A 288,358-nucleotide genomic window follows, 5' to 3' on the forward strand; every position below is an offset into this window, starting at 1 on the left:
GGTGCAATCTTTGAAGTAAATATAGAAGCAATTAGATTTTTTTATTCCTTGTCTTATCATATTTTTCTGATAAAGAATTCTGTGCAGTGGTATAACTCAATCGCCTTCCAGTGGATGGTGCTTCAGTTCAATTCACTCTTGAATCTGAGGCTTCTCCATAAGGTTAGTTGCAGTAACTGTGGCGTTCCTGAGGGAAGCACATCAGGATCCCTGCTTCTTCAGATGGTGCTGAGCACGCATAAGAAGAAAAAAGAACTGTATCAGCCCTGGAGTTTCAGCATCGGAGTGTGATTCCAGAAATACTTTGACACTATAAATCTGAAAAAAAATTAGGTCAAGTGGATTGAAAATGAAGCTCTACCTTGCTCATTTTTGATCACTATAGAATGAAGCTATACACTGCTCTCTAAAGTCTGAAATTGAGTTCTTACGGGTGGATTTATTGGGAATTACTTAGATATAGGACAGAAGAAGAGGAGACCAAAGAGAGAAGAATGAAAGGAGAGGTCAAAAAGGGGTCATTATATTCTCTCCTCTACACTTCAGATACCTGTTATTTTTTACCTTGGTCTATATATGCAATGAAAAAATCTATATCAGTAATTCCAATAGTATGGTTATGTATTCTAGAAATTCAAGTGAATATTTCTTTAATCAACTTAAAAAAAACTCATAACATTGGTTTGCTAAAATTTTCCAAGCCTTTCTGAAAGTTACAGTGAGAAGCTCACAGCATGCCACTTAAAGATGTTTTTCCTTAGAAAGCCTAAGACTGGAGGAGCCTGGGTGGCTCAGTAGGCTAAGCATCTGACTTTGGCTCAGGTCATGATCTCACTGTTTGTGAGTTCAAGTCCCACAACAGGCTCTGTGCTAACAGCTCAGAGCCTGGAGCCTGCTTCGGATTCTGTGTCTGCCTCTCTCTCTGCCCCTCTCCCACTTACACTCTGTCTCTAGCTCTGTCTCAAAAATAAATAAACAGTAAAAAAAAATTTAAAAAAGAAAGCCTATGACCATGTATGTGTAGAATTTGAACAAAATTCATCATATGTTGCTGTTTGGCTGGTGCTGAAGCCATAGCAAATGCCATCAGTGCATCTTACACTGTGACATTGGCTTAAAAGATACTCCTTTTTCTTTCAAGTTTCCTCAATATAAGGCAATTCTTATTTTAATGCTGAATAGCTTAATCATCTAAGTTTTTTAAATAGGAAATCAATATAGTTCTCAGTAACACTTTTTTCTAATGTGATATATATGCGTGTTTTATAATATATATGCTAATAGTGTCTATATCTACCTATATCATAGGTTTATTAGGAAGCTTAGATGAGTTAAATTTTAAACACTTTGAATAGTAATTGGCACATGGTAAAAGCTCGTACAGTGATTATAATGATATAATTTGAGATCAAATTTTTGAAATCAAATTTTTTTAGTTGATTTTTAACACCTTTTTTTTTTTCCAAGATTAAATTATGTTCAACGGGAACCCTCTTGCGCTATTGGTGGGAATGCAAACTGGTGTGGTAGCTCTGGAAAAGAGTGTGGAGGTTCCTCAAAAAATTAAAAATAGAACTACCCTATGACCCAGCAATAGCACTACTAGGAATTTACCCAAGGGATACAGGAGTGCTGATGCATAGGGGCACATGTACCCCAATGTTTATAGCAGCACTTTCAACAATAGCCAAATTGTGGAAAGAGCTAAATGTCCATCAATTGACGAATGTATGAAGAAGATGTGGCTTATATATAGAATGGAATACTAGTTGGCAATGAGAAAGAATGAAATCTGGCCATTTGCAGCAATGTGGATGGAACTGGAAGGTATTATGCTAAGTGAAATAAGTCAGAGAAAGACAGATACCATATGTTTTCACTCATATGTGGATCTTGAAAAATTTAACAGAAAACCATGGAGGAAGGGAAGGGGGCAAAAAGTTACGGAGAGGGAGGGAGACAAACCATAAGAGACTCTTGGATACTGAGAACAAACTGAGGGTTGATGGGGTTGGGGGAGGGGAAAGTGGGTGATGGGCATTGATGGACACTTGTTGGGATGAGCACTGGGTGTTGTATGGAAACCAATCTGTCAATAAGTTATGTAAAAAAATTAAAATCTATTCTATTTAAATGTTTAAGAAGCCACAATAATAATGATCACTAGTTCATGATATAAGAATATGTTTAACCACCTTACATATATAGTGCAGGCCTGCTGCTACTCCCCTCCCAATTTAGGGGATCGCTATTTGTTATCAAGGTGGACATATTACTTATTTTCCATCAGAAGCCATTCCTCCTGGTCTGGGTTTTGACAGGGTGGGAATTTCCAGGAATCTTTTTTTCCTAATCTAGAAGGTTATATTTCCAAGGTCATTGAGTTAGTTATTATGGAAGCTCTGCTTTGGTTATTATGATGATCAGAGTTCAAAGCAGAAATGGAATTGTATTTTCTTTGTGTTTGTGGATAGGAGGCAGTAGAAGAATGTCGATAAAGGACATACTATTTTTAGAATCTAATGGTAAAAGTAAAAGCTGTACCTTATAAGAAGTTCTGCCTACAGTAGGCACCTGCTTCCCAGCATGTAAGAACAATATTGCCTCTCAGCTCAAGTCCAAGTGGATTGTCAAAGCAGTTCTGGTATTCAGAAGACCTGATAGGAGCTGCACTACACATATAAGGATCCTGTCTAGCTCTTTTTTTCACATTTTTTGAACTCACAGCAGCTTAAACTTTAGAATGACACTGTGACAGGAGACTGACTCAAATTCAGCAGGAATAAGCTTTGAAAACAGACCTTTTCTGTCAGTGTTTGATTCAGAAACAACATAGTGTGGGTCTGAAATGTCCTGTAAGTATGAAAGGGACTAAAAATTTAAAAGCAGCTAAAGGAATATTACCTGCATGAAACAGGGGCATTGACTGACACATGTCCTCTCCTGATAGAGATTGAGGTTAAAATAACCTAGAAAAAAGCTTGGACTTAAAAGCAAGGGAACTTCAATTCACTTGAGCCTTAAAACCGAGGTAAGAAATGAGAAAGATCTTACATATCTATTTTCCTAGGCAGAACAGTAATCGATGGTATTGCTGTAGTTTTATTGTAGTTGTTGTTTGTTCTTTAGATTGTTTTTTGACTCCTTTAAAGACAAGAACCAGGTGACTACCTAAAACAGGGTTTCACAAACTGAAGTGTGCATCTGAATAGCACACAAAACCAGTGCTCCTCAGTGAAATTGTTCAAGTCACTGATAAATACGAAAATGTAAAGTTTTACAAACTTTACACTTAAGTTTGCAATTAGTGTACATATCTGGTTGAAGAGTTATATAGGGTATATTTCAGATGCTGTTCAACTCCCCTGGTGCAAGCTGTGTTCTGGGCATGTGTGATAAGACTATGTACCTGTTTATGACAAATTTGAAATAACAGGGGGGGAAAAAAACCCTGGTCTCTCACTAAGGTAAGTTTAGAAGCATTGACCTGGATGGTATGAGAAACTTGCATACCTCAAACTACTATAATAGAGCATGAAGTGGCTGCATTACTTGCTTTCTTGTGTTCTTGTGTTAAGGCATTTTAGGCTCTTAAAACACAAGTTATTTATGGAAGGGGTCATAGTAGATGCTCCCTTGTGAAGTTTATATAACCCCTGCTTCAGGAACAGAGTATCTTTTCCCCCTGATGCTGGTAATGTTAACTGCTGATGGCTGGCAGCTGAGTATTCCCTCCTGATGTTTGTTCTGGGTGGAAAAGTGCTGCATCACCTAATAACATGCCCCTTTTCCTGTGGCTGTCTAAATACAATGACTATTTTATGTGGGCGTATAACAAGCTGGCCCTTTTGCCTCAATTTGAAGCAACCCTTTGGGACCATCTCAGTGCCATACCTCCCCAAGGCATCAGCTGAGGCCTCTGTTGTGACTGCATCCCAGCCAAACCTTTTCCTTACCTCAGTCTTGTTGTCTTTACACCCCCACAGCTGTCGATCTCAATAGCACTTTCCAGTGAATTTCTTGTATGCAGATTTACACCTCGGAACACTCTCTAGTGAAACCAAGCTTTGCCAAGAAGTATCACGATGATTTGTTGAATGGTATTTTCATTCATCAAGCTAGCCTTAATAGAGAATAAGGCCATAAGACAGTGGGAAAATGAGTCTGGAGAGTGACTTTGGGAGTATGGGGCTGTCTGATGGTCGCGCTGATCTGAGAACCCAGGTCACCTTTGGGCAGGAGTTGTGAGGGGCAGTAGCAGAAAGGCACGTGCCCTTAGATTGTATAGGAGGAGATACTAGGGATATACAGTTTCCTTTTTCATCACAGGGATAACGTTTCTTTTCAATGTCTTCACAAACTCAACTACAACTCAATTTTCCCGTCATAGAGCTCTGCTTGGGATTTCAGGGCTGGTAGTGGCTCAATACTGAACAGATATGAAATACAAAGCCCTAAACTCTATTTTAATCACAGTACATTACCTAAGGAAGTGGAATTGGGCATGATAAAACTTTTTATTCAAAAGAGCTCAAAGACATCCTTTCATATTTAAAAAAAATCTCCATAATTAATTGAGTTTTATCACATCGCTCTAACCTCACCTGAGACTTCTGAGTCATGAGGCTCCAGCTGCTCTACTAGTAAGCCATGCCACTAACCATGTCCAGAGGACTCTTTATGATTTATGTTATATGTAAATTACAATTTACATTATGATTTATTTCTGTTATTGCAAAGTGCTCTTTAGACAGGCAGCATCACCATCACCTGAGATCCTGTTAGAAATTCAGAATCTGAAGCCCTTCCCAGACTTACTGAATTGGAACCTGCACTTTAAAAAAGATCGTTGGGTAATTCTTATGCATACTGGTGTTTGAAAAACATTGCTCTATGTGACTGAAATCTTCTGGAGTTCTTAATACTTAAGCTCCCATGGCTGTTCCAAACAGCCCTGATATTAGAGGCAAGTTCTGCAATGCTGTCTTCATCATTTACTCCAACCTCTATCACAGTATTTACTTCATATAAGAAAGTTGGAGATGGAATGAACTGAGGCCAGAATGATAATACACACACACACACACACACACACACACACACACACACACACACTGCTCTTTCAAATCCAGAAACTTTAATAAGTGAAGAGAAAATAGCTACACACACCTAAAGGAAAATAGCAGTTTATTAGGATACAGCCCAAACTCTAACATGATTTACAAGAAAAAACCCACATAAATGTACTTCTTTTTTCAGTCTTTAGCTGCCTCCCACCTCTGCTAAACACACACACACACACACACACACACACACATACACACACACACACGCGTGTGCGCGCACACACACACATCTAAACTGCTAGGCTGATCTATTTTCAGTGTCATCCTGAGCATTGCATGAATTGTCTCTTTCTGAAACATTCTTCGTTTCATATTCTTTTCACCTAGAAAATTTATACTTCAAATTTTATATAGATATCCTTTTTTCCCCCAGAAAGCCTTCTGTAACTCCAACAGAATCCTGTATTTCCCCCAAATTATTGCACAACATAGTGAGTCTGACCCGTTAAGCTGAAACCTTGGTTTAGCACTGGACTCAGCCCAGTGCCTAAGCATGTACTGAATGAATAAACAAATAACTTAATGTAAGTTATGTAAGTAGGTTTATTATTTTTATATTGCTAAATAACAAAATTACCACAAACATGGAAGCTTTAAACAAATATACTTACTATCTTATGGTTTTCATGGCTCAGGAGTATACACATGGCTTAGTGAGGTTCTCTGCAAGACTGCAGTCAAGGTGTTAGCCAGTGCAGTGTTCCTATCTCGAGACTCGAGTGGGGCAGTCTGCTTCTAAGCTCTCTCAAGTTGTTTTCATTGCCTTGCAACTGTATGATTTATGGCAGCTTGCTTCTTCTAAGCTAGGGAAAGATGGAGATAGAGATAGTGGCACAAAGATTGCAGCACTCATTACGTTTTTGCATCCATTTGGTTAGAAGCAAGCCATAGGTACTGGCCCACCATACAGGAATTACACAAAGATGTGGTTGTAAGATCATAGGTAGTCTGTTCACCACAAAAGGTATTGTTAAAATTTGTGCTTGTTTTTCCTGTCATTTTTTAAATTTATTTTTTTGAATAAACTTTTCCAATATGAGATTAAAATTAGTGGCCTGTAAAATAATTGCAGAGAGATTTTCTCAATTCTATTTCCTTCTCTTTAAATCTCTGCAGTTGGGTTATATAACTCTGACTAAACCCAATCTTCTCTCTAGAGATGGTTCCCCTATTCCACGGGAAAACACTGCTTGCCTGCCAGATGGATATAACATATTTATCTTCCTGACTTGAGTCTTCAAATATGTTTTTCGTTTCTGCTAACCTTAGTCAATAATCAAGTTGTTTGCCAAGCTGAAAATTTAAGGCTGGTTGGCAGCATTATGTAATTCTCATACTCTTTTTTCACTTCTATAGTTTTATTTTTCTCCCATTCCTCTGATTGTTTCTAAAGAGCTGGTAAAAAGCTATCAGGCACCTGTGTCTTTCGAAAGGGAAGAATTTCAAATTTTCCTATGCCAAAGGTGTACATTTTCCACATGTACAACTAAACATCTTCTGTATCTGTAGAAATAGTTTACATCATCTTGAGACCCACTTTAGTTTCAGTCCTTCAAAAAAATAAATCACACCTATTTATTTCTTTGGCAGAATGATTGATATTAAGATAAAGATAGCATGAATAATAGTTTTGATTATTACATTTAAGGAAAAAAATTCTTCACTTGCTAGTAATATGGTGGTTGATTATTCAAACTGCTTGCATCTTTCCAGTGAGTGTACTTTTTCATATTCATGATACATGTATGTGCATGTATGTGCTTTAAATTTTTTCTTCCATTCCAATCTACATTACTTCAAACCTTAATTCAAACCCTTCCTATTCAAACCATAAATTCTCAAATTATGGTTTCAATAGGATTTGTGGTTGTTATTGTCAAGGCGGTCACTACTAGCATGCCCCCAATTTTTAAAAGAACAAGAAATTACTGCCAATCCAACCCAAATTTTGAAAATAAATAAAATTTAAATATAAGAGAACATAATATGAAAAGTAGAAAATAGAAATATTAAACCTAAATGATTTATGCTAATGTTCTTTAATTATGTAGAAAGATGAGAGCGTTATTTATTATAGACTTCATTAATACAAGTATACCTGTGAACGATTTGAGGGTAACCACTAAAACTTTAAATATAGTATCTACACAAGGAGTGGGGAAAAGGAAATAAAGAAAATTACTTCAGTGAAAATAATGAAATATAGAAGGAGATATGAATTAATGCAAATTAAAATTACAGGTAAGTGAAGATATAGAAATAAATGTACACATAAAAGTTGATTATTTTCATCTGGTAAAGAAACACTCTACAATTAGATTAGACAAATCTACCTAATTTTTATTTTCATTAGATACACTTAAACCTAATGACCCTAGAAAGGGTGAAACTTAAAACATAGAAAATTAATATGGTACCAATAAAATCCCATGCCACCACCTCTCCCCTCCCTACCATAAAGAATCTGGGACTAGCACTATTAATATCAGATAAAATAGCATTTAAAGACTCCTTGGTGAAATTAGTGATTTTAGGACTGAGGCAAGAAAACCTTACAAGAAGGGCCTGGAGCATCTTGTAATACCAGAAATTAAGGAAATGCGAAGAACAAGCAAAGAATACACAAAAAAGTCACAAGGTAGCAAAATAAATTAAGTGGTATTGGATTATTATCCAAATTATAAAATAAATATCTGTGGAGGCTGGTGACTTCTATGCCATCCTCCACAGCCCTGGGAGCCTGGACTGAAGTACATCCTTTGGAGTCACGGAGATGAAGGCCGTGTGCATGCTGAAGGGCCAGTGCCCAGTGGAGGGCACCATCTACTTCATGCAGAATGAAAGTGGGCCTGCTAGAAATCAGGAACCATTACAGGATTGACAGAAGGTGAACACGGATTCCACATCCATTAGTTTAGACACAGTACTCAAGGCTATACCAGTGTATGTCCTCACTTTAATTCTCTATCCAAAAACACAGTGGGCCAAAAGTTTAAGAGACCATGTTGGAGACCTGGACAGTGTGACTGCTGGCAAGGATGGCCAAAGTGTCTATGGAAGATTCTGTGATTGAAGTCTCAGAAGACCATTCCATCACTAGCCACACAATGGTGGCCATGAGATATGAGATGCCTTGGGCAAAGGTGGAAATGAAGAAAGTATGCAAAAGGGAAACACTGGGAATCATTTAGCTTGTGGTATCATTGGGATTACCAGGTAAATATTCCCTAGGGTGTGATCTGCGTCCTAACAACTCATATTTTATCTTGCTAGTTTTAGAAATTTAACTTGATAAACACTATAACCTTAAAAATAATAATATAAATAACTATCTGTGAATGCTTACTGATATAAATGACTGACTAAATAAATGGGGGAAAAGAGACAAATATTCCATGCAGAAAATTCCCAATAATTTATGTAGATACTACACCCTGAGGGGGGGGGGGAGAATAAATCCCTATTCCTTAAGTGTTGGTTGCAAATAGTGACTTCCTTGCAAAGAGTACAGTATGGAAATGGGGAAAGAGTAACTTCACAGTAGAGAATTTTAACAAACATTACCTCAGCAAAATGATCAAGGTCAATATCAACAAATTTTATTGATAGTGTGTACTCTTACTATGATGTGATGAGAATGATTCTTGGCTTCTGTGGTCTGCCTCCCCCAAACCCATAACTCGTCTTATCAGAAGACTACAATATACCTGACCAAAACTCCTCAAAACTGTCAAGGTCATCGAAATTATGAGGAAATCTGACAAACTCTCACATCCAGGGAAGCCACTGTATTTCTAAGAATTGTTTGTAACTTTTATCTTTTTTTAAAATTAGCACACAGCTACCTAACAGGGTCATATATTCTGGTTAACTGTTATTCTCTGTATTAGTGTTTTCCACAGAGAGAACAAATAAAATTATATATAAATAGAAAGGGATTTATCATAGGAATTGACTAACATGATAAATAAGCTGGAAACCCAGGGGAGCCAATGGTAATTCCAGTCTGAGTCTGAAGGCCTGAGAACCAGGAGAACTGATGATACAGTATTGGTCTAAAGGCTAGCAGTCTTGAGACCTAGAAAGAGACATTTCAGTTTGAATCTGAAGGCAGAAAGAAACAATGTCCTAGTGTGAAGGCAGTTGGGCAGGAGGAATTCTCTTTTATTTGGGGAAAGGTCAGCTTTTATGTTCTGTTCAGGCTTTCAATTGATTGGATGGTGCCCACCTATATTAGGAAGGGCAATCTGCTTTTAATTAGTGTATTAGTTTAAATGTTAAACTCATCTAAAAACACCCTTACAGAAACACCCAGAATAGTGTTTGACCAAACATCTTGGCGCTCAGTGGCCCAGTCAAGTTGACACACAAAATTAATTACAATATCCTGATTTCTACAAAGCTTTCATGTATGACACTCAGAGAGTACTGATTTTCAAAGAATTTAGTAATGTACAGTACGTATCACTCATGATTGGCACATTATAAGACAATTCTTGATATTAAGTTCTCTCCCATTATAGTGCAAATATCTAGAAGTTCCACTGAAAGAAAACTCTCCATAAGTTTAGAACCCTGTAATAAGTTCAGACTCTTTTTCTTTATGACCTACTAGTATCTTTCTTATAACTACCTATGTTAACCTGTGTTCCACTCAGATCCAACCCTAGACTGGCTATATTCTGGGATTGGTTTGGGCTGAATGAGTTATAAATATGAGTATCCCAGAAATGACTGTTTTTTTAGTGTGTGCTGGTGATTTGTTATATTACAGGTGAATTTCCTTGCAATTATTCTTTAATTAATCTTAATCTCTTTCTTGATTACATAACCACTCTTACCAGCTGTCTCTATCTGTTATCTCCTGGGTCCCAACTGCCACTGTGTCTATCCTATTTTCTTTTTTCTTTTTCAATATATGAAGTTTATTGTCAAATTGGTTTCCACACAACACCCAGTGCTCATCCCAAAAGGTGCCCTCCTCAATACCCATCACCCACCCTCTCCTCCCTCCCACCCCCCCCATCACCCTCAGTTTGTTTTCAGTTTTTAAGAGTCTCTTTTGCTTTGGATCTCTCTCACTCTAACCTCTTTTTTTTTTTTCCTTCCCCTCCCCCATGGGTTTCTGTTAAGTTTCTCAGGATCCACATAAGAGTGAACACATATGGTATCTGTCTTTCTCTGTATGGCTTATTTCACTTAGCATCACACTCTCCAGTTCCATCCACGTTGCTACAAAGGGCCATATTTCATTCTTTCTCATTGCCACGTAGTACTCCATTGTGTATATAAACCACAATTTCTTTATCCATTCATCAGTTGATGGACATTTAGGCTCTTTCTATAATTTGGCTATTGTTGGGAGTGCTGCTATAAACATTGGGGTACAAGTGGCCCTATGCATCTGTGCTCCTGTATCCCTTGGGTAAATTCCTAGCAGTGCTACTGCTGGGTCATAGGGTAGGTCTATTTTTAATTTTCTGAGGAACCTCCACACTGCTTTCCAGAGCGGCTGCACCAATTTGCATTCCCACCAACAGTGCAAGAGGGTTCCCGTTTCTCCACATCCTCTCCAGCATCTATAGTCTCCTGACTTGTTCATTTTGGCCACTCTGACTGGCGTGAGGTGATACCTGAGTGTGGTTTTGATTTGTATTTCCCTGATAAGGAGCGACGTTGAACATCTTTTCATGTGCCTGTTGGCCATCCGGATGTCTTCTTTAGAGAAGTGTCTATTCATGTTTTCTGCCCATTTCTTCACTGGGTTATTTGTTTTTCGGGTGTGGAGTTTGGTGAGTTCTTTATAGATTTTGGATACTAGCCCTTTGTCTGATATGTCATTTGCGAATATCTTTTCCCATTCCGTTGGTTGCCTTTTAATTTTGTTGGTTGTTTCCTTTGCTGTGCAGAAGCTTTTTATCTTCATAAGGTCCCAGTAATTCACTTTTGCTTTTAATTCCCTTGCCTTTGGGGATGTGTCGGGTAAGAGATTGCTACGGCTGAGCTCAGAGAGGTCTTTTCCTGCTTTCTCCTCTAGGGTTTTGATGGTTTCCTGTCTCACATTTAGGTCCTTTATCCATTTTGAGTTTATTTTTGTGAATAGTGTGAGAAAGTGGTCTAGTTTCAACCTTCTGCATGTTGCTGTCCAGTTCTCCCAGCACCATTTGTTAAAGAGGCTGTCTTTTTTCCATTGGATGTTCTTTCCTGCTTTGTCAAAGATGAGTTGGCCATACGTTTGTGGGTCTAGTTCTGGGGTTTCTATTCTATTCCATTGGTCTATGTGTCTGTTTTTGTGCCAATACCATGCTGTCTTGATGATGACAGCTTTGTAGTAGAGGCTAAAGTCTGGGATTGTGATGCCTCCTGCTTTGGTCTTCTTCTTCAAAATTCCTTTGGCTATTCAGGGCCTTTTGTGGTTCCATATGAATTTTAGGATTGCTTGTTCTAGTTTCGAGAAGAATGCTGGTGCAATTTTGATTGGGATTGCATTGAATGTGTAGAGAGCTTTGGGTAGTATTGACATTTTGACAATATTTATTTTTCCAATCCATGAGCAGGGAATGTCTTTCCATTTCTTTAAATCTTCTTCAATTTCCTTCATAAGCTTTCTATAGTTTTCAGCATACAGATCCTTTACATCTTTGGTTAGATTTATTCCTAGGTATTTTATGCTTCTTGGTGCAATTGTGAATGGGATCAGTTTCTTTATTTGTCTTTCTGTTGCTTCATTGTTAGTGTATAAGAATGCAACTGATTTCTGTACATTGATTTTGTATCCTGCAACTTTGCTGAATTCCTGTATCAGTTCTAGCAGACTTTTGGTGGAGTCTATCGGATTTTCCATGTATAATATCATGTCATCTGCAAAAAGCGAAAGCTTGACTTCATCTTTGCCAATTTTGATGCCTTTGATTTCCTTTTGTTGTCTGATTGCTGATGCTAGAACTTCCAGCACTATGTTAAACAGCAGCGGTGAGAGTGGGCATCCTTGTCGTGTTCCTGATCTCAGGGAAAAAGCTTTCAGTTTTTCCCCGTTGAGGATGATGTTAGCTGTGGGCTTTTCATAAATGGCTTTTATGATCTTTAAGTATGTTCCTTCTATCCCGACTTTCTCAAGGGTTTTTATTAAGAAAGAGTGCTGGATTTTGTCAAAGGCCTTTTCTGCATCGATTGACAGGGTCATATGATTCTTGTCTTTTATTAATGTGATGTATCACGTTGATTGATTTGCGAATGTTGAACCAGCCCTGCATCCCAGGAATGAATCCCACTTGATCATGGTGAATAATTCTTTTTATATGCCGTTGAATTCGATTTGCTAGTATCTTATTGAGAATTTTTGCATCCATATTCATCAGGGATATTGGCCTGTAGTTCTCTTTTTTTACTGGGTCTCTGTCTGGTTTAGGAATCAAAGTAATACTGGCTTCATAGAATGAGTCTGGGAGTTTTCCTTCCCTTTCTATTTCTTGGAATAGCTTGAGAAGGATAGGTATTATCTCTGCTTGAAACGTCTGGTAAAACTCCCCTGGGAAGCCATCTGGTCCTGGACTCTTATTTGTTGGGAGATTTTTGATAACCGATTCAATTGCTTCGCTGGTTATGGGTCTGTTCAAGCTTTCTACTTCCTCCTGATTGAGTTTTGGAAGAGTGTGGGTGTTCAGGAATTTGTCCATTTCTTCCAGGTTGTCCAGTTTGTTGGCATATAATTTTTCATAGTATTCCCTGATAATTGTTTGTATCTCTGAGGGATTGGTTGTAATAATTCCATTTTCATTCATGATTTTATCTATTTGGGTCATCTCCCTTTTCTTTTTGAGAAGCCTGGCTAGAGGTTTGTCAATTTTGTTTATTTTTTCAAAAAACCAACTCTTGGTTTCGTTGATCTGCTCTACAGTTTTTTTAGATTCTATATTATTTATTTCTGCTCTGATCTTTATTATTTCTCTTCTTCTGCTGGGTTTAGGCTGCCTTTGCTGTTCTGCTTCTATTTCCTTTAGGTGTGCTGTTAGATTTTGTACTTGGGATTTTTCTTGTTTCTTGAGATAGGCCTGCATTGCAATGTATTTTCCTCTCAGGACTGCCTTCGCTGCATCCCAAAGCATTTGGATTGTTGTATTTTCATTTTCATTTGTTTCCATCCATTTTTTAATTTCTTCTCTAATTGCCTGGTTGACCCATTCATTCTTTAGTAGGGTGTTCTTTAACCTCCATGCTTTTGGAGGTTTTCCAGACTTTTTCCTGTGGTTGATTTCAAACTTCATAGCTTTGTGGTCTGAAAGTATGCATGGTATGATTTCAATTCTTGTATACTTATGAAGGGCTGTTTTGTGACCCAGTGTGTGATCTATCTTGGAGAATGTTCCATGTGCACTCGAGAAGAAAGTATATTCTGTTGCTTTGGAATGCAGAGTTCTAAATATATCTATCAAGTCCATCTGATCCAATGTCTCATTCAGGGCCCTTGTTTCTTTATTGACCGTGTGTCTAGATGATCTACCCATTTCTGTAAGTGGAGTGTTAAAGTCCCCTGCAATTACTACATTTTTATCAATACGGTTGCTTATGTTTGTGAGTAATTGTTTTATATATTTGTGGGCTCCTGTATTTGGCGCATAGACATTTATAATTGTTAGCTCTTCCTGATGGATAGACCCTGTGATTATTATATAATGCCCTTCTTCATCTCTTGTTACAGCCTTAAAAATTTTTTTTTTCAATGTTTTATTTATTTTTGAGACAGAGAGAGACAGAGCATGAACGGGGAAGGGGCAGAGAGAGAGGGAGACACAGAATCGGAAACAGTCTCCAGGCTCTGAGCCATCAGCCCAGAGCCTGACGCGGGGCTCGAACTCACGGACCGCGAGATCGTGACCTGGCTGAAGTCGGACGCTTAACCGACTGCGCCACCCAGGCGCCCCTACAGCCTTTAATTAAAGTCTAGTTTGTCTGATATAAGTATGGCTACTCCAGCTTTCTTTTGACTTCCAGTGGCATGATAAATCGTTCTCCATCCCCTCACTCTCAATCTGAAGGTGTCCTCAGGTCTAAAATGAGTCTTTTGTAGACAGCAAATAGATGGGTCTTGTTTTTTTATCCATTCTGATACCCTGTGTCTTTTGTTTGGTGCATTTAGTCCATTGACATTCGATGTTATTATAGAAAGATATGGGTTTAGAGTCATTGTGATGTCCGTAGGTTTCATGCTTGTAGCATTGTCTCTGGTACTTTGTCTCACAGGATCCCCCTTAGGATCTCTTGTAGGGCTGGTTTAGTGGTGATGAATTCCTTCAGTTTTTGTTTGGGAAGACCTTTGTCTCTCCTTCTATTCTAAATGACAGACTTGCTGGATAAAGGATTCTTGGCTGCATATTTTTTCTGTTCATCACATTTAAGATTTCCTGCCATTCCTTTCTGGCCTGCCACGTTTCAGTAGAGAGATCAGTTACAAGTCTTATAGGTCTCCCTTTATATGTTAGAGCACGTTTATCTCTAGTTGCTTTCAAAATTTTCTCTTTATCCTTGTATTTGTCAGTTTCACTATGATATGTCGTGCAGAAGATCGATTCAAGTTACGTCTGAAGGGAGTTCTCTATGCCTCTTGGATTTCAATGCCTCCCCCCTCCCCCCCCCCCCCCCCCCAGATCCAGGAAGTTCTCAGCTATTATTTCTTCAAGTACACCTTCAGCACCTTTCCCTCTCTCTTCCTCCTCTGGAATACCAATTATGTGTATATTATTTCTCTTTAGTTCATCACTTAGTTCTCTAATTTTCCCCTCATACTCCTGGATTTTTTTATCTCTCTTTTTCTCAGCTTCTTCTTTTTCCATAATTTTATCTTCTAGTTCACCTATTCTCTCCTCTGCCTCTTTAATCCGAGCCATAGTTGTCTCCCTTTTATTTTGCAACTCATTGATAGCCTTTTTTAGCTCCTCCTGGCTGTTCCTTAGTCCCTTGATCTCTGTAGCAAGAGATCTCTGCTGTCCTTTATACTGTTTTCAAGCCCAGCGATTAATTTTATGACTATTATTCTAAATTCACTTTCTGTTATATTGTTTAAATCCTTTTTGATCAGTTCATTAGCTGTTGTTATTTCCTGGACGTTTTTCTGAGGGGAATTCTCATGTTTCATCATTTTGGATAGTCCCTGGAGTGGCACGTCCCCTGTGCTGTCTTGAATAACTTGTGTTGGTGGGCGGGGCCACAGTCAAACATGATGTCTGCCCCCAGTCCACTGATGGGGCCATAGTCAGACTGGTGTGTGCCTTCTCTTCCCCTCTCCTAGGCGTGGGATTCACTGTGGGGTGGTGTGGCCCGTCTGGGCTACTTGCACTCTGCCAGGCTTGTGGTGCTGGGGATCTGGCGTATTAGCTGGGGTGGATCGGCAAGGTGCACAGGGGCCGGAGGGGCAGGCTCAGCTTGCTTTTCCTTTGGAGATCCGCTTCGGGAGGGGCCCTGCAGCACAGGGAGGGAGTCAGACCCGACGGACGGATGGATCTGCAGAAGCACAGAGTTGGGTGTTTGCACGGAGCAAGCAAGTTCCCTGGCAGGAACTGGTTCCCTTTCGGATTTTGGCTGGGGATGGGTGAATGAGATGGCGCTGGTGAGTGCCTTTGTTCCCTGCCAAACTGAGCTCTGTAGTCTGGGGCTCAACAACTCTCCCTCCCATTGTCCTCCAGCCCTCCCGTTCTCTGAGCAGAGCTGTTAGCTTATAACCTTCCAGATGTCAAGTCCCACTTGCTGTCGGAACACACTCCGTCAGGGCCCCCTGCTTTTGCAAGCCAGACCTGGGGGCTCTGCCTGGCTGGCAGCCTGCCCCTCTGCCCCGGCTCCCTCCCGCCAGTCCGTGGAGCGCGCACAGCCTCGCTGCCCTTCCTACCCTCTTCCGTGGGCCTCTCATCTGCGCTTGGCTCCAGAGACTCTGTTCTGCTAGTCTTCTGGCGGTTTTCTGGGTTATTTAGGCAGGTGTAGGTGGAATCTAAGTGATCAGCAGGACGCGCGGTGAGCCCAGCGTCCTCCTACACCGCCATCTTCCCAGGATCTTCTATCCTATTTTTCTTAACTCAAATTTTTCAGTTGATTCTGGTTTATTCTCAAGTTTCTCAAATCTAATGATGAGAGTAATTAGGTAATCAACTATAAAAGGAAAGCTAAAGCTGGGGTAAACTAGATCTTAATATGTAATTACTGCTGGAAACCATTTTACAAATTGTTCCCCAAAATTAAGTTTTTTGTTTCTTTTTTCCCCCATAAGACCAAAAAACCAAAACAAACAAAAACAAGCATAAAAACTTCATTTGAAAGGTAATGCCCTCTGTGCTGTCTTGGATTTATGATGTCTTTCTTACTATAATATATAATGGTTTTGAACATTAAACTTAATTTCTTTTTGAAACTTACTGTGAGATCTTTCATCTCAGTAGACTTCAAGAGCACACAGAAATCCATGAAACAATCACTTATAGTACAGGTTTCTCTTGGTCTCTGAAAGCAGTATGTTCCTGTGAAACCTTTTGTAAACTGAAATTGCAAAAGAAAAGAAGCAATTACTATTAATTGATACAGAAAGTTTTTGAGTGTTCTCAGACCCAGAAAATGACCTGTCTTAAGCTGTTCTTGTACTTTAGGAATATCCTGCTAATGGTTACACAAAATAAATCAAGATAAACCACAGATCTTCACAGGCATGGTTTAAAACTATGGCTGCTTGTTGCTGAGATGCTAAGTGTGGTTCCCCTGAAGGAGCTTGGCAGGGCCCCTCTTGCTGCTTGAGATAAGCACTGCATCTCTCATGGCCTATAGATGAAGCATGAAGCAAATCTATTGAATGAGTTAGTACCTTCTGCCCATGCTTATTCTGCAGATTAGCTGACTAACCCAATCACTAGATTAAATTATAATATCTAATAAGCAGAATTATCTTGATTGGCTATGTACATAACGGTCGCATTGCTGTGTGATAAATAGAACTATGTTGTTTGGCCTTCCTGACCTATCATAAAGACTTTTTCTCCCCACTTACCAACGTGGGACCAAGTACCACTTTGGTTTGTTCTGGGTTCTGCCATAAAATGTTGTATTAGAAGTCACTCATCATCCGTAGGGGCCACATTCGATAACACCATTTCCCTTTTCATAAATAGAATTAATTTCACCAATTTGAAAAGTGATTTTTAAGAAAAATTAGAATAGACACTTATTCTTCAGAATCCAATTGTCACCAAAATGTAGTAGGAGTCATATCTGTCTTTTTTGTTATTTGTCTTCCTTTGTAAGAGAACAGTGATATCAGTGTATATAATCACATATTGCTTTAAGAGAAGATGATCTGTCATCACTTGGAAAAAAGAACATGTGAATGATAAAAGATGGCATTTACCTGTTCATTATTTAGATTAGCTGTGATAATTTCTTGCAATTTAAAAATACATTTTGTCCAACGGTAACTATGAAGAATATTTTTTTTTAATTTTTTTTCAACGTTTATTTATTTTTGGGACAGAGAGAGACAGAGCATGAACGGGCGAGGGGCAGAGAGAGAGGGAGACACAGAATCGGAAACAGGCTCCAGGCTCTGAGCCATCAGCCCAGAGCCCGACGCGGGGCTCGAACTCACGGACCGCGAGATCGTGACCTGGCTGAAGTCGGACGCTTAACCGACTGCGCCACCCAGGCGCCCCTGAAGAATATTTTTAAGTTCACTTTTTTATCTTATTTTTTCACTGTCCTCTTCCTGTGAATTTTCCCTGTGGATCTATAGTGTCTTCATGCTTCAATTTTTAAATGGTTCACTAGAGAATTTTCAGAGCCTACAAATCTTACATTTTTTTTGTCTTACACTGAGTTAGATTATATATTGATTGATACTTAATTACAAAATCACAATTTTTTAACATAGACTTTGTTCATATTTTGGTTATAATTAATGTTTTAGTCATCAAATTGATGGGGATGTGAATATTCTCTTTTCATAACATCAGTAAATCAAGGGTATTGTTTAGAAATTTCTACGGAAGACAACTTTTACAATATTATACATCTAGTGTACTACAGGTCTCAAATTTATAGTCCTATGAGACACATAACTGAGAATACAGTGCTGTTAAATAATGTTATCATGCTCATAAAATACATATTTTCCAGCTGGGTGCAACTTTAGGAGAATTTGATACTTATGATCTTCTAGGATTGAAGTGCAAGTGGACATTAAAGTTACGAGGAAGCAAAGGGAAGTACAGTCTCCAGGTAGTTTCATGTTAATACAGTAATCACATGCAAAATAAGTGTGTTCTATTTCAGTGTCAACAAAACACTAGGAAACTGCCCATAAGGAAGTAATTTATTATCATTTTAATTCCAGTATAGGCAACATACAGTGTAATATTAGTTTCAGGTGTACAATATAGTGATTCAACTCTTCCATACATCACCTGGTGTTCATCACAACAAGAACACTCCTTAATCCCCATCATCTATTTAACCCATTCCCCTCCACCTCTGCCCACCTCCCCTCTGTTAACTATCAGTTTGCTTTCTATGGTTAAGAGTGTTTCTTGGTTCCCCCCCCCCCCTTTTCTCCTTTGTTCATTTGGGGTTTTTTCTTAAGTTTCACGTATGAGTGAAATCATATGATGTTTGTCTTTGAATGATTTATTTCACTTAACATTACACTCTGTAGCTCTTTCCATGTTTTGGAAAATGGCAAGATTTTATTTTTATGGCTGACAAATATTATTTTTATGGATAATTATATGTATATAACACATCTATATATATTATAGATTTTGTATATATATTATATATATAATACATCTTTTTTATCCATCTATCAGTGGACACATGGGTTCCTTCCATAATTTGGCTACTGTAAAAAATGCTGCAATAAACATAGGGATGCATATATCTTTTCAAATTATTGTTTTCATATTTTTTATTAAACACCCAGTAGTGGAATACAGGCTCATATGGTAATTCCATTTTTTATTTTTTGAAGAAACTCCATACTGTTTTCCATAGTGACTGTACCATTTTGCATTCCCACCAACAGTAAATGAGGGTTTCTTTTTCTCCACAGCTTCACCAACACTTGTTGTTCCTTGTATTTTTGATGTTAGCCATTCTGACAGGTGTCGGTTGATATCTCATTGTCATTTTGATTTGTATTTCCCTGATGATGAGTGATGTTGAGCAAGTTTTCATGTGTCTGTTGACCATTTGTCTTCTCTGGAGATATGTCTGTTCTTCTCAATTTTTAAATGGATTCTTGTGTGTATGTGTGTGTGTGTGTGTGTGTGTGTGTGTGTGTGTGTGTGTTGAATTATATCAGTTCTTTATGTATTTTGGACACTAACCCTTTATTCGGTATGTCATTTGCAAATATCTTCTCCCATTATATCTGTTGTCTTTTAGTTTTGTTGACTGTTTCCTTTGTTATGCAGAAGCTTTTTATTTTGTTACAGGACCAATAGTTTATTTTTGCCTTTGTTTCCCTTGCCTCAGGAGATATATCTAGAAAAATGTTTGCTGTGGCCAATGTCAGAAACATTATTGCTTGTGCTCTTTTATAGGATTTTTATGGTTTCAGGGTCTCACATTTATGCCTTTAATCCATTTTGAGTTTATTTTTGTATGTTATGTGAGAAAGTGGTCCAGTTTCATTCTTTTGCATGTAGCTGTCCAATTTTCCCAAAGCCATTTGTTGATGTGACTGTCTTTTTCCCACCGGATATTCTTTTTTGCTTTGTCAAAGATAATTGACTATATAGTCATGGGTTTATTTCTGGGCTTTCTATTCTGTTCTATTGATCTATGTGTCTATTTTTGTGCTAGTACCATACTGTTTTGATTACTACAGTTTTGTTATATATTTTGATATCTGAGATTGGAGCACCTTCAGTTTTGTTCTTCTTTTTCAGAATTGTTTAGGCTATTCAGGATCTTTTGTGGTTCCATACAAATTTTAGGATTATTTGTTCTAGTTTGTGAAAAATGCTATGGTATTTTGATAGGGATTGCACTCAATCTGTTAATTGCTTTGGGTAGAACAGAAATTCTAACAACATTTGTTCTTTAAATCTATGAGCATGGAATGAATGTCTTTTCATTTCTTTGTGTCATCTTCAATTTCTTTCATCAGTGTTTTATGGCTTTCAGAGTATAGATCTTCCACCTGCTTGGTTAAGCTAGTCCTAGGTATTTTATTATCTTTGGTACAATTGTAAAGGAGATTGTTTTCTTAATTTCTCTTTCAGCTACCTCATTACTACTAGTGTATAGATATGCAACCGATTTCTGTACATTGGTTTTATATCCTGTGACCTTACAGAATTCATTTATCAGTTCTAGCATATTTTTGGTGGAGTCTTAGGGTTTTCTCTATGTGGTGTCATGTGATCTGCAAATCATGAAAATTTTCCTACTTTCTTACCAATCCAGATGCCTTTTATTTCTTTTTCTTATCTGAGTGCTGTGGCTAGGACTTCCAGTACTACTTTGCATAAAAGTGGTGAGAGTGGTCATCCTTGTCTTGTTTATGATCTTAAAGGAAATGCTTTCAGTTTTCATCATTGTGTATGATGTTAGCTGTTCCTTCTAAACCTATTTTGTTGAGTGTTTTTGTCATGACTGGCAGTTCTACTTTGTCAAACGATTTTTCTGCATCTGTTCAGATGGTCGTATGTTTCTTTTCCTATCTCTTGTTGATGTGATGCATCACATTGGTTGATTTGCAAATATTGAACTTGTATCTTGGAATAAATCCCACCTGATTGTGGTGAATGATTTTTGTAATATTGAATTGGGGTTATCAATATTTTGTTGAGAATTTTTTTTATCTGTGTTCTGCAGATATTGGCCTGTAGGTCTTTTTTTGTGGTGTCTTTATGGGCTTTTGGTATCTGGGTAACCATGGACTACTTAATAAATTTGGAAGTTTTTCTTCCTCTTCTATGTTTTGGAATAATTTAAGAAAAATAGATATTAACTCTCTTTTAAAACTTTGGTGAAATTCACCTGTGAAGCCATGTGGTCCTGGACTTTTGTTTGTTGGGAGTTTTTTTATTATTATTTCAATTTCATTGCTGATAATTGGTGTGTTGGAATTTTCTATTTCTTCCTGATTCAGTTTTGGGGGCTTATTTGTTTCTAGGAATTTATCCATTTCTTCTAGGTTTTCCAATTTGTTGACATACAGTTTTTCATAATGTTCTCTTAAAATCCTTTGTATTTCTGTGTTGTTGGTTTGTGTCTCTCCTCTTTCATTTCTTATTTTCTTTGAGTGTTTCTCTCTCTTTCTCTTTCATATCTGACTAAAGGTTTATTAATTTTGGTGACCTTTTCAAAAGATCAGCTTCTGGCTTCATTGATCTTTCTCTCTCTTTTTTTTAAGTTTGTTTTATTTTTCTCTAATATTTATTATTTCCTTCTACTGGTTTTGGGTTTGGTTTGTCCTTTTTGTAGCTCAACAAGATGTAAGATTAGGTTATTTATTTGAGATTTTGCTGCCTTTTTAATATATGCCTGTACTGCTATAAACTTCCCTCTTATAATAGATTTTGCTGCATCCAAAGATTTTGGACTATTGTGTTTTCATTTTCCTTTGTCTCCATGTATTTTTTTAAATTTTTTCTTTGATTTCTTGGCTGATCCATTCATTGTTTAGTAGCATGTTATTTAACCTCCATATATTTGTATTCTTTCCAGATTTTTTCTCATGTTTGACTTCTAGTTTTATATCTCTGTGGTAGGAAAAGATACATTGTATGATTGCATTGTATTGAATTTCTTGAGACTTATTTTGTGGCCTAACACATGATCACTTCTGGGTAAGGTTCCATGTCCATTTGAAAAAAAAATGCTGTTTTAGGATGGGACTTTCTGAGTATATCTGTTACATCCATCTCATCCAGTACCATTTCATTGTTGATTTTCATCTGGATGATCTATCCATTGATAAAAGTGGGGTGTTAAACTCTCGTACTATTATTGCATTAATGTTAATTACTTCATTTATTTGTTATTAGGTGTTTTATGTATTTGGGTACTCCCATTTAGGACGCGTAAATGTAAATGTTTACAATTGTCATATATTCTTGTTGGAATATTGCCTTTATTATTATATAGTGTCTTTCTTTGTCTCCTGTTATAGTCTTTTTTAAAGTCTATTTTGTCCAATATAACTATTGGTACCCTGGCTTTTTTTTAACTTCCATTGTTTGATAAATGTTTTTTCATCCATTCAGTTTTGATCAGATTTGTCTTTAGTACTGAAATGAGTCTCTTGTAGGCAGTATATACAGCTGGATCTTTTTTTTTTTAATCCATTCTGTCATCATATGTCTCTTTTATTTTTTATTTATTTTTTATTTTTTTTTAATATATGAAATTTATTGTCAAATTGGTTTCCATACAACACCCAGTGCTCATCCTAAAAGGTGCCCTCCTCAATACCCATCACCCACCCTCCCCTCCCTCCCACCCCCCATCAACCCTCAGTTTGTTCTCAGTTTTTAACAGTCTCTTATGCTTTGGCTCTCTCCCACTCTAACCTCTTTTTTTTTTTCCTTCCCCTCCCCCATGGGTTTCTGTTAAGTTTCTCAGGATCCACATAAGAGTGAAACCATATGGTATCTGTCTTTCTCTGTATGGCTTATTTCACTTAGCATCACACTCTCCAGTTCCATCCACGTTGCTACAAAAGGCCATATTTCATTTTTTCTCATTCCCATGTAGTATTCCATTGTGTATATAAACCACAATTTCTTTATCCATTCATCAGTTGATGGACATTTAGGCTCTTTCCATAATTTGGCTATTGTTGAGAGTGCTGCTATAAACATTGGGGTACAAGTGCCCCTATGCATCAGTACTCCTGTATCCCTTGGATAAATTCCTAGCAGTGCTATTGCTGAGTCATAGGGTAGGTCTATTTTTAATTTTCTGAGGAACCTCCACACTGCTTTCCAGAGTGGCTGCACCAATTTGCATTCCCACCAACAGTGCAAGAGGATTCCCGTTTCTCCACATCGTCTCCAGTATCTATAGTCTCCTGATTTGTTCATTTTGGCCACTCTGACTGGCATGAGGTGATATCTCAGTGTGGTTTTGATTTGTATTTCCCTGATAAGGAGCGACGTTGAACATCTTTTCATGTGCCTGTTGGCCATCCGGATGTCTTCTTTAGAGAAGTGTCTATTCATGTTTTCTGCCCATTTCTTCACTGGGTTATTTGTTTTTCGGGTGTGGAGTTTGGTGAGCTCTTTATAGATTTTGGATACTAGCCCTTTGTCCAATATGTCATTTGCAAATATCTTTTCCCATTCCGTTGGTTGCCTTTTAGTTTTGTTGGTTGTTTCCTTTGCTGTGCAGAAGCTTTTTATCTTCATAAGGTCCCAGTAATTCACTTTTGCTTTTAATTCCCTTGCCTTTGGGGATGTGTCGAGTAAGAGATTGCTACGGCTGAGGTCAGAGAGGTCTTTTCCTGCCTTCTCCTCTAAGATTTTGATGGTTTCTTGTCTCACATTCAGGTCCTTTATCCATTTTGAGTTTATTTTTGTGAATGGTGTGAGAAAGTGGTCTAGTTTCAACCTTCTGCATGTTGCTGTCCAGTTCTCCCAGCACCATTTGTTAAAGAGGCTGTCTTTTTTCCATTGGATGTTCTTTCCTGCTTTGTCAAAGATGAGTTGGCCATACGTTTGTGGGTCTAGTTCTGGGGTTTCTATTCTATTCCATTGGTCTGTGTGTCTGTTTTGGTGCCAATACCATGCTGTCTTGATGATGACAGCTTTGTAGTAGAGGCTAAAGTCTGGGATTGTGATGCCTCCTGCTTTGGTCTTCTTCTTCAAAATTCCTTTGGCTATTCGGGGCCTTTTGTGGTTCCATATGAATTTTAGGATTGCTTGTTCTAGTTTCGAGAGAAGATTTAAAGAAATGGAAAGACATTCTCTTTTATTTTTTAAATGTTCATTTAATTTTGAGGGAGAGTGAAAGAGAAACAGAATGTGAGTGGAGGAGGGGCAGAGAGAGAAGGAGACACAGACTCTGAATCAGGCTTCAGGCTCTGAGCTGTCAGCACAGAGCCTGACATGGGGCTCAAACCCACTAACCATGAGATCATGACCTAAGTTGAAGTCAGACGCTTAGCTGACTGAACCACCCAGGTGCCCCATCATCTTATGTCTCTTTATTCGAGCATTTAGTCATTTACATTCAAAGTGATTATTGACAAATATGTATTTATTGGCATTTTGTTATTTGTTTTATCCTTATGTTTATAGTTCTTCTTTGTTCCTTTCTTCCGTTGCTCTCTTTTATCACAGTTTGCTAGATTTCTTTAGTGACGTACTTGATTACTTTCTCTTTATTTTTTGCATATCTACTATTAATTTTTGATCTGTAGTTACCATTAGTTTTATTTATAACATCTTACTCATATAGCAATGTATATTAAGCAGATTTTCACTTGTGTGAACTCATTCTTTACCCCTCTCCTGCCTCCCTCCTATGTTTTTGATTTATTTTTATAGATGTACGTAATTTTACTGCTTTTGTGGTTCCTACTTTCTTACTCCTGCTTATGATCTTTCCTTTCCACTCACAGAATACCTTTAACATTTATTGCAAGACTTGTTTAGTAGCGATGAATTCCTTAATGTTTGTTTGTCTGGGAAACTCTTTGGCCTTGCTGGATAGAGAATTTGGGTTGCAGTTTTTCTTTTCTTTTCTTTTTCTTTCTGCACTTTTATTATATCATGGCCCTCTTTTCTTGCCTACAAAGTTTCTGCTGAAAAATCAGCTGATAGCCTTAGGCAGTTTCACTCACTGTTTTGTAACTTGTTTTGTTTTGTTTCCTCTTGCTACTTTTAAAATTCTCTGTCACTATTCTTTTCCATTTTAATTACTATGCGTCTTGGTGTGGGCTTCCTTCAGTTCATTTTGTTGGGGGCTTTCTGTGCTTTCTAGATCTGGATTTCTGGTTCCTTCCCCAGGTTCAGTTAATTTTTAGCTATTATTTCTTCAGATACATTTTCTCTCTTTTTCTTGTGTTCTCCCTTTGATGCAAATATTATTACACTTGATGGTGTCGCTGAGTTCCCTTAGTCTATTTTGATTTATTATTTTTCTCTCTCCTGTTCAGCTTGATTACTTTCCATTACTCTGTCCTGCCAGTGGCTGATCGATTCTTCTGCTTCCTCCATTCTACTATTTATTCCATCTAAGGTATTTTTTTAAATTTTGATTTAGTTTGAGAGACAGAGAGAAAGAGAGCATGAGCAAGGGAGGGGCAGACAGGGAGAGAGAGGATCCCAAGCAGGCTCCACACTTTTAACATGGAGCCTAATTCAGGGCTCAACCCCACAAACTGCAAGATCATGATCTGAGCCGAAATCAAGAGATGGATGCTTAACTGACTGAGTTACCTAGGCACCCCCATCTAATGTATTTTTAATTTCACTTACTGAGTTCTTCATCTCTGATTGGTTCTTTTTTTTATGTTTTCTCTCTCTTTGTTGAGGGTCTCATTGAGGTTCTCTGCTCTTTTCTGATATCCAGTGAGTATCTTTGACCATTTCTATGAATTATTTATCAGAAATATTACTTATATCCATTTTCTAAAGCACTTTTGCTGGGACTTTGTCCTGTTCTTTAATTTGGGATATATCCATTTTGTATAACTCTCTGTGTCTGCTTCTATGTGATAGGAAAGTCAGCAGTATCTCCTCCTCTTGAAAGTAGTGGCCTTATGAAAAAGAGGTCCTATAGTGCCCTGCTGTGCAATGGTCCCCATTTATCAGAACCTGGTGCTTTAGAAGTGTCTCCTGTGTGTGTTGTGTGCACCCTACTCTTGTGGTCAAACCACTTTTTCCTTCAATGTAGTTGTCTGCTGGTTGTGGGCAGAGTTTGGTCCCTGTGGTGTTATTGGGTTAGTCTGGAGCCACCTTCAGTTGACACACCTTCAGTTGTGTCACATCATGTTGTAGCATGGAACTGTAGGCATTTTTTTTGTTTTAGTCTCTGAGAAGCTCTCATTGGTGGTTGGGGTCTACAGTTAGACCTGATGTCTGCCCCAGCTCATTGCTGATACTGCAGTGGGACAGATGAGTGTGATTATCTTCCTCTCTCCTTGGGACAAGAATTACTTTGGTGTGGTGCTGGCCCCTGTCAGGGCTGCTGGCCCACTATCAGGATGTGGCACACCTGTAGATAGACTCTGGCCAAGGATATATTGGAGTGTGCAGGTTTGCAGGAGAACATGAGGCATGTGGTGCTAGCAAGGTCTATGCTGCTTGCTGTGGGAGGGGGCCTGCTGCTGTCTGGGAAAACTCCTTTGGAGGCCCACAGGGTTGGAGGGGGCAAATGCATGTAAGTTCATAGAGGTGAGGTGTGCTGTTAGCAAGTTAGGTGGAGAGCTTTGGATCTGCACTGGTTCCCACAGGTATTTATGTATTTAGGCTGGGGCAGGGGAGGGAAATGGTGATTGCCAGCTCTTTTGTTCTTAGGTGAGACTCACAAAGATCTTTCCCCCTCCAGTACACCCTCTGAAATTAGTAAACAATCTCCCTCCCGTATACCCCAGGTATTTTTCAAACTATATGCTGTATCTCATTGGGGCTGTTTATTGTGCTGTCTCATTAAGGGTCAGGACTCAGTTTCCTAGTGCCCTCAGCTCTTTCAGAGCTAAGTCTACCGATTTTTAAAGTTCCAAGTGGTAAGCTCCACTGATTATAAGAACTCTTGAAGTTGAGTGTCTCTTGTTTTCAAAGCCAAATATGGGGATTTCTCACCCCAGTATGGATCTCTCATGCCTGGGGTTCCTGGTGTGAGTCTCTCTTTCCCCTCTCTGCATCTGTGGTGTTTTTCCCTCCAGTAGACAATACTGCAGTTTCATTTATCTCCCATCCATACCTCTCCCCCTTCCAATCCTCTTTTATGTGGACTTTTCTCTACATTTAGCTGTGTAGAGTCTGTTCTTCCAGTCTTCAGGTCGTTTCTTGGTTATTTACATTGATATGGATGTGTTATCTAGTTGTATCTGTGGAGCAAGGTGAGCTGAGAATCCTCCTACTCTGCCATCTTCCCTGGAAGTTTCAATGTAGTAACTTTAAAAGATATTCAAGAATAAAGACCCACCCATCCCTCCCCTCACTCTTTGCAATAATTTGAACTTGTATTCTTGACATCCAGCAGAGCCCCAAAAATAGTGATTTGAGTACATGGGCTCTGGAGACAGATTAAATTCCTGATGCCACCATTATTCACTGTCTATATGACTAACGTCAAATTACTTGATCTCTCTCAGACTTAGTTTTCACATTGATAGGAGGGGAATAATAGAAATTCCCAAAGGTTAATTTAAGCTTAAATTGAAACAATATGAAGTGTTTACCATAATACATGTTCTATGCATTTTAACTATTACCACATTTGGAGTCATTTATTCAAGTATGATTAAAGATATTATATCATTATACTTCAGGTCATTTCAACTTATGCAAATTTATGTTAGTACCATTAAAATCTAAGTGCTCTAAGCATTTAGGGTTCCTAAAAGAATGTACTATATAATTTACAGAAAATGTAAGTGGTTAAAAGTCTACAAGGAACTGTGCTGAGCTATTATAATTTCAACCATAGAATATTTTCTTTCAGTGAATCTCCACAAAGAATCTCTAAGACCCTGCCAAAAAGCAAAACAAAATAAAACAGAACCCAAATAGTCTTTTGAGATTCTCACAGCACTTCCCTAAAAGAGGTGATGGCTTTCTCCAGAAAGATTAATTTGCATAGTATTCATTTTCTTTAGGAATTTATGACAGGTACCGTTATACTTCAGCTGAAATAAGACATTACTCAATACTAATAATAAAAATAACCACTTCTTTTACCAATGAAAAACATAGTTTCTATTGGACTTTCTCAAGTCCCTTGAACAACACTGGTATGAACTGTGTGGGTCCACAAATATGCTGATTTTGTACAGTACTTAATGTTTTTTTCTCTTCCCTATGATTTTATGAACACTTTTCTCTAGCTTACTTTATTATAAGAATGTAGTATGTAATACATGTAACATACCTAATATGTGTTAATTGACTATTTATGTTATTGGTAAGGCTTTTGGTCCACAGTAGGCTATTAGTTGAGTGAGGCTAAAGTTATATACAGATTTTCAACTGAATGGGGGTCAGCACCCCTAACCTTTGTGTTGTTAAAGGGTTAACTATATTTATTTCAATCAATACTCAGGAAAAATCTTCAGTCCCATCAGCTGTAAAAAATGAATAAGTGATGTGGACAAAGTTACATGGGTTGAAAATGAATGACTGAAGCCCTAATCTCTTTTTTATATTCATGAAAATCTCAGCTATCGTCATCCTACTGAACATAATGGGTGACTGCTTGTTATAAACCAATGGAAAGGTATTATATCAAGCAGTGAAGCACTGTACATTTTCTATAATTATTTCAATAATATTTTTCTATTTAACAAATCACCTAATATAATCTTACTGATAGAAGATGAAAATGGCATAAGGGGAGTAGTAAGGTTTAAGGATCAGAAAGTGGATTTGAAATTAGATTATTCCCTTTCCTCAACTTGAGTAAACACTTGCTGAATGTCCTCAATGGGTAAGGGCTGTGCCAGGAACTAAGGTTATAAAGATGAAGAATAGGAACATGTCCTCTACCCTAAGGGAGCTCATAGTTTGGTAAGGGAAGCAGACACATGATCTGATCAGATTATTTAAAAATTTTTTTTTCTTAACGTTTATTTATTATTGAGAGAGACAAAGCATTAGCATGGGAGGGGCAGAGAGAGGAGGAGACACAGAATCTGAAGCAGGCTCCAGGCTCTGAGCTGTCAGCACAGAGCCTGACACAGGGCTTGAACCCACAAACAACAAGATCATGGCCTGAGCCGAAGTCGGATGCTCAACTGACTGAGCCACCCAGGCACCCCTGATCAGATCATTTTAATAAAACATTGTAATTGCTATGATAGATGCATGGTCTGACAGCTAGGGGAGCCCAGAAGGAAGGATATTTTTCCAATCTAGGGACTTGAAGAAAGTTTCTGGGGGGAAATGATACGGGCATTAAACTCAAGTCTGATAAACATAGACCAAGATGAAGAAAGATAGGAAGAGTGTTTTTCCATTAACCAATTTATATAAGCATAAAGCAGATAATGCATTTGGGAAAAATGTATACTGCCAGAATATAAAGGATAAAACAAAAGGCATTGGGGGGATGGAACTAGAAAAGTAGGCAGGGCTGAGTAACTAAAGATCTTTTGTGCCAAATGTTTGTGCCCAATTGTGACAATGATGGCCTAATGGGGAAGGGACGGGAGCTATGAAATAATTATGGCAGAGGATTCTCAAAGTTACGCCTTTGGCTTATAGTAATCATTGTAGCCACAGTGTGAAGGGGATATTTAAAGGTTTCAAGTCTAGATGACGGGAGGCTAGTTGGTGGTGGTGGCAGTGTTGAGGGGGGCATTATTGCAATTGTCACTGGAGGAAAGGGAAAGATGTGGACCAAGTACAAGAATAGAAAGTCATATATACATTAAAAATATTTAATGGATAAACTCTGAGAACTTGGTAAGTAAATACATATAAAGGTTTGAAAAGGAGATGGGGTTATGGATTTTATTTTATTATTATTAGTTTGTTTATTTTTTTAGAGAGAGGGAGAGACAAGAGGGAGACAGAGAATCCCAAGTAGCATCCATGCTTTCCACATGGAGCCCAATGTGGTGTCCAAACTCATGAAATGTGAGATCACAACCTGAGCTGAAATCAAGAGAGCCACCCAGGCACCCCAAATTTTAGATTTCTGTCTTGAGTGCCATTAGTGAAGAGCATAGGGATGTTGGTACATAATGAATTTTTTTTAACCAGCTACTTTTGAGATGAATAGAACCATAAAAAGTGATTTTTTTTTTGATAACGAAATAGCTACGTAAGTGAGTCTGAATCTCATTGTAGATGTCAAGGCTGGAGATTTGAACATCATTTTTATATTAAGTAAAAAACCATGGAGCAATATGACCAAGAAGTTAACCATTTGAAAATATAAAATCAAACTTCTATGCTGGTTATTATTGTTATAAATTGGATTTTTTTTTTACTAACAATGACTCTATTTTCCTTTCTGAAAATTTTCTTATGTACATTATGCCTATATCCAGTTCTCTTGGGCTAGAATTAGTGATACCCAGTAAGAATGTGCATACCCAGAACCCAGTTTTTGATTTGTACATATCGTTCTCTAATAAAAGAAAACAGAGCTCTTGGGTAGAATTACTGCTTCTAGGATTGGGTCAAGGAAAATATAAGATGAGCCTGGATCCATCTTGTAGTGACAGAAATTAAGGAAGCACTCAACAAAATAAACTATGATAATATTGAAATCACTGTAAGAATACAACAAATATTGATCAGTACATAGTGAGATAAATAAATGAATGGGTAGGTATAAATGGGGAAGAGATGCATGTTCCTTATAGAGGAATTTAAAATATATAAATATGAATATAGTACCCCTTCAAAGAGGAGGAAATGGATTTTCTTCTCTGTGAGTGTGAGCTAGACTTAGTGATTAACTTCCAAAGAAGAAAGTGTGGCAAGAGAAAAATAATAAGTGTGTAGTGGGTAACCTTGACAGATAGCACCTTAGCTGAGTTCTCAAGGTTAACATCACCAGAGAAAAGTCACATTAGCATCTGATACTCTCTGATGTGGTGAGAAAAACCCTTCACTTCTGTGGTCTTCTTCTCCCAAACCAATTACTCCGTTCTAATCAGGAGAAACTAAAAGATACATTCAAATGAAAGACATTTTACAAAATATCTAACCAGTGCTCTTCAGAACATTCAAGGTTATAAAAACCAGAAAACAGGGGCGCCTGGGTGGCGCAGTCGGTTAAGCGACCGACTTCAGCCAGGTCACGATCTCGCGGTCTGTGAGTTCGAGCCCCGCGTCGGGCTCTGGGCTGATGGCTCAGAGCCTGGAGCCTGTTTCCGATTCTGTGTCTCCCTCTCTCTCTGCCCTTCCCCCGTTCATGCTCTGTCTCTCTCTGTCCCAAAAGTAAATAAACGTTGAAAAAAAAATTTTTTTTAATAAAAAATAAAAAAAAAACCAGAAAACAATAACAGGCTGGAAGATTCTAGATAATGACAAAATGCAATTTGTATCTTGGAATGAATCCTGGGAGAGAAAGGGGACATCAGTGTAAAAACTGGTGAAATCCAAGTAAGTCTCTAGAGACTTTGTGTAATAATGCTGACTTTTTAGTTTGTATATTATGGACAGTTTGATGAAGATTGTCTCTTTTTATTTTTTTTTTATGTTTATTTATCTTGGGACAGGTGGTGGGGAGAGAGAGAATAGGAGGGAAGGAGAGAGGAGGGGAGAGAATCCAAAGCAGGCTCCATGCTGTCAGCACAGACTCCAACGTGGGGCTTGATCTCGTTAATGGTGAGATGGTGACCTGAGTGGAAATCAATAGTCAGATGGTTGTCTGAGCCACCCAGAGGCCCCAGGATTGTTTCTTTTTAAATGTTGTTACTTTGTAACTGAATCAAATTCTCAATTTTTGCAAGAGAGGACTTCCTGCTTGCTTTCTGTAGTCAGTAGGCTATATAATCTATGGGCGCCTTGAAAACAGCAAGATTCTAATCATGACTTCCTCTGGCATACATTATTTCTACAACTTTGATTATAGAATGCAGAATGAAAATTCTAGAGGAAGTTTTGCAGTTTCAGAGAAATCCTAAGAAAATAATTGTCTGTTTTGCTAAAGAGATGGTTTTTATAATTAAAGTGTATGACTGTATAGCACATTGCCTCAAGGAAGTTCAAAGCATTTTGCCAATGTACTTAAGAACACAACTACTACCAAACAAAATAGCAATCACAGTAATGAAGCTTGGAATTTCTTATAGATATTAATATGTCTTATATCTATCAAAAGTGGTAACATCACAAAGCAATTTTTAACCAAGGAGGATGAAGCGATTCAATCATTTATTCATCTTGTGTGCATTCATTTACTCAAAAATGTTTTGAGTGTCTGCTATGTTCCAAGCACCAGTTAGGTTTTCATGATCACAATCAGAATATACTTAGTGTTCTGTTCTACTTTGATTCATTATAATTCTTGGATTCTAGATGCACCCACAAACAACAGAGGTTAGTGTAGTCACACTCTTGTCTCTCAGGTTCAGAAATCTGCTTAGAATTTTTTTTTCCATTTTTTAAGTTTATTTTTGAGAGAGAGAGAAAGAGAAAGAGAGACATCAGGAGGGACGGAGAGGGAGGGAGAGAGAGAATCCTAAGCAGGCTCCCTGTTGTCAGCACAGAGGCTGATACAGGACTCAAACCCATGAACTGCGAGATCATGACCTAAGCTGAAACCAAGAGTCAGACACTCAATCTACTGAACCACCCAGGCGCCCCAGAAATCTGCTTAGAAATTTTACTCCAAGGAAGCACTTTGTTCTTATTTGCTGCTCTGTGGTACTTCAGAGTAAATCCAAGCCTATGTGAGACAAACATGAATAATAATTTAGAATTAATTTATTTTACATGACCCTCATTTTCTAAAACACAGCTTCCCCTACATCCCAAATGGTACATAATAAATAATTTAGAGTTAAATAGAGCATTGACTCTGCATAAAATGAAGATAAAGTTGGTTCTCTTGAGTAAAGGATCTAAGAGATATCATCTGCTATTGATTGCTTCTAAAATATTAAGGACATCCAGAATACATGAATGGAATAAACTTAGGCAAAGGAGAGAATCATTTTTTCCTTACAAAAATAACTTTTGCCTAAATTGTTCCATGTACCAAGGGAAAAACTTAAACCTTTCATTTGAAAGGCATGAGTTTTCAGTTGGTTCTTATTCTTGGTCATGCCTGTTTATACCCTATAGTGAAGAAAATTGCAATTGAAATGTTGTATGAATGGGAAAGACATGAGGTAATTTTTTGTTAAAGGATAATTTTTCCTTTTGATTTATTCTGTTCATGGAGAGAATACACTCAAAGAACTAAGCCCATTCATAGAATGCTAGTACTCTAAGAGATTCAAATGTAACCTAGATCAATTCTCTGATATCAGATTGAGGATACTAGGATAAAATTATAGGTAGTTACTGGCTAGGACAACCAAGTCAATATTGAAAAAGTCAGAAGTGGACTATACTATATCTCAGAATTGACTTGGTGAAAATTTTTTTTTGGAAAAAGTTGTTTATCCTATTAAGTAACTGTAGCCTGTGACAACATCAGGGTTACTGAAAGCATAAAATATCCTAGTCAATTGTATTTTAGGGGATGGTTAAACAAAGAAATTTAGACTGCAAGTGGATATATATATATATATATATACATATATATATATAGTAGTTAAATGATAGATGATAAATGAATAGATAGGTAAGTAGACATACATATACATACATATGCATAGAATTAAGTAAATAATTACACTATTGGATATTATCTCTTTTTAGGAATTAAATTCCTGAAAATGAAATTTGTATTCTACTATATTTAAAATACCTATAGCATTTAAGTTGGCACTTAGAGGAGCGCCTGGGTGGCACAGTTGGTTAAGCATCCGACTTCAGCCAGGTCACGATCTCGCGGTCCGTGAGTTCGAGCCCCGCGTCAGGCTCTGGGCTGATGGCTCAGAGCCTGGAGCCTGTTTCCGATTCTGTCTCCCTCTCTCTCTGCCCCTCCCCCGTTCATGCTCTGTCTCTCTCTGTCCCAAAAATAAATAAACGTTGAAAAAAAAAATTTAAGTTGGCACTTAGAAATACCATCTGAAAACCTATGTATTGTAAATTAAATTAAAAATAAAATTTCACATTAGTATTTTTCCTATATTCCTTTAGCCTAAAAGAACAAAACTGGCATACCTGTGTTGGAACTCTGATTTGTAATAAATTTTTTAATGTTTTATTTATTTTTGAGACAGAGACAGAGCATGAGTGGGGGAAGGACAGAGAGCGAGGGAGACACATAATCCAAAGCAGGCTCCAGGCTCTGAGCTGTCAGCACAGAGCCTGAAGCAGGGCTGGAACTCGTCAACCACGAGTCATGACCTGAGCAGGAGTCGGATGCTCAACCCACTGAGCTACCCAGGTGCCCCTGGAACTCTGTTTTTATAGCTATCATCTCTTTTAAGAGCATTGAACAGGGGCGCCTGGGTGGCGCAGTCGGTTAAGCGTCCGACTTCAGCCAGGTCACGATCTCGCGGTCCGGGAGTTCGAGCCCCGCGTCAGGCTCTGGGCTGATGGCTCAGAGCTTGGAGCCTGTTTCCGATTCTGTGTCTCCCTCTCTCTCTGCCCCACCCCCGTTCATGCTCTGTCTCTCTCTGTCCCAAAAATAAATAAACGTTGAAAAAAAAAAATTTAAAAAAAAAAAAAAAAAAAGAGCATTGAACAGATTTAGCATGTAAACAAGGGATGAAAGTCCAGGACAATACATTGAATAGATTATAAACATGAGTAATTTCACATAGGCATGAAGGAAAAACAAATATTTTTATATAACTTTTTTTAAAGTAATCTCTGTGTCTAACACAGGGCTTGAACTCACAGCCCTGAGATCAGGAGTTGCGTGCTTCACCAACTGGATGGAGCCAGCCAGACACCCAAGAACAAATATTTTCAGATTGAATGCTATTCACCTTTTTATAGTAAAGCTGAAAATATCTGTAGCTCCAGTATTGTGAAAGTTCATTGTAAGCTCTCATTAGAGATTTCTTTTGTTATTTTCATTCTTCAAGTAGGAAATCTCCAGAGAAAAATTGGTAATCTACCACTCTATTTAAATTTTTTTGTTTTCATTTAAATTCCAGTTAAAACACAGCGTAATATTAGTTTCAGGTGTACAATATAGTGATTCAATACTTTGTCCGTTCAACAACCAGTACTCATCACTGGCTAGTGCACTCCTTAATCTCCATCACCTATTTAACCCATTCCCCCAAATTCCTCCCCTCTGGTAACCATCAGTTCCCTATAGTTAAAAGTCTGTTTCTTGGTTTGCCCCTTTCTTTTTTTCTGCTCATTTGTTTTGTTTCTTAAATTCCACATATGAATGAAATAATTTTGTATTTGTCTTTCTCTGATTGACTTATTTTGCTTAGTGTAATACACTCTAGCTTCCATCCATGTTGTTTCAAATAGCAAGATTTCATTCTTTTTTTATTACTGAGTTATTTCCATTGTATATGTACCATATCTTCTTGATCCATTCATCAGTCGATTGACACTAGGTCTGTTTCCATAATTTGGCTATTGTAGATAATGCTGCTATAAACATGCATTAAAAGGCAGGTAAGCCTTTAAATTAGTATTATGGGTAAATACTTAGTGCAATTGGTGGTTCACAGGGTAGTTCTATTTTTAACTTTTTGAAGAACCTCTTTACTGTTTTCCAGTGTGGCTGTACCCAGTTTGCATTCCTATCAGTAGTGGGGGGTTCCCTTTTCTCCACATTCTCGCCAACACCTGTTGTTTCCTGTGTTTTTGATTTTAACCATTCCTACAGGTGTAAGGTGACATCTCATTGTTGTTATGATTTGTATTTTCCCAATGATCAGTGATCTTTTCATGTGTCTATTGGCTATCTGGATGAGTTCTTTGGAAAAATGGCTATTCATGTCTTCTGTCCATTTTTTAAAATGTCTGTTTACTTTTGAGAGAGAGAGACACAGTGCATGCAGGGGAGGGCAGAGAGAGAGAGGGAGACACAGAAACCAAAGCAGGCTTCAGGCTCTGAGGTATCAGCATGGTGCCTGACGTGGGGCTTGAACTCATAGACTGCAAGATTATGACCTGAGCTGAAGTTGGACACTTAACCAACTGAGCCACCTAGGCACCCCTCTTTTGCCCATTTTAAAATTGGATTATTTGGTTTTTTGGGTGTTGAGTTTGATAAGTTCTTTATATTTTTTGAGTTTATTTGTTTTAAAGAGAGAGAGAGTATGAGTGGGGTAGGGGCAGAAGAGAGAGAGGGAGCAGAGCATCCAAAGAAGGCTTTGCATTGACAGCAGAGAGCCCCACCTGGGGCTCAGACTCACGAATGTGAGATCATGACCTGAGCCAAAGGCAGATGCTTAACAAACTGAGCCATCCAGGTGCCCCAAGTTCTTTATACATTTTGGATACTAACCCTTTATCAGGTATGTCATTTGCAAATATCTTCTCCCATTCAGTAGGTTGTCTTTTAGTTTTGTTGATTGTATACTTTGCCATGCAGAAACTTTTTATTTTGATGGAAACTTTTTATTTTTGCTTTTGTTTCCCATGCTTCCATAGACATATCTAGAAAGAGGTCAAAGAGATTAATACCTATGTTCTTCTCTAGTATTTTTAGGCTTTCAGGTCTCACATGTAGATCTTTAATCTGTCTTGAATTTATTTTTGCGTATGGTTTAAGAAAATGGTCCAGTTTCATTTTTTTGGAAGTTGCTGTTCAGTTTTCCCAGCACCATTTGTTGAATGGATATTCTTTCCTGCTTTTTCAAATATTAATTGTTCATATAAGTGTGGGTTCATTTCTGGGTTTCTATTCTGTACCATTGATCTATGTGTCTATCAAACATTTAAAAGGTTAATACCTATTCTTTTCAAACTACTCCAAAAAATAGAAAAGGAAGGAAAACTTCCAAATTCATTCTATAAGGACAACATTACCCTCGTACCAAACCCAGATAAAGACTCCACTAAAAAAGAGAACTACAGGCTAATATCCCTGATGAACATGGATGCAAAAATTCTCAGTAAAATACTAGCAACACAAATCCAACAATACATTTCACAAAATCATTCACCAAGATCAAGTGTGATTTATTCCTAGGTTGGAAAATTAATTAAATATTCATAAATCAATCAATATGATACATCATATTAATAAAAGAAAGGATAAGAGCCTTATGATCATTTCAATAGATGCAGAAAAGCACTTCACAAAGTACAGTGTCCATTCATGATAAAAACCCTCAATAAAGTAGGTTTGAAGGGAACATACCTTGACATAATAAAGGTCATCTATGAAAAACTTACAGCTGATATAATCCTTAGGGGGGAAAAACTGAGAGGTTTTCCTCTATAATCACAAACAAGACTGGTATGTCCACTCTAACCACTGTTATTTAACATAGTACTAAGTCCTAGCCACAGTAATCAGACAACATAAATAAAAGGCATCCAAATTAGCAACGAAGTCACAACTTTTACTAGTTGCAAATGACATGATGCTGTATACAGGAAACCCAAAAGATTCTACCAAAAAACTACTAGAAATGTGTCTGACTTTGGCTCAGGTCATGATCTCACTGTCCATGAGTTCAAGCCCCATGTCAGGCTCTGTGCTGACAGCTCAGAGACTGGGGCCTGCTTTGGATTCTGTGTCTGCCTCTCTCTCTGCCCCTTCCCCACTCATGCTCTGTCTCTCCCCAGCCCTCTCTCTCTCTCAAAAATAAATAAACATTTAAGAAAGCTGCTAGAAATGATAAATGAATTCAGTAAAGTCACAGGATATAAAATCAATGTACAGAAATCTTTTTGCATTTCTGCATACTCTTTCAAGAGAAAGAGAAATTGAGGAATAATTCCCATTTATAATTGTACTAAAAACAGTAAGGTAGATATGAATAAACCTAACCAAATTGATGAAAGACCCGTACTCTAAAAACTATAAAACACTGGTAAAGAAGTTTAAGATGACACAAACAAATGGAAAAAAAACATTGCATACTCATGGATTGGAAGAACAAATGTTGTTAAAATGTCGGTACTACCCAAAGCAATCTATACATTTAACGCAAAGCCTATCAAAATACTGTCAGCATTTTCACCGAGCTAGAACACACAATCCTAAACTTTGTATGAACCACAAAAGACCCTAAATAGCCAACACAACCTTGAAAAGGAAAAGCAAAGCTGGAGGCATCACAATTCCAGACTTCAAGTTATGTTACAAAGCTGTAGTGATCAAAACAGTATGGTACTGGCACAAATATAGACACACAATCCAGCATTTTCACATAATTTCTATAGTTCACACCTGGGAGCAGAAATTTCTACTGTTCTGATTTTGGCATATATTACAACCTTCCCTGAAACTTAGGGTATAGTGTGCCCTTTTCTCAGCCTCTCTTTCTTCTCACAGAAAACTCATTTGCTCTTTCTTAAAGTCTTTCTGATGAGGATAAATTTTACAAAATCAGAAAATGTATTTTTAGATGAAAATATTCTAGCTATCTAGAAGAAGATATAAAAGCTATAGAGTTGGTGCTTCCTCTTCAATTGAGTAGAGTACCCAAGGGCCTGACCTCAGTCAGGTAAGAGGCTATTGACCTTTCCTTATATTTTGTCAAGTATGTGGGTCCTGAAAGTGAAAGGAGCATTTAAAAAACTCAAGTGAGCAAAGAGTTATTAAGACAAAAGGGGAGTAAATCACTGGGGAATCACAATACTGCTCTTGATACATCTAATACACTGCTTCCATATAAAATGAGATGGTGAGTATCATCTCTCAGAATACATAAGGAGAAATCTTCATTTTAGGCAGAGCAACATATTATTAAAAAAACACTACTGATTATCATTCATAATATATTTGTACTACACAAATATCATTGTAGCAGAACAAAATGCACTGAACCCATGATTTCAAATACACCTTTGGGCTCAACTGACACCCACATATTGGTTTATTACACTATTCTCCAAGAAAAGGAACTAGACCTCCTTGGAGAACTGGCTGACTCTAGCACTTGGGCAGGGAAATTAGAAATGAGCCTGGAGCATTTTGTGTTAAAGAAAAAAGAAAAAACTCTCACTAATAGGGGTAGTCAAAGGGGTATAAGAACCAACAAAAAAAAAATGGTTCTAATGGCCATATGTAAAACATATTGAGCAACTAAATAATGTTGAATAAAAGCCCAATGTACATAATGAATATGATACCATACTTAATAAATGAATTATTGAGGGGTGCCTGGGTGGCTCAGTCGGTTAAGCATCTGACTCTTGGTTTTGGCTCAGGTCATGATCTCATAGTTTCATGAGTTTGAGCCCCATGTCAGGCTTTGTGCTGGCAGCAAGGAGCCTGCTTGGGATTCTCTCCCTCTCTCTCTCTGCCTCTCCCCTACGTGTGCTGTCTCTTTCTCTCTCAAAATAAATAAACAATTAAAAAAGTAATTAATTACAGAATAAATTAACAAATGGAAGAGAAGAGACAAATATCCTACACAGAATTCCAAATAATTTATGCAGATAATTTGACCTAAAGGAGGAGGGGGAGCATAACTCTCTAGTCCCTCAATATGGTTGTATATAGTAACTGCTTTCCATAAAAGGTAGTATAAAAAGAGAGGGGAGGAGTAACTTTAGAAGTAAAGAATTCTGTAAAGCATTACCTCAGCCAAAGGATCAAGGTCAACATCAACAGTCATAAGTCATATTGATTGCTTGTAATCTTGATAAGATGTGATGAAAATGTGCTTTTACCTCTCTGATATTTTTCCTCAAAACTCTAGTCTAATTATGAGAAAAACACCAGACAGACACCAGTTGAGAGACATTCTACAGTACCTGGCTAGTACATCTCAAAACAGTTAAGGTCATCAGAAATAAGGAAAATCTGAGAAAGTGTCATAGCCAAGAGGGGTCCAAGAAGACACGACACATATATGTGATATCCTGGGTGAAATCCTGGAATACAAAAAGGACACTGGTAAAAATTATGGAAATTTGAATAAACTATGTACTTTAGTTAATAATAATCTGGTTCATTAACTATATTGAACCAATATTGGTTCATTAACTATAACAAGTATGCCGTATTAATATAAGATATTCATAATAGCAGAGACTAGGTATAAGGGTATATGGATTCTGTCTGTTCTATTTTCTCTTTCTCTTTCTCTTTTTAATCTAAAAGTGAATTTAAAAATGGCCTTTGCTTAAAAAGTGTAGTCTACAATAAAAAGATGGATATATGTGAGCCTAAAGACCATTAAAAGCCCAGAAAAAGCCACTTAGGCATTGCAAAAGATGCATGGAAGAAAATGTTTATATCCTAATTAGATGTGTTGACAGGATTTTGTGAATTTACTTTATATTTACTCCCCATTTTCAATATGTTTATATGCAAATTTTGAGTGGAAAACTGGCATTGAGTTAAATCAAAGTTTCAGTCCTTAAAACAGCACAAGCTTTTATAGATTATTTAATTCCTCCAGTCCTAACTTTCCTGAGCAAGTAGAATATTTCATTTATGAAATCATCTCCAACTCTAATATTTTATATTCTAAATTGCTTGATAGATATTATTTTAGTTTGAAAAAATTACCTTCTGATATGAATCTGATAACAGAATTTAGACACATCATATATAAACATGCCTTTTAATTCCTTTTCAAGCTCCCTTGTTATTACATTTCTTTATGGGTTACCATATTCCAACATTAAAATAAACATGAGTATAAAATATGGTTCACAAACAAAGTAGTGAAACTTCATATGATTCTTGAGTAGAAAATAAGGTATTGCTTAATGAAGAAATAAAGAGAACAAAATATGCTTTATAGGGATGTCGGTGAAAATTGGAAGTGACTGAATACAGAATCAGTTTGCATGTATTCGCCTCAAGCTGTGGAGACAAAGAGTAATGTCTGGATGAAATTTTTCACTGTAGTGTGACTCAATGCCAAAGTATAAGAGACCACCCGTTATATTCACATGAGATACATACCAATATATTTGTGAATTCCCAAATCAATAATGCAATTTTAGCATAACTTCCCCTCAACATTCAGTAAAATGTAATAGACAATTTTAAGTGACATTTGTTGCCTTTGATAATTCCCATAGTAATAAATGCGTTTAAAAAACTATTAATTTTTTACTAAAATTCCACACCATGTGACAATTATTTTTTCCTTATGAACATTAATTTACAGCTTAACTGAATCAACCAAATATAAGTGATGATAACAAATGAAGCTGTGCTGTTTGGGCAATAAGATGCACTTGATGTATGACAATGATGAGTATGTGTTTTGTTTAATAGGATGAAATCAGTTTACAACAATGGAGAAAGTCCCTTCAAATATTTTTGTGGCCCTCAGCAAAGACATCACCAAAATTCAGACATTGGGGAAAAAAATGAGGGATATAGGGCTTTTTGTAAATGATAGGCTCTTAAGCAGCATCACAAATTCAGTTCTTATAAGATCATGTGTGGTTTTGAATCTCTGTTTCTCCTTCTTTTCCCAATCTCCTGGATACTTATTCTGAATAGTATTTGACTCTCCTTCCCACGGTGCTTCTACCAGTACCACATTCATAGACTTCCTGAAGTCCTTGTCCACCATCAAGTTAAATCTCATTATGTATACTACACTACATAATACTATAGTTCAAATATTGCTTGTGATCAAGAACCAATTTTTTTTTAAATCAACTATGTTAGGTATTAGTTTATATACCACAAAACACATTTTAAATGTACAATTTAAATGAGTTCAGACGAATGCATATGCCTTTTTAGCCACTACCACAATTAACATCAAGACCACTTCCATCATTCCCAAAGACCCCCACTTGTCTTTTCCAAACCCCACCCTCTACCCTGGCTCTAGGTAAACCCTGTTCTGCCTTGTATGATTGTATGTTACATTTGCCTTTTCTAGAGTTGCATATAAATGTGACAATACAGTATATTGTCTTTTGCTTCTTGCTCTTTACATTTAGCATAATGGGTGTTTTGAGATTCATCCACATTGTGAAATGTGTCAGTATTTCATTAGTTTATGTCGCTGAGTAGGATTCCATTGTATAGATATTCTGCAATTTGTTTATACATTCCCTGACAAATAATTAGGTTGTTTCCAGTGGTTTGGGCTCTTATGATTGAAATTGAAATGAACATTTTTGTGCATTTTATAGATAAGTTTTTAGTTCTTTGGTGTAATACAGAGACTTGGTATTGCTAAATTGTTAAAAATAAGGGCATGTTTAGTTTATAAGAAACTGCCAAAACTTTTTCCAAAAAGTAGTGGTGCCATTTTTACACTTCCACATAAAAGGCAAGGCAAGATCCAGTTACAAATTTTCATCAACTATTGATTTTGTCAGTATTTTTAATATTAGCCATTCTAGTAGATATGAAATAATGTTTTGTCATGTTGTTAATTAATCCCCTAATGACAAATGACAATGAGCATCTTTTCACATGCTTGTTGGCTATTCTTATATATTTGGTGAAGTGTCTATTCATTTGCCCGTTTTAAAAATTGGGTATGAGTTTTTTGTATGTTGTGGATGGAGCTTCATTGACAGATATGTGTTTTGCCTATATTTTCTCCCAGTCTATGGCTTGCATTCTTGTTTTAATCATGTTGTCTTTCAGAGAACAAAGTTTTTAATTTTTATGATGCTAGTTTTATCTTTTTATTGTTTTTGCTTTGTATCTAAGAATTTTGTTTTTACCTATTCAAGGTTTGCAAAGATCTCATGTTTCTTATATAAAATATATTTGATAATGATAGCTTTCATGTTAGAACTATTTACCTTAAGTTATTGTTTATGGTTAGAGATAAGGAGTAGAATTCACTTCTTTTTCACATGAATATCCAATTGTTCTAGCATCTTTAATTGAAAATATTTGTCCCCTATTTCTGAATTTTCTTTTTTCGTTAATCTATATATGTTTTTGTCAAAACCACACTATCTTAATTACTATAGTTTTATAGTGAGTTTTGAAATACAAATTTGTTCTTTTTTATTTTTTTTAAACATTTATTCATTTTTGAGAGACAGAAAGACAGAGCGTGAGTGGGGGAGGAGCAGAGACACAGGGAGACACAGAATCTGAAGCAGGCTATAGGTCTGAGCTGTCACCACAGAGTCCAAAGCAGGACTCAAACTCACGGACTGCGAGATCATGACCTGAGCTGAAGTTGGATGCTTAACTGACTGAGCCACCCTGGCGCCCCACAAATTTGTTCTTTAAAAAAAATGGTTTGGCTGTGCTAGATTCTTTGCATGTGCATATATATTTTAGAATCAACTTGTCAATTTCTTCAAAATAATTTTCTATGACTTTGATTTAGATTGGTTATAATTTGAAAAGCAAAATAAGTGAGATAAGTAAGGTACTCACAGCCATGGGATTCATTGATCTTACCATATACTCATCATGCAGAAACAATAGAACCTGAGGAAATGGTGAAATGGTTACTGTATATTCACTTATGACAAAGCTGAGCAATGACAAAGCTTTAAGGCTTGTGTGGTGGTGCTGGTGACTTTTAATATATGCCCTGATAAACATATGAAGGCATTTATCCCATGGCCAGAAGAAAGCATGTGTCCTGGACACAGTGGGGAAGTAAAAAGGATAATTTGTGGTTTTTGTATATATACCTCTTTGGATTTGGTTGGTTGTGAAATTTAGTTTCCAAGTGAGCTGTGCTTTTATGGGAGAGACAGCTATCACCAAGTTGAATTGGAAATTGAGGCTTCCATCTAGCCACATTAAGCACCTTCTGATCCTGAACAAATAGCAAAGAGACCAGTGTACTGCCTGTGATGATGAATCCCAACCATCAAGGGGAAATATGGTTCCTGCCATACAACAGGGACAAGGAAGAGTATGTCTAGAATCAAGGGATTCTTTCAGACACCTATTTCTAGTAGAATTTTTAGTGGATAACTATAGCAATCTCATACAAGAGAGGCACAGGCATCTCAGACCTTGATGAATGAAGATTTTGTTCACCCAACAAGTGAGGATCATTGATTAGCTGTATTCTTACTGAGGGAAATGACATAGAAGGGGTCGTGGAAGAAGGAAACCATTTGTAAGGTGTTTATAGTGGCATTGGTTATTTACAAAAACAAGAACTGCAGCAGCTAAACATATATATCTATCACTGATCATCTATCTATCATCTCTCTCCTTTCCTTCAATAGTTTATAAAACGTGTTATATTGGTATTTAAGTTACATGATATCATTGGATGATGGTGACTGATCAAGAAATAAGTACCAGCTAAAAATGGATGAAATTATTTATGAAAGTTCTTTTTCCCATTTTTTATCCCCATTTGTAGGATGAATGATTGTACCATGTTGTGATGTGGTAATTTAGACACACACAGAAGTGTGTGTATGGAAGCTCAGAAGGTAAACTGGAAGAACAAACTAGATCAGAAATTTTCAGTTCATGTTCAGTACCATCTCTAGCTTTCTAAGATTTTCTATCAGCCACAGCAATTGCTGTCAATATTACACTTCTAAGATTTTCTTGAAGAAATTTTCAGCCAGTGAAAGTCAGTGTCAAAATATTTGGAAGGCAGAAAAGAAGCCATTATTTTCTTGTGGCAACTGTTGGTAGAGGTTTGGACAATGGCAAGTGGCACACCAGATTTCGTTTCAAGGCACCCAATTTAGCGCTGCAAAAAGCTGAGGTTATTTATGGTGACATCCCTCTGTTCTCTATATTTACAGATTTCCTGAAGGCTAGAAGTGGCCTCAATGACCTTTGTTTCTCAACTCTTCCAATTACTCTAGAAATCTTATATAGATATCCTTAGGTAAAGAAGTGACAGAAATAGAGCATGGTGTGGGCTTTTGATGTACTGATAATGTTCTATTTTTAAATCTGGGTCTTGTGACATGGGTAAGTTTATACTAAAAAAATTCATTGAACTATAAAACTATGCTATGTATATCTTACAGATGCACATTATACTTCAATTAAAAATTTGTAGTGACCACTTTTGGTCAAAATGTGTAGAATAGCTTTTATTGTTCTGGCTAATCCCTGACTGATACACAAATATAAACCAATAAATGGGAGCTATATTATTGCTGTAAATCTCATCAAGCAGGCTTTCCACCTCAATTTGGCCATGTTAGCCACCTATTTTCTGTGAAACACAATAAGCTTCACTTTGTTTTCTGTGGAAATAAGTCATCTGGAAGAGATTCACAATTTCCTCCTTCTTGAGTGCTCTTTTTAAATTTTTTTTAATGTTTATTTATTTTTGAGACAGAGGGAGACAGAGCATGAGTGGGGGAGGGGCAGAGAGAGAGGGAGACAGAGAATCTGAAACAGGCTCCAGGCTCTGAGCTGTCAGCACAGAGCCTGATGCAGGGCTCGAACCCACGAACCGTGAGATCATGACCTGAGCCGAAGTCGGACGCTCAACCAACTGAGCCACCCAGACGCCCCTCTTGAGTGCTCTTAATGGAATTATTCACCATTTCTGACGTTTTGCTCTTATTTTCATGTTAGTGGTCATTGCACAGTCATCAAATTTTTACTCTCTATAGCATGAGCTCATATTAATGTTCATCTTTCTGATTTTTCTGTTTAAGTAAATATACAACATGTCTCATATACTGTGAAATAATTTATAATACCATCATTGGAAAGATGAGGGATACAATAATATCAAAGAAAGTTATATAAAATGAATATTCAGATACAAAAACAGCAGACTTTGTGTAAGGTCCAGGATGTTCTTCATGATGATCCAAGTTTCTGGGGAAGAAAAGATTTGTTTTCTCAAGGGGGTTATGCAACTCCATAAAGAGTTGAACCATGACCCAAACATTTATTAAATAGCTAACATTTACGTCAGAGGTTCTTTTTCTTCTTCCTTTGTAGGGTTTATAAAAACAGAGGCAGACAGGCTCAATCACTGATTGTGCAGCATTGCCATGAAGTAGGATAGCCAATCAGCTCCTGCTTGCTCATGTTTCATGTTTCCTCTTCTTTGGAAATGCAGGTTTATGAAGTCATTTTCTTCCATCAAAAGTCTATGTTGTCTTTTCCATATACATTCTTTAGCTTATAAATGTTCTCCTCCATATTCTTGTTCAGCTTGAGAGGAAACATTTTTGTAATAACATGGTCAACAGAAGTGATCCAATCTGTAACATTAACTTATAAAATTTGTTCTTAACATTTTCAGAGAAAACTTTATTTACCATAAAGCCAATCAGTTACAGAACTACTGCCTTTCCCTGGTTTCATAGTAAAAAATTTTATGTGAATCAGTATTCAATTGAATAACATTTTTTCTTTTTCATATCTTTATGAAAAGAGTTGATTATCTTTTCCATTTTATCTAGCCCGTTTGCTCTCCATGTTTGGAGCAGTGGCTTTAAACATTTCCACTTCTAGCCTTTTCTCATTTTTCTGACAGGGAAGAGGAAATGGTTAAAGCCCGATTGCTAAGATTCACAGCGTGGCTTTACCACTTATTATGTGATCTTTAGCAAGTTGTACAGCCATACTGCTCATTTTCTTTATCTGGAAAATGAATATGAAGATAGAACCTACCTTGTAAGATTGAAGAAGGATTAAACAAATTAGATTTATCAAGTGTTAGAAAGTATATGACAAATAGTAAAAGTTGTACAAATGATGCCCTGTTGAAATAAGTAATGTCTGTATCTATGTAAATGTGCATATACATACATACACACACACACACACACATACACACACATTCACACACACCATTTTAAAGCATACAGTTCATTGCTACACTCTATGCTCCACGTGGTCAGCTTACAAGTCCATTTTGGTCATCATTATATCTCTTTTAACTTGAACAGTCCATGGCATGGAATTGATGTTCAAGAAAAATTAAAAAGATTGAATTACATTTAAGTCACAAATTTAAAATTATATTCTTAGCTTTCTTCCAAATTTCCATTTTCTGGTAAGAACAATCACTACTTTAAGCCTCTTTGCTCTCTCATTTCCACAAGTAGCACTACTGACCAATTTTTCTTAAGGACTGTCTCTCACCAAGAGACAAAGACTTATCACTTCACTAGAGTTCACTAGATACGCAAGTAGAGAACAACAAAGTCCTGTGGAAATGCATATGTTAGGAGGTCTGCTTGTATCAGTTACCAACTGAGAGACCTGCCACTGCTCCCTGCCCTCAGAATGCATGCAATTCAAATGTATGTTTCAAGAGAATGACCTAGTCATCAATGTCACCTTCAGAACCAAGAGTTAATTGTCATATACACAGATGTTGAACATATTTACTTTAAGAGTATACTGTAATTCTAGATTATTGTTGATCTACATACCATAGATTTATACTCTATGATTATTCTAGATTATCTCAGCTACTTCTGATTTGTAGCTTTTATAACAGGAATATATGTTCATAAAGATGTTGATGTAGTTTTTCAAACGTAACAGAAAGGTAACAAAAAACTGTTAAAAGATTAGAAATCCTGAATTTTTTCTGTACATTGTATTTTAACATTATGTGTATATATAACATATATGTGTCTTAATATATGTAATGTCCATCTGTTATGTATTATGTATCCGCTGATTAAAGTATATTAGGAAACAGGGAGAATGAGATCTGCATGAGACAATAGATTCCTGAGAAAATACATAGGGACCAAAGAAAGTTATAAATGCTTATCTGGGTAAACCTGTGAAGAAAGAAATAATTACTGAAATTTGTTTAGAATGTGGCATTGTATATAATTTAGGAAATATTTGATGTGATTTGGACTATTGTCATTGAATCTATTCTCCTATTTTCTCTTGATGTGCCAGGTGTCTGGACCAGTGAGTCACCTAGATCCTCTATAGCAGATGGTTCTCTGTATTCATTTAAATTAAAATAATAACATTTTCATCCTAGAAGTTGATTGAAAAGAAAGAAAGGAGTTAGTGATTTTTAAGCAAGGTAAATGCTTTTGTCTGGCTTTGTGGCTAACTCAGTAAAATCTGGATTATGTGGTCTATTCTACGCATGATCTATGTCATCATTTTCAAAGAGAAAAGTCCTGTAGAGGGAAAAAAATCAATTCATATAGTGTCAAGAATACACAGCCTACCTTCCAAACCCTATCTGTTCCCTAAATTTTATTCTTGCTAATTCTTTTTATGAAGATCAGGTAAAATTCAGTGTTTTACATGTTGTTCCTCTTACTAATGTTAGTTTTCTGTGTACAGGTCCTGGATGTCATTAGGATTTTCTAATTGGATCACTAAAAGAGAACATTTTAAATTTGAAGGAATGATTATCTCCTCAGGATGACATAGCTGCCATACATTTTAGAGGTGGAAACACTGGGTAAAATACTTCACTACCTTTAAAAACTCCATGATATTATACATGTAAGAATTTTTTAAACACTTTAACTTCTATGTAGAGTAAGGTATCTATAAAAAGATATGAAGAATTACTGAGGAAAGCAAGACAGAGATCATTAATATAATAATATGTACTCAAAATATAGGCTGGTAACAAAAGTCATTGTTAAGTAGGTATCTCTGGATCTTGGTTGAATGGAGGTAAAGGGAGATGTGAGAAATTCAGTAGACCATGAACTTAAAAGGCTGGTGGATGTGTGGCAGTGTTGTCTCAAATATGGTCGGGAGTCCAAAGTAGTAAGCTAAGAGTAAATTTTCTTTGGGACTGAATTTAAGACAAAGAGCAGGGTAGGGAATGGGGAAGTAAAACGGTGTAAGGTGTTTAATATGGCACACACCTTTTGTGGATGATGACTAAAAAGAGTTGTCAAATAGAGACAATAGACAAATGTTTTGGTCTAATGAAACATATTTATTTCATCTATTAATTTACTTATTATTCACTAATTTTGATAATATATATTGAATACCATACCTTTGTGTGCATAGATCCTGTAAATACAGAGAGAAGAAAAAGAACACATATGATTTTATAGAAGGGAATTATTAGAAATATGCAATTATATGTAATAGGAAAAGAAAATAATTGTGTGCTCAGAGATACTATAGTAGGTGGTAGGAATTTAGCTTAAGGTATGAGGGAAGGTTTCTTTAAGAAAGTGTCATTGCAACTGAGACCTAGAGATGGAATTATCTAGACAGTGAGTGGGGAAAAGGGCCTCCCACGTGAAGAGAATAGCAGGTTCAGCAGCTCCTGAGTTAGAAAAAGGCTGGCAAGGTTGTCAGGAACCAAGGAAGTGCAGACAGGCTCCAGTGTTGTGAATAAGAGTTTTATGAAGCAAGGATAGTAAGGTAGGTCAGTCCTAAAGGACCTTGTAGAACATAGTAAAATGTTACATTTCATCCTCTATGCAAGTAAAAGCCATTTGAAGTTTTGAGAGGGAAAGTGATGTGATCCGACGTATGTTTTATTGATATTCTTCAGGTTACTGTACGGAAATGGATAGAAGGGATATTAAAAGGTCAAGAGTGGAAATACAATAGCATTTGTCTAAGCTAGAGTTGATAGTGGCAAGGATGAGGGCAGTGTTGATGAGAAGTGTTGGCAGATGGACAGATTCTGTAGTATATCAGTATGCTGAAAGCATTAGGGAAGCGCTCAGACCCATGGGACCAGGAATGACATAGGCCCGCTTGGCAGGCTGGACAGCTATAGCTTTGGTGACTGGTTAGAAAATAGGCATTATTAATTTTAAATCCTGCTGAGATCTAAGAACTGTTAGAAATCTATTGACCCTCCATATTGCTAACACTCACATGTGCCAAGAGAACAGCTGGGATCTGTCTAGAGCTTAAATTTATGAGTTCTAACTACAGTAAAGAGCTGAAATCATACTATTAGTAATCTAGTTTAGTTACATCATTGAATCACTGGCAAAGTAGTATTCTGTGACCTAGTCTGGGAACCTATCCACTTTTATAAGTTCTTTCTCTGTGGAATAAAATCAGTGTACATTGAAAGAAACAGGGCTCATGAAAAGTAGAAAAGTGGCAGGGAGAATTCATTCTAAGGTTGGATAAATGGAAGGTCCAGATATAGCTGTTCTATCAAAGGTGAGAGTGAACTGAAATTAAATGACTTACAAATTCTCCAAAAATTTTTTAATTAAAAAAATTTTTCAAGATAATACATAAGATGTACTCCTCATTTAAAAACAAATAAGAAGCTCTTGCAGAACTAGAATTAGATAGAAAGCTTCTGAACATAATTGAAGTTTAAGCTAAGAATTAGTATCAGGTTTAGGGTGAGATTTAGGATTATGGTTACAGATTTCCTGAAACAAATACCAGTACATTGTTAAGAGTAAAAAATCAATTATTCTTATTAAAATCAGGACCAAAGATTTCTCATGAAAATTAAAATTACCTAGACTATAAATATTAGGCAATGCAATAAATGTGAGAAAAATACTATAAATATACAAAGGTAGAAAAGTTATTATTTTCATATAATGTAATTATATGTCTAAAACTCCAAGAGAAATATGTAATATTTCTATGTAATTTCTAGGTAATTATGAAAATAGTAAGAGAAACTACTAAAATGGTTAAAAATTAGTACAGCTTTTTAAAAATTCGCAAAGAAAAATTTAAAATTTTTGCTTATATGAGCCATACATCCAAAATGTCAATAGACATTTATTGTCTATTGTACCTGTATTTTATTTAAATAAAATTTAAATAAATAAATTTAAAGTTATAATGTACCTTTATTTTATTTTTTGTTTCACGTTTTTCTAATTGCAGTTAAAAAATTTATTTTTTTACACACACATACAAAATGTCCATTATATATCATTACCTAAAAACATGCTTTTATTTTTGAAAAAAAATGGCAGCATCATACAAAGACCTATTATATATGTCCTGAAAATGTCTGGCAGAACTTACGTTAATTATTTTTCCTTATTTATTTATTTATTTATTTATTTATTTATTTATTTATTTTAAATTAATTTTTAAAATTTAAATCCAAGTTAGCATAAAGTACAACAATGATTTCAAGAGTAGATTCCTTAATGCCTCCTGCCCATTTAGCCCATCCCCCACCCACAACCCCTCCAGTAACCCGGTATGTTCTCCCTATTTAAGAGTCTCTGATGTTTTGTCCCCCCTCCCTGTTTTTATATTATTTTTGCTTCTTTTCCCTTATGTTCATCTGTTTTGTATTTTAAAGTCCTCATATGAGTGAAGTCATATGATTTTTGTCTTTCTCTGACTAGTTTTGCTTAGCATAATACCCTCTAGCTCCATCCACGTAGTTGCAAATGGCAAGATTTCATTCTTTTTGATTGTCGAGTAATACTCCGTTGTATATATATATACCACATATTCCTTATCCATTCATCCATCGATGGACACTTGGGCTCTTTCCATACTTTGGCTATTGTCAATAGTGCTGCTATAAACATGGGGGTGCATGTGTCCCTTCAAAACAGCACACCTGTATCCTTTGGATAAATGCCTAGTAGTGCAATTGCTGGGTCGTAGGGTAGTTTTTAATTTGGGGGGGAACCTTCATACTGTTTTCCAGAGTGGCTACACCAGTTTGCATTCCCACCAGCAGTGCAAAAGAGATCCCCTTTCTCCGCATCCTCGCCAACATCTGTTGTTGCCTGAATTGTTAATGTTAGTCATTCTGACAGGTGTGAGGTGTGATATCTCATTGTGGTTTTGATTTGTATTTCCCTGATGATGAGTGATGTTGAGCATGTTTTCATGTGTCTGTTTGCCATCTGGATGTCTTCTTTGGAGAAGTTCCAATGCATGTCTTTTGCCCATTTCTTCATGGGATTGTTTGTTTTTTGGGTGTTGAGTTTGATAAGTTCTTCATAGATTTTGGATACTAACCCTTTATCTGATATGTCATTTGCAAATATCTCCTCCCATTCCATCAGTTGCCTTTTAGTTTTTCTGATTGTTTCCTTTGCTGTACAGAAGCTTTTTATTTTGATGAGGTCCCAGTAGTTCATTTTTGCTTTTGTTTCCCTTGCATCTGGAGACGTGTTGAGTAAGAAGTTTCTGTGGCCGAGGTCAAAGAAGTTTTTTGCCTGCTTTCTCCTCTAGGATTTGATGGTTTCCTGTCTTGTGTTTAGCTCTTTCATCCATTTTGAATTTGTTTTTGTGTATGTTGTAAGAAGAGGTCCAGGTTCATTTGTCTGCATATCGCTGTCCAGTTTTCCCAGCACCACTTGCTGAAGAGACTGTCTTTATTCCATTGAATATTCATTCTTTCCTGCTTTGTCAAAGATTAGTTCGCCATACATTTGTGGGTCTCTTTCTAGGTTCTCTCTTCTGTTCCATTGATCTGAGTGTCTGTTTTTGTGCCAGTACCATACTGTCTTGATGATTACAGGTTTGTAATACAGCTTGAAATCCAGGATTGTGATGCCTCCTGCATTGGTTTTCTTTTTCAAGATTGCTTTGGCTATTTGGGGTCTTTTCTGGTTCCATACAAATTTTAGGATTGTTTGTTCTCGCTCTGTGAAGAATGCTGGTGTTATTTTGATAGGGATTGCATTGAATATGTAGATTGCTTTGGGTAGTATCAACATTTTAACAATATTTGTTCTTCCAATCCAGGAGCATGAAATATTTTTTTCATTTTTTGTGTGCCTTCCTCAATTTCCTTCATAAGCTTTCTATAGTTTTCAGTGTATAGATTTTTCACCTCTTAATGAATTCAGCAAAGTCACAGGATACAAAATCAATGCACAGAAATTGGTTGCATTCCTATACACCAATAATGAAGCAACAGAAAGAGAAATCAAAGAATTGATCCCATTTACAATTGCACCAAAAATCATAAAGTACCTTGGAATAAATCTGACCAAAGAGGTAATTGCACTTTTAATGAAGTTAACATTTTGTAATTCAATGCCAATAAATACCCCTCACCTGTGTTAAAAAGGACAAACATGAAGGTTGTTACTTAAATTGTCTGTTATATCTACTTTAAAAATTCAGATTTTAAAATACACATTTTCTCAAACTACAAAAAAAAGTTAACATTTTTGCTGAAATTTTTGGTGTCATCTTTATAGCCTTTTCCAAATAAATATTTTAAACATTTAAAATACATTGGTGGGAAATGGTCAGCTCTTCCAGGGAAAAATACAAAATGATATTTAAAAACAAAAGAGTAGTTGTCTGTCTCTGTAGGTCTTTCCATTCCCACAGCAGAGTTAAAATGATACCAATTTCCCAAGAAAAAGTTAAACAAAAATTTCTTTGATTTCTTTGTGAATAAAAGACTGGAATTACTTCAAATAAATGGGTCTATGTTACAATGATCTATACCAAAATATCTGCAAAATTTAGAACTGTTAAAATGCTCAAGGTCGTGGTCTCTAAAAGTATTATAATTAATAGAAATATATATGTTCAACTAAATTGCCTTGCTTAATTGAACATAATGTAATGATGGCAATTTGCATTTTTTTTTTACTTTGCCTTTTATTTCAATGCTAAATTTCATTGCACTAACTCTTAGTTCACTTGTTCTGACCTCAGAAACAGCCAAGGAACAAGAGCTATATATTTCTATGAAAAGGAAATATGAATTTCAATTCAGAACTCAATATTACTTAAACCAAAAAATTTAAAAATTACCCTAGACTTTCAATATAACTATTATAAATAACATTTTTAGGTAATTTTTTTAGTATAGTTGACACACATTGCAACATTAGTTTTAGGTGTACAATTTAGTGATTTGACAAGGTTATGTTATGTTATGCTATATTCATACTATTACAGTATCATTGACTGTATTTCTTATGCTGTGTCTTTTCTTCCTGTGACTTACTTATTCCATAACTGGAAGCCTATATCTCCCTCTCCCTTCACTCATTTTGCCCAGCCTCCAACTTGCCTTCCCTGTGGCAACCATCAGTTTGTTCTTTGTGTTTATATGTCCAATTCTGCTTTTTGTGTATTAATTTTGTTTTACATTCCAATTATGAGCGGAATCCTAATGTTGTGTTTCTCCAGTCTGACTTTTTCACTTAGCATTATACACTCTAGGTCTATAATGTTCATTCAAATGACACAATCTTATTATTTTTTATGACCCTATAGTATTCCTGTGCATGTGTGTGTGTGTGTGTAGACATATTTTCTTCATCTTTTCTATTGATGCTCACTTAGGTTGCTTCTATATCTTAGCTGTTGTAAATAATGCTACAATAAACATAGGGGTACATATATCTTTCAGATTAATGTTTTCATTTTCTTTGGGTAAATACCCAATAGTAGAATTATTGTATCATATGGTATTCCCATTTTTAAATTTTTGAGGAATATGAATACTGTTTTCCACAGTGGCTATATAAATTTACATTCCTACCAACAGTGCACTAGGGTTCCGCTTTGTCCACATTCTTGCCAACACTTGTTATTTCTTGTCATTTTGATTTTAGCATTCTGACAGGTGTGAAGTGGTATCTCATTGTAGTTTTGATTTGCATTTCCCTGATGACTGATGTTAAGCATCTTTGCATGTGTCTCTTGGCCATCTGTATGTCTTCAGGTCCTCTGCACATTTTTTAATCAAATTGTTTGTGTGAATTGCATAATTTTCTTATATATCATTTGCAAATGTCCTCCATTCAGTAGGTTATTTGTTTGTTTGTTTTATTTTGTTGATGGTTTTATTTGCTGTGCAGAAGCGTTTTGTTTTAATGTTGTCCCAATAGTTACTTTTGCTTTTGTTTCCCTTGCTTCAGGAGACATATCTAGAATCCAGAATTCTTATGGTGTCAGGTCCCACATTAGATCATTAATCCATTTGGAGATGAATTTTGTGTGTCCTGTAGGAAAGTGTTCCAGTTTCATTCTTTGCATGTAGATGTACGTTTTTCCCAGCACCATTTATTGAAAAGACTGTCTTTTTCCCATTGTATATTCTTGCCTCCTTTGTCATAGATTCACTGACCATATAATCATGGATTTAGTTTGGGGGTTTTAATTATGTCCCATTGATCTGTATGTTTATTTTTGTGCCAGTAACATACAATTTTGATTACTATAGCTTTGTAATATATCTTGAAATCTGGAATTGTGATACCTCCAGCTTTGTTCTTTCTTAGGATTACTTTGGCTGTTCAGGGTCTTTTGTGGTTCCATACAGATTTTAGTATTATTTGTTCTAGTTTTGTGAAACTATTGATATTTTGGTGGGGATTCCATTGAATCTATAGATTGCTTTCGGTAGTATGGATATTTTAACAATATTAATTCTTCCAGTCCATGAGCATGGAATATCTTTCCATTTGTTTGTGTCCCCGTCGATTTCTTTTATCCATGTTTTATAGTTTTTGGAATAAGATCTTTTACCTCTTTGGTTAAGTTTATTTTTATTTATTGTATTCTTTTTGGTGCAAGCATTTATAGATTTTAATAGGCATTGGGTGCATTATCTCTAATGCTTATATTTGAAGTGAAAAATTCATTATAAATTCCACTCATTGTATTTAAAATTTTAGAAATTGAATATGTGTGTGTGCACTTTCATATATAGTTTTCAAAATCTGTTTTAAATTTCTTCCAAAGGCATCTCTTTTGTAAAGCAAAGCAAACCAAAACTAATAGCTGCTGTAGCAGTCCTTTCCAAGGATGTTTAACAGTCAGTTTATTCTGCCAAACTATGTGTTTTTAGAATTATTTGAAGCAATTACTTTACAATTATTTAATAAGTTACATTATATAAGAATCCTTTTTAAAGAGTAAATTTTTACTTTTACAAAATGTACAAATTATTTGGGAATGCATATCTCTTTCATACCTAGTGATATGCAAAAGTAATTTGCAAAGGACAAGTGTCATATGCAAAAACATGCACATAAATGAATAGAAAAACAGTCAGATGGTAATTAGGAAGCCAGAAAAAAGGAAACTCTTCCTTATTCAGCTAGTGAGTTGAACTCAATAAAATTATTGGAATAGAGTCCTCAGTTGTGAAGAAATGAAAAAATGTTTCTTAGACTGAAGTAGTTCTTTTAACTCAAGAGAACATGTTATAAACTGTTGAACCAACGTCAGTGGATAACAATCTAATCCAATTTGTCTTTTTAATCAGTAGAGGAAAAGGATCTTTCATAATATTGATTCTTAAGCTAAAGAAGACTCTGAAACTATCTGAAAATAACCAAAAGATGGAAGTCTCACAAATTATTGAATCCTCCAGATAACTTATATGGTTGGTAACAGAGAAGAATAAAGATATATACCTATTATCTAGTTGATATAGAAGAAGAAAGGAAGCAGAATTCGACAAGGTCTTTGAATAATAGCCATACTTCTTACACTTAATGATATACATCGTTAAAACTCAAAGTCTTGGTCTTTGACAAATACTTTGATTCAAGATGATCTTTATTAGTTGCCATCTAACAGTACTTTCTGTTATACACTCTTGATGTGACTTTGGGCAACTAAATATACCTCTTGCAGCTTTAGTTTTCTCATGTGTGAAAATGGGGATATGGCATTTCTGTTGCAGGATGTGTGATGATTATTGAACATGTTAAAGCTTTTAACCAAGCACCTGACAGACAAAAGATGGAGGAAAATAGTGAATAGTAGTTTCCTTACCTATAAGAGATATTGAATGATTGAGGAGTTAATACAATTTTGTATTGTCTATAGCAAACTTACACCTTATAAGGAAAGATGCAAATAGTATATTTCTGGAAAGTTAGGGAAAGCATTGGAATTTTGTGTTCCGGTCAAATATCTCTTTAAAACATCCTCACACTGTGTTTCTCAGAGCAGGCAGTTATTAGAATGATTGCTTGGGAGCTGGGTCAGATTTTTTAAAAGCTCACAAAACAATGGAAAATAAATCTTTCATCTCCAAGTCATTTAAGCCCACTAATACTTGGTCCTAATAATTGCACCTAAAAATAAGACAAAAAAATTAACTATTGAAAAAAATTCAGTATCATGTTGTTTTCTTTCCATCTTTTATTCCTAACCATGCATTTGGAAAGTGAATTATTGTCAAACTTGAGATTCTTAGAGCTTTCTTTTTTAATGGAAAGATCAACAGATTAAAATTCAGAACTACAGTTTGGTATGGTCAAAGTTGAGGGGAAATTTGATTCATCATTCCTCACAGATTGTAAAGAAAGCATATAGTCAGTAACAATATGAAAAGCATGGAGGAGAAGAGGTAAAGGATACCCTAAAGTGTTTTTTTTAAAGAGAGAAGAGACTTGGGGAGGGGGGCAACTAAGGACAGTGAAACAAGAAAGGAACCCAGGAAAACAAATTTGCATCTGACATGGTCAGTTGCAGCCTGAGCATCATGGAGGGAGGGGTAAGGTCAAGGGAGCAAGAGGCATAGAGGAGAGCATCAGGTAACTCTTAGAATTACCCTGGCTCCAGGGAAACCTGAACTCCAGTGGGAGAGCAGGTATATTTAAGGTAGTCCAGGGAGCTTTAAAAAAAGAGGGGGCGGAATTGGATATCAGAAAACATTTTGTGATGCTGTAATGAGATCTCCGTGTTGGTGGATTCATGCCCTAAGGAATACAATGCAAGTCCTGTCATTTGAAACGTGTTGAATTACAGAGAGAAATCTACTTGGATACTCTGTGAGGAATCACTCTTATCACATCTTTTCTTTTATGGTTACAAGTGGGTTTTTTTTTTTTTGGTTCAAATTCTATGTTTTGTTTTGTGACCCAGCTGCTCCCTAAACAGAGGTACCTGAAGTTAGTTGGTGAGAGTTTTTATTATTTTTGTCTGTATAAAATTGTTTTTTATTCGTTTTTGGTTTTACTATGATGACTCTGCATTCCCTTTCTTTATCTGAACCTAGACAACAGTGAACTCAGAATTCCTCAGATAACTAGACCATCCAATTAGGGCACTTATATAGTCTTCATAAAGCACTTGGGTAATTGGCTCTTTACATTACACGATGTAAGGAAATGGAATAAAAGTAGGAAATAGGCACCCTTGGCTGCTTCTCATACCTGACTTGTTTGTGTGGCTTTCTGCAGGACAGGCTGTTACTCTGTGTTTGCTTTTGTACTAAATCTGGGAATGTTTGCCACTCACCATAGTGAAACATTTTGTCTTCCTAGGGATACAGATTTGTGTAGTTTTGCATTAACAAAAAGAAGCATTGTTTGTAAGTAGCCCAATATTTTTCAATGGGGAGAAACAAAGCACTGAAGCAACACTCAATTTTTCTTGGCAAACTGAAGTTACCGTGTTTTATTTTGATAAATGATGCTAATGAAGGTTGGGGACTTGTACAGGTGTGTAATTTTTCATTTCACTACACTATTGTTTTCCATTATTTTTGGTTAAGGCACTTACATGCTTTTAAACACATTCTGTTAGGCAGACAACTTTCCCACAGCATTTGTTTTTGGCACAATGTATTTAGTAAGTGAATAACGAAAGATGAATCTACCCCATATTCTTTCTTCCCATAATGCTTCTCATCCTTAATTTTATTGTTGCTGATAGTTCAGCAAAGCATGGGTCTTTGTCCTGCAAAATTGCCAAAATTAGCAAATGTGAGCTACCCTTTCAGAAATGTTTTAGGGCATATATAAACATTTTGTTAGAAATAATAGCATTGTGGGGCACCTGGTGGCACAGTGGATTTAAGTATCTGACTTGATTTCACCTCAGGTCCTGATATCACAGTTTAGTTCATGGGATCAAGCCCATGGGCTCTGTGCTAACAGTGCAGAGCCTGCTTGGGATATTCTCTCTCTCTCTCTCTCTCTCTCTCTTCCTTTCCACCCTCAAAATAAATAAAAAACATTAAAAGAAGAAATAGTATCATTGTCACCATGTTTTAAGGCATATTTAGAATAATAATGTACTCTGCCTTTTCTTGACCTTGTAATATATTTCTTTTAAGACCCAGTCAAATTTTCTCATCCAAAATAGAATAGATGGCTCTGTCAACCAATATGCAGCTCGTGTTGACAGCTGAACACAGTATAGATCCTGTTACTTTTCAAGTACATTCTAGCTTATATACAGTTTGGGGACTAAAGCTGACAAAGTATCATGATAAAATGGTGTCTCTATTATATTATCTAAATTATGGCTTATTTGGTTTGTATATGTACAGAGTTAGAGGCAGTTTGAAATATAAAATAAAGTTTCTCACTAGATCTTTTAGCATTTCACTGAATCACAGAGGGAGAAGGAACAGCAACAATCATCTATCTCAACCCCCTCCTTTTACAAATGTGAATGCTGAGACACAGAGCTGTCAAGAGACTTGTCTGAGGTTGTACAACTCATTAGTGGCAGGTCTGAGATCAGAACACTTCATCTGGGTTATGTCCAATTACACAGTATTGTCCGGGATGAAATGATGCCTTTCAAACCAAAGCTTCTGGGCTATAGTTTGTCTGTGTGGCTTTTTAAAATCTGCTTTTTATCTTTTTTCTTCCTAAAGGAAAACTCCATAAATTTTCTGTGCTTCTACAGCAGCTGTCACAGGCATGTGACATAGCGAGTTCCTCCCACAGTAGACCTTTGATTGCTGATGGGAAAGCTTTTCTACAAATCCTGTGAAATTGCATTTCTTCTGTGCTAATTCCCTTTTTGGCATATGGCATTGGCTCGTTCTAATCCTACACTTGTCTCTTGGTCTTATTATTCTAAGAACTCCCCTTTGTCCCATTGTCAAAATGGTACATAAACTTAACCCACTGATTATATAAAATTCACTTCTTCACAAATTCAAAGGTTTTAACTTGCTTCAAAAACCTTTATTATCTAATATTTCCCAAATCCCAAAACTATGATTTTATAAGAAATGAAATCCTACTTGATATCAATTTGCTTAAGGTTTCCATGTGTTTCTGGCTCCAGGCTGCTTTATATAAATAGTCGTCAGTTCTTACGTGGTAATGCTTGAAACCTGTCTATGCAGGGTCACAAAAAACAAAAGTTTTTAACACTTTATGAAAGGTGCTGGAACACCTTGAAAATATTTAAAATTATGAAATCTTTCCTCTTCAATTGTGTGGCCTGGGTTGACATTATTGGATTGAAGTCACTTTGAGCAGCCACTACAAGAATGAGTTTGGTGGACTAGTGTTCTATCAGGTAAGATTTTGGCATTCTGTTTCTCAGAATGTTAAAAGATTTAATCTAAAAAGCCTGAGAGGCAGCTGGGTGGCTCAGTCGGTTAAGCGTCTAACTTTGGCTCAGGTCATGATCTCACTGTTGGTGGGTTCGAGCCTGCTTTGGATTCTGTGTCTCCCTCTCTCTCTGCCCCTCCCCTGCTCATGCTCGCTCTCTCTCTCTCTCTCTCTCTCTCTCTCTCTCTCTCTCAACATTAAAAAAATTTAAATAAATAAAATAAAAAATAGCCTCAGAATTATGAAGTCTATTTTTTATTATTGTTAATCATAGACTTTTCCTTCCAGGCCTAGCTGTACTTTTCTATTCCCTAAAAAATGACCCAGGCCTGAAGAGTAATCAAGAATGAGGGACTCCAAATCTCTGTTTATCTTTTCTCCTGTCTTCAAGTGTGAATGTTTTATCCTCATAAATATCATAACTGACACACTTGAGGTAACTATAGATACCAAACTACAGACAATTATCCTAATTTGAGGTTAACTTGACACCAATTCTTCTTGTACTTGTCCCTCTTGATTTTAATTTCCCCACTTTGTAACTGTTTCTGACACCTTGAATTTTGATTTTAAGCAGCAAGTTTGAAATCTCCTTTTAATTAATTAACAGTTCTTATCATTCACCTCTCCTCTGCATATACTTCTGATTTTTAATCTCTAAAACTTAGAAATTTCCCTTTCCAGCCATAATTCCAAGTAACACAATTTGTTGGTTTAATCTCCGCTAGGAGAAGGGATTTGGCTAGTTTCAGCTCTCCTCAGAAGCTACTCTGTCTTTTCAGCACTCAGCATCCCTTACAAATTCAAAATGCTCATAATCATGCCTAGAACAATCTGGAAGTTCACAAACTGGAACCATTTATTAAATATCTTTGGAGCCACTCATTTTTCAGTTTATTGTATATCCAAGTAGTGCATACAGCACAGAGAGTTAAAATGTTTACCAATGCTATTTCCACAAAGAATATAATACTTTTGGAATCAAGTTTATGAATCTAAATTTATACCTCAGGGGTGCCTGGGTGGCTCAGTCGGTTAAGTGTCCGACTTCAGCTCAGGTCACGATCTCACTGTCCGTGGGTTTGAGCCCCATGTTGGGCTCTGTGCTGACTGCTCAGAGCCTGGAGCCTGTTTCAGATTCTGTGTCTCCCTCTCTCTCTGACCCTCCCCCGTTCATGCTCTGTCTCTCTCTGTCTCAAAAATAAATAAATGTTAAAAAAAATTTAAATTTATACTTCAGTTTCCTCGAAAGTATATCTATTTTAACATAAAGCATTATCAGTGAAAACTGCAGTCAGAAAATTGTCAACTTTGGTATATGGAGATTTGAGAGACTTGTAAAACTATCAAAAAGTTTAGAGACAGTGGTGAAGTGCTCAGAGGAGTGAGGCAATGTGAAATGAAACTATATATATATGAAATGAGTGTCACTCTAGGAAAGGACACACAAAACAGGGTAATGAATCTGAGGGAGTGAAAGTTCCACGTTGCTACTCTTTCCATGAGCTGAATTCCTCCAGAGCCATGTAAAGAACAAGATATGAGAGGTCCTGGGAAGTTTTCCTTTCTTCATTTTATCCTTTCCTCTTCCTATCCTTCTTTTCTTCAAATAGGCTACAGATTTAGTTTCAAAGTAATTTTCTCTAAAATCTGTCTGGAATAAGCATTAGAATATGAGCATATAAAACTGGGAAGTGAAGGGTGCCTGGGTGGCTCAGTCAAGTGTCCCACTTCGGCTCAGGTCATTATGTCACTGTTGGTGGGTTTGAGCCCTGTGTCGGGCTCTGTGCTGTCAGCTCAGAGCCTGGAGACTGCTTTGGATTCTGTGTCTCCCTGTCTCTTTGCCCTCTGTGTCTGTCTGTCTCTTCTATCTTTCTCGTTCTCTCTCTCAAAAATAAATAAACACTAAAATAAGTAAGTAAGTAAATTAATTAATTAATTAATTAATAAAGTAATAATAACAAAAAACTGGGAAGGGGTAGGAAATTATCCCTAATGATTTAGGAATAAAGCAAGAAACAAAGTGTAGGTGGAAAAATGAGCAATACATGTTTACTCATCTATTCAACCACTCTTTTACTGAGATCCTACTTGTGCTAGGCCTTGTATAGTGCCTGGAGCATCCCAAGGTAAATAATTCATTCTTCCTTGCCCCAAGGAATATGCAGTCTAAAAGGAAGGAAGACCCAGATAACCAAGGTCTGTAATAGAGAGGTATATTGACTATAGTGATGGCAGTGAGGAGATGACGTTTTCTTACGTGGATGAAAATATAGGTCGTATGGTAGATTTTACGTGGGAATGGTGAAGTATGGAGAATGAGGAAAAAATTATAGAATTTCTCTTTGTAGGAACACCTGCAAAAGGACCAAAGTCATAGACAGTATAATCCTGAATAGTATTTCTGCAAAGTGTCATCAAAGTGGAATGTGAAGTGAGTTAAGACTCACATAGGGAACCTTGTTAGCATACCAAGAGTAAATGAAAGAATTGATTGGTGTAAGGAAGCAGGACAAAATTATGTCTTAGAAAATTTTCTGGCTGTGTTATGGAGTGTAGATTAGAACACATGAGATTAGATCTTATTGGTAGATAAAATATAACTTTTAAAATGATATAATATCTAAGTTAAAGAAGATGGTGATTTTAACTAGGGTAAAAATTTGAAAGTAGGTAGACAGAACCAACCAGCTACTCCAACTGGGAATGAATATTGATAGGACTAATACTGTCTTATCAAAGTAGGAGATTAAGGAAAGGAGAGAATCAAACATAACTTAAAGAACCCTGACTTAAAAGATTAGATGACTCCATGGTTCAATGCCCTGAAATAGAGATAATAATAATAGGAGTAGATTTGGCAGAGAAGATGATATATTCAGTTTTGAATCTGTAATTAAGGTACCTATAGGATAAGTAAAGGCAAGTGAAAATGTCATATACCCAGTTAATACTCTAAAGAGACATCAAGGCTTGAGATAAAGATTTGGTAGTCATCAGCATATGGATACCCTAGTAGTGAATAAATGTGATTGTCAAGGAAGATAGTGTATAATAAAGAATTCTGCAGATAAAATTAACTATTGGTAGGCAAAAGCTGAGCTACTGGAAAAGATTTCTAGAATTAATAACCATGTCAATCTGGAAGATGTCATTATACCTTATTTTATAGACCTTTAATCTCCTTGTAGATAATTAGAGAAAGGTCATGCAATTTTCATTCTTATGTGTGCACTTAAAGTGAATCTAGGACAGAAATAAACATAAATTATAGGAAGACTTTGCACTTGAATATCATATTATTGGTACAGGATAAATTATGCCTCCCTGAGCTTAAACACTGAATTTAGTATCTTAGGAAATTTAGCCATTAAATTGTTTTTCATCTTTTTTTCTACCTTTCACCTAAACAATTAATATGGGTATTAGGAAAAATTGAAGATAATTCATGCCAGGAAAGCAGAGACTAAGATGCTTCACTCTTTTCAACTTTTATCTCCATAACTCTGATAATAAATAGTTATATGAGAAAATTAAAAATCCTGAAAGAGAAGAGCTAGACCCATAAGAAAAACAGAAGAGTAAAATCTAGGTGGGTGTCTGTATATATATGAGGGTCTTATATGGAGTGAAAGTTGTACTCACACTAGGATTCAGATATTTCTGTGGAGACTGTGGTATCAACAGAGGTCTGTTTCATATAATTTTGATCAGAGTTGTGAGAAAGAAAGAAATGCAAAGCGTGAAAGGAGTCAGACATACAGGTTTGGTGCAGTAACAGCATTTCCATACTGATAACAAGGAGGATCGTAAAACAGAGTTTATCATTCTTGATCCTTCGACTTCATCCAAGGTTGAAGGATCTGTTTAATAAAGGAAGAGGGCTACAAACAAAAGAATTCCCCCTGCAAAAAAATCTATAAAACATTATAAATTAAGGGATACACAGCTTTCAAATGCATAAAAAGCAATCCAAGAGTAAATGACAAATCCTATGTGATACCATTCAGATGAGGAAGCTAAAGCAGACTCATAGAAGCAGAGAATAGAATGGTGGTTGCCATGAGCTGGGGAGAGGGGATAAGATGAAAGTTATTGACCAAAGGGTACAAAGCTTCAGTTATACAAGATGCATAAGTCGTAAAGATTTGCATAGCACAGAAACTATAATTAATAATACTATATTGCCTACTTAAAAATTTTCAAAGAGAGTAAACATTATGCTACATGTTCTTATAACAGTAATAATAAATAGGACAGCAGGAAATTTTTGGAGGTAATGGGTATGTTTATGGCATAGATTGTATTGTGGTTTCATGGAGATATACTTCTCTCCACACTCACCAAGTTGGATACATTAAATATGTACAGCATTTTGTGTCAACCATACCTCAATGGAGTGGTTTAAAAAGTAAAAAGAGAGGAATTCTCATTAACCAAGACCATGATGCTGGCTTTTTGCAGAGAAGCACTTTGGTGGATGTCAATAGGCACTGCAGCAATGCAGACAGACACCATTCATTACATCTATCAACCATCCCTTCATTATATTTGTTAGCAGAATGCCTATTTTATTTTTCTTATTGGAGCTCTCTCCAAGTTGGGAAGATAAATCATGAATGGCCTAAATCAATCAGTGTGCTTTGTTAGCAAGTAGTTAATGTGGTCACATGATCCAGTAGCCCATGTGACATGAAGAGAACTCTGCTTGTATTCAATTTTTTTTCTAATAAAACAAGGAAAAGCACCTTTTTGTCTGAGTGCTTCTTTCCTTTCCTTACCACTTAGAATGTTGTAACATGCAGTGCTCTAGCAGTCATTCTGTAACCAAGAGGAGCAATATTTCAACACACTGAGTTGGGCAGAGCAGGAAAAAAAATTGGTCCTTGAAGATAGCATCCAGCTACTGCATAAGTTCTGAAGTTATTGACTTCCAAACTTTTTGTTAAATGAGCTAATTCATTGTCTTTAGTGTTGCAGCTAATGTGAGCCAAGTATTCTGTTACTTTCGAAGCATTACTGATGCATGGTAACAGAAATAAGCAACTTCAACTTCAGTCAATAACCAACTGTCCAAAATCAATTTGGACAATAGATATTTCAAAGAGATGTTTCAGGAAGAAGAGCTAGGGTAGAGGGGTACATAAATGGCATATGCTACATGATAAAGAAGGGGACTCTGTGAAAACAATCAAGATGTTCCTCCCCCATAATTTTGCTTTGGGATAGAGATTTTCAAAAGGAGGATTTGGAAGTCTACCCAATAATCTGGGCATAACCAAAAAAAAATATTTTATTGGTTGTTATTGTGATGTTGTCATTTATCTCATGGCTGTTGAAACTTAGAAAAACAAAGGTCATTAATTGAATGGATGAAAATCTTAGTTATTAATGAACTGAGAGTATAATTAGTCAATGAGAAGAAAATAACATGCTAATGAGCCAAGTAAAATATCTGTCATAGTGTACCTACTCCTAAAATGTCTGTTAAATCTAACTGAAGTCTAAGTTCCATGTTTCTTGAAGAAGGTAACCCTAATAAATGGATCTTACCAATTAAAAAAATTACCTATAATTACTCCCCAGATATTAGTAATACAATAAGTTATTTGTTTATTGACTTCTCTTCCAGGGACAGAATTGGAGAGAGAGATTGAAGTGAAGAATAACCTATTTGGAAAACACATATAAATGGTAAGGAGGTGTGGAAGTGGTCCTGGGAAGGGAAGGCAGTGGATAAAAGGCATTCTATTGAGCCAGCTACCATAGGGGGCTAGAGGAACTTAAACTCATGAGAAAATCCTGGGAAATGTGGAAAACAGTTGCCTCAAAATTATCCTGTCCAAGGAGCCAGGCAGTCATTAGTTAAGGAATGCTAGGTAGGAGGGAGAAGAGTATTAATTCCTTGATATTTCCAATTTAAGGAAGAAAAAAAAATCTCAGGTACAGATGAAGATACTGACAGTTGTCAATTACATTGAAAGATCAGCAAGGTATGGGCAAGTCATGGTCAGTATCTGCTACAAATATCTTTTAATCATAGCCCGCTCTATCAGTTCCTTGTGCTTTTTTCCACTTTTCTGGAAATATGTGGTACATTTGGAAGGAGACTATTAGAGTAGAAACAGAGATGAATACTAATGAGTGGATACAATGGAAGATTATTGACAAATATACCCATCTTACCTTCTTTTATCTTTCTTTCTTCTTGGCACATTAAAACTGAATCTAGTGTGAATCATATGCCTGGGACAGGACCTCTGCAGTCCTCTGATAGATGCAATGTGTGGTTTATTGTTTTCTTATTTTCCCTTTGGCTTTCTTCTTCCACTGCTATAGACCCTCTTTACCTGATTCCTGGGTACCTAATTCCCTCATACTGCCCTCTGGTTGCCATAAATTTTTTACACCAACCTGATCATCTCAGAAATTCTCAGTGTCCTAAAATTGTGTTGTTCCAGGCCTTCCCTTTTCTCCAATCTCCTGTCCTATCATTGTCCTCAGCTAATAAATACACTGAGTGATACTGATGTGCACATGGAGAGGCAGCTACATTAACACTAAACATCTGCAAATTAGCTCAGAGCCATTTGCCTCTCAGATTGTATGAAAACAATGTGACAAGCCAAGGGAGGAGGTATGTTGGAGCGCAGTTGTTTCAGAACCTCTCAAAACATCCCACGAAGCCATAAGTCATACACTCAAATCTGATTCTGTCTAGTTCCATATTCTGGTCTTTAAAAATGGCCTAAGCTAGAGTTTCAGGGAGTAAAATGCAGGCTTTGGTGCTCTCCATTATAGAGCAATCTGTTGAAGGCCATTTTCGTTAATTTATTTCTTTGTAAAATATTATTATATTCCAGCAGTACATCCTGGTGAGGCTAGGCTTCTAAAATGTTAATTGCTCATTTAAAAAATGATCTCTGTGTCCCAGTTTTCTTGATGGTGTAGTTCCTAAGAGGACTAACAAATTCTGTGCTTGAGTCCTGCCTCATCAGTGTTGTGTGAGTAACATTCAGTAAATTAACCCTCAATTTTCCATTCTGTTAGGAAAAGGGAAAAAGGGACATTAGTTGTTTTGCAATTTGTAACTCTCTCAGCAGGGAATGATCACTAGGACTACTTTAACCCCATATCTTTCATCTTTGCTGTCTTCCTGCTCACCTCTTCTTCCTACTTCAGAGAGAGAATATATCTTTCTACATTTGTAATATTTCTCTGTCAATTTTAAAAAATGCATTCAAAAGAGATGAATAAGTAGATCACGGGATTTTTTTAGGATAGCAAAACTGTTAGTGTGTATGATTCTGTAATGGTGGTCACATGTCGTCATACACTTGTCAAAACCCATAGAATGTACAATACAAGGAGTGAGCCCTAATGTATACCATGGACTTTAATTAACAATAATGCATCAATATTGACTCATCAATTGTAACAAATGTATTACACTAATACAGGATGTTGAAAATAAGGGAAATTGAAGGGGCTGTATAGGAATTTGTACATTTCACTCCATTTTTTAATATAAACTTAAAACTCCACCCAAAATCTATTAATTAAAAATATATATGTACACACACACCTCAATGACCTAGCCATTCCACTTCTAGATATTCACTAAGGAAAATGATATCATGTCCATACAGAGACTTAACACAAAAATGTTCAGAGCAGTTTCACTGTAGTAGCTCAAACTAGAAACAACTCAAATGTTCATCAGCAATAAGTTGATAAACAAATTATGGAAAATATATACAATGGAATACTACTCAGCAATAAAAAGGAATGAACTATCAGATGAACCTCAGAAAAATGATGTGAAATAAAAGATACCAGATGAAATAGAGGAATTATGAAGGAAATGAGGCATCTTTTGGAGGTGATGGATATGTTCATTATCTAGATAGTTGAGATCATTTCACGGGCATGTCTGTGGGTCGAAATTTATCAAATCGCCTGCCTTTAATATGTGCAGCTTACTGTGTGTCAATTATAAAGACCTTTTAAAAAGCCAAGATTACACCTTCCTCCCTTTCCCCCTTACTCTTGCTCTTCCCTATATTTCTTACCCTTCCCAGACCATATACCGAAAAAACCCTGAGATATGTATGGTGCAAAAAATGTTTCTATCCGTTTTCTTAGTTCTCACTTTGTCAGTTAGGGATTGCATGGCACATAAAAAAAACATTATTGTTTCTTAGCCCTTGATAGTTAGGTCTAAGACTTTTCTCTTACTACACTTTGAATGTAATTGGTGTACATTGCTCTACCCAATGATTAAGAAGTAAGAATAAGAGATACCTATGGTCTGTTGCTTTACTCAAATCTTCAATCCACCAAATTGCCACTGTTTAGAGTCCTGTGGAGAAAGGGAATCTATCACCTGAAAATTCAAAAGGAAGAGAGGCTCCTGGGTGGTACAGTCAAACATCTGACTCTTGATTTTGGCATAGGTGATGATCTCACTGTTTGTGAGATCAAGCCCTGCGTCGAGCTCCACACTGATAGTGCAAAGCCTCCTTGGGATTCTCTCTCTCAATAAATATATAAACCAAAAGAATTTTTTTAAAGATAAGTAAAATAAGGAGGGTTTTCTTTTATTTTGTTTCTATAGCACCACTTCTTAGTGTAATTCCTTACTGTGTATCACTGATGCTTACTGTCTGATCTCTGATCCTTTAGAGGTCAAACAACAAAATGTCTAACCACTGCAGTAATTCACATTACCTTTTTGGAAAGGAATAACCAGACTATATCAGCATATGTCCAGTCCCTTCCTGTATGCTAAAGAGAAAATTTCAATTTTATTGATTTTTTTGTTAATTCTCCTCTTCTGAGGCAATTGATTTTTCAACATTACCTGCAAGAAATAATTTGCAGAATCTAGTACACTATGGAATTTTATGCTGGTTAATAATGGTACCATGTATTCACTAGGAACTCTCACTGCAGGCAGGCAGCATGGATTTGAAGATTAGCCTACAGTCACTATCATGTTAATATCCTCTCTAAGCTTTAGTGTATCTGCAAAATGGACAAATGAATAGGACATGTCATAATAGTATTATATTTGTCATGAGGATTAAATGAGATATTTTGAGCACAGTTTCAGATGCACCAGAGGCTTAAACATAATCTTTGGCTAATATAATTATTATATAATCATGATGGAACATATGTTTGGCTACTTATTCTTGAGAGGCCTAACAAAACTATTTCCTATGACAATGTGCTGATTAATGGTATTCCTCTGTTCCACAAATGCTAAGCAGTCAATAACTTAACTGTTCTCCTTTCCCAAGAACTTCAGATGAAATATTAATTAAAAAAATAAGCAGTGCAATCACAAACTGATGCTTGATTGTGATCATACACTTTATTTTATGTGAGGTCCAATTTGCACAATTATAACCTAGCTTTATCTGAACTGTGAAAATTGTGATACATCATAGGAAACATGTCCCTTTATTAGAGACTTACTGCATAATCATTCAATTATTTATATAACAAATATATGGAGGACTTACTATATGCCAAGAATAATTCTAAAAGCTGAAATGCAATAAGATGTACACAATTTTCTCATGAAAATCCAGCAAGGGAGGGAGACAATAATAAGTGATTTATTCATTATGATTGTGATGAGCCATTGAAGCAGTACAGCACTGTAAGAGGGTAAGTAATAAGGTCTGAAACTGGCCTATGAGCATGATGTGGTTAGGAAAGACTTTGCCCCCCAAAATGTGCTTTCAAAAACATGATCTCATTAACTCACATTTAAGATAATATTTCTTGAATTTGGCACTTATTAACTGGGTGATTTTGGCTAAATTACATAAATACTGTAGGTTCAAATTCCTTTGTTTATAAAATAGATAACTTTTTTTTGATAGAGATAATGTAATGATTAAAAAAGCAAGTATGTAAATCATTGGCCAATACTAACTATTGTCTACTTATGTGCCCAAAACATAACTGTTGTCTACTCTTGGAATCAGATCTTTAGATTTTAAGGTATTGTTACTGTGATTTATGTGAATTTTAAAGATAAATATTTATTAGATGTTTGTAATTTATATTCCTCAGAATGGACAGAATAGAGGTACTTGTGTGTGTGTGTGTGTGCATATATAAGTGTGCATGCACATGGGGGTGGCTTCTGCTTTAGAGTAGAAAAGGATGATGAAGTGTAATCTTATACAAATTTGGGAATAGTAAATGAGTTATTAAATAGCAATAAGGAGAAACTTGGTTCAACAGTTAGCGTAAAAAACTAGTTAACCCTGATATATATGTATTTCATATGTTAGTCAGGTTTCACTGACATACAAATATGGAGTCACTATGGACAGATGATTCTCAAGAAATTATGAGAACATCTGAGAGGAGCAAAAGATCATTTCTTCACTTAAAGAATACCATTAAACATTTTTCCAACAAGCTTACCTCCATGGATAAGAGAGTGCCGCAAGAGACGTTTCTTTGTTTATTTGTTTGTTTGTTTTAAATAATCACAACCCTCTAGGATTCTCAAATTATAGGAAAAATAGGGAAAACTTTTCTCTGGGATCAGTCTTTATGCCTAAAAGAACACTCAAGGCTATCTTTTAGATTAGAAAGACTTATTATAATTATTTCTAATAATAAATAAACACTAGTTCAGTGCAATCAACTAGAACAAATAGTATTTACTTAAGGTAAAATTGGTAGTGTTGTGGGAAATGGGAAAATATATTTCTTCCAGTTGGAAAGAGTCATCATTCACATTTATGAATGTAATATATAGGGTTAGGTGAAATTATATATGTGTTATAGCTACTAACTGGGAAAGTAGATATTCCAGTGTCTACTCCTTATGATTTTTAGAAGGCATTACAGTTATTTATTATGAAATATTTTCCATGGATTCTTAGATACGCCTACCTAGCCTTTTTGGAGACTGGAATCTTACTGAATACTTGGAATTTTTTTTACTTCCTTTGTCAGACATATAGGTCCTCAATAGTATTTTTTAACTTCCCCTCTACTTACATATAACCAGATTTTTAAAATTCTTTTTTATCTATGATTAAAAAGCCATAAGAAGTTAAGAATATCCTGGTTGCTGGGGGAAAAGGCAAACTCTTTAAAAAGATAGAGTCAATTATCAAACTCAACACCCAAAAAACAAACACCCAGTTAAGAAATGGGTACAAGACATGAATAGACATTTTTCTAAAGAAGACATCCAGATGGCTAACAGACACATGAAAAAATGTTCAACATAAATCATCATCAGGGAAATACAAATCAAAACTGCAATGGGGTACCACCTCACACCTGCCAGAATGGCTAAAATTAACAACTCAGAAACAATAGATGTTGGCGAGAATGTGGAGAAAGGGGAACCCTCTTACACTGTTGGTGCAAATGCAAACTTGGTGCAGTCATTCTGGAAAACAGTATGGAGGTTACTGAAAAAGTTACAAATAGAACTACCCTACTATCAAGCAATTGCACTACCAGGTATTACCCAAAGTGTACAGAAATACAGATTGAAAGGGGTCAGTGTACCTCAGTGTTAATAGCAACATTATCAACAATAGCCAAATTATGGAAAGAGCCCAAATGTCCATGGACTGATCAATGTATAAAGAAGATGTTATATATATGTTACATTTATCATATATATATATATATATACACACACACACACACATATATACATATATATACATACATATATATATGTATATATATACACACATATATACAAAATGGAATATTACTCAGCCATCAAAAATGAAATCTTGCTATTTGCAATGACATGGATGGAGCTAGAGTGTATTATGCCAAGCAAAATAAGTCAGTGAGAGAAAGACAAGTACCATATGATTTCACTCATATGTGGAATTTAAGAAACAAAATAGATGAACATATGGGTAAGAAAAAAAGAAGAAGTAAACCAGGAGAGACTCAACAATGAAGAACAAACTGAAGGTTGATGCTGGGAGGTGGATGGGGGATGGGCTAATTGGGTGATGGGTATTAAGGAGGGTACTTGTTATGATGAGCACTGGGTATTATATGTAAGTGATGAATCACCAAATTCTACTCCTGAAACCAATATTACAATATATGTTAACTAATCAGAATTTAAATAAAAATTTGCAAAAAAAAAGTAAAAAGAAAAAGTCCCTATCAAATTTTTAAAGGAGAAGCAGAAAATTTATTTTAAAATTATATCTAGTGGTTAAGTAAAATAAGTGGAAGTAGTGATTTTTTTTTTAATGATAAAACAGGATGCTGTTGCCTAATGAAAAAAAGTATAACATTAGATTGTGGGGTTTTTAATATATGTAGATGTAAAATATGTGAAACCAATAGTACAAAAATGGAGAGGTGGTATGGTTATAGAAATATGAAGATAAAAATGATGAAAAGCAAGACCTAAATATATGTTGTCTATACGAAATGTACTTTAAAGATTAAGACAGGTTGAAATAAAAATATGAAAATAGATATACCATGCAAACAGCATAAGAAAAACAGTGGGCTATGTTAATATCAAATAAAGTAACCTTGAAGATAAAATTTATTTTACCAATGATTAAGAAGGATATTTGATGTTGATAAAAGTTAATCATTAATCAGGAATACAATAAAATCATAAGTATTTATATACCTAAATAAAAATATTCAAAATATATGAGGCAAAAAAAAACCTCCAGATTTAGAAATAGAAATAGAATGTAGAAATAGAAATGTAGAAATAGAAAATTTTATGATAGTTGGAGATATTTATGCCCTTGTATCACTAATAATATGACTGGAAAAAAAAACATCAATAAGTTATAGAATATTTCAATGACATTATCAACTACTTTGACCCATTTGCTCTCTGTGATATTTATAGAACACCGTGACCAACAGTAGACATTCTGTAGTAAAGAATAGACATCCTTTTAAAAAGCACATAGCCTAGTCACAATATGGGACATATAATAGGCCATAAAATAAGTTGCAGCACATTTCAGGAAAAAAATCACATTATCTGATAACAGCCAGAACTAACAAAATAAATAGAAAATCTAACTACACTATAGCTTTAAAGAAATTGAATATGTAATTATAAACTGTCATTCAAAAATAATTTGACTATATGTTGCATGTTTCATGATAAAAACACTCAGTAATAGATAAGGATATTCATTTTCACTTTTATCAACAGTGAACTGAAATCCTGACAAGTTCAATAAAATAAAGAAATAAAGGATATAAAGACAGGTAAGAAGTAAAATTATCACTATTTGTTTACATAAAGAATTCTAAGAAATCTACCAGGCAAGTATTACAACTTGGAAATGAATATAGTGACATTGCTGAATACAAGGTCAATTCATCTGTAGGCTGAATTCTAAGATCCCAAGACCCTGTTCATTGGGTGTATTTGTACCTTCTTTCAGTCATTAAAACACATTTGAATCTCCATGCTGCAGTGAAGAAATTTCATAGATGTAATTAAGATCCCAAATTAGTTGGGATCTCTTAAAATGAAGAGATTATCTTTAGTAATCTGGTGAGCCCTTAAGTGGGACAGGACTCTTGCTGGTGAGAGAGATTTGAAGCATGAGAGTGATTTAACATGAGGGAGAGTCTCCATTGTGGAAATGGAGGGGACCATGTAGCAAAGAATGTGGGCATCCTTTAAGAACTTGGAACCATGTCTCCCGAGAGCCAGCAAGGAATAGAGCCTCAGTTTTACAAATGCAGTGACCTGAATTCTGCCAGCAACCTAAGTGATCTTAGAAGTGGATTGTTCCCTCAAGGCTCTAAAAAAGAACCTAGTATAGTTGGCATTTTGATTTCAACCTTAGAAGACCCTGAGAACAGGAATTTTCTATGCCATGCCTGGGCTTCTTACCTAGAGAACTGAAAAATAACAAATGTGTGTTGTTTTAAATCACTGATTGTAGTACTTTTTTGAATGCAGTTTTAGTAGATTGATACAATATTTAAATAATATTGTGATCCTGTATAGTAGCAAATAATTGGAGAATGAAATAAGGAGGGAAAAATTTGGTTTTCTAAGAGCCTCAAAAAGTAGTTGGAAATAAAGTTAACAGAAGAGGTGTAAGACCTCTAAACTAATAATAGCAAAATATCACTGAGACAAACCAAAGATTAAATGGTGCTATGTATATCATGTTCATGCATTTTGAGAATTAATGTTGAGGTGTCAATCCCCTCAAATTAGGCTATAATTTCCATGAGACCCTTATTAAAAATCTCAACAGAATTATTTTGGGGAGAATTTGGCAAGTTTATTTTAAACTTACATTGAATGCAAAGGACTGGGAGCAGTCAAAACAATCATGGAAAAAAATTTGGAGAATTCATACAACCTGATTTCAAGCTTAGTATAAAGCTACTATTTGAAATAAAGTGGCATAGGTCTAAGTATAAACAAACAGATCAGTGGAGGGAAAAGATGATCTGGTAACAAACACAGACATAGATGACTTTCAACAAAGATTCCAAGACAATTGAAAAGAAGGATAGTCTTTTCAATAAATAATACTGGATAAAGTGGATGAGCAAGGGGCAAATGAATCTTTAGCTTGCTCAACAAATTGATTTGAGATGGATCATAGACCTAAAGATGAATGCTGAAACTATAATGCTTATCAAAAACAAAATATTGGGGAATACCTTAATGACCTGAATTAGGCAGAACTTTTTCAAAGGACAGAAGTACCATTAGTAAAATGAAATATGATAAAACAGGATTCCATTAAAATTAGTTATTCAGGGGCGCCTGGGTGGCGCAGTCGGTTAAGCATCCGACTTCAGCCAGGTCATGATCTCGCAGTCAGTGAGTTTGAGCCCCGTGTCGGGCTCTGGGCTGATGGCTCAGAGCCTGGAGCCTGTTTCCGATTCTGTGTCTCCCTCTCTTTCTGCCCCTCCCCCGTTCATGCTCTGTCTCTCTCTGTCCCAAAAATAAATAAACGTTGAAAAAAATTAAAAAAAATTAGTTATTCAGTTTATTAAAATTATCATTAAGAGAATGAAAAGGCAATACAGATTAAAAGAAAGTATTCTCGTTACACATATTTGACAAAGGCGTTGTATTCAGAATTTCTACAAATCAGTACAAAAAGACAACCAGCTTTAAAAATGGGCAAATGAACAACCCACAAAAGGTATATGAATGGCTAAATAATCCTATAAAATATGTTCAACATAAAAATGTTCATATAAAAATGTGTTTAAAACCATCATCAGTAAGCATCAAATTAAAACCAAAAGGATATATTATATGACATGTACTAAAATTAAAAATATCTAAGATTTTAAAATTCTGATGAAGGTACAGAGCATCTGAAACATTCACCAATGGTAGAGGTGTAAAATACTGCAACTATTTTGAACACTATTTTGGCAATTTCTTTTAAAATGAAGTATGAGCGTATCTGATAATTATATGAAATATATGTCCATTAAAACACAGTTTTAGGGGCACCTGGGTGGCTCAGTCGGTTAAATGTCCAACCCTTAATTTCAGCTCAGGTCATGATCCCAGGGTCATGGGATCAAGCACCAAGTTGGGCTGCAGACTGGACATGGAGCTTGCCTGAGACTCTCTCTCCCACCCCCTCTGCCCCTCCCCTGTGCATGTGCTCTCAATAAATAAATAAATAAATAAATAAATAAATAAATAAATAAATAAATATTTAAAACCACAGCTTTACTTTTACTGTCCCCAAACTGGAAACACTATAAACACTATAAATTGATAAACGAATTGATAAAGTTAATAAACGAATTGTGATATGTTCAGTCAGTAGAACACTACTAAGTAATAAAAAAAAAAGAATAAACAACTGGTTTATAAAAACTACATTGGTGAAACACTAAAACATTTTGTTAAGCAGAAAAAGCCAGACACAAAAAAGTACGTATTTAATGGTTCCATTTTTATGAAATTCAAATAAGTAAAATCATCTATTGTAATAAGACTAGTCACTGTGGTTGTATATGGGAATGTTGACTGGAATAAGGCATGGGGAACTTTCTGAAGTAATAGAAATGGAAATACTCTGTTTTTATAAGATGTGGGATACACAGTTATATGCATTTTGAAATCTAATTAAATTACATACTTTAGATCTGTGCAATTCATTGTATGTGGATTAATATTTTTGGGGCGCCTGGGTGGCGCAGTCGGTTAAGCGTCCGACTTCAGCTAGGTCATGATCTCGCGGTCCGTGAGTTCGAGCCCCGCGTCAGGCTCTGGGCTGATGGCTCGGAGCCTGGAGCCTGTTTCCGATTCTGTGTCTCCCTCTCTCTCTGCCCCTCCCCCGTTCATGCTCTGTCTCTCTCTGTCCCAAAAAATAAAATAAACTTTGAAAAAAAAAATTTAAAAAAAAAAAATAAATAAAAAATATTTTAATTAAAAACATGCTTTTAGGGATTTTCTAGGAGGGCTGAATGATTTATATCATTTTACTTTGTTGTCTTGTCAAGCTTTTTGAAAAAGTTTATCTTGTAATTGCATACAGAAAATTTTTATCAAGATACTGTTAATCCATTTGTTTTAAAAGTGAACTTTTGGATCATTTGCCATTTCTTTCAAAATTGGATACTATGAGGTTACTAGAACACCTTGAAATGGTCCCACCATCAGCCTGTCTAGAGAAGTTATCTCATAGTTATTTGAATCTACCAGAATAACTTTAGTTCTTGCCTTATTATAATTAGACTATTTGAGCCAATATGAATGAGGCCAGTTAACACAGAATCATGTCATTTAAACAGTTGCTAAATCTCAATTTCTAGCAGAAAATAATAGCTTCAGTACCTAATACGTAAAATCATGATCAGTCATTTATAAAATTCTTCATATGTGTTACTTCAGAGTTCTTTAATGACTTGATGGGGTAGGTACTTTTATCCCCATTGACCTGATGTGAAAATGGGTGATCATTAAGGTTAAGGGATTTTTTATTTTATTTTATTTTATTTTATTTTATTTTATTTTATTTTATTTTATTTTATTTTATTTTATTTTATTATTAAATATGAAATTTATTGTCAAATTGGTTTCCATACAACACCCAGTGCTGGTTAAGGGATTTTTTAAAGACAATGTTAAGCTATTGACTTAGGATTCCAAATCAAATTTTCTGTTTCTGCACTTAGTGCTCTATCCAATAAACTAGAGCTGAGTAGTGGATGAAAACAAGGTTATTTCTTGACAAATTCTTAAAAACAAGAAATGAGAAAAATCTCTGCTGCTCTAGGGTTGAGTTCCCATGTCTTAAATTATAGATTAACAAAACATTTGAAGAAACTTTTAGATGACTTTAATAAAAAGTCTGTACAAAATGAAACATCTGCTATCTATTATAGTTTTATTAGATGGAGGGTAATTACTCTGAATGATGTGTGCCGTATACTACAGTTTTCACCTGCAGAACCTTGTGCCGTCTTCACTTTGTTTCATGCACAACCTCTACATCGCAACCTTCCTTTCACCTGTGCACATTTTTAAAATAGATTTTCAAAATAAGCTGAGCGAAAGTGGCAGATACTTCAGTGTGTTCCAGAATTTATGATTCACGGAAATCAGCAAATGTGCCCAAGTGGTGGTAGAGCAGAAAATGTCAAATAATGATTTAGTTGTAAAAAAATGATCATTGAACCTGTTGAGAGTAAAGGTCTGATTAAGAATCTCACCAAAATTTAGATACAGATTCTTTGGAGGGAGTATGGGAATGAGTTTGAAAACTGGAAATTATTTGATCAATGGACAGTACAAATAAAAATGTAGCATATTTTTATTTCATTTGAAAACCTTAAGAGCTTCATTGACACAGGCACTTCTCAGCATCCTGCAGGGTTGGATCATTTACATCCTTCTTCTCAATATCTTTTGCCAACTAACCATTTCAAAATTACAGCTAAATTAAAGACACTGCCTGTTATTTGCTGTATACTGGAACTCAGATCTCCCCTTAGAGAGCTCTGAGCTCATTCAATGAGGCATAGCACTTAATTTCATTTGCAGAATTTCTGCTATCCAACTCTCCACAAATTAAATGAGATCATTCATTGCTTTCCCTGTAGGCTAATGGTACTTATATTGTTTGTCCACATTTAATGTCCTAATATCTTGGTTTCATGGTCCACTGTTTAATAACGAATCAGTAATGGAATTGAATATACTGTAGAAAAAAAAATACTCCTTCAGTTTATTGCCTTCCTATGGCTGTATGGAACCTTAGACCTCTTCTAGCTCAGAGTTGCAAATGTAGATGCCTACAGGGACCAGGCAGGCTATAAATGTGTGAACTGAACTTGGTGTGAGAGCATATAATAGATAGGTTTTATGATAACGTGAAGAAAGTTTCCTTACTTTCAGTTGTAAAAATTAGCATTAGGAAAAAATATATGGCACATATCAAGTGTCTGTGGATGGAATTTGCCCTAAGGCTTCACCAGTTTTTTCAACCTAATCTTGCCTATTTCTCCCATTTTATAAATTAGAAAATAACAAAGGAACAAAACAACTTGAATAATTCCTTCAACCAATTCATTCATGATTCTTAGTATAGTACCAAAAATCAGTCACTGTACTTGAGAGGAATTACACATACTCAGAATTGTGACCTGAAGGAGGAAGGCTGGCATTAGATTAAGGTACAAGACTTGGAGTGCAGAGCTTATTAGTAAGCAAAATGAGAACTTCACGACAAATAAATGTAAAAGAGTGGTTAGGAGAGCAGATGTGGTTTACATGATTCAACTAAGGTTAGAAGTGTCAACTATAAAGAGACCACACAAGCTAGTAGGGACATTAAACAGACTGGCAATTCTGGCATTTGTTTTTCTCTATCTTGGTTTTCAGCCTAAGGTCTTAGGCATTTTCAAGGAACCAAACTACAAACAAAACTGGCAAACTGTACATATTTATATATACACTGCATGTGGCTTCAGTAATTAATTGAAGTATAATGTTTCTTTACGAATTTAGAATTTGGAAAAGAATCACAAGGTACTTGTATAATTTGTTATAAACAATAGAAATTATTTGGAGAAACAGGAGAAAAAACATCATTTATATCAATTTTCTGTTTCCTAGGAAGGAGAAATAGCAAACCTAAGCATGCTAGCTCATGTGAGCAAGATTTAAAAACCAGAGCAGTGATCCTGGAGATTCAATGCATGTTTATCCCCATAGGGTTTAATATAAGTTAATTCTTCTGGTGTGAAGTTATACCAATGACTGGTATTTTGGTGAAAAGGGAAAAAAAAAAACGAATAAAGTTGTTTCATAGAGCGTTGTTTTCAAGTGCTGTATTTTCACTAAGAGCTAAGAAACCTCTTAAGAAGCTTTTTTTTTTTTCAACATGGGTTCACTATTCCCTTTCCTGATTTAGAAATAATTCATTCTTTTGGCTAGTGTAGTTCTTCAGCAACTAAAAATATGTAAAGCATGTTGGACAGGTGAAATTTAGTTGGAGTTTTCGAATTTGTGATTTTTAACTCTAGGAGATGTTCTGAACAATGTGTTTTTAGTTGTCATTTTATTGACTGAAATAGCAGCCAGGAAAGACTTTCAAGCTGACATTGTAAAATGAAGCTTTCTGGGGGCAAATTTATTATGTATGAATGAACAGACTTTTTTAAAATTGGGAACTTTTGTTTCTGTAGTGTAAAATTGAAAACAAAATGAAGTAGATTCCTTTGTAGAAGGGGGTCAGGATAGCAGGTGTAGTTTAAATGATTCAGGAAAAAAATATTGCAGATAAAGAGAATGTTTCAAATGAAGGAAACAGTTCAGATTGAAGGATTTACGTAGGGCTGAGGTTGTAAACCATATTGTCAGCATCTACTTTTTGAAGATGGTTCAGAAGGGGAAGAGAGACAAATTAACCTGTCTCAGAAGTAAAATGCCAGGGATTTGACCTAAAACTCAAAGATTTTAAGATCTTCTCAAGTCTCTTGATACTATGAATAATGGGGAGAAAAGCAATTTTAGTGTATTCAATATCTATGTTTGAATATAAACCGAAAACTGTTTTAATTGATGAAAATGACCTCAAGCAATGCAAAACTGGGAGAAAATTGTGATGTTTAGAGAAATTCTAATACCATATGCTCCATTTGAATTTACGCTTACTGGTGTTTTTGATTTCTAGTATCTTTCACATGGCAAAGATGATTTTCAAGAGCAATTCATATCTGTTAATCTGGTGGGTCAGTTCTTTAATTTGCCAATCCAAGTTCTGTCTGTACTCTCTCACTGAACAAAGTTACCTGGTGAGGGAGCACACTGGAAAATGTCTTATCCAGTGTCACCTACTCCAAAGCACTTTTCCATAGGTCTTCCTGTACATCTGCCTTAGTGAAAGTAACATTTTCACTACTGAGGAAGTAATCAGATACTTAATTATGAAATTAGTTATCACTAGATTTAAACTTCTCATGGTATATTCATACTTTAAAATATTTAAGTCCAATACCTTCTTAATTGTTGATATAAGTGCAGCAAACAAGAAAATGTGTGTTTAAAGGGGAGGGGGGTGATTTGCTTATTCTGGGACACCTTAGTCCATCATAAAAATGCCTGAAGAAATGGAGTCAGTAATTTGGCACAAGTCATTTAAAACACTTTCCACAAAGATTGTTTTGTATCTTGTATTTTAAACATATTACAAATGTATGTGTAAGTTTAGATTGTAAGCTCCTTGAAGTCAGGCTTGTGTTTTGTCTCCCACAGTAGATATCTTCCTAGCACAGTGCCTGGAAGGCAGAATGTGTCCATAAATAGGTCCTAAATAAAGAAGACTATATTTTGTAGAAAAAAAGAATTTTGGGTCAATGTAGGGTTTTAATTTTTTTTTTCAACGTTTATTTATTTTTGGGACAGAGAGAGACAGAGCGTGAACGGGGGAGGGGCAGAGAGAGAGGGAGACACAGAATCGGAAACAGGCTCCAGGCTCTGAGCCATCAGCCCAGAGCCCGACGCGGGGCTCGAACTCACGGACCGCGAGATCGTGACCTGGCTGAAGTCGGACGCTTAACCGACTGCGCCACCCAGGCGCCCCAATGTAGGGTTTTATAAGTGACTCATTTCCAGACCTTATTATCTTAATTAAATACAAAGATATACAGATATTGTACATACAGTTTTCTAGGGCATTCCCTAAAATCTCAATATTGTTCAAGTAACAGATACATCATATTTGACGGATAAAGAATCACCTTAATTTTGTATAAGCCCCAAGGAAAGGGAAAGATAAAAAATAGATATTCTTGGCCTTTTCAGTGTCACTCCATAGTTTGAAATACCATGTTCATAATTCAGTCACATAACTCCTCCAAGATTTGTTCCTTGATTTTTCAGTAGGAATCATACATGATTATAATGGTATTGCTTCCCTTATGTTCTGTGAAAAGATGTGGTTTCTTCCACATTTAATAGGACACATTTTTTTTCTGTATGAAAGTAATACCAAACAATAATCAAAAAAACCAAGTATTAAATAAACTCTTACCGTAGGTGCTCTGGGACTACAAAAGAACCTCAAGACTCTTCCTTTGGGATTCTGCAATATGATTGGAAACCAAGACATACAAATCACATCGTTAGTGAAAATATTGGAATATACAAAAGACCCATTAAAGAAAAAAAATCAGACATAGCAAATATGGTTTCTTAATCTAGATGGCTTTTCTGTTTTTAAATTCAGATAGAAGCAACTCACCTGGCATGGATCCTAAGACTTAGTCCTTGTGCCCTGGTTGCCATTTCTCATAGCAAATGATAAGATGTGCATTCTTATCTTTAAGTTCCTAATGCGTCCATACCCAATTCTCCTGTGCATTCCAAACAATCTCTGGATTCATCTCTGGATTCTTTTTTACTACTCCATTTCAGAAACATATTACTGCAAACTCCATATTTCTTCCATGTTGAGGTTTACAGGTTTATTAAAAATACAAGATACACACTTAAGATTGAAATTCAGATAAATGACATTTTTGGTGCAGATGTATGTTGCTGGCATTCTTCTCAGGCTGTTTACAATCTTCTAAGCCTACAAGTATACACATAATATTGATAATTCTGAGGGAAAGAATGGCTGGGCAAGGAACAAAAGAATGGTGACAAATCTGCAATAAGGATGTAATGAAATGAAGATGCCTTTGACAAGAACCTCAGTATTATTTTGTATAAAACATCTTGAAGAAAGTGAAATTTGATAAAAATTCCCTTTATAAATGGTATGCAATTGTTAGAGCTTAATTATTTAATAAATGATACCACATATAGAGATCTTTGTACTCATCTCATGTATGATTTTTAAATATACAATTTAAAGATAAAAAATTTTTTAAACGAATTATAAAGATTTGCTCCTTGAGTTTTCAGTACACATAAACAATCTTTAAAATGTTTTAGGCAGGAAAAAATATTTGAAGATAATAAAAACCTACTTAATTTAGCCCAAGATAAAGAGATTTATTTAAAAGTATTTTTAAAATTTAAAGAAAATAGAGCAACTGGATTTCAGCAAGTCTGGAAAACATGAAGCTCCAGGGAGCTCAGCTGTAGGAGTTCATGGACCTTTATTCTAATGATCTAACATTACCTCAGCTGGCAACTTATTAGGTTTCTGAGTATCTTAGTTCATATTCTCAAAAGGGAATCTGATTAATTCAGATTAGTTTATGGATTGGTTCCTCTGGGGTTGGATAACTACTCTTGGTTCAATCAACCATGTCGGGGGAATGACATTACTAATTAAGGATAAGCTAGAGGAAATGAGATCTTTCTTTAGTGGAGATATTTACAATGCCTGTACATATTTATTTGTATGTAAATGTATAATGGAAAACAGACTATGTGGAATTAATAAAATGCAATTATCTCATTTTAGGAAAGTATATTTATGGGTGAATTGTTGACAGTTCTTACTCCTGTGTCTTAAACCTCAGTGCATGGGACACAAGCCACACAAGCTTAAGTCAAAACCCAAGTGTCTTTCTTGATTGGCCCCTTTAACTTGCCTTTCACATCCAATCACCAAATCTCAGCTCTTGTATATCCTAAGTAACAGACATATTGACATCACCTATCCATGAGTGAAACTTTCCCATTATGTTATAAAATCCACAGAAGAATGGTTTGTGTGCAGCTTTTTCATATTTGTATCTCTACTACCTACCACAGTGCTTAGCACCAACAGCCCAACTGATACGTTGATTGTAGCTTTGTGAGACCCCACGACAGACAATTCAGCTAAACCATGTTTACAGAAACTGAGATATCATAAACTGTGTTAAGTTGCTAAGTTTATGGTGATATCATTATGTAGCAGTAGATAACTAATACAATCATTTCTTTCTGCATTGTATCTTTTCTGCATTACATTTTTAAAAAATTAATGACAGCCTCATTTTAAATTCTTAATGTATGGTTTTATTTTTGGCAACAATCTAGTCTTTATCATTTAGTAATGGTTTAATATTAACTTGACATGGAACTCAAAAATGGTAGAATGAATCAGCAAGATGATAATCATATGTGGATAAATCATTGATATTTTTCATTTGACTCCTCTTCCCTGCCTGCCCTCCACTGTCTGACAGTGACTTGTAGGCCATGGCCCCAAACTGTTTAAGTTCAAAGGACATTTTCGTTTTAGTTAGGAATCATAACTGAATCTTTGTTTAGCTCCTGTGTCATACATACCTCTGCACTTCTTTATTTTCACTATAAGATGCTATGAAATTATCAAGTGCCGGTTTTTCTCTCAAGTCTAGATCAATCCACCATAAGTCTTTCCTTGTTCTAAGAACAGAAGGAAAATTCTACTTCTATTCAGAAAATAGTAAAGATTTATGCTTCCCAGTCTGTAAAGTTCCCTCTCTGATATAACAGAGATAATTCAAAATTATTTTTTCCTCCTGATGATTCCAGGAACCATGATATCCTAAGACATCTAACAAATCCTGAGATGTTGTAGAAACCCTTTCTAGACAATTGGCTAAATGGTATGTGTGGAAAATGAGTTTTGCCACTCAGATGCTGAGAAAAAAATCACAAAACTACATTAAAAATGTTGACATAAAACTAGAGGAGTAGCATTTTTATGTATGTGTAAAAACTCTCCTGACCATTCATCATTGCTATATCTGACTAGGAGCTTCTGAAACTCTGTATTGGTCTCTCCTCCTATCAGGAGACAATAATCTTTTAGATGGTCAAGTTCCTCCTCTTCCTCTATCCATGGAGGTACCTAAGTCCACATTTGTCTCAAATTCCTATATGCTTCTGGAATTCCTGCTTCTGTGAGTGCCAGGAACTGTAGATCCCAAGGATTGCCCTAGGTAAGACTGAGCCTTAGAGGCACCATCACTAAAGGCCTTGAGCCTTGTGATACACAGTCTCTAAAATAAGGGATTCAGAACACCCAGGAGAACATTTAGCTATTAAGGACAAGACCTTTAAGTAATTGGAATTGATCAAAATAAATAATTCCATATTCAGAGTTAGCCTGGAAAAGACACAAGATGATATGGCAGAGGACACATACTGGAAATTAGGAACCTAGTCTATCAAGAAACATTGAGTAGATGCTGAGATTTCAATATGAGTATCTTTACAGATATCTTTACACAACTCTGTTTTTACATGTTGGATAATCTTTGTTTTGGAGATAAAAGATCTGTTCCTTTGAAAAGGAACTCTAGTTACTATAACTCATACAACCACATTTTATATAAACTTAATAGATCTTGAAATATATTTATATATCTTAGCATCTCAAAAATGATTATTTGGGATGGGACCTACAAATAAAAACTTAAAATACTTTATTGTAAATACTGATTTTATCATAAAAAGATAAATAAGAAAAAAAAACCCTGGGATCTGAATAATTTGCTGCAGTGTACATTCCTAGCTACAAGGAACAATGTAACTAAAAATTCTGGAAGTTACCTATTTGTAAACCAGTAATTCTTTCTTTTTCCCTGGTGTTGAGCTCATAAATGAATTCACTCATGTATTAATAATAAAACATAGGTATGAAGTAAGAGTCTTAGTTGCCTAAGTCCAGATATCTTGAAAAATTATTTAGCAATTTCAGTGCTAGCCAATTTTTTTTCTTAAAAATAAGGATCTTTTTAAAGATTTAAAGAGGAAAATTTAAAGTCTTAAGAAAAGAGGTAAAGTATTCTAAAACATTGATGTTCAATTTAAGAAAATGATTTTGGAACTGATACATGAATTCAGCAAAGTTGCAGGGTACAAAATTAATGTAGAGAAATCGGTTGCATTTTTATACATCAATAATGAAGCAACACAAAGAGAAATAAAGAAACTGATCCCATTCCTAATTGTACCAAGAATCATAAAGTACCGAGGAATAAACATAACCAAAGATGTAAAAGATCTGTATGCTGAAAACTATAGAAAGCTTATGAAGGATATTGAAGAAGATACAAAGAAATGGAAAAACATCCCATGCTCATGGATTGAAAGAATAAATATTGTTAACATGTCAATACTACCCAAAGCAATCTACGCATTCAATGCAATCCCAATCAAAATTGCACCAGCATTCTTCTCATAGCTAGAGCAAGCAATCCTAAAATTTGTATGGAACCGCAAAAGACCCCAAATAGGCAAAGTAATATTGAAGAAGAAAACCAAAGTGGGAGGCCTCACAATCCCAGACTTTAACCTCTACTACAAAGCTGTAATCATCAAGACAATATGGTGTTGGCACAAAAACAGACATATAGACCAATGGAATAGAATAGACTCCAAAACTGGATCCACAAATGTATGGCCAACTAATCTTTGACAAAGTAGGAAAGAATATCCAATGGAAAAAAGACAGTCTCTTGAACAAATGGTGCTGGGAGAACTGGACAGCAACATGCAGAAGAATGAAACTAGACCACTTTCTTACACCATTCACAAAAATAAACTCAAAATGGATGAAGGACCTGAATGTGAGACAGGAATCCATCAAAACCCTAGAGGAGAAAGCAGGAGAAAACCTCTTTGACCTCAGTTGCAGCAATTTCTTACTTGACACATCTTCAAAGGCAAGGGAATTAAAAGCAAAAATGAACTATTGGGACTCCATCAAGATAAAAAGCTTCTGCACTGCAAAGGAAACAATCAACAAAACTAAAAGGCAATGGGCAGAATGGGAAAAGATATTTGCAAATGACATATCGGACAAAGGGCTAGTATCCAAAATCTATAAAGAACTCACCAAACTCCACATCCAAAAACCAAGTAATTCAGTGAAGAAATGGGCAGAAGACATGAATAGATACTTTTCTAAAGAAGACATCCAGATGGCCAACAGACACATGAAAAGGTGCTCAACGTCACTTCTCATCAGGGAAATACAAACCAAAACCGCACTGAGATACCACCTCACACCAATCAGAGTGGCTAAAGTGAACAAATCAGGAAACTATAGATGCTGTTGAGGATGTGGAGAAATGGGAACCCTCTTGCACTGTTGGTGGGAATGCAAACTGGTGCAGCCACTCTGGAAAACAGTATGGAGGTTCCTCAAAAAATTAAAAATAGATCTACCCTGTGACCCAGGAATAGCACTGCTAGGAATTTACCCAAATGATACAAGAGTGCTGATTCATAGGGGCACATGTACCCCAATGTTTATAGCAGAACTTTCAACAATAGCCACATTATAGAAAGAGCCTAAATGTCCATCAACTGATGAATGGGTAAAAAAGATGTGGTTTATGTATACAAAGGAATACTACTTGGCAATGAGAAAAAAATGAAATCTGGCTATTTGCAGCAATGTGGATGGAACTAGAGGGTATTGTGCTAAGTGATATAAGTCAGGCAGAGAAAGATACCATATGTTTTCACTCATATGTGGATCCTGAGAAACTTAACAGAAGACCATGGGGGAGGGGAAGGGGGAAAAAAAGTTACAGAGAGGGAAGGAAGCAAACCACAAAAGACTCTTAAATACAGAGAACAAACTGAGGGCTAATGGGGGATGGGGGAGAGAGGAAAGTGGGTGATGGGCATTGAGGAGGCTACCTGTTGGGATGAGCATATGGAAACCAATTTGACAATAAATTATATTTAATAATAAAAAATAGTTTTGTAGTTTTATTCTATACTGATAAATGCAGTTACTATAAACAAAATTTAGTTGGTGACATGGCATTCTTCTGAGTAATTTTGATTTGTTCACTGAAATTAATAGCTAAACTTTTATAGAAAAGTAAGTGAGAACGTAGTAATTAAAATAGAAAGTGTGGTTATTAAACTGGGTAACAATTATAAAGTCTAGTGTTTTCTATTAATCTTTTAATGAACCAGATGAGCTAATTTTTTTATGATTCTATAGAAAAATTTGTATTTGAAATATTTAGGAAAGTTTCAAGATATAAGTCTTACACATTTTGTGATAATACTTTAGTAAATTATTTTGTTCTCAATGTCTGTGTATATTTTCTAATATTTTTTAGTTGACTAAGAAATTTAAATTCATATGGTGTTTTAGTAATGCATCTATTGGAATTCTGCATTAGACTTCATATAATGAAAACAAATTCCAGTTTTATATATTCAGAATTTTGAGATGTGAGAGGACCTCAGACAACTTTTCAAAAAACTTTTTTGTATGTATACTAATTGAGCAATAATGTGGCATTCTAAGATACTAGATATCTTCCTCCAAATCCTCCTGAAACAAACAAACAAAGAATTGAATGATACTAAGTGATAATGCTAACAGAAATTGAATGTATACATTTGCAAATCTTGGCATGATAATGCAAAACAAAATATATTAAGATGGCAAGGAGATATTATGTTTTATAAAAAAGAAAGTGACTTTAAGCTTATTAAAGTGGGGAAGATTAATAAAATAATATACCAGAACAAGATTTTAGAAAGTTAAAATTTAATTAAATATGTGAAAACATGTAGATGTTAATATTGTTTGAAACTGAGAGTAGAAGATAGAATTGTTTTGCCAGCCTGAAGTCATACATATGAATCTCATGCATAAAACCATGAATTAACCATGGCAGATCAACCAGATGGTGGCTAAATGAAACACTCATACAGGGCTTCAGAAATTAAATTGCTATTGTTTTTCTTTTCCCTACATCTCATGAAGTAGACCAATAGATGTGATTTCAACTACTGTACAAGAATCTAAATATCAACACCTAAAAATGTTACTTTTGAAAAATATAACTGTCATCTGTTGAAATGATAACACCTTGAGTTTGAAATAAACTGCAACAAATCATACATCAAGTAAATACTTCTATAGCTATGCAGGATGAGTTATGAATGAGTCTAAGACAAAGTAAACTGCACAGATGTGCCTACTAGAAATAGATCTATATAGGAAAACTAAATTTAATTCAGTGCTTTTATTAGTTGATTAGGATTCCTGTGTCCTCTTGAAATTATGCTATTAAGCAATGAAATCTTGCTTTCTTTTGGGCACACTAATGGATCCTATCTCTACTTGTATCTTTACTGACACGGACATGAAAATTCCATTACTCAAAAGCACCTTGGATACTTTGATTTGAGAATTGTATTAGAAATCATAATTGAGGAGCGTGGGTTGTATATTGGGTTCATGTTGCTGGGGTAACAGTGTTCTTATTAGTTTACAGAGGTAAAAATAAACACTTGGTTTTCTTTAGATGTGTGCTTCATATTGATATTTCCATTTAGTTCTAACAACATGGTGCTTCTGTTTTTCCTTAAGTGATTCACTAGTTCTTTTCTTCTTTTTATTTATGTTTATTTTAGAGAGAGAGAGAGTGTGTGCACACGTGCGCGCAAGTGGGGGAGGGACAGAGAGAGAGGGAGACACAGAATCTGAAGCAGGCTCCAGGGCTGTCAGCACAGAGCCTGATGCTGTGCTTAAACTCATGAACCATGAGATCATGACCTGAGCTGAAGTCAGGAATCTTAACCAACTGAGACACCCAGGTGACCCCAGTTCTTTTTCTTATACTGAAAATCCTTCTCTTTCTGATATGAGATATCAGATATAAGAGATATATAATATATATCCATTATGTGGATATAAATCCTTAAACCCCAATATAATAGATAACAAATGGAATAAGAAAATAACAAAATTTAACGTGCAAGAGGAGAAAAGAAAGAAATAGAAGCAGGAAGAGAATAAATGCAAGGTGATAGATATGATAACCGATTTATAAAGTTTCTCTAACTAAATGGAGAAAACAGTTAAAGATGAAGATTGTCACATTGATTTTTTTTTAAAAGCAGCTGTATTTGGTGTGGTAGCCAGAATAATGTCCCCTCCCCCTAAAAATGTTCAAGTTTTAATCCCCAGACCTATGAATACACTAATTTACATGGCACAAGGAACATGAAAATTAAGTTAATGATACTGATATATTCATCCACCATGATCAAGTGGGATTTATTTCCAGACTGCAAGGGTGTTTCAGTACTTGCAAATCAATGTGATACATCAATAAGAGAAAGGATAAAAACCATATGATCATCTCAATAGATGTAGAAAAAGCATTTGACAAAGTACAACATCCATTCATGATGAAAGCTAACAACAAAGTAGGTTTAGAGAGAACATACCTCACCATAATAAAGGCCATATATAGGCCATAATAAAGACCCACAGTGAACATCATACTCAATAGGGAAAACCTGAGAGCTTCATCTACAGTCAGGAGCAAGACCAGGATGTCCACTCTCACCACTTTTATTCAACATAGTACTGGAAGTTTTAACCACAGCAATTGGCCAATGAAAAGACATAAAAGGCATCAAAATTGGTTAGCAAGAAGTAAAACTTTCACTATTTGCAGAAGACATAATCCTATCTAGAGAAAACCCAGAAGACTCCACCAAAAGCTACTAGAACTGATCAATGAATTCAATAAAGTCACAGGATACAAAATCAGGGTGCAGAAATCTGTTGCATTTCTATACACCAATAATGAATCAGAAGAAGAGAAATTAAGAAAATCCCATTTGTAATCGCACCGAAAATAATAACATACCTAGGAATAAACCTAACCAAAGAGGTAACAGACCTGTACTCTGAGAACTATAAAACATTACTGAAAGAAATTGAAGAAAACACAAAGAAATGGAAAGACATCCCATGCTCATGGATTGGAAGAACAAATACTGTTAAAATGTCTATACTGCCCAAAGCAATCTACAGATTGAAGGCAATCTCTATCAAAATGCCAATAGCATTTTTCACAGAATAAGATCAAAACTTCCTAAAATTTATATGGAACCACAAAAGACCTCAGATACCCAAAACAATTTTGAAAAAGAAAAACCTGGAGGTATCATAATTCCAGATTTCAAGTTATATTACAAAGCTATAGTAATCAAAACAGTATAATACTGACACAAAAACAGACACCTAGCTCAATGGAACAGAATAGAAAACTCAGAAATACACCCACAATTATGTGGTCAAGAAATTTTTGGGAGAGCAAGAATTTCCAATGAGAAAAAGACAGTCTTTTCGACAAATGGCATTGGGAAAACTGGACAGTTACATGCAAAAGAATGGAACTTTCTCACACTGCACACAAAAATAAACTCAAAATGGATTAAAGGCCTAAATTTGAGACTTGACACCATAAAAATCCTAGAAGAGAGCCCAGACAGTAATGTCTCTGACATCAACTTTAGCAACATTTTTTCTAGGTAGGTCTCCTGAGGCAAGGGAAATAAAAGCAAACATAACTTATTGGGACTGAAGCAAAAAAAAAAAAAAAGATTCTGTAAAGTTAAAAATCAACGAACCCAAAAAGCAACCTACTGAATGGGAGAAGATATTTGCAAATTACATTTCTGATAAAGGGTTAGTACCCAAAATATATAATAAATTTATAAAACCTTACACCTAAAAAATGAATAATCCAATTAAAACAGGGGAGAAGACATAAACAGATATTTCTCCAAAGACATCCAGATGTCCAACAGACACGTGAAAAGATGCTCAATATCACTATCACTCATTACAGGGAATTGTAAATCAAAACTACATGAGAGATTACCTCTAACCTGTCAGAATGCTGAAATCAAAAACAAGAAACAAAGGGTATTGGCAAGGATGTGAAGAAAAAGGAACCCCCTTACACTACTGGTGGGAATGCAAACTGGTGCAGCCACTGTGGAAAATAGTATGGAGGTTTCTCAAAAAGTTAAACATCGAGGAGCACCTGGGTGGCTCAATCAGGTCATGATCTCACTGTTCATGGGTTCATGCCCCGAGTCGGGCATTGTGTTGACAGCTCAGAGCCTGGAGCCTGCTTCGAATTGTGTCTCCCTCTCTCTCTCTTTCTCTGCTTCTCACCCACTTTCTCTTTCTCTCTCTCTCTCTCTCTCTCTCTCTCTCTCTCTCTCTCTCTCTCTCTCAAAAATAAATAAACATTAAAAAATGTCAGTTAAAACTAGAACTATCCTATGATCCAGTGATCACACTATTGGGTATTTACCCAAAAAATACAAAAACACTAATTTAGAGGGTTACACACACCCCTGTGTTTATAGCAGCATTACTTACAATAGCTAAATTATGGAGGCAGCCCAGGTGTCTCTCAGTAGATGAATAGATAAAGAAGGTGTAGTAGTGGAATACAGTGGAATATTATTTGGTCATAAAAATGAAATCTTTAAAATATATATAATAAAAAGTAATGAAATCTTGCCATTTGCAATGACATGGATGGAGCTAGAGAGGATAATACTACATGAAATAAGTCAGAGAAAGACAAATCCCCTATAATTTCACTCATGTGGAACTTAAGAAACAAAACAAGCAAAGGAAAAGAATAGAGAAAAACACACAGAAACTAAGAAACAGACTCAACTGTAGAGAACAAACTGATATTTACCAGAGGAGAGGTGGTTAGGGGAATGGATGAAATGCATTATGGGGAAGGAGACATGACAAAAGAAGCAGAGGTGAGAAGAGAAAGAGAAAAAATTGAGGATGCTACAGTAATGGCTTTGAAGATGGAAGAATGGACCACAACCAAATAATTTAGGCAGCCTCTAGAAGCTAGACAAAGTAAAAAAAAAAAAAAATCTTCACCAAAGCTTTCCAAAGGAATGCAGGTAATACCTTGATTTTAGAACTTCTGACTTCTAGAGCTAAGATAATAAATTTGTGTTGGGTTAGGTACTAAGTTTGTGGCAATTTATTACAGCAGCAATAGGTAACAAAATAGTATTTAAGCAACATCTCTAGAGTATGAGAGCACATAAAAATTGAAAGTAAAAAGAGGAAGATATTTCTTTCTGATACAAATTTTTGAAAAGAAGACAAAAGCAAATAAAGTGGAAGGATAGAGACAATAAATATGTAAAAATAGCCTATCAAGTCTAGAAAGGAATAACATGGAGTTGTTATAACTAAATAATATTACCAATGAAAAAGAATAAAACTACTGTGATGCCGTCATCTATAAGGGACATATATTTGGTCCTCGTCCAGGTTTCCTGGCTCACAGTTCCCAAAAATCTTGGAATTTCCTAAATGATAAGAGCTTAAAGGTGTCTCTTATGTTTTGTTGGGTGACTTTTGGAACTCACCTAAGAATAAGGGTTGGTTGTCAGGAGGACCAACCATGTGATTAGAGGAAGGAACTTCAAGTTCCACCCCAAGACCTTCTGGAAAGGGAGGGATATGGATTTTCAATGCCAGTGACTTGATCAGTCATACATATGTAATGAAACCTGCATGAAAACCCAAAAGTATGGGGTTCAGAGAGATTCCAGGTTGGTTAACAAGTGGAATTTGGGGGAGAGGTGTGATATCAGATAGTGTATAGAGTATAGAAGCTCCTTGCCCTTTTCTGCTACTTTGCCCTATGCATCTATCTCTTCCATATGGCTGGACCTGAATTACATTTTTTATAATAAACTGGTAATTTGAGTAAAATGTACCTGAGTTCTGTGAGCCACTCTTGAAAATTAACCAAATTGGTGGACAGATAACATGCAAACCTCTGACTTATAACTAAATGGTCAGAAGTGTAGGTAACAACCTGGACTTGTGACTGTTGTCTGAAGTTCAAGGAGGGAGTTGTTGGAACCTACAATCTATAGCCAGTCATCAGCAGCAATGGTCCATAGCCTGCAGTTGATGTCTGAAGTGTGTGTATCTTGAGGGAGCAATCTTGTAGGGCTGATTCCTTAACCTGTGGAATCTGACACTGGGTAGATAGTTTCAGAGTTGATTTGAATTGTAGGGCACACAGCTGGTGTCAGAGAATTACTTGTTGGTGTGGGAGAAATTACTCCCATCCACATATTAGAATTAGCTCCATATTAGATTTGCATATATAATAGAGATTTTTTTAAAATTAGAGAACAATATGGTAGTGCCTCACAAATTCCTAGAAAATGTATTACCAAACGTGATGGCATATATACACACACTATATATGCATAAATAATATATAGTTATATATATATGTATATATATATATGTATACACACACACATATATATGTAGATAATCTCTGTGTGTGTGCATACAGAACCAATGTCCATATATAGACCCAATTATATTCTGTTTCTCTGGAGAACTCTCTAATACTAATACTAATATTAATATTAATACTAATGCCTTCCAGATAGAAAGGGGACATTCTTGAGTGCTGTTGAAAAATTAAGTAAAATAAAACCACAAAAGTGGTCGTATGGACTTAGCTTGACATAGGTGTCATTGCGGTCTTTGGCAAGAGCAATATTGGTGGAATGTTAAGAGAAGATTAAAGAAAAAAAATGAAGGTGAGTAAATGGAGATGCTGACTATAAATAACTTCTTCCCTCTGGTATTTATTCAACACCTGTTTGTTTCTTCAGTAAAATTTTTGCTTTTAAAGGATGGGACTGCATCTCACCTCTTGGATAAGGGGGAGATAGGTGAACTTGTACAATACACATGCAATTTGCCTTTAAAATAGTACAGAGACCATTATCTGCTATGGTAGGCTGAATAATGGTCTCTAAACATACTCTTGTCCTAATTCCCAGAATTTGTTAATGTTACCTTATGTGGAACTTTGCCAATGTAATCAATATTCTTCAGATGGAAAGATTTTTCTAGGATACCTAGGTGAGCCCTAAATGCAATCATAAATATCATGAGAGGGAAGCACAAGGAGACTTACCAGAGAGAATAAGGCAAAATGAAGATGGAGAAGAGAGAGATTTGAAGATGGGTTTCTGGTCTTGAAGATGGAGGAATGCAAGGAAAAAAGCTCTAGAAACTAGGCAAGTCAAGGAAACAGATTTTCCCTGAGAAACTGCAAGGGAGAGCAGTCCTGCTGCATTTGGCTTTTAGCTCTCTAAAGTCCAGTTTGCACTTCAGGTTTGAAGACTGTAAAATAAATAGATTTCTCTCATTTTAAGCCACAAAGTTATGGTAATTTGTTTTGGCAATAATACTAATACACCTCCACTTTCTTGCTCATATCGTGGAAGATTTAAAAAAAGATTTAATTGATGATGTGGAATGTTGGGGGAATTTTTAAATTTTTTTGTTAAGGTTTATTTTTATTTATTTTGAGAGATGAAGAAGTGGCGGAGGAGCAGAGAGAGGGGGAAACAGAATCCCAAGCAGGCTCTGAGCTATCAACACAGAGACCAATGTGGAGCTCGAACTCACAAACCATGAGATCATGAGCTGAGCTAAAGCCAAGAGTTGGGCACTTAACTGATTGAGCCACCCAGGTGCCCCAGGGATTTTTTTTTTAGTAACATTCGTTCAGAGCTTTGATAGACTGAGGAGTCTATATCTTATGTCGTGAGTCCAAAAGGAGCACTAATGGCTTTTACATGGAGAATTAATGCCAAAGAATGTTCTAAGACATATGTTTCCAATAGTAGGAGGAAAATATGAATCATGGAAGTTTGGGTGGGTCACTGGGTGAATCTATGCATGAAATAATAAGGATTTAGATAGTAATAGGGAAAGTTTAGAAAGATGCAACAATGTTGGGGCACCTGGGTGGCCCAGTCGGTTTAGCGACTGACTCTCGATTTTGGCTCAGGTCATGATCCTTGGGTCATGAGATTGAGTCCCACATTGGGCTCTGTGCTAAGCATGGAATCTGCTTGCGGTTCTCTCTCTCTCTCCCTCCGCCCCTCTACCCTGTTCTCACACTCTTTCTCTTTCTCAAAAGAAGGAAAGAGAGAGAGAAAAGAATAAGAAAAAGAAAGAAAGAAAAAATAAAAAATGACTCAATGGTGTTAAAAATGTGAAATTAGAAGGAGAATTCTCTTGGCAATTATGGGGGTAGCAGAGTGGAGAAGGAATTGTTATGGTGGGGAAGACCAAATGAGCCACTCTACATGGAAAGTTCCAGTGGAAAGAGAAATCTGAAGTCACTGTTTTGATGAATAAATTAAGGCTGCAGATGTATCTGTTTCAGTGGTTGATGGTGTTTCATGGTCATAGTCTTATCATCTCTGTCTTGGGAGCCCAAAGGACTTATGCATTGTCTGGTTTCCTTTATGCATACCTTCAGGCAGAAGTTATTATTAAGACTGTGTTGTTTCTTCTGATATCTTTGCACTTTATTTGGAACAAAGCACCTGTTGAACTTAAGTTTGGAATGTAGGCATCACTATACAGACTGTGATAAAAGATTGTTTCTTTCATTTCCTCTTTCCATTGTCTTATTTTGTTTTCAGTTCTTTTCCTTTCTTATTAATGGGAGAAAAAAGTAGAGCCCCGATTTTCTCAAGCAATACTTCATGGTTGGCCAAATCATGCAGCTCTAGTAAGGTTAATTTCAGATCTTCCAGAGTCAACAGAAGATGGAGTGATGCTTCATTGACCATCATTCCATCTACCGAGATAACAATTTCATTTTAATTGTGAAACTGCCAGTCTTGAGTAAGGTGTAAAATGAATCACCATGTAGTTTAATGCTTTTTTGCATTCTTCTGCTCGAGCAAAAATAGAACAGCAGATGGCCATAAATTCAGGGAAGCTTAATGAATTGGCAAGTTATGACAAAGTAACTTGGAAGGGAGTAACTTCAACGTCTATTAACAACGGAGGAAAAAATCTTCAAACATATTACTTTGGAAAATAGAACACATTATGATTTATGATTTCTTTTTTCTTTAAATTATTTCCTTAATGTTATTAATTTCAGAAAATCAGATTCGGATGAATATAACTCCTTTAAAAAATTAAAGTGTGGTAAGTTTTGGCCAAAATTGTTGGTATTCGGTTATACCCCAACTCCTGAACTCTTCCAGTTTCAACTTCCCAGTTCCCCTGGAAAGTTCAAGATTCTATAATAAACCTAAGACTGATAGGGGGAGGCTCTAGGGCAGAAGATGACTTCTCCAGAATAGGACTGAGTCATTTAATTCCTTATTGATGTTTGCTCTATATTCTAAATATGTACAAAGCATAATGATTTTATAGGTAAATGCCAAGGGCATAGAAAAGAAGATGAGAGCACATTTTTTAAAGATTGGGCAATTTGTGGGTAGTGGGTTTTAATGTTGTTTACATATATATTTTAATTGCATATTTTCACATTAAACATGTACAGTATTTATTGACAAACCTCATCCAGTGCATACTGAAATTGGAAAAAAAAAAGTCTGATAGTTGCTATTTAAAAGTTTTTTAATTAAAAAAAAATTAATCCTAGTATAGTTAACATACAGTATATTAGTTTCAGGTGTATAACATAGTGATTAAATAATTCCATACATCATCCAGTACTTTCCACTAGTACACTCCTTAATCCCCACCACCTATTTCACCCATCCCCCCACCCACCTCCCCTCTGGTAACCATCAGTTTGTTATCTGTAGTTAAGAGTCTGTTTCTTGGTTTGTGTGTGTATTTCTCTTTTTTTACCTTTGCTTATTTATTTTGTTTGTTTCTTAAATTCCACTTACGCATGGAATCCTATGATATTTGTCTCTGATTTATTTCATTTAGCATGATACTCTCTATCTCCATCTATGTCATTGCAAATGGTAAGATTTCATTCTTTTTTTATGGCTGAATAATACTCCCTTCTTTATCCATTCATCTGTATCCAATATACCTTATTTATCCATTCATCTACTGAGAGACACTTGGGCTGCTTCCATAATTTGGCTATTGTAAGTAATGCTGCTATAAACATAGGGATGCATGCATACCTTTGAATTAATGTTTTTATATTTTTTGGGTAAATACCCACCCACTAGTGTGATTGCTGGATCATAAGATAGTTCTATTTTTAAATTTTTGAGGAACGTCCATACTGTTTTCCAGAGTGGCTGCACCAGTTTGTTTTCCCACCAATAGTATGAGTGGGTTCCTTTTTCTCCACATCCTCAGCAACACTATTGTTTCTTGGGTTTGTTTGTTTGTTTGTTTGTTTGTTTGTTTTAGCCATTCTGAGAGGTGTGATGTGATATCTCATTGTAGTTTTGATTTTGCAATTCCCTGGTGATGAGTGATGTTGAGCATCTTTTCATGTGTCAGCCATCTGGATGTTTTCTTTGGAGAAATGTCTATTCATGCCTTCTGCCCCCCTTTTTTTTAATTTTAGAGAGAGTGGATGTGAGTGGGGGAGGAGGCAGAGGGAGAGGGAGTGAGAGGGAGAGGGAGAAGGAAAGAGAGAGGGACAGAGGGGGAGAGAGGGGAAAACGGGGAGAGAGAGAAGAAGGAAGGAAGGAAGGAAGGAAGGAAGGAAGGAAGGAAGGAAGGAAGGAAGGAAGGAAGGAAGGAAGGAAAAGAAAGAAGAAAATAAAAGAAAGAAAGAATGAATCTTAAGCAGGCTCCATGCTCAGTGTGGAGTCCAATGTGGGGCTTGATACCACGACCCTGGGATCATGATCTGAGCTGAAATTAAGAGTCTGATGCTCAAACAAATGAGCCCCTTAACCTAGGAGCCCCTTAACTCTTCTTTAAATAGTCTTCTGGTCCTGGACTTTTGTTGATTGAAAATTTTTTGATTACTGATTCAATCTCTGATAATTTGTCTATTCAAATTTTCTATTCCTGCTTCAGTTTAGGTAGATTATATGTCTCTAGGAATTTATACATTTCTTCTAGGTTGTCTGGTTTGCTTGCATATAGTTTTTCATAGTATTCTCTTATGTTTGTATTTCTGTTGGTTATTTCTCCTCTTTCATTTCTGGTTTTATTTGTTTCAGTCCTCTGTCTCTTTTTTTTTTTTTTCCTGTTTTTTTGTTTTTGTGTTTCTTATGAGTCTGGGTAAAAGTTTATCAATTTTGTTGATCTTTTCAAAGAGTCATCTCCTGGTTCTATTGATTTTTCTTTTCTTAAAATTTCTATATCATTTATTTCTGCTCTAAACTTTATTATTTACTTCCTTCTGCTGGTTTGGGGTTTTGTTTGTTGTTCTTTTTCTAGCTCCTTTAGCTCTAAGGTGAGTTTTTTTATTTGCAATTTTTCTTGCTCCTTGAGGTGGACCTGTATTTCTAGGAACTCCCTTTTAGAAATACTTTTGCTGGGGCGCATGGGTGGCTCAGTTGGTTGAGCGTCCGACTTCGGCTCAGGTCACGATCTCACAGTCTGTGGGTTCAAGCCCTGCGTCAGGCTCTGTGCTGACAGCTCAGAGCCTGGAGCCTGTTTCGGCTTCTGTGTCTCCCTCTTTCTCTGACCCTCCCCTGTTCATGTTCTCTCTGTCTCAAAAATGAATAAACGTTAAAAAAAATTTTAAAAAAACTAAAAAAAAATACTTTTGCTGTATCCCAAAGGATTTGGACAGTTGTTTTCATTTTCATTTGTTTCCATGTACTTTTTAAATTTTTCCTTTGATTTTCTAGTTGACCCATTCATTGTTTAGTAGCATGTTATGTAACCTCCATGTATTTATGGACTTTCCAGATTTTTGCTTGTGGTTGATATCTAATTTCATAGTGTTGTCATTAGAAAAGATGCATGGCATGAGTCAGATATTTTTGAATTTGTTAAGTCTTGTTTTGTTGCCTCTATGTTATCTATACTGGAGAAGGTTCCATGTACACTTGAAAAGAACACGTATTCTGCTGTTTTAGGCTAGAATGTTCTGAATATATTTGTTAAATCCATCTGTTCAGTGTGTCATTTAAAGCCACTGTTTCTTTATTTTCTGTTTAATGTGTCCATCAATGTAAGGGAAATATTGAAGTCCCTTACTATTATTGCATGACTGTCAATTAGTTTCTTTATGTTTGTTATTAAGTGTGTTATGTATTTGGGTGCTTTCATGTTGGGTCCATATATATTTACACATGTTGTATCTTCTTGTTGGATTGTCTCCTTTATGATTATACAGTGTCCTTGTCTGTTTTTACAGACTTTTCTATAAAGTCTAATTTGTCTGATTTTCTATAAAGTCTAATTTGCTACTCTGGCTTTCTTTTGACGTCATGTGCATGATAAATCTTTTTCCATCCTCTCCTTTTCAATCTGCAGGTGTTTTTAGGTCTGAAATGAGTCTCTTATAGGCAGCATATAGATGAGTTTTTGTTTTTGTTTTTTATCCATTCCATCACCCTATGTCTTTTGATTGGAACATTTAGTCCATTCCATTTACATTCAAAGTAATTATTGATAGAGGTGAATTTATTTCCATTGTGTTTCTTGTTCTGTAGTTGTTTTGTAGCTTTTCTCTTATTCTTCTCTTTCTCTCATTATTTGCTGGTTTCTTTAGTGATATACTTAGATTCCTTAATCTCTATTTTTTTGCATATCTATTACTTTCTATTTTGATTTGTGATTACCATTTGGTTTATATATAACATCTTTTGCATAGGAGCTGTTGGTCTCTTAATTTTGAACTCAATCTTTACTCCTCTCCCCTCCATGTTTCAGGTATTTCATGTCATTTTTATGTCCTTTTATTTTGTGTCTTTCTTGACCTATTTTTATAGGTAAACTTTTTTTTTTTGCTTTTATACATCCTATTTTTCTTACTCTTACTTATGGTTTTTGCTTTCCACTCACAGAGTCCCCCATAACATTTCTTGTTAGCCTGGGTTAGATGGTCATGAATTCTTTTAACTTTTATTTGTCTGGGAAGCTCTTTATCTCTCCTTTTGTTCTGAATGATAGCCTTGTTGGATAAACTATTCTTGGCCACCTATTTTTCCCTTTCAGCACTTTGAATACGTCATGCCACCTGCCTCTCAGTTCATGGCCTTATGGGGTTTCTTTTGCATGTAACTATCTTCTTTACCCTTAAAACATTTAAAATTCTATCTTTGTCACTATTTTTTTTTTCCATTTTAATTACTATATGTCTTGGTGTGAACCTCCTCGGGTTCAATTTGTTGGGGGAGCTCTCTGCCTCCTGAATCTGAATCTGTTTCCTTCCCCAGATTTGAGAAGTTCTTAGCTATTATTTCCACAAATACATTTTCTGCCACTTTTTTCTCTATTCTCCTTCTGGGATCCCTGTAATGCAAATGTTATTATGCTTGATGGAGTCACTGAGTTCTCTGTCTTTTCTCATTATGCAGTACTTATTTGTCTCTCTCCTGTTCAGCTTGGTTGCTCTCCATTACTCTATCCTCTATGTCACTGATATGTTCCTCTGCTTCCTGTTCTCTACTATTTATTCCATCTATTGTATTTTTTTGATGTTTTATTTATTTTTAAGACAGAGAGAGGGGCGCCTGGGTGGCGCAGTCGGTTAAGCGTCCGACTTCAGCCAGGTCACGATCTCGCGGTCCGGGAGTTCGAGCCCCGCGTCCGGCTCTGGGCTGATGGCTCAGAGCCTGGAACCTGCTTCCGATTCTGTGTCTCCCTCTCTCTGCCCCTCCCCCGTTCATGCTCTGTCTCTCTCTGTCCCAAAAAATAAATAAATGTTGAAAAAAAATTAAAAAAAAAAAAGACAGAGAGAGACAGAGCATGAGTGGGGATGGGGCAGAGAGAGGGGGGGACACAGAATCTGAAGCAGGCTCCAGGCTCTCAGCTATGAGCACAGAGCCCTACACAGGGCTCGAACTCATGAACTATGAGATCATGACCTGAGCAGAAGTTGGACGCTTAACCAACTGAGCCACCCAGGCGCCCCTCCATCTATTGTATTTTTAATTTCATTTATTAAGTTCGTAATCTCTGATATGTTAGTTTCTATCTCTTTGCCAAGGGTATCACTACTGTCTTCTGCCCTTTTCTGAAACCCAGTATCTTTATGATCATAACTTTATTTTTTTATTATTTAAAAAAAATTTTTTTTAACGTTTATTTATTTATTTATTTTTTTTAATTTTTTTTTCAACATTTATTTATTTTTGGGACAGAGAGAGACAGAGCATGAACGGGGGAGGGGCAGAGAGAGAGGGAGACACAGAATCGGAAACAGGCTCCAGGCTCTGAGCCATCAGCCCAGAGCCTGACGCGGGGCTTGAACTCACAGACCGCGAGATCGTGACCTGGCTGAAGACGGACGCTTAACCGACTGCAACGTTTATTTATTTTTGAGACAGAGAGAGACAGAGCATGAACGGGGGAGGGGCAGAGAGAGAGGGAGACACAGAATTGGAAGCAGGCCCCAGGCTCTGAGCCATCAGCCCAGAGCCCCACGTGGGGCTCGAACTCACAGACCGTGAGATCGTGACCTGAGCTGAAGTCGGACGCCCAACCGACTGAGCCACCCAGGCGCCCCCTATGATCATAACTTTAAATTATATATCAGACTTATTAACTTATTTCTCTTTCACTTAGATATCCTGCTGTGATTTTGTCCTGTTCTTTCATTTGGGACATTTTCCTTTGTCTCTTCATTTTGTCCTCTTCTCTGCATCTATTTCTCTGTGTTAGGAATGTCAGCTATGTCTTCAGCTCTTAAAATTAGTGGCTTTATGAAGAAGAGATCCTGTAGTGCCCTGTGGTGCACTGCTCCTGTTCACCAGAACCTGGCACTTCAAGGGAGTCTCCTCTCTGTGTTGCTTCCATCCTATTGTGTTTGAGTTGCTTTTCCTTTCATTCCAGAAGTCTGCACAGACTCTTTTCCTGTTGTGGGCTGAGCTTGCTCTCTGTGATGTTAGTGATACCCAGGCAGGCCAACTCTGAGAAAGTATGACCACAGAAAGGGCTTAGGGACAGGGCGGTGATGTTAGCAGACTTTGCACTGAACAGCTAGTCCTAGGCCAGATCCCCCACAGCCAGATGATTGCCGGGGGTGTTTGAGGGAATGCTGATCTATCACAAAGCTATGCCAACCAGATGTTAACCCTTCCAATACAAAGAATTTTCAGAGAAATTAGTAGATAGTACTCTGTTCTTCACATCGGAACTATTTGTTAATACGTTTAAGCATAGATATATTGTACTGCTTAGTAATTAGTGTGAATGATTCAAATGCTTGGTAATTTACAGATCAGTTTTCAAAATGATTTTCAAAATAAAAGCAATTAGGTTTTACAGCAAAACAGTTCTCATGGTTTTAAGAAAAGCAAAGAAGTAGAAAAATGTAAGAACTGTGAGTTTCAATGAGATAAAGATTATAAAGTGTCCATAAAATACTATAATATAGAGATTAGTTTGAATTTGTGTGAGCATCAACTCAGTAATGTGGCAAGGCTGAAATCCAAGTGACGGAGGGCTAATGAGAAAAAGCCCAAGTAGCTGTAGACAGGGAACTGTATTACTTTTTCAGTTGAGCTTCGCTAGAAATGACATGAGAAGAAAAAAATGAGAAGATATTTTTAGAATCAGATGTCAGCATATTTGATACAATGAGCCACACAAAGGGAACATTTTATTAGTAAAATAAAATCTCACTATATTTGATATCACGAAGATGCTGAAAAGATTGCCCTTGGTTGCAGTTTGGTGAGGAATTGACACCCCTTCATATAGCTTTCATGTTGTTGTTGAGGCCTATGTTTGCACATATTTCAACTATGTTAAGTGTAATATTCATAAGCTTGGAAATTATGCAAAAATGTTTTATAAATAATTTGGCTATATTCAGGAATAGATAGGGAAGATATCTAAGCCCTCCACAGAATATTTATGTTGGAATCTTAGAAATATATTTAACTATTCTCTGATCAAGAGTTAACAAAATAAGGGCCGCCTGGGTGGCTCAGTCGGTTGACCGTCTGACTTCAGCTCAGGTCATGATCTCACAGTTCGTGGGTATGGGCCCCGGGTAGGGCTCTGTGCTTGGAGCCTGGAGACTGCTTCGAACTCTGTGTCTCCCTCTCTCTCTGCCCCTCCCCTTCTCATACTCTCTCTCTCAAAATTAAGTAATAAAGATTAAAAAAATATTTTTTAAAGAGTTAACAAAATCAAAGTGTCATGTATACCCCCAATATCCTCTCCTCCACTAAAATACGGAACTACTTTATAGATCAACTTTGAGTGTCTAAACAAATTTTGTACAACATAACATGATAGTTATTAGAAAATAAAGTTGTTGTTAAGTGTATTCATTGAGAAAAAAATTGCCAATGAACCTGTGGTACCAAAGGAGCAATAAAGTATAATTTGCTTCCAAAAATCTTTTAGATTCTTAACTAGAAGAAAGTAGTTTTTTTGTTTTTTGTTTTTTTTTTTACTTTATTCAACCTACAGCATCAGTTAGATTCAACTGTGTATTTTTTTTAAGTCTTAGAACTTTTTTACAGTACATAGGAAAATGGACAGTTGTTTTTTTCGTATTTTTTTCTCCTTGATGTCTGGTTTAAAAGATAACAAGGAGATAGCAATACAAATAAAATTTAAAAAAAATAGGAGTTCACACTTCCAAGGATATTGGAAAACTTAGGAAAGCACACAAAATAAATTTAAGCAAAGTCTCTTTTCAATATAATTTTAAATTTTAAATTTTAATTTTAAATTTTAAATTAAAATTTTAAATTAAAATTTTAATTTTAAATTTATAACCTTCATTTTAAAGATTAAGATACAATATCTGATCCTATTAATAAATCACCTAAAATACATGTTCTTGATTTTTAAACATTCATAGCTCTGTTTAGAGTAATAGAATACAAAATTTAAAAGAGTTCTTTGCCAAGCTTTCTCCATGACCCTATATTAAGAGTTAAAAGAACTGTGCCCTATTCTTGTCTGTCATCTGTTATTTGTGTTATAATTGTCAATCCTTAACTTTTTCTGAAATTCAGTGTTCTCATCTGTAAAATGGGAAGATAATATGTTTCCTTAAAAGGATTGCTATGAAGATCTAATGAGAAAATATGAGCTAAACTTACCTGCAAATGCATTTGAAACAAGGTACTACTGTTATTAGGGCATTTATTTTTTCTACAAAAAAAATTTCTTGAAGCATTTACAAATTTATGAAAATGCTGGCCGTTAGCATAACATTTCCATGAAGGAAAGTATATATATATATATATATATATATATATATATATATATATATATTGGAAAAGATTGAAGCAAAACAATCATCTATCAACAAATAAATATTGGAATGCTAGGTGCTATACTAGGGATATAATGGTAAGGAAGATAGAAATGACCCTTTACTGAAGTGCCTGGGTGGCTTAATTGGTTAAGTGTCTGACTTCAGCTCAGGTCACGATCTCACGGTTCTTGCGTTCCACCCCACATCAGGCTGTCTGCTGTCAGCCCAGAGCCCATTTCAGATTCTCTGTCCCCCATGTCTCTCTCTGCCCCTCCACCATCTCTCTCTCAAAATTAAATAAACATTAAAAAAAGAAATGGCTCTTTTCCTTATCAAACTTATAATCTAAAGCAGACTTCATAGGGCAGGGATCATTTGATGCATATTAAAATACATATTTTTGGTCCCATCTCAGATCTACTGAATCGGAACTTAGGAATCTACATTGTCCTAAAAGCAGCCTAAGAAATTCTTAGGCACACTAAAGTTTGACATCAAGATTCTAAAAAAGAGTGTCCATGGAGCATTATTTATATTACAGTAGACCAGAATAGTGGTGACTATCTTTCTTTCCTCTGTTGTTTATGTGGTAACTCCAGCTACCAACTGGAAGGAGTATGGTGTCATAGAAAGAGGTCAAGATTTTGAAGAGAAGGGTTCTCTTAAAGAAACACTGCACTGGAAAAGTTTGACAATTAAGGAAAATTATATTCAAGACCTTTGCAATATAAGAGAGAGATTGGGCTTATTTCCACTGAGACCAAAGACGGGAGAGTTTTAGATAGAGGTATGAGCTAGCTGAAAAGTAGAAGGGGACATTAGTGGAGAGGCTGGTCAATGTTACGAGACCATCTGTGTTTACCAATAAGCAATTATTGAATTTAGACTACTACCCTCCCACAGAGAATGGGAGAAATGGGCACTATCTTTTTTTGATGATTGCATTTTAAAGGGATGGCTTCCAGGTACTTGAGAAACCAACATTCCTGGGTTGTAAAACCGGCAAGAGTCTGGAAGAAGATCCATATGTCAAAGGGACAGAGAAATAATTTATAATCACAAGTTTTCCAAAATAAATGCCCTTAAGAAATGAAAGATTAGGGATGTAAAGTCAATTAAGAAATCTGTCTAAAGTTTAGGTAAGCTAAGGGACACACCAGGGCTGTTCCTGTTCTGTTCTACCACTGCTTCTCACTAACTCTGTGAATCTGAACAGGCCATTTGCCCTCTCATGACCAGGATAAAGAGGGCACTTGATTATAGGGTTTCCATTAAAACTTCTCATGCTAAAAGTCTGTGTTTCAAAGACTGATATTTAGCCACTGTGCACTATTTATTGCCTCAATAATTTTTTTTCAAGATTGAAATAATTTTGAAATTGTTTTTAAATACCCTCTGGATCTCCCTGAGACTTGCACACCTTTCTGAAATGCAGGCAGGATCTTGCTCCAATACTAAGGAATGTGATATTGTTAAATATTTTGAATATCACTTCTTTATGTTACAGTATACTTTACAGTTAGTCAGAAAAGGACTCTAGTGAAAAACATGGCATTTTCAAAAAAAGGAATTCCTAAGACTTCAGTATGTTGTATATCTCTAAGAATCTTAATAGCCATTTAATCCTTTATACTTATAAAAAGTCCCTGATATTCTATATTTGTTTTCTAGATGTTGAAATTGTTTCCTTTATGTTCAATTATAACCTATTGATTTTAGCCCTGTGCAAAATAAAATGTTCAGGAGACCACAAATGAATCAAATTATTAACTTTCTTTTAAGATTTCTCAGTCTACTAAAAGACTTTTCTACCAAAATGATAAGAGATTGCATGATTAATTCTGATTATAGATGATAGGTTATAGCTGAGATGTTTGGGAGAATTAAGCACATTTCTAGTAAGATACATTTTGGGATGGTTGATTGGATAGAAGATGATTTAGGAGACCTAATAGAATTTTCTTCAAATTTTTAAAGTTTCTCGTATGGAAGAAGGATTAGACTTGTTCTTTATGGCCCTGAGGCTTAGAACATGCTCAGTGGAGTTAATGCAAGAAATAAATTTTAAAATCAGAGCTAATGCAAATCACCCTTTCTGTGCTGCTGCTTTTTTTTTTTAATGTTTATTTTTGAGAGATAGAGAAAAAGAGTGGGGGAAGGGCAGAAAGAGGGAGACACAGAATCTGAAGCAGGCTCCAGACTCTCAGCTGTAAGAGTAGAGCCCAGTGTGGGGCTTGAACTCACAAACTGTGAGATCATGACCTGAGCCAAAGTTGGATGCATAACCAACCGAACCATCCAGGCTCCCCTCTGTACTTATAGCACCACTGCCAGAGCACTTTGAGTTTATGTCAATGAATTAAAGATTACTTCATTGGAATCTCTCAGCAGACTATCAGATCCTGGACAAAGGTAGCATGAGTTTAATCTAATATCTGATAACTTTTCCAACACGTAACTAAATATCAGTTGGTTTGTGTCAAGTGAATGAATGAATGAAGAAAAGTGAATCCTTAATAATGTTCCAACCCAGTCTGAAGTGTCCATTCATAGATATAGGAGAAGTTCAGGAATTAAATAATTGTTTAAATGAGATGAGTTATCACAGCCCAACCAAAATAAGCCTTGTGAAAACACAGTTCTCTAGAAGATCCCGGTTGCCCATTCTGCACATTAGAATCTGGACTTCAGCATCCAGGTTGGTTTACACAGATCAGATATGTACAATGATACCTGAAGAAAGTCTTCCAGTCCTAATGAAGACACAAATGCCTAGTTGAGAATGAATAAACTGATAATCAAGAATGATTACACCCTCTGGATTTATTGTATAGTCAAATATAAATAGTATAGTTAGGCTCTGATATAAACTTTCTCATTATGGAAAGAGGGCAAAGTCACCCACCCCATCATATCAAATAGTTAGTGTACTTCTGGTTCACTTTGTGATCATACCATTCTTTACGGTAAGTTTGGCCACTATAAATTAGAGTCGGTCTATAAGATGAAAATTATTTTCAAGTTTGTGTCTAAGGAAATACTCTGTTGTTGGTCTAGTGTGCACTACTCTTTCAAGCCTTTCTGTGTTTATCTGTCTCCCACTCTTAGGAACTTAAATTGTCTATGCTGGGATGATAATGTACTGAAATCAGGTACTTTAACACTGTTTCCAAATATCTGCTAAAATGATTCTTCAAAATTCACCTTAGAATTAATATTTATCAAAATTCACTTTAATAATTTTATCAAGCAGTTTGATATTTTAATTCATACTCAGGATATCTGACTTTCTGCTTAGGAACTTCTAATGCTTCACAAAAGTAGGACTTGTTCTCTAGTTTGAGCGTGCTGTTTTTGTTAAATGTCTTGAGTCTTTGGAGATGAGAGGGATGCATTCAACTCATTTTGTGGAAAGAAATTCTTGGGGTCACATGTAAAAATGGATCCCCCATTGGGCAGAAGCAGTGATTCAGTGACATATAAGGTTCCATGCCATTAACCTACTCTCCTGGGCTTCCAAAGCCTAGAAGCTCAGAGAATGATCCCATTCCATCATTACATGGACATTATCATTCTGTATACCCTTTCCAGTTGTGACTCTTTAACTTGACCTTTATAATTTATCAAATACATGAATGAAGTCAAGAGGAGAAGCATGGTGGTGTTACAAAAGGCATGACTTTTTAAAAAGAAGCCACAAAATGAGAGTGATTCCTACTTGGTTTTAATTCTACTAATACCTTCTAATTCTTTTTTTAATTAAGAAAACTATCAGAATCAGCCTTGGGGTGCCTGGGTGGCTCAGTCGGTTAAGCATCCGACTTCGGCTCAGGTCATGATCTTGCAGTTCATGGGTTCGAGCCCTGTGTCAGGCTCTGTGCTGACAGCTCAGAGCCTGGAGCCTGCTTTGGATTCTGTGTCTCCTTCTCTCTCTGTTCCTCCTCTGCTCATGCTCTGCTCATGAGTGTCTCTCTCAAAAATAAATAAAGATAAAAAAAAATTTTTTTAAATCAGCCCTGTCACAGTTTAGTCTTGGACTTAATCATCTTTATATCTAACTAGTTAATTCACCTATCAATACTCCAATTGAGTATCATTTCCAGATATATTAAGCAGTGGTTAATAAGAGCTTAAAAAGATGAAGGGATACCCAAATTGTATCTTTTTCTATATATTATATACAACTATCTCTACATGCTGACCAAAGTCAGGATGTATTTTGTCTATCAAGTTCTCTGCACCTATCATTTTTGTTCCTGTGTCATAGATGGCTATTAAGTTGATTCAACAGGATTTGTTTTTTTACAGTGTCAAGCAGATTTTACCCAGTACCCATCATTTTCTAGGTGCTTGCAAACTGATTTTTTGATGATATGTTTCAGTATGTTTCCAACTAAGTAATGATGATGACAGGTCTGATCATTTTTAGTTTTTTTTTTTTTTATATTTTTTAATCTTCCCAGGGTAGAAAAAGAAACGCTAATGTAAGTAATGCATCTAGTCTTTACAATATAGTTGAATCCACAAGTCCTTTTTAAATGAAAAGCTGTTGAGTAGTTAATTGTTCTTCATTTACTTTGGCAAATTCTTAAAAAATGTCTTTTCAGTCATCAGAACTTGAAGTTTAGAATGTAACCAGTTTACAAAATTTGTCTTACAATAAAATCTTTATATCACACACTTTATCTTTTCTGCATATCAGAGCTATCCTATATTTTAAGCTTTCAAATAAGTCTCAAGAAACTTACCATTTGAAAACTGGCTAATTGCATCAGTTTGTATAATTTATAGTCCTTTTTATGTAGGAAAATTCATTGGTTAAACATGTAAGATTTAAAATACTATACTGCAATGTATTTCTTTTTTAAAAAATATTTTGTATTTATTTTGAGAGAGAGATGGTGAGCATGAACAAGGGAGAGTCAGAGAGAGGGAAAGAGAGCAAGCAGGCTCTGTGCTGTCAGTGCAGAATCCATTACGGGCTCAATCTCATGAACCATGAGATCATGACCTGACTGAAGTCAAGAGTTGGAAACTTAACCTACTGAGTCACCCAGGTGCCCCTACACTACAATGTATTTTCTGCCATTGGATTAATGTGTGTGTGTGTGTGTGTGTGTGTGTGTGTGTGTGTGTGTGTATGTAATCCTGAATAATATATCATTGTAACAATTATATATGAAAGTGGCAACATTGTCCTCAATAATATATCATTGTAACAATTATATATGAAAATCTCCAGACTGGAATAACATCTATTAGAAAGACCAAATAAATGTCACACGGTTAATTAGACTTTGTGATTACAATCTCTGAGGAGAAAGACTTTTAATAAACTTGAGTAATATAATATCTGGCTTAAAATAAATAAATTACCTCAAAATCTATGGTCCTCTATAGTTTGTAGAAGGTAACTATTATTTTTACACACTTTTTGAATGCCAATCACTACACTTACATACTACTAATAAAACTACCATGCACTGAACATTTACTCCATACCAGGCACTACATTAATTTTTTTTTACTTTTTTTTTAACATTTATGTATTATTTTTGAGAGGGAGGGAGGAGGAGAGGGGCAGAGAGAGAGGATGACACAGAATCCGAAGCAGGCTCCAGGCTCTGTGCTGTCATCACAGAGCCCTTTGTGGGGCTCGAACTCACAGAGCCCTTTGTGGGTCGTGAGATCATGACCTGAGCAGAAGTCAAATGCTTAACCGACTGAGCCACCCAGGCGCCCCTACATTAAATGTTTAATAACATGATTTCATTTACTTTATTCATCTCACAAGAGTTCTCCTGGGAGATATTATTATTATCCCAGTATTTAAGTGGACACTAATGCTTAGATATTTAAATAATGCATCTAATGTCATAAATACTGGTGCTTGAGCAGGAATTTGATGCTGGTTGGTCTGAATATGGATCTTGTGTACCTGATCACTACATAATAATGCCACATGTTCCAAACTCTCACAAATGATTTTGAGTTAGATATTCTGTTCATTTTTATACACATGGAGCCCAAGGTTCAGTGATGTTTAATGTGTATTTCAATCATATAGCTCACAAATGTTACACCCAGTTTCAAATTCACAATCTTTGAGTTAAAAACATATTTCCACAAATCTTCAGGAAAAAAATGATAATACCTAACTCAATAGCACCCATTAATTCATCTGCAACAGATTAGCTTATTAGTTCCAAAAAATGAGTAGACTCTGGTTCTGATGGGGCACGTACAGCATAGAAAAATTTTCTGGAACTCAGTCTGTCTACCCGGGTACCCAGGAGGAAAAGATTATTTGGAGTATTGCAGCAGGTCCCTAGGCAGCCAGGAGGGAACACCTAGAAAACTGGAGCATCTAGAAAACAGTTAATATCTTTGGGGTGACTGGGTGGCTCAGTCAGTTGAGCATCTGACTTCAGCTCAGTTTGTCATCTTGCGGTCCATGAGTTTGAGCCCTGCATCAGGCTCTGTGCTGACAGCTCTGAGCCTGGAACTTGCATCAGATTTTGTGTCTCCCTCTCTCTCTGCCCCTTCCCCACTCATGCTCTGTCTCTCTTTGTAACTTAAAAATAAATAAATGTTAATTTTTTTAACAAAAAGTTAAGATCTTCCTAAGAAAACATTATCTCTTTCATAGAGTTCCTTCACAAACAAACATCTGTTTAGTTACTTCTGTATAGGACACTATTTTGTTTTCTATTTCTTTTAGATAACATATAAAAGCATAGAATATAGCATCATAGATGCATTTGTACTAACACATGGTGACAGACACTGGTTCAGGACTACACAATTATTTATCTTTCTTACTAAGAGAAGCACAATTTTTTTTGAGGTGACTATGTGCCCAAGAAAAAAGCCTGGTCTCCCAGATTCCCTTGCAGATGAAATTGGGTGTGGGACACAGGACTGGCCACTGAGAGGTAGTCAGAGGTTTTTGTGGAGGAAACGAAAATAAAATCATCATCATCATCATCATCATCATCTTCATCATCATCATCATCGTGAAAAGAAAGCTTTTGGCCCTTCCACTTTCTTTCTTCTTAGAACATGGGTGTAATTTTCTAGAAGTGTGGCAGCTTTTTTGTAAACTTAAGTATGGAAGCCACATGCTAAGGATGATAAAGAAAGCCTGGTGGTGTAACCTATCCTGGACAATTTCTGAATTCAGTTGTATGTGAAACTACCATTATATGTTTTTCTGTTTAAGCCGCTGAGGTGGAAATTTCTGTAATTTTTAATCACGTGGAATGTCCATGGGTTCCCACATGTTAAGAAGTACAGTGATTCCCAAATACAATTTTAGTCACAATACAATTTTTTAAAATTAATTCATGTATATATTCCTTAAACATAAAATGGTTAAAAACATTGCTTTTAATTGAGAGAGCTTTTGTTAGGCATGGGCCTCAATTCTAAGCACACTGACTATACTGTTTGGGAAAAAAAATAAACAAGAGACTCAAAATAAGACCTTATTGTTTACTAAGGTTTGAGTTGTGGCAGAAAGAGTAGGATGCTCATCAGCCAGAGGCTGAAGACCACTACACTCCAAACATATCAGATTTTCAACTTCTATAAGAGAAGTTGTGGGAGGAAAGGCCTGGCAAAACCCAGGTGGGATAGACAGGATCTCGGGATACTCACTACAGAACGTTTACTTTACTTACACTTCTAAGTTAGCAGTTTTCAAAGGGCTAAAAAAGGTTCTAATAAAATATACTTGAAAGAAGTTTTTGTGTTTGCTCGGCAAAACCTGAAGGGCCCAATCATTTGCTACAACTCTTCTTCTTCTTTTTAAAGTTTTTTTTTCTTTTCTTTTTTTTTTTTTTTTTTTGAGAGAGAGAGAGCGAGCAGGCATGAGTGGGAGAGGGGTCATAGAGAAGGAGACAGGAATCCGAAGCAGGCTCTGTGCTGACAGAAGAGAGCCTGATGCCTGGCTCGAACTCACGAACTGAAATCAGATATTTAACCAACTCAGCCACCCAGGTGGCCTGTGACTCTTGCTTCTTTACTGACATGCAGTTCTGTCTTATTATGCAGAGGCTGATGTCTTCACCATTGTTGCCTTCTGCAGGTCTCCCAGGCACCTCCACAGGACACACAGGTCCCTTTGAGTGTCCCACATTTTGTAAATTATTGCTATTGCCTCTGTTTTATTGAGTAAGTCATAGAAAATCTTACTAGAGGGGTGTCCTGCCACCTGTCTTTATCCTTAGCTAGAGAAGTGGTCATGTTCATCATAGTGTAGGTAAAGAGCTCATTGAGATTACCCTCCCTCAGGAGGTAAGAACCTTGAGAATGTCTAAGAGCTGTGTCGATAGAATCTGGAATTCAAGTTGAGTAGTCCCATTGATGTTTTGATTTTTTTTTTTTTTTAGGAAAAACTGGTATATCTCTAAATATAGGCAGTCCCTGGGGGAAAGGAAATTTTGGGGATAATCTTGCTGAAACCCATCCTTGCCAACACTTGTAGGCTGGGTTTTGCTGTGGGAAGTGGCTCTGTGTATAAACAGAGTTCTGGGGACCATGGTCTAGGGAAAATAATTCTTGGGAATGACTTTCTTCCAAAACATTGCTGCAAATGGACATAAGCTTCCGTGGCATTGGACCAGAGCAGAGGACTGTGTGCCTGTCACTGAGTTCTGGACCAAACCATTGTGGACAGCTTTGAACACAGAAAAAGATGAGATTCACTCTCCTGAAAGTACATCTTTTGCCCAAGGACTGACTGCAGTCTTACCTTGAGTAGCCATCAGGGATGCTTGATTATGGATATTTTATGACTTATATCAGGAACACTTGATTATGGACCCTCATCACCACTTTCCAAAGTGGGATCTACAGTATTTGGACTCACCTGCCAGGCTGAGGGTTTCTTGAAAATGTGAAGATGAAGAATTAATAAGCTTTCTACTATTGCCATGTCATTCAGGGAATAGACTAGGGCATATTCTTTGAGCCCAAAACTCTGAAAGGACTATGCAATTTATGTAAGTATAAAGAAACCAAGACCCTGAGAGACCAAGTGACAACTGAGTATCTTCAGATGGGCATTTGCCACTCTGGACAGCTGGCTTTCAACTCAGCATTTCTGAAAGATTTCTGAAAACATAATCAACCACCTAATCCCATTTTAACCCTTTAAAGTGGACTGACTGTAGCTAAAAATCAAATCCTTCCTTAACAGATAATTTGTCTTCACAAAAAATTCAAAATTGATTTTGTAAATTCAAAACTGATTGGCAAACTTTGAGGAAAATTACAAACATGATTTGAGTAGTTTTAATGTAGCACTTAAAAGAAATCTCTTTTGAATGTCTGGTGCCATGTAAGGACATTATTCTGATATTTTGTAAAACTTTTGAAGTTCCATATATTTCATAGAAATGATCTATACAGCTGTCTCAGGTCAAGGAAAGCATTATGAGTTACACTTTATCCCCAAGGAAACTGAAATTTAAGGCCATGTGGTGGCTGAATAGGAAATGTGAGGCAACAGTCTCTAAGTGCTGAGTCCCTGTTTTTTGCTACCACTCCATACACAGCATGTCTGTATTACCACCACATCCATCCTACTGCAATGTTCTTTGTCTCTTTACTTACTGAATAAGATGATTTTGATTTTGTTGTTTGCTTGCCTGAGTTCCTTATATATATACATATATATATTTGTGTGTGTGTGTATATATATATTCACATATGTATATATATATATACATATACATATATACATATACATATACATATACATATATATGTATATACATATGTATATGTATATACATATACACATATACATGTTACATGTATATATGTATATGTATATACATATATGTATGCATATATATGTATATATATAAATATATATATGTATATATATATTTGCCTCCTTACTTACAAAATTTAAGCAACATCTGATTCTACATGTCTGAGATGGGCTAATATTTGTATTATATCATGAATTACCAAGTTTCCATGTCCCCTGGGCTTGTGTGTGTTTGTGTTGGAATGTGGTTGTCAGGATGGTAGAAATGCTAGGGATTGTGTCCCTCTGCCTTCAACACCCCATACAAAAATTCTCCTCACCACGAAGCCTATTTTAATTTATTTTATCACAACAGGCAATTTTGAGTGTACTTTCTACACTTCCTGGTTACTGTTTGCATGATTTTCAGTGACTTTGTTTTGGATTTTCTTACTGTATTAAAATATACGTATACAATTTATCACTTCAGTCATCTTTAAGTGTGCCATTTGGGGGCATTAAACGCATTCACATTATTATGCAGGCATCACCTCCATCCATCACTAGAACTCTTTCATCTTCCCAAACTGAAACTATGTGCCCCTTAAACACTAACTCTCCATTCTCCTCTCCTCTCCACCTCTGGTAACAAATACTCAATATTCAATATTCTGTCTCTATGAATTGGACTATTCTAAGTACTTCACATCAGTCAAATCATGCAATATGTGTCCTTTTGTGACTGACTTGTTTTGCTTAGTGTAATGTACTCAGGTGTCATCCATGTAATGGCATGTGCCAATATTACTTTCCCTTTTAAGGCTGAATGATATACCATTGAGTGTATATACCCCATTTTGTTTATCCTTTCATTCATTGATGGACACTTGGGCTGCTTCCACCTTTTGACTGTTGTGGGTGTGCTGCTATGAACATAGGTGCACAGATACCTGTTTGAGTTCCTGCTTTCAGTTCTCTCGGGTCTGTACCCCGAAGTGGAATTGTTGGATCACATGGTAGTTGTATATTTCATTTTTTGAGGAAACACCAGATTGTCTTTCTGAACAGCTGCGCCATTTCACATACCTCCGGCAATATACAAGGGTTCCAATGTCTCCATAGCCTCACTAACTCTTGTCATTTTCCGTTTTTACAAGTTGTTTGTATAAAGATGCTATAAGTACTTAGCATGGTACCTCTCCCATCGTAAGCTATCTCTAAGCATGTACTGAATTAATTAATGCTATTGTGTCTTCTCCAGGTCATTGATGTTTCTGTTGATGTAGCAGGGTGTTCTTTAAATTTGGGGTCCATGGGCTTCAGGTATCAGAATCACTTGTGGTGCTTAGAAGGAGACAGATTCCCAGGCCACATTCCAGACCTATTGAATCTCCCCAATCAGGGCCTTGGGAATCTACAGCGTTAACAGCATCTCAGGTGATGTCGGTGCACAGGAAAGGTAGAAAGCAGTGCTTTTGACCAGACTATAAATCCTTGAAAGCAGGACTTACCTTTTAATTCCTCATCAGCTTCCCATGGTAAACTCTAAAATTTTGTTCTTCTTTGTATTATTAGCATCGACATTCTTATGTTAAACCTCACAAGAGCAAGTTTTGGATGATTGTTTTCTTCCAGATGTCTTCTGTATGTGAGAATGGAAGAAACTTGCCTGTGTGACAGAACATTGGCTTTGTATTGTCTAAGTAACAGGTATTGTCTGGTACCCAGCCTGCTTGGGATAATCCACAAAACACTTAATGAATATCTTCTTTTATTAAATACTCATTATCCACACCCTACAGACAGTTTCCTGGGATGCTGCAAGATCAATCTTTTGAGCATGCTTTTTGTTATTGTTGTTGTTGTTGTTGTTCTATAGAATTTGCAAACAAAGGCTGCTTCAATCAGCCTTTACCTGGTAAACCTTGTAAGCTGAGTACTCAGCACAAGCAGGGGTTATGGTCGAAAGTGCACTTCTGTCTTCCATGACTTACTAAATAATGTAGCTCCCAGAGCTAGCTATGAGAGATTTGGTGTCTTGTAACTGCTATCTAGCAACGTATGTCCATCATGCTTGATGTTCATTAGTTAGATGAGATCAGTGAGTTAAAGAACTGTTAAATTTGTGTTTTCCTTTAATGGATATGTAACTGTGGTAGCCGAGGCACAGGACAGGAACTTGACAGAAAAGGACATGGCGGTAAGATAAGCTTATTGCAAATATACAACTTCATAACTTCTTTTAATAACTTGTCTTAGCAAGATGCTTTGCCAGTTTGCTTAATAAATGTGGATGAGGAGATAAAAGAAAGAAAAATAAACAAATGCATTATTCTTATCTTTTTCTTTATGTGTATGAATTATGCATGCATCTTATTAATGCAAATTAAGTAATGTACTAATTTTAGGTACATTTTCAGAAGGAAAACTAATTGAAAATCTATTTTGATGAAGTTAGGATAGCCAGAAAAATTAATGGAATTGGCAACATTTATATTAAAGCTTTAGTTTTGGTTTTTTTGTTTGTTTGTTTTTAATACTGAAAATGCCATCCCTTTGAAACTCTTAACTCCTTTCTTTCACATTCTTATCAGGTAAGATAGCAACTGTCTGCCAAAACTAATTAAAATTTCCCTCTCAAAAAAGATCAATTATTTTTTATTTGACAAACATCTTTAGTCATTATTTTTAGGATTTATTTTCCTCTGGAAAAAAAATGATTGTTGTCTGACAATAATTTTCAATCACAACAAAAATGCTAAATGTTTGATAATTGAAAAAGTAACCAAAACAGAAAAATAAATTAACCCGCACCAATATTAGTGTTATAAATTTAACACTTGGGATATTTTTCAGAAGGTGCTAGTTTGGTGATTTCCCTAACCTTAACTTGCTTTCTATAGTTGTGAGACTAAGGATTTCCTTGGCAGAGAATCTGGCTGAGTGACAACACAAATTTGGCAGGTTCTTGGAAACCTTTTGTTTTGTAGTTTGAAACTGCAGCTTGCAGACGCTGATACACCCCACAATCTTTTTTTGTTCTGTCATCTGGTTGGGATCATTAGCTACTGTTTTAAAAGAGGCTAGCATTCTATTTCAAAATATTTTTCCCCTCCAGGCATATAGCTGTAGTTACCAAAGATGAGAAGCCCACTAAAAACACTTCTCCACAATACATTTTTATTGCACTCTGATGTCTCTTTTATTCATAAATTGGTAGAGCCTAAGTTTTGATTAACAAAAATATTTCCTAACTTTAGTTGGTATGAAAATTGCTAAATTGTATCTGAGTTTTTGTAATAGTTGTTGTTGTTATTATAGTCCAGTTTAAAGGACTTTGAGGAGATGTTCTCATCTCTGAGATGCAATATTTAAGAGGATGGTGGGTGTTGGGAAAAGAGAGAACATATAGAAACTAAGGACATAATGAACATGGAGACAGGCATTAGGTGATTTTTCACACACAAAGATAAATTTATTTATAGCCGAAATAATTGTACAAAGCAGCCTTGTCATGCATCCAAGACCCTCTGCAGCATGCCATGCTTTCAGAACTTCAAGATAAATAGTAAATGATCAGATAAGTTTGAAACAGCATTACAGAAGCCCCTGAAGAAGTCCACCTGCCTGCATCTGGCAAAAGGCTTTCCATCCAGGTCCTTACAGGAAATATGTTGAGGAGTCTTCTCAAGTCTTGGAGCTGAGTTTGTATTCTTTTCTGAAATAACTTATGGCTACTTGCTTGAGTTTAGAGCAAAGGAAGCAATAAAAGTGACATCAGCTTCAGATTCTGTGTGTGTTTCTCTCTGCCCCTCCCCCTCTTGCATTCTGTCTCTCTCTCAAAAATAAATAAAATGAAAAAAATGACATCACTTGTGGTTGGGCTCAGGTATTATATCATAAATGTATATATGTATACATTCATTATGTGTATATATTCATATAAACATATATACAAAAACCACCGGAGGGGAAAAGGAGGGATCACATGCTGATTCTGGGGGAGGGTTTGGTAGTGCTGTAATTTAAAACAAAGATGACTGCAGTAAACTGACTCTTGGGCTTAAATTACCTTCAATGGTCATTCTCTGCTTAGGGAAAACTGAGAATATTGGAATTTGATGCTATAAATATTAGAGTAACGAATGAGAAATTTAAAAATATTACAAATACACCCATAATTGTTGTGAAAGGCATTATTTCTTTCCTTCCATGAAAGGTGGTAAACGGTTTAAACTCATGCCGCCAAAGACAGTCTTTATTTTTCTCTTTGAAAGTGTGGAAAAGCCAGTTGCCTCAAATCCCAATACATAAACACTATTGTTTTCATTTTTTAAAACCCATAGTTAAGAACCCATAGTTCTTAAACCCATGCATGTATTTTGAAATAATGCAATACATTACCTACTGTGCATTTCTTTGCTTAATATTATAAATTTATTTTAATATTTCTATGTGTACTCCATATTTCCTAGTTCCAATGGCTACCTAACTTTACTACGTGGCTCTACTATAATGTAATAAGGCATTCCTCTTGCATTGAATTTTAGGGTTTTCCTTTTCTTTTAATGACTATAAAAATGCTGCAGAGGGTATTTGCATATAAAGAATGTCCTTCTATTAAATTTTTTACTTCAGGATAAATTTCCCTTTTTGGAAATGTAGGTTGAAAGTGTCAGCACTTTTGTCACCCTTGCCATATATCAGGTTGTTTAAAACTTTCCACTTGCTGTCATCTGTACTAATCCTATTTCTTCTATTTGGGGATGTGTTTCAAATTGATAAATCACTCTGTTTTAAACTTGAAACACTCTTAGTAGAAAAGTGTACCAAAACATGTCTTCAAATACAAGAAACAAGAGTTATGATTTACAAGAAGTCTTAATAAATCAACCAATGAGACTATTTACTAAGCTTGTTTAAGATTTGACTTAAGGGAATTTCAGTAGAACAGAAAAGCATTTGGTAATTTTTCTTCGCACCAAGAGTTGCTCAAAGACTTAATTTTTCTTTGAACACATTGGTGTGCTTGACAGGTAAAATCGTTGTTCTTGTCATTTTATGAAATGGGCCACAAACCTTAAATTATTATCATAATTAGAGACAAACCCACTGTTACAATAATGGAGGCAAGAGGAAATTCTTAGAATTACAGAGATCACAACTTGTAAGAACAGTTTTGTGAGAATCCAGTTTTTAATACATTGGCAACTTAGTTTTTGATAAGGCTTTTCTTTCCCATCTGAAAAATGTTTCCTTCTACACACCTGATACTATTTTCACAGGAGCTAGCAGATCACCTGGCAGCAACATGAACTAAAGGACCTGGAATCCTAATGTGAATATCAGTTCATATGCATATACAAAATCTTGACAGATTGTATTTCTGTCTGTCCATGAGAACATTGGTTCTCTTTATGAGTGTTTCTCCAAGAATGGGTTTCAGATCACCTTCTTCAAAATCACCTTGGGTATTTATTAAATAGTAAGCTCTAATGTCTTTGGTAAGTCAGGAGTGCTTCTCCGAGTGAGTCATTAGCATTAGGAGATACCAGTCCAAGAGAGGGAAGAATACTGAGACATAAGGGAGGGTATTTGCAAAGATCCTGTGGCAGGACAGGAAATAGGAACTGCATGAGACTGAAAGGGCAGAGGAAATAAGTCCTAGAGAGAGAGAATGATGGAGGGGAGTCTTGTTTGAAAGTCCCTTTAGGAGTCTGGGTGACTCAGTTGAGCATATGACTTTGGCTCAGGTCATGATCTCCCTGCTTGTGGGTTTGAGCCTCCCATCAGGCTCTCCACTGTCAGCACAGAGATCACTTTAGATCCTCTGTTTCCCTCTCTCTCTGCCTCTTAATCCTCCCTAAAAAATAGTAAAATAAACATTAAAAAAAGAGAAAATCCCTTAAATTCCAAAACCATCCCCTCAGCAAGGAAAAATGCAGAGTCACATACTTAGGTTAAACCAAAACATTTTGTGAGTCATCTGTGACAGTTGAAAACAGCATGCATTTCTGTGGAAATGCCAACAGTGGTTTTATTCCGCCCTGATGCTTTTTTTTTTTTTATGTCATTGGTTAATCCTGTAGTTTCTTTGGACATTTTTCAGTTTTATCCTACCTCAGTCTACCTTGCTGCAACCTCAGTCTCAATGATTCAATGTAGTGATATCCTAACCTAGAGGAGAACCACTGGACAGAGACAACCAAAGTCCAGAATTCCTGAACTTCACGCTGTTCCTGAGCACTGCTCCCCTGTGTTGCTAGATAATGTGGTGGGCAGGCCTTGGGGTCTGGGAATGGAAGTAAATCCTACATGAATTAAAGTCTGTCTCATTGAGTGTGAAAGAAGATGCATCAACCCATTGGTAACGTTTGCGGCACGGTCACAGTGAGATCACCTGTGTAGCTCCTTGGGATCTTTATTTCTTCTCAGTTGTTTTTGGTTTTGTTTTGTTTTTTAATTAAATGACCCTTGTTGTATAAAATATCCAGTTATCTTCCTTAGTTCATATATATCCAGGTTCTTACTTACTATGCAATTCTCCAAAGGCTGGGAAGGTCTTCTCATATTATGTATAAATGTTTCAGCTTATATGGTCTTTCACAGATTCAAGTCCATGTTTTAATAAAAATATGAAAATATTATTTGTTAAATATAATTATTAAATACTTTTTTTCAACGTTTTTTAATTTATTTTTGGGACAGAGAGAGACAGAGCATGAACGGGGGAGGGGCAGAGAGAGAGGGAGACACAGAATCGGAAACAGGCTCCAGGCTCTGAGCCATCAGCCCAGAGCCTGACGTGGGACTCAAACTCATGGACCGCGAGATCGTGACCTGGCTAAAGTCGGACGCTTAACCGACTGTGCCACCCAGGCGCCCCTTAAATACTTTTTAAAGACATGTCAAATTCATGACTAAGTGAGTTGAATAATCAATTTTTACTGCTATATATATACTAAGAAGGACTCTGAGGCTTGCCTTTTACAGTGATTTTTGCTTTATGTTAACATTTATCAAAATGACTTTGATGGAAGACAACACCTGAACATATTAAGAGCAATTTATGATAAAAGATTCTCTCATTAAATAAGTTTAGAACAACAATTACTTGGGCTTGGATATTATGGGATGAATATTATGTTTTTAAATTTTGTTTGTCTAGATAATTCTTGCTGTAATGTTTTCTGAAGAACATAATGGAAGACTAGAGTTCAGTGGGACACTTTTCAGTAAATGCTGTCCTCTGTCACGTTGGTTGTCATTACCGAGGGACTATGGGAAGAAGAGTTATTACCAACCACACATCACACACCAGCACAGTTGGTAATAAGGGGAACAGGGGCATGCACTATCATGACAATACTAAAAACATGTACCCTTATGACCTGCTGTTGAAATTAGATAGTAAACATCTCTTATTAAACAAGAGTATTATAGCCATGGGGTCCAATCAGGAAATAGAAACCACACAACAGTTTAAACAGGAGAAATTTAATATAAATGATTAATGTCTACAATAAAAGTGTAACCATAATATATAAAAACACAATTTATGGTACCCTAGGTCTGAGGAAGAATAACCAAGGAAGGACAGATTTACAAAGGATTCAGACTTGGGTTGGAGAAGGTGTGGTTCAGCCCTAGCCTAGCTAACCAGCTTGCTGGTATAGCCCGGCTGCAGATGCTCGTGGAGTTTCTAGACAAGCAATAGGCCACCCCCCAGGGTACACACTGAACAGGTGATGAGCAACTAGTAGGAAGGCCGTGTGCTGGGAGTCATAGCCCTTATCTTGTCAAGAGGCATTCAGAGCACATGAGCTATTGTAGGGACTGGCAGAGGGAGCAGCAGATCTGTGTTGATCTCCTGGGCCACACGCAGGCTGCATGTGGGTTGCTCAGGAGCTTGCAGAATCAACAGCTGCTTTCTGTGATAGCCTCCAGGTCACTGACAGCTGTAAGATTTGTTTCCATGTTGAGCGGGCTATGGAAGGATTATCCCCAGACTAAGGTCGTAAGATCATAGAGGGGTGGCATTCTATCCCTGTGGCTGGACGGGCTCCACTGACTGGATGTTCTCATATCATAAAACCCCTGACACCCTACCCTCACAGGAAATTGCAGAGAGCCTCTTCCTCCTGCACTGACCCTCCAGCGCCCTCTACTGAGAAAGCTAAACATTGTATGTACTTTAAAGGAGAAATACTTAAAGGAATTCAGTATTTTATCATGGAACATATATTGAAAAGTACACGGGGGGAGCTGAGCAGCAATAAATTGACAACTGACACAAAGATGTCACTTAGCCATTCATAATGGTGGCCAGTGCAGCAGAGGGACTTACCACCCCATGTCACTGCACATGAATGCTGGTATTACTGTCTATGTTTCTCACTGTGCTCTCCAAGTAGAATAAAACCCAGAGGAGTGACTTCAAATCACTTGTCTGTTTGGTTTTGAACATTTTATTTTTATTTATTTATATATATTTTTAAATTTTATTTATTTATTTTGAGAGGGAGAGAGAGAACAAGCAGGGGAGGGGTAGAGAGAGAAGGAGACAGAATCCTGAGCAGGCTCTGAGCTATCAGAGCAGAGCCTGACACAGGGCTCCATCTCATGAACCGTGAGACCGTGACCTGAGCTAAAATCAAGAGCTGGAGGCTTAACCAACTGAGACACCCAGGTGCCCCATTAATATTTTATTTTTAAATAATTCTAGATTCACAAGAAGTTGCCAACACTGTGCATTGAGAGCTAGTGAACACTGCTTAGGTTCCTTCAATTGTTACGTCTTACATGAGTGCATAGTATATTATCAGACATAGGAAATTGACATCGACACAATGTGTATTATAGTCTTATGCCATTTTATCACGTGTAGGTTGTTACACTTTTATCATAGTTGTAATAGAGATCAGAACTTTTTCAACCCCACCTCACCCCCCAAATATCTCTCTTGGGCTACCTCTTTGTAGTCATACCTATCTTGCCCTCCACATTTACAACACTGGCAACCACTAACCTGTTCTGCACATCTATAATTTGTCATTTCAAAGATGTTATGCAAAGGCAGTCATACAGTATGTGACCTTCTGAGATTTTTTTTTCACTCAGCATAATACTCTTTCATACGTATGTGGATAATGGTTTTTATGTTCTCTGCAATCTCTATTTTTTCATCAGTATTTTAGATCATTTACATTTCATGTAATAATTGATATTATAGGGCTTAACCCTGTCATTTTAGTTTGTTTTTATCTTTGTTCTCTTTGTTTGTTTCCTTTTCTCTAACTTCTGTGAGTTACTTGAATATTTCTTAAAATACATTTTGATTTATCTATTTTTTAACATGATTTTTTTTAGTGATTTCTAGAATATCACATTATATATGTATAACTTATCACAGTCTCTTGGTGTCAGCATTTTGCCAGTTGAAGTATAGAAACTTTATCTTTTATTCCTTTACCCTCCCTAATTTATAGTATAACTGTTTTTAAATAACTCCACTACATACACTGAGAACCATAGCAGACAATGTTGAACTTTTTGCTTCAACAATCAACCACAGTTTAGGAAATTTAAGAGGAGAAAGTCTAATGTATTTATCCATGATTCTTCTCTTTTTATTGTTCTCTCTTCATTCTCGATGTTCCAAAATGCTTTCTTTTATAGTTTCCTTTGTTTCAAGAATTCTTTTAACTATGCTTTTAGGGTAAATTTGGTGGCAATGAATTCTTTTAGTTTTTCTTCAGCTGAATGTCTTCATTTTTCTTTCATCCCTAGAAGGGTAATTTCTGTAGAAATAAAATTTGGAGTGACAATTATCTTCTCTTTTTTGTTTGTTTGTTTGTTTGTTTATTTGAGAGAGAGTACGAAAGTGTGAGCAGGGGAGGGGCAGAGAGAGAGAATCCCAAGCAGGGTCCATGCTGTCAGCACAAAGCCCAAGGCGGAGCTCCATCAGGAGCCATGAGATCATGACCTGAGTCAAAATCAAGAGTCTGATGCTCAACTGACTCAGCCACACATGTGCCCCCAACAGTTATTTTCTTATAGCCTTTGAAAAATATTGTGTCATTTCCTCCTTACCTCCATGATTTCTGACAAAATATCCATTGTCATTTAAATTGTTTTTCCCCCTAAGGTTTTCTTTCTTACTGCCTGCAAGACTTTTTTTTTTTTTTAATTTTGTTTTCTGAAATTGGATTTTGATGTGTCTTGGGGGTTAGCTCAACTTTTTTAATCCATAAGTTCATGTCTTTTGCCAAATTTGGGGAATTTCCAAGCATGATCTCTTTGACTAGTTTTTCAGCACCACCATCTTTCCCCTCTTCTTCTGGGACCTCAGTGACATGAATGTTAGATCTTTGGTCCTTATGATACCTGGTCCTTATGGTTCTATATTTTTTTCTTTCTTTCACTATATTTTCTTTAGGTTGTTTACAGTGGGCAATTTCTTTTTTTTTTTTTTTTAGTGTTTATTTATTTTGAGAGAGAGAACAAGTACGCAAGCATGGGAGGGACAGAGAGAGGGGGACAGAGGATTGAAAGTGGTCTCTGCATTGACAGCACTGAGCCCCATGTGGGGCTTGAACTCACAAATCATGAAATCATGACCTGAGCTGAAGTTGGACGCTCAATTGACTGAGCCACCCAGATGCCCCTACGTTGGGTAATTTCTAACATTCTATCCTCAGATTTATCAGTCTTTTTCTTTTGTCCTTTCCATTATTCTGAGACCATCAGTGAATTTTTTTATTGGTGAATTTTTTATTTTGGTTATTGATATCTCAATTGTGAAATTTCTATTTGATTATCCTTTATATCTTCTGTTTGCTAAGACTTTTCCATTGTTACAAGAATTTCAAGCATGTTTGCAATTACTCATCGATGCAATTTTATGATGACTACTTTCAGTCATCATAATTCTTTCAGAGGATTCCAAATATCTGAGTCATCTCAGTATTGGTGTCTACTGATTGTTTTTCTCCTCAAGTTAGGTTTTCCTGGCTCTTAGTATGACCGGTCATTTTCTTTTCTTTTCTTTTCTTTTCTTTTCTTTTCTTTTCTTTTCTTTTTGAGGGGGAGGCACAAGTGAGCAAGGGGCAGAGAGAGAAAGAGAAAGAGGGAGGACCTGTGATTATCAATTATATCCTGGACATTTGGGTGATTCTGTTATAAAATTTGGAACTTATATCTATTTCAGAAGATGAAGGAGAAGAAGCTTTATTATTTTCAAGTGGGAGTAGAATTCCAATTTACCCAGTTAGTCTCCTTTGACTCCCAGGAGAGGAATGATCCATTACTGTTAGGTGAAGTGGGATTTCATTAATATCACCCTGACTTTCAGGGATGGAGAGAACTACCTCCCTTCCCCAACCCCCAGTGTTATTGGTCTTTTCATGGGCTCCTCTGACACCACCGTTGGAAGAGAAACTTCACCAACAGTGGATGATGGTGAAAGTTTTAGCTTCCAACTCCATGTCTTCTGATGTGAGCAGGAAAGGGGAGAAGGAGAAACATCTCATTACCTCTAGATGGTGCAGAACTACATGATCCTCACATAGCCTTCACTGACATCTTGGAGATCTTGTTATCATTGAGTGGGGATGAAGACCCTTGCTCTCTGACACCATCATTGTGGTAGGAGGGAGAGGGGACAACAAGGAGCAATGGTGGCATTTTTCATGGTGTTTGTGATAAATATATAATGATCTTGCACACATCTCCCAAAACTCTTGGAATCTCTGGAGGGTATGAATATCTTCTGTATGCTAATAAGATGACTGGTAGCTGGGGTCCTAAATAGCTTCATGATGGGGATTGTTCACCAGAAAAATGAAAACATGGTTAGAGAGTTAGAACTTTTAACCCCACCCCTGATCTCTGAGGAGGGGAAAGGAGCTGGATGTTGAGCTAATGGCCAACAGCCAACGATTTAATCAATCATCGCTATAATGAAGCTTCCATAAAATCCCCTAAACAACCCAGAGCTTCTGAGGTGGTGAACACACCAGGATGCCAAGAAGGCATGGAGGTTCTGCACCACCCAGTTCATACTTTACCATGTGCATCACGTCCATTTAGCTGTTCCTGAGTTGTATCCCTTGTAATGAACAGGTAAATATAAGTAAAGTGTCATCCTAAGTTCTGTGAGTCGTTTCAACAAATTATCCAACCTGAGTAAGAGGGATCATGGGAACCCTCAACTGATAGCCAGTTGGTCAGAAGTACAGGTGGCAACCTGGGACTTGACTGGTCTCTGAAGGACAGCCTTATGAAACTAAGATCCTAATCTTTGGAATCTGTGCTAATGCCAATTAGTTAACCATAGGACACCTAGTTAGAGGCCAGAGAGTTGGAGAATTAGTTGATGTGGGGGAAAAAACCTCACACATATCTTGAGCAAAAATAGTTCAGTATTTACCTGGAGGATGGCAATCATGGTCCAAAATTTCCTGTTATGCTAAGTTGCCCCATTTCCTGTTTCTTTGGCTAGAGAGAAGGCTTTCCTTGGGGAAGTTTCTTTGTTCCCATTAGAAGTCTTTGGGTTAGTCTTCCAGCAACAAGTTTTGGCTACATAAGACTGAAAGAGTTCATTACCATATTGCTCCTCAAATCTCAGAGTACCTAGGCAATCTGTCTCTTACATTTGCTTTATATATAATTTCCAAGGGCTTTAGCCATATTTAATAGGAAGAATAGAGAAAAGTGTGTCTATTCTGTCTTTATGTAGAATCAGAAATTCCAAATCAGTTTTAAAGATTAGGATTTTTTTTTCTATAGGAGAACAAAAAAATGGTTTTCCTCCACTACTTTGCAATTTTTCTTCCTCCTACATTTCTGTTCCTAACTCTGCAAGTTTGGCTGAGGAATAATTCTTTCATTAAATAACCTCATGAGGTCACTATTACCAGCTGTGACAATGTCTCAGTCATTCCCTTGTTAATAAGATCTTTTCTTAAGTCCATTTGCACATGAGTCACAGACATTTCCAGCATATGTTGATTAGATTCTCAGCATATGCTAATCAGTTTTCCAAACAGATATTCAGGTCTTGCTGGGTGCTACTGTTTTTTGAGATTTTCTATAATAAGTGACTAATCCAAACTTATTAATTAGCAATATTATTAAAGCCAAAATTTCCAGTCTGTTCAGTCTATGGATTTGTGACTTAAAATACTCTCATCCTTCTTCCAAGCACTCCTATCTAGGAAGCTTATGTGTAGCATGAATATGTGACCGATTCAAATGATGTTTTAGCAAGAGATGGAGCACAGAGTGTAATTAAGAGCTATGGGTGCGTTTCTAATACACCCCGGAAGTTTTATATGCATTATCTAATGTATTTTTCAGAATAAAGCCATGATGTTTATAAATCCATTTTAGAAATTAAGCTTTTGTAAGGCCTCACTGTTAGTAAAACCCAACCCAAGTTTGAACTCCTGCTGTAAGTGGAGCACACCAACAGTCCATGACCCATTAGTAGACCATTAAATCAATTTGGTGGGTAGCGTTTCTTTTTTTAAGTGAAGGGTATCAGAGTGGAAAACATCACCAGACAGTTCACATAATAAAAGACAATATTTAATGAAACCAAAAATGTTTTTTCTTATTTATTTATGTACTGTGTGAGCTGAGTCCCAATACATAGAATGTGTCTTACAATGGGGTTTGCAGTCAAAGAAGTCTGGAGACCCGTTGTATTAGGTGACCTTTTGAGATACTTCCAGGCCTTAATCTAAGTGAGATTGTTTATCATACACACTGTGCAAATACTTTTGCAGAAAAATGCATCATCCCTCAAGAGCAAAATTAATTAATTAATTCATTCATTCATTCGTTCGTTCATTCCAAAATGTATTTATTAAAGCCCCAAGTTTGTAGTGTAGAATCTCTGGGTTAGAATAGAAAGTAGCCATTTCTATGGCAAAAATTTATGCTAGCGTGTAACTCTTGCTGTCTATGATTTGTGTTTGGATGTGTGGGTTTGTTTCTGGCAAGGATACATTTTGCCATTTGATTTTTTTTTTCCTCTTCACCACAAAACTAAAACAAGGTGAAGTTCTCATCAATTTCACAATAAGATTTGAATTGGATGCTAAAATTACAAAAGAGGCATTAGTCTGCAGTGGCTAAGAGGGCAGGTTCTGGAGTCACAAAGATGCATTTCAAATCCAGACTCTGTCACTTAGAACCCTGGACAAAGTACTTTTCAGTTTCCTTTCCTGGAAGATAATAATCATAGTAGCAACTAACTCATTCTGATGATGTTAGGATTAGAATGAGATTCATATAAAGTTTTTTATCAAAGGATTTGCCATATAGCAGGAACTTAATAGCTGTTAGCGATTAGTCTATCCCTTGTGAAGTAAGACATTTGCAGAAACCAGTAATTTCAAAGGAAGTCCTGAATTGTTACGAACCTTTTAATTTCATATTAGACTTGCTAAATTGCTTTTTCTCAGAATATACTAAACAATGAATGAACGTTGTCTGAGTTTTACATAGTAAATAATTGGTGGGTGATTTTATAGAGAAAGAAAGGGGGAAAAATCACTTCGTCTTGGTTTTTGTCTCTACTTTTAAATGTCCATGGCTGTACAAACCAGTCCTCTCCATAATCTAAGTTAACTGGCATACTTTGTAGGGTCAAGAGCCAGACATTACATAGCAAAGCTGGATTTCTGTACTGTAACACCAACCCCAAGAGCTGGCACTCCAGGTGTTTTGAAAATGCTTCACACACCTGACCACATCTTTGACAAAAGACACTTTTGATATTGCAGGACAACCTGGAGCCGTCCAAGTTCCCGATACAGAAGGGCTCCCTGAACCTCCTGAGGCAGAAGTGGGAATCCAGCGAGTACCACAAAAGTGAGTGTTGCCCTGGAGGTAGTCGTTGCAGGCTCTTCCAGCCTCGAGAAAGCAAATTGCTTGACCCCAAAGTAGAGGGAGTGTCAGCACCTGGACCTCCAGATGCCCCTGGCATGCCCCTCAGTGTAGGAGAGGAGATGTTGAACTCAGAGCGTGAGGACAAGAGTGACAACTCCAGGGAATATCGCCCACCTGAAATGCTAAAAGAGGATTCCTTGACTGGTCGGCGCAGGATCGAGCACTTCTCTATTGCCCTTGATGAGCTGAGAAGCGTGTTTGAGGCTCCCAGGAGTGGAAACAGACCAGCTAGACCAGCACAATATTGCCAAAAGGTAAGGATTGAGAGTTGAAATTTCCAGTTGACAAGCTAGGCAACTAGCTTCACCTGCCGCTTATTTTTAAGCACGTGATGTTTTTTGGTTGCTTCTGTGTGTGCGTGTTTTCCCCTCACCTATACTCTAGACAAATGTCCTGAGGCTGCTGTGTAATATACAGTGTGAAATGTGGCATCCTCTATCCTTGACTTCTTCTATGGTCTATTCAAGTGGGGACTCAATTTCCTTTTACTCCTGCAAAAACAGCTCTGGTAGGCTGTTTCTTTTTGTACATGCCTTGTTTCCATAACTAGGTTGCCAGTTCCTTAGAGGTAGGGACAATTCCTTAGGGCTTTGCGCTTCAAACATTTAACAAATGGTGCTATGTTTAGCTAGAGCTCAGTGAGGATTTATCCATAATGATAGTGAAATGGAACCACAGTGAACTAGATTTCAACCTAAAACCTGCCATTTACTTCTAGAGCTGCATGACACTTAACCTTGAGAATGCAGGTGTCTTAATCTGCTTTACAGGGATCTCGTGAGGATTATTGATAATATATTTAAACTACTAGGCACAGAGTCTGAAATATTTTGTGGTAGATGATGATCGTGCTTCAGTGATTTTGGTGTACTATAATGTCACATTTAAAATATGTCTATTAGCTAAAGGCGACTTTTAATCAAATCCAGGAAACAGGATTAGCAACATTATTAATGAAGACCACATTTATACTTCTGTTTTCAATTAAAAACAACTGTTTAAATTAGAATTGCTTGAATTTATTGCACCCATTAGGGCCCCTACATAACAGATAATAATTTAATTTAATAAAGAATTAATAAATGATCTGAGGTTTTCCAGTGGGAAGCAAACTCCATGCTTTGTTAATTTTTTTTTTAATCTAGTGACACTTATCAGGAAGGTACAGTCCTATTCTTCTTAATGGATAACTAGCTTTCATAAGATTCACAGAAATAGAAAATTTTTCAAAATAAATTATTTCCCTAATACTTGTCTCAAGTTTCCCTATTGGGACATATTTATTATTTACAATGAGACTATTTTTCTATCTCAAGTAACTCAACTTGATTTAATGAGAATAAGGACTATGAAGTTATATTTATGAATGAAGTTATGTTAAAACTAGAGGGCTTCTCAAAAAATGCAACTACCTGCTAATCCCTAATTTGAGAACTTCCTTTCCCTCTTAATTATACAAGCACAATCCTTTTTGTTTGTAGTTGTATAATATCTCTCAATTGGATGTCTAGGTATTAAGGTATGCTTAACATAGATATTTACAATGTCATTTATTTTTTATCTTCATAAATTAAGGAAAGCAAAGCTACAGAAAAGGATTTCTATTTAATATCTGTTGACTTTAGTGTTAACAATTTTGGACATTTACTGAAGATAATTGACAAAAGAAATGGCCAAAAGTAGAACAATTAATCCTTCTAAATTATGTAATATAACTTATCCTTATCTGGAGTAGGGGTAGCTGTTTAAATGTAATAGTACAATAGTACAATGAAATAGTACAATGAATAGTACAATAGAAATGAATATTAGAATAGTAGAAATGAATCATTAATAAGGGGCTCTGTTTGACATATTGGGTTACTACTATTGGTGTGGAATGTGATTTTGGATCTAGTTCCCATAAAATGATTATGGAAAGAAATAGATATATTAAACCAATATTTAGGTAGTAAAAATGAGATTTGGTAAGCATGTTTAATACACTGTATTCTAGGTATTCTATGGTACCAGGTCATGAAATGTTTTTTTCTGTAAATGTATGAAGTATGTATTGTGCATTTAGGCATTTCTCATCCACAGCAGATACACCTGATTTTTAGAATTGGTTTACATAAATGAGTATTAGGAGTGTTTACAAAACCTATGTAAATTTCATATGACTTCTAGAACAAGGAGAAAGAAAGAAGGAAAAGAAAAATGAGAACCCAGTGAGGAATTAACTTCCTTTCTTCTAATGAACTATTTTGTTGTGTTATTATGCATGTGAAAAGAATCCTAGCTCAACTTATTTTGAAATTGGATAGTTCACACCAAAGCATAGTAATTCTGTGCAACTTAACCCTTTGTTTCTATAGGTCTTTTTCTTCCTTTTCATATTAGCACTTTGTTATTATTATAAAGTAATGAGGTAATATTTATTTGTATGGATATATAAACATACTTTAGTTACTTTATAACTATGATACTTATATTTATGGAGACTCTCTATTGAGATGTTGGTGATGTGGGGAAAGGTATTCAATATTTATGATATTAAAATCAAGGACAGAAAATCATTTCAGATAAAGTTCTCAAAACCTGGCAAATCATCTCAACAATAATAAACAATAAATTGCATTTTGATGTTGCTGTAGAAGGAAACTATTTTTTTTAATGTTTATTTTGTTTTTGAGAGAAAGAGAGGGGATGAACAGAATAAGAGAGAGAGCAGGGTCAGAGGATCTGAAGCAGGCTCTGTGCTGACAGCAGTGAGCCTGATGTGGGGCTTGAATTCACAAACTGAGATTATGACCTGAGCTGAAGTTGAATGCTCAATTGACTGAGCCATCCAGGCACCCCAGGAAACTCTTTAGCAATAGGCATTTGTTTAGAAAAAAATTATAAAATTATTGAAGTTCATTGTATAATTGTAGATTTTTTTAATTATGGTATACACACACATACACATATCTGTTTAAAGCATTTTCAGCAAAAAAATAGAAGTATGTCTTTTCACACATAGCTCATTTTATTGAGGTTCACTTTATTGCACTTTGCAGAGATTGCATTTTTTTACACATTGAAGGTTGATGGCAGCTCTACATCAAACAAGTCTGTCAACACCATTTTTCCAACAGCATTTGCTCATTTCATGTCTCTATGTCACATTTTGGTAATTTTTGAAATATTGCAAACTTTTCCATTATTATTATTGTATCTGTTATGGTGATCTGTTGTCAGTGATTATGACTTGCTGAAAACTGATATAATGGTGAGTGTATTTTAGCAATAAAGTATTTTTTAATTAAGGTATTAATTTTTAATTATTTTTTAAGACATAATGCTATTGCACACTTAAAAGACTACATTATGGTGTAATTATAACTTTTATGTGCACTGGGGAACAAAAAAATCATTTGATTTCTTTATTGGAATACTCATTGGGTCACAATGTTCTGGAACCAAGCCAGCAATATCTCTGAGGTATGTTTGTATTTACTAAAAAATGTTCATTTAAGGATTTTTTTTGAAAACTGTTGAGAAAAGAAACTGCAAGAGTCAATATTATTTTCTATAAGTATTCAAGCTCATTAGAGAAAGATTATGTCACCCCTCCTCCTCAAAATATTCAGTGAATTCCAGAGCTTTTAAAAAAAAACAATTTATCTTAATATGATTGCAGTGGAAAATTGATGAGAACTCTTTAAAATAATTTTGTCTCCTGACATTTTATAATTTCTAAAGAGAGACATAATCTTTTGTTATCGTTTCTAAAACACCCTGTACAGGTAACTTAGAATAAATTTTTAAACTGAAGGTTTTTATGCTCATGAGACAGACTGTAATTCACACAAAAATTCACATAGGCATTATCCCAAATAAATGGTATAGAATATGATTTGAAAAGAGTTTTGAAGAACCATGAGAATCTTAAGATTTTAAATCTTGGAGAGAATGGCATACCCACTTGCAATACTAAAAAATAAATTGGTATTATATAAGACAATGTATCAGTTAGCATTTACTATGTAACAAACCGCCCCAACATTAGCAGCTTTAAACAAGAAGCATTCATTATTGCTCTCAAGTTTCTGGTGAGCTAGGAAGTTCATCCAGTTTTTTTCTGGTCTCACTCCTGCACCTATGGTCAGCTTCCAGATCAGCTGGGGTCTGACTTTTCTAGAATGGCTACAGAGCTAGGACAACTCAGCTCTGCCCCATGTGGTCTCAGCTCCTTCAGTGGGTTGTTCAGATTTATGTACATGCCACAGGAGTTTCAAGAAAGAAATTAGAACTGCATGAGACCTCTGGAGGCCAATGCTCAGAACTTATACATCACTTCTCTATATTCTATTTGTCAAAATAGTCACAAAACAAACCAGATTAATAATGTGCTAAAATAGGCTTGATGGGAGGAATTGCAAACTCACATTTGCAGAGGTAAATGGATACAGGAGAGAAATAATTATAGCCACTTTGCAGACAGTCTACCACTGGCAAGTTTACTTAAATACACTCAAGAATCAGGATGTTTTACTATATCATGAGTTAATGCAAACTTTAGGAGGAGAGTCTAACATAAAAAGATCCATGTTGACAACTGTGCATAGACAGAACTCATGCCTTCTTGTTTTAGACTCAATCAACTAGACTGATGATAGTTATCGTGAAAGGCAGAATGCTGGCCCCCCCAAAGATGTCCACATCTCTTAAGCCCCAGAACCTGTGACTATGTTACCTGAATGGCAAAAGGGGCTTTGAAAATGTGATTAAGTTAAGGGATTTGAGATAGAAGGGTTTTTCTGAATTACCCCAAGTGTAAACAGTATCTTTAAAAAAGGGAGGCAGGAATGTTAGAGAGTCAGAGAAGGAGATGTGATGTCAGAGGACAGGTAGGAAGAGTGCAGGGATGTAACTCAAGGAATGTGAGCAACCTCTAGAAACTGGAAAAGGCAGGAGAACCAGCTTTCCCCTATAGCATCCACACTTGATCTTAGCCCAAAGGCCGAGAAGCGATCCCCCCGCCCCATAGCATCCAAAAGGAATGTAGGCCTTTCCTTCCTAAAGTCAGACACCTTGACTTTAGCACAGTAAAACTAATTTCAGACTCTGATCTCCAAAACCGTAATTAATTTGTGTTGTTTTAAGACATTGTGGTAATTTGTTACAGCAGCAATAAGAAACTAATACAGTTATTTTACAGAGTCTTCAAGTATTGTTAAAGAATGGTTGTGTAGTATGTGATTTTGGACTTTTCTTCTGTTCTTACATGATGAACATATTTCTGTATTTCAAAATCAGATCTTTGACTTCCTTCTATTTGTAGTTGGTGATATGAATGCTTATATTATTAAGTAATCAAGAACATGAACAAATCTTAGTTTCGGATGATTTGTATTTGATAGGCAACACATACTCACTTAAAAGGGTGAATTTACCAGAAGAAGGGGGAGTTTGGCAAAGGAGAGGGGGAGGGAGGGAAGGAGGGAGGGAGCGAGGGAGCGAGGGAGCGAGAGAGCGAGAGCGAGAGCGAGAGCGAGAGAGAGAGAGAGAGAGAGAGAATATTATGAAGGCACAAATAAAAACAAAAAGTTTAGGGGTGCCTGGGTGGCTCAGTCAGGTTAAGCGTCTGACTTCAGGTCAGGTCATGATCTCACGGTTTGTGGGTTTGAGTCCTGTGTCGGGCTCTGTGCTGACAGCTCAGAGCCTGGAACCTGCTTCAGATTCTGTGTCTCCCTCTCTCTCTGCCCCTCCCCTGCTCACCCTCTGTCTGTCTCTGTCTCAAAAATAAATAAAAACATAAAAAGCAATTTTTAAAACAGAAAGTTTACAGGAGACACTTATTTCAATTCATGTTACTTCTGTGGCTAATGTACTTTATATGGAATATATGTGCATTTTTAAACTAAATCCACTAAACTCCACCTAGTCAGTGCTGAATAAGAGCAGTATTTAGACTAACTTGGAGCATAGCCAGATGGTATAAGTTCCTCCTTCTTTCTTTCAAGCTCCCAGTTGCTGTCCACAGCACTGGGACTGTAAGACAACTGAATAAGCTCCCTTAAAGGATCGCTTCAGCCTTCACTACGACCCCACAGTAAATTAGGAGCTTCTTGATTCAATTAATTAATTTTGTCATTTTTCATTCATGTTTTTAGACACAAAATGTCAAATTATTTGATTTTCAAAATAGATTACTTAAATAACTCATCTACATTTCTTTTTTTTTAATTGTATTTATTTTTTAAAATTTACATCCAAATTAGTTAGCTATAGTGCAACAATGATTTCAGGAGTAGATTCCTTAATGCCCCTTACCCATTTAGCCCATCCCCCCCCACACCCCCTCCAGTAACCCTGTTTGTCCTCCATATTTAAAAGTCTCTGATGTTTTGTCCCCCTCCCTGTTTTCATATTATCTTTGCTTCCCTTCCCTTATGTTCATCTGTTTTGTCTCTTAAAGTCCTCATATAATTTTTGTCTTTCTCTGACTAATTTCATTTAGCATAGTACCCTCAAGTTCCATCCACATAGTTGCAAATGGCAAGATTTCATTCTTTTTGATTGCCGAGTAATACTCCAGTGTGTGTGTGTGTGTGTGTGTGTGTGTGTGTGTGTGTGTGTGTGTGTATACATGCCACATTTTCTTTATCCATTCATCCATCGATGGACATTTGGGCTCTTTCCATACTTTGGCTATTGTTGACAGTGCTGCTGTAAACATGGGGGTACATGTGTCCCTTCAAAACAGCACACCTGTATCCCATGGATAAATGCCTCGTAGTGCAATTGCTGGGTCGTACACCAGACTCATCTACATTTCTAATGCACGGTTGTGATCTTTCTCAAAAACCACACTCACTTGTGCTATCAGGTTGAATTTACCTCATGCCCAAAGAGAGACTGTTTCTCCCTTTTACTTAAGCCCTTGAAAACAGACCATTCAAACATGAGCTGGACTCAATCAGAAGAAAAGGAAATATGCACTATATTTTAGCTGTGCTGTCTCATAATGCATGGATTCAATCTATTGTATAATTGAAGGTTTGCAGGAGAATATGAAGACACAAGGCTAAGGGAATGTGGACCTACATGGGCATCAATGATTAAACAGGATATAAATAATTAAATATGGTATAGTTTCCAGAGTATGTTATTTTCATTCCCTCCTAGGATCAAAGCCTCTGGTTTTTCATTTAATGACCAGTTTGTCATCTCCTACTTTGAGTTCTGCATAAAATCAGATTTTTAAAAGTACAGGTGAATCAACAATTGCAGTTTGGCTGCTACTACACAATCATTCCATTAGATGCTTAAAGTTACATTTGCTCCCTAAACCCAGGTATGTGGGAACTATGGGCTTAGTTTACCTCTAATCTCAGAGCAAGAAAGTTTCTTTTCAGACAGTTACGTGTCACAGCCTTCTGACTCTCCATCTCCTGCCCTCCTCTCATCTGAGGTTTCTGAGGTAATCTCTGCCAAGCATGATGTATTTTGTAAAGGCTTTTTAGCAGGACAGAGGTTATTACAATCTTGAAAATTATTACTGAAAAATCTGTCCACCAAACTAAAAAATAGAGAGCTAAGTATTTTTTTCCCCCGGGGGGGGGGGGGGAAGTTTGATGAAATAAAATATGTTTTCTTTACCTGAAAAACAGGCAGGCAAGTAGTTTTTTGTAGAGCTGAAGTAAATACTTTAATGAGAGAGATAATTACTTTTTTATTAGAAAAATATAAAGAATAATAATTTTCGTTTTTGCATATAGTGTAAGAACATAATATTTGGTGACAAAGCATCAGTTGAAAGCCTTGGGCTCGGCCACTTCTTCATCATATAAAATTGAGTGAGTTATTTCACCTCATTAATCCTTGATTTTCACATCTATAAAATGAGGAAATTAATACAGCACAAGATTTTTGTGAAGATAAAGTTATATAGCACCTGAAGGAGAAGACGTATTTAAGAGGTAGCACCAAATAAAATTTAAGAAATTGCACCAATGTAGCACCAAATGGGTATTTCTTCTATTTTGTCTTCTCTGGTATCATTTCTGCAACTTAGTACATGCCTTTGGGGAAAATATTTCATCTCAATGACTTCTGTTTCCTCACCTATAAAGGTAGAGGCTTACACTCTATGGTTTATAAAAATGGAAAGGTGCTTCGGGCAAAGAAGTTTTTATTTCGCATCTGACAACACCTTAGTCTTTTGCAAAGACCCCACTTAGAAGGGCTTTCATTGAATATTCAGTGGAGTAAATGCTAATGAAACTTTCCAACATGAGTTATAACCCCATTTTGAGATGATGAGACAAGGGGCTACAATCTTAAATTATAGTTTTCCAAGCTTTATTAAAACCCTAAACAGAGATACATTGCCACCTTCATTGCCCTTTCCAGTTAATAGAAAAAGTCACTGCCACTTAGGGACTCCAAATCCAAAGTCAAGAGAGATGAGGCTTACATATTATAAAAGTATTTATTGTATTCACATTCACATACACAAAGAACAAAGACACCACAAGGACAGGAATGTTTCATTTTATACAGGTTTTCTTAGTGGTGTAATTTGTTGTTGTTTTTTCTAATATAAGTGCTCTTTGCTTGTTGTTATTGTTTTTTCATCCATTTATGTTTTTTTTTTTTATTTTAGTGCCTCCTGTCCAGTGCTTTATGTTAGCTTGGGGGGGTGGGGTGGGGGCACAGCTCTGTGATCAGATGGTAAACTCCCAACTGAACACGTTTTTGCATGGCCTTAAAGACCTCTGGAGGAAACTGCCATCTCACCTCATTCATGTCTCACAGTGATATAGGTAGTCACAATATGACATTGTTAAAGAGTATCGTGCCAGTAACCACAGAAAGATTGTAAGCAATATTGACTCACCTTCAACTGGGAAAATTGCTGTCAGTTCATGGATTGACATTCTTTGACATTTTACTTGGAAAACTAGTGAGAGTTTTCACCCTTTGTTGTAGGAACACTGATGCCAGCCCTGCTGCCTCTGTTGTAAACCCACTTTTTTTTACTCGTCCTATCTTCCCCAGATGTTTACCCAACATTTCTACTTACTGACTGAATTCATTCAAGGAGTCCCACGTATGACTCTTTTTCCCCTTCCATATCCTCCCATTGCTGATTTTCATACTCAACCAGGTTCTTTTGGAGAATCCTCTCACCATAAGGAAAAGCTAAAGAAGGAAATAAAGAAAAGAAATTGGTAAAATGCATTGAGAAAGATGATTAAATAGGGAGAATTTTGGGCTTTATTTAGCGCTTTGACCCCACCACGGGTGATAGAGATGAAGTTCCAGTCACTGAAAGTCCACCAGCAATCCAAAGGTTTTCCTGAAGTAAGTCAACATAGGAATTCCTTCAACAACACCCTGAGAAATAAACTTCCACTTGGTGCGGGGAAACCTGGAAGAGACCAACTTAACTAAGTGACCAAAGTTAGTATCACCATCAATAGCACTACATCTCGATATCATCTACCTCCCAATGTGATATATATTGTTAAGTTCAAAACATCAGCCCTGTGGTATCCTTGCCAAAATTATGTAATCTCAATTTAATCATGATGAAACATCAGATAAATCCACATAGAGAGAATTCTATAAAACACCTGGCCATGACTCTTCAAAAGTGGTAAGGCCGTGTTGGAAAAATACTGAGCAACTGCCATGGATTGGAGGTGACCTGACAGACATGACGATAGAGGTGAGGGTGGACTCTTTCACTGAAAATTGGACAACAAAAGAGAGCATTAGTGGGAAAGTAGGAAAAATTCTAATAAGGTCTGTTTATTTCCTGGTTTCAAAATTGTACAGTGCTTAAGATACTAAGATTAAAGAAAACTGGACAATTGTTATATGGGAATTCTCTGTAGTATTGCAACATTTCAGTAAATCTCAAGTTATTTCAAAATAAAAAAGTTAAATATGCTGATCTTTGTTGAGGTCTTGCTAGCACTGTAGAGTGGAGGATCATGGTCTCTTTTGTTTGAATTTTTCCAAACCTAACAGATTATGACTCATCACTTTGTAGAATGTGATCCTTAGCTTCACACCCCTATACTTCTAACATGTTAAACGTTATCAGCCATTTCTCTCTGCCTATAATTTCAGGATCTCTACAATTAATTATTTTCTTAGCAAGGAGAATTTGGGAAGCCTAATCAGTAGTAGTTCAGAAGCTGAGTATATATATGGACAGCCTTACAGTTAGGTCTGCATTAAATTTATATCCCATTTCCACTCATTGAATTTCACTACATTTTCAGGAAGTTGTTTAGACCTTTAGTTCTGTCTTGACTTGCAGTCTTTCCAAATCACTGCTTCAAGTTCAAGGAACTCCGATTAGCTATTGTCTCAAACTCAAACTTCAGGAGCTATAGCTGTTACCCTTTTGATGCTGATTTGACAGCAAGCTTCAATCTCTATAATATATTACGAACCCCTTCGAAATGCTAACCCTCTTTTCAGGGGCTGTAGTCTTTTGATGGATTTCCCAGTTGCTTAGGAAGTATGTATGTATGTATGTATGTATGTATGTATGTATGTATGTATGTATTTTCCTTCTGCTTTGGGTTAGACCTTTTGATGGCTAGCTTCCTTAACTCCCTAGGCTCTCCTTTCTGGTCTTCCTCACTGTGAACTGAGCACCAGGATTGATATAGTAATGCCTTCTTGAATGTAATTGCCCCTTTTCATTTCTCAAACAAAGTCCTTCACCTGAACTTGGAAATCTGGAAACTTTTGTCAGAGTTGAAGCGCAGATATTTAGCATGGGGTGAAGTATAGACCCTGACAATTCAGAGTGGATGTGGCTCTAACAATTGGTACAGCCATCCTAGTACCCTCTTCCTAGACATCAACCAACTTGTAGACATGCAACCACATCCTTATTTTAGCACCAGCTTAGCACTCACTATATTGTGCATGGAAACCAAATAGTTAACAAATTTTCTTATTTGGAAAGATATTTCTTTGTCTGTTTAATGTGTAGCGGTGAGTGGATGCAGTGAGTTCCAAACACCTTAAACAAATTCAAGCTCCATTTATGTTTCTCATCTATACCAGCTACCAAATATGATGATTTATGGTACTTAATAGTGTACTAACTTGTTTTATGTCAATGTAAGTCATTTATCGGATGCCATGAGACAAATTGCTCTCAAGCATGGTAATGCATCATAATGCGTGCAGTTCTCTTCCCCTTCCCCCATTTGTGAAAACATATCAGGAGTTTACATTTAAATTAATCAAAATGTTCTGATGTCAACCTTGATTAGATGTCAGAATTTTTTATTAATGATAAAGATGTTATAAAATATTTCCATTTCTGATCAAGATGATTTTATAATTTAAGATCTAATCTCTTTTCCATTTACCTTTATTTTTAAAAGTTTATTTATTTATTTTGAGAGAGAGAGCAAGCGAGCGAGCATGAGTGGGGAAGAGGCAGAGAGAGAGGGAGAGAGAGAGAGAGAGAGAGAGAGAGAGAGAGAGAGAGAGAGAGAATTCCAAGTAGGCTCCAGCACAGAGCCCCACGCAGGGCTTGAACTCATGAACTTTGAGATCATGACCTGAGCTGAAATCAAGAGTCAGATGTTTAACTAACTGAGCCACCCTGGCGCCTCTCCATTTACCTTTATTTTTAAAAGTTAGGAGTAATTTTTTCCTTGTGTCTTGAAAAATATATTTGAAATTCCCATAGGAAAAGAAATTCAAGCTATGAAAAATAAAAACCAAAAACCAGGAGTTCCACAAATATTCTCCTTCTCTCTCTCTCTCTCTCTCTCTCTCTCTCTCTCTCTCTCTCTCTCACACACACACACACACACACACACATACACACAGGGGCTTTTTAAAATATTTCATGTTTAAAAGTAAAGTTGAGAAGTTGTGGGATATATGTGTCAATGTCTCTAAAAATATTTATTTATCCAGGAATAGCAACTGTGTTTTTTTCTGAGACATGTTTCAATTCTACTTTTTGGTTTATAGCTGTAGTCTTTTTGGGTGCCTATTCATTTCTGAGGTTATCCCTGAATGCCTCCCCTCAGCCTAATGTTGGTCTGCCCTGGGGCCGCTGGAACAAGAGGCTCCATGCTGCTGCTAATGGTAAACAAGTAGTATAATTGAGCACTGGGTGCCAGCCAGGTATTGTGCTAAGGGCTCCACAGGCATTGCTGCCATTTAATACAACTGTGTAAGGATATAAGAACTACCATAATTTTCACTTTACAGCTAAAGGGTGGAGAGATTAAATGACTCCAAAGGTACACCACTGGTACGTAATAGAACAGGGATTTCAACCCAAGTTATCTCAATCCAGAATCCCCAACATTAAAATACTACTCTGGGGGCGCCTGGCTGGCTCAGTTGGTTAAGCATCCAACTTCGGCTCACGTCATGATCTCTCAATTCGTGGGTTCAAGCCCCGGGTTGGGCTCTGTGTTGACAGCTCAGGGCCTGGAGCCTGCTTCGATTTCTGTGTCTCCTTCTCTCTCTGTCCCTCCCCAGCTCACACTCTGCCTCTCTCTCAAAAATAAATAAACATTTAAAAAATGTTTAAATACTACTTCTGAGTGCTGTCTGGATTCAAGTTGTCCATTTTCATACAGGATCTCACAGTCATAGAAATCACAGAATCTCTTTAACTTTGCATGCCACAAACCACATATTCTAAATTCTAAGATACATACTTTTTCAGATTTGTTAACATCTTTGAATTTAGCATGCTTCTTATTATCAATGGTATTTCATAGTTTGTCAGGATTCCCCCCTTTCTTACAGGTACATAAAATAATGTCATTTTGCTTTTGATAAACTATAGCATAAATAAAATATATATTTTGAATAAATACACTAAAAAGTTATTGAATGTTCATTGTGTGCCAGGAATGTACTAAATACTTTAAATACATTTTCTCTTAATTTTCATAACTTCTCTATTAGTGAAAGCTATGTCAACACCACCATTATACAGATAAGAAAATAGAGGCTTTTGTCTAAGGTCTTTCTGTAAAGTAGTTCAAAAAGGAATCTAACTCAGAAGCCTTAGTTTTAAATGTTGAAGAGTTAGTTTTGTATTATGCCTATTTTGTTAATGGGTTTAGAGTAAGCTAGAATTTTCTACTTTAATGAACATTTAACTGTGTGCAAAATAACTTCCACATTAACAAGGAGCTTTACAAAGAAGTGAAAACAATCATGGTGGCTTATTTGGTAGGAAGGATAAGTGTTATATTTAACTTATTTCTTTCTTCTTTTAGGGACTGTGAGTGGAAGCAGAGATTAATATAGTATAACTTGACCCAAATAAAGATATTTAGATATATTTGAAGGAAAAGAGAGAAATACTTTTTTTAAAGAGAAAAAAAAACTTTGAAGTTTAATACTCATTAGAAGGCAAAATTAATTCTCCAGTTCACCCAATCAAAATCTAGAGAAAAAGTTTAACCCTGAGAATTTTTGAAACCTAAAAGCTGCTCTAGCAGCAGAGAGGCAATCAGAGAGGAGGGAAATAGAAGCTCAAGACTGAGCAAAAACAATTGAATTTAATAAACAAGACTGTAATCTGCTTTATCTGTTTTGAATGCTTCTTTTTAATCCTGTGAATTTCTTCCTACTACAGTCACTGAAATTCAGTCTGCTATTTCTGTGGTATCTATTTTTGACTCTATGTAGGTAACACCACCTTATTTATCCCAAATTTTACTCTTTTACCTAAATTCTGTTTGCAAACTTTCAACTTGTTCTGAGAACTTCTACCTACACATTCTTCAACTACTTCAGAATGCATAAGTCTGAGATCATTATCCTCCACGAAAATCAACTTCTTACCCAAAGCCCATATATTTACAATGGCAACACCTTGTGTGCAATGATGGAGAGCCCTCTCTGGTAGTTTAATTGATCTTGCTCAACTGCCTTCTACCCCCCCATTTCTCAATTTCTCTTTTCACTTTTCATTTACCACCTATCCCTTATTACATCATACCTGAGTTATTACCATACCTGCTGTGATACTGTGATTTATAATAAGAAATATGCATTTGATCTTTGACCCTGGGGCACAAATCTCTTAAAACCCTTGGGATTTCCTATGAGAAGAATGATAAAGATAGCTTTTGTGCTAAGTCAATGAAGTGACTTTTTGGAAAGCCCTTAGGTAATCTCAGGTTGGGAGGTGGTTGGTGGGGGAGCCAATCATGTGATTAGAGGGTTAGAAGTTTAAATACTCCCATACCAATTTAGGGGGAGGGTCTAGAGGTGGAATCAGTTACCAGTGGCCAGTGATTTAACCAATCATGATTATGTAATGAAACCTCCATACAAACCCAAAAGTAAGGGATTCAGAGAGCCTTTGGTTGGTGCATGGAAGCTTTATGTCCCTTCCCACATTCCTTGCCCTATGTATCTCTTCCGTCTGGCTGTTCCTGAGTTAAATCCTTTTATAATAAACCAGTACTCTAGTAAGTAAAATCTTTCTTTGTGTCCTGTGAGCTGTTCTAACAAATTAATTGAACCAAAGAAAGGAGAGGGTTATGGGAACCTCTGATTTATAGCCAGTCAGAAGTACAGGTAGCAACCAGGTCTTATGATTGACATCTGAAATGGGGGCTGGGGGGAGGAGGTGGCAGTCTTGTAGACTGAACCCTTAACCTGTGGGATCTGATGCTGTCTCTAGATATATAGTGTAAGAATTGAGTTGACTTATAGGATACCCAGCCAGTGTCCCAGAAGTTGCTTGTGGATGTGGGAAACCACACACACACATTGGAATTGGGCCGAAGGAACCAAAGACCTTCCTTTTTAGTATCTTAGTCTTTCTAGAGTAAACCCCTTTTGTTGAGGTTTGATCCCAGTAACACAATCACAGACACTCTAATTCCTACAGCTGTGGACCCATGTACCATATCATATACTTACATATGTTATGTATATGCATTCTGTTCTATAGTGCTGCATTATCAATTATGGGGTCACAGGCCACATGTGGTTACTTTAAATTTTAATTAAAGTGAAATTAAATTAAAAATTCATTTCCTTTGTCACAATAGCCATATTTCAAGTTCTTAATAGCTACATGTGGCTAGCAGCTACTGTATCAGACAGCACGGTACAAAGCATTTCCATCATCAAAGAAATTTCTATTGGGCAGTATGCTCTAGTTGCTAGTCTATAGGGCTCCACTTTCTCCATCTGAAATTCTCTGAGTAGCTTCTAAGTGTTCTGGAGTTCCTCCTGCTTACTCCAGTCTATCTCTCTGCCTTCCCACTTCATACAAATGCCTCAGGTGGAGAATGCCTTTCTCTTTTTCATTTTGCCCCTAAATGCTCAGAGACACTGTATTGTTAGAACCTACCCAAGCCACAGTGCCAAGGATAGAGAAGACAGTGCAACATGAATCTGCTTACAGGGATTTAGTTGCAGTGAATGCTGAGCATGCTATTGGGACCAGTTGTAAGCCTACATATGACCCAAAAGAAGCTTCTCAAGCAAGTTTGTTGGGTTTTATTATTTAATAAAAACATTTTAAAAGTCTCCTTCCTTCTAGCTTTTGGTTTCATGCAGGCATTTCTCCAGTGGTGTTGTCTTGGGCCCCTTTCAGGTCTATAAGCAGGTTCTTTGGTCTCTTTCTTTTCTTTTCCTCCATGGTTTTTAACAGAGTGCCAAACACATGGTGGGTTTTAATTAAGTATCTCGGGAATGGGTGGATAAAGAACTGTTGTTAAAAAGAGCTGGCTCTTTCACTGTCTACCATCCAGGTCATCTGCATTAGCAGTCCATCCTCATGACTCAGCTCAAAGGTAACCTTATAGCAACTTTCTAGCCTACACTGCCAATAGTTGTATTCCTTCTGCTCATTTTATGGCAGGGGTTTGATAATCTGATGTCCCCTGTCCCTTACATGTGGTCATTCCAGCCTAAGCACTTTTGTTACTGGCTATGAGCCAGCTTCTTTAGGTTGGACATCCTATCTTACACTCTTTATGCCTAATAGATAACACTAGTGAAATTGTGCAATAAATAGATAGAAAAAGATTATTGCTCTTTTATTGAACTTTTTTTAGTCTGATGTTACTTTGACATCAAGCTATGTCTGCCAGCCTCCCAAAGGATAAACTGCCTCATGATTCATATTTACTCCATTTTTCTGGTGCATTAGTAGACAGTGGCCTGAATATGCAGTTAGAAGGTGTGTCCATCTCTGTGTTACATAGACTCATGGTAGAGCCTACCTCATGATGCTCACCTACACCTAACCCATGGTCACCACCAGCTCAGGAAGCTCCTTCAGAATGTATTGTGATTGTTGTTTGACCCATTTTCTACTCTAGAAAATGTAAGTAATAATCAGTTATTATCTACTCTTTTTAAATTATAAAATATTTCAGCCATAAATAAAAGTCTGAAAATATATTCTGCATCTTCTTTCAGCTGTACATCAAAAATTCAGTGATGAGCATATAAAGACTCTTAGGTATTGAGGTTCTTTTTGTGTATGCCACCAAGGAATTGAAAGATATTTTTGGCCAGCAAAAAGTTTTATCTTATGCTAATGTCCAAATTCCCCTTTTCCCTAATATTTCAAGATTGCCTCATAAAACAGAAGATAATAAACTCAACAGATGCAAGACTCAGAATAAATAATAAATATATACTGCATCCCACCACATACACAATTAAAAATAAGCCAACTAGAAAACTAGTTTTTTTCTTTTTTTTCTTTTCTTTTCTATTCGTTTCTTTTCCTTTCTTTTCTTGGAGAAAGGAAAAGAGGTTTATAATATGTATACCTAAGTTGAAATGGTTTCTAATACTCTAAATGAAACATTTATAGATATAGTTGTGCCATATCATCATATTTTCTTTCTTATTCCTCATCAGTGAATAAAGCCAAAGTTTTGGTCCCCAAGAACATTCAGCATCTGAGTTTCTTTGCTGCTAAACGAAAAGTAGGTAACATTCCTATCATTTCAAAGAGAATGAGGGGATAGAAATGAAGGAAGAAAGCAATGCTAAGAAGCACAGATCCTATTTTCTTGTAATGCCACTAATAATAACTTAGAAGTGGTAGCTAGAGTATAGATGCTGTATAAGCAAAAATAAATCTACACCAAATGGTTTTTAATGCTTGAAAGGTAAAAGTAACTGGAAAGTTAAAATCAGTTTACCATAAACACCTTCTCCAAAGCAGCATATTTTCCCAGAGTTCTCCCTGGAGTTTTTTGGCATATTGCTCAGAAAATGCTTCAATAAAATATATCTAATGAGATCTTTCCCATTCATCATTTTCTACTGAGAGATGCATTTCCAAATGTAGAAATTAAAAAGTATAAATTCCTCTAAAGAAATTATTCCAGTTCCAACTTGAATAGCACTAATAAGTCTTCTCCCAGCATGAGAAGATTATATGGACTTTAACTAGCAAATGTGGTTCCAAAATAGCTAATCATTAAAAACCAGAGACAATCCATTTCCATAAAGATATGGCAATTAAAGTGACTGACATAGAATGGTAAGAATCTTAAAGGAGAAAACTGCCCTCATTGAGGGAGGGAGATGTCATTGAGTCAAGCTCCCTCCAAGGTTGGAATCCATCCTATATCCCAGGCAGATGGCAGCCCAGCTTTCCTTTAAATACTTCCATTTTCAAGAGTTCATGCTTCTGCAAAACAGTTCTTTCTATTGTCAGATGGCTCTCTTTCTTAGAAGGTTAATCCTCACGTTGAGTAGAATGTATCTTATTGGAACATCCACATTTTGAGCAAGCTTTTGCCCTTTGAAGCAACACAGAATATTTTCCATTTGTTACTGTGGGAAATGACAGGCTCTGTCTAATCTTGAGGGCTCAGGACACAACTTAGCAGTAGGAGGTGAGTCCTGAGTGACTTAGGAAGAGTCAAGGCCAAACCTATGCATGACAAGGGCATGATATGACTCAGCACGTCCTGACTAAGGAAAGACAGATGCTACAAAACCATCCCTCCCTCCAAAAAAGGTTGGTCATTAATTAAGAAATCTGTGCTGGGTAGGTCAGCCAATATATTTGAGTATCTTCCTTTGTAGATATTTTAAAAATTGTTGTTTTGTGGTTTTATGCCCTCCTTTTGTTGTAGATATATCAGGAATACATTAGTAGACCCACTCAGGAGTGACAGCAACTATGACAGAGGCAGATATCATTGACTGTTTTTTGTTCAAGTGTTGCAGTAAGTACGAGGGCTAGGAAGGTTGAAGATTTGACAACTGTGGGTTCCATCCAGCATTTTTATTATCTTTCTTGAGTGCAGTTCATACTTTTCAGAACTGTTAGTACCCTGTGGTGCTGACATAATATGTCCTTTGTGAGGCTTTGCTTTTTCTGGCTTCAAAACCAAGGCCTTGGAGCAGCTTTATTTGCATAGATAGATATCAAATGTGTCATTTTCGTGTTTTTTACTACTATTTTTTTAAAATTATTTTCAATTACAACTCCAATCACAAGCATACACAGACTAATTTTTAGTTTTGTTTTTGACTGATTATGCTTGCGCACAGCCCCTTCCTTCGCATGACAATTGTCTTCTCTATCATTACAAGCAGGTTAAGGACCAGGGTGGAAGGATAAGAGGCTTCCTAAGTGTTTTCTGCTGCTAGAACCCTTTTCATAGGATTCCAAATAACAGAACATAAGCTTTCCTCCAACCCACTCCAACCAGCCAGCCCACACACATCCAATTCTGTTTCTCAGCATCCAGCTCCAAAACACATTTTTTCCCAGTTTTGCTGAAGTATAATTTACAAACAAAACTTTAAGATATTTAAAGTGTACACCTTGATTTGATATATGTATATATTGTGAAAGGATTCCCCCCAGCAAGTTAATTAACACACCCATCACCTTACATATTTACCCTTTCTGTGTGTGAGAGAGCACTTAAGTTCTCTCAGCAAATTTCAATTATGCAATACACTGTTATCAACTACAGTCAACGTGTCAAATGTTAGATCATCAGACTTTATTCATTTTATAACTGAAAACTTGTACTCTTTTACTAGTCTCTCCTTATTTTCTCCAACCCCAGCCTTGGCAACCACTTTTTACTGTTTCTGTGAAGTTGTTTTGTTTTGTTGATGGTATTGTTGTTTTTTAAGATTTCACATATATGTGATATCATGGAGTATTTGTCTGTTTCTGTCTGGCGTATTTCACTTAGCATAATGCCCTCAAAATTCATCCATGTTGCCACAGATGACTTCCTTCTTTTAAAGGTAAATAATTTTATCACACACACACACACACACACACACACGACATATTTTCTTGTTTTGTTTATCCATTGATGGCCACTTAGATTGTTTCCATACCTTGGCCATTGTGAATAATGATGCCATCAATGAACATGATAGTACAGATATGTCTTCAAAATAATAGTTTTACTTCCTTTGGACATATACCCAGAATTGGAATTGCTGGATCATATAGTAATTCTAGTTTTAATTTCTTGAGGAACCTCCATGCTGTTGTCCACAAGGGCTGTACTTGTTTATATTTCTGCCAACACAGTGTAAGAGTTCACTTTTCTCCATATCCTTGATAGCATTGGTTATCTCTTGTATTTTTGATAATACTCATTCTACCAGATATAAGTTGATATTTCGTTGTGGTTTTGATTTGCATTTTTCTGATGATTTCTAATGATTAGTGATGTTGAGCACCTTTTCTTGTATCTGTTGGCCATTTGTATGTCTTCTTTGGAAAGAAGTCTATTCAAATTCCTTGTTTGTGTTTTTATTGTTTTTTTTTTTTTTGCTATTGAATTGTGTGAGTTCCTTGTATATTTTAAATATTAACCCTAATTAAATGTATGGTTTGAAAATATTTTCTCCCACTCAGTAGGTTGACTTTTCATTTTGTTTATGGTTTCCTTTGCAGAGAAGCTTTTTAGTTTCATGAGGCCCCACTTGTTTAATTTTGCTTTCATTGCCTTTGCTTTTGGTGTCAAACCCAAAAAATCATTGCAAAACCAATGCCAAGGAGTTTACTCCCTAGGTATCCTTCAAGGTGTTTTATGGTTTCAGGCTTTACATTCAAGTCTTTAATCCCCTTTGAGTTGATTTTTATGTATGATGTAAGATAGGGGTCCAGTTTTTTTCTTTTACACAAGGCAATCCAATTTTCCCAACACTATTTATTTCCCAATACTCTCCTTTTCCAAATGTATATTCATGACTTCTTTGCCAAAAATTAATTGACTATGTATGCATGAGATTATTTCTGGGCTTTTTATTTTGTTCCATTAATCTATATGTCTGTTTTTATGCTAGTACCATACCATTTTGATTACCATAGCTTTATAATATAGTTTTTTTTTAATTGTTTTTTTTAATGTTTATTTTTTGAGAGAGAGACAGAGCATAAGTGGAAGAGGGGCAGAAAAAGATGGAGACCCAGAATATGAAGCAGACTCCAGGCTCTGAGCCATCAGCACAGAGCCTGATGCAGGGCTTAAACTCAGGAACCGTGAGATCATGACCTGAGCCGAAGTCGGACACTCAACCACTTTTAGTCGGACACTCAAGCCACTCAGGCACCCCTTTTATAGTATAGTTTAAACTCAGGAAGTGTGATGCCTCCAGTTTTGTTCTTCTTTCTCAAGATTGTTTTTGTTATTTGCAGTTTTTTGTCGTTCCATACAAATTTTAGGTTTTATTTCTGTCAAACATGCCATTGAAATTTTGATAGATATTTCATTGAATCTGTAGATCACTTTTGATCTTAATTGTGATTTATGATACCAAGTTAAAGAGTGATGAGAGAATAAGATCACTGTTTGATTTAAATTTAAATGAATCATATAAATTCAGAAATTATTGAGGATTCCATCGAGCTAACATTTAAACATTGATTTATTTTATCCTTAAAACAAAGGCAAAAATAGTTTATATTTTACCTCTTGATCAGAAAATGAAGTTTTTAGTCTTTTTTTTAATATTAAGTATTATTACAACGACAATAGTTGTATATATAGTTGTATATAAAACTCCTCTTTTCTGTTCCTCAATACCTTGTGTTAGGCCAGCTCTACTACATGTATTTTTCTCTATATTAAAGGGAGTATAGACTGTACTTTCACATATAATAGGTAGTAGCTATATTTATCAAAAATCTTATTAACTCTGCAGTTAGACAGCTGTCAGCCTACATTCAGTATTGTTCTGTGAAACATCTGAGGGACAGCTTGATATTAGGCATTTAACGCTTTAGTATAAAAGGTTTATACAGTTTTCACTGAGCGATTTAAGTCTGTTTCTAAGTTAGAATTTTACTTTTTTAGATTACACATTCTTCAAGCTTCTGTAATTACTAGATGACCAGACATGCATTCAGGAATATTACCTTTTCTATTTTTAGGTATGTTCTGGAAATTTCCATCAAAAAGGACACCAGATTTATATTGCTTTTAGTTTCTAGCATAATTTAAATTTCTCATCTATTGGGATTTAATAGCTGTTCCAAGTACAATAACCAACTAACTTTCTACAACTGGCTATTTTTAAATAAATACATTTCCCGATATTCACACCAAAAATATTTATGTATATGTCTAATACCTCCCCCAGTGTTCTCATGGGGAGAGAACATGTCAACATTTAACATGGTGTCCCAGTGGCTAGCAGGGTGAAAGGTACAGGGAAAGCATGCAGTTTATGTTTGTTGAATGAACCAATACACTTTGAAACAATCCTGTGCCTTTGACAATTACATATATAAAATCTGAAGGACAATTACCTGAGCTTATTGGGTTTTCTGGAGCACTCTTCTAATATCCATTTATTTGGGGGTTATGTATTTGCTCATTTCATATCAACAAATAGTTCTCAAATTTCTTTATAAAGGGTTTTTCCTGCCCTACCTACCTTCATCCGTTATTATGACAACAAAAAATAATCTATCATGGTGTGTGTATGGCTCAGTGAGTTAAGCGTCAAACTTTGGCTCAGGTCATGGTCTCACAGTCTGTGAATTTGAGTCCCATGTCAGGCTGTATGCTGACAGCTCAGAGCCTGGAGCCTGCTTAAGATTGGTGTCTCCCTCTCTCTCTGCCCCTCCCCTGCTCATGGACTGTCTCTCTCCCTCTCTGTCAAAAATAAACATTAATAAATAGAATAGAATAAGAATAGAATAGAATAGAATAGAATAGAATAGAATAGAATAGAATAGAATAGCTACGATTCCAATCTGCTGCTGCCTATCATTTTTCATCATTGCTATTAAAAAGAGTCTTTGAGGGGCATCTGGATGGCTCAGACGGTTGAGTGTCCGACTTCTCTTCAGGTCACTATCTCACGGTTCCTGAGTTGGAGCCCCGCGTGGGGCTCTGTGCTGACAGCTTGGAGCCTGGAGCCTGCTTCAGATTCTGTCTCCCTCTCTCTCTGGCCCTTCCCCTCTTGAGCTCCTCTCTCTCTCTCTCTCTCTCTCTCTCTCTCTCTCTCTCTTTCAAAAATAAATAAACATTAAAAAAAAATTTTAAAGAGTCTTTGAGCACTAGAGTCTGTTTTACTGTGGCATTCAAAAGGAGCAACAGGGGCGCCTGGGTGGCTCAGTCAGTTAAGCATCTGACTTCAGCTCAGGTCATCATCTCATGGTCTGTGAGTTCAAGCCCTGCATCGGGCTCTGTGCTGACAGCTCGAAGCCTGGAGCCTGCTTCAAATTCTGTGTCTCCCTCTCTCTCTGGCCCTTCCCCTCTTGAGCTTCTCTCTCTCTCTCTCTCTCTCTCTCTCTCTCTCTCTCTCTCTCAAAAATAAACATTTAAAAAAAGGAGCAAGAGACCAACTGTAATAATCTTTGCTTTTATAGCAAACATCCTGTCAATCTGCCTTACATAACAAAATCTTCTTCCTTAGTGGTAACTCTTTTTCTTCTAGATCCACATTAACACTAGTGTTACATATGACAGAACAGTCACATTTTCAGTTGACATCATTTCACTATTCAAGCTTTGTGCAGAATTTTTTCCTGACATGAGTTATCTTGAATGTTTACTTCCTGCCAAAGAAATACAATCTCATTGCCCAAGAATTTACTCAGTGGACAGACTACAGAGCAGAGGAAACCTCAGCCTTGCACAATGTTTTTCATGCATAAAATGTAGCACAGGAGTCTACAAATAAATAAAACGGCAGCTGTCCACTGACCCAGCAGAGTGCACCAGTCATAATATAGTCAACAATAGCTCAAAACCTTGAGAACATGGTTCATTTTAAATAGTTAACTCTCAGTTGTTCCTGGCAATAGGAGGCAAAGTGGAGCATGGCTCACAGTCGAGAATATAATTTTAAAAGATTCATGTTTGCCATTAGTTTGAAATGTGTTCCTACTCTGTTATTTTCCTAGAGTTATTTTCAAATAGAAGAACTAATATTTTATTTTTTTGTTTCTTTTCACTGCTAAAGACTTTAGATCTAAGGCTTACAAGTAATAATTATGGAAATGATCAGAGTGGTAACAACAGGGAAAAGAAATGGCAACTGGGAGTTAAGATGAGCATCATGTTAGGTTTTCAAGCCAATTTCCAATTTAAATAATGGTATTAGTTTCTAATTGCTGCTATAACAAACTCCCCTAAAATTAGTGGCTTAAACAATAAAGAAATTATTATCTTATAGTTCTACAGGTCAGAAGTCTTACATGAGTCTTATTGGGATAAAATCAAAGTGTTGGCATGCTACATTACTTGTTGGAGGCTCTAAGAGAGTTTCTTTGCCTTTCTTAGTCTCTAGAAGTGGATCATGTTCCTGGGCTCAAGGCCCTTTCCTTCATCCTTAAAGCCAGCAACAATGGTTTGAGTCTTTTTCACATAACATCACTGTGACCTCCTCTTCTGCCCACCTTTCCAATTCTAAGAACTCTTCTTACATCGGGACAACCCAGGTTATCCAGGATAGTCTCTCTATTTTAAGGTCATCTGATTAGCAACCTTAATTCCATCTGCACCCTTGATTCCCCTCTGTCATGCAGCCTGATTCACCTGTGCCATTTTCACAGGTTCTAGGGATTAACACATGGTCTTAGAGTACATTATTTTGCCTACCATAATGATAAAGATCACATTTCAAACCATAAATGTGCTTTTTGCTTTTATCTTTTCTAATATATTTTTACTAGCTGAACCTTAGCTTTCATCTAGCTATAGAGGAAATCAGAAATTTTAAAGCATGTTAAATGAAGGCTTTTTAAAAATCCAGTTCTGACATGCAAAAATGAAACTATTAAAGAGAATTTATAGAAAAAAATTTTTGGCTCTGCCTTTAGTATATCAAGGTCTGAGTCTAGAAGAATTACCGCAGAGTTCTCTTACAGAGAAAATATTCCTTCTCTTATAGCAGAAAAGCCATTGGTTTATTGTTATAGAGTAGAAGTGTATAAAATAGAAGTTAAAGAAAAGTTGGCCATTCCTCAGACCCCAGTGAGGATGGAAAGAAGAAAATTTGGAATGCAAAAATGTGGCGTGAAAGTCACAGAGGGAAGTATAAGGAGACAAACTCAACTGTCATCGGCTACAAGCACCACTGAGCTCTTGAGAAGGACATGAATTTGTATTACACTAACCCTCGGTGGTCGGGGGAACTGACCCAGTGACCAGTAGCCAAGGCATAACTGTGCCTAAGGATTTTGCTCTGACAGGAGATTTTGTAAGACAGATCCTTTTCTATACACTTAATACCATCAAAGTGAAAGAGAGAAGAGGAAGCTTATGAAACTGATAATTTATCCAGAAGAGATTGAGCCTTACATAAAAGGATTCATTGGATTATCATAACAATCTGTGTTTCAAAGTAAACAATGATAAAGATCATGAAGATCTTATCATAAGCCAGCAAATTAGGGACAGAACAACAACAATTAGATTTCTGGTCAGTTTACATTCAGATATACAGAGAAAAATGTATCTTCTTTAAATCTCTATAACTGATGTAGTCTTTATCCCAAATCCCTATCTACTGGTTATTGGGAAGGGAAGTAGACTAAAGGTGAGAGAACTTAATTTTAGACCTGTTTGTTAAAACATATCCTGCTCTGGGCGCCTGGGTGGCTCAGTCGGTTGGGCGTCTGACTTCAGCTCAGGTCATGATCTCGCAGTCCGTGAGTTTGAGCCCCGTGTCGGGCTCTGTGCTGACAGCTCAGAGCCTGGAACCTGTTTCAGATTCTGTGTCTCCCTCTCTCTCTGATCCTCCCCCATTCATGCTGTCTCTCCCTGTCTCAAAAATAAATAAACATTAAAAAAAATTTTTTTTAAAACCCCACATATCCTGCTCTGATAATGTAAGAATTCGTACTCTGTCCTCTCATTTTTTAATTCTCCAATTCCCTTCTCAACTTCTTTTCAAGATTGTGTCTGCTCTAGAGGGAGCAGAGAAATTTATCGTGCTTGCTTCTCTGTTCTCCAGGAAAATAGTCCAATTTTCCCTGATTGCAGGTGGCCTACTGGCCTCTGATGCCATATACTATGCTTGATCACTTTGCACTTCATACTTTTGGCTGAAATAATGCTCAAGGGAAGCAGTAGCCATATCTCTTTTCTTGAGCCCACTTTCCCCCTCAGATTGTGTTGATCACAGATACCTGAGTATCTTTCATCCAGGCTCCAGGGCCAGAACTCCACTATCTGTGAAAGGGTGATGTTTTTCTCATTACAGTAGCCACATGGTAATTCTGTTGGCTTTTGAGTAAGTATTTATATCCCATTGGAACTAAGGGAAGTTCAGGAGTGCTAGCCAAAGCCTTCTGTACATGACCATATGTTCTACTCCTTATCTTGTTTGATGTGCATCAAGTTGGTACACAGTACCCAAAAGTATTCTCTGAAATCTTTAAATATGGATCAAGAATGAGCCCTCTGCTGTTGGGTTTTCCCTCACACATCTTACACTCACCCATAGGCTTTATCGTAGGTAGAGGAAAGAGGAATAAACATCTACTACTCCATTTACCTGTTACCTTTCTTCTTCTCACTGTCTGTAAGAGCTTTAACTTCAATGGCTGTCTTTTTTCAAGTAGCATCCTCTTGACTTAAGCTTAATAGCAAGAAGAGACTCTCAAATTAAATTGCAAGTAATAACAACTAATTAAAAAAAAACTAAGCAAATTGGTACACAGCGAAAGTTAAACCATCGGCTAATAGGATGGCAAGGTATTCAGTTGAACATCATGAACTACTCTAAATAGAACACTGAACTCTGCTAGGACCCTTTCTCTCTCATTTTCGCTCCTTTTCTACCCATATATTTTTCCTTCCCAGTAATATTAGTTCAATTCTGTATCAGTGTGAACCATCTTCCACCACATGCTGGTGAATATGACATCTATCCCATTCATCATGATCATGCTGGGAAACACAACCTCCTTCGCTCAGCAGCTGAGTTTTACATTTTATATCTCCCACCAAGAAATACTGATTCATAATTTCCCTTAAAAATCTAGAAAATGTTTCCTGGTCTGACTTTGATTAAATGTCTACTGCAGGACTGATCAAATGTGGCTAGGAGGAAAGTCAAATAAGAGCATGGCTATCAGGAATCCATTCCCCTAATGTGGAACCTGTCCCAGAGAAGGGAAAATCACTGTGAGAGAAGTTAATCCAAGACCACTGCTGTCATTTAAAAACTTGGATGCCCTTGGTCCCAATTCCCTCATGGAATTAAAATGGCCTTTTGAAAACTTATTTCCCCAAAGGGTTTAACTCATACATCCTATTTACACAAGAAATAGAAACAACTGGTGGAATAGAATGGTAGTGAACATTCCTCACCTCTCATCTTCTAGCCAAAAATGGTTACAATCAGTAGAGCTATTCATGAAGGAGGGCTTCTCTGGATGATCAGCATGAAGCAAATGTCCATGAGGGACTCACCCTTGGACTATTTTATTATCACAAGTTCCTTAGAATTATGGAATTAGAATAATGGAAGTTCCTTAGAATTTCCAGTATTCAGTGTAACAGACAGTGGAGAAAGTTTCTCCAGTTCTCAAATACTAGAGATCACCATAAGGCCTTTGTAAATTCTCTGCACCAGTGATTCTTAAAAAGAACCAGTGTCAGCATCAAATGTGAACTTATTAGAAATACAAAGTTGGGAGGATCCTGTGCAAGACTTACTAAATCAGGAACTCTGGGGAGGGATAAGCAATCTGTTTTAACAAACCCTCCAGGTCATTCTGATGTGTGCTAACAGTTGAGAACCACTGCTCTGTAAGTCTATAATTAGACTAAATAATACATATTTTCTACTAGAATATATCTTCTTGAGAAGTAAGAGCTATGGTTCTTACTAATATAGCATTTGGGAGATCCTGGCCCGTTTATTTGCTGTCTTCAAACATCCAGTTACATTGATAAGAATTCTGACATGCAAAGATTATCTCAGAAATCTAAATTTGACTTTCTAAGGTACCTTTGAAAAACTAGTCAAAAACTTCAATTAGCCCGTATTTGCTTCCCTTTTTAGATCAACAGCTGCCCATTATTAAAGATTGTGGGATTATTGGAGTATTAATGTGATTGAGTCTTTATATTGTTTTATTATAGTGTCATTAACTTATGGTGATTATTGTTGAAATACTATTGAAGAAAATTTCTGGCTACTTCTTTCTTGAAACCAGTGCTCTTGTGGGTGTTCTTCACTGTTTTATTCTACATTTGACAATTTTTAAACCACAATTTATCATTACATATTTGTTATTTGATTTCTTGTGCTGTTCATACTGATTTCTAGAATGAAATGGTGTTTTAGACATATTCGAAGATGTGCATCATTGTTTCTTTTCTTCTCACATTTGGTTTCTTCCTTCAGATGACTTCTTTAGTTACTTTAAATATTTGTATTCATTTTTTTCACATGAATAAATGATTCTCAGGGCTGGCATAGAAAATAATTTTAAATATACAGAAATATCTAGTCCTCACTCAAGATCAAACTTAATTATAATAATTAGTTGTTGGGATATGGAGAATTATTGCAATTTAAGAATGCCCAAGTGATAACAATGTATAGCTAAGATTGAGAACCACTGACGTGTATTTTCCTTTAGATCCAAGTTCTTCATTCTTCAGAATATTGTTTCCAAGCTGTTATGCTAGAGCCTATTTTTGTGTGTGCTGCTAATGGATATTTTCCATATCTGGATGATGCATCTGCAATACGGGTAAGATCTATATCATGTTTAATATTAGGTGACTCCATTTATTTGATGCATAATGGCACCAAACAGTTTCTCATAGGGCATATTTCCAAAGTATGGGCAATCTGACCACAACACAAAACACATCATTTACCACTAGTCTTGAATCTGGTATTTGGCTAGATTCCCTTCCTCCCTCACACTTGTAATAAGCAACCCTCCTGAAAAAGGGTATTGATTACAAAAGACTTTTCTTTTTTATTGTCCTTGCTAATACTATATTTCTACTGAGAATGGAAGTCAACTGCAAATGTCCCGGTTTTCTACTTATAGCATATATTTCAGTTAGTTTGTGGAAGGTACATAATAGGTGTGCAATAAATTGTTGAAGGAGTAATTTAATTATTGATATATGCCAATATTGAAATAATTTTGAGATGAAGATACCTGATTGCATGAAGGTAACCTTGTGTGTATTGTTGTTTGGATAATTTTTTTTTATTTAGAAACATGGAAAATAGTATATACATACACTTTTTTGACTAATATTAATATAACTTCCTGATGATATTAGTAATTCATTTTAACTTCCAAATGTTAGTGTCCATATCTCTAAAGTGATGATCCCCCTAACGTCGCTGTAGAAACTCTTCTGCTTTTCTTAAACTACTACTGTTCTCCTTTCTTCCACTCCAGACATTATAAACAAAGTTGTATTATCTCAGAACCTTACTGTTCAAAAAGAGACAAGTCAGAATGAGTTGTGGATATTAGTAAATCTTTTAAGGGCAGAATACTGGGTTACTTTGTACTGGTTACCTATATTCTAAGACTTCAATTTTAGGGGGTTTTAAGTAGAAAGAATGGACAAAATGATTGCTAATCCCAGAAGCCAGAATGGATTTAAGTAGTAGGGCACAGTGCAGATCAAAATATGATGCAATGCTTCTTTGCCAGGGAGGGAAAGGCAAGTCATAATACCATGTCATAAATTCAGTGAGTTTATGGTCTGGCTTTGTTTAAATGTTCACTAGCTAAAAGTTTAGAAACAGTAGAATGATGAAAAAAATTTTTTTGAACAAAGAAATAGGACTAGTTCAGGTCAAATAAGTTTAGATACTAATATGAAGACTAAGTAAAGGTCCTGGTACTTGTAATTGTAATGCAGTGAGATTTGGAGACAGACATGAATGCACAAGGTTTTACCATTGGTGTATGTGTTTATCTTTATGTGGTTAATCTGTGTACAGTAAAGTATATACATTTCAGGTATACATCTTGGTTGATTTTTGCATGCGTATGTTTCCATTCACCCATTTAAGCACCTCTTAGACCAAGATTTCACCTCAAGAGCTTCCCTCATGCTCCTTAGCAGTTCAGAACACCCTCCCCAGAGTTCATGATTTTTCTGATTTCTATCTAAATATATTCGATTTCCATGTTCTTAAACTTTATATAAATGGAATTATACAGTATATATTCTTTTGTGTCTGCTTTTTTCCCTCTACAAAATTTTCCAAGCTTTGTCCATGCTGCTGCATATAGTAATAGTTTGTATGTTTTTATGGCTGAGTTGTATTCTGTTGTATAAGTATTGTGCGATTTGTTTGTGCATTCTCCTGTTGGTATACATTTGAGTTGTTTTCACTTTTTGACTAAGTTTTTTTATTAAAACTGCTATGAATGTTTTTACACATGAATTTTGGTAGATATATGCATTATTTCTCTTGGATAGGAGTGGAAATGCTGGCACAATTGCTGGCTTATATTTATCTTTAGTAGATTTAGCCAAACAGTTCTCCAAAGTGATTGAACTAATTTATATTTCCACTCTCAATATATGAGAGCTTTAGTTATTCAGTATTCTTGCCATTATTTATGTCTGTCAGTTTTATTCATATTAATCATTCTGGTAGATGTATAGTCCTCTAATTGTGGTTTTATTTGCAGTTCCCTGGTGACTGCAATGATGTTGACCAACTTGTCAATGTTTATTTGACATATGGATATCTTATTTTATATGCTTTGTATACTTTGTTGGCTTAGGTCTTCTTCCTATCATTTTAAATTGGTTACTTCTTTTGTATTTTTCTTGCTATGTAGGATTTTTTCCATGTATGCTAGACAAGCCATTTGTCAGATTACCATCTTTCTGTTTGTTCTTTGCATGTTTGAATTCTTGTGTCTTTTGCTCACCAAAAGTACTTTATTTTAGTGAAGTTTCATCTATAAATGCTTGATTTATTCTGTTTCTGAAATATTTGACTACTGTTACGATGATATTCCTATATTTTCTTCTAGAAGCTTCATTATTTTCACTTTTGCATCCATGGTTCAGTTTGAATTATTTTTTTGAATATGGTATGAGGTAGACATCAAGACTTCTTTTCCCCATGGATATCTGTTTGCTGCAGCATCATGAGTTGAAAGGGCCATTTCTGACCCTAACACACACTGAAGTATCATAGTACAAAGTTACCCTCTATATGTGTATCTATTTTTTTACTCACTTTTCCATTCCTTTTGTCTATTTGTTTCTCCATACACCAATATCACACTATCTTCATTATTGTAATTTATAATAAATAGAGAACCTGGTAAGCTTACTCAACTTAGTTCATCATCTTATTCAAAATTGTCTTGGCTATACTAATATTTTTTGTGTGTTTATTTAAGTTTATAGTATCATTTTGTTAGCATATACACACATACACCTCTTCTGGGATTTTAAATAATATACATTAAAACTATATACCAATTTAGGGAGAACTGGTACTTAAAATATTGAATTTTTCAATTGTTTAATATAAAACATCTCTAGTTATTTTCTTCTTATTTTTAATTTTATTTTTAAATCTTAATTCCTTAATTCCAGTATAATTAATGTACAGTGTTATATTAGTTTCAGGTATACAATATAGTGATTCATCAGTTTTATACATTACTCATTGCTTGTCACAGTAAGTGTACTCTTAATCCTTTTCATCTATTTCACACATTCCCCATTCCCCTTGTCTTGGTAACCATCAGTTTGTTCTCTACGATAAGAGTCTGTTTTTCGGTTTGTCTCTTTTTTTTCTTTGTTTCATTTCTTAAATTCCACATGAGTGAAATCATATAATATTTGTCTTTCTCTGACTTATTTCACTTAGCATAAGGCCCTCTAGATTCATTCATGCTGTTGTAAATGGCAAGATGTCATTCTGCTTTAATGGCTGAGTAATACCCCATCTTGTATGTGGGTATGTATACACATTCCCTTTCCCACTCATCTGTTGACAGACACTTGGATAGCTTCAATAATTAGGCTATTGTAAATAATACTGCACTAAGCGTAGGGGTACATATATATTTTTAAATTTGTGGTTTTTTTCTTTGGCTAAATACTTAGTAATGGAATTAGTGGATCATATGGTAATTGTTTTTCAATTTCTTGAGGAAATTACATAATGTTTTCCACAGTGGCTGCATCAGTTTACATTCCTACCAATAGTGCCTAAGGGTTCCTTTTTCTCCATATCCTCACCAACACCAACAACATTCTTGTGTTTTTTTTATTTTAGCCATTGTGACAGGTGTGAGATGATATCTCATTGTTTCAATTTGCATTTCCGTCATCATTAGTGATGTTGAGCATCTTTCCATGGGTCTATTGGGCATCTGTATGTCTTCTCTAGAGAAATGTCTGTTCATATCTTAATGCAGGGCTCATAGAATGAATGTGGAAGCTTTCCTTCCCCTTCTATTTTATGGAATAGTTTGAGAAGAATAGATATTAACTCTTCTTTAAATGTCTGGTAGGATTTACCGGTGAAGCCATCTGGTTTTGGTCTTTTTTTTTTGAGAGTTTTTCATTAACTGATTTGATTTTATTGCTGGTAATCAGTCTGTTCAAGTTTTCTATTTCTTCCTGCTTCACTTTTGGAAAATTAAATGTTTCTAGGAATTTATCCAATTCTTCTAGGTTGTCCAGTTGGTTGCTCTTACAATCTTTTGTATTTCTGTGGAGTCAGTTATCTCTCCACTTTCATTTCTGATTTTATTTATATCTTCTCTTTCTCTTTTTTATTTTCATAAGTCTAGCTAAAGGTTTATCAATTTTGTTGATCTTTTCAAAGAACCAGCTCCTAGTTTCATTGATCTATTCCATTTTTTGTTTGTCTCCAATTTTTTTATCCTCTCATCTTTATTATTTCCTTCCTTCTACTGGTTTTGGGCTTTCACTGTTCTTTTTCTAGATCCTTTAAGTGTCACCTAAATTGTTTATTTGAGATTTTTCTTGTTTCTTGAGGTATGTCTGTATTGCTATAAACTTCCCTCTTAGAACCACTTTTGCTGCATCCCAACGATTTTAGATTGTTATCATTTCATTTTCATTTGTCTCCATGTAGTTTTTAATTTCTTTTTTGATTTCTTCATTGATTCATTCATTGTTTGGTAGCATGTTATTTAACCTCCATGTATCTGTGGTATTTCCAGATATTTTCTTGTGATTGATTTCTCTTTTTTTAATTTTTTTTAATGTTTATTTATTTTTGAGAGAGACAGAGAGACAGATTACGAGTGGGGGAGGGGCAGAGAGAAAAGGTGACACAAAATCTGAAGTAGGCTCCAAGCGGTCAGCACAGAGCCTGACACAGGGCTCAAACCCATGAACCATGAGATCATGATCTGAGCCAAAGTTGGAGGCTTAACCAACTGAGCCACTCAGATGCCCCTCTTGTGGTTGATTTCTAATTTCATAGCATTGTGGTCAGAAATGATACATTGCATGACTGCAATATTTTTTAATTTACTGAGACTTCTTTTGTGGCCTGACATGTGATTTATTCTGGAGAAGGATCTATGTGTACTTGAAAAGAATGTGTATTCCATTGTTTTAGAATGGAATGTTTTAAATATATCTATTAGATTCATCTGGTCCAATGTGTCATTCAAAGCCACTATTTCCTTGTTAATTTTCTGTTTGGATGATCTATTGACATACATAGGGTGTTAAAATCCCCTACTATTATTGTATTACTATCTGTTTTTAGTTGTTTTATGTATTTGGCTGCTTTCATGTTGGGTGCATAAATGTTTACAATTATTATATCTTCTTGTTGGATTATTCCCTATATGATTATATAGTATTTTTCTTTGTCTCTTTTTACACACTATGTTTTAAAGTTTATTTTATTCGATACAAGTATTGCTACCCCAGCTTTCTATTCACTTCCATTTTCATGATACATACTTTTCTATACCTTCCCTTTCAATCTGCATGTGACTTAGTCTGAAATGAGTCTCTAGTAGGCAGCATACATATGTGTCTTGCTTTTTATCCATTCTATCACACCATGTCTTTTGATTGGAGCATTTAGTCCATTTACATTCAAAGTAATTGTTGATAGATATGTACTTATTGCCATTTTGTTACTTGTTTTATGGTTATTTCTGTAGTTCAACTCTATTGTTTCTTCTCTTGCTCTCCTCTCTCATTGCTGGCTTATCCAAGTAGTGATATACTTGGATTCCATTTCATTTATTTTTTTTTGCATATATATTACTGTTTTCTTATTTGTGGTTATTTGTGGTTTACACATAGCGTCTTATGCATATAGCAGTCTATGTTAAGTTAATGGTTTCTTAAGTATCAACCCATTCTAAAACCACTAAAATTTTACTCTTCTCCCTCTGCCCCACTACGTTTTAAGTATATGGTGTCATACTTTACATCCTTTTATGTTGTGAATCCCTTGAATGATTTTTATAAATATCCTTAGTTTTACTACTTTTGTACTTCCTACTTTTCGTGCTCCTTATGGTCTTATCTTTCCACCTAAAGAGTCCCATTTAACGTCTCTTGTAAAGCTGGTGTATTGGTGATGAGTTCTTTTAACTTTTGTTTAGGTAACTCTTTATCTCTCCTATTCTGAATGATAGCCCTGTTGTACAGAATATTCTTGGCTGCATTTTTTTTTCTTCTTTCAGCACTTTTAATATATCATGCTAGTCCCTTCTGGCCTGCAATGTTTCTGCTGAAAAATCAGTCATTAGCCTTATGGAATTTCCTTTGTATATAACTATTTTCTCTTGCTACTTTTATTTTTTTCAATTTCTATTTGTTTCTATTTTTTTCAAAATTTTATTTAAATTCTAGTTAGTTAAAATACAGTGCAAAATTGGTTTCAGGCATAGAATTCAGTGATTCATCACTTACATACAACACCCAGGGCTCACCATAACATTTGCCCTTCTTAATACCCATCACCCATCTAGGTCATCCCCCACATACCTTCTTCCATCAACCCTCAGTTTGTTCTCTATCTTTAAGAGTTTCTCATGGTTTGTTTCCCTCTTTTTTTCCACTGTTCATTTGTTTTGTTTCTTTAAAAAAAACTTTTTTTAATGTTCATTTATTTTTGAGAAAAAAAGAGTGTAAGCAGGGGAGGGGCAGAGAGAGAGAGAAAGACACAGAATCTGAAGAGGCTCCAGGCTCTGAGCTGTCAGCACAGAGCATGACATGGGGCTCAAACTCACAAGCTGTGAGATCGTGACCCGAGCCGAAGTCAGACGCTTAACCAACTGAGCCACCCAGGCGCCCCTTTTTGTTTTGTTTCTTAAATTCCACATATGAGTGAAATTATATGGTATTTGTGTTTCTCTGACCATTTCACTTAGCAAAATACACTTTGGTTTGATCCATAATGTTGCAAATAGCCTAATTTAATTCTTTTTGATTGCTGAGTGACATATATATATGTGTACACACACACACACACACACACACACACACACACACACATACACACACACACCACATATTCATTGTCCATTCATCAGTTGATGGACATTTGGGTTCTCTGAATAGTTTGGTTATTGTTGATAATGCAGCTATAAACATTGGGCTGCATGTACTCCCTTTGAATCTTTATTTCTGCATCCTTTGGGTAAATACCTATTAGTGAAATTGCTGGATCATAGGGTAGTTCTATTTTTAACTTTTTGAGAAACCACCATATTATTCTCCAGAGTGCCTACACCAGTTTGCATTCTCACCAACAGTGGAAGAAGGTTTCCCTTTCTCCACATCCTCGCCAATATCTGTTGTTTCTTGTGTTGTTAATTTTAGCCATTTTGACAGGTGTGAGGTGGTATCTCACCATAGTTTTGATTTGTATTTTCCTGATGATGAGTGATGTTGAGCATCTTTTCATGTGTCTGTTAGCTATCTAGATGTCTTCTTTAGAAAAAAAATGTCTGTTCATATCTTCTGCCATTTTTTAACTAGGTTATTTGTGTTTTTTTGGGTGTTGAGTTTGATAAGGTCTTTATAGATTTTGGATACTAATCCTTTATCAGTTATGTCATTTGCAAATACCTTCTACCTTTCATAGGCTGCCTTTGAGTTTCATTGATTGTTTCTTTCACTGTCCAGAAGCTTTTTTATTTTTAAAGTCTGATAGTTCCTTTATCTTTTGTTTCCTTGCCTCCAGAGACATGTCTTAAGAAGTTGCTCTGACTGATGTCAAAGAGGTTGTTGCCTGTTTTCTCCTCTAGGATTTTGATGGTTTCCTGTTTCACAGTTAGGTCATTCATCCATTTTGAATTGATTTTTGTATATGGTGTAAGAAAGTGATCCAGTTTCATTCTTCAGCCTGTTGCTATCCAGTATTCCCAATACCATTTGTTGAAGAGACTGTCTTTTTTTTTAATTTTAGAGAGAATATGTGAGTTGGAGAGAGGGACAGAGGCAGAGTGAGAGAGAATCCCAAGCAGGCTCCTTGCTCAGCATGGAGACCGATGCAGGGCTCAATCCCATGACCCTGGGATCACAACCTGAGCTGAAATCAGGAGTCAGACTCTCAACTTACTGAGCCACTCAGTCAATCCAAGACTGTCTTTTTTCCATTGGTTATTCTTTCCTGCTCTGTCAAAAATTAGTTGACCATATAGTTGTGTGTCTATCTCTGGGTTTTCTATTCTGTTCCATTGATCTATGTGTCTGTTTTTCTGTAGTCTCATACTGTCTTGATGACTACAGCTTTATAATATACCTTGAAATCTGTAATTGTGATCCTCTAGCTTTGTTTTTCTTTTTTAGGATTGCTTTGGCTCTTCAGGGTCTTTTGTGGTTCCATACAAATTTTAGGATTGTTTGTTCTAGCTCTGTGAAAAATGCTAATGGTATTTTAATGGGGATTGCATTAAATATGTAGATTGCTTTGGGTAATATAAACATTTCACAATGTGTGTTCTGTCAGTCCATGAGCATGGAATGCTTTTCCATTTCTTTGTGTCCCCTTCAATATCTTTCATAAATGTTCTGTAGTTTTCAGAGTAAAGATCTGTTACCTCTTTGGTTAGATTTATTCCTGGGATTCTTTGTTCTTACTTTCCTATTCTTTGAGGCATTACATTAGCTTGAGGACTATCTTGTTTCTTAAGTTAGGAATTGTTAACTATGAACTTCCTTCTTAGAACTGCTTTTAGTGCATCCTGTAAATTTTGTTACATTACATTCCCGTTTTAATTTGTCTCAAGGTATTTTTTATTTCTCTTTTAATTCTTGTACTCATTGGTTGTTTAGTAGCATATTGTTAAATCTCCACATATTTGAGAATTTTCCAGTTTTCCTCATGTAATTAATTTCTAGCTTTGTACTATTGTGGTCATATCTGTAGTTAATATGATTTCATTTCTCTTAAATTTATTATGGCCTAACATATGATCTATCTCAGAATATATTCCACGTGCACTCGAGAAGAATGTGTATTTCTCTTGCTTTTGGCTGGAATATTATATAAGTATATGCTAAGTTTATCTGGTCTGGTGTGTTATTTAAGGCTGATATTTCTTTATTGACTTTCTGTCTGAGCGATCTATCTATTGATGTAAGTGAAGTGTTAACAAATATCTAATTGGGGGCATCAGCAACTATTCTTTTCAGGAAATGAGTCTATGATGTTAGAAAATGGTGATTAAATAATATTATAAGAAGGAAATGCAGTATCAAAAAATCACATCTAAAATATATTTTAGCTAGGGGTGCCTGGGAGGCTCAGTTGGTTAAGCATCTAACTTTAGCTCAGGTCATGATCTCACGGTTTGTGAGTTCGAGCCTCGCGTCAGGCTCTGTGCTGACAGCTCAGAGCCTGGAGCCTGCTTCCGATTCTGTGTCTCCTTCTCTCTCTGCCCCTCCCCCACTTGTGTTCTGTCTCTCTCTGTCTATCAAAAATAAATAAATGTAAAAAAATTTAAAATATATTTTAGCTATACAAAATTTATTAATAAGCCAATAGATAAATAGATAAATGACACAAGTACAGATTACTAGATAGATGGACCAGAAAGAATAGTATAAAAATGCTAACAATACTTCTGAGTCTTTATTATAATTTTTGAGATATTTTTATGTTATTGCTTATGCCTATGTTTTCAAAAATATTCTGCATGTATATCATATATCCCAATATAAAACTATCTGAAAAATAAATGATCAATAGAACAAATATTCTATGAAAGAGAAAATAATGAAAATACATTAGTTTAGGTTATTTCAGGTCAATTATGTATCTCTCTTTGAGCAGAGAATTTTGTCAAATATATTTAGCTTTTGATACCAATCTTTGCTAGAAGACCACTAATTACGTGGCACTAATCTTGTGATAAAGATACAATAAAGGAATGGTAATACAATATGTTTCTCTTGTACTCTTTGTTCTCTCTGTGAATTTCCAACCTTTCAAGTTCCTCCAAGTTAGTTATGAAATTCTCCAGAAAAAAAATATATATATTCTCTTCTGTAGTCACTATCCGTGTAGTCACTATCCGTTACCTTCCTCAGCTTGCTGTTCCTTTGTCAGTAAATGAGGCAACCAGTGCTACAAAATTGTTATAAGCACTCATGCCTTAGCAAAGCTTCTGAAGTTGCCAAAAAGCCCCATGGAGGTGGCAAAGCCAAATCCCTTTTCCTGTCATTTCCATTCTACGTGAAACCATCATGCCCCAATTCAGGCTTCACAAACCTCTTGACCCTGTTGCATTTTGGAATTCTAGGACAAGCATAACTTCAAGGGTCATGCAAAGATCCCTGCAACAATAGAGCCTTCAATCTGTATAGACCTTGAAGATATAAAGCATGCTTTCACAGATATTGTCTCACTTTATTTTTATGAAAATCTTCAGTAGGCATAAAAATGTGTTGCCTAATATTATTCTTTCCATCTTACATGTGAGCAAAATGAGGTCCTTTGCAATCGTAGTCAGTCCAGGGACATGCACCTAGTAAGTGGTAGAGCCAGAGCTCAAATAAGCTGCCAAGTCTAAGATTGTTCGTTATGATCTTTCCATAAAAATATTGTGCAATCCAGCCACGAGCATCAAATTCTATGTATTATTTAAAGACCATTGTGATTATGCATATTTCATAAACTGGGACTGACAAACAATTCCTAAGAGGAGGCCGGAAATGTTAGAATCATTACTTTCAAAATAAGTGTTTTCATTGAAAAGTTCTGCTTTTCACAATCTCTCATTAGAAAAGATGTATCGATGTCAGGTGTTTTTTTAAATGGAAAATAGATGCCTTGAAGAGGGACTGTTTTGAATGTGAAGCCCTAGAATATCAACCAAATTGCTGACATAAGTATTAAAAACAATTAACAACATCAAAATAGTACCAATCAAATTGAAATTTTCAAATAGCATCTCTAGTGTTAGTAATGAAAACATCAAAATATATGTGAATCATTAGGAATAGTCTCTAAGGAAAGATGAATTAACTTAAATCATGCTTGTATTGAATTTGAAATAGAAAAATTAAGTATTTTTAAGTGATGTTCTGTTGATTAATATTTTAATTAAATATTTTAAATATTTTAAATTAAATATTTCGATGAGAAATTTGTTTTCTTTGTTATTCATAGTGAAAACATTTTCAGAATTCACAGGAGAAAAAGTCACAAAAACATACCAACTACAGATCTTGACCATAGGACTACTAATGTAATTCAGATACATTTGCATCATTTTCTCCTAATTTATTTTAAAAGGTAAAAGAAAGATAATTCAAATGATACATAATTTATTTTTAACTTTAAATATAGTAACTCAGTACATAAAATATTTAAAAGATCGAGCACTCAAAGGTGAAACACTTTTGGAGACTGTCATGAAATGGTTCTGCTCCCTTTACTCTGTCCTTGCTCTGATTAGATGATTCTTTTAGCCTCACTTTAAAGCCAACTTGGAAATATTACTGCCTTCATAGGATCAGGCAAAATATTGATTCTTTATAATAGTGGGCCTTTAGAGATTGTCTTCATCATGTGACCATCTGTCCTTATATACACTTCTTATTGCAAACAACATCCTTCTATTTCAGTTCATGTTAAGGTGTGAGGAATTCCACCCTACCTCTGGAGTGGGGCAGGTGACTCAATCTGGCCAAGAAAAAGTGTGATTGTCCTATGTCACCGTGACTGACTAGTGGAAGGCATATGACTGGCCCTCTCCAGGCCTATCAAAATGATGTATGTCCTATGTGGAAGCAATTCAAATTAGAATTTTTGACAGTTTTTTATTTGAGTCTCTCTTTTCACCCTTCTCCTGGTACTCCAAGAGATAAGCTGGGTCATTCCCATGATGTTTAGTCTGGGCTTGTCTCTCAAGGTTATTTCCTCTAGAGTACAGACTCCTGTTCCATATGGGGTCGGATTTCATGTCCAGTTCAAATATTTCCAGTGTAGAAATATTCCTGAACAGGAATCTTACACACTAAATGCCTTGATGCATATAATTGGGTAAAATGGCAAATAATGAACAGTGAAATATGGATAATGGCAGCCTTTTCTCTTTGACCCTCTGAATTTTTTTCCAACCAAAAAATGAATAATTGGTACAATTAAGGTTGGCATGAAACTTAAATGATTTTTTTAAGCCACATTTTAATCCTTAAATTTTCTTTACTGGAATCTTCCAGTTTACTGATTTCAGTGTGCTTTTGTTTTCTCTCTCTGAGTTCCTATCAATGGGTACTATTCATGATTATATTATTTAAAGTACATGTATTTTTAAAAGCTGTCATTAGTCCATCCATATTTCCTTCAAAACATAAATAACAATTGATTTTTTTATGTATTTGTTCAGATCTTCAAAACAAATAGTTGTATCTCCTATTTATAAGTTACCTGGGAGAAGTCAATTTGAGGTGGCCATTTAGGAATTTTTAAAAAGAATACTTCATGTCTCAGCCAGTGATGAGAGCTGACAGCACCGTAGCCATTCTGAAATCTGGGAAAGTCATTATGTTGCATTCCTTTTCATAAACAGATGCCTTTCAGGAGAGGTAGTGGGAGTTAATATCCATGTCATAGCAGAGGAGGGACCAAGAGGTGCCTTTAATAACCATGGCTATATCAATTGCAAGTTACAGGAGCCTAACTCAAACTAGCTAAAGAAAAACAGTGTATTTGTTTATATAACTGGGATCAAGAATAGTATTAACACTAGATATGCTTTCTAAAGTAGGAGAAACAAAAGCAAAAATAAACTATTGGTACTACATCAGATAAAAAGCGTTTGCACAGGAAAGGAAACCATCAATAAGACAAAGAGACCATCTGCTAAAATGGGACAATATTTTCAAATGATATATTCTATAAGGGGTTCATATCCAATGTCAAAAACTTCTACAACTCAATACCAACAAAACATACAATATGATTGAAAAAATGGTCAGAGGACCTGAATAGACATTTTTCCGAAGAAGATCTACAGATAGTCAACAGACACATTAAATAAGATGCTTGGCTGGCACAAAAACAGACACATAGACCAATGGAATAGAATAGAAACCCCAGAACTAGACCCACAAACGTATGGCCAACTCATCTTTGACAAAGCAGGAAAGAACATCCAATGGAAAAAAGACAGCCTCTTTAACAAATGGTGCTGGGAGAACTGGACAGCAACATGCAGAAGGTTGAAACTAGACCACTTTCTCACACCATTCACAAAAATAAACTCAAAATGGATAAAGGACCTAAATGTGAGACAGGAAACCATCAAAACCTTAGAGGAGAAAGCAGGAAAAGACCTCTCTGACCTCAGCCGTAGCAATCTCTTACTCGACACATCCCCAAAGGCAAGGGAATTAAAAGCAAAAGTGAATTACTGGGACCTGATGAAGATAAAAAGCTTCTGCACAGCAAAGGAAACAACCAACAAAACTAAAAGGCAACCAACGGAATGGGAAAAGATATTCGCAAATGACATATCGGACAAAGGGCTAGTATCCAAAATCTATAAAGAGCTCACCAAACTCCACACCCGAAAAACAAATAACCCAGTGAAGAAATGGGCAGAAAACATGAATAGACACTTCTCTAAAGAAGACATCCGGATGGCCAACAGGCACATGAAAAGATGTTCAGCGTCGCTCCTTATCAGGGAAATACAAATCAAAACCACACTCAGGTATCACCTCACGCCAGTCAGAGTGGCCAAAATGAACAAATCAGGAGACTATAGATGCTGGAGAGGATGTGGAGAAACGGGAACCCTCTTGCACTGTTGGTGGGAATGCAAATTGGTGCAGCCGCTCTGGAAAGCAGTGTGGAGGTTCCTCAGAAAATTAAAAATAGACCTACCCTATGACCCAGCAATAGCACTGCTAGGAATTTATCCAAGGGATACAGGAGCACTGATGCATAGGGCCACTTGTACCCCAATGTTCATAGCAGCACTCTCAACAATAGCCAAATTATGGAAAGAGCCTAAATGTCCATCAACTGATGAATGGATAAAGAAATTGTGGTTTATATACACAATGGAATATTACATGGCAATGAGAAAAAATGAAATATGGCCTTTTGTAGCAACGTGGATGGAACTGGAGAGTGTGATGCTAAGTGAAATAAGCCATACAGAGAAAGACAGATACCATATGGTCTCACTCTTATGTGGATCCTGAGAAACTTAACAGGAACCCATGGGGGAGGGGAAGGAAAAAAAAAAAAAAAAAAGAGGTTAGAATGGGAGAGAGCCAAAGCATAAGAGACTGTTAAAAACTGAGAACAAACTGAGGGTTGATGGGGGGTGGGAGGGAGGAGAGGGTGGGTGATGGGTATTGAGGAGGGCACCTTTTGGGATGAGCACTGGGTGTTGTATGGAAACCAATTTGTCAATAAATTTCAGAAAAAAAAAAATAAATAAAGCCAAAAAAAAAAAAAAAAAAAAAGATGCTTGGCATCAGTCATCATCAGGAAAATGCAAATCAAACCCAGTGAGATATCACCTTACACAAGTTAGAATGGCTAAAATCAAAATGATAAGAAATAAAAAGTGTTGGTGAGGATATGGAGAAAAAAGAACCTTCTCATACTATGGGTGAAAATGTAAATTGGCATAGCTACTGTAGAAAATAGTATGGAGTTTCCTCAAAAATTATAAAATAGAAATACCATATGATCCAATAATTTGACTACTGGCTATTTACCCAAAGAAAATGAAACACAAATTTGAAAAACTATATGCACTGCTATGTTTATTGCAGTATTATCTACAGTAGCTAAGATATGGAAGCTACCTAACTGTCCATCAATAGAAGAATAAATAAGGAAGATGTGGTACACACACACACACACACACACACACACACACACACAAATATTATGCAGCCATTAAAAAGGTTGAGATCATGCCATTTGAGACAACACAGATAAACAGAGGGTATTATGCAAAGTGAAATAAGTCAGGCTGAGAAAGACAAATATCATCTGAATCCACTCACAAGTGGAATCTAAAAAAAATAAATAAATAATGAAAAAACCAGAAGCAGGCCTGTAAATACAGAGAACAAAGATGGTTACCAGAAAGGAGGGGAATGGGGCTGGGGACCTGAGCAAAATGGGTAAAGAAGACAGGAAGATATAGGCTTCCAGTTAGAGAGTGAATAAGTCATGGGAATAAAAGGCACAACATAAACAATATAGTCAATGATACTGTAGTAGTGATGTAACCAGACAAGGTGGTAGCTACACTTGTGGTGAGTACAGCATAATGTATAAACTTACCAATTACTATGTTGTACATCTGAAACTAATGAAACATTGTGTGTCAACTATACTAAAAAAAATAATAACACATTAACCCTTATTCACTATATGCCAAGTATATTTCTAAGCACTTTATATGTTTTAATTCATTTTATCTTCACAAAAATCCCTGTGACCTAGCTGTTGCTGTTTTCATCATCCTCATCCTCCTTTGAGCTTATAAGAAATCAAGCCATAGAGACATTAGTGAATGGGACCCAACAGCTAATAAGCAGCAGAACTGAGATTTGATCACATGCCTCTGGGCCACGGAGAACATACACTGAGTCATCAGACCAGAGTGACTCAAATGCAAATGCTGCTGGTTCCTGAGGTAGCTCCCTGGAAATGTTGTGGTAACTGCCCCAAAGTCTTGATAGCAGGTCTCCCGTGGTTCATCCAGTCAACTCTGCCTGCCTCTGCTTCTGTCATTATGTTCATCATATCCCCTCTTACTCATACTGGCCTTTCAGTCTAACAAAGGCCCTGACCTCCAGCAGGCTCAAGTTATTTTCCCCAGGAGGTAAAAAGTGTTTGGACCTGGGTCATCCACTGGCTTCCATAACTTGGAGTAAAGCAATTATCCAAGGCAGGAGAATTGGACAGCCTGCTGGACAGACAAAAGCAAACATTTCTGTATTCCCCCCCTAGTTCCCATTTGCAAAGGTAAGTGGTTTTGCTCTGTTTTTATTCCATGAATGTTGTTGTTTCTAAGAAAGCATAAAGATAGGACTCTGTCTTACATGGATTTCAAAATCCATTAGAGGACATTTTAAGAATTAGTTATTCTATTTACATGGTTTAGGATCTAAGAGCTTTTTAAGGCCCATGAAAAGTTCTAAGAGATTGAAAAGAAAAATTGGCTGGGAAAAAATCTAAAAAAGCCAAAATATGTAAATATCTAATTAAATGTTTATACAAGTGACATATTGGAGACATAACTGTAACCCAACTCAACTTATATACAAGTGGATTTTAGTAGGTTTGTTATAAAGAGAACTAAGTTCTCCAAAAGCCTCTTCAGGACTCCACTAATGTAACTCTTAGAGGACCAAAGTACCCAAAGGAATCAGAAAAAAAGTGTACGTTGCCACCACCCAGTGGATTTCACTTGCTGCCTTAGTCCACAATACTTTCAAACAAATGGAGCTGTTTACACTTTGGTTAGATGTCCCTGGTAGGCTAGTGATTAGGATTCATCATTCTCACTGCTGTGGCCATGTTCAATTCCTACTCAGGGAAGCCTTTCTTCTGGAGCACCTGGGTGGGTCAGTCAGACAAGCATTGGACTCGATTTCAGCTCAGGTCATGGGTTCAAGCCCCAAGTCAGGCTCTGCCCCACAGAACCTACTTAGAATTCTCTGTCTCCTTCTCTCTGCCCCTTCCCTGTTCTCTCTCACACATACACTCTTTCTCTCTCAAAAATAAATAAACGAACTAAAAACAATCAAAGAAACAAATTATGGTTATCTAAGATTTCTGTCAAATCTCCCACAAATGAGAAACTCTTCATTTTGTGCTCACAGGGTATAAAAATGGTGATTATGATTTCTAGAACTATTAAATATATTTGTGGGGCTTTTAAATGAAAAATTTTGAACTAAGAACAAAGTTTCTTGATTATTGTGGTTAAACTTAGAATGGTCTGTACTGTTTAAGTAAAACCTTAAATTGAAAATGTGGACTGGGGCGCCTGGGTGGCTCAGTTGGTTAAGTATCCAACTTCGGCTCAGGTCATGATCTCATGGTTCATGGGTTTGAGCCCCACATTGGGCTCTGTGCTGACAGAGCCTGGAGCCTGGTTCGGAATCTATGTCTCCCTCTCTGTCTGTCCCTCCCCCGTTCCCTCCCTCCCTCCCTCCCCCTCTCTCTCTCTCTCTCTCTCTCTCTCTCTCTCTCTTTCTCTCTACCTCTCTCTCTCAAAAATAAATGCACATTAAAAAATTTAAAAAGAAAAGAAAATGAGGACTTGTCCTTAGTTTTTGAATGTAACTTCTGAGAGCACTTCGTCCTTAGGCCACTAACAAAACAAATCATCCATTTTGTTCATCCTTGTCCATAGTTCACTCAGACAAGGAGAATCTCCTTTTCCTTACACTGTGATGCTTTATTACCCTGATTATAGGAGAGGTTTTATGTATAGCCTGAATGGCTCCTATTTTAACTTAGGCTTCTACATCTCTGTGGAGTTATGAATAAAACCAGGTAGACAGGAGTGATATGTGGAGTGATATGAAGTGATATGTGGCCCATCTTCATAGAAGATCACTTTGGCCAATGATTTGGGAAGATTTTATAAATATACAAACTCATAAATATTGAGATAGATTGATAGGGGATGATTTTCCAGAAAGGGTAAAAATCATGATTTTCATTTAAATATAAAAGGAATATGTGCCAAAGATTTTATTTAACTCATTAATTAAAGAGGGAAATCAATAAAGTGTTAAAACCAGTGCAAAGAAGAATTCAAAGAACAACATATTAATAGATAAAAAGTGCTTACATTAATTTACAAATCATGCAAAATTACAAAATTGGTCAATATTCAGAGAACAATTACCAGATTCCACTGAACACAATTTAGATAGATCTCTGTGGGAAAATTTAATTTTCAATGCTGTCACTTACCTAAAACATAAAGTTGTAAAGTAGCCCCCAAAGAAATGAAAGCACAGTATCCCCATGGAATCTGGTAGCATGGATGGGTCTGCTAATGCCTGTTTCCCTTGGTCTGTTTCAAATATTTTACAGTTTTTTTATTAAAAAAAGAATCTATCACCAAGTAGGTATAGATGAGGAATGGATATATTTCAAAGCAAAATGTCAAATGCTTGTATCACATTAATTTTAATTATAAAGTAGGTGACATCTAAAGCATTCCTGACTTTTGGCAATGATGATCACCTCATTTTTCATAGTTCCTTTATAACAGAGGTTCTTAACCTGGGATTTATGGGCAGCATTTATAAATTTTCCAAGGGAAAAAATTACACTTTCATCAAGGTCTAAAACAGGTTTCGAACATCACAGTTTAAAAGCAATCCTTTGGAAGACAATTTTGGAATATGAACTCATTTATTCAGGTACTTCTTCAAATGTAAACTACAGAGCATTTCTGCTTTGATATCAAATATCTTCAGATACTTGAAAACAAAATCTTATCTTCGAAAAGAAAGAGAAAATATATTTCAATTTTTATCATATTATTTAATTTTGACATTTATGTTCATTTTGGTTACTTTCCTGTTATTTTTAGCCTTTTCAGATCTTTCCCAAATCCACCCCTCCCCCGCCCCCTGCAACAAATGCTTATTTAAATGCTGTTTAAAAGACTATTGTGTAGTGGCAAAACACTGTAATGTTCTACTGACTATCTCAGCTTTAAAAAGTGAGAGTTAAGAATTTTAGAGAGGATGAGTCAGGCTCAGTTTTGTTACCTCAGGAGTGTTATTCTTTATAATCCTTTCAATAATTCTTATGTGCTAAGAATTATTATCCTCATTTCATAGATAATGATACTGACGCCCAGAGAGGTTACATGTTTGCCTTATCAGTACTTGTTCTGAGGTTTTTCTAATTCTGATATCTGTACACTTTTACTACTACACCATGATGCCTCTTTATTTCAAACTTTCTATACTCTAACCTGCCAAGAGAAAGTTGGGGAAAAAAATTAAAAAAGAAAAATGGATAGTGATCACATGTCAAAGATTCATCTAATTAATTAATTAGGAAACCAACAAAAAGACAAGAGAACTGGTTCCAAGAGTATTTGAAAAGCAGTTTTATTTAGCCAGTAAGGAAAGAAATACCAAGGTAAGATTGTTAAATACAAAACTGGTTTTCCTGATACTGAATAAAAGTAAAACTTTTGGAGTTATCTTTTCTATCAGTCCTTCGCCTCTAAAATCATACCTGTCAGTTTGTTGTTTGTTTGTTTGTTTGTTTTCTTTGCAGATTAACCTCTGACTGTACAGGCATGTAGAACACCTGGGCCTTTGTTAGTAAAACAGAATTACATCCTCCAAGGGAGTTAGATGAGAGTTAAGCAGGTTTTTAGCATGTGTCCTAGCATGATATTAACAAATCAAAGACTTATTAGTTTGCTTTATTTCCAATTTTGAAATGCATTATTGTTTTACAGAATATAGTGATTTGAGATTACAGGCTTTGGATCAAATTGCTTTGGTTCAAAATCTATCTTCCTCCCACTACCTCTGTGTACTTAAGCAACTTACTTAAATTCCCTGTGCCTTTGTTTCCTAATCCTTAAAATGAGGAAAGTAATCATGAAATTTACCTTATAGTGTTATAGGAATTCAAGGAACCTTGCATGTGGCAAATAACCCATCAAGGTTTGACATTTCAAGGTTGGCTTCATTTTGGTCTTTTTCATCTCAGTTACAAGGTGGGCTTCAGCAATTACGACTTCGGGGAGTTTTTCTGTTTTTCTTTTTTTTTCTCTCACTTTTTTCTAGACATTCTATCATTACCTTGGTTTCATTTCTCTATGTAAGTACCACATTGCACTTAATGCTCTTAAATTTTATGAATCATGATTCCAATTGGTTAAATTTATTTGTAGTTGTGTTCATGTTAGTCTGTCAGCAAGGATGATTAACATTGCTACAAGTAGGATAAGTATATCCATGATTCTAGGACCAAGTCATCAATCAAAGGATTATGTAAGATTGGTTCCAGAACCAATGGGCTAACATATGTAAAGTTCATTGAATTTCATATAAATATACGTCATGCATTGTGTTTGTAACAATGATATTTCTATAGTTTCTTCATTGACCTTAAAACTTAATATTACTTCATTTAACATTTATACTTTAAAAATATGGATGTCTCAGTCTCAAATTCATGTTTTTTTTTTTCTTTTTCACTTTACTCATCTTTTCCAACTTAATGTCTTTTAAGCAGTAGAAACTGAACATCAGACTTCATATTTGGATATAAGGATATGTCATCAGCACAAATGATAGTTAATTAAGTACAAATAGTCTACAAACGTGATGGCTAGCAGTCCCTTAAAATTTCCAGGTATTACTCCACATTGAATAATTTAAATTAGAAATACAAGCCAAATGCTAAAGGTAGCATTTGGCAATGTTCTTGATTAGAATATCTGCATGTAGTATTTGTTTATTCAGCAACTGAAGTGCCCTCCCTGGTTGTTTTGCTATTTGAAGAATCTTCATAGAATCTCAAGTACTTGTTGTCACTGAGGCAAAAACTAATTTGTTTCCCATTATAATATCTGCCTTCCCATTTGTGTATTTAATTGTGGTGAGGTCTTGGGAGTCGTTTCTGACTTTTACACAAGGAAAAATGAGAGTACAGTTGTTACTTTTGACAGCCCACAGATAAAAAATGATGGAAAATAGGTTGAAGGCTGAATTAAACCCAAACTATAAAAGCCTTAATTAGTGAAAGCATAATTACAGGGAGCTATTGTAGAATAAAATCTAAATTGTATTAAAATATTTTTTCAACTGATTTGAAGATAGAAAAAGCATGCTTTACACTACAAGCAATTTCTCTAAATTACTGCCCATCATTGAATTTCATAAATTAAAACTGAGTGCTGAAATAAAAGCTTGTTGCCACCATTCTTTTTGTTTAGTTCAGTTTGGAATGATTTCCTAAGGCGTTTTAGAGCCGTAATATTGTATCTTCTTGTTGTATATGGAGGAAGCTGTTCAATCATTTTCAAGACCAGGGGTATCAATAATTATCAAAATGTATAGATAATACAAAGCTCCCTCCTTAAAAAGTCACCTGAATAATAAATGAGCAATTAATTGTATACACTCAGCAGCACTCTTGGAATAACCAGGGATGCTAGGAAGAGCTAAAAATGATACTTAGGGTTTTTTTGGCTCTCTTTTCTTTGGTCCCAAACACTCTCCAAAAAGGCCTGAATAAACAGGGATATAAGGAAAAGAGTAGAGAATGGAAAAATTGTGAGTTACTATTACTACACAAACCATTTTAAGCACAAATATCTACATATTTAAGCATTCATAATGTCCTAATTAATTAAGCTTGATTCTTTAAAAAAAATTATGTTACCATCCAGAGTTCCCTGTCTGTAGTGGTGGCTTCTAGATTTTTACATTTCATTAACAACTACAACTCTGTTTTCTCCATTATTTCACAAAATAAAGTGTATGTTTTTAATTAGGAAGAACATTATTACGAATGAAGAGAAAGTTCCTCTAAGGGGTTAAAATGAACATGTCACATATGATTATATTACGCTTTTTGACTTTTTTGTCATTTGTCATGGATTGGGCAAATATTATCACTGACTAAGGTTTAGGAATCATTGGACCAGAGGTGAAAGTAGGATGAATGGACCTTTCACAACGGAGTTCCAACCTACTTTTCTACTCTCATCTTCTGCGAATTTTACTTACGAATTCTAAGCTTCAGCTACACTGAACTGCTTGTCACACCCCAGAAGCCCACATTCTTTGGCATTCATAGACTTGACATCTGATCCCACAGTGAGCTACTTCATTTCCCTGAGCCTCACTTTTCTCACAGAGGCAGGACACGATCATAAGATCACGCTTTGGACTCTGGCCCCACCACTTAGGCAGTGTGACATCAGGAAAGTCATTTCATCTTTGTGCTCTTCAGTTTCCTCACCCATAACATGAAGACAGTAACATTGCCCATTCCATTAACTTGTGTGTGTTCAATGAATTAATACAGGAACCTTCAAATGTGTAAGCACATTTATCAGTTTTCTATTACTGCATAACAAAACTACCCCAAAATTTAATGGCATAAAATGATTTAGCATTTTTTTATGGTCCTAAGGTTAGATGGGCAGTTCTTATACTCTACATACATCGTCTGGGATCACTCATGCAGCTGCATTCAAGCTGGTGATGAGCTGTGCTGGAAGGTCCCAGAAGTCCTCTCTCACACGTCTGTGGTATTGGTACTGACGATCACATGGCTTGTCCGACTCTTCATATTCCTTCCCTCATGTGATATCTTACCCTTCTTTTCCACATGACGTCTTTCTTGCAAGATACCCTGGACTTCCCAACAACAGGACAACTGGGTTCCATGAGAGTAAAAGCAGAAGGCCTAAGCCTGAACTGGCCTAGCTTCACTTCTGCTTGCATCCAATTGGTAAATACAAGTCACTGAGGGAAAGCGAAATAGACTTGGCCTCTTGATGAGAGGAATGTCATACTTATGTAAGAATGGGAGAAATTGTGGGCATCCATATATGCAGATAAGATAGCACAGCACATAATAGAGTTTAGCTATTATTATTTATAAAATGGAGTGAATGCTTTCTACCCTCTCAGACTGTTGTAAGGATTGAGTGAAGAAATAAAGAGATGGAAGGCACTGCCTTTGTTGTCATTGAGGTCATTACTAAGGATTGTTGCTTGTAAAAAGATTCTCACCCAGATTGTATTTTTGGAAGCCAGGACAGTGAATATTCTGCTGTAGCTGAATCATCCCAGCATGTGCTTCCCAGTCCTTGGGCACTGCAGCAATTAGAGACCACATCTATCCCTTTCCTACCTCTGACCTCAGACTGTGCCAAGCCTCAGGTTGTCCCTTAGTCTTTCTCCTTCTTCATAAAGAGAGAGGTGTAGGAGAGACACTGGTGTCTGAAAAAGTGCTTTTATGAAATGATGTCGCCTATAAAAACAGAAATGCTGATTATGTTCTCTAGAACTTGAACTGAAACATGTTTTTGGTATCCATGGGCTGGTGTGAGAAGTTAAACTTCTCAGTTTGTTCATTTTTGCCCCTGACTTGGAAAAATGAAGTTTTGAACCTAAGCTGTTCTTAAAGTAGGACCTATAGTATTGAGGATATGGGCTTCCAGACCTAATTTTATGGAGGCCTAATTTTCAAAAATACTTAAAGATTATTTGCAGTTTATAATTCATTGTTATACCAAAAGACTGAATCATTTACCAAGTTTCTATTTCCTGCCAATCCTTTGTCTTTTTTAGCTCTTTCATACCAAACTTCTTTACACTGTTAATGTTGACTCTCTTTAAAATGAACAAAATTCACATGATAACACATTTTAATTTAGGTAATATCTGAACTGCTGAGGTTTTTATATGACAGTATTTAACTTCATAAAGTAATAGATTTAAGGAATACCCTGCGGAGACATAAGAAGATCCATTCCTCTGGGATTTTTGCAATTAGGACAAACATGTCCAGAATTATACAAATTTCACACCTCTCCACATCTAGAGAGTAGCTTTTTATCACTATGAACACCAATTCTCTTTGGTGATTAATATTCATACTCCCACATGAATTCTTAAACAATAAATTATTAGTCTTCTAAAGGTTTAGTTTTTTGCTATAACAACTTGGATCAGTCCATCGTATTTTAAAATGTAAAAGAGAAATTTATATTCAACTTTGCCATGTGTTTTTATTCAGACTGCCCATGAATTTGGTTCTAGAGTCTCATTTCAAATAAAACTTGAATTTTAGGCAATAGCAGTGTTTCAGTAACTGTTATAAAGGACTATAATTTTGTACTCTCAACTACCTTCACACTCAGTACAGATTGTAGTAATAAATGATCAAGAAAGTTTCTAATTTCATCATGGCTACCTCAGTTTTATTGTATATATGTGGGTAACGTCATTCAGTTTTAAAATGGTTGAAGTGTTTTCACAAACATTATTATTATTGCAGATGTTGATAAACATGTCAAGCAACACATGCATGATGTTATAGGGACTAACTTTATTTTGTTTCTTAAAATATCCTACTGGGTCTGCCAGCAGCAAGGGCACCCTTAGCCCATATTACTGTAATGTCATGCAGATATAAAATGTGTTGCATACTCTCAATGGCAAATGCACAGTGCACATCAGGTTGACACTTGCAGAGCCTAGGCTAATGCTATTGCCTCTTCAAGAGAAAATTCAGTACCATATCAGCAGGAATCTAGAAGATCCCTTGGAGATGTAGCTTACTGGGTACTCCTGTAATGTTTTCAGGCATATAAACATGCCTGAATTTTTGGATTTGACCAAATTAAAGCAGCAATAACAGATTACAATCGTCACTTTCAGATTTTATTAGTCTGGCCTTGCCTTTGGAAAGTAAGTAGCTCTGAAACTAGTATGGGTTCTGAGGGTGAACACTCAGAATTACTGCTTCTTGTGTGCTACCTCCTCACAAAACCTGTACTCAAGGTCCCCTGGGTAGCTCAGTCGGTGAGCATCCTACTCCTGATTTCAGCTCAGGTCACGAATCCAGGGTCATGGGATTGAGCCCTGTGTCAGGCTGTACACTGAGTGCAGAGGCTGCTTAAGATTCTCTCTCCCCCCCCTTCCCACCTCTTAATGGCATTATTCATAAGAAGCAAAAATTGGAAACAAATAATGTCTGTCAGTTGGTAAATTGAAAAACAAACATGGTACATACAGACAATGGAACATTATTTGGCAATATAAAGCCAATGAATTACTGATACATGCTACAACATGGATAGCTCTAAACCACTATGCTAAATTAAAGAAGGCAAACATAAGATACCACACATTGTACAATTCCATTTACGTAAAATGTCCAGAAAAGGAAAATCCATGGAGACAGAAAGATTAAAAACTTACCAAGAAGACACTGAGTAGTGATTGTCTTCTTCATATCAATATAACTTATGATACATGATGATCCTCTTTTCTATGCTTTAGTAAATCGTCATCCTCATTTTTCTAAGTGGGAAATCTAAATCAGCTTCCAGGATCTTATCCACTGCACTTTCAATATTGTGAAATATTTCTGAACATTTAAATTATAATAACTAAAATATATAAATATCGAGACTGTGCAAAGCAAGGACTGTCTGCTTTGCACAGATTGTGCAGTGTGTGTGTGTGTGTGTGTGTGTGTGTATTTGTCATCTTTGTTTCATAGAATTTATTATGTAGTTGTAGATTTCATTCAGATCCAAGTAACAATTCCCAAGAAAGCCTGAGAAAGAGTGGTTTAAACATACTAGTTGCTTTCAGTTGTGTGTGTGTTTGTGTGTGTGTGTGTGTGTGTGTGTGTGTTTCCACACAAAAAAAGAAGTCCAAGATAGATAGTTATGAGGTTCCTAGCTTTACAGACAGCTATCCTTACCAGGTAGCTTTTTTTCTTATATGTTGTTTCATGGTTTCAAGATGGCTGCTCTATGTGTAGTATGATACTGTAGGAAGAAAAGGAAAGGCCAAGGGCAGAATGTATACAGACAGATTCCATCATGTTTTAAAAGAGCTTCTCTGGAATATCCTTCTATTGACTTCTGCTTTCATCACAATGACCAGAAATGTATCACATGACCAGCTCTGGCTGCATAGCAGACCAGCAAATATTTATTTATTTTGAATATAGTTATACTGTTTCTCTTTAGAAATTGGAGTTCTGTTAATTAAGAAAAAGAAGGTTAGAATAGAATTGAATAGGTAACTCATGGTCTTTGCACTGTAAGCATTTTGCAATTCACTTTATTACAAAGTTTTTATACAATGTTACCCAACTTTAAAAGCCTTGTGCTGGAATATTGTATAATATTTGATCAAAGATAGGTATCATTAATCACACATATTTTCATTTTGTTGAGTACCATATTTATTGTTGATTTTTCCCTTTATTTAGAGATTTCCCTTAATGGTGTTCAAAAGATATTAACATTTTATGTTCTTAATAAAATTGTCAATTTGGAAAAGTCATTCTTTATTAAAGTTGAACAAGGGAAAAAAATGTAGAAAAATGTTCCTCCCAAAATTTATATCTACCTTTTCTTGGTCCTTTGGTTAAAATAATTTTCTTCGAACATCAACATTCAAGATTAAAAATACCATTTTATTCCATTTTTATGTTATTTTATTTGCTAGAACGTGAAAAGTTTCATTTCATACTATTTCCCTAGGCAAATATGCATTAATTTACATTTGTGATTCAATAAGTGGACTAACCTAGGGCTTAACACTAACAATTATTTTTGTTTTTATGGACTTAATAGATGCTGCATAAAGTGTATATTTTGTGCTTGCAAATTTATACACAGTTTACAAGGATGTGGGAGGTGGGTATGACTTTTTTTCTTTTCTTTTTTTCTTTTTTTGTTTTATATAATATGATTCCTAAATGTAAGTTAAGTGTTGAATCTTATCCTGAGCAGAAGAAACTGTAGTCTATTCCTGCATGGAGAAAATACTAAATATGCAGACCCTATCAAGAGATCTCTCTTTTAAACAAACCATACAGACAAGCCTATATGAGTTATTTGGTTCTCTTTTGGGATATTTTTTTATTAGCTGATTTTCACATTAATCCTTGACTTTATAACCTAAACTTCTATAAGATATGGGTACAATAAAAAAAATTCTGCATTACCTACAGATCATTTCCTTTTGAAACTGTTAGGAACTTCCTCTGATATATCATTCTCTGGATGTGATTGCTAGCCACTTGCTGAGTGTTGATGATAGTTGAGTATAATTGCAAACTAATAAAGAGGGGAAAATCTTAAGAATTCAATATGATTGGCTATCTTGGAATCTAAGAGTTGTTTATATTTGCCCTTGAAATATAAGAGACTTTCCAAATTGTGTTCTTCTGAGATTAAAATACTGATGAATTTCAATTGTCTGGGTGTTCCCAAGGAATGCATACACAGACAAGACCTGCTGATTATGCGTAAGGTGGCTAGATGCACACAGACGGTTGTGGGGGGTGGTCATTAAAAATGCTTGAAAAATTGTATCAATTAGATACATATATAGCAATAATTAAGCTGACTCAATGGCACAAGGAAAAGTCAGATTTAATAGAAAGAGAAACCTAGGACAGGTATCATTTTTCTTTGTGAATAGATTTTTAACTGTTTACGAAGAGCATTCAAGAGTTCTCCCCACATGAACAAAATCAGGCTGGTGATTTTTAAGCAAATATTCTCACTTATACATAGTAATTAACAACTGAAGTCTAGAGCCATACTGCCTACATTCTAGTCCTGGCCCCAGCACTGCAGTGTGTTACCTTGGTGACTTACTAAATAATCTCATGCCTTAATTTCTCTCTGCTCAAAAAAAAGAAAAAAAAGAAAAAAAAATTAATAGTAGCTGCCTGCCTCAGAGTTGTGAAATTAAATGAGAATATATAGAAAATGCCCAGGATAGTTCCATGCAGTTGAAGTGCTCAATAAGTGTTAGAAATATCGTTACCCTTATTATTATTAATTTTTATTTCATTGGATCGAAGAGCGTCAAGAGTAAGCCATCCATCTTTCTATGGTGGAGTTGCTTCTTGTCATGTCTTTCTCTTTCAGTGTATATCTTCTTGTCCTGGTATCTTAAAAATTAAATTGTCTTCACGCTAAATGTATTACCAGCCTTTCATTCACATCAAATGCTCATGGAATTTCAATGGCAAAAAGTATTTTAGAGGACATCTATTCCAATCAGCTCTTTGTCACAGAGGGTCAGGAAGACTCCAGCACAGGCCCCTCTGCCTTTTACAGTGACTGATCCACTTTCCGTAATGCTTTGGCAGGAACATCTCTGCTTCTTTCAACTTCTTAAAGTAGAAACATTCCCGAAAGAAAGCAGGGAGTCTCTGTGGTGATTGTCTTCACTCCGGAAGCTATTTTTTAATGTATTTTTGTGCTGGTTGAACCCCTGTTTCTTTTCTCACTGTCTTTAACATACATCAAACCACTTTAAAAGCAAGAAAGTGCAAATGTCCCTGTTGTAAGAAATAAATCTGAGCAATTTTCTCTTATCAAACCATGAAAGTTGCCCCATGAGAGAGCCCAATAGAACAGAGGCTATGGAGACCTTCCCCGGACTGGTGTAATAATTCATTTTTGTGCATTTGCAATGCTAGGCTTTACTATGCTGTTCTGCAGATACAAGCCAAGAGCAGTAGTGTGATTAGATTTTTAATCCCATTAACTCTAATTGCTTCTCAGAAGCTGTATACTTACAGTATGTGTCTGGTTTTGGAAACCCCAGGGAAACGGAAAGTGATGAAATATTTCCTTCAATCTGGACGGAAAATCGAAAAGCAAGGAAAACAGTGCACAGGCAACAAGTTATGGAGAGATGCTGGCAGTTTTTTAAACACTATTTACGATGATTAGGTATGCTTTGGGATGCAGAAATCTTCCTGACTGCCCTCCAGTTTCTATGTAGGAGGGCTCATTTCCCTGCTGTTCATTCCTTGGGGTTGGACTTTGACACCCTTATTGTGCTTTTGATGGTTTGCCCACAAATTATTGCACTGAAGAGAATGAGGCTCCGAGGTTAAACATCTTCTATTTCACAGGATGCAATTCCTGGGACTGTCTTTGTGATTCCAAACAAGGTCTATTAAACACAAAGCTGACCTAGTGGAACTGATAAACACAATCACTTTAAGGAAATGGAGATGAATTGTAGCTGAGGTTTAGGAAAATAGGAAAGCATAATTGAGTAAATTAAAAATAATTTTAAATCACAATTATAATCACGCTTCATTTATTTTTACCCTGCCAGTTTCATGTCTCATGGTCTGTAATTTGAGAATGTTTTGGTGTAGCTAGCCTTACTGTTTAAAAAATGAGGTTATTAACAAAAAAAATTCATTTTGTTCTGCAGAATGTCTATACCGTGTGAGAACACTGCACTAAAAATGGGGTTGTTGTTAGGGAAATGGCAACCTTGGAAGATTGAGCTGTTGGTGGAAAGGAGATATGTCAGCTGAATGACAAGAGAAAAAGAAAAGGCCGACAATAAAATTTGTTTTATCTAGAACTCACAGAGCAAGTAGCAGAACAAGAGGAAAAGTGTAGGGAAGGAAGAAAAGGTGGGATATGTGAATGTGTCATTTAGTGAGAACAGTTGTACTTATGAAAGGGGCATGTGAATGTTTCAAAACCAAGGATCCTAGGTCCCCCACCAAGATCAGCGTGGACCCACTTTTGCAACCCTCTGTTTTGATGATCGTATTACAGGATGTTTTCAAAACTGTAAGGAATCTTGGAAAGATAGTTTTGAATCTTTACACTGCTCTAAAGAGGACAAGTTTATAAAGATTCACTCTAAACCTTCTTATGAGTCTCAGATTAAAAACAGCATGTATTACTGGGGATAAACTTAGTATGGGATCATAGCTTACTCTGAGACTCAGGTAGTGTGCACATGCCTATAAATCAGAGAATTGGGATCAATGAAGGCAGACATGAGCATATTTAATATTTGTGAGATACTCGATAATGAAAGTCAAGTCAAGAGCTTTTATAAGGACTTTATTAGAGAGACTAGAATTGGGTTTAATTCGAGCTTCCTACTTTGAAGCACTTATGGGCACATTGTAACCTGACCTTTAACTTCTCTAGGCATGGATTGAACTCACTGGCAGGACACTGACTTGTGCCCTTTGAGGCATAGTATTGTTGTTAGAAAACTCAGTTTAAGTACCATCATTGCATCAGATTGCTATACTGGCTTAATTAACATGAATATGAAGAGGGCTATTAATATAAAGTACCACTGCACAGGCCCCCACTCTGGGGCTCTGTACGGTATCCTACGGATTTGCTGGCAAACTTGCAAATAAGAGCAGAATATTTTGCAGAGAGCAAAGTTAACCTCACTTCTGTGTGAGAGGATCAGCACCATTAAAAACAATGAATGTGTTACATTGTATTATCATTTAGAGCTTGTTTCTTCCCTTGGACAGAAAGTGACCTGCCCAGCATTAAAAGGAGCTATTCCAGAGAGTAGTGAAACATGCCTCATCTAAATTCATTAGGATGGTATCAAATTAAAGCCTCAGAACATTTCTGGAAGACTTCAGAATTGATGTCCAGTAAATTTCAGGGCCATGGGGTTGCTTTAAATTCTTAATCAATCTGAGGCATCTGGGTGGCTTAAACAGTTGAGCCTCCAACTCTTGACTTCAGCTCAGGTCTTGATCTCACAGTTTATGAGTTTGAGCCCATGTTGGGCTCTGCACTGACAACTCCCTCTCTCTCTCCGCCCCTCCCTCACCCTCTCTCTCTCTCTCTCCCTCAAAATAAATAAATAAACCTATAAAAAGAAAAACGAGGTAAATTGTTTTAATCACTACAGGTTTATATTATCAGTTACTTAAAAAAAAGAAAAAAGTCAAATAAGAATAACTTCAGATACGACAACTGAATTGGCCTTCAAAGAGCTAATATGTTTACTTATTTTGTATTCTATTTAGAGAACAAAACGAAATATGCCGTGTACAATAAGGAAGTGTAACAATAATCTTGATCAAACGTATTTCCTTTTTTCCTATTTTGTTGGGAATAGTTATGACAAGTTTACTGGACAAGCTTAAGAAGTAAGGGATTGGACAGCAGACATCGTACCCACCTGGAAATTTCTATTTATAGTGCTCCAGATGCTCATCTTCTTTCCTCATGTCTCTAAAAATATCTTCTCTGTTTTTCTCCCATGGAGCAGAACTCTAATTTAGCATACCTGAAATGTCTACCATTAACTACTTTTTTTTTGGATTAGTTAACAAATGTGAATATTCTATGGCTAATGGAACACATTAAAATACATATAATCATCTACTTTTTCAAAAAAGACATTCATTGAACACTTGCCTGGTAGGGATGATAAGGATGAGTCAGTCATAAATCCAGGAGTTAGTCAGGGAATCTTTCATACAGTGGAAGGATTGGAATATGTACCTAAAGGGTGACCAGAGGCTGAAAAGGGGTCAAGGAAGGGCAATAGAAATTTTAAGAAGGATGAGATATTTTTTCTCAGTTTCCCTATGGGGATGCTATCAGCATCTTGGGCAGAATAATATTATGCTTAGAATCTTTAGCTCTTGGCACCCACCAATCTTGTAAAGACTTAAAAAGCTAAAATATTCACATATTTCCATAGATTGTCTAAGCGTTATGAATTGCCATTGTTGAAAATCAAGTATTTGTAGATTTAAAGATTTCTTGGAAGACATAGATCTTGGACTGTGCCTTAGAGACTAAGGATGTTCGGGGCGCCTGGGTGGCGCAGTCGGTTAAGCGTCCGACTTCAGCCAGGTCACGATCTCGCGGTCCGCGAGTTCGAGCCCCGAGTCAGGCTCTGGGCTGATGGCTCAGAGCCTGGAGCCTGTTTCCGATTCTGTGTCTCCCTCTCTCTCTGCCCCTCCCCCATTCATGCTCTGTCTCTCTCTGTCCCAAAAATAAATAAAAAACGTTGAAAAAAAATAAAAATAAAATAAAATAAAATAGAGACTAAGGATGTTCTAAGCCTGCAAAAGTGGGATGGAAAATCCATTTAGATGTAGGGAACTGTGTGAGCAAAACCACAGAAACTGTATCTATAAAACAGTCGAGGTCCGTACAAAAGCTTATAGGAGGGTAACACTGTATTGCTATAGGATGAACTCAGGGCAGATTTACCTCATTAACACTGTTTTTTTTAAAATATGGGATCTTAGGGGCACCTGGGTGGCTCAGTCGATTGAGCATCCGACTTCAGCTCAGGTCATGATCTCCTGGTTCACATGTTTGAGCCTCACATCTGGCTCTCTGCTGTCAGCTCAGAGACTGGAGCTTGCTTCGGATTCTGTGTCTCCCTCTCTCTCTGCCCCTACCCTGATCTTGCTCTATCTCTCTCTCGAAAATAAATAAAAACATTAATTTTTTAAAAAATATGGAATCTTAAATTATTTGGGGAGTCAGAAATAATATCTTATAAATCTATAACAGGAAACTCTTAAAGCAATTGATTATAATCATGTGTTCAAAATTTATTCCAGACTTGTCTGAAAAGCTAAAAATAATCTCAGAAGTAATGCAAAGATTTTTTCTTGGACTTGATAAAGAAAAATGGTGATACAATAAAGGCATACTTTGTTAAAGTTAATTAATTTATCAAAGGGAAGATCCAAAGTCAGTAATTTATGGGAGAAAGTAGTCTAACTTACTAAACAGAATTTTTTAAAAGAGCCTGCTATTTACTTTTTATTAGAATATAGTTGAAATATAATATTATATTAGTTCCAGGTGTACAACATAGTGATTCAACAATTCTATATATTACTCACTGGTCACCATGGTAGGTGTAGTCACCATCTGTCACCAGTCAATATTATTACAATTTGATTGACTGTATCCCCTGTGCTGTACTTTTCATTTCTGTGACTTATTTTATAAGTGGAAGTTTGTACCTGTTAATCCCCTTCACCTAATTTTGACCATCTTCCGCATCTTCCTCCCCTCTGACAACCACCAGTTTATTTTCTATATTTATGTATCTGTTTCTGTTTGGTTGGTTGGTTTAGTTTGCTTTGTTTTTTAGATTCCCTATATAAGTAATATTGTATGTATTTTTCTTTCTCTGTGACTTATTTCACTTAGCATACTACCTTCTAGGTTTACCCATGTTGCACAAATGGCAAGGTTTCATCCTTTTTAAGGCTGACTAATATTCTAGTGTGTCTGTGGTGGGGGCACATCTTCTTTCTCCATTCATCTATTTGTAGACACTTGCACTGCTTCCATATTTTAATTATTGTGTATAATTGCTGCAAAAAACATAAAGGTACCTATATCTTTTCAAATTAGTGTTTTCATTTTCTTTGGGTAAATACCCAGAGTGGAAGTACTATATGATATTGTATTTCTTCCTTTAATTTTTTTTTTTGAGGAATCTCTCTACTGTTTTCCACAATGGCTGTACTATTTTATATTCCCACAAACGGCATGGGGTTCCCTTTTTTCTACATCCTTGCCAACATGTTATTTCTTATCTTTTTAATATTAGCCATTCTGACAGGTGTGAGGTCATATCTCATTGTGGTTCTGATTTGCATTTCCCTGATGATTAGTGATGTTGAAAATCTTTTCATGTATCTGTTGGCCATCTCTCTGTCTTCTTTGGAAGAATGTCTATTCAGGTCCTCAGTAATTTGGTGAGTGACTAACATACCTCCTGACCTGCATCACCCACATCACTACTTTAGACAGATAGAAAGATAGATAGACAATAGATAATAGGTAGAGATATAGGATATAAATATAAATAAATATGTATAGATAGATGTGTGTGTGTGTGTATATATATATATATATATATATATATATATATATATCTGTGTCTATATATTTATCTGTGTTGATGTTTGTGATGCAGGTCAGGAGATACGTTGGTCATTCACCACATATTATTGATAGTGTATATAGATCTATCCATCCATCTACCTATCTAGAAAGAGAGGGAGCAATATTAGCTTCTATTGTATACTAACTTATTATTGCACAGTGATTGTACCACAATATGCCCAATCCTTGCTTGTCATTAAATGTCTCTCACTTGGAGGCACCTGGGTGGCTTAGCCAGGTGAGCCTCTGACTTTGCCTCAGGTCATGATCTCGTGGTTCAAGGGTTTGAGCCCCACATCCAGTTTGCTGCTGTCAGCCTGTCAGCACAGAGCCTGCTTTGGATCCTCTGTTCCCCTCTCTCTGCCCCTCTCTGCTCATGTTCTCACTCTCTCAAAAATAAATAGAACATTACAAAAATAAATGTCTCTCACTTGTACTCAAGTGGTTTATTTACCTTTATAATTTCACACATGCATAAATGAACAGGTTAGGATTTCTATAAAATATCAACAGTAAAAATAAAAGATAATACAAGACTTCACGAATACTCAGTAATAGATTTGTATAAAATGCTTTGTCTCCAGAAATTGCATTATTTTCAATACTACAAGCACTGTTTAACAGCATCACAGGTGAATGGATTGAAGATCTGATTTGTTAATATTTGGTATTTGCAGATTGGAGTTTTTTATGAAGGGCATTTCAAAATGGGCATAACCACAGGAGTATGGTACTTAAGCAAGAGAGACAAGGTACATTTTGTAAGAGAAAGATCCTTCTCTAAGTTGGTGAGACTTGTTCTTCTAGTCCTTTACTGACAAGTAATTTATATAGCATAGCAGAGGTACAGGGCTATATCCTTGACCTTAGATCCACTCATAAATGTGGTGCATTAATTCTTTAATCTCAAGGTGTATGTTCTGGCCATACATTCAGATATCAGACAGCAAAGGTCATGTTGTACCTTAGGGATCTCTGCCCAGGATGTATACCCCTTTTACTTTTTTTTTTCCCCTCACTCCCCACGTTTGACTTTTTGGTACCTTTAATCCTTTCCTTTATCTCTATTTTATAGTTCCACTCCACTTTTATCCTACCTCTCGAATGAGTTATCAGTCTTTATTTGCTCCATCTGATTCTGCTACTATAAAGAAACCTATGTAGCTTCGGATCATGAAGGTGGGTGATAGAAGAGAGTAAAGGCTCTCATAATGTTCTAATATCAGAATAAATTACAGATAATCAGACCACTTGAAAACAAAGTCAACCTACAGTTTGTTGATACTCTAGTTAGCATGTAGTCTAGCACCTGGCCACTTAGTGTATGGTGTTTGGACTACCAGTCTAGTCCAAACCTAGAATCCTGCTAGAATCTTGGGCACATCTCAAATGTACTAACTCTGATTCTGCTTTTTGACCAAGTCCTTGGACAATTTGTATGTACTCCAAAGTTTGAGAAAATTTACTTATACTCAATATGTTACTGTGCTATATGGCTCTCTCCTTTCCTGCTTTGAGTTATACAAAATGTTACTTTCCATTGCCTTGCCTTAGTTAACAGAATCCTGATAAATAGGGTATTGGGAAGAAAAAAAACTCATTTCATCATCCTGTTTAAGAAACAGTTAAAAATTGAGGCACCTGAGTGGCTCAGTCGATTGAGCATCTCTTGATTTTGCCTGAGTTTATGATCTCACTATTTGTGGAATTGAGCCCCACACTGGGATCCATGCTGGGCAAGAAGCCTCCTTGGGGTTCTCTCTCTCTCTTTATCTTTCCCATGTTCACATTCTCTCTGTCTCAAAAATAAGTAAAGAAACATTTAAAAAAGTAAGGAACTATTAAAAATAAAATGTTTGCAGAAACCCTGTAGCAAGTTTTTTTAGAAGAGCCACTTTTAAGAGTCAAACTTACTTCCCCACGTTAAGGAAGAACAGATAACTTTCACATTTTCGAAGTCTTTTTTAGTTGGGAAGCTGACATTTCCCAAGTCACATGAAATTAATTCTAAGCATCTTTGATGAACCACTTGTTACATGTAAAGCCCATAAAGAACAAATGATATATTTCTAATTCATACTGATTCAGATATTGATCCTGTTTTTCAGCACAAAGTACTTGAGCCTTCTCTGAAGGAATGCTTTTACTGCTTTCTTTCACACTTTGGGTACTACATGTTCAGAAAGCTGATATGAAGAAAGACATGGTAAAGGGAGACCCCTTTATCCTATGCAGAGGGAACAGCAGTCTTATGGTTCCACACAAGCATGTTTAAGCATGAAATTTTCTACTAATAACCACATTACATGTTCTTACTAGGACTGTGACTATAATCTGTGGAACATTTCATTTACAAAAAGAATAGTTTTACCATTTTAATAACGTCCCACATAGCTATAAAAGTAAGTAGGAAAAATTTCATTTACATAATTTAAAAAAGGCAATGGTGATTTTTAAGTCACTAAATCTATACTGGTGAAATTCTTGTTTTGTCATAAGCCATTGCACTTTTATGTAAATGATTGCATGTTTTAAGAAAGTCTGACAGAAATAAGCACAATCTGATGATTGAGTATAGCAGATTTTTCCAAAAGAATATATTTAGCTACAGTCACAGCAGTATGTTAGATGCATTTCTAGAACCCCAAGGAATATACATTAACTAGATACGTAGATAGAGGTACTAACAATAAAAATTATATGAAAGTAGAATGAGCTCTTTAGGAGCTAACAAGTCTTTTACCAACAGAAGAATTCCAAAAGAGGCACAATGTGGAAAACATGCTGTAAGCTTCCTCCCAATTTGAGAAAAGCTTTGCATTTCTGAACCTTTTGGTTTCCGGGTTTTTCAAAACCTTAACATCAAACCCATGTTCTTTTATATATATATAACTAGATACATAGACACTTAATAAAGAATATCTGATCACAAAAATATTAAATATTATCATCAAATAATATGTTGTGAAAACCATGCAGAAAACAGGCAGAGAATCTGTCCTTTAAGAACATGAAGTAGAAAAACAATAAACCAATTTATAAAGGACAAGAGGATTCCAGCTCTCCTGATGATCTCCATATGCTGCGTGCCTCAACCACTTTCCCCTCAAGCCCCTGATATTTCATTTGCCATAAAATCAGGACATTAAAGCTGGAAGGAAACATATCAGTCATGTTACAAACCCTTTTTACGTAAGAGGAAATAATCTGGAAACTGGTCTATTTTGTCACCATATTCCTTTGTACTAAGTGTTCTCTGTTTTCAAAAGTATGTGTATATCATGCTAGACAGCTAACATTTAAAGATGAGAAATTTGATTTTAATATTTTCTAATTTTTTATGGGAGCTAGTACAATAGCACGTGCAAATATTTTTGACAGAAACAGCACACATGGTGTTACAATGATAGCATAAGACTGATCAACATATAACTTTTAGTTATTAACAAGAGGTTTTAATTTTTTAAATGTCAGCTTTAAGAGTTTGAGCTGAGTAGTTTATTTGAATCCAAGCAGAGGCAATTAAACAATTTATGCTTTCAAATGGATAAATAATTTCAAAATTAAGGCAATGATATTTGCCCAAGGCAGTTTATGTCACTTTTGGATTCCATACTCTTAGCTGCAAAGCAGTTTAAATAATAAAAGGAATTTATTCCCTCACATAACAGTAAAGCTTGAGGCTACAGCAAGTGTCAGAAAGAGTTTTACCAAGTTTTGATTCTTCTTTTCTGTAATTCTCTCAACTGCACCCTGTTCCATGTGTCTACTTTATCCTTAGTGCTCGTGGTGGCATAAATGTTCACAAGATCCTGGGCCTACACTTTTCTTCATTCCCATTCAGCTCCTGAATTGAATAAAATCATTGAGCAGAAGTTTGAACATCACTTTAATTAGACCAAATGAGGTATATGCCAACTTCTGAAACAATCACAGTACAAGAGGAGGAGATAAATTTTGCCCAATCTCAAGATTATGACAACTTGAACAAAAATGCAGAGGGGTTGAGGTCACAGCACAATGTTCACTACGGTGAATTTATGTCCAGCCAATATTGACCAACTACAGAAAAAAGTTGAAAAGTAGTGTAAAAAGTGAAAGTAGTATAAAAGAGCTGCAGACTTTACACTTAACAAATAACTATTATGAATATGAAATGAGATAATCCATTAAAATAATTCAAAAATCCTACTGGGTTTTGTAATATCTTCCGTGGTATAAGTGAAAATAAATCATATTACCCAAAAAAAAGCCCTTCAATTATTGTTCCTTCAAAAATGGTTAGAATTTTAAGGCTTTATATATGAATTTTCTAAAAATATTTTAAAGTATCCCAACTGGGAAAGCAATTTCATACTTGCTTTTTAAAGAATCTGTTCAAAGAACTCATTAAAACCATTCATTTAAGTAATCTTGTGTATGTTCATTATGCAATGTCCTTGGGGAGAAAAAAGAAAAAGTATGAACTGCTTCCAGAAAGCAAATGAAAGGAACAAATGTTAAATGTAAAAGGTTAGTCCTTTGTTAAAATTGTTTAAATAAGCAGCAACTTCCTCTGTACCCTTAAAACCTCCTCCAAGAAACATTTGTACACATTCAGGACAGCAAATTAAAAGCAGAGATTAAAAAAAATCTGTAGGTCAGTTTCATGAACTGTTAGCATTTGGATCACTTTTCTTTTCATTTTTGGTTCTAAGTGACTGGGAGGGATACATTTTACCCACATAATGTGAAATGTTCATGGATAACATGAACCTGAATATTATGGGAGTCGTGTAAATGGCAGATTTGAGGAACTCGTGTTGGGAAAAGCACATAAAATCCTGTGCATACTTATACAGATACATTATTCTACGTTAAACTTTTTCACCCTTACTTTTTGATAACTGCCTTTAGGATCTGAAAAAGTCTTGATGTGGGAGACATGAATAATTTAAAATGATTTGGTTTACCTTTTAGGAATAGGCTATAATATGCATTTCTTTTACTTTTACTTCTTGCTTAAATATGGAAATCACTATAATTTTACCTGATTATTACATACATTTTAAGTGATGTCAGTTTGTAGCAAGAAAATTCTTCTTGCATTTTTGGGGGGTTTTGTTGTTGTTCCTTTTTCAGTTGAAGTCAGTTGGATGTTGGTAATTGACAGAGTAATAACATGACAGGTTGGACTTAGTATTTCATTCTCTAGTCACTCTTTTCTGAAATAACACAGTGAACTATTCTCACTTGTAGACTTTATTGAACTTCTAGGAGAACACATTGGTTATATTCTCAATGAATGAACACACACCTGAAGAACTAATAGAAGACATGAAGAAGTGAAAAGATAGATCATGATCTTAGATAGGAATATTTAATTTGGGGAAGAGGTCAACTATCTCAACCTAACATATATACTAAAAGTGATCCCAATAAAAATATCAACAGTGTTTTCCTCTGATAGTTTGTAAAACTGTTTCTGAAGTTCGTATTTTAAAATAAATATACTATTAAAGTATTATAAGGCCTTCATAATGAAAACAGTTTATAATGGAGAAATTAAGCTGGATACAAAGTCTAGAAATAGAACCAAATACATATACAAGTATATGGTAAAGTTCCATCCCAGATTTCAGAGAGAAGATAGATCATTTAATATAAGTTTTGGGTCAATGCCACGGCCATCTAAATTCAGTGGCCTAAGGAACTAAGGGGAACATGAGGGAAGTTAAGTTCTGCTAAGATCGTTTTTCCACATGACATGTTCTCTTAATAGGAAATCTCTATCTCTTATCATCTAACACAATTGTAATTTTATTTTATTGTTTTATAGTTTCAATCAGTCTCTTTCTTCTCCTGTAATATATGCTATGTCAGAGCAGAAACTGTGGATGATTTTGCTAACTGTGCGTTAGAACCTAATACACTGCCCGATTCATTGTAGGAGCTTGCTAAATGTTGAATAAATGAAACTAATATGAAAAATCCAATGGCTTCTAGGAGATGGTTTGAAGAGAGAAAAAATCAAGGTGTCAATTTAGATGATTTTAATGTGGGGAGATTTTTAAAATGCAAATATTTTGTTTCATCAAGGCATTCATTACTTCTGATATCTTACACTTCCTAGTCACCTACTGTCTTCCACAAGCTTGCAATTTATGAGGTAGTAAATGAAAAAAAATATTTGCTACACATAATTAATCCCCTTTAAATGTATAAGACCGTATTAATATCATGACTCTTTTTCAAGGTGGCCATTTTGCATAGCTTCTCTAAGTCATTCTACAAAATCAGACATTGACCTATAAGACTGAACATATGACTATGTTAGAAGACTTAATGAAAAATATTTTGTAGCTATTTTGGATATCGTTAGGAGAATCATTTTTAATTATCAGACTCAGAAGGGGGTGGTATTTAAACACCATGGCATACAAAGTATTGCAAAAGCAGTTAACAACTTGGGTGATGGATTCACTGAGTATTTGTATGCCGCTTTTAAATATAAGTAGCAGAGAAATACATAGTGTAAATGGATATAAAAATACAGGACATGTGATATGGACTGAATACATTTACCCAGTATTCATATATTGAAACCCCATACCTCAATGCAATGATGTTATTTAGAGTGGGTGGGGCTTTTGACAGGTGGTTAGGTTTAGATGAGGGCAGGAGGGTTAGAGACCCCTGATGGAATTAGTGTCCTTAAAAGAAGAGGAAGAGTCTCTTTCTGTGCCATCTGAGAATACAGGAGAAGGCTCCTGTCTCCAAATGAGGAAGAAGGTTCTTACCAGACACTGAATCTGCCAAAACCTTGATCTTGGACTTCCAGCCTCCAGAACTGTGAGAAATAAATGTTTGCTGTTTCAGCCTCCCTCTCTAGGATATATTGTTATGCCACTCAAACTGACTTATACAACACTTTTTTTTTTAATGTACTACATGTCAGGTAGAATGATCTTCAGGTACCTATGAATAATCAGCAACTCAGTGATGCCAACGGGGAAGCAGCCACAGGTACATATTGGCTTAAACTAATCAGAACCTATATTTCACCATTTGCTGAAGAAAAGATTCTGTTGAGGAAGAAAGAGGGAAAAAATGCTTTTGGTGGGGCACTGAATAGTGTGCATTAAAATATAGTTCATATTCTGCAACTCATACCCATAAAATGTAACTGAATAAAAAATACAGATTGTAGTAAAATGAAGGTATCTTGAAACTTTATTTAACTATGAAAGCAAACAGGTATTCCCTGAGAAAGAACGTAAAGAATGTATACAGTTAGAAGAAGTTTTTGCATATGCAGGTCTGGCACCCTTATTGTGAAGGGGAAGAATAGGAACAGCTGTCTCCAGGGAACCGTTTTAATCTTTATTCCACTTTATTGTCATCCAGCCTTAAGTGTAACTAGTGATAAGGGGGAGGGATAAATTCCAGACTAAAAGGGGACTTGTCAAAAGAAGAGTGGCAATTTTTATAATCAAATATTTCATGTTCCAGATATCTTAATAATGCTTTCTAAATTTATCATTGATTTGTCTGACATGATGTGAATTTTGAAAGCACATTTCATGTTCCAAAAGGCTCTGCACAACTTTGTTTGTTTGTCTTAGCTTACATTTTCCTAGCAAATTCTTTAAAAGGCCAAGTGAATCTGGCCTCATATCACACCACTTGCATTTTTATAGGCCATTTTCCTTTTCTGTAAGTTTGCCATAGTTTCACAAAAGAGAAATTTCTTTAGAAAAGAGAGACATGATTTATGAATTTGACAGGGAATAGAGTATTTTAAGAAAGAAGTATTAAGTAAGAAGTAACTGCTTAAATGGAAATGTGATGTTTCCTTAGAAAATCTTGAGGGGTGACTGGGTGGCTCAGTAGGTTAAGATCCAACTTCAGCTCAGGTCATGATCTCAGGGCTTGTGAGTTCAAGCCCTGCCTCAGACTCTGTGCTGACAGCTCAGAGCCTAGAGCCTGCTTTGGATTCTGTGTCTCCCTCTCTTTCCCTCTCCTGCTTGTGTTTTGTCTCTCTCTCTCTCTCTCTCAAAAATAAATAAGCATTAAAAAAAAGAAAAGAAAAAATCTTGGGAAATATATTTTCTCTAAGCATAACAAGATTTTCTGTTCAACTAGTAAGAGCTTTTGTTATTGTTTTTTAACTTTGGGCTTTGTTCTAAATCCTTACAAATATTGAAGATATAAGTGTGGCAACAGTTTTACTAGGTAGGTGTGATTATTTCATCTTTCCAGATGAGTATATAAAGATAATATAGCAAATTTGCCCCAAGTCACATGGCTACAAAGTCACAGGGCAGCATGCAAACCCAGGTATCTCTGGCTAAAAGATCAAAAATGTGTGCAGTGCTACTTTCTGCTGTAGATTCTTACCAAAGTGTGTTCCGTAGACCAGTAGTTTGAATCTCATGTGGGCACTTCAGAGCACTACAGAATCTCAGTCCCCACCAAAAAAAAAAAAAAAAAAAAAAATAGAACAGAATCCACATCCTAATAATTTTCCATTAAAGATTAGGGAGTGGTATTTTAGGTCATTTGAATCATGGAAGACAAATCTTGTTCCTAATGATACAGTATCTCAGTTACTTTCCATGGATGGGATAGGAAAGAAAACATGAAAATACCACAGTGCATCAAACCTTAGGCTGTCAGACATGAAATCATTTTGTCTAAAACCCTTAAAGAGAAGAAGCAAAGACTGAGAGAGAGAAAATAATTTTCCTATAATTCGTGGACATTTAACTGAAGATGAATTGTAACTACAAGTGCATTTTTTAATACTCTAGAAAATGTATTTTTATATACAGAGAGATGATTCCATTAATTATCCATTATGTTGTGGTTATATTTATAGCTAAAATTTATTTGTAATCCAGTGTGTATACACTGGTGTATAGGAAGGATTTTGGGGTAGATTCCTGTGATTCATCACTTACATACAACACCCAGTGCTCATCCCAACAAGTGCCCATCTCAATGCCCATCACCCATTTTCCCCTCTTCCCCAACCCCCCATCAACCCTCAGTTTGTTCTTTGTATTTAAGAGTCTCATATGGTTTGCCTCCCTCCCTGTTTGTAACTATTTTTTCACCGTGGTCTTCTGTTGAGTTCCTCAAGTTCTACATATGAGTGAAAACATATACTTGCCTTTCTGACTGACTTATTTCGCTTAGCATAATACCCTCCAGTTCCATCCGCTTGCTGCAAGTGGCATGATTTCATTCTTATTGTCAAGTAGTATTCCATTGTATATATCAACCACATGTTCTATACCCATTCATCAGTTGATGGACAATTGGGCTCTGTCCATAATTTGGCTATTGTTGAAAGTGCTGCTATGAACACTGGGGTACAAGTGCCCCTATGAATTAGCACTCCTGTATCCCTTGGGTAAATTCCTAGCAGTGCTGTTTCTGGGTCATAGGGTAGATCTATTTTTAATTTTTTGAGGAACCTCCACGCTGTTTTCCAGAGAGGCTGCACAAGTTTGCATTCCCACCAACAGTGCAAGAGGGCTCCCATTTCTCCACATCGTCGCCAGCATCTTTTGTTTCCTGAGTCATTAAAGTTAGCTGCCCTGACTGACATGAGGTGGTATCTCAGTGTGGTTTTGATTTGTATTTTCCTGATGAGGAGTGATGTTGAGCATCGTTTCATGTGTCTGTTGGCCCTCTGGATGTCTTCTTTGGAAAAGTGTCTATTCATGTCTTCTGCCCATTTCCTCACTGGATTATTTCTTTTTCAGGTGTGGAATTTAGTGAGTTCTTTATAGTTTTGGATACTAGCCCTTTATCCAATGTCATTTGCAAATATCTTTTCCCATTCTGTCTGTTGCCTTTTAGTTTTGTTAATTACTTCCATTTCACTGCAGAAGCTTTTTGTCTTGATGAGGTCCAAATAGTTCATTTTTGCTTTTAATTTCCTTGCCTTTGGAGACACATCCAGTAAGAATTTGCTGCAGCTGAGGTCAAAGAGTTGTTGCCTGTTTTCTTCTCTAGAGTTTTGATGGTTTCCTGTCTCACATTCAGGTCCTTCATCCATTTTTAGTTTATTTTTGTGAATGGTGTAAGAAAGTGGTCTAGATTCATTCTTCTGCATGTTGCTGTCCAGTTCTCCCAGACCATTTGCTAAATAGACTTTTTTCCATTGGATATTATTTTCTGCTTTGTCAAAGATTAGTTGGCCATATATTTGTGGGTCCAATTCTGGGTTTTCTATTCTATTCCATTGGTCTATGTGTCTGTTTTTGTGCCAATACCATACTGTTTTGATGATTACAGCTTTGTCGTAGAGGCTAAAGTCTGGGATTGTAATGCCTCCCGCTTTGGTTTTCTTTTTCAACATTACTCTGGGTATTCAATGTCTTTTGTGGTTCCATTCAAATTTTAGGATTGTTTGTTCTAGCTTTGAGAAGAATCCTAGTGCAATTTTGACTGGGATGGCATTGAATGCATAGATTGCTTTGGGTCGTATTGATATTTTAACAATATTTATTCTTCCAATCTATGAGCATTGAATGTTTTCCCATTTCTTTGTGTCTTCTTCAATTTCATTCATAAGTTTTCTATAATTTTCAGCATATAGATCCTTTACTTCTTTGGTTAGGTTTATTCCTCAGTATTTTATGGTTCTTGGTGCAATTGTAAATGGGATTGCTTTCTTGATTTCTCTTTCCATTGCTTCATTATTGGTGTATAGAAATGCAAGTGATTTTTTGTACATTGATTGTGTATCCTGTGACTTTACTGAATTCATGTATCAGTTCTAGCAGCCTTTTGGTGGAATCTTTCAGGTTTTCCGTATACAGTATCATGTCATCTGAAAAAAGTGAAAGTGTGACTTCTTCTTTGCCAATTTTGATGCCTTTTATTTCATTTTGTTGTCTGATTGCTGATTCTAGGACTTCCAACACTATGTTAAATGACAGTGATGAAAGTGGACATCCCTGCCATGTTCCTGATCTCAGGGGGACAGCTCTCAGTTTTTCCCTATTGAGGATGGTATTAACTGTGGGATTTTCATATATGGCTTTTATGATGTTTAGGTATGATCCTTCTGTCCCTACTTTCTTGAGGGTTTTTATTAAGAAAGGATGCTGTATTTTGTCAAATTCTTTTTCTGCATCTATTGACAGATGCAGATATGGTTCTTATCCCTTCCTTTATTAATGTGATGTTCACATTGATTGATTTGCAAATATTGAACCAGCCCTGCAGCCCAGGAATGAATCCTACTTGATCATGGTGAACGATTCTTTTTACATGCTGTTCAATTCAATTTGCTAGTATCTTATTGAAAATTTTTGTATCCATATTCATCAGGGATATTGGCCTGTAATTCTCCTTTTTTTGTGGGGTCTCTGTTTGGTTTGGGAATCAAGGTATTACTAGCTTCATAGAATGAGTCTGGAATTTTTCCTTCCCTTTCTATTTTTTGGAACAGCTTGAGGATAAGTATTACTCTACTTTAAATGTCTGGTAGGTTTCCTCTGGGAAGCCATCTGGCCAAGGACTCTTATTTGTTGGAGATTTTTGATAACTCTTTCAATTTCTTCACTGATTATGGGTCTATTCAGATTTTCTATTTCTTCCTGTTTCAGTTTTGGTAGTGTGTGGGTGTCTAGGAGTTTGTCATTTTCACCTACGTTGTCCAGTTTGTTGCCATATAATTTTTCATAATATTCTCTAAAAATCTTTTGTATTTCTGTGGTGTTCGTTGTGATCTCCCTCTTTCATTAATGATTTTATCTATTTAGGTTCTCTCTCTTTTCTTTTTGAGATGTCTGGCTAGGGTTTTATCAATTTTTTTTTTTTTTTTAAAAAACAGCTCTTATATTCATTGATCTGTTCTGTTCTTTTATTTTGTATTCTATATTGTTTATTTCTGTTCTACTCTTTATTATTTTCCTTCTTCTGCTGGCTTTGGGGTTTCTTTGCTGTTCTGTTTCTAGTTCCTTTTGTTTAGTCGTTAGGTTTTGTATTTTGGATTTTTTTTTTTGTTTGTTCCTTGAGATAGTCCTAGGTTGCAGTGTATATTCCCCTCAGGACTGCCTTTGCTGCATCCCCAAGGTTTTGGACTGTTGTGTTTTCATTTTCATTTGCTTCCATATATTTTTAATTTCTTCTTTAATTGCCTGGTTGACCCATTCATTCTTTAGTAGATATTCTCTCCATGCATTTGGAGGTTTTCCAAACTTTTTCTTGTGGTTGATTTCAATTTTTGTAGCATTGTGATCTGAAAATATGCATGGTATGATCTCAGTTCTTCTCTATATATTGAAGGCTGTCTTGTGACCCATATGTGATCTATCTTGGAGAATGTTCCATGTGCACTCAAGAAGAATGTGTATTCTGCTGCTTTTGGGTGAAAAGTTCAGAAAATATATGTCCAGTCCATCTGGTCCAGTTTATCATCAAGGCCATTGTTTCTTTATTTATTTTCTGCCTGGATGATATGTCCATTGTTGTAAGTGGAATATTAAAGTTCCCTGCAATTATTGTATTCTTACCAATAAGTTTGCCTAAGTTTGTGATTAGTTGATTTATATATTTGGGTGCTATCAAGTTTGGGGCATAAATATTTATAATTGTTAGCCTTCTTGATGGATAGATCCTGTAATTACGATATAATGCCCTTCGTCCTCAATTGTTATAGCCTTTAGTTTAAAATATAATTTTTCTGATTCAAGTATGGCTACCCCAGCTTTCTTTTGACATCCAGTAACATGATAAATGGTTCTACATCCCCTCACTTTCAATCTGAAGGTGTCCTCAAGTCTAAAATGGGTCTCTTGTAGACAGCATATAGATTTATCTTGTTTTTTAATCAATTCTAATGCCCTATTCTTTTGACTGGAGCATTTAGTCCATTTACATTAAAGTTATTATTGAAAGGATATGGATTTAGTGTCATTGTGTTATCTGTATGTTTCATGATTGTGGTGATGTCTCTGGTACCTTGCAGTCTTTGCTGCGTTCCACTTCCAGAGTTCGCCTTAGGATCTCTTGCATGGCTGGTTTAGTGATCATGAACTCCTTCAGTTTTTGTTTGTGTGGAAAAGCCTTTACCTCTCCTTCTATTCTGAATGACAGCCTTGCTGGATAAAGGATTCTTGGCTGCATTTTTTTTCATATTCAGCACATTGAATATTTCCTGCCACTCCCATCTGACCTGTCAAGTTTCAGTGGACAGGTCTGCTTCTACCCTTATGTGTCTACCCTTGTAGGTTAAGGCTAATTTGTCCCTAGCTTTTTTTCAGAATTCTCTTTATCTTTGTATTTTGCCAGTTTCACTGTGATATGCCATGGAAAAGACCTATTCTTGTTAAATTTGAAGGGAGTTCTCTGTGCCTCCTGGATTTGGATGTCTGCCTCCTTCCCCAGATTAGGGAAGTCTCAGCTATAATTTGTTCAGGTAAACCTTCTGTCCCTTTTCTCTCTCTTCTTCTTCTTCTGGAACTCCTATGATATAGATATTATTACATTTCATTGAATCACTTAGTTCTATAATTCTCCCCTCGTGGTATAGTATTTTCTCATCTCTCTTTTTCTCGGCTTCATTGTTTTCCATAATTTTGTCTTCCATATTACTTATTCTCCCCTCTGCTTCCTCCATCCTTGATGTCACTGCATCTAGTTTATTTTCCACCTTATTTACAACACTTCTTAATTCGTCATGACTATTTCTTAGTTCCTTGATCTCTGCAGCAATAGATTCTCTGCTGTCTTCTGTGAGTTTTTGAAGCCCAATGATTTATCTTATGACTATTATTCTAAATTCTTGATCAGACATATTGTTTATATCTGTTTTGATCAGTTCTTTAGCTGTCATTTCTTCCTGGAATTTCTTTTGAGGAGAATTCTCCCCTTTCATCATGTTGGCTATTTTTCTGTCCCTTAAGTGTTTTAAGAGCATGTTATGTGTCCTGTACCTGTGAGCACTACTATATTAAAGAGGGGTCATACACTGTACAGGGCCTGGCCCTTCAGAAGGTGCTTTTGGAGTGTATTACTTGCTCTGTGTTGTTGTGACTCTGGTTGCTTTATCTCCCTAGTCTTGGTGATGTTTTGGACCTCCACCAGGTGTACTTTGATTTGTTCTTTGAACTAGGCCTATGGACGATCAGGTTGTCCCTGTGTGCCCCTGGAGACATCTCTCTGACTCTGCAGACTTTTGGAATTCATAGTCCTTTGGCCTCAACACTGCTGTGTTTGAGGGACAAGGAAACTTCTGGTCCCCCTACTTCTCTGCCAGGTTGGATCTCCAATCAAGTTCTTCATATATTCTTGATACATATCTTTTCTCAGGCGAGTGACTTGCTGATATTTTCCTTAGACTGTAGCTTGCTTTTTTCTTCCTTCATGTCTTTTGAAAAGCAAAAGTTCTTAATTTTGATTAAGTCCAGTGTTTTTCCCCCTCCACCTTGGTGTAGGTGGAATAAAAGTAAAACAGCAGACACAAATACATGAAGCTGACATAAGACTTACATAAAGAATATAAAAAGGACTCTCATTAATCAATAATTAAAATACAAACAACTTGGTTAAAAATTTGTCAAAGATTTGAACACATACTTATAAAGATATGTTCAACATTATCAATTAGGGAAGTCCAAATTAAAACTATGAGATACCAAAATATTGACATACCACTATATACTTACTAGAATAACTAAAATTAATATTTTAGTTTATTACTAAATGTTGATGGGGATGTATAGCAACTTGGTCATTTACATACATAAAGTTAACCATATATTTGCACTATCAAATGGGAATTTCACTTCCAGGTGTTAAGATAAGTGAAAACATATGACCACAAAGATGTTAATGGCAGCTTTATTCAAAAAAGTCCCACACTGGGAATAACCCAAGTATCCATCAATAAGAGAATGGATAAATTATGGTATATCCACATAATTGAATGTTACTCAGCAATAAAAATAAACAAAGTATTAATGCACACAACAACATGAATAAATCATATAACATGCTAACCAAAGGGAGGAAGATAAAAAAGAATGAATGTTCATATAAAGTTTAAGGATACACAAAATAAAGCTATAGTTTTAGGAATCAGAACTGTAGGGGTGCCTGGGTGGCTCAGTCAGTTAAGCCTTGGACTCTTGATTTCAACTCAGATTATGATCTCCTGGTTTATGAGTTCAATCTCATGTCTGGCTCTGTGCTGACAGTGCAGAGCCTGCTTGGGAATCTCACTCTCTCTCTCTCTTTGTTCCTCCCCTGCCAGCATGCTCTCTGTCTCTCAAAATAAATAAATAAGCATTAAAAAAAAAGAAATCAGAACATTTGTTGCATTTGTAGGATGAGAATAGATTGTAAGGGGGCAACAGTGAATTTTCTAAAGTGATAGAAATGTAGAGATGTCCTAAATCGTAACTGGTGGTTGCATAGGGCTGTGTATTTATTAAAACTCTGTGAATTATACACTTAATATCTATGAATTTCAATACTCAAAAGTATCTATTACAGACAGAACCTTAAATATCCCAACACAGATATTCTTTGGTAATCATCTTCAATATTTGGAATGGGAACTTGAAGAAAAACATTCTAATGGCTAAATGAAGTCTCTGGATACAATATAAGCCTAGTAATTTATGATTATTTCTCTTAGAAATGGAAAGGAAAAGTGGCCAATAGTTTGGTTTTATAACATCTCAAATAATATAAGCAATTATTAAGAGATCTATTATTTTCTCTTTAGCAGGCAAACCACAGTCCTTAACCTCTCCTGAGAGAAAAAATTTTCTTGACTTTCTGATATAATCCAGTTGTTGCTTTGAAAGCCCCACTTTATAATGGTGAAGACATTGCTGAAGATAAAACATTTTCCTAAATCATCATATATATACTACCTTTGTTTTTGATCTCCAATTTATAACTGTTTGGGTGAAAAATGACTTCACTTTGGGCTGCCTGGGTGCCACAGTTGGTTAGGTGTCTGACTCTTGATTTTAACTCAGGTCATGATCTCAGGGTCGTGAGTTCAAGCTCCACATCAGGCTCTTATGATTCTCTCTCTTCCTCTCCCTCTGCCCCTCCCCGGCTCACACGTGCACAATTGCTCTCTGTGTGTCTCTCTCCTTCTTTCTCTCTCTCAAAAAAAATGACCTCCTTACTTCATCTAAATATATAAGTACCTCCCAATCCCACTGGCCCATATCTGTAATAATGAGGTATTTTCTATCACAAAAGACAAATGAATGCCCTGGTGCCATTATTGTTCTTATCTCATTACAGTTTTCCTTTTAAAGGATACAAAGATGAGTCTGTTTTATCTAAAGCCAACTTCTCCAGCTGTGTGGCATTTCTTCCACTCTCACATTCTGTGTTATTAGCTTAAATTTATCTATTTTACATCTCACTTAATTAGCTGCTACTTTTATGCCTCTTTGGGGAGGGGAAGGTAATAATACATGTTTTCTATTATTAGCTTTTTTCTCAGTGGATTTTTTGAATATGTATTTAGTGTTTGCTGGAGGAGTTATAAGATGTACCTTTGCAATAGACCAAATGTTTGTGCCTCCCTCCAAATTCATGTGATGAAATTCTAACCCCAATGTGAAGGCATTTAGAGGTGGGGGTCAGTGGGAGGTAATTAGGTCACAAGCATGGGACCTCATGAATGAGATCAAGTGCCCTTATCAGAAAGAATCAGAGAGCTAGCCAGCTCTTTCTGTCATGTAAGGATACAACAACAAATTGATGGTCTGCAACCCAGAATAGAGCTCTCTCACCAGAACCCAACTGTGTTGGCACCTGATCTCAGATTTGCAGTTTCCAGAACTGTGAGAAATACATTTATATTCTTTATAAGCCACTCTGTCTGTGGCACTTTGTTATAGCAGCCCTAACTGGTGAAAATTTAAAATTGTCACATTATATTTGGAACTGATATCGTACCGCCTTCCACTGTCCACTTGGTACCTGACACTTACACTTCACATGTCACACCTTGCAAATATAAGAGCTTTATGATGATGTAACTCCACAGATGACCTACCATCCCTGTGCTGTTGTTGTTTCACCTTCGGTTTCTGCATGTCACAGCCCCCACTTTACAGCGTTGTTCTTTTTTTTTTTTAACAGTAATCTTCCTTGTAGGGAAATTAAAGAAAGAAAATTAGATAGATAGATAGATAGATATAAATAATATGAATATAAATATAAATATATATAGATATAAATAATATGAATATAAATATAAATCTCCCCACTGTATACCATTTCTGTGACTCTTCATTCCTCCCTCAAGATTTTAGTTTGCATATACTCTCATTTCATTATTTACAAGGTTACTTTGTTTTGGTTTTTTGAACACAGATAAAATAGCTGCTTTAAAATTATTGCTAATTCCAACAGCTGTATCATCTTCCTATTTCCCTTCCAGTTTTCAAGTCAACAAGACTGTAAATTTTCCTTTGGAGATTTAGTCTTCCTGCATGGCAAAAACTGGTATTTTCCTTCTCACTAACAGCCATTAAAATGTGAAACAAACCCAGGTTTCTATCCCTTCTACTAAATGCCAATTCACATTATGCCAGAGAGGACATTGGATTCATCTCATGAATTTCCTTTTCACAGATAGTGTAGCATTATGCCACATGTTGTAGAATACTTGTAATTTATTTTATTGATTATATATTTTATATGTGCTTATAATTGTATATGGTAGGAGGATACTCCAGTGTTAATTATGACCAAAGAAGTCCCTATCCTCAATCTCTACCAGTTGTATCAATATTTAAATGTTATCACATCTCTTCCAAAAAGAAACCAACAAACACAGCCCTTAAAATTACAGGTCTCCCTCTACCTACTACCCCATTTCTCCACTTAGCCAATCTTATTAAAGCATAAGATACTATAAGATAAAATATAGGGACCATAAATACAAGTTTATAGAAAAAAATTTCATTTGACAGATATTATCCTAAGTTTTTTTTGAGTACTTTGAGCACCAGAAACATTTTTTAAATGTGCTGTATTTAAAAGAATTCAGAGTATACTGAAGATGATGTGTTAAGGAATTATTTTTTAAACAAAGCAAAATATTGTTCTGTTTATCACGACTCAGATAGGGGTTATGACACTGAGCTGAGACAATTAGGCTGAGGCTAAGTTACTCATGTGCTTGTGCTTATAGGCTGGAAAACTACGTTATAAGACTAAACTCAAACTTCACTTTCTCTCTCTCTCCTTTTTTAAAAATGTTTATTTATTTTTAGAGGGAGACAGAGCACGAGCAGGGGAGGGCAGAGAGAGAGGGAGACACAGAATCTGAAACAGGCTCCAGGATCTGAGCTGTCAGCACAGTGCTCAGTGTGGGGCTTGAGGTCATGAACTGCGAGATCGTGACCTGAGCCGAAGTCAGACACCTAACCGACTGAGTCACCCAGGTGCCCCTTCACTTTCTCTTTGAAATCATAATTTCATTTATTCTAATTCACTGCTTTTCATTGAGTTGTAACTGTCTGCTAATGTGCCATGTACCCTTCAGAACTCCTATTGCTGGATATGTTCTATAATTCTTTGTTTCTACAACATCATGCACAAAGTTTGGTCCTTAATAATGGTTAGATTAATACTGAACACATGCTACAATTATTTTTCCCCCTTTATCTTCATTAAAAATGGAAATCAATTAGAATAGCAATTAAAGCAATTACAAGTACAGCTAAGTGACCCCAGCTAACAGGCAGGCCAGAGAGAGAGAGAGAGAGATAAAAAAAAAATAAATGTATACAGTTGCAAGAACTTGCAACCATGCTCAGACATTTAGTTGTTTTTTCACTCACTGGCTAACATTGCCAAAATGTTTTATTTATGAGTGCTATTTTCAATTGCATGATTACTTTAATTACCTAAAGATCTTTCTAACAATTACTGTTAGTATTGGCCTGGATGTGGAGTGATGTTAGAAATTTCTCATCACTGACCTGTGAGAACAGTAATGATACTCTCAGCGTTCAGTCCTCACCAGAGCGGAGCCCCCTATTTTTAAGATCAAGTGATCTAGTCTTGTGGAAGGAGAAGAAACATGGCCAAGTTTGGCAGAGCAGGGCTCTACATTGGGAGAAGTGCACTGATGGAGGGTGGGAAGCCCACACCCATCTCTCCTCTAAGGGCAGGAGAAGACAGGAAAGAACGCAAGTCCTACATGCCACCAAGTTGCTTTGACAATGTCTGTAGCTGATTGGAGAGGTTATGAGAATACGAGACACAGCTTCATATGTACATTTACTAGGTTCTTTTATTATTCATTTTGGAATGGCTAAAGGAGTGCCTTGAGATTCCTCCCACACTGTGGCATTCTAACGGACTCTGGTTTTGAAAATGTTCTCCTAGTGTCTTCAGACCTTGATCAACAGAATCAGTCTCTCAAAATCCCTGTGTGACTGATGTTGCCACCTGATAGAGGATTTTTGTAAAATATTTGTAGTTCTTTCAAGTGTGCTTAAAATACATCAATGCTCATTTCAGCTGAAATAATATGAAATATTTACAAGTTGCATGACATTCATTTTGTCGACAGTCACTTATCCAGGATTGGTAGGTACATGCCGAAAATGTAATTCTTTGTATTCAATTAGTTTAACTTTCCTCTACAGCGAAGTAGTGTCATAAAGGGCACATTTAGATAAAAGAGGTTATGCCAGAGACTTTACACCATAAACATGTTCTGTTCAGATTCTGACCTTCTTTTCACATACTGAACGATAAGTAGGATTGTCTAGAGTTAGTTTTATACATTTTGAGGATTTTACAGGAATTATATTATTCAAAATATGTTACAAGCTTCCCGAAATGTGTTACTTCACTCTGTCACCAAGGTTGTCATTCACTGAGTTAACAGTCAGTCTCATTAGGCATCAAATAAAACTTGAAAATCTGAATGGAGGGTAGATGTCAGTGGTATTCAACCTCGTATGACCATGTTTAGATCCATTGCTTTCTTCTCAACATCTAGCCCATATCAGCAATTCTGAGGATTCAGGAGCTTTAACTGGAACAGAGAGAAGGAAAAACAAAACCAAAACAGTTTAATAGAGATCCCCACAAGGCAAGGTTAAGCTAATCTGAGTCACCTCTATCTTAGTTCTGAGTAGTCAGGATGTAATCCAAGAACAGTGTCTGCCTAAGAGGTTGGACTTAGTATGGAGAAAGTTAAGGGAAAAAACCCAAAGATAAACCAATCTTGATTTTAAAGACTAGGGGAAGGTGGATGGCAACAATAGGAAGATTGTCTACACTGTAACAGGAAGACCAACACAACAGCATGCAGCCTGGCAGCCACCAACAACCACCCACAAGACATCTCTGCATACAAGTCTTGGATTGCCAACATCTATACACACCATGAAATAATCTGGGGGTGAATATTAAGAAAACGGTATTAATGGTGTGTTCATTAAGGTTAGGCTGTTCATAGCATCAGTGAATAATGGCAACCTTATCAGTGAATGATATAATACATTTTAAATATGACAAAACTTTATAAAATATTTCAAAGTATGCCTTATACTAGCACCCATATATTGACTTACAAAACCCATTGTCCAATTAAAGGGATCAGGGCTCCTTGTAGAAATGTTCGCATTCAAGGGTTGAGAAGGGAAAATACAACTTGTTTCTGGAACATTTTTATATGCCAGAAAGTAAGAAGTACTCAAAAAATAATGGAGGAATATATAAAGGATGTAGAGTTCCATATGAAGGAGTATGTCCAAACATAGGACAATATGAGCAAATTAAAAAAAAACAGAAATATTCTTGCCTTTGTAGGATAAGAATAGATTGTGGGATGCGTAGGTGGCTCAGTTGGTTGAGCATCAACTTTGGCTCAGGTCATGATCTCACCATTCATGAGTTTGAACCCTGTGTCTGGCTCTGTGCTGAGAGCTCAGAGCCTGGATCCTGCTTCAGATTCTGTGTCTCCCTCTCTCTCTGCCCTTCCCCCACTCACACTCTGTCTCTCTCTGTCTCTCGAAAATAAATAAGCATTAAAAAAAAGAATAGATTGTAAGGGGGCAACAGTGAATTTTCTAAAGTAATAATTTCCTGGTTTCAATCATGTGCTATGGTTATATAAATGATACTGTCATCAGAAAAAACTGGTTGAAGGGTTTGCAGGAATTGTATACTATATTTGCAACTTTTTTCTAAGTCTGTAAATAAGTGTATAAAATTAAAAATTAGAAATGAGAAAAATGAATGCCTTTAAGTTTTTTTTAAACATAACTCTATTGATTGGTTCTAGGAAATGGCTAGTATATGTACAATAATAGAAATGGCCATTTGATATATAGCTTGTTGGTTGAGTTTTATTTAATTTTTAAGGCAAAAACATCAGTGCTCTAAGTGGTGCTTTACTACAAAGTGCTGCCTCTCAAAATTGCTGGATATATTCTGAAGAAATCTTGGCCAGAACAATTAGAGTTGATAACCAATCGTGATGCAGCTTTAAAGATGCATGATCAATAAAAACCTTTTTTTCTGTGAAATTTATCACATCATCTACCAGATTCCTGATAATATTTGTTCTATTGCTGTTAACCTTAAAGAAAATGATAAAGAAAAATCTCTTCTGAGTCACTTATAAAATTAGAGCAAGATTATTCAGTTTTTCTCTTATAATGTGGAGATTTTTAAAAGGTGATAAAAATGATTGCCATAGAATAGTTTTATTATGAAAGCGATTTTCAAATATGAATTTCTTAGCAGGTATACCATATTATTGACATTTTAGGCATATATGAAATTTGTAGCTGATTGAGAATTTAAGAAAATTATTTGCCCTTGACTGTTTCCTTGAAGAAGATTTCTTTAGCCCTCTTGCCAAGCCATCAAATGACACTTCCTGTCTCAGACCTCATGTTTACACCATCCTGAGGTTTGTTTTTCCCTGTCTTCTCCAGCCTAACTTGAATCATCTTTTACTTTTTAACTCATCACCCTCTAATAACTAATCTCCTTGATATCTTACCTTCTCTCTTTCTTCCCACCCTCCTCCCCACTTTTTAACTTTTTATATGTACCTTGGACAGAATGATTAAGAGATCACAATAATTACTTCATGTCTCAGGCTCCCCCACTAAGTGGTAAACTCCTTGAGTTTTATTCAAGGGCTAAATCTTTTTATTTCCATATCCTCATTTATTAGGAGAGTGCCTGGTGCATAGTAGAAATGCAGGAACCATTTGACAGAGACATAAGTGAATGAGTGAATGATCTAGGAGAAAAGAAGATAAATGGTAACTACGTGAGGTGATGGATGTGTTTGTTAGTTTAAGTGTGATAACCACTTCAAAATGTATACATATATCAAATAATGACATTGTATACTTGAAATATATACTTTTTATTTGTCAATTATACCACAATAAAGCTGAAAAAATTAAAATCTATTCTGTTATATACAACCAATAACTTAAAGAAAATGATTCAAATAAGGAAAGAGTAAACCAAGCCCAGGTTACAAACTCCTAAAATTTGTCAACCTAAGCAGTATTCCAAAATGTCCCTTAGGGCGTACATTTTAGTGTATTTAAGAATTCCAGGTATCTAGTGTAATGCAGTAAGATTATAGTCAGCCCAAACCAAAATGATGTGTTATTCTCAGTTTGTCACCCCTTCTAACCACCACACCAATTCACAGAAAAGTGCGTGAGCACCTGTATGCATATGCATGCACACACACACACACACACACACACACAGATTCACCTCTCAAATTGATGCAATTCTGGCCTTCATCTCCATTTCAAAATTAACCTTGTCTTCCCTTATTCCCAAAATGCTAATTAAATTACTTCAAAAAGGAGTAGTATTTATCCTTTCTAAATAACATTTACCTTAATGTGGAGGCCTTAAGTAAAAATATAATTAAATTTTAAAAATATAACTAAATTTAAATTCCTAGATATGACAGAAAAATGAATAAAAGTAAGTTTGCCTTGCTTTTCTTGTACTGAGGAAGAGAATGTCTGCTTAACCTAAATATAGGATCATCCCTACATCTTTGGTGATAATAAGAATTCATTTAACACTGATAGGTCTTAAGAATATGAGAAGTTATTTTCACAGGATTTTGAATAGTTTCTAGTTTTCCAAAATGCCTATTATTCTTTGCCACATTCTTTTAAAAAAAATTTTAATGTTTGTTTTTGAAAGAGAGACAGAGTGTGAGCAGGGGAGGGGCAGAGAGAGGGGGAGACAGAATCGGAAGCAGGTTCCAGGTTCTGGGCTGTCAGCACACAACCCAACATGGGGCCTGAACCCACAGACTGTAAGATCATGACCTGAACTGAAGTCGGACGCTTAACCGGCTGAGCCACCTAGGCACCCCTCTTTGTCCCTCTATAAATGTAAATTACTCAGAAATGACATTTTGAGGTAACTTTTGCAAAAATGCATGTTTTGACTTTACACAACGTGAATTTCTTTGTGAAATTCAGTTAACCACAAGTTATTGGAAAACTTTGATTTAGATGTTGATTTCTGTGGGTCATATAAAAGAGTTTCAGCTTAAGAAATAGAGAGAAAATGTGTTTCATTTGAAGTTCATCAGTAGCTTAATGCATTCTTTATAATTCCTTCATCATACACATCAAGTGCATGGACTCTAAACTCTATCCTTATTTGTTCATTTTGGCCACTTTGACTGGCGTGAGGTGATAGATACCATATGTTTTCACTCTTATGTGGATCCTGAGAAACTTAACAGAAGTCCATGGGGGAGGGGAAGGAAAAAAAAAGAGGTTAGAGTGGGAAAGAGCCAAAGCATAAGAGACTCTTAAAAACTGAGAACAAACTGAGTGTTGATGGGGGGTGGGAGGGAGGGGAGGGGAGGTGATGGGTATTGAAGAGGGCATCTTTTGGGATGAGCACTGGGTGTTGTATGGAAACCAATTTGACAATAAATTTCATATATTAAAAAAAAAGAAACTAAAAAATAAATAAACTCTATCCTGTAAAATTAACTTAAAATATGAAGATAGTTAATTTTTAGAAAACAAACTTTAAAATCTCTAATTTTTTATTCAACATTCATTTTGAAATTTTTACATTTCAGTGAATGAGAAAATAGGCATCTATTCTAGATTTTTAAATAAGTATTTATTTTTAACTGATGTCATGGTATAAAAAGTACATAACTAAACCTATACATGCACATATTCACATACACACCAAAAATAAATAAATGAATGAATGAATGAATAAATAAATAAATAAATTATAGCTACTTTTCATTACAAGCTCAAAGTAAAAGCCTATGGATTATTTTATTTTTATTTATGTTTTTAAAATGTTTTTAATGTTTATTTATTTTTGAGAGAGAACGTAAGCAGGGAAGGGTCAGAGAGAGACACACACAGAATCCAAAGCAGTCTCCAGGCTCTGAGCTGTCAGCACAGAGCCCCACACAGGGCTCAAACCCACGACTGCGAGATCATGACCTGCCTGAGCGGAAGTTGGAGGCTTAACCCACTGAGCCACTCAGGTGCTGTGCCTATGGATTATTTTACTAAACTCTGGACATAACAGTTTTGCAATAGCTACTCTAAATATATATGAGTCCCACTCAAGTGCTATATTTGCTTGCTCAGGCAGGAAAAGTCATATGCTTTACAAATTGTTAGGAGTTAGACACAGAAAAGTGTTGTGAAAACATTTAATTGTAAGTTTTAAACATTTAAAGTATCTTAAAATTAATGTGGCTTATGAACACATACTGCTTTCAAAATGCATCTCTACCCACCCCCACCTCCACAACTACAACATAATTAATCCAGAATATGTACATATAGGGGGAAATTCCAGTCTCCCCTCTAAACTAAGGAAGACAGTCATGTAAATATCCCCAAATTGCAAGTATTTCTCTTTAATACACAGTAGATTACATCACATTGTAGAAGTACATGATCAACTTACAAATCACTTATTTGATCTCTGTTATAATAGAAGCATGTCAGGGAAATCTCAGACCCCTTGTACAACACTGAACTTGAAATATCAGTAGTGTTGGGGAGAAAAAAAATGTTTCTCTGCCCTTCAAGTTTCTTCTTCTTGGTCTCAGAATTAAATTGACATGAGACAGATTAATAGTAGAAAATCAAAATTTGATAACATGTATTCCTTTTGTATACATGGGAGACACCCAGGAAAACAGAGTAACTCACTGAAATAACATAAACCATCATGTTAAATACCATCCCCAGATAACAACAAAAGAAAATGTTGATTTAGGGAGTCAGTTATAGGAGGTTACCAAGAAAAGTACAGTAAACAAGGGAAAGGTTGTTATGTAGATTGAAGTCCCTGCCTCTCTACTGATAACTGTTTCTGGAGATTTAGAGTTATTAGTCCCTTCCAGGCACTAAGGGAGACAGCCTTACAAATGGAGATTTCCTTTATAGGAGTAAATGTCTTTTACAAAAGGGTGATTTCTGCTTGGTTTTCAGAGCTTCTCTTGTGTCTGTTTCTTAAAAATAGCCAACTTAGAATAATGAATATGCCAAAGAGACATATCTTGTAGTGGCAAAATTCGCTCCCCTATAATAGCTACAGTTGGGGCAAGGAGTGATTTATGAGGCTTGCTGAGAAAGCTCAATTTAAATAATTTTTGTTACTGTAAATCTTTTTGGTCACAGGACAATAAAGTCAGGAACCGGAAAACACTAATGAGCAGGGAACCTAGTGGCCATTATAATGGTTTATAATGGATTTTTCCCTGAAAAGGGGAAGGTTTTTTTTTTTTGATAATTCAATTGACTTCTTGATTAAAAAAGTACCAGTTGGTCAGAAACCAATGCTGATTGCAGAAACTAATACTGAATACAGTATTTGTGGCAGTGGGAGATTTAGTTGGCTGGTGTGATGATAGAAGCTCTAAAGGAACACTGTCTCTGGGAATTGCTTATTTTTGGTGATGCTGTTATTGACTGCCTTGTGAAACTGGGCTTGAACACTGTGCATACAGGCTCTGCACTCCAATGCATCATCTAATGGGATCATTTTTGAGAGTCAAAGAGGATGCCGTTAATGTGAGAGAAAGTTGGCAGGCATAGAGACTCCTGGGGAAAAAAAAAACAGTCTATCATCACCCTACCTGTGTCTGGCTGTGGGCCATGGTCTTGTGTAGGTCAAAATATAGCAACTGCCCTCTTATAAGCAGTCCTGAATGCATTGAAGTTATTTGTTGCTTTGAATCTGGCAACATTGGACAAAATATAGAAGATTATTACTTTTGAAGTATAAAAAATGTGTTACATTGTGTTTGGCACTTTGGAGAATGGCTTCACTTAAAGAGGAGGAAAAACATACAAAGGTGAATTTACTCCATAAGGGCTAGTCATGACTTGCATGATGTATACTTCATTTGGAAAACAAGATCTCAGAGTTAGCAAATATCTCTGAGTCTTTAATACTAAGAGATCTCTAAACCAGTTTAAGCCAGAGGTGGAGGATGCAATGCCCTATTTCTATAAGACAGCTATACCTTTAGAAACCTCAATTTTGGAGGATGCATCTGAAAACAAAAATAAATAATGTTTACATGTATACATATATATATATATATGTATATATATGTGTGTGTGTGTGTGTGTGTGTGTGTGTGTTTACATATATATTCAACACAAATATATATATAAAGGAAAAGGAAAAAAAATTCTCAATATTTTAGTCTCTTAGTTGTACCCAACACAAATGCTCTCTGGCTGAGAGAAAAAGCTTAGGGTTTTTGAAGGCTGTCATATAGTTTGTAGAATTTGTAAAAATGCTGCAGAACCCGTCTTGGAAAATAGGCAGGGATTGTACCTGTCAAGGAAAAGAAAAAGGAACAATCTGGATGTGCAGCTTCCACAAAGGGACATGGATACTTGTCTCCCATAAGACTCATAAAAGGTAGAATTCCTTCCAAATCAGAAGAATGTGAGGGGTCAGTGCCCAAATCACTAAGGCCACTCCACCATTCACACAGGTATAAAAACAAGCAACTAAAAAAAAAAAAAAAAAAAGAAAGAAAAATCAAGTTGGCCTCAGAATTCTCTGAAACACAGAAGGGAAAATGTATAGTAATTTGAGGTAAAAAACTTGAGACCCAAGATTTTTATACTCAGCTAAGTTGTCATTCACAGAGAACAGAGCAGAAATACATTTTAAAATACAGTGTATCTAGAAACTACAAAACTTTGTATCCTTAGAGGAGAAACTGATGAGGTTTCAGGGTGATAGTGGGGTTCATGGGTTCCGGCGCTGATGGCCAAGAAAGAATTCTTGAGACATCTTTGGTGCAGAAAGGTGATTTTATGAAAGCATGAGGCCAGGACCCATGGGCAAAAAGCGTTGTATGGGGTTGTGACAGGTAACTGGTTATATACCATGGATTGGGGGGAGGTAAAGTCTACAGGGAAGTTTCCAAAGAGACTTTCATATGCTAAAGACTCACAGATTACTGAAAGCCTAACTATTATCAGACTAAATTTGTTTTTTCCTCTAGCAAAACATTAACATTAAGACAGTAGGGAGTTTCTGGAGAAATGTTATACTCTGTGTTTGCCTCAAGTATTTGTCCATGGCTGCAGGTTATAAGGCAATTTAATTTTACTTTCCATTTCCTACTTGCCTTTGTTTCTCACATCACTATGGAGGGAAGGGTGATACTACTGGCTCCAGGAAACTGAGTCTATAGGTTTCTGGAGATTAGGCTATTGATAAAATTGCCTTTTTCTTATAATTTACTAAGATATTTGTAAACTGATGGAGACTCTATCAATTTAACCATTTGTTTTCTGTCCTTTCCTTTGTCCTTGGGCAACAAGGAGTGCCTAAGGAATGTCACACATATCCAACCTGGGAAGGAGGGGGGGCGCGAGCTTGTGCTTGGCCCTCAGCTTGGCTTCTGGTCCCTCATCAAGACCACTTAAGGAACTTCTCTAGGCTAGCAGGCCTAACATAAAGAAGTGATGTCAGTATCAACACTTATATTAAGCATGGAATTAGAGAATTATAAATATAGCTTCAAACATAGTCAAATACATAGTTATTTAAAGATAACACAAATTAATGTAAAATAACAAATAATTTTAAACACATCATATTATAAAAAGAATAAAATTTGGGAAGCAAGAAAAAAATGGATACTAATTAATTTTCAGATAAAGACAGATGGAATTTAGTTATTTTTGAAGAAAATGGAGTAATAATTATATATAACATATGTATTAATATGTAAATATTTTCACAAAAAATGATGTTATACAATGTATGGAATAAAAACAGACTTTTTTCCAAAAAAATCTAGGAAATACAAACAGAAATATAATAAGCAGAGCAAAAGCTAATTATAAAAAAAAAAAAGAATTGACAAGAATAAATAAAATATGTCACAAAATTAAAATTAGATTAAAATTAAGACTCTGTAATTTAAGAAATGAACAAAAGTTTTAAAAAGGAAAATGAAGAATACTAACCCATAAATGGCTGTGTTTGGTACTGGCTCCTTTTAATTGTGGCCAAAAGCAGACACTATTACCAATGTATAGACAATGTATATGCAAGTTCTTATATATAACTCTATTTGTAAATTTGAGGTTGGAAGACCTACTTAGTTCACTCAAGGGCCACTTCAATATTTATCTAATCCAGTGTTTTAGACTGTCAGTTACCCCAGATTTGATTCTCACTTAAATGATGTAATTTCAAGTCTGTAATCTTACAGGGAAAAAGAAAGCATTTCATAAACGTCAGTAAGGGATAATTATGTTATCTATCTATCTATCTATATATATATTTTATTTTTCTAAACATAGGCAACTGAAAATTCAGGGCATTTCAAGGCATTCTGCTGTGATTCTATGTGGAAAGGTGACTATTTTCTTAGAATTTAGTACTGTTCTTAAAATTGTTATTTCCTTCCTGGTAGCCGGAAGGAAATTAATTTTAAGACAAAATATTTGGTATATAGATATTTCAAGTAGAGCTATAAATGATTTTACATTAACCTAAAATAGAATGTTTGGTATAAAGTAAGCAAATATCTGGGGAAATTAATTCCCATTTGAAATGTGTGATTACAAAAAACCCAACCCTGATAATAGTGTAAAGCTTAAGTTGCCCAGTGGATTTCATGTCATAATTATGAAAGTACTCCAGTTATTGAAAGTTAAAAATAATATTTGCTGGAGAATATTAGAGAACATATTAGAGAAACATCATGATGATATTGGAAGTATTGCTTTTGTGCCATTGCTAATTTGCCCTTTTTCAGAAAAAAAAAGAAATTTCCATTTCTTGTTGATTCAAGATTTAAAAAAAAGTCCACATATTGTGATTATTTAGTGGGTTTCATAAGACACTTCTCATCTATCTTTTAAAATTATTTGTTGAATAAACTTAGACAACATTCCTGCAGAGTTTGCCTAGCTGTAACTTGTCCAGTTGTTTCTCTAAGTTCCTCTGACTTTGGAATGTTCTTTAAATTAGTAGTTGGGTCTAAAAGTTGGTCAGTAGAGTTTGATTATTTTATTTGTTTGTTTTATGGCCAAGATCACTTCATAAGTGCTATGTTTTGTTTTGTTTTTTCCAAGAAGAGAAACATATATCTCTTTTTGTTAGGTCAATGACCAGGGATGTTCAGATTATGAATTCTTTAGGAGTTGAAAATTGAATATAAAGAGATACATCCTCTTAGCTATTTTTTACCCAGAAGTATAATTTCTATAAGGAAGCTGAATAAAACTTTGTTCTTTCTTTTTATTTTCTGTTTTTCAAAAAAATGTTATTAGCATCCTACAATTTTGAGTACAACAAAAAATTACTGGCTCCAATTTTTTATTGGCTTCTGTTTTTCTTCCTCATGCTTTTTGCTATGTGACTTTGCAGATTCTCTCAATAAAAGCAAATTGTATTCTGTAACCCCTTGACTTTGAATCCAAGTATGTGATTTCTTTTAGCCAATATAATATTAGCAAATATGAAATAAGCAGAGGCATGAAATACATTTAGGTGGTTTGACTTTCTTTTGTATATTTGTCTTTATCATGAGAAGAACATTTCCTAAGAAGCCTACCCATCAAGGAAGCTGAGAAAGATGTGAACCTGAAACATAGAACTAAGCCCAACCTAGATTAACCTCCTCCAGCCTGGATATTAGCAAGAAAGAATAAATAATTATTTTATGCCACTAACTTTGTGTGTGGTTTTATGCAATCTTTTTGTGGCAACAACTAATAAGCTCACCAGTAGTTTTTTGTTTGTTTGTTTCTGCTTTTATTTTCATTTATTAAATTTTTATTTATTTTTGAGAGAGAGACAGAGCATGAGTGGGGAAGGGGCAGAGAGAGTTGGAGACACAATCCAAAGCAGGCTCCAGGCTCTGAGCTGTCAGCAGAGAGCCCAAGGTGGGGCTTGAACTCATAAGCCATGAGATCATGACCTGAGCTGAAGTCAGATGCTCAATCGACTGAGTCACCCTGGCGCCCTGTTTTTTATTGTTTTAGTACCATAAAGGATGTGTGAATTTAAACACATGTGTTTCAGTCATTTGCGGTTACTTTCTTTAATTAAGTTACGATTGTCTCAAAATTAGACCAAAGTGGGAACATCCTCATCTTTTACTATGTCCTTTAACAAAATTCTAATGGTCTTTGATAATCTAGGACTCAAAAATTACTATTTCAGCTCCATATTTATTCAAATAACAGAAGTAGTAAAAAATGAAATGGGTATAAGAGAGTCTAGACAAGTTCTAATTGTTTTCTGTAATTATTATTTCAATATTTTCTTAAAAATTCTTTACTGAATGAAATAATATTTTTGTGGGGTGGATGTCTTAGTTTTACAAATACCCTACACATTGTTTTCTATGCCTACTGGGTAAATATCTCCAACAAAGCACTATAAATGCCAAAAGAGTATCAACAATAACTGTATTAACTCCCTAACCCTTTCCCAAACATAATAGCCTGTATCCCCCATGAACACACACCTGTACTTAATCTTCCTGAATAACTTCTGGAAAGACACAATGAAAGGAAATTTCACTTACTCAGAAAAATTCTAGTAACTGGGATAAGGATTGGACATTTTACTTACCTACTTACTCATTTTTTAAATTAATTAATTGATTAATTAACTTATGAGACAGTATGGGCAGGGGAGGGGCAGAGGGAGAGGGAGAAAAAATCTTAAGCAGGCTCCATGCCCAGTGCTAAGCCTGTTGCAGGGATCCATCTCTCTACCGGGAGATCATGACCTGAGCTGATATCAATAAATGGACATTTAACTGACTGAGCCACCTGGTCGCCCCAGGGATTATATTTAACAAGCAGTTACCTTGTTTCAATTCAATGACGTCTATAATAAGCAATATTCTCAATCTATTTCTACACACGCAGTAAATCTTATGCTCTGAACATAGAATTATCATTATTTGTGTAACACAAACTATAAAACTATGGAAATATATGGTATTGGGAATAATACCATAATCTAGTGGTCACTTAATTATTACTATTTATTTTACAAATAAAAAGTTTTTCTTTTGAAAATAGACTGTTATTAGTCAACTAAAATAGAAATGAACTATATCCTGCAAAACCCAGAATGTTTAAGTGTCCCTCATATAGAAACATATTTTTTTCATTTTCAGGTATCCATATGTTTACTCTGCTTGATTTATTATATTTGTGAGAATTATCTTCTTCTTGAAACTTAATAATTCCCCAAATGTAATGTTAGCTAAAAGAATCCTAAATGAGAAATCAGTGGAGAATATGTCCAATTCTTTTGATATCCCTAAAATGTTATGCAGCACTTTAATTGACATTCTTAGTTCATTTTAACTTTTATGGCAGTCAATAATAGTAAAATTTATTCTTTAATTGCAACTATTATATTTAAAATATTTTCACTTGAAATAAAATATTTTTTTAAAAATTATTACTTCACTAAAGTAATACTCTAATTCTTTACAAAATGACAGATTTTTTAGGGAGCAATGCAAATAATTCCCAATTATAAGTTACATGCCTTTTTTTAGGTTGAATGTGGCCCAAATATCATTGGATGACTATATGACAATATTATTTTCCAGTGATTTTTGTCAGATTCCAGTCATATAAGATATCTAGATAAAAATAAATGAATAGCCCCAACTAGAAAGGAAAGTCATAAGCCTGGGTATTAAATGTGTTTAAATGTGGTAAAAATCTAGTTGAAGGGGCATCTGTGTAGCTCAGTCACTTAAGAGTTGGACTCTCAGTTTTGGCTCAGCTCATGATCTCAAGGTGACATGGGTTCCAGCCCCACATTGGGCTCTGTGCTTACAGTGCAGAACCTGCTTGGGATTCTCTCTCTCTTCCTCTTTTTCTGCCCCTTCCCTGCTCACACTGTCTCTGTCTCAAAATAAATAAACTTTAAAAAACATCTGGTTTTGATAATCCATCATTAGACAAATCAGTTAGGCCTTGACTCAACGTCTAGTATCCTAATAGCTATTATCATCATGATGTCGGTCATGATGTTATTCTTATTGTGATTTAAGTATATCTAAAGTGATTATGGTAGTTTTTAAATATCTATGCACATTTCTTCACCTAGAATTTAAAAAGGACAAATACAAAAAGTTAAAGGTTTAATAATTTTCTTTTCTTTTTTTTTTTCAACATTTATTTATTTTTGGGACAGAGAGAGACAGAGCATGAACGGGGGAGGGGCAGAGAGAGAGGGAGACACAGAACCGGAAACAGGCTCCAGGCTCTGAGCCATCAGCCCAGAGCCTGACGCGGGGCTCGAACTCATGGACTGCGAGATCGTGACCTGGCTGAAGTCGGACGCTTAACCGACTGCGCCACCCAGGCGCCCCTAATAATTTTCTATCATAACATGTCCAGATACTGTTAATGTTTTAAGGTACAACTCAAAAGTTTTTGTCTCTATTTCTAAAAAGGAATTATCTTTCCTTCCTTTGAACTTATATTTTATTATTACCTCAGTCTTTTATCAATGGCTTATTTATATACACATCTATCTTTGAGAATAAAAAATATTTCCCTGAGCATGAGATCTTAAGTCTTGCATATAGTAATTTTCACTAAATATTTGTTGAATGAATGAAAAATTAATTAATGGATTGTATCAGTAAAACAAAAGATGATAATGTTATCTTTATCTGGTAAACAGTCCTTTAAATATTCAAATGCAGTAATGTGTTGTTAATGTATTTCAAGACATGTGCTTCCCATTTGATGCTTGGATTGTCAAATGCTCATGGCTTATTAACCCTGTAGCTTATGAAATTTGAAAAAGAAAAGTCACTAGTTGTATTTACATATTTCTCAAAACCATTATTTCTTATGTTTCTACTATTGAATAATTCATAAAATAAATAAATAGTTTTAAAGTAGAAATACCAAGAGACAGTAAATTGTCTCTATTAGAAAGAGAGGAAAATAGAGATATAATTTAAAAATCAAAAATACATGTAATATTCATTAGTTGCAGGTGAACATTACATACAAATGAATCTCATCTTTTCAGTCAACAAACACTTGGAGAGGACTGGCCTACATAGAGAGAAATGATGAAAAATCAGACCGTTTCCCTTCAGGAATTCCCTTAACTAAGATAGAATATAGGAATATAAAAACCTAAGTATAAAATGATGAATTAAGTTCTCTAAAGAAATAACTGAAAAGTGCTAAAGGAATAGTGGGAAGTGCAGAGGCAACTAAAAAAAATGGTTTCAGAGGGGGCAGTCAGGACACTTCAAAGGGGAGGTGACATTTGAACTAATTGTTAAAAGTGTGCAATACAGTTTGTCCTTCAAGTATTTGTGCAGAAAGGCAGTATTCTAGATACAGAGAGCATAAGTTCAATTTAATGAAGGCTGAAGAAGTATGAAAGATTTGGGAACAGGATGTAATTGGGCATGGTTGGGTATCTATTAAATAAATGTCTTAGAGGAGTTGAAGAGTTTGCTCCTAAAGAAAGTGACTTAGAATGACATCAGAAAAAGGACTGTAGAAGAGTTTCTAAGTGTTAGACTTTTATCCTCAAGGTAATGGAAACCTGTCAGAGATTTTTAGGTGGTAAATAAAATAATGAAATTTGTATTTAAGCCAATAACTCCAGTTGATAATACAATTAAAAATAAAAATTACAAAAATATATTTAGCACATTTTTTGGACAGTGTGTTAATAAATTGTGTTTTGGTTAACAGTTTCATTTCACTGGAAAACTGAAATCAAGTAAATTGCAAAACATTTGATTACTGGGAAAGAAGTACCTAAATTATGATGTCCCTTTTTGTTGTTAGAAGGTTTTTAATAATTATTTTCTAGTCAGGGCAGGAAATAATTTCTATGATCTTCATTCTACTAAAGCTGTTAAATCTCTCCATTTCAAAGGTTATATAAAAAAATAAAGTCTGTGAGATATTTTTGTTTCTGAAGCATTATAAGGAAAACCAAAACTCTTTTGTCTACCAGGATATTTTGAGCAATATAAGAAGTCAGAGACCACCATCACTTATTAATAGAATAGTATGTATCAGTCACCTTTTTGACCTTCATTTATGTACATATGTCCATTGATTTTCATTTAACCCTAAGAGATGTATAGGTGTGGAATCTGAGGTCAAGAGAAGTTTAGTACCTTCCCTGGGTTCATCATAGTAACAGTGGTAGAGCTATTTGACTTCAAACTAATAATAATAATAATAATAATAATAATAATAATGTTTTATTATTTTATTATTTAGAATTTATATATTTTTATTTATTTTTATATTGTAATATAATTTATTGACAACTTGGTTTCTTTTTTTCTCTCATATTCTTTTTTTTTCAATATATGAAATTTATTGTCAAATTGGTTTCCATACAACACCAGTGCTCATCCCAAAAGGTGCCCTCCTCAATACCCATCACCCACCCTCCCCTACCTACCACCCCCATCAACCCTCAGTTTGTTCTCAGTTTTTAAGAGTCTCTTATGCTTTGGCTCTCTCCCACTCTAACCTCTTTTTTTTTTTCTTCCCCTCCCCCCATGAGTTTCTGTTAAGTTTCTCAGGATCCACAGAAGAGTGAAAACATATGGTATCTGTCTTTCTCTGTATGGCTTATTTCACTTAGCATCACACTCTCCAGTTCCATCCATGTTGCTACAAAGGGCCATATTTCATTCTTTCTCATCTCCATGTAGTACTCCATTGTGTATATAAACCACATTTTTTTTGTCCCTTCATCAGTTGATGGACATTTCAGCTCTTTCCATAATTTGGCTATTGTTGAGAGTGCTGCTGTAAACATTGGGGTACAAGTGCCCCTATATCCCTTGGGTAAATTCCTAGCAGTGCTATTACTGGGTCATACGGTAGGTCTATTTTTAATTTTTTGAGGAACCTCCACACTGTTTTCCAGAGTGGCTGCACCAGTTTGCATTCCCACCAACAGTGCAAGAGGGTTCCCGTTTCTCCACATCCTCTCCAGCATCTATAGTTTCCTGATTTGTTCATTTTGGCCACTCTGACTGGCGTGAGGTGATATCTGAGTGTGGTTTTGATTTGTATTTCCCTGATGAGGAGCGACGTTGAACATCTTTTCATGTGCCTGTTGGCCATCCGGATGTCTTCTTTAGAGAAGTGTCTATTCATGTTTTCTGCCCATTTCTTCACTGGGTTATTTGTTTTTCGGGTGTGGAGTTTGGTGAGCTCTTTATAGATTTTGGATACTAGCCCTTTGTCTGATATGTCATTTGCAAATATCTTTTCCCATTCCGTCGGTTGCCTTTTAGTTTTGTTGGTTGTTTCCTTTGCTGTGCAGAAGCTTTTTATCTTCATAAGGACCCAGTAGTTCATTTTTGCTTTTAATTCCCTTGCCTTTGGGGATGTGTCAAGTAAGAAATTGCTGCGGCTGAGGTCAGAGGTCTTTTCCTGCTTTCTCCTCTAGAGTTTTGATGGTTTCCTGTCTCACATTCAGGTCCTTTATCCATTTTGAGTTTATTTTTGTGAATGGTGTGAGAAAGTGGTCTAGTTTCAATCTTCTACATGTTGCTGTCCAGTTCTCTCAGCACTATTTGTTAAAGAGACTGTCTTTTTTCCATTGGATGTTCTTTCCTGCTTTGTCAAAGATTAGTTGGCCATACGTTTGTGGGTCTAGTTCTGGAGTTTCTATTCTATTCCATTGGTCTATGTGTCTGTTTTTGTGCCAATACCATACAACACCCAGTGCTCATTCCACCAAGTGCCCTCCTCAGTGCCCATTAGCCACTTTCCCCTCTTCCCCACCCCCCATCAACCCTCAGTTTGTTCTCAGTATCTGAGAGTCTACTATGGTTTGCCTCCCTCCCTGTCTGTAACTATTTTTCCCCTTCCCCTCCCTCATGGTCTTCTATGAAATTTCTCAAGATCCACCTATGAATGAAAATATACGGTATCTTTCTTTCTCTGACTGACTTATATCACTTAGCAGAATACCTCCCTGTTCCATCCATGTTGCTGCAAATGGCCAGATTTCATTCTTTCTCATTGCCAAGTAGTATTCCATTGTATATACAAACCACATCTTCTTTATCCATTTGTCAATTGATGGACATTTAGGCTCTGTCCATAATTTGGCTATTGTTGAAAGTGCTGCTATAAACATTAGCATACATATTTTTTGAGGAACCTCCACACTGTTTTCCAGAGCAGCTATACCAGTTTGCATTCCCACCAACAGTGCAAGAGGGTTCCTGCTTCTCCACATCCTCGCGAGCATCTATAGTCTGCTGATTTGTTCATTTTAGCCACTCTGACTGGCATGAGGTGATATCTCAGTGTGTTTTGATTTGTATTTCCCTGATGAGGAGTGACGTTGAGCATCGTTTCATGTGTCTGTTGGCCCTCTGGATGTCTTCTTTGGAAAAGTGTCTATTCATGTCTTCTGCCCATTTCTTCACTGGATTACATGTTTTTTCAGGTGTGGAGTTTGGTGAATTTTTTATAGGTTTTGGATACTAACCCTTTATCTGATATGTCATTTGCAAATATCTTTTCCCATTATGTACATTGTCTTTTAGTTTTGTTGACTGTTTGCAATGCAGAAGCTATCTTGATGAGGTCCCAATAGCTCATTTTTGCTTCTAATTCCCTTGCCTTTGACATGTGTCGAGTAAGAAGTTGCTGCAGCTCAGGTTAAAGAGGCTGTTGCCTGCTTTCTCCTTTAGGGTTTTGATGGCTTCCTGTCTCACATTCAGGTCCTTTATCCATTTTGGGTTTGTTTTTGTGAATCGTGTAAGAAAGTGGTCCACTTTCATTCCTCTGCATGTTGCTGTCCAGTTCTCCCAGAACCATTTGTTAAAGAGACTGTCTTTTTTTCCATTGGATAACCTTTCCTGCTTTGTCAAAGATGAGTTGGCCATGCATTTGTGGGTCCAGTTCTGGAGTCTTTATTCTATTCCATTGGGCTAAGTATCTGTTTTTGTGCCAATGCCATACTGTCTTGATGATTACAGCTTTGTAGTAGAGGTTAAAGTCTGGGATTGTGATGCCTCCCACTTTGGTTTTCTTTTTCAACATTATGGTGGCTATTCAGGGTCTTTTTTGGTTCCATACAAATTTTAGAATTGTTTGTTCTAGCTTCGAGAAGAATGCTGGTGCAATTTTGATTGGGATTGCATCAAATGTGTAGATTGCTTTGGGTAGTATTGACATTTTGACAATATTTATTCTTCCAATCCATGAGCAGGGAATGTCTTTCCATTTCTTTGTATCTTCTTCAGTTTCCTTCATAAGCTTTCTGTGGTTTTCAGCATACAGATCTTTTACATCTTTGGTTAGGTTTATTCCTAGGTGTTTATGCTTCTTGGTGCAATTGTGAATGGGATCAGTTTCTTTATTTGTCTTTCTGTTGCTTCGTTATTAGTGTATAAGAATGCAACTGATTTCTGTACATTGATTTTGTATCCTGTGACTTTGCTGAATTCATGTATCAGTTCTAGCAGACTTTTGGTGGAGTCTATGGGTTTTCCATGTATAATATCATGTCATCTGCAAAGAGTGAAAGCTTGACTTAATCTTTGCCAATTTTGATGCCTTTGATTTCCTTTTGTTGTCTGATTGCTGATGCTAGAACTTCCAACACTATGTTAAACAACAGCAGTGAGAGTGGACATCCCTGTTGTGTTCCTGATCTCAGGGGGACAGCTCTCAGTTTTTCCCCATTGAGGATGATATTAGCTGTGGCTTTTCATAAATGGCTTTTGTAATGTTTAAGTATGTTCCTTCTATCCCGACTTTCTTGAGGGTTTTTATTAAGAAAGAGTGCTGAATTTTGTCAAATGCTTTTTCTGCATTGATTGACAGGATCATATGGTTCTTATCTTTTCTTTTATTTATGTGATGTATCACATTGATTGATTTGTGAATGATTGTTGAACCAGCCCTGCAGCCCAGGAATGAGTCCCACTTGATCATGGTGAATAATTCTTTGTATATGCTGTTGAATTCGATTTGCTAGTATCTTACTGAGAATTTTTGCCTCCATATTCATCAAGAATATTGGCCTGTAGTTCTCCTTTTTGCTGGGTCTCTGGTTTAGGAATAAAAGTAATGCTGGCTTCATAGAATGAGTCTGGAAGTTTTCCTTCCCTTTCTATTTTTTGGAACAGCTTGAGAAGGATAGGTATTATCTCTGCATTAAATGTCTGGTAGAATTACTCAGGGAAGCCATCTGGTCCTGGACTCTTATTTGTTGCAAGGTTTTTGATAACTGATTCAATTTATTCACTGGTTACGGGTCTGTTCAAGTTTTCTATTTCTTCCTGTTTGAGTTTTGGAAGTGTGTGAGTGCTTAGGAATTTGTCCATTTCTTCCAGGTTGTCCAGTTTGTTGGCATATAATTTTTCATAGTATTCCCTGATAATTGCTTGTATTTCTGAGGGATTGGTTGTAATAATCCCACTTTCATTCATGGTTTTATCTATTTGGGTCATCTCCCTTTTCTTTTTGAGTAGCCTGGCTAGAGGTTTGTCAATTTTGTTTATTTTTTCAAAAAAACAACTCTTGGTTTCATTGATCTGATCTACAGGTTTTTTTAGATTCTATATTGTTTATTTCTGCTCTGATCTTTATTATTTCTCTTCTTCTGCTAGGTTTGGGATGTCTTTGCTGTTATGCTTCTATTCCTTTATGTGTGCTGTTAGATTTTGTATTTGGGATTTTTCTTGTTTCTTGAGATAGGCGTGGATTGCAGTATATTTTCCTCTCAGGACTGCCTTTGCTGCATCCCAAAGCGTTTGGATTGTTGTATTTTCATTTTCATTTGTTTCCATATATTTTTTAAATTTCTTTTCTAATTGCCTGGTCACCCTATTCATTCTTTAGTAGGGTGTCCTTAACCTCCATGCTTTTGGAGGTTTTCCAGACTTTTTCCTGTGATTGATTTCAAGCTTCATAGCATTGTGGTCTGAAAGTGTGCATGGTATGATCTCAATTCTTCTGTACTTATGAAGGGCTGTTTTGTGACCCAATATGTGATCTATCTAGGAGAGTGTTCCATGTGCACTCGAGAAGAAAGTATATTCTGTTGCTTTGGGATGCAGAGTTCTAAATATATCTGTAAAGTCCATCTGTTCCAATGTATCATTCAGAGCCCTTGTTTCTTTATTGATTCTGTGTCTAATGATCTATCCATTGTTGTAAGTGGGGTATTAAAGTCCCCTGAAATTACCACATTCTTATCAATAAGTTTGCTTATGTTTGTGATTAATTGTTTTATGTATTTGGGGCTCCTGTATTCGGTACATAGACATTTATACTTGTTAGCTCTTCCTGATGGATAGACCCTGTAATTATTATATAATGCCCTTCTTCATCTCTTGTTACAGCCTTTAATTTAAAGTCTAGTTTGTCTGAAAAAAAGTATGGCTATTCTAGCTTTCTTTTGACTTCCAGTAGCATGATAGATAGTTCTCCATCCCCTCACTTTCAATCTGAAGGTGTCCTCAGGTCTAAAATGAGTCTCTTGTCCATAGCAAATAATGGATCTTATTTTTTTTTAATCCATTCTGATACCCTATGTCTTTTGATTGGGGCATTTAGTCCATTTACATTCAGAGTGATTACTGAACAATCAGGATTTAGTGTCATTGTGTTATCTGTAGGGTTTATGCTTGTGGTGATGTCTCTGGTCCTTTGTAGTCTTTGCAGCATTCCACTCACAGAGTCTCCCTTAGGATCTCCTGCAGGGCTGGTTTAGTGGTCAGAAACTCCAATTTTTGTTTGCCTGGGAAAGGTTTTATCTCTCCTTATATTCTGAATGACAGCCTTGCTGGCTAAAAGATTCTTGGCTGCTTATTTTTCCTATTTAGCACATTGAACACTTCCTGCCACTCCCTTCTGGCCTGCCGAGTTTTAGTAGATAGGTCTTCTACTACCCTTATGTGTCTACCCTTGTAGATTAAGGCCTGTGCCTGTTTGTCCCTAGCTGCTTTCAGAATTCTCTCTTTATCCTTGTATTTTGTCTGTTTCACTATGATATGTCATGCAGAAGATTAATTCAAGTTACATCTGAAGGGAGTTCTTTGTGCCTTTTGGATTTCAATGCTTGTTTCCTTCCCCAGATCGGGGAAGTTCTCAGCTATGACTTGTTCAAGTACACCTTCATTCCCTTTCTCTCTCTCTTCTTCATTCAGGAATTACTACGATACCGATATTGTTCTTTGATTGAATCACTTAGTTCCCTAATTCTCCCCTCGTATTCCTGGATATTTTTTATTTCTCTTTTTCTCAGCTTCCTCTTTTTCCATAATTTTATCTTCTAATTCACCTATTCTCCCTTCTGCCTCTTCAGTCTGCACTGTGGGCACCTCCATTTTATTTTGCACCTCATTTATAGCATATTTTAATTCATCATGACTATTTTTTAGTCATTTGATCTCTGTATCAATAAATTCTCTGCTGTCCTCTATGCTTTTCTCAAGTCCAGCAATTAATTTTATGACTATTATACTAAATTCTTGTTCAGTTATATTGCTTAAATCTGTTTTGATCAATTCTTTAACTGTCACTTCTCTGTGGAATTTCTTTTGAGGATAACTCTTCTGTTTTGTCATTTTGTCTAGTTTCCTGTCCCTTATGAGTTTTAAAAGCTTGTTATGTGCTCTGCACCTGTGACCACTCCTATATTAAAGGGGGGTTGTACACTGTCCAGGGCCTGGGCCTTCAAGAAGTGTTTTCTGGAGAGTGTTACTTTATCTCTGTTGTTGTGGCTTTGGTTATTGTGTTTCCCTACTGGTAGTGATGTTTTGGACCCTCCAACAGGTGCTTTGATTTGTTTCTTGAAGTAGCTCTGTAAAGGAAAATAGACAAACAGGAGACAAAAAATATGCAAACACAAATAAAACAAACAAACAAACAAAAAACAAAATAAAACAAATAAAAAAACTAAAAACAATCCAAAAGCAAAATCAAGCAACAGCGAGCCAAGCACAGTGAAGGACCACACCGTGGAGCCCCACAGATCACCGCCAGGGCATATATCACCTGTGTGCGCAGGGGAACAGGGTTGGGTGGTTGGGACTGGTCCCCTGCACCACACCTGAGAGAGGTCAGGCAGATACACAATAATAATAGGTTTTAAATAACAGCTATTTTCAAGACATTGTATTAGTGAATTTGATCTTCTATATGTAAATGTAGCTAAAACATTTTATAATTGCAAGACATTAAGCCTCAAACGGGATAGAAATACAGTGCAATTTGTAAAAGAAAAATATCCATTATCTAGAATAAAATATGTAGATTCTCACAGAAGTAGAACAGAAGTTCCTGACATTAGCTCTCCGTGTATAATCTCCTTTTATAACTAACACCTGGTAAATGTACCAGTGTGTTTTCCAATGAATTGAAGTGACTCTTATTATGTTCTCTGGCATCTATGAGATTTTTATGTAGCAGATAATCAAATAACTGTTGGCAAGAGACGACATATTCAAAAAAGAAAGCAACTAAAATACAACTTTAAAATAAAAATTACCATGGAGGGAAAGATTTTTATCTTTACTCTTTGGTGTGATACACTTGAAGATAACAATTTAGAACTAAATTTGGAGCTCTTCCAATTTTATTGAGTATATAACATTATAAGAAAGTAAATTACTTTCCATCCTGAGTATAATACATATATTCTTCCCACTGAACTCTTTAGAAGAAACAAGTGAGTTCTTTAACATTCTTTTTCAGGGTAGATTAACCTAAGGCATAAGTACTCTCTTTCATTTTGTTTGTCAGTGAATTCACTACCAATGGAGAATCATGGGATAGTCCAGCTGGAGGAAACTTTTGAGGTTGTACCTTGGTTCTCAAGTCTGCCATGCATAGATGAAGGAAAAAAGATACAAAGAAATGAGAGTCACTGGTGAATTCGTGTGTGATGGGAATGTTGAGAATTGTTTTGGACAACTGAGAATCACTAGAACAATTACAAAGATTTAGGGATTATTCAAAGTACAGTTAAGAAGGTTGTGTAATGAATGACCCCATAAGTAACTTCTAGTTATAGATATTACTCAGTAGGAGTAGTAGCTTCCATCAGTTTACCCAGAGGGTAGCATAGGGTGGGATGAATTTAAATTCTTTGACAAGGGCAAAAAGGCAAAAAAAGAGCTTCTCGAAAGGACTGGCTGAGTGTTATGTTTGCCAGGAAATATCTTTTTACTGAAAGACCTGACTAATTACACAACTGTTTGCTGAGCCAAGACTAGAATCAGCTTTAAAATTCTTAACATCCCTCTGGCTTGGAGTTTAGTGTGTGTACGAGGGTGGTAGTGGTGCTCCAAATCTCGTCTGCTTCATGCCACATCAGAACCATAACTCTTGTCCCAGTTGTAACTTTAAAAATATTTATGTGATGGTTTAAGAGTGGTTCTATTAGTTTTCTAGAGCTATCATAACAAAATGCCACAGACCGGGTGGCTTAAAAAACAGAAATTTATTTTCTCATAATTCTGCAGCTAGAAGTCCAAGATGAAGGTATTGGCAGGTTTGGTTTATTCTGAGACCCTCTGCTTAGCTTGTAAATGGTCACCTTCTCAGTGTGTTTTCAAATGGTCTTTCATCTGGGTGTACACAATCCTGGGGTCTCTTTGTGTCTCCAAATTTTCTCTTCTTCTAAGGACACCAGTCAGATTAAGATTAATGCACCCCTGATGGACGCATTTTAACTTAATCACTGCTCTAATGGCCGTGTCTCCAAATATAGTAATGTTCTGAGATACTGGAAGTTAGGCTTTCAATATATGAGTTGGGGGAGGGCACAATTCTGCCCATAACATCAGTCTTACCTTAAGAATGTATAATTCATGGGGCACCTGGGTGGATCAGTCTGTTGAGCGTCTGACTTTGGCTCAGGTCATGATTTCACGGTTCTTGAGTCTGAGCTCCACATCAGGCTCTCTGCTCTCAGCACAGAGCCCACTTCGGATCCTCTGTTCCCGTCTCTCTCTCCCCTCCCCAACTCGCACTCTCACTTTCTCTCAAAAATAAATAAAAACATTTAAACAATGTAAATTTAATGAGGCTATGTACTATGGTAGTTCTATTTCTCACTGTATTCCAGAACCTTAATGCTATGCTTGCTATATTTTAGGTGTTTGATGCTACTTTTGAATGAATGAATGAATGAATGAGTGAATCCATCAGGATGATGTGTTTAAAAAGGAGTCTCAAAAAAAAAACATTTTGAGGAGATGTTTGTAATATACCTGGAAATAAAAATGCTAAGAATCTTGCTACTTTTGTTTTCCACAAACTGTAAATGATGTTAGAAAATGTCAAGATTTTTTTTTTCCCTGATACTCATAAAGAACACCGTGGATGACAAAGGAACACACAATACCATGAAAAAAAGGACAGGGGTATGGAAGATCCAAATTCTTTGACAAAAAGCAGGGAAAAAATTCTATAATTGCCCAAGTAGGAAAACTAAGCTAAAATCTTGTATATGAAACTGCTGCAGTATTGTGTTTTTTTTTTAAAGACCCTTGTCACTTATTCACAGATGAGGCATAGTCTTCTATAGAAAGCATGTGTTTGTATCATTTCTGCTTTTAAGCTGTGCTGTATGATATTACCCCGGGATGTTGAACTAGCACAAGATAGCCCCTTCTGAGGTGGAAAATGATGCTGTGTTATTCACAGTCAAAAGTGAGTATGTACACTCCTTTGGGTGCAAAGGAGACCAAGCATCCCAGAAAAATGCATACAGCTTTTCTGTCAGTAGCTGGATTAAAAATCCTTTGGGTGAATTGAAAGCACTGCTAAAATTCTATCTCATCAGTAAATTTCTTTCTGTTTGTAATACTTTTTCTCCTTTGAATAACATTCTGACCACCTTAAGGATTTGTCTTATGGGCTTTCCCTTTCTCATCCTTCTCATACTCTAATCTTTTCCATTCTTCTTTGACATGTTTTCTTTAAAGCTGTTCATATGTCACTAAAGTAATCTAGAAAAGTAATAAGACGATCCATAGGAACATTAAACAAGACTTTCATGGATTACAGAGTTTAAACAATTAGATGTAATGCACCAAAGAACATGACCTAAAACAATGTCACTTAAAATGAGCTGCAATATTGTATGAAAAATAACACTTCCTTTAATTTGTGGATATTTTGATTCTTCAAAGATGTTGGCAATAATTTCTATGTTACTATAAGACTCATCTAATTACACACACACACACACATACACACAAAGGCTGTTTTTTTTTTTAACCTAAGTTAAATATCCACCTGGAAACTGTACTCAAGACTAGGAGCTAAAATGAGATTAGAAATTATATAGTAACAGATTTAGAAATCTGAGTTAGAAAAAAAGATAGCATTACTACTAATGAGAAATGAAGCTGAAATAAACATATTTTTTAAGTTTATTTATTTTGAGAGAGAGAGAAAGAGAGAGTGCAGAGAGAGGGAGAGAGAATCCCAAGCAGGCTCCATGCAGAGCATGGTGCAGGGCTCAAACCCATGAACCATGAGATCAATGACCTAAGCTGACACCAAGAGTTGGACACTCAACAAACAGAGCCACCTATGCGTCCCTGAATAAAACATTTCTAAATTATAATTTTAAGATAAATTAGCCAACTTTGCCAGAGAAGAAACTGTTATCTTTCTAATACCTAACAGAATAATAAGATTATTATCCAAAAAAGATGCAGAGTATATAGTCAAAAATATGGGGAGGAAATATTATAGAAGAAATAGAAGAATATCATCTCAGAAACTTAACTGATTAAAATATTAGATAAGTTTTTGGATTTTACAATATTTGTGGCATTTGACATCTTTTGAAAATATGTACTCTTGGACATTTTCTTTTTCTAAATAAATATTTACTTCTGTACCTTTTATATTCCAGTTATGTATTTCTGCTTATTTTCTTAAAGACAGCCCCCCAGACTGCAAAAACTTTAGGACCCACAAAGCCAGGAACCATCCTTGGATTGAATTTAGTTTATCTCAAATGCCATTCCCATCATGGGGCATGTTGCTAGATTTTTTTTTTCTTTATGTTGAATTCAAACTTCTCAGCCCATTATCTTTTACTGATAGACCCAGGCTCAATCCTCAGTGACCAAAAGAATAACCTTAATTTTTCTTCCTATATAGATCTATTATTCTCTTTATTGACTAGGTATGCTTAGTTCCTTCAAGTGTTTTCATATGAAAATTCTAAACTGGTTTCTATTTTCTGTCTATGCTTCATATTACTCTTAAAATGTGTTGGCTAAAATTATAATAAGCAAGATGTGATTTTATGAATTTATAATAAAGTCATAAAATACTGTTATAATACAACGGTATTTCTGCTATCCCATTTTATTTTTTTTATTTTTATTTTTTTAAATTCTTTTAACGTTTATTTCTTTTTGAGACAGAGAGAGACAGAGCATGAATGGGGGAGGGTCAGAGAGAGAGACACACACACACAGAATCTGAAACAGGTTCCAGGGTCTGCGCTGTCAGCACAGAGCACAACGCGGGGCTCGAACTCACGGACTGCGAGATCATGCCCTGAGCTGAAGTCGGATGCCTAACCGACTGAGCCACCAAGGCGCCCCTCTGCTATCCCATTTTAGATACTATTTATAATGTAACTAAAGGGAAAAAAAGCTTTTGTTGGTAAGAGGTATGCTCACAATTAACATCTCTGTTCTCACAATTTGAACAATTTACAGTTAAATTGCCTAATTAAGCAATATCCTTTTTTTTTATAATCTTATTTTTATTAAGTCAGGTGCAAATCTACCATTATATACTGTTTCAATTTTTCATTAGGAAATCTTCTAAAATACAAATATATTATGCCTGCCAAATTTCTTTGCTCTGCAAAAAATAAAACTCTTCCTGAGAAGAAGCTCTTAACTCCACATAGCTTATCTTAGTGTACTCATTTCTTCAGTAATCTTTTTTTTTTCAGTGCTCACAAAAGATATTTTAGTAATACAATATGTATCTTTACCTAGGATGGCAGTGTTTACATATTTTGGCTTTTAACAGAATTTGCTTCCTTCAAATTTTGAATATCAAAATGGCATTGTTGGGATACACTCCTCCATAGATCTCTCCTGTATATCTCTTGCATATATGGCTATGTATGTAAGAATGTAGGGTCCTAACTAATTTTACTTAGGTAATTTCTCAGGATTATGTTTGCAGCAAGTGACTTTTAAGGATGAAGTAATGTCTTCTTCTGGGACAAAGAGCAGGCTTGCTTACTGGTACTATAAAGTAGTGAGTTTCTTAGACTCAGTGTCCTCTTGTGTAACATAACTCTCTTGTGCACACAGTGCACCACCCTTGTTGTAAATGAGGCTCAAGAAACTGATATGAACATGCATCTGTATATACCTTTTTCTATGAGTAATAGAGTTTTTTTTTCTCTGACCCAGGAAGTTCATGTCTTCTGGCACCATGCATAACACTATGGCAGGCTAACTTACCAGTTTTTGAGTAAGTCAAATATCAGACCCTTTAAAATTTGTGACATGCTATTTCCTCATTTTCTCCTCTTTATTCTCATTTCACAATTTCTCAGAGAGGTTAATAATGGTAATTGGTAGAATTGTGGTATAAATTGGTAGTATTAGTCAATACTCTCTATTGTTCTTGGAATCATCCAAATGCAACAATAAAAATAAAAAATAAAACTTAATTTTGATCTTGTGGAGAAGTGGAAGACACATGTAATTGAAGCCTCCATTACATTAAAAACTGCCAACATTAGCCAAGACTAAGCAGAAGTCCTATGGGGGGGGGGGAATGAAAAGCCATGGAGAATAATGATATGGCCTAGCAGTAGTACATCTCAGCAAAAACACTTCTTCTAAAAGGGATAGGTGATACACTTTGGAAACGAAGACTGTACATGGTAAAGATATCAATTTATTAAGTTAATTTAAAAATGAACCTACTTATTGTAAAACAGTAACTTCTTCATAACTAAATAAATTGATTCTAAAGTTCACATAGTTTTTGAGGAGTAGTTAAGATGGCAGAGAATTAGGAGGACCAGAATTTCCCTTGTCCCTCAAATACATCTGGATTGATGTCAGAACCCTCGGAATACCCAGGAATACAGGCTGTGGAGTGACAGAAAAATCTCCACAGGTGGAAAGAGACAGCTTGGTGGGACAAAGGTGTATGTTTGCAAATTGGGAGAGATAAAACGGGGGATATAGGCACAGAGTAGGTATCCCTTATATGAAGCGACAAAAGGAAGAGAAAGAGAGCCTGTGGAAGTGTGAGATTTTGTTTTGGACAACAGAAAAACCACTCTGGACCACAGACTAGGGAATGAAAAATATGGAGAGAGCCAGTTTTGACACTGCAAACGGCCTTAGGAGTGGAAGATTGGACTCTTCAGGGTTGTGTGACTTTCTCTGGACTGGAGCTGTCCCGTGTGTGTGTACCTGGAGGGGAGGGAGCCAGCCCAGGGACAGGGTCAGGATCTCAGGAGCACACTGGGAGACAACAGTCCCTTTCCTCAAGTACTGTGGGAAGAGGGTTTATTGCCCTCACCAAAAAAAAGACCCTGTAGGCACCAGCCAGGGGCCCTTTGTTGGCTGGGCAGACTGGCGCTACACCAGAACCAGGTCTGCATGAAGCAGGATCTTTTAAGACATCAGGTTTTGAATCCCAGCAGAGTGCCTAAGAGATCCTATGGAAGAGGACAAACTGCCCATCAGTTCTACTCTGTCAGGGCTGCCTGAACAGCATGGCTTGAGACACCTGGTCCAGGGAGGAGAGGAGAGATTGAGGCATCACCATTTTTCTCCCCAACACCAACATGATAGGGCTTTAGGGAACAGGGAAGCAGCCCCGAGTGGAGGCAGGACACACTTACACCAAACCCCGCCCCTTTGTGCCTGGCAACAGCTTATCCACCAGAGTGGGATGGAGGGAACCAGAAGGCCTCTCCTCCAGACCAGCACAGCTGCCAGTCCCCAGTACCAGCAGACAATTGTCCTGCAGTTTTGTATGGTTACTTGAATGAACAAAGCACACCTGGTGGAAGGTCCATTCCACCACTACAAGCAGTGAGATAAAGCAACCAAAGACACAACAAAAGCACACAGCACACTCCAAAAACACTTCTTGAAGTGCCAGGCCCTTACCAGCATATGAGCCCTTTTTAATATAGTAGTACTCACAGGTGCAGGACACAAGCTATTAAAACACATAAAGACAGAAACCTAGCCTAAGTTAAGAAACAGAAGAATTTTCCTCAAAAATTCCAGGAAGAAATGACAGCCAGAGAATTGCTCAAAACTTATATAAACAATATATCTGAACAAGAATTTAGAATAATAGTCATAAGACTAATAACTGGGCTTGAGAAAAGCATAGAAGACAGCCAAGAAACTCACTACATAAATCAAGGACCTAAGAAATATTCACAATGAATTAAGAAATATTGTAAATGAGATGCAAAATAAACTAGATGCAGTGACAGCAAGGATGGAAGAAGCAGAGGAGAGATAAGTGAAATAAAAGATACAATTTTGGAAAATGATGAAGCTGAAAAAAAGAGGGGAAGGAAATTACTAGACCATGAGGGGAGAATTAGAGACCTAACTGATTCAATGAAATGAAATAATATCTGTATAATAGGAATTCCAGAAGAAGGCAAGAAATATTCAATGTGATGAATAGGAAAAATAAGCAGCCAAGAATCTTTTATCAAGCATGGCTGTCATTCAGAATAAGAGAGATAAAGGCTTTCCCAGACAAACAAAAACTGGAGTTCCTGACCACTAAACCAGCCCTGCAGGAGATCCTAAGGGGGACTCTGCGAGTGGAATGCTGCAAAAGCTACAAAGGACCAGAGTCATCACCACAAGCACAGATAACACAATGACACTAAATCCTTATTGTTCAGTAATCATTCTGAATGTAACTGGACTAAATCCCCCATTCAAAAGACATAGGGTCTCAGAATGGATTAAAAAAATAAGATCCATCTATTTGCCGCCTACAAGAGACTCATTTTAGACCTGAGGAAACCTTCAGATTGAAAATGAGGGGATGGAGAACTATCTATCATGCTACTGGATGTGAAAAGAAAGCCAACGTAGCCATACTTAATATCAGACAAAGTAGATTTTAAAACAAAGATTGTAACAAGAGATGAAGAAGGGCTTTATATCATAATTAAGGGGTCTATCCATCAAGAAGAGCTGGTAATTTTAAATATTTATGCCCCCATATTATAAATATGGATGAACACCCAAATATATGAATCAATTAGTCACAAACATAAACAAATCCGTAGAGTACAATACCGTGATTGTAAGGGACTTTAATACTCTACTTACAACAATGGACAGATCATCTAGGCAAAAAATCAGTAAGGAAACAATGGCTCTAAACAACACACTGGACCAGATGGACTTAACAGATGTATTCAGAACTTTTCATCCTGAAGCAACAGAACACACATTATTAACTCAAGTGCACACAGTACATTCTCCTAAATAGATTACATACTGGGTCACAAATAAGCTCTCAACAAATATAAAAGGATGAAGATCATACCATGCATATTTTCAGATCACAGTGCTATGAAACTTGAAATCATCCACAAGAGAAACTTGCAAAGCCCCCCAATACATGGAGTTTAAAGAACATTGTACTAAATAATGAATGGATCACGCAGGAAATTAACGAAGAAATTTTAAAATACATGGTAGCAAATGAAAATGAAAACACAATAGTCTAAGCCCTTTGGGATGCAGCAAAGGTAGTCCTAAGAGAAAAGTACACTGCAATTCAGGCCTATCTCAATAAGCAGGAGAGGTCCCAAATACACAACCTAACCTTACACCTAAAGGAGCTAGAAAAGGAGCAGCAAATAAAGCCCAAAGCCATCAGAAGAAGGGAAATAATAAAGATTAGAGCAGAAATAAATGATATAGAACCCAAAAACAAAACAAAACAGAAACAGTAGAACAGATCAATGAATCTAAGAGAGCTAGTTTTTTGAAAAAATAAACAAAATTGATACCCCCAGCCAGACTTCTCAAAACAAAAAGAGAGAGGACCGAAATAGATAAAATCACAAATGAAAGAGGAGAGATCACAACCAGCACCACAGAAATACAAACAATTATAAGAGAATACCATGTAAAATTATATGCCAAAAAACTGGACAGTGTGGAAGAAATGAACAAATTCCTAGACACTCACACACTACCAAAACTCAAGCAGGAAGAAGTAGAAAATTTGAATAGCCATAACCAGCAATGAGATTGAATCTGTTATCAGGAGTCTATTTCTTGGTTTCTCTCTGCCCCTCCCCCCCCTTTTTTTTTTGCTGATTTGTTTTGTTTCTTAAATTCTACATAAAGTGAAATCCTGAATTTGTCTTTCTCTGACATATTTATTTCGCTTAGTAATATACTCTCTACCTCCATCCATGTCATTGCAAATGGCAAGATTTCATTCTTTTTATGGCTGAATAATATTCCATCTTACATGTGATATATATATATATATATATATATATATATATATATATATATAATCTTCTTCATCAATTTATCTATCAATGGCCACTTAGGTTACTTCCATAATTTGGCTATTGTAAATAATTCTGCTATAAACATAAGGGAGCATGTATCCCTTTGAATTAGTCTTTTGTGTGTGTTTTTTTCTGGGGGGGATGGTAAATCCCCTGTAGTGCAGTTACTGGATTGTACTGGATTTTAACTTTTTTAAAGTTTGTTTGTTCATCTATTTAAGCAATCTCTACACTCAGTGTGGGGCTTGAACTCATGAACCCAAAATCAAGAGTTCCATGTTCTTTTGACTAAGTTATCCAGGTGCTCCTATTTTTAACTTTTTGAAGAACCTCCATACTGTTTTCCACATTGGCTGAACCATTTTGCATTCCCACAAACAATTCAAGAGGATTCCTTTTTCTCCACATCAGGTTTTTTGTTGTGTTCTTGATTTTAGACATTCTGACAGGTGTGAGGTAGTATCTCATTGTAATTTTGATTTGCATTTTCCTGATAAGTGATGTTGAGCGTCTGTTCATGTGTCTATTGGCATCTGGATGTCTTCTTTGGAGAAATATCTGTTTATGTATTCTTCCCAGTTTTTGAGTGGATTATTTATTTTTGGGGTATTGAGTTATATAAATTCTTTATAGATTTTGGATACTAACCCTTTCTCAGGTATGTCATTTGCTAGTATATTTTACAATTCAGTATGTTGCCTTTTAGCTTGGTTGATTATTTCCTTTGTGGTGCAGGAGCTTTTTATTTTGATGTAGTCTCAATAGTTTATTTTTGCTTTTATTTCTCTTGCCGTAGGAGACATATCTAGAAAAATGTTGCTACAGCCAACGTCAGAGAAATTATTGCCTGTGTTCTCCTCTTGGATTTTTATGGTTTCAAGTCTCACATTAGGCCTTTAACCCATTTGAGCTGTGTGTGTGTGTGTGTGTGTGTGTGTGTGTGCGCGCGCGCATGCACGTGCGCGTGGTGTAAGAAAGTGATCCAGTTTCATTCTTTTGCATATTGCTGTCCAGTTTTCCCAACACCATTCGTTGAAGAAACCATCTTTCCCATTGGGTATTTTTTCCTGCTTTGTCAAAGATTAATTGACTATATAGTTGGGGGCTTATTTCTGGGCTTTCTATTCTGTGCCATTGATCTATGTGTCTAATACTATACTACTTTGATTACTACAGCTTTGTAATGTAACTTGAAGTCTGGAATTGTGATGCTTCCAGCTTTGTTTTTCTTTTTCAAAATTGCTCTGGCTATTCCAGATCCTTTGTGGTTCCATGTAAATTTTAGGATTGTTTATTCTAGTTCTGTGAAAAATGTTGTTGGTATTTTGATACAGATTGCATTAAATGTGTAGATTGCTTTGGATAGTATAGACATTTTAACAATATTTGTTCTTCTAATCCATAAGCATGGAATGTCTTTCCATTTTTTTGTGTGTCATCTTCAATTTCTTTCATCAGTATTTTACATTTTTCAGAGTACAGATCTTCCATCTCATTGGTTAGGTTTATTCCTAGGTATCTTATTATTTTTGATGCAATTATAAATGGGATTGTTTTCTTAATTTCTCTTTTGCTGCTTCATTATTAGCATATAGAAATGTAACAGATTTCCACACATTGATTTTGTATCCTGTGACTTTACTGAATTCATTTATCAGTTCTAATAGTTTTTTCGGTAGATTTTTTCAGTTTTTCTCTATGTAATATCATGTCATCTGCAAATAATGAATGTTTTACTTCTTTCTTACCAATTTGGATGCTTTTATCTCTTTTTGTTGTCTGATTGCTGTGGCTAGGACATTACAAAATTTTATTTTATTTTATTTTATTTTTTTTATGAAATTTATTGACAAATTGGTTTCCATACGACACCCAGTGCTCAAACCCAAAAGGTGCCCTCCTCAATACCCATCACCCACCCTCTCCTCCCTCCCACCCCCCATCAACCCTCAGTTTGTTCTCAGCTTTTAAGAGTCTCTTATGCTTTGGCTCTCTCCCACTCTAACCTCTTTTTTTTTTTTTCCTTCCCCTCCCCCATGGGTTCCTGTTAAGTTTTTCAGGATCCACATAAGAGTGAAACCATATGGTATCTGTCTTTCTCTGTATGGCTTATTTCACTTAGCATCACACTCTCCAGTTCCATCCACATTGCTACAAAAGGCCATATTTCATTTTTTCTCATTGCCACGTAATATTCCATTGTGTATATAAACCACAATTTCTTTATCCATTCATCAGTTGATGGACATTTAGGCTCTTTCCATAATTTGGCTATTGTTGAGAGTGCTGCTGTAAACATTGGGGTACAAGTGGCCCTATGCATCAGTACTCCTGTATCCCTTGGATAAATTCCTAGCAGTGCTATTGCTGGGTCATAGGGTAGGTCTATTTTTAATTTTCTGAGGAACCTCCACACTGCTTTCCAGAGCGGCTACACCACTTTGCATTCCCACCAACAGTGCAAGAGGGTTCCCGTTTCTCCACATCCTCTCCAGCATCTATAGTCTCCTGATTTGTTCATTTTGGCCACTCTGACTGGCGTGAGGTGATACCTGAGTGTGGTTTTGATTTGTATTTCCCTGATAAGGAGCGACGCTGAACATCTTTTCATGTGCCTGTTGGCCATCTGGATGTCTTCTTTAGAGAAGTGTCTATTCATGTTTTCTGCCCATTTCTTCACTGGGTTATTTGTTTTTCGGGTGTGGAGTTTGGTGAGCTCTTTATAGATTTTGGGTACTAGCCCTTTGTCCGATATGTCATTTGCAAATATCTTTTCCCATTCCGTTGGTTGCCTTTTAGTTTTGTTGGTTGTTTCCTTTGCTGTGCAGAAGCTTTTTATCTTCATAAGGTCCCAGAAATTCACTTTTGCTTTTAATTCCCTTGCCTTTGGGGATGTGTCGAGGAAGAGATTGCTACGGCTGAGGTCAGAGAGGTCTTTTCCTGCTTTCTCCTCTAAGGTTTTGATGGTTTCCTGTCTCACATTTAGGTCCTTTATCCATTTTGAGTTTATTTTTGTGAATGGTGTGAGAAAGTGGTCTAGTTTCAACCTTCTGCATGTTGCTGTCCAGTTCTCCCAGCACCATTTGTTAAAGAGGCTGTCTTTTTTCCATTGGATGTTCTTTCCTGCTTTGTCAAAGATGAGTTGGCCATACGTTTGTGGGTCTAGTTCTGGGGTTTCTATTCTATTCCATTGGTCTATGTGTCTGTTTTTGTGCCAATACCATGCTGTCTTGATGATGACAGCTTTGTAGTAGAGGCTAAAGTCTGGGATTGTGATGCCTCCTGCTTTGGTCTTCTTCTTCAAAATTACTTTGGCTATTCGGGGCCTTTTGTGGTTCCATATGAATTTTAGGATTGCTTGTTCTAGTTTCGAGAAGAATGCTGGTGCAATTTTGATTGGGATTGCATTGAATGTGTAGATAGCTTTGGGTAGTATTGACATTTTGACAATATTTATTTTTCCAATCCATGAGCAGGGAATGTCTTTCCATTTCTTTAAATCTTCTTCAATTTCCTTCAGAAGCTTTCTATAGTTTTCAGCATACAGATCCTTTACATCTTTGGTTAGATTTATTCCTAGGTATTTGATGCTTCTTGGTGCAATTGTGAATGGGATCAGTTTCTTTATTTGTCTTTCTGTTGCTTCATTGTTAGTGTATAAGAATGCAACTGATTTCTGTACATTGATTTTGTATCCTGCAACTTTGCTGAATTCATGTATCAGTTCTAGCAGACTTTTGGTGGAGTCTATCGGATTTTCCATGTATAATATCATGTCATCTGCAAAAAGCGAAAGCTTGACTTCATCTTTGCCAATTTTGATGCCTTTGATTTCCTTTTGTTGTCTGATTGCTGATGCTAGAACTTCCAGCACTATGTTAAACAGCAGCGGTGAGAGTGGGCATCCCTGTCGTGTTCCTGATCTCAGGGAAAAAGCTCTCAGTTTTTCCCCGTTGAGGATGATGTTAGCTGTGGGCTTTTCATAAATGGCTTTTATGATCTTTAAGTATGTTCCTTCTATCCCGACTTTCTCAAGGGTTTTTATTAAGAAAGGGTGCTGGATTTTGTCAAAGGCCTTTTCTGCATCGATTGACAGGATCATATGGTTCTTCTCTTTTTTTTTGTTAATGTGATGTATCACGTTGATTGATTTGCGAATGTTGAACCAGCCCTGCATCCCAGGAATGAATCCCACTTGATCATGGTGAATAATTCTTTTTATATGCCGTTGAATTCGATTTGCTAGTATCTTATTGAGAATTTTTGCATCCATATTCATCAGGGATATTGGCCTGTAGTTCTCTTTTTTTACTGGGTCTCTGTCTGGTTTAGGAATCAAAGTAATACTGGCTTCATAGAATGAGTCTGGAAGTTTTCCTTCCCTTTCTATTTCTTGGAATAGCTTGAGAAGGATAGGTATTATCTCTGCTTTAAACGTCTGGTAGAACTCCCCTGGGAAGCCATCTGGTCCTGGACTCTTATTTGTTGGGAGATTTTTGATAACCGATTCAATTTCTTCGCTGGTTATGGGTCTGTTCAAGCTTTCTATTTCCTCCTGATTGAGTTTTGGAAGAGTGTGGGTGTTCAGGAATTTGTCCATTTCTTCCAGGTTGTCCAATTTGTTGGCATATAATTTTTCATAGTATTCCCTGATAATTGTTTGTATCTCTGAGGGATTGGTTGTAATAATTCCATTTTCATTCATGATTTTATATATTTGGGTCATCTCCCTTTTCTTTTTGAGAAGCCTGGCTAGAGGTTTGTCAATTTTGTTTATTTTTTCAAAAAACCAACTCTTGGTTTCGTTGATCTGCTCTACAGTTTTTTTAGATTCTATATTGTTTATTTCTGCTCTGATCTTTATTATTTCTCTTCTTCTGCTGGGTTTAGGCTGCCTTTGCTGTTCTGCTTCTAGTTCCTTTAGGTGTGCTGTTAGATTTTGTATTTGGGATTTTTCTTGTTTCTTGAGATAGGCCTGGATTGCAATGTATTTTCCTCTCAGGACTGCCTTTGCTGCGTCCCAAAGCGTTTGGATTGTTGTATTTTCATTTTCGTTTGTTTCCATATATTTTTTAATTTCTTCTCTAATTGCCTGGTTGACCCATTCATTATGTAGTAGGGTGTTCTTTAACCTCCATGCTTTTGGAGGTTTTCCAGACTTTTTCCTGTGGTTGATTTCAAGCTTCATAGCATTGTGGTCTGAAAGTATGCATGGTATAATTTCAATTTGTATACTTATGAAGGGCTGTTTTGTGACCCAGTATATGATCTATCTTGGAGAATGTTCCATGTGCACTCGAGAAGAAAGTATATTCTGTTGCTTTGGGATGCAGAGTTCTAAATATATCTGTCAAGTCCATCTGATCCAATGTCTCATTCAGGGCCCTTGTTTCTTTATTGACCGTGTGTCTAGATGATCTATCCATTTCTGTAAGTGGGGTGTTAAAGTCCCCTGCAATTACCACATTCTTATCAATAAGGTTGCTTATGTTTATGAGTAATTGTTTTATATATTTGGGGGCTCCGGTATTCGGCGCATAGACATTTATAATTGTTAGCTCTTCCTGATGGATAGACCCTGTAACTATTATATAATGTCCTTCTTCATCTCTTGTTACAGCCTTTAATTTAAAGTCTAGTTTGTCTGATATAAGTATGGCTACTCCAGCTTTCTTTTGGCTTCCAGTCGCATGATAAATAGTTCTCCATCCCCTCACTCTCAATCTAAAGGTGTCCTCAGGTCTAAAATGAGTCTCTTGTAGACAGCAAATCGATGGGTCTTGTTTTTTTATCCATTCTGATACCCTATGTCTTTTGGTTGGCGCATTTAATCCATTTACATTCAGTGTTATTATAGAAAGATACGGGTTTAGAGTCATTGTGATGTCTGTATGTTTTATGCTTGTAGTGATGTCTCTGGGACTTTGTCTCACAGGGTCCCCCTTAGGATCTCTTGTAGGGCTGGTTTAGTGGTGACAAATTCCTTCAGTTTTTGTTTGGGAAGACCTTTATCTCTCCTTCTATTCTAAATGACAGACTTGCTGGATAAAGGATTCTTGGCTGCATATTTTTTCTGTCTAGCACCCTGAAAATCTCGTGCCAATTCTTTCTGGCCTGCCAAGTTTCAAAAGAGAGATCAGTCACGAGTCTTATAGGTCTCCCTTTATATGTGAGGGCACGTTTACCCCTTGCTGCTTTCAGAATTTTCTCTTTATCCTTGAATTTTGCCAGTTTCACTATGATATGTCGTGCAGAAGATCGATTCAAGTTACGTCTGAAGGGAGTTCTCTGTGCCTCTTGGATTTCAATGCCTTTTTCCTTCCCCAGTTCAGGGAAGTTCTCAGCTATTATTTCTTCAAGTACCCCTTCAGCACCTTTCCCTCTCTCTTCCTCCTCTGGGATACCAATTATGCGTATATTATTTCTTTTTAGTGTATCACTTAGTTCTCTAATTTTCTCCTCATCCTCTTGGATTTTTTTATCTCTCTTTTTCTCAGCTTCCTCTTTTTCCATAACTTTATCTTCTAGTTCACCTATTCTCTCCTCTGCCTCTTCAAGCCGAGCTGTGGTGGTTTCCATTTTGTTATGCATTTCGTTTAAAGCGTTTTTCAGCTCCTCGTGACTGTTCCTTAGTCCCTTGATCTCTGTAGCAAGAGATTCTCTGCTGTCCTGTATACTGTTTTCAAGCCCAGCGATTAATTTTATGATTATTATTCTAAATTCACTGTCTGTTATATTATTTAAATCCTTTTTGATCAGCTCATTAGCTGTTGTTATTTCCTGGAGATTCTTCTGAGGGGAATTCTTCCGCTTGGTCATTTTGGATAGTCCCTGGCATGGTAAGGACCTGCAGGGCACTTCCCCTGTGCTGTGGTGTATAACTGGAGTTGGTGGGCGGGGCCGCAGTCAGACCTGATGTCTGCCCCCAGCCCACCGCTGGGGCCACAGTCAGACTGGTGTGTGCCTTCTCTTCCCCTCTCCTAGGGGCGGGATTCGCTGTGGGGTGGTGTGGCTTGTCTGGGCTACTTGCACCCTGCCAGGCTTGTGATGCTGGGGATCTGGCATATTAGCTGGGGTGGGTAGGCAAGGTGCACGGGGGCAGGAGGGGCAGGCTTAGCTCACTTCTCCTTAGGTGATCCACTTCAGGAGGGGCCCTGTGGCAGCGGGAGGGAGTCAGATCCGCTGCCGGAGGTTTGGCTCCGCAGATGTGCAGAGTTGGGTGTTTGCTCGGAGCAAGTTCCCTGGCAGGAACTGGTTCTCTTTGGGATTTTGGCTGGGGGATGGGCGGGGGAGATGGCGCTGGCGAGCGCCTTTGTTCCCCACCAAACTGAGCTCTGTTGTCAGGGGGCTCAGCAGCTCTCCCTCCCTTTGTCCTCCAGCCTTCCTGCTTTCCGAGCAGAGCTGTTAACTTATGACCTCCCAGACGCTAAGTCGCGCTTGTTGTGGGAACACAGTCCATCAGGCCCCTCCGCTTTTGCAAGCCAGACTCGGGGGCTCTGCTTGGCCGGCGAGCCGCCCCTCTGCCCCGGCTCCCTCCCGCCAGTCCGTGGAGCGCGCACCGCCTCGCCGCCCTTCCTACCCTCTTCCGTGGGCCTCTCGTCTGCGTTTGGCTCTGGTGACTCCGTTCTGTTAATCCTCTGGCGGTTTTCTGGGTTACTTAGGCAGGTGTAGATGGAATCTAAGTGATCAGCAGGACGTGCGGTGAGCCCAGCGTCCTCCTAAGCCGCCATCTTGCCTCTCTCTTTTGGCCATTTTACATCTCACAAAATTTTAAATGTATATATCACTTGACCAATTTTACTTTTGGGAATTTATCCTAACATATATTCATACATATGTGAAACAACTTATATAAGGTTATTTGTTATAGTATTACAATTTATAGCCAAAGATCATAAATAATCTAGATGCTCACCAATAGAGGACTAGTTAAATAAATAATGGTGTATCCATACAACAGAATGGTATGCATATGTCAAAAAAAAAAGGCAATATAATTGAATGATGAAATACAAGGCAATTAAAGCTTCAGAGGAATTATGATTACAGAAAATTAAAATATATTAAATATATAAAAATTCATGGGTTTAAGACGACAAAAAAATATACTCCATCAGTCACTATTACAGGATGCTGGAACACCAATCATTATTCCTAAAATATGATAAATACCCTGTCTTTCCTGTAGGTATTTCACAGTACCCCAAAAGTCAGTGAGTAAAAGTTCTTTATCAAAAAATTACCACAAACTAAAGAAAGAAGAACGATAGAATTATAACATTACCAATTTGCAATCCTTATGAGATAATGGACCTGCACAACAATCATTAATGGCAGCTAAAAGTATTAGGGGAGCCTTGAAGGGGAATTTTATACTGAGTGAAGCAGGCTGATACCACCTAAATGTGCTGATTAATTACTACAAGTTTAACTATCCCATGATATGTGCATCCTGCTGAGATGCATTAGGAAGAAGACAGAATCACTTATGAAGGATGCTTGTAAGTAATTTCACTTCAATCTAATAAAGCACCTGATAAAGCCTCTAGTTCTAAGTGTTCCTTTACAAGAAATAGAGTAGGAAGAAGACCATGTTAAATACCAGGAAGATACAGTCAATCAATTCTGAATATGGAAACAACTAAATCTGAATATGGGAAATTCTACAAGACAACGTTCCTTAAATTAAAAAAAAAAATAGGAGGGAAAGAGAGAGGTCAGGGAGAGAGAAATGTAGTTTAAAAGAGACTTGGAGATCTATCAACAAAATGCAGTCTACAGACTTGTTGGAATAGGTATTCAAAATAAACCCATTGTAAAAATGGATACTGAGCAAAGATGGGGAGGGACTTGAACACAATCTGAGTTTTTGCTTTTGTAAGTGGGGTATTAGTGTTTTAGCCAAATGTGATAATAGCACTGTGGTTATGCAGTTAAGTAAGTACTCTTATCTATTAGAGATATATGCCAAAGTATTCATTGTTGAAATAAAATAAGTGGTATCTGTTTTAAAATACTCCAAGAAAAAATAGAAATTGGGAATAAATGAAGCAAGAGTGGCAGAATACTGATAATTAGTGCTGGAACTTGGTTATACTATTCTTTCTACCTATATTTGTTTTGAAAGTTTCCATAATAAAAAGTGGAAACAGAAAAGAAATCTCTCTGTATATGTATGCGGAAAGATTACCAAAATACAAGTTGGAAGTGATTATGTATACCATGCTACTACTTGTATAAAAAGAGGGAAAAGGAATAAAAATGTAGATTCATATTCATGTGGCAATACATAGAGAAGCTGTGGAAGGTTTCAGAAGAAGCTAATGGGAAGTGGGTAGCTGTGGAAGGGAAGAGGGTAGAAATTGAAGCATAATGTGGATTCTGTTTATACCACACAAATAAGCAAAAGTAAACAGTAAGTTGTTTACATGTATGATTGGAAAACTGAAAACTAAACATAATTAACATGAAATTAAAGAAGCACACAATTAATAATGTGGTATATTCTGATATTTCAATTGTGTTAAGTACTATCTATTCAAATATGAGCAAAATGCATGGAAAAATTACAATTTGGAGTTTTATTCTCTTCATGTTTTCTCAATCACTTTGGATCTATTTAATCAAGACCAGAATAGTGTACTTAACGTTCCTCCTCTCTGAGTTCAGGAGAAATTCCTTTTTACCTTATTTAGAATTTTACAAAATTCTAATAAGATTAGTCATCATCATGACAGTTTTTAAAAATACATATAATAATATTTTAAGAGATAATGTCTCTTTTTTTAAGTTTATTAGTTTATTTTAAGAGACAGAGAGAGAGAGAACCTAAACAGGGGTAAGTCAGAGAGAGAGGGAGAGATAGAAAATCCCAAGCATGCTCTGTGCCGAGCCCGACATGGGGCTTGATCATGACCTGAGCTGAAATCAAGAGTCAGACTTTCAACCAACTGAGCCACCCAGGGGCCTGAAGGGATAATTTCCCTTTTATAATAGCAGTTGTAAACTCTGATGTTTATTCTTCTTTTCATTCATTTAACAGAGTTGAACAAGTTTCTCCTTTAATGAGTTTTTACTTTCTACTATATTCTGGTAATATAAAATGAATCAGAGTTGGTTTCTGCCCTCAGTTTAGTGAGAGAGAAAATGTGAGCGAAGAATTATAATGCAAGTAAAAAGAGAGAAAGTAAGAGTTGAGCAATCTGGCTTCTTCTCATGGATAAGATCATACCACAATCTCCCCAATACAGTTGACATTTAGGGGCCTACATCTTTCTAGATTTGAACTTTCCTGTCATTATTCTGAAGTAACTAATCCATGTATCCATTCTTCATATCTTCTCATCTCTGTGTTTCTCTCTCTCTTTTTTTTTAAGTTTATTATTTATTCTGAGAGAGAGAGTGAGCAAACGGGGGGGGGGTGTACAGAGAAAGAGGGAGAGAGAGAGAGAATCCCAGGCAGGCTCTGCACTGCCAACATGAAGCGCCATGTGGGGCTCAAACTAAGGAATCATGAGATCATGACCTGAGCCAAAACCAAGAGTCTGATGTTTAACCGATGGAGCCACCCGGGCAACCCTCATCTATGTCCATGTCCTTGAAGAGCTTACTGTTTGGTTCTAGTGGTTCTTTCAACTATGTTTCTCTTTTCTCCATTGGAATTACAAGTGAATTCTTTTTGGAGTGCTTCTCTTCTGATCACTTTTCTTTTAGAGACTCAGTCTAAGGGATCTTATCCAGCATTCTTTCAAAAAATTTTTTTTTTCTAATTTACTTCCCCTAATCTAGCCTGTCAGTCTGGCTACGCTTTGATTTCCCTTGTTATCACAGACTAAAACAGTTAACTGTTTCTCCAACATCCTATTATTTCCAATTCATCAGTTGGCTCTTCAATGATGGTAAAAATTGGGACAACAGTAGTAAAACTTCTTGTCACTTGTTCTTCCTTCTCAGTGGTAAAATCGACAATGCCATCAATTAAAGTGAAAAATTTATCAGCCATTCTGCTTTTACACTGAATCATCCAGAAACTGTCTGCTTAGTTAAAATGTCTGCCATTACTAAATCTTATCTCTGATTCAGTTTTGTCATTTCTTATGACCATGCCAGTTATTTTCTCTTTGCCTTTATTTTTATGAGTTTTCCAGTGCATGTCTGTTCTCAAGTACATGCATTTTCGTGCAAATATATGAAATGAAATGCTGCTCAGTGTTCTTCCCTTAACTTTTTTTATGAATATGTTATTCCAAAGCTTCCAAGATTTTGAAGCATGATTTTCAACATGAAACATATCAAAAGGAACAACCAGTTCTAGAATGAGGAATAATGACTCTCAATTTGATTCTCTTTCCTATCTGCTGGTTCAGACTTTAATGAGCATAAGAATAGCCTGGGGACCTTGTTAAAATGAAGATTCTAATTCAGTAGGTGTGGGAGGGGCTTAAAGTCTACATTTCTAACAAGCTTCCAGGTGATAATGATATATCTGGTTAGTGGATTTCTCTTTGTATAGAAAAGCTCTTCCTCATATTAGAAAGCTTATACTAAATACACTGATTATACAAGAAGCTCTAAAATAATATAAAGAGTACACATGTGAAAATATAGGTAAATATAATAACTACAACACTATTCTTTTTGATAGTTGTTAAAGACAAATCTGTCTGCCATTTTAGCACACACTTCTACTGTGATGGTATTAGTTTTTAGTAGATCAAAAAGTTACTTATAGTCAGAAATCCCAGAAATGATACCTGGATATCTTAAATATTTCATTTTAGCTTTAAACTCACAAATGTACATTTAGACCATCTTTTCACTTAAGTACAAGGTTTTTCTTTGAGTATACACTCACTAATCTTACCCTACCATACTCTAAGTTATTGAATAAATAGCTAGTAACAATTTTCTTAAAGGGGTATGAGAACTTAAGACACTCATGAAATAGACTCAATGCAAATCACTCTAGAAGTTCAGCATTTACGCAGTTTTATCATCACCCTGCTTACAATTAATCCAGCAATAATGATTTTTAGTAATTATCTGTTGTTGAGATTTACATAGAAACAAAAACTCTTTTCATTCTCTCTCTCTCTCTCTCCCTCTCTCTCTCTCTCTCTCTCTCTCTCTTTTTAAATTGATTTACCATTTCTTGTCCACTGCTAGTTCATTCAGGCTTTGCTTTTCAGGGAAGAGGCCGACCCATGCACACTAGCAAAAACAAAAGGGATAGTCAAGGATCGCTAGATATCTGAGGAAAACCTATAGAATGAAAAAAGGCCAAAATAAATGAAAACCATCTAAACTGAGAAAAAAAAAACATGTTTCAGGAAATATGTCAATAGCTAGCAAGCTAGCTAGCTAGCTATTGAAAAGATCTAGATATAACACCAGAGAAAATCAAGAATATATTGCTTCTACAAAACAACAATATGATTCTATTAAAAGGAAAGATCACAGAAAAATAAAACTCATAGGAATTTGAAATATGATTATATATTTTGAAAACCTGTGAAAGGACTGGAGGATAAAATTTGATGGAATCAAATTTTCTGAGCAAAGAGCAAAAATAGAAAGAGGTAGAAAATATAAAAGGAAAGATTAAACACAGAACAATTTAATAGAACATCAGACTAACAGAAGGTCAAAAAGTAAACAGTGAAACAAAGGGAAGAACATTATAAAAGTTAATTTCCCAAAGCCAAAGAGAGAAATATCTTCAAAGTAAAAGGACCCATGAAATGTTGAGCAGACTGAATGACATAATAATAATAACTAACATTGTTTAGCTATTTATTGTGCGCCATTTCCCGTGCCAAGTATTTAGCCTTATTTTATAGTTAAGAACAGGAGACTTACAGACATTAAGTCATTTGCTCAATGTTATATGGTTTATAAGTAGTGGAGCTGGATTCAGCCATCACTCTAAACCTCCTGCTCTTTAATACTACAGCAATAGAGCTTACTTTATTGCCTCATAATCTCACCCACTTGTGTAGATTGTCCAGTTCAACCATAATTTTGCACATACATCTGCCAGTCTCCTTTGAAGACTAAAACATTCATACAGTTTTAAGCCCAGCACACTTGGCTTCTTTTCCTCTGGAAACGAATTCTTTCACAGGACCCTCCTTAGTCCACATGTAAGTTGGGTATAAGGAGCCCACCAGATACCACTTCATAAACTAAACTCAATATAGACAGAAATCTGAATAATTTTCTTTTCCTTTTGATTTATACCCATGACAGTTGTGTAGTTTATTAGACATAGTGTGAAGATCTTTGCAGTAATTTTTAAAGTCCATGTTATTGCTAGTCGATATAAATCAGTAAAGGATCCCCCCACTTTGAGCTGTAATACATATTCTAGAGTCAGTCTTTCTTTGTAACATGACAGTTATATATAGTTACTACCCTGTGGGATGTAGGCCCATTTCATCCCCATTTTACAGATGAAAGAACTAAGACATATAGCTTCAACAAATTTCCTAAAATCACATAAGTGGAAAAACTAGGATCAAAACCCACATATCCTTACTTGGAGTAAGGATGTTACTCAAAGTTGTTGCTTTTATGGGGAGAAGCCTCTATAGCGTCTTCTAACACAGCAGATGTCTTGCCTCTTACTAGGAAGAAGAGAGAATCCTTTGGAAATTCTGATAGTTCAGAGGATTTATCAGTGCCAACATCCTCAGAGGCATTTATCCAGCTGTCCCCAGCCCATCCTAGCCAGAGCTTTGAATTCAGCATAAAGGACATGCTTTGTCTAAACATTTGGACATCTATGGAGCTCTATGAATCTAAATATCAAGTCATGAGGGGAGAGTTGGTTAAACGCCCGACTCTTGATTTCAGCTCAGGTCATGGTCTTATAGTTTGTGAGTTCAAGCCCCACATCGGGCTCCGTACTGACCTGCAGAGCCTGCAGGGGATCCTTTCTCTGTCCCTCTTTCTCTTCCCCTCCCCTGCTCATGTTCATGCTCCCCCCCCCCCTCAAAAATAAATAAATAAATAAATAAATAAATAAATAAATAAATAAATAAACAAACAAACAAACAAAATTTCAAATCATGAGTTATTGTCCCAGCTGGGTCCCATTCCACTGCAATAGACAAAACATTCTTTGTAACCTTCCAAAGGGAGCCTCTAACCCTCACACTGGTCTGTTACTGCTTGTTAATATTCCTCAGTTTCTCATTATCCCTGAGTAAGAGACCAATTTGGTGTAGCAATAACCAATCAACTCTGAGGTCCTAGTAGGATTGTTACCTCCATATTTTGTAAATGTCTGTATCTTTGCACATTCATGGGGCTTTGCCTGTAACAGGACATTTTTCCAAGTTACCTTCAGTGAAATCCTCAGCAATTAGGGCACCACATTTGTGAAGCTAACGATACCCAAATACCACTGAAGATGGTGTGTTCTTCACTTGCCATGCAACAAGTGATCCAATCCCCAAACCTTATTTTCCTTGGACCACTTTCAGGTTTTCCAAGCACTTTCCAAAACAATATTAGTCATGAAAGAGATATTTTGAGGGCAACAAATATGAGAGGTAAAGGAGAGAAAAAAGATATGAGAGAGAAACCATTCAGGACATGATAAGAGGTCTGCCCTGAGAAAAGAGAGGAGGCAGGAAGGAGGACTTGGAAGGAAGTTTCTCAGTCTTTTTTTTTTTTTTAATTTTTTTTTAAGTTTATTTATTTTTGAGACAGAGAGAGACAGAGCATGAACGGGGGAGGGGCAGAGAGAGAGGGAGACACAGAATCGGAAGCAGGCTCCAGGCTCTGAGCCGTCAGCCCAGAGCCCGACGCGGGGCTAGAACCCACGGACCACGAGATCGTGACCTGAGCCGAAGTCGGACGCTTAACCGACTGAGCCACCCAGGCGCCCCAGTTTCTCAGTCTTTGACACAATTCTGAGAAAGCTGCATCAGGCCAAGAGGAGCCAAGGAACAGTCCAGAACAAGTTCCCCACAGCTCTCAATTCTGGGCTTTGAGTAGGCCAAGAGAAGTGTGACTTCTATATAAACAGAATCATGAGTCCATCTGGGGCTGTCTGTCAGCTATGATCCCTGCAGAAGACATGAGCCGTGCATTTTCTGGGCCAGCAGAGACCTGAAGCACCATTCCCCACCACTTGCTGTCATTTACCAATAGTTCAAAATTTGGCTTAGTGTTTATTTCCACTGGGGAAATTTTGCTTCTCACTTCCCTCCCTTTCTCTGTTTCCTTATAACATGCAAAAACTTTAAAATATCCCCCAGGATTCCAATGTACACCAAAGTCTGCTTGCTTTGATCTTTGATATGAGCACCTGGAATGCAGGGATTTTTTTTTTCTTTTCTAATCTTTGCAGTCTTACTGTCTAGCACAGTTCTTAGGATGTGGTAAATGCTAAACAAGTATTTGCTGAATGAATAATTGCATGCACAAGAGACCAAAGGAGGTCTACTTAGGTTAGATGTTGAAAAACCAGAATACCACAGTGATGAAGACAGAGTACCAAGGAAACTCTCAAATCTGTCAACAATGAAATGTTTTCAACTTCCTGAGATGGTTTAGAGGCTTAAAACTTTGAAGTAATTTAAGAAGTAGATGACTCTTCAAGGCACCATTCAGTCCCCGCTGCTATCAACATCTGAGAGGCAACCTTAAAAAAAAAAACTTGTATTTTAAACTCATAAAATATACACTCTGATTACAAGAAATAGTGACCTCAATGATACCCTGAATGACAAAGGTTAGCAGGTGAAATAAGTTACCACGAAGAGGGTAAGGAATAGATAATGTTATAAAAAAGGATGAGAATTTAGGAGATATATAAATATAGAGAGACTTGACCTCTTTGCTACAAATCTAATCTCTGGGGCAGTGTGGTTGTCAAGAATTTTGTCTTCATTAAAGAAGAAATTCAAAGTGAAAAAGAACAAGGCAATAAAGCAAATGTCAAACATGCCCAATTAGCCAGCCAGGGTTAAGACCTTCAGTCTTGAATTAAACTCAGATTTGCAATGTTTGTATTCATTTTTTTTTTAAACTGGAAGTGGCATTGTGGTCAGAAGATTTTTCCATTGATTAAAGCAAATTTAATTCTAAAAAGATTTCCATAACCTTGAATTTTTATTAATAAGGCATTTTGCAAAAATATCAGGAAATGAGTTATATACTTCAGGGGTTATGAATTCATAAAGTTATTATACTTTTCCCATCTGAGAAAAATATCACATTTTTATTAATACATAAAAATTAGATACATTTTATAGTGGTCATTTGTATTCCCAGTCTAAGTGCTTCTATATGTTGCAAGATGATTATTTTAAAGCTTGTATTTTTATTTTCTAGTTTTCAAGACATTTATTGTGTGGCTCACACAAAATGCATTATTAGCTTTTAGGGAATAGATACTAATATCATTCATTCTTTGAGGCATAATCCAGACAATAATCAAAGTATGTCCACTGATAAAATTTTTGCCATCTATATTAAACCATTTGTTTCAGTTTTCACGCAGACTATATTCAGCCAAAACTGAAAGTGAAAAGAGAAGCCCCGGAAGAAAGAATGTGGAGTGATCCTAAAAATCAACACTGAAATCTTCACTTTTATGGCATCTATCAGGCAAAAGTTCATTAACTAATTTTTTAGTTACTTAAATAGTGGCTAAAAATATGTTCACATCATATTTAAATATAGCATTTGAATAATAATGAAAGATACATAATAACCTGTCAACAGGTTACCCTCACCAAAGGCCACAGATCGTTGCTTAATCCTTTCAAAATGAACTTACATGTGTGTATAAGTAGGTATGTAGAGTACATTATATATATACAAAATGTTATATAATATATAAACACCATGTCTTATATAAATTGTGTATGTGTATTCTAACTGGAAAGTTCTGTTTTATGATTCCTTGAGAGTAGGAATCAAGGCAGCTCAGCAATGTGTAACTCCAGGTGTTTCATACTAAACATTACAAATTGCAAATTCATTGGTGGCTTCTATCCCTTCCTAACTTCCTCAAATGAAGGAATTTTTCTCAGTATCAAGTGGCTTTATTTACTATTTCATGGTTACTTGTTTTATCTCTGTCTGATATTTTCAATATCATTACACCCTCTTCTGCTCAAAGGACTAAGACACATGATTTATGTTTATTTCTGAAATTATTTTATTAAAATATTACTTATTTAAGAATATTTATTTATTTATTATCAAGTAGAACCAATCTGCTCTTCCAGTGGTCTTCAAAGTCTATTTCTTGGATTATTTTTTTTTCACTTAAGTTTATTTATTTATTTTTGAAAGAGAGTTATGCAAATTGGGGAGGGGCAGAGAGAGAGAGAGACAGAGACAGAGAGAGAGAGAGAGAGAGAGAGAGAGAGAATGAATCCCAAGCAGGCTCCACACTGTCAGTGCAGAGCCTGACTCAGAGCTTGACTCTCAAACTGTGAGATCATGACCTGAGCTGAAATCAAGAATTGGATGCTTACCAATTAAGCCACCCAGGCTCACTTATTTCTTGGATTCTTTTGTTGACAGAGGTGGCCCAAGTGAACATGTCTCCAACTCACCCTCTAATTTTTCCAGAGCCCTGGTTCCTACCCCTGGCTGCATGTTAGAAACACTTAGGAGGATTATTATTTTTAATTGTGAGCAAGTCTGCTTTGCATGCTTCTCAAACTTCCTAGATGATTCTTACATAAAATCATTGTGACACCTATCATTCCAGAGAAGCTGTGTTTTCAGATGTGTCTTATAGTGTGATTACTCACAATATATTGTTTGAATGAATCATCTCCCTGCAAAAGAAGTTTGAATGTTGTGTTTTATTGGTCTATTTGCAATATAGTTGTTTTGTCAATGACTTCAATAATTCTTTCAGGAAAAGTTCTATGGTGGTATAGCTATTTACTTATTACATTCTGACATTTCTGCTCCCAATGGATGGTACTATTTTTATTATATTGTGGTACTTAAAAATTTATTATTAGTAATATTTAACTTAATTAAAGCTCTTACTTTTGTAATATTACTTTCAAGCTCCATACCCTTTTTTTTTAAATTGCTGGTATCTAAAATTTGTTGGAAAATATTTTCTTTATTTTTTGTTTGTCTGCCTGTGTTTTGTTTATTTATATATATTGTTATTTATTTATTCAAATCCAAGTTAGTTAACATACAGTGTAATTATGGTTTCAGGAGTAGAATTTAGTGATTCTTCACTTACATATAACACCCAGTGCTCATCCTAACAAGTGCCCTTCTTAATGCCCATCCCCCATTTTGCCCATCCCCCACCCAACACCCTTCCAGCAAAGCTCAGTTCTCTGTAAGAGGCTCATATGGTTTGTGCCCCTCTCTGTTTTTACCTTATTTTTTCCTCCCTTCCCCTGTGTTCATCTGTTGTGTTTTTTTAAATTCCACATATGAGTGAAATCATATGGTATTTGTCTTTCTTGGATTTATTTCGCTTAGCATAATACATTCTAGTTCCTTCCACATTGTTGCAAATGAGAAGATTTCATTCTTTTTGATCACCTAGTTAGTAATATTCCATCATGTGTGTATGTGTGTGTGTGTGTGTGTGTGTGTGTATTCCATTGTGTGTGGGGGTGTGTATATATGTGTATATATACACACACATATTCTTTATCCATTCATCAGTTGATGGATATATGGGCTCTTTCTATAATTTGACTATTGTTGATAGTGCTGCTATAAACATCGGAGTGCATGTGCCCCTTCGAATCAGCATTTTTATATCCTTTGGATAAATAACTACTAGTGCAATTTTAACAAAACTAAAAGGCAGCCAATAGAATGAGAGCAGATATTTTCAAATGACATATCTGATAAAGTGTTAGTATTCAAAATCTATAAAGAACTCGGGTGCCTGAGTGGTTCAGTCAGTTAAGCATCCAACTTCTGCTCAGGTCATGATCTCACAGTTGGCGGGTCCAAGCCCTGTGTCAGGCTCTGTGCTGACAGCTCAGAGCCTGGAGCCTATTTAAGATTCTGTGTCTCCCTCTCTCTCTCTCCCTCCCCTGCTCATGCTCTGTTTCTCTCTCTCTCAAAAATAAACATTAAAAAAATCTATAAAGAACTTATCAAACTCAACACCCCAAAAAACAAATAATCCAGTGAAGAAATGGACAAAAGACATGAACAGACACTTTTCCAAAGAAGACATCCAGATAGCTAACATGAAAAGATACTCAATGTCACTCATCATCAGGGAAATAGAAATCAAAAACACAGTGAGATACCACCTCACACCTGTAGAATAGCTAAAATTAACAATTCAGGAAACAACAGGTATTGGCGAGGATCTGGATAAAAAGACAAACACTTTTGCACTTGGTGGGAATGCAAACTGATACAGCCACTCTTGAAAACAACATGGAGGTTCCTCAAAAAGTTAAAAATAGATCTACCCTATGATCCAGCAATTGTGCTACTAGGTATTTATCCAAAGGAAATTTTTATTTAAAGAATTGCTGTTGTGGGGGCGCCTGGGTGGCTCAGTCAGTTAAGCATCTGACTTTGGCTCAGGTCATGATCTCACGGTCCGTGAGTTCGAGCCCCCTGTCGGGCTCTGTGCTGACAGCTCAGAGCCTGGAGCCTGTTTCAGATTCTGTGTTTCCCTCTCTCTCTGCCCCTCCCCCGTTCATACTCTGTCTCTCTCTGTCTCAAAAATAAATAAACATTAAATTAAAAAAATTAAAAAAAAAGAATTGCTGTTGTAAGAATGATTAATTAATTATATGAAAAATCTGCAAAATTGATATCAACTTTCTTAATTATTTTTAGATTTATTTTGCTTCATCATATTGTTCCCTTTTAATTTTGAAAGTTATTATCCCTATAGAATAAAAGGCCCAAAATATAGGATAAAAATGAAAGGTTAATAACTTATTGTCATCTAATATGTTAATGAACACCACAGCAGTTTGTAGTACATGGAGAACTTTTCAAAGCAGCGCTAAAATCCCATAGGCAAGATTTTAATATAAACCTTTATTTTTTTCTCCTAGACCATACACATACACGTACACACACAAATGTTAAGGTGGAATATTCTTTTCTTTTTTTAAAATGTTTATTTATTTTTGAGAGAGAGTATGAGCTGAGGAGGGGCAGAGAGAGAAGGAGACACAGAATCTGAAGCAGGCTCCAGGCTCCGAGCTAACAACAAAGAGCCTGATGTGGGGCTCGAACTCACAAGCCAGTGAGATCATGACCTGAGCTGAAGTCAGTCACTTAACCGACTGAGCTGCCCAGGTGCCCCCAAGGTGGATTATTCTTATAGTAATATAAGTAATACAGTAATATAAACTTATGGTGGTAGCAGTGTTTGGATTCCTGAGACAATACCAAAAACTATGAAACATCAAAACTTTCCAAATAGAGTGAATAATCAATATTATAAAAAATTTAAAGGCAGATAACCTGAAAATAAGTTTTTCAAATGAAAGATATGAGTGTTTAATCACTACTACCTTGTATCTGTTGAGTGCATATTGCTGGATATTATTCTGGTTATTAATTTATTTAATTTCCCTATAGCATATCAGTCACACAATGTTATGTGTCCACTCTTATAGGTAAGAAAACAGGGGTCTGAAAATGTTACACACACACACACACGCACACACACAATCATTTAATTAGTAAGTGACAGAGCTGGAGTTGTACAAACATATATTGGTTTTAGTCATTGGATTCTTAACCACACCATATTCCCACCACTCAGGGGTCAGATATTCCTCTAGGGACACGTATAAAAAACATAAACAGATAAATCTTGAAAAAAAGAACTTATGACCATCCAATTTGAAAAAAATCCAGATTTTACTAGTGGTCAAATAACTGCAAGTTAAAAAAAATTGCAAGTTCTTTTTCCTGTAATAGTTGTCTAACAAATTAAAAATGATGGCAAATGTACAGTAAAATGAAGTCTCACACACACTGATGGTATGAGAATAAACTGGTATACCTTTTCTGGAAAGTGATTTGATACTTTAAAAAACGTTTTATTTTTTCTTTCTTACATTAATTCTATAAGCATATTATACATTATGGTAAAACCTATTCAGTAGTTTTATTAAAATATCAAACATTTTTAATCACAAATGTCTGACAATAGGGAAGTTGTTTATTTAACTTATTATAATATTTATGCCAGGAATTTTATTAAGTGCTATTTGCAATATCTCATTTATTTCTTACAACATGCATATGACCTACTAACTATAATTATAGATGAAAAACGTAAAACCACAATATATTATTTATCACATAACCAGTGACATAAGAAAATGTTATAAACATTAAATAAGAAAGCAAGGGGCACTTGGGTGGCTCAGTCAGTTAAGCTTCTGCCTCTTGATTTTGATGCAGGTCATGATCTCATAGTTCATGAGTTTGAGCCCCATGTTGGACTCTGTGAAGCCTGCTTGGGATTCTCTCTCTCTCTCTCTCTCTCTCTCTCTCTCTCTGCCCCTTCCCTGCTCATGTTCTCTCTCTATATCTATCAAAATAAATAAATAAACATTTAAAAAAATAAAAACAAAGAATCAAGATATATAAGATTGTATGTAGAAAATTATCTTAACTCTATGAAAATGCAAATCTATAATGTGGGCAACAAGCCAAATTTGCAATTACATCAAAAAAGCAAGCATCATTATTTCTAAATTTTGAGATCATTGATGATCTTTATTTTTTTCATAAAATTTTTCTATATTTTAAAATTTTCTTCAATCAGCATTATCTTTTTTTAAAGTAGAAAATTAACAAAAGTAAATTAAATTAAAATAGCAAGTGGATGAAATTTAATGTTTGGTAATATTTACAGAAAAGAGCAATTTGCCAAAGGGTGTCAGTTTGTGTATAGAAGCGTTTTCAATACAAATATTTTTACTTTATTTAATAAATCTCAAATAATTGACATTGGCTGAGTAATGTTTGACAGTGTTTTCCTTTGGAGTTGTAAGAATTTTTATTAATTTTTTATTTTTTATTTTATTTTATTTATTTTTAAGTTTATTTAATTTTGAGAGAGAGACAGAGAGAGTGAGCAGGGGAGGTTCAGGGAGAGAGAGAAAAGAGAATCCCAAGCAGGCTCTGCACTGTCAGCACAGAGCCTGATGTAGGGATCGAACTCAAATACTGTAAGATCATGACATAAACCAAAATCAAGAATCAGATGCTTAACTGACTGAGCCACCCAGGTGCCCCTATTTTTTATTTTTGTAAATATTTATTTTTGAGAGAGAGAGAGCATGAGCATGAACTGGGGAAGAGCAGAGAGAGTGGGAGAGAGAATCCTAAGCAGGCCTCATGCTGTCAGCACAGGGCCCAACGTGGTGCTCAATCTTACGAACCATGAAATTATGACCTGATCTGAAATCAAGAGTTGGTTGCTTAAGCAACAGACACCTAGAGTTGCAAGAATTTTTTTTTAATTTTTTTTAAACGTTTATTTAATTTTGAGACAGAGAGAGACAGAGCATGAACAGGGGAGGGGCAGAGTGAGAGGGAGACACAGAATCTGAAGCAGGCTCCAGGCTCTGAGCTGTCAGCACAGAGTCCGATGCGGGGCTCGAACTCACGGACTGTGAGATCATGACCTGAGCCGAAGTCGGATGCTCAACTGACTGAGCCACCCAGGCGCCCTGTAGAGTTGCAAGAATTTTTAAGTTGCGCCTAGAGTTGCAAGAATTTTTAAGTGGAAAATTTTAATTTCTTGCTTTGCTATCTGTATAGTTCAAAGTTGCTACTGTTTATAAACACCTTGATTTAGGAATATGTAAATTTAGCAATTTTCTCATTCACATTATCTCCTCAATTGTTAATGAAGCTCAAAGAAGCCATAAAAATCAGTAAAGTATGCCTTACTTATTGTGTAAATACAAACTTTTTATAACATACTTTATTTATATCTTGTTCCAATAAGTATCCATAAGATTATAGTCCATTAAATGGTCATTAAAGTCCATGAATATTGGATGTAAGAATTATCCTAAATATTAAGATTGAGCTCTTAGCCAGAAATTCTATTTAGAACAATCCTCATTTTTAATTTTTTTTAATTTTCATTATTAAAATAGGACATAAAATTAATGAGAAAAACCCCTTTCTTGCTTTTCTTTCATTTTCTATTGTACAATAGTAAACCTAGAATAATTAATGCTAATATTTATTATTTAATTTTTTAAATAAGCATCTTCATTATATTCATACTAATGACCTGAAATGTAATCTTAATGACTTTTAGATAATTGTTTGTGACATGATCATCATGATCCTCATGATCTTGGAAACTTTGATTAGTCTGGTTGTAAAACTCAGAATATTAAAGCATTGATAGGGATTTCAGAATTGTGTATGCAGTTGTATGTACACAGAATAAATCTATGTGGAGCCGCTTGTTTTAATCAAATCACTGAAACACAAAACAAAACAAAACAAAATGTACTGACATGTTTGATCAAATTTCTATTCATAATGAAATCAAAATAGTTGAACACACCAAATTTTCCTACAAAACTTATTTTCAGTATAAAAATAGTAATTCCTTGAATGACTTTTATATAATACTTTTCCTAGAAATATTCACTGTGTTATTTGATTTGATCTTGACAAAAACCTGATTTGGAAGATATACACACACATGTGTGCACCTAAACTCAACAGATGAAGGGCTTGTTACAAAATAAAGACAATTCTAAAGAGCAACAATAAATTTAACTTTGGCAAGTCCTAACCTTTGTGAGAAAAATACACTTGTTTCAGTGGTTTTCCTGTCCTTGTTTATAAAGCCCCCTAATTTTCTTATGTTCACCCATTCATTTATCCAGTTATCTGCTAATTTATTCAACAGTGTTATTTGCTATATGCCAGACATTGCAAGTCATTGTAAGGAAAACATAAAGATGTTTTTTCTTTGTGTAGAAAGATGTAGAAACTCAAAATTCAGGTGTAAGAGGCAACGAGGTCAAGGAAGCAAATAATTATGAAGATCAAAAGTAAATTGCATAGAAAAGAACAATCATGTCTATGTAGAAGAAGTTAAAGAAAACTCATTCCTATAGCTAGATGGTTGAGGGAAGGGGATTCCAGGAAGATAGCAATATAAAAGATTCCACAAAAAATATGGCTTGGCAAGAACATGGGATAGGGAGGAGTAGAGATAGTGAAAACCAAGGTTGGTAGACTCGGGGAGAAAGACCTTGTACAACATTATACTAATTATTTGTACTTTTTCCTGCAGATGATGGGAGCTACAAAAAAAAAAGTTTACACATTTACATTATATTCTAATTTATATGCTTGGGTAGCTGCTAATTTTAAATTGTAGTAACATATTGGATAACAATTTGACACTATATATTTAGTTTGAAGAGACTCCTAACTTGTAACCAAATAATTTCACATACAGGTAAATATACACTAAAAACTCTCACACATGCCCCCCCCCCGCAAAAGATATACATCCATGCTAACAACAGCACCCTCTGTAATAGTAACAATAGAAACAATCCAAATATTTTTTTAGTAAGTGAATGATAAAGTGTGGTATGTTCTATAAAATGAGTTGCTATGTATAGCAATGAAGTAAACTGAAAGAAGATAATCACATGATTTTCTCAATACATTTTTGAAAGAATTGTGTGATGTTTAACATCTATTTAATACTTTTTGAAGTTTATTTATTAGAGAGAGAGAGAGAACATGCAAGCAGGTGAGAGGCAGAGAGAGAGAGGGAGAGACAGAATTCCAAGCAGGCTCCATGCTGTCAACACACAGCCCAAAGCAGGGCTTTATCTCGAAAATTGTGAGATCATGACCTGAGCTGAATTCAAGAATTGGATGCTTAACCTATTGAGCCACCCTGGTGCCCCTATTTAATATTTTTAAAAGTCAGCAAATTTTAAACAGAAAGAAATTTTCTAATTAATGAAGAAGCTCAATACTTAGTGAAAACATATTAATGAAATTCCTGTAACAGCAGGACCTCTACAGCTCAACTACTATTGAACACAGTATTACAGATTTAGAACAATATTATTATAAAGAAAGAAAAGTAAATTAGAAAGGTAAAAATTAGAAAGGAAATGAAAAATTCATTCCCTGATGATATGTATGTCTACCTAAAATATCAATAGAATTAATAAACTAATACAACTAATGAAAGATTCAACAAAATTTTAGACATTGGTATTAATTACAAAACAGAGCTGACAGTGGCATTCACCACTTTTTTTATGGTTAATGTCAGCTGATTGGCCAAGCATTTATTCTGGTAAGTCTATAGCCATGCAAAAGCACTTTTGAATCATTATGAATATGATTACTCCTACAAGGTTCAGTAATGAAGTCAATGAGGCAGAGCGAATTTAGAGGAATGAATAAATACAAACTTAAAAATCCATTATGACTAGAAGTGTTCTTTTATTTAATAGTTTTTTTTAAGTTAGTTTAATTTTCCTATCCCCACGTAACCAAACCGAACCCATCTTGGTATTATTTTACCATAATAGATTCAGATCTATAGTATTGCTTAATATTATGACTGTGAATACTAAAATTTATGAAAGACATTAACCTGCCCTTTTTTAATTAGAAAATTAGCAGATCTTGAGCTCTGATTAATACAAGTTCCAGAAATGGAACTTTTTTTGTTATAGCTAGTGATACAAATACCTTCATACTATCTCCTTATAACCAAAATATATATGTAATTAGCTCTCATCCTGTGATGATTTTAATAGGGCAAATGTAAATTAAATTGTGAAGCCAGTACTCCTACTAATAATAAGCTTTGAAAGATTCTAAGCATTAATGAAAAAGTAATTTATCATTAAGTATTTTTATTGAGCAGCTTCTATGTACATTAACACTTACCTAGGTGTTATGAAAGATACAAAGTCATATAGAATTTGGACTTTACTCTCAAATATCATACAATTTTTTGTTCAGAGATCATACAGTTTGAGACAAGACATAAACATCTGAAGACTTAAGACAGAATATGGAAAATGCCCACTTGAATGGTCCATATTTTAATACATACTGTGAGTTTAGCGGGGAGAGATTTTTTTTTTGTAAGCCACACTGGTTGGGAAATAGATGAAACAAAGGAAAACCTTGATGATTATAATATAATACATTATATTATAAAATAAATCCTTATAAATTATTTCAGTGAAGACACTATGCTGTACAATATATTTACTTTGAAGATAGAACACTTAAAACACTGATGACCTTGCTTTATCACTAAGATAGAATTAAGACTGTAGAAACATACACAAGTAGGTATTGAAATAGAAAAACTTCTTATATGACTTACCTGCTTACAACAACATTCAGTTTGGGGTGCCTGGGTGGCTCAGTTGGTTAAGCCTCCTACTTCAGCTCGGGTCATGATCTCACAGTTCGTGAGTTCGAGTCCCGTGTCAGGCTCTGTGCTAACAGCTCAGACCCTGGAGCCTGCTTCAGATTCTGTGTCTCCCTCTCTCTCTGCCCCTACCCCATTCACACTCAGTATATCAAAAATAAATAAACATTAAATAATTTTTTAAAAAGTCATTCAGTTTAAGATGTTTAAAAAAAAAGCTTAGAGTTGCCTGGGTGGCTCAGTCAATTGAGTGACTGACTCTCCGTTTCAGCTCAGGTCATGATCCCAGGGTTATTGGATCAAGCCCCACATGCAGCTCTGCTCTGAGTGGGGAGCCCTGCTTAAGATTTTTTCCCCCTCTCCCCCCTCCCCCTCCTCCCTAAAATTTAAAAAAAATTTAAAAGAAAGCTTAGAGAGAAATATATCTCAGCAATACATAAGGACCATTAATTCAACTGAATAATGCCTCAACTTTTGAAACATTTATCTAAAACCCATGCATTATTTTCAGATCTGAAGGAGACTTTAGATATGTTATAGAGAATGCAAGATTAGAGAATTTACATGATTTTCCCAAATTCACACCAGTATTAGGTGGTAAAATTTAAATTAGTTTGCCATATTAGTTATCTCTTGTGGTATAACAAAATGCCTCCATATGTAGTGATTATAAAAGAAAAATATTTTCCCTCTCTCCATCTTACACACACATACACACACACACACACACACACACACACACACACACACACAACACATCCTGCTCAGAGTGTTTTGGGTATTGCATTTGATGTATAGCAATTTGGTGAGAATATGTATCTTTATAATGTTGAATCTTCCGTATTGCAAACATGGTATACATATCTTCTTTCATTTGGGTCATCTTTAATTTTTTTGCAATATTTCTATGAAATTTTCTCTGTCTTCCACATCTTTTGGTAGAATTATTGCTAGGTATATGATGTTTTTAATGTTATTGTAAAGGATAAGTTTATTTAAATTGCCTTCTGTAATTCTTTTGGAAATTGTTATCATGTAATATATTGATTTGGGGTATATATTTTGCATATCCCCACAACTTGCTAAATTCAAATTAGTCTGTAGATTTAAAAAATTTCTTCTACATATAAAATTGTTGTCTATGAAAAATTACAGTTCTCTTTTTTTCTCCATCCTATACATTTTTTTCTTGCCTTAAGGCATTGGCTAGAACCTCTAGTACAACATTGTAAAGAAGTAATTATAACTGCATTCTTATCTCATGCCTTATCTCAGGAGGGAAGGCTTTAAATATTTCACCATTAAGTGTGATGTTTACTATAGGTTTTTGCTAAATACTTATGATTACTTTATGCTATTTTGTCATTCAATTCTTGTTAAGACTTTTTATCGTAAATGGGGGTTGACATTTTATCACATAATTTTCCATTTTAAATTATTAATTTAGTCAACTTCATTGATTTAAATTTTTTTTTACATTTATTCATTTTTGAGAGACAGAGAGAGACAGAGCACAAGTGGGGAAGGGACAGAGAGAGAGGGAGACACAGAATCTGAAGCAGGCTCCAGGCTCCCAGCTGTCAGCACAGAGCCCAAAGCGGAACTTGAACTCACAAACCACAAGATCATGACCTGAGGCCAAAGTTGGACACTTAACTGACTGAGCCACCCAGGTGCCCTGATTTTTATTTGAATGCTAAGTTACCAGGTAATTCCTGGAATAGACTTCTATTTATGAAGTATTTGTTATTTTAATATGTTTTTAAAATGTATTTTATACCCCACAAGTCACTATTTTTATTGGTGTAATCATGTAATATTTTTTTCCCTCAAACATTAACCTTTTTTCTTCTCTTTCTACTTTCCTGCATTCTCATATTTCTGTCCACACTAGTTTTTCTTCTTCCTAAAGAATTCTTCTTAGTATCACTTTTGGTTTTGATAGATGGTGACAAATCCTTAGAATTTGGGTTGGGGGAAGGAAGGGTGTTTGGAGGCATTTTTCAACTGCTTTTAGTATTAAATAATGTTTTCCCTGTATATTGAGTTTTAGAGAGGCAATTATTTTCTCTTATCACATTAAAGACAGTATTCCATTGACATCTGGTCTCCATTGTTCTTTTGAGACATCAGCAATCAACCTAATGATGATCCTTTAGAATTTATCTTTCCTTTTTCTACCTTATTTTAAATCTTTGCCTTTGTTTTTAAATATTTTTACTCTGATATTCCTAGATATGGTTTTCTTTACATTAATATCAGTTGAGGGTCTAGAATTTCTTCAATCAGTAGTTGGTAAAATTCTTACCAGTTTCTTTCTAATATTATTTCTAATCCATTCCCTCTATCCTCCCTGATGGGCCTCACTTATATAAGTAAATGCATATGTACTGTGATCAATATATCTCTTATGACTTTTTTCTGCAATTTATTTTTATTTTCTGTACTTCAGATTATATTCTACTTCTCTATTTTGATATGCAAACTGGAAAAGAGTCTTATTTCTGTGTAAGTACCCTTTTCCTTCATGATGTTTGCATGAAATTCTGGCTGCTTTCATATCCATGAGTTCTATTTTTTTTCCTGCCCAGAATTGTGAGATTACTGCAAGTCCTACTGGTCTCTCAGCCTCTTAGCTGCTTCCTTCTGTTCAGCTCCTTGGCTGCCTGTTCTAAACTAAAAGTAGGCAAATGAATGGAAAGGAAAATTAGCAAGCAAATTTGAGCTTACCTTAGTTACTTTCTAAATCTCTCCCCCCCATACACACACACATACACACACTTCTCTCTCTCTCTCTTTCTCTCTCTGTCTCTCTGTCTCCCTCTGTCTCTCTGTCTCTCTGTCTCTGTCTCTCTGTCTCTCTCTGTCTCTCTCTCTCTCTCTCTCTCTCTCTCTCATTCTCTCTCTCTCTCTCTGTCCCATTTATTTCTCTATTTCTGGCTGTTTGGATGTCTGAGTCTAAGATTTCTTCGAACAGACTTATGTTTTCTTGGTCTTTGTTAGTTGTTCTTAGTGTCATTATTGGTCTGATGCAAGTTTTGCCATCTTGGGCAGAATTGAAGTGTCTTTTGATATGTTATGTTATATTATATTATATTATATTATATTATATTATATTATATTATATATTTTTTATTTTAAAATTTTGTATTTTGTTTACTTAGAAAATGAAAACAACATTATATTTAGCTGAAGAACAATATTAGATTTGCTTTGCTTATGTTTTAAAAAATAAAATGTTAATAGGACAGACTGCCATAGTTTATATTTCTTAACTACTTATTGTTTGTTTCATAGATGTATTTTACAAATAATGGAGACTACACAGAAAAATCACATAATTAAAAAATGCATGGTTTAACTTACCCTTTCCTCAGTTCACAATCTGTTAAAACCCTTTCATGAATCTTAAATTTATATCTTCTTTGCCCATCTACTGGAAATATTTAGCCCATGAATTAATCTTTTCACATCCATAATAAAGCAAATTAGAATGAATTACCTTTTACTTTATATCTGGTGTTTTTGCTGGACACTTTTTGGGAAATACTAATTCTTTTCAAGTACCAATTCATTTTAAGGAAGAGAAAACCAGAATTAGAAGACAAATGGGGGCGCCTGAGTGGGTCAGTTGGTTGAGCGTCCGACTTTGGCTCAGGCCATGATCTTGCTGCCAATGAGTTTGAGCACCACATCGGGCTCTGTGCTGACAGCTCAGAGCCTGGAGCCTGTTTCAGATTCTGTGTCTCCCTCTCTCTCTGACCCTCCCCCATTCATACTCTGTCTCTCTCTCTGTCTCAAAAATAAATAAGTGTTAAAGAAGACAAATGAAAAATGATAGTGTGAGACAAAGTAAAAGTAGTTGGAAACTATGTGGTAGACAATTTCCTTCTGGGAGCCCATGATGAACATAGTAGTCTTTGTTTTGTTTCTGCTATGGCTGCTATTTACAAGATGAAGGATTTAAGATTCCACATTCCCTCAGGCTTTGATTTGTAAGAAACTATTTCAGGAATTAGTTTTGGATGCTAGCTGAGGTGCCACACATTCTAGTTAGATGGAACTTTTTTCCACTTCAATATTTGAAATTTTAGCAGCATCTGTCTTAACTATGCAGACTAGTGTACTATTTGCTTTGAAAGCCAGTTGCCAATTTACTTGATTTTTCGCTTTCTTATTGTTCCTAATGTGACTAGTGATGGAGTAATTGCCACAAACCTGAGCTGTCATTTTGAAGTACAAGCTACCCTTCAGCTGTTACACATGACAAAGCATGGTCCAGTGATATAGATGGGATTTTAGCAGTGATTCAATCTAAATGTGCAAGTCTCTCCAAACTAGTTGGTTATCAGATTTACATGATGGTCATATGATATCTGTGAAACAAGAGCTCTAATTAACACACATTTGAAAATGTAAGCAATATAAATATAGTTAGCTTCATTGCTTATTTCTTTATCCAAGTGAAACCAATGAAGGGTACTTTGGCATAGAGTTGTTGGAATGGAAGATACACCCTAGACCTGATGGCACCAAGCAGGGAGTGCTGGAGAGAGCAGTCTAAGGGACAAAAACTCCTGGAGTTTTTCTCAAACATCATACCACCGAAGAGAAAACTTAGGGAAATGGAGAGAATTGAATCAAAAGTTAGAATCTGGTAAAATCAAGTTATTAATGGAACCAAAAGGATTAAGCAGAGGTGAAACAGAAGAAGATGTGACTGACTCTATAAGACTGACTCTTAAGGCTGACTCTATAAATATCAATATAAACATTGAGCGTCTGCCAATATTGTATAATTGCTCTAGCTGCCTTGTTGGACAGTGGGGAAGAGGCTTAAAGGAGATGCACAGAACCACCGAAATGATGCTCTATTGTCTATTGTAATGAATTCAAACATTCTCTCCTGTAATTTAAACTTCCCTGATGCATACACAGTTCTTTTGTTTTTCTAAACTCTCACAATTCCTCTTCAGTCATTCTAGGCACCAATTAAACCCAGACTCCTCTCTGTTCATGGAAAGCATCTAATGCCTTCTTCTCTCAAAGCCATATTTCATACTGGTCATTGCCTTTCATCCTCATATGTGCACTTCCCAGACTTCCTTTAAAACCCAGACAAAAATCTCACCTCTTCTACCAGGTAGTGTGAGAATTTCATGAAGACTTCTATATCTCACACTAGCCAGAAACAATCCATCAGATCCTAAAACTGTGAGATACTTATTTGTGTCTTTATGCGTGTATTTTTCTTCTAAATTTCCTTACCATTAATAGTGTTTGTGTCACCTACATTAATTTATTGTAAGTTCTTTGGTAACAGACACTCTGGGTTATGTGTTTTGCATTGTCCACGTTATAAAAGTAACTTGAATGTAATGGACCCTAAAAAAAAAACAACTTTCAACAAATGAATGCACAGTTAAATCAATTAAATATGATCAATGATATTATTATGGGGTTTTGAGGCATATATATATATATATATATATTATAGTTTACATATCCTTTTACAACTTTCTTCTTTCACTTAATATTTTTGAAATGTATCCATTTTAAGATAACATATCCATTCTTAAAAACCCTAAGACAATATAGCAAAATGTTAGTATGTGATAAATCATGGTGTTATATTATTATGGGCATGGTATATTATAATCCATTTTTACCTATTTTGTCAAAATATTTCATAATAAAATATTTTAATGCAAAAAGTGGTCTACTTAAGAAACTTTGGCAAGCACCTTTGAAGAAATTTTCAGTGATGACCATATGAATCTTTAAGTGAGTTATATTGTCTTTCTCTGTGAATTCGCCCTTAGTAAGCAAATGGTGACATTAAGTTTGAATATCAAGTGAACATCTATTTATTGAAAAATTGCCCTTGTAGCTTCTTACCATGAATTTGACTTCATAAAAATTACTATATGATTTCATCAATTTGATTCTTTTCTCTTAAAGATGAAAACTTTGGGTTTGTTATTTTATTGCTAAGAATTGAAAACTAGAATGACTAACATAAGCTAATGATATAAAGGCACTTCAAAAAAATAGAACATAAACCCTACCCTCAAGGACATTGCCTTCTAGTAGGAAAAAAATTTACAGTACAGTATGATAATAGATTTCATCATGAAAATGGCCTTGGAGAGTAAATGCTATTTTCTTCTTTTATATAAATAAGAAAATGGAAGCCCAAGTGACTGCTCCTTATACTCTATAACAAAATTGCCAATATTTAGAGTTTATTTCAGATTAAATTATTATTATCATATAGAAATTTATATGGACAATTTTTAAGCAAAGGAGAGATGGTGCCTAAACTGTTATCTAATCCAATTAAAATCTATCAGTTAATGATACTTCATTTTATTTAATGCATTGCCTTGCCCTAAGAGCATGATACCCATGATAGGTAGGAATGAAGATAGCTTTTATACCATTAATTCACCCTATGATGTAAGTGGTTCACTCAGCGTCTGATCCTATCCATAATATGAAAGGATTAACTTGAACCAGTTAGTCTATAAGACCATATTTAGTATAAAATCCCTATGATTTTCTTCCATGAATCTACCTCATAGTCCTTTTTATTTTGTAAAATGGTGATTTATTTATTTGTGGATAGTAGGGCTGGAAATAAATTAGAATAAATTGGGACAGGGGTGCCTGGGTGGCTCAGTTGGTTAAGCGACTGACTTCAGCTCAGGTCATGATCTCACAGTCCGTGGGTTCGAGCCCCGCGTCGGGCTCTGTGCTGACAGCTCAGAGCCTGGAGCCTGCTTCTGATTCTGTGTCTTCCTCTCTCTCTGCCCCTCCCCCTGCTTGCAGTCTGCCTCTCTCTCTCAAAAATAAAGAAACATTAAAAAAAAAGAATTGGGACATATACAAAAAAGACACATACACCACTGTACAACAAAATAAACTCTCTGATCAAATGCCATTTGTTTTTAAATAATTGACAGTGGAAACATTAGTCTCATTGTTTTCTGAGGCCCAAAAGACAAAATCATTATTTCTGCTCTGACACCCAAATAACCTGATTAACAGAGATACAATGTTGAGTGGAGCTAGCCTTCTTAAAAGATCTAATATAAAATTTCTCCTTTTAATGCTAGCTTATTAAATTACATGTTGGTCTAGGTGTCCAAAAATAAGACCAAGCTTTCTTCTGTTAATGCATTGGTCCTTATATTTAAACATTGAGTTCCTATGTGGAACACCAGGCCAGGCAGGGCAATTTATCAGTGGTTCAAGAAGATGCTTCTCATGATGTTTCTACTCTAGTGGTATTCTCCCTCACCCATTCTTCTATCTCTTGTCCCCATCAATCATTATTGTGTTCATATTATCACTGTTTTTTCATGCAAATGCATAAATTCTATATTTTATTTTCTAATTTTTTTTCCAAAGTATGCCCTTTACTCTACAGATATAACCAAGAGAATCTAAGTCTCCAATATGATATGGAGCACATTAAAAGATTAAAAACACTTGTGGTTATTTACTTGCATGCCTATATTTAGAGGTATGTGTATATGTATTCACATATACATATACATGTTACATGTTTGATATAAGCTGATTTTATATTAGTTTGACAAAATATGATGTCCAAATATGTTTTAGTTTATCATCTAACATTTGAGTCTTTCCTTGTTGGTATGTTCTTAAAAATCCAATCCTTAGGAGGACAGGGCCCAATAGATTATTTTATTAGTCTATGTAAGCATCATGCACAGAACCAACTATGGTGTGAGTATAAAAAGTGGTATGATGCCTTCCATGTATCAGAAAACCAAGTGTTAAAATCTGTCCTTTTATATAAATCCCACGATTATATGCAAAGCAACAAGAAGCAACAGTTTTGTACCAAAACATTTTCTTGTTTCATTGTAGTAGTATTTCATACAAATTTTGATAATTTGTCATGTTTTACCCTAAGTAATTCTTTATAATAATAGGGTCATTGAACATTTAATTTGAATCTTATAATTACTGACCTTTGACATCTTCCATCCTCTTATTTCTCAAGAGATCAAACAACAAAAGCACATTGTTCAGTACATGTTCATGATAATAACAATGAAGGAGAGTCAAATGTTCTTGGTAAGAAGTAAGCTGAGCAAAGAGACAGTAAAAATTGTGACATTTTGAATAGCTAAGTGAAATAATATATCAGGGAAATTATCTCTATAATAGTTCAAGAATTACCTTGTATTTGCACTTGAAATTCTCCTAAAGTTATTGAGAATATAGTTGTAGTAGTTTCCACCAGTAAAGTTGACAGACTAAAATTCAGTAATGGCATGACCTCTTAATGTTTGACCAGATAGCCAACATAACATTTTTCATTGATCGCCTTCAAAAATTTTACCATTATAGTTTTTATCACAATTTTAGCTAAGGGGTGCCTAGTGGTGCAGTCGCTTAAGTGTCCAACTTCAAGTGAGGTCATGGTCTCGCAGTGCCTGAGTTTGAGCCCCACTTCGGGCTCTCTGCTGTCAGTGCAGAGCCTGCTTTGGATCCTGTCTCCCTCTCTCTCTATCCCTCCCCAACTTGTGCTCTCTCTTTCTCAAAAATAAATAAACATTAAAAAGATTCAACTAAAAAATGCAAAATGCACAGAAAAATATCCTTAATGCATCTCTAGTTTCAACGGTGTTGATTTTCTACACCAACTACTATAGATGCTTTGCAGTTTTTGATAGTTAATAATCTATTCTTTGGTAGAAGGCACTTAACATCGTTGTTTAATGCTTTAGCAAAAATAGTTATAAGGTATTAAAAACAAGTCTCTAGGGGCGCCTGGGTGGCTCAGTCGGCTGAGCGTCTGACTTTGGCTCAGATCATGATTTCGTGGTTTGTGAGTTTGAGTCCCATGTCAGGCTCTGTGCTGAAAGCTCAGAGCCTGGTGCCTGTTTCGGATTCTGTGTCTCCCTTCCCTGCTCCCCTTCTCTATCAGGATTATGTTTTATATTACTATTGACTTACCATACTTGAATTACTGGCAAGATAGTATATGTGATTTTCCAGGCCCAACTGAAAATTATCTTTGTCAATGATTCTTTCCCTCTCTCTCTCTCTCTCTCAGTCACTCTCTTTGTCCCTCCTGTGTGTGTGTGTGTGTGTGTGTGTGTGTGTGTGTGTGTGTGTGTCTTCCTGCCTCTGTGTCTGATCTATGTGCTTATAGAACTTAAAAGATGATACTGATATTTGAATTTACCTTCTGAATTAAAATAACTGAACAATGATACAGTTACTTTTTGTTATATAAAAAAAACATTTCAAAACTTGGTTTTAAAAACAACAATTATTTACATCACAATTCTGTGGATCAGAATTTCAATCTGAGCTAGCTGTAGGGTTCTTTCAATATCTGAGCTCAGTTGTACTAAATCATGCATCTGTGGTAAACTGAACTAGTTATGGTAGAATCAGAAACCCATCTAAGCTTAAGATACTTCCTATTTTCATGTCTTTTTTTCAATATATGAAGTTTATTGTCAAATTGGTTTCCATACAACACCCAGTGCTCATCCCAAAAGGTGCCCTCCTCAATACCCATCACCCACCCTCCCCTCCCTCCCACCCCCCATCAACCCTCAGTTTGTTCTCAGTTTTTAAGAATCTCTTATACATTGGCTGTCTCCCACTCTAACCTCTTTTTTCCCTTCCCCTCCCCTATGGGTTTCTGTTAAGTTTCTCAGGATCCACATAAGAGTGAAACCATATGGTATCTGTCTTTCTCTGTATGGCTTATTTCACTTAGCATAACACTCTCCAGTTCCATCCACATTGCTACAAAGGGCCATATTTCATTCTTTCTCATTGTGACGTAGTACTCCATTGTGTATATAAACCACAATTTTTTTTATCCATTCATCAGTTGATGGACATTTAGGCTCTTTCCATAATTTGGCTATTGTTGAGAGTGCTGCTATAAACATTGGGGTGCAAGTGCCCCTATGCATCAGTACTCTTGTATCCCTTGGGTGAATTCCTAGCAATGCTATTGCTGGGTCATAGGGTAGGTCTATTTTTAATTTTTTGAGGAACCTCCACACTGTTTTCCAGAGTGGCTGTACCAGTTTGCATTCCCACCAACAGTGCAACAGGGTTCCCATTTCTCCACATCCTCTCCAGCATCTATAGTTTCCTGATTTGTTCATTTTGGCCACTCTGACTGGCGTGAGGTAATATCTGAGTGTGGTTTTGATTTGTATTTCCTTGATGAGGAGCGACGTTGAGCATCTTTTCATGTGCCTGTTGGCCATCCGGATGTCTTCTTTAGAGAAGTGTCTATTCATGTTTTCTGTCCATTTCTTCACTGGGGTATTTGTTTTTTGGGTGTGGAGTTTGGTGAGTTCTTTATAGATTTTGGATACTAGCCCTTTGTCTGATATGTCATTTGCAAATATCTTTTCCCATTCCGTTGGTTGCCTTTTAGTTTTGTTGGTTGTTTCCTTTGCTGTGCAAAAGCTTTTTATCTTCATAAGGTCCCAGTAATTCATTTTTGCTTTTAATTCCCTTGCCTTTGGGGATGTGTCAAATAAGAGATTGCTACGGCTGAGGTCAGAGAGGTCTTTTCCTGCTTTCTCCTCTAGAGTTTTGATGGTTTCCTATCTCACATTCAGGTCCTTTATCCATTTTGAGTTTATTTTTGTGAATGGTGTGAGAAAGTGGTCTAGTTTCAATCTTCTGCATGTTGCTGTCCAGTTGTCCCAGCACCATTTGTTAAAGAGACTGTCGTTTTTCCATTGAATATTCTTTCCTGCTTTGTCGAAGATTAAGCCATATGTTTGTGGGTATAGTTGTGGGCTTTATATTCTATTCCATTGGTCTATGTGTCTGTTTTTGTGCCAATACCATGCTGTCTTGATGATGACAGCTTTGTAGTAGAGGCTAAAGTCTGGGATTGTGATGCCTCCTGCTTTGGTCTTCTTCTTCAAAATTACTTTGGCTATTCGGGGCCTTTTGTGGTTCCATATGAATTTTAGGATTGCTTGTTCTAGTTTCGAGAAGAATGCTGGTGCAATTTTAATTGGTGTTGCATTGAATGTGTAGATAGCTTTGGGTAGTATTGACATTTTGACAATATTTATTTTTCCAATCCATGAGCAGGGAATGTCTTTCCATTTCTTTATATCTTCTTCAATTTCCTTCATAAGCTTTCTATAGTTTTCAGCATACAGATCTTTTACATCTTTGGTTAGATTCATTCCTAGGTATTTTATGCTTCTTGGTGCAATTGTGAATGGGATCAGTTTCTTTATTTGTCTTTCTGTTGCTTCACTATTAGTGTATAAGAATGCAACTGATTTCTGTACATTGATTTTGTATCCTGCAACTTTGCTGAATTCATGTATCAGTTCTAGCAGACTTTTGGTGGAGTCTGATTTTCCATGTATAATATCATGTCATCTGAAAAAAGTGAAAGCTTAACTTCATCTTTGCCAATTTTGATGCCTTTGATTTCCTTTTGTTGTCTGATTGCTGATGCTAGAACTTCCAACACTATGTTAAACAACAGCGGTGAGAGAGGACATCCCTGTCGTGTTCCTAATCTCAGGGAAAAAGCTCTCAGTTTTTCCCCGTTGAGGATGATGTTAGCAGTGGGCTTTTCATAAATGGCTTTTATGATCTTTAAGTATGTTCCTTCTATCCCGACTTTCTCGAGGGTTTTTATTAAGAAATGTTGCCGAATTTTGTCAAAGGCCTTTTCTGCATCGATTGACAGGATTATACGGTTCTTATCTTTTCTTTTATTAATGTGATGTATCACGTTGATTGATTTGTGAATGTTGAACCAGCCCTGCATCCTAGGAATGAATCCCACTTGATCATGGTGAATAATTCTTTTTATATGCTGTTGAATTCGATTTAGTATCTTATTGAGAATTTCTGCATCCATATTCATCAGGGATATTGGCCTGTAGTTCTCTTTTTTTACTGGGTCTCTGTCTGGTTTAGGAATCAAAGTAATACTGGCTTCATAGAATGAGTCTGGAAGTTTTCCTTCCCTTTCTATTTTTTGGAATAGCTTGAGAAGGATAGGTATTATCTCTGCTTGAAACGTCTGGTAGAACTCCCCTGGGAAGCCATCTGGTCCTGGACTCTTATTTGTTGGGAGATTTTTGATAACCGATTCAATTTCTTCGCTGGTTATGGGTCTGTTCAAGCTTTCTATTTCCTCCTGATTGAGTTTTGGAAGAGTGTGGGTGTTCAGGAATTTGTCCATTTCTTCCAGGTTGTCCAATTTGTTGGCATATAATTTTTCATAGTATTCCCTGATAATTGCTTGAATCTCTGAGGGATTGGTTGTAATAATTCCATTTTCATTCATGATTTTATCTATTTGGGTCATCTCCCTTTTCTTTTTGAGAAGCCTGGCTAGAGGTTTGTCAATTTTGTTTATTTTTTCAAAAAACCAACTCTTGGTTTCGTTGATCTGCTCTACAGTTTTTTTAGATTCTATATTGTTTATTTCTGCTCTGATCTTTATTATTTCTCTTCCTCTGCTGGGTTTAGGCTGCCTTTGCTGTTCTGCTTCTACTTCCTTTAGGTGTGCTGTTAGATTTTGTATTTGGGATTTTTCTTGTTTCTTGAGATAGGCCTGGATTGCAATGTATTTTCCTCTCAGGACTGCCTTCGCTGCATCCCAAAGCGTTTGGATTGTTGTATTTTCATTTTCATTTGTTTCCATCTATTTTTTAATTTCTTCTATAATTGCCTGGTTGACCCATTCATTCTTTAGTAGGGTGTTCTTTAACCTCCATGCTTTTGGAGGTTTTCCAGACTTTTTTCTGTGGTTGATTTCAAGCTTCATAGCATTGTGGTCTGAAAGTATGCATGGTATGATTTCAATTCTTATATACTTATGAAGGGCTGTTTTGTGACCCAGTATGTGATCTATCTTGGAGAACGTTCCATGTGTACTCGAGAAGAAAGTATATTCTGTCGCTTTGGGATGCAGAGTTCTAAATATATCTGTCAAGTCCATCTGACCCAATGTATCATTCAGGGCCCTTGTTTCTTTATTGACCGTGTGTCTAGATGATCTATCCATTTCTGTAAGTGGAGTGTTAAAGTCCCCTGCAATTACCACATTCTTATCAATAAGGTTTCTTATGTTTGTGAGTAATTCTTTTATATATTTGTGGGCTCCTGTATTAGGCGCATAGACATTTATAATTGTTAGCTCTTCCTGATGGATAGACCCTGTGATTATTATATAATGCCCTTCTTCATTTCTTGTTACAGCCTTTAATTTAAAGTCTAGTTTGTCTGATATAAGTATGGCTACTCCAGCTTTCTTTTGACTTCCAGTAGCATGATAAATAGTTCTCCATCCCCTCACTCTCAATCTGAAGGTGTCGTCAGGTCTAAAATGAGTCCCTTGTAGACAGCAAATAGATGGGTCTTGTTTTTTTATCCATTCTGATACCCTGTGTCTTTTGGTTGGCACATTTAGTCCATTGACATTCAGTGTTATTATAGAAAGATATGGGTTTAGAGTCATTGTGATGTCTATAGGTTTCATGCTTGTAGTGATGTCTCTGGTACTTTGTCTCACAGGATCCCCCTTAGGATCTCTTGTAGGGCTGGTTTAGTGGTGACGAATTCCTTCAGTTTTTGTTTGTTTGGGAAGACCTTTATCTCTCCTTCTATTCTAAATGACAGACTTGCTGGATAAAGAATTCTCGGCTGCACATTTTTTTCTGTTCATCACATTGAAGATCTCTTGCCATTCCTTTCTGGCCTGCCATGTTTCAGTAGAGAGATCAGTCACGAGTCTTATAGGTCTCCCTTTATATGTTAGAGCACGTTTATCTCTAGCTGCTTTCAGAATTTTCTCTTTATCCTTGTATTTCGCCAGTTTCCTTATGATATGTCATGCAGAAGATCGATTCAAGTTACGTCTGAAGGGAGTTCTCTGTGCCTCTTGGATTTCAATCTTTTTCCTTCCCCAGATCCAGGAAGTTCTCAGCTATGATTTCTTCAAGTACCCCTTCAGCACCTTTCCCTCTCTCTCCCTCCTCTGGAATACCAATTATGCATATATTATTTATCTTTAGTGCATCACTTAGTTCTCTAATTTTCCCCTCATACTCCTGGATTTTTTTTATCTCTCTTTTTCTCAGCTTCTTCTCTTTCCATAATTTTATCTTCTAGTTCACCTATTCTCTCCTCTGCCTCTTCAATCCGAGCCATAGTTGTCTCCATTTTATTTTGCAGCTCGTTGATAGCCTTTTTTAGCTCCTCCTGGCTGTTCCTTAGTTCCTTGATCTCTGTAGCAAGAGATTCTCTGCTGTCCTTTATACTGTTTTCAAGCCCAGCGATTAATTTTATGACTATTATTCTAAATTCACTTTCTGTTATATTGTTTAAATCATTTTTGATCAGTTTGTTAGCTGTTGTTATTTCCTTGACGTTTTTCTGAGGGGAATTCTTCCGTTTCATCATTTTGGATAGTCCCTGGAGTGGCACTTCCCCTGTGCTGTCTTGAATAACTTGTGTTGGTGGGTGGGGCCACAGTCAGACCTGATGTCTGCCCACAGCCCACCACTGGGGCCACAGTCAGACTGGTGTGCCTTCTCTTCCCCTCTCCTAGGCGTGGGATTCACTGTGGGGTGGCGTGGCCCATCTGGGCTACTTGCACTGTGCCAGGCTTGTGGTGCTGGGGATCTGATGTATTAGCTCGGGTGCATCGGCAAGGTACATAGGGGCGGGAGGGGCAGGCTCAGCTCACTTTTCCTTCGGAGATCCACTTCGGGAGGGGCCCTGAGGCACCAGGAGGGAGTCCGACCCGCCAGAGGGATGGATCCACAGAAGCGCAGCGTTGGGTGTTTGCGTGTGCAAGCAAGTTCCCTGGCAGGAACTGGTTCCCTTTGGGATTTTGGTTGGGGGATGGGCGAGGGAGATGGCGCTGGCGAGCGCCTTTGTTCCCTGCCAAGCTGAGTTCTGTCGTCCCGGGCTCAACAATTCTCCCTCCCGTTGTCCTCCAGCCCTCCTGTTCTCTGAGCAGAGCTGTTAGCTTATAATCTTCTGGATGTCAAGTCCCACTTGCTGTCAGAACATACTCCATCCGGCCCCTCCTCTTTTGCAAGCCAGACTCGGTGGAGGGGGGCTCTGCTTGGCTGGCAGGCCGCCTCTCCTCCCCGACTCCCTCCCGCCAGTCCGTGGAGCGTGCACCGCCTCGCCGTCCTTTCTACCCTCTTCCGTGGGCCTCTCATCTGCGCTTGGCTCCAGAGACTCCGTTCTGCTAGTCCTCTGGCGGTTTTCTGGGTTATTTAGGCAGGTGTAGGTGGAATCTAAGTGATCAGCAGGACACGCGGTGAGCCCAGCATCCTCCTACGCCACCATCTTCCCAGGATCCTATTTTCATGTCTTTTTTAATGTACCTTAGTATTTTGTAAAAATGTTGAAAATTCCTTTCTTTTTAAACCATGCTGAGGACAACAAAGAGTAAAATTCTGTGCCCATGCTTGAATAAGAATTGTAAAAAAAACAAACAAAAAAAAATGGCAGTGTATATCTGGGGACTAAATGGACCAAGTAAGGGTATTGAAAATACAATTCAAGGACAACAGATGTGGAATAACTCAGTCCAACTGCTTCTCACCAGTTAGCAATTATCCTTCCAGTGCTAAAACTATGAGGCTTTATGTGTGTAGCTTAGTGAAGGAGGCAATTCCTTACAAGAAGGTATTTTTCATCAAAAATATTGTGTAGATCACTTCATCTAATTAAATTATAATCTACAAATTCTATGCTATAGAATTAAATATGAGAGAATATCTGTGTCATTTGCTGGAGACTACCAGAAATATAAGCCTTTCTCACCAATGATTCTAAAACCTATGTCTTGTCTTAGTTTGGGATGCTATATCAAAGGACCATAAACTAGGTGGCTTACAAGCAACAGAAATTTATTCCACACATTCCTGGAGGTAGAAGTCAGAAACAGGGTGTCAACAATGTCAAGTTCTGGTTTCAAATTGCCAACTTCTTGTATTCTTACATGGTGGAAAGAGGGCAAGAAAACTCTCTGGTTTTCTTGGGTTAGGGTTAGGGTTAGGGTTATAAGAGCATTAATCCCATTCAGTAGGACTCAACTTTCAAACCCGACCACTTCCCAAAGGCCCCACCTCCTAGTATCATCACACTGGGAGGATTTCAACTGATGAATTTTGGGAGGGAACAAACATTCTATCCATTGTATCCCTCCAGGCAACTAAATGAACAGATTTACAATACTAGCCTTGTATATGAAAGAATATGTTGGGAAAAGAAGGAATGCTTTTAATAAACATTTTTAAAAGGGGTTGATTGGTATAATCTGAAAATTACAACCTGATCTCAATCTAGGTTTCAACCATCTTCTCTATCTCCATTGATGGTATTTTTAGAGGGATCAAATAAAGTTTTATCTGCTACCTTGAACTGTATGCTCTAGGATTCAATTTTATATGAAATGCATTAGCATTAGCCAACTTAAATAAAACCTAATTTCATAATTAGGAGGTATACCATAGTCTTTCTTCATAAATATATTAGCCTTGGTAAATACCTTCTATTTCATCTTAATTTATTTCCATTCTCACTAGTTTTCATTTTGAAAAGTTAAAATGTCCCTTAATAAGTATACAATAAAAATTAAGCCAGTTGTCCTAGAGCACAAACCTCACCTGGATGAGTATTTTAATATGAAAAGTAAGCAGCAGCTAGGGTGGTGTTTTCTGAGGAAACTGAGTATATACAGCATTTGGTGCTGGGCATGGGCTTCTCAGTCACTGAGGGAAAATGAGAGGGCATTCCTCTCATTTCCTGCTAGAAACCTGAAATTATAAAACCAATGTTGGAACATAAATGTAAAATTACCTTTGCTTTTATGGATACACTTCTGATTGATTAAGTGGTTGCTTGTCCATTTCTGCATGTTATCTGTCTATTTATTGAAAGTCTCAAGACATAACTCTAGTTATTGAAAGTCCCTTTGTTCAAATGCCAAGAAATGTGAGATTTTATTTAGAATAAATATTAGAAATTTCTAGTTTATGTAAACTGTTTCGTTATATTTCCCTTTCCCTAAAGCCTTCTCCAGGAGATATTATGACAGACTGATTATGAATTCACACTCCACTCCTAATTACTCTGCTCAAAATCACATGATATCTTTGTGAGCTTGGACAGATTGCTTAACACTGCTAAGTGTTAGTTTCCTCAGCTGTCAAATACAAACAAGGCTAACAATCCTATACATTGTATTTATTCATCTAGAATAGCAAGAGAATGCAGATGTGATGGGCCACTTTTTGGCTAAGTTGGATACAGCTCTTCCATATCCTCCTTTCCTCCATATTTGTTTTTATTCTCTTACAAAGGAACTTTGGTTACAAAATTGAAGAGGTAGAATTGTGGATGGGTTGAAATTGCCTGGCGGCAATCAAACTTGGGTGAGCAAATGGAATGGAATAGGGTACCCATCAAGCTCCTTGAACTGAATTTGTACTCCAGTGATTACAGGAGTGACAGAAAAAATCTGATGTAATTTCCTGGAAACTTATTTAATCTTGGGCAGTATAACCCTTCTAATTCTTCATTACTATCTGTGAATTAGTGATGATACTGGTACAGTTCATCAAAGTACTGGATGCATTAAATGAAACCGTGGTTAAAAAAAGTAAAGTGCTAGGGGCTACCGGGTGGCTCAGTTGGTTAAGCGTCCAACTTTTGATTTCAGCTCAGGTTATGATCTCACAGTTCATGGGATCAAGTCCGTGTTGGGCTCTGTGCTGAAAGTGTGGAGCCTACTTGGGATTCTCTCTTCCTATTTTTCCGCCCGCCCCTGCTCATGTACCCTCTCGCTCTTTTTTTCTCTCTCTCAAAAATAAATATTTTTTAAAAAGTAAATTACTTGGCCAATTATTAATACTATTATTATTATTACTTTTATCATCTAGGAAACTTTCTGTACAAACTGACCTGTCTCAGGACCCAGATAACAAGCATGGGAAAGAGTTGTGTAGGAGGCTGTTTTTCCCAGCCATCCTCTTGCATCTCAAACCACGGAGTCCTAAATTTTGGGAACATAAGTAGACTGCAATCTTAGTGTGGACTGGAATTTTCATGATGGGAAATAACACTGTGAGATGTCACCAAGTGGATTTGTGAGCAGAGGCATAAGTAAGTGGAGCCAGAACAGGAGAATAACGTGGTAGCTTTCAGATGATGATCACCTTCAGGAACCACAGAATGCTGAGAATTGGAATACCTGGATTGCATAGGTAAAGGGCTTAACACAGTGCAGCATGCATTCAAAAAATGATTGCTGTAAGTATTATCATTGGGTCCATTTTCCACCTATTACAAGAGCCAGATAGCTGAAGAAGAAAATGGACTCCTAAACAGCTTTGGTCATCTACAGTAGCAGTTTTCTTAGCATGTCGACAGTTTACAATCGCTTGGGTGTAAAATAATGATACGATATTGTAGTTCCAGCTGGCTAATGAAAATAGAGATAACCATAAATCCTGGGGGATTTTCTGCTTGGTGAGAAGTAAAGAAAGATAAGCCAAAACATAGTAGAAATACAGGCTACCTTTATCACTTTGCTTAATACTTAATATCTCAACATCTTGAAGGATGTATAGGATTTCAATAGGCACACTCCAGAAGGAAGTAAAAACATGAGCAAAATGAAAAAGAATTTATGGGAAGTGTGAGTAGTCTAATTTGTCTAAGGACAGAGCTTCCCTTTGTGTATGTTTCAGTTATTTATTGCTGCATAACAAAACACCCCAAAATTTAGTGGCTTAGAACAGCAATTTGTTATTTCTCGTGATTCTGGGGTTGACTGGTCAGATCTTCTGATCCAGATGGCCTAGCCTGGGGTCACTTACATGGCTGCATTCAGCAGAGCATCCTGCTAAAGTGTCTTAGTTCTCCTTGACATGTCCTTGTTCTCATTACATGAAGTCTCATCTACCCACCTCCAGCAACCCTCATTTTGTTCTCTATAGTTAAGAGTCTCTTGTGGTTTGCCTCCCTCTCTTTTTCTTTTCCTCCTTCCCCTATTTGAATTGATTTTTAAATGTTAAACCAGTGGTATGCTGAGAGTGCACACCTTTTTGAACTCTGCATTTAGTAAAATGAACAGCATTGTTAGAAGGAAACTGACCATAGTGAGAATTACACCAGGGAAATTGTCAAATGGTGCAAATTGGTTTTTCTTTTTCCCTCCCTCTAGATCCTGCCGTTACACATATAACAGCACACTACTCTGTTAAATCAACTTAGCATCGCTTTAGTAAATCTGTTAGTCATGTTGTATTATTCTTTTCATATTTTTCTGGAATTCATTTGCTAAAATTTTGTTAAGGAGTTTTATTTATTTGTTTTCCTGTTCATGAGGACTGTTATAATACAGTATTCTTATTACATTATTTTCTGGTTTTGGTAACAGATAACATAGCCATCAAAAAACAGGGATTATTGCCTTTTCTGTTTCTAGAGAACATTGTGTAAAATTGATATTTCTGCTCAAATGTTAGGTGGAGTTCACCAGTGAAGATGCCTGGGCCTCAAGTTTTCTCTGTTGAGAAGTTTTTACTATGATGCCTATATGTTTAATAGATATAAGGTTATTCAGGTCATCTTTTCCTCTTGGGTGAGTCTTGTAGTTCGTGACATTTTGTTACCGAATCACACATCTCATCTAACCCATTGAGTTTGTGGGCCTAAGGTCACTTATAAAAATCCTATGTTATGAGTTTAGTGCCTAAAAGAGTGAAATCTCCCTTTCCTTCTGATATTAATGATTGGTGTTTTCTCTCTCTTTTTTTTTTTTTCTTCATCAGTTTGGACTGAAGTTTATCAACTTTATTGATCTTTTCAAAGAACAAGTTTTGGGATTTATTAATTTTTATCAATTTTCTGGTTTTCATTTTATTAATTCTTGGTTTTTGTTATTTTGTGATTTTGTATAAGTTTAATTTTATCTTCTATTTTCTAGTTTCTGGGTAAAAGCTTCTAACATTGAATGAGACATTTCTTATTTTCTAGTGTGTGTTATATACTCTGTTTCCCTCCAAGAACTTCTTTAGCAACATCCTTCAAATATTGTTATTTTCAGTCTTCAGAATATTTTCTAATTCTTCTTGTGAATTCTTCTTTATCTAAAAGTTGGTAATTTCCAAATATGTGAGACTTTTTCAAAAATATTTTTGTTATTGATCTCCAGTTTAA

General features: G+C 36.0%; 1 protein-coding gene and 1 pseudogene across 1 annotated transcript; both read left to right on the forward strand.

Annotated features, from left to right (window-relative positions):
* Positions 1–7,899: 7,899 nt before the first annotated feature.
* Positions 7,900–8,346, forward strand: LOC122479693 (annotated as a pseudogene).
* Positions 8,347–116,436: 108,090 nt separating this feature from the next.
* Positions 116,437–239,221, forward strand: LOC122479489. Its single transcript, XM_043573366.1, has 3 exons — positions 116,437–116,442; positions 129,035–129,454; positions 238,970–239,221. Exons 1-3 carry the CDS (start codon positions 116,437–116,439, stop codon positions 239,219–239,221), a joined length of 678 nt encoding a protein of 225 aa, XP_043429301.1.
* The last annotated feature ends 49,137 nt before the right edge of the window (positions 239,222–288,358 follow it).

The sequence above is a fragment of the Prionailurus bengalensis genome, chromosome C1 (genome assembly GCF_016509475.1).
Source record: "Prionailurus bengalensis isolate Pbe53 chromosome C1, Fcat_Pben_1.1_paternal_pri, whole genome shotgun sequence".
In the NCBI taxonomy this organism is placed as follows: Eukaryota; Metazoa; Chordata; class Mammalia; order Carnivora; family Felidae; genus Prionailurus; species Prionailurus bengalensis.

Bases quoted from the DNA above. Each gene is read 5' to 3' on its own strand.
- LOC122479489 (XM_043573366.1), top strand. The intron at 129,455-238,969 runs GTAAGGATTGAG...CCAACATGATAG, and splicing joins CAGCACAATATTGCCAAAAG to GGCTTTAGGGAACAGGGAAG.